At 54.4% G+C, this 280,619-nt stretch overlaps 5 protein-coding genes across 17 annotated transcripts; 2 read left to right on the top strand and 3 right to left on the bottom strand.

Annotated features, from left to right (window-relative positions):
* The first annotated feature begins 60,391 nt into the window (after positions 1-60,391).
* On the top strand, positions 60,392-73,708 carry LOC311443783 (relaxin receptor 1-like). Of its 2 annotated transcripts, none has more exons than XM_084534248.1 (18): positions 60,392-60,631; positions 64,838-64,981; positions 65,390-65,479; positions 65,566-65,671; positions 66,064-66,135; positions 66,423-66,494; positions 66,885-66,956; positions 67,592-67,663; positions 68,902-68,976; positions 69,103-69,174; positions 69,944-70,015; positions 70,205-70,276; positions 70,487-70,558; positions 70,644-70,715; positions 71,585-71,817; positions 72,092-72,502; positions 72,701-72,916; positions 73,195-73,708. In XM_084534248.1, the coding sequence occupies exons 1-18, from the start codon at positions 60,583-60,585 to the stop codon at positions 73,374-73,376; spliced, it is 2,154 nt and encodes a 717-aa protein (XP_084390374.1). In that variant the 5' UTR covers positions 60,392-60,582; the 3' UTR covers positions 73,377-73,708. The 2 variants fall into 2 exon arrangements, with proteins under 2 accessions (XP_084390374.1, XP_084390375.1); XM_084534249.1 differs by having other exon boundaries at positions 60,394-60,631; positions 71,588-71,817.
* Positions 73,709-73,761: 53 nt separating this feature from the next.
* STARD8 (StAR related lipid transfer domain containing 8) lies at positions 73,762-133,025 on the bottom strand. 6 transcript variants are annotated; one of them, XM_084534241.1, is made up of 15 exons: positions 132,389-133,025; positions 120,232-120,265; positions 86,414-86,485; positions 84,184-84,265; positions 81,544-81,607; positions 79,353-80,743; positions 78,319-78,492; positions 77,788-77,947; positions 77,301-77,499; positions 76,994-77,204; positions 76,789-76,903; positions 76,343-76,558; positions 75,937-76,154; positions 75,680-75,856; positions 73,762-75,454 (listed from the first exon to the last, which is right to left on the bottom strand). In XM_084534241.1, the coding sequence occupies exons 1-15, from the start codon at positions 132,878-132,880 to the stop codon at positions 75,337-75,339; spliced, it is 3,723 nt and encodes a 1,240-aa protein (XP_084390367.1). In that variant the 5' UTR covers positions 132,881-133,025; the 3' UTR covers positions 73,762-75,336. The 6 variants fall into 6 exon arrangements, with proteins under 6 accessions (XP_084390367.1, XP_084390368.1, XP_084390372.1 ...); XM_084534242.1 differs by lacking the exon at positions 132,389-133,025 and adding an exon at positions 123,962-124,155; XM_084534246.1 differs by lacking the exons at positions 120,232-120,265; positions 132,389-133,025 and adding an exon at positions 115,937-115,999.
* Positions 133,026-138,286: 5,261 nt separating this feature from the next.
* YIPF6 (Yip1 domain family member 6) lies at positions 138,287-143,905 on the bottom strand. Its single transcript, XM_084534424.1, has 7 exons — positions 143,786-143,905; positions 143,045-143,173; positions 142,418-142,496; positions 142,276-142,318; positions 141,256-141,381; positions 140,991-141,148; positions 138,287-140,283 (listed from the first exon to the last, which is right to left on the bottom strand). The coding sequence occupies exons 1-7, from the start codon at positions 143,831-143,833 to the stop codon at positions 140,165-140,167; spliced, it is 702 nt and encodes a 233-aa protein (XP_084390550.1). The 5' UTR covers positions 143,834-143,905; the 3' UTR covers positions 138,287-140,164.
* A 479-nt stretch (positions 143,906-144,384) lies between these two features.
* On the top strand, positions 144,385-202,239 carry OPHN1 (oligophrenin 1). Of its 7 annotated transcripts, none has more exons than XM_084534417.1 (24): positions 144,386-144,614; positions 161,660-161,755; positions 165,302-165,363; positions 167,296-167,367; positions 174,018-174,119; positions 175,087-175,197; positions 175,695-175,799; positions 176,853-176,982; positions 178,711-178,811; positions 180,254-180,345; positions 180,479-180,557; positions 181,879-181,912; positions 183,518-183,580; positions 184,287-184,361; positions 186,777-186,861; positions 187,180-187,238; positions 189,033-189,138; positions 190,790-190,949; positions 193,490-193,637; positions 194,781-195,059; positions 197,015-197,180; positions 198,580-198,630; positions 199,259-199,309; positions 199,664-202,238. In XM_084534417.1, the coding sequence occupies exons 1-23, from the start codon at positions 144,461-144,463 to the stop codon at positions 199,299-199,301; spliced, it is 2,373 nt and encodes a 790-aa protein (XP_084390543.1). In that variant the 5' UTR covers positions 144,386-144,460; the 3' UTR covers positions 199,302-199,309; positions 199,664-202,238. The 7 variants fall into 7 exon arrangements, with proteins under 7 accessions (XP_084390544.1, XP_084390546.1, XP_084390543.1 ...); XM_084534419.1 differs by lacking the exon at positions 144,386-144,614 and adding an exon at positions 148,040-148,162 and having other exon boundaries at positions 199,664-202,239; XM_084534418.1 differs by lacking the exon at positions 174,018-174,119 and having other exon boundaries at positions 144,385-144,614; positions 199,664-202,239.
* Positions 202,240-208,347: 6,108 nt separating this feature from the next.
* Positions 208,348-268,754, bottom strand: AR (androgen receptor). The gene is made up of 8 exons (XM_084534240.1): positions 267,566-268,754; positions 240,627-240,778; positions 230,834-230,950; positions 224,137-224,424; positions 217,404-217,548; positions 216,416-216,546; positions 215,727-215,884; positions 208,348-214,686 (listed from the first exon to the last, which is right to left on the bottom strand). Exons 1-8 carry the CDS (start codon positions 268,618-268,620, stop codon positions 214,531-214,533), a joined length of 2,202 nt encoding a protein of 733 aa, XP_084390366.1. The 5' UTR covers positions 268,621-268,754; the 3' UTR covers positions 208,348-214,530.
* Positions 268,755-280,619: the final 11,865 nt, after the last annotated feature.

Here is a 280,619-nt window from a genome sequence, read left to right as displayed (position 1 = left end):
GGCTTTATGGCAGAAAAGCTAATTAGCTGTAATTGGGTGGATCCGAGGCGAATGAGGCCGGCACAGCGGCAGCGCTGGCTGGGAATGGGGCACTGGGGCCTTTCCCGGGCTGGTGCCCCCACCCCGAATATCGCTGTGCACCCACCACAGGAGCAGTGGGGGAGGCCCTGCCTGGCTGTGCTTTGGGGCCAGGAGCAGCTCCATGAGGTCACCAGGAGCGCTGGCCTCGACGGGGCTGCTCCAACCCCAGCCCCTCGCCATCAGCCCATGCACGACCCCTGACCCCGAGGAGGGTTTGCCATGGCCCTAACGAGCCCCTTGCCACCCAGGCTGCGCTCCCCACCCCGTGCCTGATGCTCCCTCTCCTTTCGTTTCCCCTCTCCTCCACAGCTCCCCACCAGACGCCTCCCTCCTGGCAGCCCGGGGACGTGCGAGAGCCTTGGCGGGTGGCAGAGCTGCGGTGCAGAGCTGCCCGTGTGCATGGGTATAAATTCCCTTTGCATATGTTATTTGACATGAGGGGGGGGAGAGGAGCAGGCCTGACACCCGTAGCAAATCACCGAGCTGCCAACAAAATTTTTCCTTTTTATTTTTTCATGAAAAGGAGAAAGATGGAATTTTAATAATTGCCCGTTCTCCCCTAATGATGAGCGCCGGGCCGGGGGGAGCACGCCTGCGCGGGGGGGCATTAGCATGGAGGATGCTGTCTGGGTTTTGCTTATCAGTTCTGCTTGTTGAGCGCGTTCCAGGGATGGAAGAAACTCCGACAGACAGCGTGGAAAATTAATTTTTAATGCCTTTTATTAGCGCTTAAGCCATTCTGAGAGGATGAAATAATCCCTGGTTAGGTGGAGTGGCAAAGGTCTGGGAGGGCTGTCAGGAGGCTGAGTCACTCCCGCGGCCAAAATTAGCCAAATCCATCCTCCTGCTCCTTCAGCCAGGGCTGGGAGCGCGGGGGCATGCTGCCCACCCTGTGGCTGTGGTGCTTTGCTGCATGCAGGCAGCTTCATCAGCTGGGGCAGGGATTGGGGAGCCTTGTCCCGGCCTCCCCAGCCTCCATCTCCCAGCGTGGCCACCGTGTGGCACCAGGAACAGCCCTTGGTGGGCATGGGACACACGGGCATCGAGGCACGAGAAAGGGGAGGCTTCCCCCAGCTGGCTGAAACTCCCTTTCCATAGGAAAAATTCTGCCAAAACAGCCCAGCCATTTCCCAGAGTGACAGAGAAACCTTTTTACTCTTCTTCCCTCCGTGTTAATAACCGTCCTATTGCCTCACCGAGGAATTAACATGCCTCGTGCTTGGGAGCTGAGCGCTGCCCTGGCTCAGGGCGAAGCTGAGCGCAGCTCCAGTGTCAGGGCTGCGATCCTGTGGGAAGGGCAGCATGGGTTCGTGTAATTAAAAACTGTATCATGACACATGCTCACAAGAGGGTTGATTTAGACCTGTACAAATGACCCCTTTTGTTCTTCTAATGTATTCTTTTCTTCCCTCTACTTTCCTTTCAGGGCATGTACCAAGCACCAGTAATGTATTCTCTGCCCACTTTTGGTGAATTTTCTCCCTCTCACACACGTGTGCACACACGGGCACACACACACACCCCTCCACGCCTGCACCCGTGTGGACACGGTGCTCCTGGGTGCCCCAGCTGGGCAGGAGACCCGGCCACAGCAGCTGGTGGCCACCACGGGGCTGAGGTCCTGGGGACAGAGCCGTGCGCCCCGTCCCAGCCGGGTGGCCCCGGATCTCCGCTGCGGGGTGAGCACCGTGTGCGTGCCCACCCTCACCAGCACCCCCTCGCTCTGAGTGCAGCAGGGACGCCGGTGCCCTCTCCCCAGGGGCGAGGAAGCTCCAGAGAGCCTCTTCACGCGACGAATTTTAATGTTCCTCTCCACATTCAGCCCAAGTGAAAATCCCTTCAAAGCACGAGCCCAGCGCAGCAGAACTAATTTGAAATGTCACTGAGGTCAAGCCCGGCTTCCCCAGCCATTAACCTGCTTCTCAAGCTGCACACTTCATATTTATTTACATAGCCACATATTTGTTTAAGCCTCAGATCCCAGATCCAGGGAGGGACACGGGGGGCTGCGGAGGCGAGGAAGCCCCAAGCTGCCTCCGCATGGACAGAGAGGGGAAATCCTCCGGGGGGCTTCATCCCCAGAGTGCCCCAGGGAGGACAAGGAGAGACTTTGGAGACCTGGGTGCTCCAGCCCAGCTCTTCTGGTTTAGCTTTTCCTCATCTGCCCAGAGACAGCAGCGTTCCCTTTGTAGGATCTTGCACTGGCATAACCCAGTGCAGATTTACCCCAGCCAACAAAGCTGATTCATGGCACCCTTGAGCCCCTCGTGGTTTTCAGCCTCTGTTTCTGCTCCCTGATAGGTAACAAAGTGCAGGGACAGGGGGAAGGTTTCTGTGAGGGCATTTTCTTCCGGAGTTTGGTCATTTGCCCATTTTGTGTCCCACCTCTCAGCCTGGTGGTCCACAAGACTTGGAGAAAGCCTGGAGCAAGCTCCACCAGCCTCCACCCCATCGTGGTTCCAGTCCCTCCCATCCCTACTTTGGTGTTGCTGCAGCTCCATGCTGCCTGCACATAAAACAAGAGCCTCATTCCCCCCCTCTGCTGCCTTGCCCCTCGCAGCCCAACCCTTGTGCCCCATGGAGCAGCCCCCCTGGCACAGAAGGGGACAGCCTGGCCCGCGCTGCACGAGGGGCACCTTCCCCATCGTGAGCTGCTCTGGGGGAGGAGGCTCTCCTGAGAGCACCATCTTACTGAATGCTTTTCCATTAGGATGTGCCAATTAGGAGATTAAAACCTCCCGCTGAGACCCGCCTGGCCCCAGCTGGGACTGCTGATGTGTGAGCGGGTGCAGAGCAGGGCCCTGGGAGCAGGGGGAGCCGGGCAGAGGCTGGGCAGGAGGAATTGGGGTGGCCTCAATTGTGCGTGTCCTCAGCCCCAGGCTGCCCACCTGGGGGCCTCCTGCATCCCCTGCTCTGCCTCTGCCTTACCCTGCTGGCTCGTGTCTGCAGGGAGGTAGGATGGGGTTCTCACCCTTTATCCCCAGCGTGGTCCAGTGTCCTGTCCGCCCCCGTGGGGAGCCCCGTGTGGATGGGGGGAGCTGCAGCAGCCGGGGCTGTCTCCCCATCTTCCTTCCTGCTGGGCAGGAGCTCGTGTAGCAGGGCCTGACCTTTATTTTCCTTTTTTTAGTTTTGTTCTTGTTGCTCGCTTGCATGTTTAATTCAAGGCTGTGGAGCTGGCTAGCCTGTGGTTTAAAAAAATAATAATAATCAAGAGCTCTGGCAGGGTATTAAAAGAGTTCATAGTAACTTGAAATTAGTGGGATGATCTGAGACAGATGTGAAAGAGGGAAGAGGAACTGGCTTGCTGTGTATCCTCTCTGCTGCTGTGTGAAAGACACTAATTTGATTTCTTTTTTTCTCAAAAGCAGACACCTCTCAGTTTGGTAATGAGAGCCCATTTCTCTTATGATATTCCAGCACCTTCTTCTCTTGCTTTCTTCCCCTTCCAGTGTGCCCTGCTGCTGACCCGCGGGCAGCCGGGCTCGGCGCTGGCTCAGCTCCACCACGATCGCTGTGCCCAGGGGACGGGTCCTGGCCCCCAGAGCTCCCGGTGGCACGGTGACTTCGTGGCCAGCCCCATCCCCTGCCAGGCTCTGGGGGCAGCAGGGTGTCTGCCCCTGCCTCGGCTCCCCCAGCTGCTCCAGCCCTTTTCCCCTCTCCCTGCTGCCCGGAGGTGCTCCTGGGCTGGGTGCCCCGGTGGCAGCAGGAGGCAGACGGGGCTGAGCCTCCCCTGGCTCTGAGCCTCCTCCTGCTACCACCGCATGCTCCTGAGTCAAGCGGGGCTGGAGAGCACCCAGGGTCACCGGCTGGAAATGTGCAGGAGATAATCCAAAGAGGCAAGTGCCTGCCAGCCGCTCAGGTGTTAGCAGGAGTTAATGAGAGTCTCGGTGTCTGATCTCTTGCAATCAATTCCACTTCCTATCACTCTGCGAGAGGTGAACATCCACGCCGCTGTGATGCTGCTAGCTCCGGGTGACGAGCCTGCCTTCAGCCCTGATGCCGAAGGAAATTGCTGGATAACGTTGCTGTGCTGCTGCAGGCAGGGCCTGGGGAGCAGGATTGTTCCCCTGGATGGCCCAGCTCAATGGCAACACTTTTTTTTTCAAGGAAAAATCACCCGGGAAAACTGCTCCCTGTCCTTCCCAGTATCAAATCTCCTCTTGGTTAGGAGAAAATGCACAAAGAGACCAGCAAGATGAATGCAGTGCAGGGGGGGAGCACGGCACGCACCAAGCTCACTGTTCACTGCCAGCAGAAGACCTGCCAATTTTTGTTCTCCAAGCACAGACTTGTTCACAGAGCGGTAATGCAGCGAGAGGGGTCCTTAAACCAGCACTGTGAGTGGGGTGGGGGGGGTGCCCAGGGGATGCTTCCCCCTGCCAAAGTGCAGGCAGCAGGGACCTGTTGTGGGGCACCAAGGCCTTCAGAAACCCTCCCTGATGGAGGAAGCAGCAGGCCAAGGAAAGGCACATCTCTAAGATGGTGCTTTCATTATTTTCCTTCACTGAAAGCAGCTCTGCAGTGGATTTTTGCTGCTCGGGATCGGTTACTGCTTTGCCAGCCTTGACGTGGGACCCGCAGGTGCTGCAGTAAATGGGATCAGTGCCACGTCTCGTCCGGGCCCCATCGCCTGCTCTGAGATGCACCCGGTGAGGTGGAGAGGGGACAAAAGGGCCTCCTGTGCAGGCGGGGGGCTCAGAAAGTGCCCTGGGTTGTCTCCGCTGGCATCTGCAGTGGTGGCCTCCCACATGGCATCAGAAGCAACTGCTGTGCCCCTGAATGCTGCCTGGCTTTTCACTTGGACAAGTAAAACTCCTGCCTTTGGAGCCAGAGGTCCCAAAGGTATCGGGAGTGCCGACTCCTCTGCTCCCAGCTGGCACGAGCTCTTTTCCAGAGAGCTTCCAAGCCAGGAGGGCTCCCGGGGGGCAATTAGTGCTGGCTCGCACTTACCCTGCGCATCTGGTGGCAGCAGCAACGATGCCGCAGGCAAGAACAGAGAGGCTAGCCCCAGGGAAATGCCACGCTTCGGCGCTTTCAGAAACCTCTCCTTGGCAGTCCCCCCCCCACGGGATGGGGAGGAGGCAGAGGCAGTGCCCGGGCTGTTCCCAGGGCTATGGAGCTGCAGCACAGCCTGAGCCTTCAGCTGCTCTGGGTGGTGCTTCCAAGGCCCTTGTTTTCTCTTGCTGCCCAAACCTGTGTCTGTCAGCCCATTGCCCGGCCTCCCCTCGTGCCCGTGGAAGTCTCCTGCAGGCATCGCATCTCTGTGTCTTGCTGGGGGGAGCAAGGAAGGAAACTGCTCGGTGTGTGCCAGCCTCCTAGGCGCATAAAGCTTCCTGCTTTGCTTTCCTAAACTGTGCTGGGTCATCTTCCTCCCTGTGGTGCTCATCCCATAAGGTGCCTCGGGTGCTCTCACCTCTCGTGTTGGGAGCAGCGAGGCTGGTTTGAGATGCACTGCAACGAGTTTACCTGGCACTGGCTGCTGCCGGGGCGTCTCTTCCAGCAGCCACCACAGCCCCACGCCTGGGCTGGGCAGCACAAGGCTGTGAAACCCTGCCCTGCCCTCTTGCAGATGGGCTCGGCAGAGCCCTGCCTGCCTCCCAGCACCCTGCCATCAGTGCCGGATGGCCCCAGCTCGCTCGCTCTTGCTGGCTGAGTGCTTTAATGGAAACCCAGCCAAGATCATTTTTCTCTAGCCACAGGGTACGCGGCACTACCTTAGATGGCACATTTAGTTTCTGCAGGATCCGACGAAGCCAAACAGCCCTCTGTCAGCTTTAGGAATTTATGAGACCTTTTCATGCCTTGGGGAGCCCAGGGCCAAGCTAACACGAGATCAAGGGCCAGTGGATATAAATTACCGTTAGCTCCGTTGGCTCTGAACCCAGCCCCTCGTCTCTGCGCTCTCCCCATCCGCAGCTGAGCACTGTGCTGTCCCCAGGGCACTGCTCGTGTCCCGGGCCCATACCGGGCTGTAAAGGCTGGGAAGTGGCTGGGAGAGGGGAAAAAGTCTCTACACGGGCATGGTACATAAATATATATCTGTGTGTGTGTGTGTTTGTAAAAATGTTCAGCGGAAGCCAGTACTTGATCCAGCGCAACCTGCAAGTGTTAATCATAATAAATGGGAAAGGGCAATAATTGCTGCTAATAAGGGGGAGGTGTTGCTGCGCTGGTGGGCTGCGGGTGGCCGCTGGCTCAGCCCCGCACTCACACCTCCACCTCCGCTCCCTCCCAAACCCGGGGCCACACGGGAGCGAGGGGACAGCACCCTTGGCACGCCGGCGTGGGCTGCGCTGCCTGCCCTGATCCGTGCAGGGCGGCCAGAGGAGGAGGGCACGGCCAAGCACCACCGGAGGGGGCTTACCCATCTCGGTAATTGCCCCAGCTCCCTGAAGACCCCGCTCTCTTGAACTCCAGCCCTTACCCGACGATTCATAAAGGCTCTCTGGGGACTCGGAGAGGACCACTCAGCCGTAATTACCTTGGCTGCCTGCCACCGCCGGCCCGCTGCTGGGTGCCAGGGGACTGCAGCCACCGCTCCAATTAAGCGCCGGGGACGTGGGCAGCTTTTCTGCTCCCCCTGCACCGAGGAGGGGGAAACGTGGCCGTGCCGTGGGGAGAGGGGTACAGGGCAGAGACACTGCTTGGTTAGCAGGGACCAGGCATGAGTGGTACAGCAGGGAAAGCCCTTTGCTTTCTCCCATTTTGGGTCTCTAAACCAGGTGCTGGTGGAATTATTTGTCTGGGTGCAGGTTATGGGAGCTCAGAGAGCAGGGAGAAGAAAGGGAGCCTGGTGCGGGGATAGAGAGGTGTAATTTTATCGCACATTGCAGCATCTTGCCCTGGCAGCTTGTCACCAGCTGGGCTGTTAAAATCCCCTTGAAAAATGAGGGATCCGTGGCAAATTACTGATTATAGGATAGGAAAGGTAATCTTGCTACATGTGATTGATCGCTTTGATACTGCAGCGTCAGGTGCTCCAGAAAACCCCAGCGAGAGCCGTGGAGACGGTGCTGAGCCGAGCAGACAGCAGCGCTGGCCCCGGCACTGGGGGCACAGAGCAAGACAGGCAGGGTGCCCTGACGGCCGGCTGCACGGGCAGGATGCGTCCCCGAGAGATGGGAGGTCGGGAGGAGCTGGTCCTCTGTAAGGGAGCTCCGGGAGCCCTCATCGTGTTCCTGTTGGGAGTGTGAATCACACAGCGAGCTCGCCGGCTGCTGCACCTTGTGCTGTCGGGTTGTCCTCAGGCTGTCCTCGCTCCTGCTCGGGAAGGGGGCAAGGATGGGGCAGGGAGGGGGCAGCTCCTACCGCCTGTGCCACAGGTCCCTGGTGCTCCAGCACCCACTGGCAGGAGCCCCGCATTGGTCCTGCCCTTTCCCCAGAGCCACATTTTGGGGGCAGCAGGAGCAGAGGTGGGAGGCAGGAGCTGCAGGGGCTTTGCACTGCTTCCCATCCCTGCTCTCCACTAACAGGGGGCAGTTGCACTACAGCCAAATGAAACGGCTTCAAAAGGAAGAGCAGACCTCTTGGAAATGTTAAACTAAGTCAGGAACAAAAGGCACTTGTGGAAATTCAATGTGCCATTTCATATATTTGACCACACCAATTCTCAACAAAAGAAAACCCAGGCTCATTACATAGAAACATCAAACCAGCCAAGATAATTATCTCTAATTAGTGCTAATTTAAAAGTGAGGTCTTTTCTATAGCTGAATTGTTGCATATTTCATTAGTTCATTAGATGCTGAGCAGACAATGCAGATAAGAGAATCGGTTCACTGGGATGATACAAATTCCATCCTCCCTTCACCAGGAACAGCTTGGGGTCCGTCCTCACAGCACCAATTGTGTGCCGGGCCACGTCGCCCGAACAAACAGACCCGGCTGGCTCCGTGCTTCATCCTCCGGGGAAAGTTCACTGCATACCGAGTTAACTCTGCGGAAATAAAGGAGAGGGAGGGAGAAAGGAGCAATCCGTCCGTCAATGTTATTATCTCGCTGTCTCTGCAAATATCACTCAATGAATTCCAGGCCTCACTCTGTGCCCAGATGGGGAGGAAAGATGCAGCGCGCCTTGGATGCACCCCTGTGGAAGCCAAAAGGCACCAAACTGGAGGTTTGGCAGGCTCCAGACACAGGCGAGCATTGGGCTGATGTGAATCCTGTTGCAGGCTCAGGGGAGGCGCAGCCGCAGCCTCTGCCTGCCCCAGCCTTGTGGCAGCTCGGCTGTGGCCTGGAGGAGAGGAGCTCAGGGTTTCACCCATGCACACACCATGGCCACCACCAGTTCTGCCTTTATGAGCTGCCTCCACCACCAGCTCTGCCCAGAATAGACCCTGCAGAGGTAGCACAGTGATATCGATGTGCCACACCACATCCCTGCCAGCTCCTGCTGCAGAAATCACCAGATTGCCTCTCCTGGCCCCAAAACGCTTACCTCCCGTGGCACTGCCAGGCCCCGGCACGCTGTGCCTTGGGAGACAAGGAGCAAAACATGGCACTTAAGTGGTGGTGTGTGAGTAGGATAAAAGCGTTAGACTTTCAGAGCCACTTCAAGATTGGGGGAAAATAACCCTTTCCACTCATATACCATACACCGACTAGAACCCTTGCAAGGCAGTGAAGTGCCCCTCCTCTTCACCCGGCAGGTTCCTAATGAGATTAACCCCACTACAAAACCTTCAGCTGCTGGAGCGAGGGCCTGGCTCAATGCGAGGTACCGTCAGGCAAAAGGCAGAGGAACTTTTAATCATCAAGAAATTACCGAGCAGGGATACAGTAATAGAAGAAAGTTACTGCGGGTGTTTGAAGTTATTATTAATCTTCGAGAAAGGGGAGAAAGCTTCAAGCTGAAGGAGCAAACTTCAGAGCTTTAAAACACTTGAGAAGAGTGAAGTGAGTGGGGAGGAACCACGCAAGGGAAGTGCCATCCCGGCACCGACTGGCTGCGAGGTTCCTGATGCTGAAATACTGATTATTTCCAGGATTGTCACTGGAGAGGCTGAATAAGACATGGCTAAACATGTACATACAAGGAAACCTGAGAAAGCCCATGTTTCACTGCGAACAGCACCAGAAAGGAGCCAGGTACAGCACCCAGAAGAATCAATTAGTTAACGGCTGCCATTACAAACAGCGAGAGTTGTGGTAATTTAATGAACAGTAATTGAACTCATTGATTAATCGGAAAGCTTTCCACTCTGCTAACGCTCACCTCACCAAGCAGACATCCCCACCCTGACTGATGCTGGAGCTGGGGCCGGGCACAGGAGCTGCGGCACCGTGACCAGGGCACCCCAAGCACCCTGTCCAGCCCCTGCCCACGGTCCCTCTGCCCCCGAGCCCCTCACTTCCCAGCACTGCCCAGGAGCTGCCACCTCCTGCACAGGGTCTTCTCCCAGCACTGCCCAGCCCTGTGCAAGGCCCTGCCTTTGCCCGCACACCCGGAGCCTCCCAGGAGCCCAGGAGCAGAGCACTGCTCACCCCTTCCCACCTTCACCCCACAGGCACCAAAGCGCTTTTGAGTTTGCAGCCCTAATGTAAAAAAAAAAATAATTGGAAGTGTGGATCTGGCAGATGCTGCTCCCCAAGACACCCCCAGCTCCCTGCCTGCCCTGTCCCCATGCCCCTGCCCTCCCCGGGTGCAGGACGGCCCCCCCCGAGCCCGTTATCCCTCTCCATCAGCTGTCACCAGACACCAGAATTAATGTTTACATTTCATGCTCAATATTCTTGATGAAAATCCAACATCAAAACCTCAGCGGGGTGCCTGAGAAAACCTAAGTGTGAATATCAGAGGAAGCTGTTTCTACAAAGCAAAAGAAATCAACAAAGGCTGGTTGTGGCAGTGACGGTTTTTCATCCTGGAGCATAAGTACATAATAAGTTTAGACTTCTTTATTATTATTATTATCACCCCTCTTGATATCTATCTCTGCTTTCCATTACAATAAATGCTGATTTGTGCTGTCAGACAGCGACTGCTCTTCTGCTTATCTCTCCCAGGCACGGTGTGGGGATGGGGGTGGTGGGATGCACCCTCCCAGCTCCCCCATCCCGCAGAAGCACCCAGGGCCCCGGCAGGACAGCTGGGTGCTGTCCCAGGAGGAGGAGGAGGAGGAGGAGGAGGAGGTGATGGCATTCGGAGCCAGGAGTCACCCAGCGGTGGGCTTGGTGCCTTCTGCCTTGGCTAGGGAGGAGGGAGAGCTGAGAGCTTTATTTTATCATGTTTTTTGGCAGCCCAAAGATTTCCAGTGCTCGGCTGGCATGAGAAAAGCATTTGCCCTCAAATCTCAGTACCTCCCGACTTTGCCACAAGTGCAGCCAAAATCATTTTCATGTGCTATCAGCAGGATCTCCATGAGTGCGGTGTAACAACGTTTTCTTAGAACCCAGGGAGCTGCTTTAAAGCCCGAGCCTCGGATCCCAGCACCTGCCAGCCTCAGAGCAAACCACAGGCAATTTCTGCGAGGGAAAGAACAACAACCCGCCTTGTTTCATTATCTGTCCTTGCCCTCAGGCGCTCTCAGGCTACACCTGCGCCTGGGGGGCCATAGGGAGGAGGGAAAACAATCATGCCACATTAAAAAAGTGATGCTTTTTCAGAAAGCTCCTTTTGTTTATCAGCTTTATTAAAGTGCCATCTCCCAGAGTCACGGGGTCGTGAGTTAATCTGAGTTTTCAGTTAACTAAAAATATACATTTCTCACTGCTGGAGCTGAGGAAGCAGCGATGAGAGCTCCACGAGCCTTTCTGCTTTGGGGGCAGATTGCTGGCAGTCGGGGAACTGGGGGCCGAGGACAGCTCGGCTGCTGCCTTTGGGTCCCCAGAAAGCTTTCGGCTGCTGCTGGGGTGTGGGGGGCACTTGGGCTGCGTCCCCCAGCCAGCCACCTCCATGGCCTGTGTGCCCACACATCTCCCTGTCCCGCACATCTCCCTGTCCCCACAAATCTCCCCATCCTGGAGCTGATCCCATCCAGGGGGCACACAGGATTTCCCCGCAGCCTGTCCGGGCAGGGTCGGGCTGATAACGGAGTTAACTGGAGGAGTTTGCCCCTGGCAGGACCCCGTGCTGATAGGAAGGAGCTCGCAGCCCCTCAGGGAGCAGAGCCCCGGCCTGGCCCCGCAGGCAGGCGCGCATCGAGCCCCCTGCCCCCCGGCAGGATTTGTAGGGTGCTGACAGGGACATCCTGCACTGGCAAAGGGGGCTTTTCGGTGGGAGAGCAGACACCTCCAGCAGACGCTTTCACTAACAGATTTATTATTGCTGGTGAGGAAAATGAAACCATGTGCAGCCTGCGTGCAGGGCCCGAGAAAGAAGCTGGCCACTTGGAGGCAGACGGGAATTTCCTGAAAGGTGAATATGGCAGAGCATTAAAAGACAAATAAATAAAAAAGCCATGCTTTATTCCTCTGTCTCCGCCGTGCTTCAACTTGCCTCAAAGCCCAGATAATATAGGAGTCTAAGAACTGCCGTAAAGGGCCAGAGCAGAGCTGCGTTTAGCCTAAGCACCCAGCCCTCCCAGCGCCCGCTGCCAGATGCCGCAGGAAAGGCCCGAGACAGCCCATAAAGAGCGCTGAGGGGGCAACCTGCAAGGATGAGATATTTCTACCCAGCCCCGGGGAGCCGGGAGATGCTTTAGGAGCTGAAGCAGGGAGCTTTATCTCCCCCATATTTTTCTCTTGTTTGCCTATCTGGCAGCAATACGGCTGTTCCTGGGGAATCCATAACCCTGCTGTCTGTGAGCCCCGGCACAATTTTTTATCTCTGAAGCATTCTCACCGGGAAGCTGGCTCTCACCTCAGCTTACCCCCTGCAGCAGAAGGTGCCGGAGATGCCCACAGGCCCCTTTTTGAGGGGACCCCATGGCCCTGTCCTGCCCCCCCAGGTGGTTTGGGATTGCTCCGTGTCCCTGCCCTCCGCATCATGTCCCAGCAGCAGGGACATCACCACCCGCTGCCCTCCTGGGGCTGGGGGCTGCAGAGCAGGGGCCGGGCACTGCCTGGTGAGGTCTCGGTGGTGACCGTGTTTTTCCTGTGCATATTTCTCTGCGTGATCATCTCTGCTCTCCCTGCCTCTTCCCTGCCTGCCACATTGAGCCCAGATGTCTCCTTTAAAGGGGAACTGCAAAGTTTTGTTTAAAATAACACTATTTTTTAAAAAAACAACCCTTCCAAGATCCCTAGCAATTAATCAACCCTACGTGCAGGCTCCAAACTTGCAAACACATTTGAAAGCAAACTACTTGAAGTTTAGCTTCCCCCACGCTCACCTGCCAAGCCCTGGCTTTGGGATTTCACGTGCGCCCTGCCGGAGGCTGATTTCCCCCGCAGCAAGCTGTGAGTCAGGTCCCGGGGTCCTAACACAGGCAGCGCTCCAAGCAGATGCAGAGGGAGGCTGGGGAGAAGGGGCCGGGCTGATCCTGCTCCTTCCAGGGGGCGTTAGGTGTTTAGCTGAGGAAACGGGGAGAGGAGCATCGGGACTGGCCTGCACCAGAGCCCTGCTTGCAGATTGCTGCTCTGCTTGGCTGCAGGATGGATTTGAGGTCCAACCAGTCAGAAATGGGTCTATTTATTTCCCTTGTGAGTCCCTAAGTCAGAAGAGGACCGGCCAGGACGCGATGGGCACCAGCAAGCTGATCTGGATCTGCCGTCCCAGCTTGGCTCGCAGCTTGGCCCTGGCCACAGCATTACTCCAGGGCCTTGCACAGCCCTGGCTGCCAGGGGACCTCCCTGCACCCCCACCAAAGCCAGCCCTGCAGGCACAGGGCTGTGTGGGATGGCCCCGAGCCCCCTTGGGCAGCATGCCATCCCTCCTCATCCTGCACCCCGGGATCCCGGATGCGGCCCCGTCCCAGCCCAGGACAGCTTCCTGAGCACCGAGCCTCCAAACAAGTCCCCTCAACCCTGACCCGCTCCCCGTCCCCTGCCCCGCGTTTTAATTTATCAGGAGAATTATTAAAACAGTCATTTCTCAGCTGTCTAACGTTTCAAACCCCTGCTCTCATTCATCTGATAAATATTTACAGAGCTTGACATTGTCTTCAGCTCACTCGCTTTTGCGCCAAACAATTCCAAACACTCACTTCCCCTCTCCCACCGCCCGCAGCCCCCCGCCCGCACCCCGCTGCTCCCCGCTCCCGGGGCTCTCCCAAGGCACGGGGCCATCGGTGCTGCTGGCTCTGGGAGGTGGGCATGAGCCTACCATGAGCCTACCAAGCTTTGCTCCCCAGAGCAGAGCCCGCCACGGGGTGTTTTTCCAGGCTTTTTTTTATTCTTCCACTCCGTGCATCTCAGGCAGAGGTTGGGGACCAGGTCTGTACCTCAGGGGCAGCCCCCCGGAGCGTGGAGCACAGAGAGCATCCTCAGAGCCACGAGAAGAAGGGAGAATCACCCATCCCTCTGCTCTGTATCTCCCTGCACAGCTGCCCTGGCACCCCCTGCTCCTGTGCTGGCAGCTTTCAGCCCAGCGCCCCGCACAAGCACATCCCCTGACCGCTCCTCTGACTGCTCCGACCCCGTCAGACCGAGTCAGTGCCACCAGCTTCACACCATCCATCCATCCTAACACCAGGGCACCAAAGCCATCCCTTCACCCAGAAGCCTGGCAGGGTAAGGCGTCGTGCTCTTGCTCCTCTGCAGCGTGTCAGTCACCTCTGCAGTGCCAGAGAAGCCAGGATAGACTGGAAGGAGCCTTTCTTCCCCAAGTCTATTTTTGTCTAAACACAGTATTTCATCAGAAGAGAACTCTTGTGGAGATGCATTGATTTCAATGCCATTTTCGGCAGGTTAGGTCAAGGACTCTGCGGTCACTTCAGCACGGAGAGAGAGGCAGATGCTCACAAATCAAAACCCCAATTCTTCTGATTTGGAAATGGATGTTTCAACACCATCCCATTTTACAGGGCCTTACGGGAGGTCAGATTTTGTTCCCAGCAGAAAAACAATCAATTTCAAGCTCTTGAAATTGTTGAGCAGCAGAATTGCCATCACCTGCCAGTTTGATCATAAGACAATAATTCCTTTCCACGTCGCTTTGGGGTTAGAGAGATGAAGTCTCTTCTGCTGCTGCTGCTGCTGCTCCTTGGAACATTTCCATGGGGTTACATCCCAGGCGGGCAGCGGGGAGCAGTTTCTCAAGGAGCCTGAGGCTGCTGCAGAGGCCAGCAGCTGGGGAACAACATTTTCCTTCTCCCTGAGCCACCAAGGTTCAGGTACCCCCACGAGACCACCGCAGGCTGGGAGCTCTCCTGGGGAAGCCGGAGCGGTGGTCAGAGACCTGGGGGACTTCTCCTTCAAGCCACTCTGTGGATTTCTCTAGCGGGCCCAAAAATAGGGCTTATCAAGGTCTGCCCTCCAAGCACCTACCAAAGCAAGCATCTGGTTTTAAAAACGCTCCCATTGTTTAGAGAGAGGTTTTTGTGTTTGCTTTTGGGGATGTTTTTCTTTTCGCAAACAAGGTTGCTGAAATCCCCCTCCCTTCATTGCTGGGACTGCGCGGCGAGGTCTCCGTGGAATTAGCAATAAATCACATCGAGCACTGACAAATGGATGTGCCAGCCTGCAGCGGGCCCAGGCTGGGACCTGCCAGCTGCTGGCACAGCCACGGCTCCCCAGCACGGGGCCAGCGGAGCCACGGGCACCCCGCAGATGTTGTCCAAGCTCTGCATGTGCAGGCCCAGCTGAGGGAGACCAGAGGAGGAGGGAGAAGTGCTTCCTCACCTACGAGGTCCTCTGCAAGCCTTTGGTGTGGCCGCTGCAGCCAGCCACATGTGCAGAGAGCTGTCTTCAGCTGTGCAGCCACCAGCTCACCCACAGCTCATCCATCAGCTCATCCACAGCATCCTCCATCAGCTCACCCGGAGCTCATCCATCTTTTGAGGGGGTTAGGGAGAAGGAGGCCCCACTTCTGGGGAAGCCGATGCCACGAGCACACTTTAAGCCATGTTTCCTGCAGGCTTTGCTCTGGGCTGGTGCCTGGGTATTGCTGGGGGGGCACAGATCTCAGCCGGGGGACCTGTGAGCTCCATGGGGAGGAAGCACTGCTGCCACGGGGTTTGCCTTTCTCCATCTCCACACTGCTTCCAGCTGCAGTCACAGGGACACCAGGGCTGGCACTCAGCTCAGCGCAGACAGGCCCAGAGAGGCGTCGTGGTGGCCGCATCCAGACAAACCTGGGGGTCTCCAGCCTTAGGGAAGGAAAACTCTCACCTGGAGGTGCTTTGCACGCACCAGTGACACGGCACATGTGGCCCTGACATTCGTGTCCCTGACATCCACCTCCCAGGCCCCAGTGCTCCTCCAGACAGGGGATGCTGTGTGTGTGACCCAGCTGTGCTTCCTCCTGCACCGCAACACATCCTGCCTGCACTAGTCCTGTCGTAGGCATCAATGACGAACGAAACGCAGCTCAGATTGTAATTCATCTCAGAGCCCAGCCCCTGTTCGTGTCCATTGCAGACTCTGCTGCTGAATCGGGCTGATTCCCGTGTCCCAGGGGACCCCTGCCCAGGAGTGTGCCTCCTGCCCGGCCCATGGAGCTGCAGTGGGGAGCCCCATCCCTGCCCCTGCCCAGCTGAGCACCAGCCATGGCTCCGGGACTACATTCTCCAGGCTTCTGAGCAGGAAGTTGGGCTGGATTTTTTTTTTTTTTCCCAATCATTCATGCATGGTGAATTGTTCGCAGCAAACCTTAAACTCTCTGCCTTCCCTTACAATAACTAAATAAATGCCACATGCAGGCAGTTCCCCACAGCCCGGGCATCAAATGTGTATTTGTTAGAGATTACCCAGTGCTTCGAAGTCACTGAAAGATGGGGAAAGTCGAGGAAACCGATGGTGAGGAATTTGTTCTGTTATGTGAAAAGCAGAGCATGTTTCGAGGAAAAGGCTTTCCATCTGGGGGCAGCCGTGGCCGAGTGCAGCTGCAGGGGAAGTTTGCTGCGGCTCGCCCACGAGCACCCTGTGCTCCCCAGATGCAGGGTTCCCCTCAGCTCCTCTTGCACCCCACGCTCTCCAGTGCCCCTTCCCCTCCCAGAGCCCATCTCTGTGGCAGCACGGGGCTTTCCCACCTGCATGCCTCACTTTGCCACCCGATGCCTTGGCAGGGGAGGGAGCAGGCAGGGGAAGCAGCAGGACTCACCCATGAAGCTTCACACAGAAGCCACAGCCCACGGGATTTACCTGCCCAGCTCCCAGTCCCTCCCTGTGCCTTGGCTCTACCTGGCCGGGCACCACGGAGCCGCTCATGGGGCAAGGTCCCCGTCCCTGGCCAGCCCCGGTGCCACGCGGCTGTGCAGAGCTGCCCCTCGATGCCCTGTCCTGCACCAGCTCCTGCCCCTCTCCCTCCCTAATTCCCTCCCCAAAACACACAACCCGCTCACTTATTCTTACATCCTTCACGCTTCCGTCTCCCCGCCTGAAAGGCTCGCTTAGCCGCGTGATTGACGTGTAACAAGACAACTGTGGAAACAAAGCCATCAATTGACACACACAGTTTTTAACTGCAGATTGGTATTTGCAGCACTAAAGTGACGTCTCATTACTTTGCTGTAGTGATACTGTTAAATGCCAATTTCAGTCCTGATCGCGAAAGCGTGGCGCTCAGGCTTCCAGCCCGAGCAGCAATGTATTGCAGGAAGGAGAAATGCGAAGCCTGCCCTGTAGTTCCTCGCTGCAATGCCACACAGAGAAATGAAAAAGACCTTTTTATCTTCTCCACTATCCTCCATGGACCAATACAGGCCTCTGCATTAACCCCCAGGGCTTCTCTCACTCTAAATTTAAATGGCTCAGGGTTTCCAGCACTCCCTTAGGATACTGCTCTGCAGCCCATGGAGCTGCTCTGCTCTGTGAAGTTTCCCTGGGAGTCAGCCTAAATACTTAATTTCTTCCCCCTTTGTCCTAATTAGAGCTAGCAAAATAATGAGGAAATTATTTACCAGTTATTCAGAGCTAAGATTTGTGCACAAAATTCGCGTTGAGAGGGAGCATGTTTTTGGGGGCACGTGCCTGCCATGCACAGCGCTCACGGCACACGCCTGTGCTGTCCTCAGCCGGCCCTGCTCGAGTTCCCTGCCCTGGAATGGGGGAACAGCCCAGGCTTCTTCCCCACGCACACAGCAGAGGTTTCATTCGGAGCCATTAATTCTGTCTGGTGAGTGCCTCATCTCCTGCCACCCCTCTGAGGGGCTGGGGGACATGGGGACATCCGAGGATGGCCAGTGCCCAGGGACAGGTTGCTGTGGGGCAGCCCCATAGGCACCCAAGTCCCATCCACGTGGCACTGCGCCCGTCCTACACACCTGGGGGTGCCCAGCCCTCTGCCCCCATCCCCTGCGTCTCCCCACCCGTGTTCCCGTCCCCTTCTGCAGGGCCCGAGAGGTGGCAGGAGTGTGTCCCAAATACATAAAACACCATTCGGGTCGGGGCAGGGCTGGGTGCCGTGGGGAGCAGCATGTGTCAGCAGAGGGGAACCTGTCCCTGCCACGGGCAAATGCCTTCTGGAGAGCACGGAGCAGGATATGGAGGCCCCGCAGGCCCCTGCACACAGCAGCACCACGTGCTGCCCCTGAGCGGAGAGGGTCTGCGGAGGCTTCGGTTGTAAGCCCCCCTTTCAAAGGGTTTTATTGCATACTTAGCCATAAAACTTCGCCTGGGGCTGACTTGGCAAACGGGGCCTCGGCCCGGAAGCCAACCCCTTTTCATTTTTTAATAACATTTCATGAAAATCCATTTGGCCCTTTGTAACTCGGACAGGTGGGAAAACAATAGAGCTCTCTGTGCGCAGCCCGGCCGGGGGGCGCGGGGCGGCTCGAGGGGCTCCCACCGCCCCCCCCGGGGGCTGCTGGCTGCGGGTGGTGCTCTGCCAGCCTGGTGCGAGCCCAGCGCCCTTGGCAAAGCCCCACGGCGCTTGGCATGTGGGAGCAGGGGGACACCCCAGCCCCCAGGGCAGCCTCGGTTTTTCCATCGCAGGACCTGGCTGCAGGCACGTTTCCCACCTCAGCCCCGTCCTGCCAGCCGTGGGTCTGGGGGTTTGTATTTACTGGCACAGCCAGGGCTTGCTGCAGGGCTGGAGGGTGGCAGAGGGGTAGAGGCAGAGAGGTGAAGCCCAGGAACGTGTCACCGTGCCGAGGGGCTCTCGTAGCATGGGGAAAGCCAACTTTTTTCCTGGAGCATCCCTGTAGCCAGCTTTCTGCCTCTGGTATCCAACGCTCGCCCTCCCAGCACTCTTCCTACCCCTCCCTGTGCCCCAAGCCCCTCTGCAGCTCCGGGGGCTGAGCAGGGACCCCCGGGCTCTGCTCCCCTCCACCTGCCTGGGTGCTGTCCCTGTGCCACCTCAGAGGCTTAGCAGCCTCCTCCACATCCCGACACCCCCACCTGCAGACAGGGCCTCCCCCCAGCCCCAGCTCGGTCACCCGAGGATTAAACCGTCCCAGGGAGGCGATGGAGCAGAGTCCTGCAGCTGCCAGGAGGCAGACATAAAGTTCAAAGACGTGTTAGATGGGTCTCTTGGCATCAGGCTCTATTTTTACAGCTTGTACATTAATGCTACCAAAGTTTAAACAATTGTGAGGGACCAGAAGCTCTGAAGGGAAGGAACATGTCAGGTTTTGTGCAGCCAGCCTGGTCCAGCCCCGCTCCAGGGATCTCCCGAGAGCCCCAGCACATCCGGTCACAGCAGGGCTCGGGGCAGCCAGAGGGACCTTTGGGGTGCCCTGCATGGCACTGGGGTGGTGCCTGTTCCGTGTGCCCCAGGGAAAAGAGATGCAGCAGGCATGTGAGTGGAGCCATGAGGGTGTCACTGGGTGTCACCGGCTGCCACCCCGTCCTGCCGTGCCCGCGTTAGGGCTGGAGAAAGGATGTCGCCTGAGCCCCGCTCCTCAGGGTGCGTTCGGAGCAGTTTAATAGCAGATCTGTGTTTGAAAGGTTGGAGTTATGAGCCTGTCAGCATTTCCATTATGGGGCCTGATTAATTTGGGGGGTACGGGGTAGGGTTAGGAGTTGTCATTCCAGATGTGAATTTTTGTTTTAATTCCTCTAAAAAAAAAAAAAAGAGAGAGAGAGAGAGAGAGAGAAGATTTAAATCCTTTTACTTTGTGTTTTCCCTTTCAAAACAAAGAAAATATGTGCCGTCTGGGTCTGTTTTGTTTTCGCTGCAGAGCTCCAAATGCTGTTTGCCAGGTTCATGGCCAAAAGTGCTTTTGCTTGAACCGGGCCAGCTCTCCATCCTCGCACAGGCTCACCCCACCTTCAGCCAGGGATCCCGGCCGGCATACCAGAGGATCTGCCTGAAAATGCCCCGGGCCCATGCGGAGGAGCTCCTGGGGCCTCCCCTGCCGGCTGCAGCAGGGGCCCAGCAGATCCCACGACCACGCCGGGAGCTCACCGAGGGGCTGCGGCCACAGCAAAACTGAGGTTACACCTGACATCCTCCCGAAGGCTCCCCGGACACCTCTCCCTTGCTTTCACATCAGGAGAACAGATAGGGCCTGGTGCACCTCATCTAAACACGTCCATGCCCTAAGCCCCTGATGTGGCCGTCCTGTCCCCGTCAGGGAGTGCACCGCAGTGCTTTGCCATGGAGGAATGCGTCCTGTAGGGGAGAAACAGAGCTGGGGAGGGCAGCTCGGCTCACACCTGCGTGCATTTTACAGGGATATGATTATTGCTTAAATATTTTATATCTTCACATAGCGATGCTTGGCTTGCCCACAGACAGATGTGCCTACACTGGCCATCCTGGCCCAGCTGAGGCAGTGCAAACCAGCGCTGTGGGCACATGTAATAGCAGATCCCACCCAGCCTGCCCCCAGAAGGGACACCAGAGCCACCATCCCTGCTGCACCAGGCCACCCCTCACCAGGACAAGGGGGCTGAACTGCTGTGGGGGAGTTTGCTGCTGAGCAGCTCCATCCCCTGCAGCTCTGTGCATGTCCGATCCCGCTTCCCGGCCACGTGCTGGAGCAAAACGCAGAGAAAAGACCCCAGCTGCCGCCCCTCCCCGCTGCTGGGGCTGTGAAAGATAATTAAGAGGTGATGGACTCAGGATACAAGAAACGGGCATGGAGCTCTGCAAAGATAAAAACAAAAGCACCGGGATTTGCTGCAGCTGCTTGGTGAGATTTGGAGGGGGCTGCGCAATGGCGAATTTCCTTTTATTGCCATCTTTTCACTTCAAAATCCGCCTGGCAGCTTTTCAGCTCGTTGCGGAGACTGTTGTTGTTGTTGCTTCTGCCGCCGCCGGTGTTGTTGCCAGGAAAAGAGTTGCGAATAATCTCCCCCTCAGAGCTGCCTTGGTATCAAACTTGGTGTCAGCGCTTTCCAGCGAGGACTCGTGCGGGGGCTGGAGGACGGCGGCGGCGGGCGTCGAGTGGCTGCATCTGTGCCTGGCAGGCTGGCACCGGCACCAGACACCAGCGTCCTTCAGTGCTCACTTTCCTCCTTTCACCCTCCCGCTGCTCAAGCCCTTCCCAGGGCCCTGGGAATGCAGATTTTCCCCTTTGGGGCAGAGCCAGGGCACAGGTTGGGTGCACAGCAGATGCGAGCCCCTCATCGCCGTCCCTGTGTGAGGACTGGGGGCTGTTATTTCCCTGGGGATGGCTTAAGCAGAGGCTGAGCTCTGAGTGCTGCAGTTCCCGTGTCCCTGAGCTCGTTTTCTCAGGTGGAGCTTTTTGTCCTCCGTAGCCCTTGTCCCAGGGAGTGTGGTGGACAAGAGGTCGCCCCAGGTTTGTCTCCCTGGGCTTCACTGGATGAGAAGTGGACCTCACTGGACCTCTCCGAGAGCTGTCACGATGGGCAGGGGATGTCCTTCCCTGCCTAGAGCTCTGCCAAGCAGCCACAGGTTCGCCTCCTCTGCTGCGGGGAGACAGGCACCCACAGAATAAATTTGAGACCATGGAAATTTAAGGGGTACAGAGCAAGGGCAGATCTACAACAAAGCTGTGGTACCTAAAAGCCCTCAAAATGACAAGGAAAATTGTTGTTCTCTTTGCTGCACTCCAATTTCCTTGACCTACAGTGCTGCAGGGATTTTTTTGGTGCCTAAAACTGTGCTACCTGTTGGGGGGCTGTTTAATAGACAGCTAAAATACACATTAACATAAGGGCAGCAGTGGGTGTGCAGCTATTTGGATAGCTCTCTGCATTCCTAAAAACCTGCTGCATGATACCACCAAGTCATAACCTGCACGGCTGCGTCCATCCCACAGGAGGTTTCGGAGCTCGCAGGGATCCCAGGGGATGTTCCCGGCGTGCCCAGCCAGCCCCTTGCACCCACGTGTGCTTCAGCCCCGTGAGCGCTGCACACAGCAGGCTGACCTGCCTCCCGGGGCAATGCTGGCTTCCTTATCAGGGGAATCCAGCTAATTGCTGACATTAAAAAAAAATAAGAAGAAGAAAATAAAAAATAAAAAAAAAAGAAAAAAGGACTGCAGGAAAAATGCAGTTAAAAATCAAAGCGTAATCAATGGGAAGGAGGGAAGGAAACCATTTCCAAACACAGGGTATCTCTGGCAGGGATCTGACACTGCCCCTCATCTTGAAGGCTGTGGCATCGCCTCTGTTTGCTGAGAGTCCCAGGAGATGCCAGCCTCAGGGCAGGCGGTGTCCAGCAGCGAGGGGTGATGGAGCTCTGGAGCAGCAGGGAGCAGGGAGAGGCCCCGCTCCTGCTCCCCAGCCCTGGCCCCCTTGCAGAGCACTGCTCCGAGCCGCCCCCATGCTCAGCCCTGCTCTTTCCAAGTGCAAAAGGAATTCATGGGGTGATTTTCACAGCTTTTTTAAAATTATTCTCGAGTCTCCTTTACGTTACAGAGCCCAGGAGGCCAGCCCTGGGAGCGGCACGGCCCTTCCAACTCCCAGCACGGACCCTTGGGGGTTTCCAACCACGGGCTGGAAAACCCATGCGCCAGGCAGGGCAGCGAGGGCGCAAGCCCGAGCCCAGGCTGCGTTATGTTTTACAGCTCTTCTTTCCAAGGAAATGCCCTGGGGGACCAGAGGGATGCCCCACGCATGAGCACAGCCCTGGGCGAGCTGTGGAGGTGCAGATGAAGTCATCTGGGGAGGGCGGCAGGGACGGAGCACGCACCAGGTGCCTCCATGGGGCTCGGGGATGGCTCCGGCACGCCGGGCTCTTAATCCCGGCTTCGCAGAGGTGAGCCTGCACACCGAGGTGACAGACCCCTAGACAGAAAGCGAAATTTCCAATTCCTGCCACACTTTTATTTTTTTTTCCACAGCTTTTGTGTGCTTTCCCATCTCTCTCTCTCTCTTTTTTTTTTTTTTTTTTTAGCCGTTTTTCCCTGCTATTGGTGGCTCGGCGCAGAGTATGGGGAACAGATGTAGGTGGGGAGGAGGAGCGGGGAGGGGGCTTCTGTGTGCAGATGAAATTAGTCATGGAAACGCAGGCAGCATGTGCGTTTGCACGTCAGGCTGAAATGAGCATGCGTTTTTATGTTTCCCAAATGAGGCTGGGAAGTGGACAAATGATTGTTTCGGGGCTTGGATGTAGTTAATTGATTTATTTTTTTTTCCTCTGGCAATTCTGGCCGCACGGGAAGCAGGCGCAGCCAGGTGAGGGGAGACAGCGGAGCCCGGAGCGCAGCCACGATGGGGAAACTCCACGGCCGCCAGCCAGCCCCTGCCTTCTGCCTGGGGGGCAGTGGAGTGCAAGGGGCACCCCGGGGCACGGTGTCCCCCAGGACCTGGCCGTGGCTTCCCACGGGAGCCCCATGGGCACCGGGAGCCCTCGCTGTCGGCGATGTCAGCCGCAGTGGCCATGGGCAGCGCGGGGATGAGGAGGAGGGCACCCAGCACGGGAGGGCAGGCAGCTCATTTTTCAAAGTGATGAATGGGAGGAAAAGAAAGTGGCAAGGCGGACAAGGGAAAGAGAAGGGAGCTGATTTCCAGATAAAGTTTTCAGGGCACTTAAATAAACATCTCAGCTCGCGGAGTGATGGAGGGAGGGTTGTGTGTGATCCGGGCAAGGCTGGGAGCGTTTCAACAGGACACTTCAAATAAACAGCATTTAAAAAAATGCGTGCCAGCCGCGCAGGGGGTTTTCCTCCAAGATTCCCCCTCTGCAGTTCCCACCGTGTGCGCAGCTGGGCCTGAACCTCGCACACGTCGCCAGTTCTGCTGTGTCCACGGGGTGCTCGCGGTGTCCCTGTGGGGACAGAGGTGTTGGGTGCTCCTCCAGAGGGGTCCTGGGGCCCCGTCCCCACAGGAGGAGCGGGGCAGGCAACCCCATCCCGCCCCGTCACACACCGGCGCATCCCGCGCCTCGTCCTCCCTTTGAGAACAAAGGAGCAAAGGGGGAGAGCAGAAATTGCCGAGCCATTAAAAACAAAAATGAAAGCCCATCAATGAATTAATACAGCATTAAATGTTAATAATTAGGGGATTGTAAACATTTATGGGAACAGATTAAAGCCAAGTTCTGCTCCATTAAGCTGCTCACGTGGCCTCTCCTTTACACCCACCTCCAGGGAGGGAGGAAGGAAACAGCAGAGGAGGTTTGTTCACGAGGGGCTTCTGCTCCCTGGGCTGTGTCCCTGGCCCCCCAGCAGGGGCTGCCGTTCCCACCCTGTGCACTGCTCGACGGGGGTGTCCACTGTGGAAATGGGCAAAAAATGAGAAAATGGTTCAGGATGCAGCAAACTAATCCCTGCTCACACGAGGCTTTCCGTGCTGCTGTTTTTATAAGTGGTGTGAGCAGCACTTTGCCGTTTGCAGGAGGCTTTGGGTGGGGGCCAGGCGCAGAGCTGGAGGCTCGGAGGTGTGCATGGGGCGCTGCAGGCGATGGAGCAGCTGGAGGATGTGTCCCTCTGCAGGAGCGGGGCTCTGCTCAGCACCGTGCTGTGCCCAGCTCGGGCAGGAGGAGCAGCCAGGAGATGATGCCCAGAGCCCTGCCTGACCCTTGCATTGCCATTCCTCTTCCTTCTGTCCATGGCAGGAGAAACACCAGGGAGCTGCCTCTTCTGAAGTTAACCTGCATGCTAGTTCACCCTCACTTCCCTCTCATTTGAAGTAATTTGAAGTCAGGAAACCTGAGAGCATGTGTTTCTGTGTGCCGGGGCAGGCAGAGGATTTTCTGAGCATCTAAACTGCGTTTTTCATCTCTGCCCATCTATCGTTGCTCCGGGTCTGGGGTTAATCAGCTGGCCAGTAAAGCTTTATTGACACAGTGAACACCTTGTCAAAGGTTGCCCTGCGAGCACAGCACCTTGCCCTTCAGCAGCAACGGGCACAAAAGGCTCCTTTGTCCATGAATGAAGCCTCGTGTTTTTTGTGGGGATGCCCAGTGTCACCTGCCTGGCGGCTGGCCCCGCACACCCCGTCACCTGCCGCGAGCAGCCAGGACGGGCAGAGCAGGTGGGAAGGCCGGGGGTTAGTCGCTTCTGCTGCACAGAGAATAAAAATGCCTTGTTGTTTTAAAAAAAAAATAAATAAATAAAAAAAATTTACACCAAAGGTTTTGGAAAAAAAGTCTCTAAGTTTTAAGTGGAGTTTAATAAGTCTCTATATTTTAAGTGTTGCATAAGTCTATATTTTCTATATTATATTTTATGTTATATACACATATCTTATATGTCTCAATATTTTAAGTGGAGTTTACTATTTTTATTCAGAAACATATTTTTTCCTTACCAGTAAAGCTATTTTTTTCATGCCAAGCTTTTTCTCAACATATGTTTTTCAAGCACTTTTCCTCATTTACCAAAAAACACTGAAATTTACATAACAACAACAACAACAATGTCTTTTTTCCACAGATTACTTTGTGAATGAAGAAATGTAGCAACCCTTAGGCCTCTGCCGGGGCTCTGCCCAGCCCTGAGCCTGCCTGCTCTGCGCGGTGCTGATTTTGCTCCTCGCTGCCCACTGCTTCCACCAGGAGCAGATCTTTTCTCCCAAGCCTGTGCTCAGGCCGGGGAGGAACGTGAGGCATGTGTCTGGGATCCACGCACTGCCCTGAACACGCCGGCACCATTCATGCTGCCAGCCCCCCTTTGGGAGCAGGGCAGTGGGGTTACAGCGGTGCCAGCACCCAGCCCAGCCGCTGATCCACCGGCTGCGTGCACGTGGGCACCGCTCGCACCCGCTGCTCCTCCTCTGGCAGGGAACAAAAATATGTTTGTGGTCATTACCTGTCGGTGTGCTCTGTGCATTAATGCTGCTTTTCGCTGTCCCTTGCATTTCCCTGCCCATTACATTTCCCTGTCCACTGCATTTCCCTACCCACTGCATTTCCCTACCCACTTCATTTCCCTGCCCATTGCATGCCTGTCCCTCGCATTTCCCCATCCCTCGCATTTCCCTACTCATTACATATCCCTGCCTATTGCATTTCCCTGCCCACTGCATTTCCCTGCCCATTTCATTTCCCTACCCACTGCATTTCCCTGCCCATTGCATTTCCCTTTTATTGCATTTCCCTGCCCATTCCTCCATCCTCGTTTAAAGTTTCCCTCCCCTCCTTTCTCCCCCCACTGCAGAACGTCCCCGTTTCCTGCCACGGCCACGCCGCAGAAGAGCCGGGTGCATCCCGGGGCGCCGACGGGAGCCGGCAGAGCCCGGCAGGCCCTGGCGTTATCTGGGGGAAGCCCAACCTCGCCTGCATCCCGGGGAACAAAGCGGCTCTGTGCGAGCCGTGGGGGCAGGCAGCGGCTGGCCCCGCAGCCTCGCTGGCCGGCCGTGTTGTTCTTGGCCGCCCCGCTCGGCTCCGGCCGCGCTGCGCTGGGGCTCGGGGTGCTGGGCGGCGGGGGCCCTCCGCGATCGAAAGCTTCCTGCCGAGGACCGTTCAAGGGCAGCCCTTGTAGCAGATCTAATTATACAAACAATTTTGTTCTGCTTCTCCAAATAAACACAGCGAGGTCTGCGGGACACGGCACGATGGGAAATTAGAAACGAGAGCGCTCGCTAATGGGCTCCTTAGCTGCAGGGGTAAACAGATTATTCGAAAGGCCCCGGCCGCCCCCCGACGTACCCACCCGCTCCTCTCCCTTCTCTCCTCCCCACCTCCCTTCTCTCCCCCCCGTCGCACCAAATATTAACAAAGCTTGCAATTTAATCAAATCTCTGAACTGTGAAAGGAGACTTCTGTAGATTTGATTTCAAGGTTTCTCCCTGTTAAGATTTGCATTGAGAAAATTAGATTAAAAACCTGCATGTAGAAGGAAGGGGTCAGTGGGGCACTGGCATGGAGGGGAACTGGGGGAGGAGGTGAGGGGCAAAGAGGATCCTGATGTCAGGCCATCAGTGGGACGAGTCACGGGGGCCTGGCTGGGAGCGAGACAGGGACCCCGTCCTGCCACACTCCCAAAAGAGTGCTCACCTCCGCAAACAAGTGTCTTATCTTAGGCTGGGGCTCGCTAGCACCTTGGCATCTGGTACCTTGGGTTCAAGGAACTGGCCGAGCTTTCCCCTTGGAGAGGCAACCCATTTACACGGGACCCTGGATTGTCCTCAGCTGGGGCAGGGCAGAGGGCTGGGGGCGATCCCCCCGTTCTGGCCAGGCAGCCCGCCCTGCAGCACCTGCAGCACACGATTTGGGACAGCCGCTTTCCATGAAGCTCAGAGGCCGGGCAGGGCTGGGGACGGGAGCAGAGCTGGGCTGCTGGTGAGATGGGCGAACTTCCCCGGGCAGTGCCCGAGGGAGTCCCCAGGCAGCCGCTGGTGGCAGCCGTGCTCCAGGCGAGGTGTCTGGCACAGATTCGCTCCCTGGGAATTGCCAGCGCTACTGAAAGCTCGTGCCGGGGATGTTGTGGCTGAGCTCAGCGAGACCCCGGCGCAATCCCACGCCCAGCCCCGCTCATGCACGCCGCGCGCAGCCCTCCCATCGCATACACATACAAATGGGGTCTATCAACACCCCGTCACGAAAGGAAATCTAATTCAAGGCAGAGTCCCTCGATGGTGGCTTGGCAGGAGCACACTGTTGGCCGGGGCTTTGTTTTCATTACTACTCCATATGATTTATAATTGTATCAAAAGGGAGGCAGTGATCGCAGCGGCCGTCCCACCGCCCAGCGCAGCCCGTGCACGAGGGGCCGGCAGCAGCGGGGTGCTCGGGGCTTGTCCCGTGCCCGGGAGAGGAGCCTGAGAGAAGCTCGTGTGAGTGCGAGGAGGGGCAGCTCTGCTGGCTGCTGTGCCGGGATCTGGGGGTGGAAAGGATGGGGACTGCTAATCCTGCCCCTCAGCCCTGCTGGGACAGGGATGGGTACAGGGATGGGGTCGTGTCAGCCTGCTTGTCCCAGCACGCGTGGAGCTGCACAAGGATAAGGCAGAAATGTTAAGCCTGGTTACCTGGAGTCGAGTGCTCGTGCCAGGTGTAAAGAATCATGGTAAGTAACCACTGGGGCAGTTACCTAACAGCTGGGAAGTTAGTGGGGTTGGGGGAAGTTATTGGGGTTGGGGGGAGTTATTGGGGTTGGGGGGAGTTATTGGGGTTGACTTGAACTTTTTCTCACAGAGCTATACCAGGTCTGCACATTCTGCATTCATTTCCATCATACTGAGATCTTTAAATTAGATTTTCCTTTTCCTAGATTAAGAACCTCCCTCTGACATTTCAACAATGAAATGTGTTGATTTTTTCTGTTCAAAATCATTTGCTTTTAAAGCGTCCTTCAATCCAACTTTTTAAAAACTAATGCTCCAGAACAAAACAAATATTTCGCTGCAAGTCAAATGTAACATTTCATTAAACCCAGATCAATTCCTTTTACTTTTGGATTCCCTATGACTGGGAATCCAAATCCAGTTGCTCTCACCAAGGCCCGTCCGAGGCATCGCGGCGTGGGGATGCTCCCGGGAGCGAGAAGAATTTGGCCTCCCTGGAAATGTGGCTGCCTGTGCCAGAGCCTAGAGCCACACTGGGAAGCCAAGCCTGGAGGAGATGGGTTGGTGGGTTTAGGATGCAGTTGCACCCTGAAATCACAGATTTGGTCTCATATCCCTGGAGCAGGACCCCAGCCCGGGGGCTCTGATGAGCCACCTGCAGTGGCAGCATCTCCACCGGGTGCTGTCCTGCTGCACGGCGATGGGACGCCGGGCTGGGCGCAGGTCTGGGGGGCTGGGAGGCACATAGGCAGCCTGTGCTTAAAGTTTTACATGTCTTGTCACATTGCTTCACTTCTTGCCTTGCTTCCGTGCCTTTATTGCAGCTAATGCACCTTCTCTCATCAATTCTGCAGAGCCTGGGCTGCTCCCGTGCCTGCTGGCTGCCACACCAGCCCTCATCCCCCATCTGCTCCCTGCCAACCTCACCACTGCCCGGCACCGCTGCAGCCTCGGGCACCTCAGAGCCTCCGGCCCACGGCCTCCCCTGCGGGAGCTGAGATGCTCCAGGGGGAAAGAGAGGTCAGGGGAATGAGACCCCAGACCTGGCCAGCACAGCAGGACGGGGAAGGCGGAGGGTGGGCACGGCTCTGCCTTGGTGCCCGCCCGGCAGTTTGAGGTGTCCCCGCTCACAGCAGCGGGGGGAGCGCGGGGCTTTCTGCACACACATGCCAGCAACATCCAGCACAGAAAAGAGAAAAAAAAAATATGGACAGAGGGAAAGAGCAGCTCTTAAAGGAAATCCAATCTGCCGATCGCACTGCGCCGGGCTGCTGGACCCGTCTGTGTCTGAGGCTATTGAATCACAGAGCTAAGTGGTTTCCTCTCCACCTCGCAGGGGAGCTGCTTTTATGTTCCACTGAAAAGGTATCCTGCTCAAACAAGCGGAGACATAATGGGGAGAGCATCCATTAAACAGAAGGAAACGAGGGCATGTTATACATGAAATATTCATGGGGGCTCTTGCCAGCTTGTTAATGCATTTGTGTTTGCAAAATACCTCTCACTCAGGAGGCAGGCACGGGAGGGCAGGTGGGGGGGTCCTGGCAGTGCTGTGGGGACCAGACCCTGCGGGAGGGGGGGGCAGCAGGGGAAAAGGTGGTTTTGGCCTGGTGTGGGGACAATTTGCTCACAAGAGGCCTGGTTAATATTTCCGAGGTAAGTAAAGGCAGCTAGAGGCTTCAGACACAGCACCCCACGGACCCCACCGCCCCGGCACCCGGCACCGGGTCAATGCCCCTCAGAGCACTGCTCCCTGTGGCAAAGACCTCGCTGAGTTTACAAAACGCACCTCCACGTATTTACCGAGACATTACGAGATAGCATCAATAATTGAAAACAAACTACAATTGTCAAAAGAGGTGAGCGAAGTGCGTCTGGTGATGAATTACCCTGGCTATGCAAAATGCTCTGCCGCTCGCTAAGTCAGGGATTTCATTCCCTCGCAATGGGTCTCCCAGCCATTTAGTGCAAATCAGGGAAGCTCTCCTGTATTACTGCTGCTGTTATTAGTACAGTTGTTTTGGAGCACAGTCTCATGGGTGTCTGTCACTAACAGGAGCTGTGTTCATCCATCCTGAATTCAGAATTGGCCAGCCCAATGTGGCTGTCAAAGTTGTGGCTGGGAAGGAGTTAATTTTCTTTGTAGAGGCTCCCAAAGAGTTAGGCTTTCCTAACTCTTCTTGGGACAGAGAGGAAGAGGAAACAATCTTTCCCAGGGTTTTAAAGAGGATTGATTCATTTTCCTCCACTTGAAATGGCAGTGCATTTTGCTCTGCCCCCTGTTTTATTTCATCCTTCAAATTACAGCAATAATAACAAATTCAGAGGGAACTTGTTGCTTGCTGCAGAAATGAAGTTCCACTTGTGCCCAGAAGAGGCAAGGCACAAACCCCAACACAGGCATCCACCGTGCCCCTGCTGGAGGAGCTGCTGGGGAGCTCCAGCAGCACCGAGGGGCCAGGGAGCTGGTCCCGGGGGGTTCAGGAAGGGGTCCCTTTCCTTCTTTTCCCTCTTTTTTCCCTTCCCCTCGTGTCAAGTCTAAAAATAGCCACACTTCCCAGCTCCGCCGCTAATGCAGAAGCCGGCTCACCTCGCTGCTCAGAGCAGCAGCCATCTCGTTTGCACTGAAATCAAATTTATTAAAGCATTTCTCTCTCTCTCTCTCTTTCCCCTCTCCCCCCACCACAACAAACGCAGGTTTTCGTGCAGCCCTTGCTGCTGAGCTGTTGTGCGCAGGGGCAGGGAGCTGGGACAGCCCGCATGTGGGCACAGCCCCACAGCAAAGCGAGCCTTGGGTGGCCGGCCAGAGCCATCTCCGGGGGTCCAAGGTTAGGGACGGGGTGGGGAAGGGGGGGCTGAGACCTGGGGGGCAGCAGCACTCACTGCAGCACAGCCACAGCTCCCTGCTGGAAGGCAGGGCCAGCCCGGCTGTGCTAACCTGCAGCGTGGTGATAGGGACCCGCCTGTGGGGAGGGGAAAGGGAGGAAATTGGTGGTTAGAGAGAGGAGAGACACGGTTAGGGCAAAGCCTAGTACATTACTGGGGCTTGCTGGGGGTGCTGGGAGCCTTGGCGTGGATGCTGCAGGGGGGATTTCTTGGGAAAGTCGGGGAGCACTGCGGGTACACAGCTGGCAGCTCACATTTGGGCTCTAACTTTGGACTTGCTTTAAATTTAAAGTAGGGAGGAAAATGCAGAGAAAATTACAGCAAGCTTGCATTGGTTAACAGGTGAAAGAGGACGAGAGGGGACTGTGTCTGCTGGTAGCAGGGAAAAGAGCCATGAAGGGAAAATCACCACCACCCCAGAGCGAGGATGCACAGGCAGAAACCAGGGGAGAGCTCCCGGGGAGCAGGCACCAAACCGGAGCCAGCACAGGGCTGGAGCTGGGTGGCTGCTGAGGACGTGCCTCGATGCCCAGGGGGGTGTGGGGACAAACCCCAGCCCCACGGCCCACGTGCAGCTCTGGGGCAGGACTGACGGCGGGCAGGGGCAGCTCAGGGCGGAGGAGGCTGCTCTGGAAACGCGCTGTGCCTGCGGGTCGTTACAGCGCGGTGGGATCCTTTATAAATAATGAACCGGTATTGATTGCCTTTGCCCGTAAACACAGAGTGACCTTTATTAAAAATACACGAAAAACGCACTTAAGGAAACTTGCTGACTTCCAGCTGCAGACGGATTTATGCAAAAAGCTGATTTGTCCCGCGACAGCCCGAAAAGTGGAAAACGAGGCAGGTGGGGAGCAGGCACCGGCACAGCGGGTGCTGCACCCGACTGCCACATGCTTGGGGGCTGCTGCCACCCGGGGACCTTGTCACGGTCACATCAGCACCCTGAGCCCCACAGGGAAGCCTTAGGGCACCAGGTACCCGGCCCCGTGCAGTGATGGGGCCATGAGAGACCTTAACGGAGGAGGGGAAAGAGGAGACACTAAGCTCCACTTCCAGTCTATTTCACAATAAGCTATTCAGGCACTTTTGATTTAGTGATTTGGAGCTCGCCCTTGGACTCTGCAATTTGCTTTAAATTGCCCATTCAGCACCCACCGTTGTGCTTGCTGATGGCTGGGGGCCAGACACCTCCTCCTCTGCCCAGGGTGGTGGACGAGGCTGGAGGAGCTGCGTAAATCTGGGAATTTGCCTCATCGCTGCCCTCCGTTTGTCTGATCTCTTGGGAGTTTTGCAACAATTAATTATCTGCTATACAATAGAAGGATCATTCCTCCTGGCCAAGGTTAAACATCCCCGTGCTGCAAACTAGCATTCATGTTAGCTGAAAATAAATCTCACTTATTCCCTAGGCAATGCCTCTGCTTCTGATTCTTTGTCCGTGTGTCGGAGAAGTGGGCGACGGAGCGGCTCCAGACCCCGTGAGGAAGAGGCAGAGCCCCTCGCCCCCGGTCACCACCTGAGCCGGGAATCACTGCCGGGCCCTTCTGGGCTGCAAACTGCTCGCACCCCAAGGCAGGTTTTCAGCAGCACCCGGCTCGGTCTGGGCTGTGCGACAAATGCTGGGGCCGGGAAGCTTTGCTGCTGCTGTGCTGGCAGCTGGTGTGGCGGGCAGGGCGGCCAGAACGGGGAGCCTGGTGGTGCTGTAGATGTGTGCCCAAGTGGGCACCGGCTGCAGGACGGAGCTGGCAGAGCCTTGCACCTCATGGAGCAATGCCGGCACCAAGCTGAAATCAGTTACAGAGGTCCAGAGGCTGCTCACAGCAAAACAAGTCCAAATGCCGTGAGAGGCTCCCACCCCGGACTGGGAAGCAGCTGGTTCCCTTCCTGGAGCAGGGGGGCAGGCGCACGCTGCCTCCCAGGCCGCACAGCCAGCCTCCAGGCAGTAATTGCCTGCGCATGCAGAGTGGCTGGGACATATTTCACTCTGAGAGGCATTTACACACAGCACTTTCTCACACGGGAATGTGCCTGCGTGTGCACAAACACAGGCATTTCCATGAACAAAAGCATTCTCCTGAACTCCGAGCAGAATGCGTTTCTCTAGGCGTGCGTGTGGCAATCTGCACGAGGGCAGGGACTGCAGCCCAGGACACCAGCCCTGCCCTGCCCTGCCCTGCCTGCCCCAGGGTGGCACCGCACTGGGCACCGCAGCATCTATGGCCCTGGCTGGGAGGGTGCGTTATCCCTCCAGGAGCCTGCCCGTGTGCTCTTCCCTCTGGTCTGAGGAATGTGAGTGAGGCCAGAGAGGCGTGCAGGCCCCCGGGGGCTGGGGAGCAGCCCCCAGAGGATGCGTGGTGCAGAGAAGCCAGCGTGGGCCAGGGCCAAGTGAATAAAGGTTTTATTAATTGGAGTGCATGTGGGTAAGTAGCATTGATCGCTGGAGTCAAGGGAAGTACATTACTTATGGCTTTTGTGCAAATGCTCCTGGAGCAAGTGTGTCTGGATGCTTAATTGATTTTGGATTTTATTTTATTTGTTTTTTACTTCCACTGTTTTTAGAGAGGCACGGCTAGGTACTCAGCGCCAGGCCCCCGCACCGTGCACCTCACAGGTATTTCAGCCTTCGGGTAGCTCTCCCTCCTGATCCCAGCACCACGCGGTGTATCGAAGGACAGTGCTCACAAGCTCTGTGCTGGGTTTCTCTCTGCACGCCTTCCCGCGGCGATGAGGGTACGAGGGAAGGTTTCCAACCAGCCGACGAGTGGTGCCTTGGGACAGCTTCCTCAGAGAGGTAGCGAGCGCAGAAAGTCCTCAAGTGGATCTAATATGAAATTTAATTGATTTTATAGATGGGAACGCATGGCACAGCTGCCTGAGGTAGCTGAGGTCTGCAGCGGAGCGATGCTCGTGGCTGGGAGATGCCAGACCCCACCGGGGATGGGACAGGGCTGCCGGGACCGGCCCCACCAACGGGCCTGCAAGGCTCCCTCCTCTCTGGTTTATTTTTCAAATCTTCCCTAGACTCCAGAGAGAAGATGATTTTAAGGGCTTGTGGCTTGTTTTTCATACGTACAAATGCAAAATGAAAGGTAAATAGGCACAAGGCTTTAACGATCAATAATTCATTCAATTTGCATTTGTTTTTCTACCCAACACTCTTAGGAGAGATGATGTTAATAAATATGTAACAAAATGATAAGTCTGTTCTCAGAGCAGTTCAGGTGCTTGGGAACACTTGGCTACATGGGGTCATGTTTGCCTGCTCACCTCTGTGACCTGCGCCGCGTTGGTATTTAAACGAGGGGTGACAGACAGACAAGATTTGCATTTCGAGAAAATTTACCAACTTCACAGATTTTCCTCAACTTCCTGCAGAAGTCTCTTCACAGAATGGCACTGATGGGAAAAAAAAATAAATAAAAAGAAAAAAAAAAAAACAGGCAGCCTTTTTGTCTAGAACCCTTGAAGTATTCCATTTTGGAGCAGCCGAAGCACATTATGAAACGAAGCCCTCTCCAATCACAGCTCAGGCAGGAAAGCTGGAAACAAACGGATGTGAGCATGAAATGTGATGTGCAATGAGATGAGATAAACTCCCCATCTTATTTTGGCCCATTATGGCAAATTATTCATCAAAACACTTTGTTGAAATCAGCTAGCTCCATTTTTTGTTAATTTTCTCTGTTTCAGAAAATCAGACTTCGGGGGAAAAGGTGCCAAAAATAGACGTTTCGCTAGCTCTAGCCAAATGGTCCTTGAGTTCAGCCCGTCATCTCGGTTATTGCTTCACTTGCACCCCGTGACCCTTGGGGACTGCAGGGGGGGCAGCACACAACCACGTCAAAGCTCTGGGGCTGTGCTCCTGCGCGGCGGGCAGCAGCCGGGGCTGTGTGCTGGCCCTGCCTGGGCGCCTGCTGCCTCCCCCCGCTGCCAGGAAAGGGAGAAATAAACAACAGCAAGTGGGCAAGCCGCAGATCTCCCTGCACACCGAGCTCCCAAAGCACAGACTGGCTGTCAGGGGAAAGCTGGGGGCAGCTGTGTGAGGTGAGGGGTGCGGGGACCCCGGCCCTGGAGCCCCCCGCCTGTGCCAGCAGTGCCCCAGAGCCCCTCCAAAACCTTTCCGTGAGCAATCAGGGGGCAGGGAAATGAGAGCTGTGTTTGAAGATGCCGTTGATTTTCAAGTATCAGTCTGAGGCTTGTTTTGTTTGACTAAGTTGGGTGCTCACTCTTGTTTCTTAGCAACCCTAATAGGCTAATGCTTTTCATTTCCCCGGGAATTGCACAAGACAAATTAAACCCGAGCATTTCTGTCTGACTGTCCTTTGCACATCTGTCTGGGTAGGTGAGGCGGCAGCAGCTCCTGCTCTGAAGGGTGCTGGTGCCCTCCAGCACGGCACAGGACCCCCTGCTCCTCCCCAGCTGGCCCCGCAGTCCCGGAGCATGGCGAGGGTCCCGTGCTCCTCTGCAGTGTCTCGTGTGGTCCCACCCAGCCCATGGCTCCCACATCTCCTGCTTCACCCACACCTGGCCTCCTGAGGGCACGGGCGAGCAGGCAGGCGGCTCCGTGGGGCAGGGACGTGCTCGAATTCCACGCTGCAGGGAGCCCCTGCAAGGCTGCTCCCATTCTGCTCCCACACCTCTGCCTGCACATCTGCCAGGTAACTGCTGGGGCTTTGCTCTTCTCCCCTTTAGCACAGTGACTCCAGCAGATGGTTTCACGCTTGTTTTTATTATTTATGTTGTCCACTTCTTCCCTCTACTAAGGTCAGCTCTGCAAACGAGCACCAAGAGACACCGTTAGAGCAAGGGGACACTCACTCTCCAGCAAAGGTGTGATGGAGAAGGGCTCGCTGTCTGCCAGAGCTGCTGGACATTGCTGCCCCTGCTGCTAGGATTTGAGGAGATTTTGGGGAAGGGGTCCGGGGCAGCACTGGGGAATACATGCTGGTGATGTTGGCCCCTTTCTGTGATCCCCAGCCACTTGCTACAGAAAGCACAGCTGGGAGCAGAGGCCGGACTTGCTGCAGGGGAACCTGGCTAAGCACATGCTGGTGTGCATGTGGCAGGCTCGGGCTGTGCTCTGTGCACGTTTGCACTTTCCTGGGTATCACCAGAGCAGAAGGAGGTCCTGGCCCTGTTCTCTGCAAATAAAGCAGCTGGGAGGTACAACAGGAAAAGACCAAATCTCGGGGAGGACAAGCCAGAGGGTAAACTGTGGCGGGCAGGGCTGCGGGGAAGCCATGCGGACGCTAAATCACATCTTCCAGATCTTGGCAATGCCTCAATCCACCTTTTTTGAAACATATGTGTACGTGTTGTGAGCATGGGCAACGCCACGGCGGGGGGATTCAGCCAGCCTGCATCATTTCTCTCATCTTCCTCTGCTCCCCGCGCAGCGCCGGGCCGGCTCCCGAGGGCCGCTGGACGTGCCGAATCAGCCCGAGCCCCGAGCGCGAGCCCAGGCTGGCGATCTGGTTTCAATAAAATTAGGGAATGGTTTCATGGCTGGGTGGGAATGCTGCGAGGCTCCGGGATTTGCTCCTCCCGCAGCTGGATCGCGTTTGGCCGCGCCGCCCCTGGGCTGCCCCTCGCCCACCTGTGCCCGTGCCCGCAGCCGAGCGCCGCGTGCCCCCCGCCTGCACGATGAGAGCTGGGCCTGGGACAAGCGCTGCTCAGAGCAGCTGCCCCGAGGTATTTAGGGGTGCAGGGGATGGGGAAATGGGGGCATCGCCTGGCCTTGGCTCTGCAGAGCATTTGGTGCACAGCCGGGGTGGGGGGCTCAGCCTGCGCCCCTGCGCGCCCCTCGCCCGGTGGCTGCTGGCAGAGCCTGGAGCTGCTGGGCTGAGGTTGGGCTCAGCCTGCCTCTGTACCTTTAAATCCCCAAAACGATGCGACTTCTCAGGAAAACAGCAAAGCTTTAAAGCAGTAAACAGCTGTTTTCCCTCTTTCTATATAAGAGCAATTTTAAAAAACACTAAAAACTTTAACAACCTTCTTCTTTTTCAGATTTTTAGTGAAGCAGGGCCGTTTCAGGGGTCTGTCAAGCGTAGTCGGTAACAACGTGACATATCCAGTAACTACATCACCAATAACCATCTTGGCCTTCCTCTCTGGCTTGGCTTTATTGCACTCCCTGAACTAGCCCAATAGGAATTTCTGCTCCGTATTTAAATGAACTCGTAGGCAGTAAAGGAGCATGTATAAAGGAAGGGGTGAGCATTATGTCAGTTTTGTGTATTGTAACCCTTTTACTTACAGCCCCTATATCTTCTAAGTTCTGGCAGGGGCAAAAGCACTAACTTATTCACTCCCACTGTCTCCATCCCCTAAGTGTGCAGTTAATCCCAAATCCGGGGCTGCAATATCAGCTTTCTGTTCTAACCAGGACAGAAAAAAAGCAGAGCAGGACAGACCAGCTGCATTTAGCGCCCCATCAGCTAAATTTCAATGAAATCATTTTGATGAATTGTTTAGGAAGGGAAAAAAGCCCCATTAACTGTACATTTGCTGTTAATTAATAGTCTGCTTTTTTTCTCCTCTTTGGCGCAGCACTTCCGAGCTGTTACAGGCTCCTCAAGCTCATTCCCACAGCTCCTTGATCAGCACCAAGTGACGGGAATGGGGCATCTGTATGGGCATGAGTCACAGACAGGGAGAGGGCTGCACCGGTAAGATCCTGGAAACAAGGGCTCCTACAAGCCACCCGAGCTGCCGTGAAGGAGCAGCTCCCTGCTCTGCTTCTGAAACCAGCATGGAGCTGCCCCTGGCCCTGCCCCTGATCCTGATCCTGATGCAGATCCTGATCCTGATCCTGATCCTGATCCTCTCCAGGCCAGCGTTTGCCCCCAGGCAGCGCCCGCAGGTGGCTGTGCAGCATCACGAGTGGCATTCCTCAGCTCCTCAGTTTTATTATTTTTAATAACTTCTCCTTCTTGTATTTATTTTCTGTGCACATCTTGTAAATATCCCTGGAATGCTGCTCTGGAGGAGTGCTGGCCCACATCCCCCAGGAGCACACCCGGTGCTCCCATCACGCTGCTCCCCGGGCTGCCCTGCTCCTGCCAGCGCTGCCCAGTACCCGCCCTGGGAGGCTGCCAGGAAGAGAAAGTTTTGGTAAATCATTTCCATTCCCAATTAGCACAGCAACATGCCCGCACGCCATGTCAAGGCCCAGGACAGGAGCAAGAGGGAGCGGGTGCCCAGCAGCACCTGGCTGTGCCGCTGGGAGCGTCCCGGGGTGCGCGCTTTGCCACGGGGAGCTCTGCTTTCCCCACCGGGACCTGCCAGGAGAGGCCACTGACGGAGCCCCGTGTGGAAATATTTGAAGCAGACAGTGCTGTGGCTGGCCATTTGGTCCTGCCCAGCCCTATTTGAAACTCCTCGCATCATTCTGTCCTCTGCATTTATAGATAGTACCAGGGAATTAATCCCGAAACCTTCACTCAAGTTCAGTGTGAATTTAGGAGAAACCAAAGGCTGTAAGCACGGGTTTTGTTTTGTTTTGTTTTGTGTTGCTTTGCAAGCCCACCTGTACCACCTTAACTCTGCCATTTGAAAATGTCAGGAGCCTGGTTCGTGCTTTACCTGCTTGTCAGAGCGAGCGCTGCCAGCCCCAGCACCTCCCGGCTGGGCACTAGTGACAGCAAAGGGACGGACCCCAAATGGCACCGGCAGAAGGTCTGCTTGGCGTTGATCCACCTAGGTGGGCAGGGCAGGCAGGGGTGCAGCCAGCGCTCTGCATCCCCATCCTCCAGGTTCGGTGCAAGGGGGGGGCACAGGCGGGGGATTGGAGCAGTTTGCTCACCTTCGGCAGTGAATTTCCATTCTTTCAAGTGTTTGGGTTTCCTGCAAATAAGCTCTGATTTCCTAGGGCTTTTTTATTCTTCTCAAACTCCCGTGGCCTCCAGCCTGTGCTGGCAGCTCCCTGCGCCTGCACAAAATACCACTGATGTCAGCCAGATCTCCAAGCCTGCGCAGGAATCATTACAGGCCTGGGGCTGAAAGCTTCCTGGGGGGATTTTCTGCCCTTATTTGCCATGAGTACATCAGTTTGTGCTTCGCCTTTGGGAATTGTTTTCTCTGGGTACCCCTCACACCACCACACCTTTGTGCTGGGGGCGAGAGGCCGGGCACCTCCCTGCCATGGGTATCTGGGCAGCCGGGCACGGGGCAATGGGCTGCTGAACAAGCCAGGTCTGTCCCTCGGAGCCACCACCTCGGCCCAGAGGAAGAAGCTCGTCGGGGGCTCTGTGGGAAGAAGGAGCCGCTCACTGCTGTGCCACATGCTTAATTATCCTGCCTAGAAAGAAGAGCCCCGGTAACATTTGGTCCAAATTAATGATGGTTTGTTTTGAAATGCAAATAGTTTTTAATCAGAGGGGGAAAGGTGGAAATAGACACTACCTGGGTTCTACATTTAAATATTTTTAATGAAGCCATGCATCTGTGTGTTTTTTTTTTTTTAATATATATTTCTTTTAATATGGAGAATAACTTTTGTGTGGGCTGAATTAGCTCTAAATGAAAGCAAACAAGGCATAATTAGAAACTGGTCTACTTTTTTCTTCCGTTTCTTCTCCTCCATAAGGGCAGCATTATAATAAGGTGTGCATCTGGGAGGGAGGGAGATGGCCCCAGCCGGGAGCGTGCGGGGCTGCCCGGGCACGATGCTCGCGCTGGAGGATGCCGAGGTGCTGCAGGGGCACGGGGGGAGCGGGGCACGGCCAGGACATGTCCCAGCAGCCAGGGGGGCTGGGGGCCGGGCACAGCCCCTCTCCCCACTGCTTTGCTGCCTGCCCAGCCCTGCAGAAGGAGAGGGTCCGGCTCGCAGAGGCAGCTCCGCGTGTGAACCCGGGAAGCTCCCGACTGGAAACTGCAGGAGTTTCTCATTTAATATGGTACCACGCTGCATTCCTGCTCTATAAAGAGACCTCATTTAACTTTAGGCGTGTTTATACATCTAATTAAAAATTGGTCATATTTAATTGATTGCATATATCACCGCTGCTGCCTCGTTGCGCAGGCGAGCAGAGCAGAAGGGCGGCAGCTCGCCGTGATGGAGCGGCTCCACGGGCACGGCGATGCCACCGCGCCCCTCTCCGCTCTGTCCTGGCCATGCCAGCGATGTCCAGGGGCCACGCGCCGTCATCTCCATCCCCACCCTATGTAAAACACCACCCTAAACCAGTGGGTCCCAAATCCCGTGGGGCTGAGGAGGAGAAAGGTGTTTTCGAGGCAAAGCAGAAGCTGGTGAGCCCCGTTCTGTGTCCCCACCGCTGGAGCACCTTGTCTTGTGCAGAGCAGGGCTCTGGGATGGGGACAGGGATGGGGACAGCAGCTGGGAACATTGCACGTGCACAGCCCCCCTGCCAGCCTGGCTGCCCCCTTTTCCCCCAGCTGCCCCAGCCCCATCGCCCTGCCCCATTGCCCTGCCCCAGCACAGGCAGCCCCATGGAGTGCTCCCTCCTCCCCCTCCTCTTCCTCGCTGTCACACCTCTCCCAGGTAATTGAATCAGATTGTCAGCAAAGAGGGGATGATGATTCAGCTCCCACCAAAGGCTAGACTATTACCTAGCAGCTTAATAATGAAAACTGTCATCATTCCTGCAATAAAGAAAGATAAATAAGTTATTAAATGCAAGAGCCTGCCACCCTCCCCGGGCAGGGCACCACGCCAGAGGAATATTAACTCCTGGCCACAGCCTGGCTGTTGGGGGAACGGAGAGGAGTACCCTGAGTGCTCAGAAAAAAAGAGCTCTTTCTCCTCCAGCCAGCTTTTAAAGCTCTGTGTGCTGCTGCCTCCTGCTCAGCCAGCGGAGCGCCACCCTTCTGCTGCGTGTTCTCAGGGGGGCGCGGGGCGGCTGCTGCACTTCGGTGCCTGTCGGAGAGCTGCGGAGTGGAAGGCACACCTGGCGGGGAGAGAAGAAGGTGAGAAGCAGGGAAGAAAGGAGGGGAGGGGCAGCGACCTTCCTTGCCCAGCTGTATTTTGCTGGGAGGAAATCCACGAGCTGTTCTGCGCCCCGCCAGGAGTTAGGTGGAGAGAGCCCTGGCGCTGCTCAGGCAGCAGCTGTGCGCTGCGGGACCTGGAGGTGCTGGTCGGCACAGCCAGCCATAATAAATGACCTTCGTAACACCTTCCCTCTCAAACCCGCCGGCTTTCCCACCAACAAACCATGTGGTTGTCTAGGCAGTCCTATCGCTTCATCCAAAACTCGCTCCCTTCCTTCCCCGCCAGCAGTCACAGCGCCTGCAGCTTCGAGCTCTCCTCCCCAGCCTTCTCCTGGAGGTCAGTTCCTCGCCCTGGCCTCCACCCTCACCCCACATTCGGAGATCTGACCTTTTCCCCATTGCTGTTTGCTTCCCAGGGACTGAAAGGAAAATTATCTGCCGATGTGGGACCTCTCCCTCTCCCTCTGGCCTACCTCAGTGCCATTTTTAGCCCCGGCACAGCCCCTGGAACCATCTTTTTTAATCACCGTGTTTACACGCACCTCGTGGAGGCTGCTCAGGTGCCCCGACAAGCCTCCGAAATCAAAGGCTGGGAGCTGCCCCCGGGGCAGGGACCAAGGAGGAGCCCTTCCCCGAGCTGCTGGCGGGGCAGGGCTGCAGGAACAGGCTGGCGCAGGCGGGTGGGCGCCGCTCCATGGGACCTGCAGCCCCCCCGCACCCCGCCACCCACCGAGCCGCAGGTCCCGGCACGCCGCGCTCCGCTCCCTGCAGCCCCAGCCCCGAGACGCCACCGGAGACCACAAGCCGGTTTCCATGCACGGCCATAAAAGAATCCCTAAAGCCGGTGAACATCTCAGAAATTAAGCATCTAATGAGCAGCGTCCTGAAGCCAAGGGCTGGGTGCCAGTTTGGCACCGGCTGCGGACCCTGCCCTTCCCATAACGGTAGATGGGGCTGCTCGGCTTGGCTGCTGGATCCCACAAAACCCTCCCAGGGCAGCGGGGCTGTGAGCACCAAGCAGGTCCCGAGGCGCTGCCACCGGTCAGATGGAGGATGGAGGCCATGGGAAGGAGGGGAAGCCAGGAAGGTGTGAGCTGCGTCCTCATGTTCTGGGTCACCTCAGCACAGACTCTTACTCGCTGCAGCCCAGGAGCGTTTTACTCCCAGAATATCCATTTGCAGACCTTGTGCTGCTCAGGGGCTCTGTGTTCCTCCACCCCACCGCCTGCGGGAAGGGGCAGCTCTCTGGGTCTAAAAGGAAGGATTCATCCACCTTGCAATACCTTCGTGCCAGGCACCGCCACCACCGCATAGCCCCTTGCAGAGTGACAGCACCGAGCCCTGCTGGCAGCGAGGAGGGGAGCTGAAGGCCAGGCCAAAGGCACTCTGTTAAAGGGTCTTGCCCTCACAGCCCAGTCCCAGCACCTCCCAGTCCCAGCACAGCCCCCCCAGTCCAGCCCAGTCCCAACCGATCCCAGTCCCAGCCCAGTCCATCGCTCACAGCCCGCCTGCGCAGCTCCCCAGGAGGCCCCTGCCCTGCAGCCCTCCTCCTGCTGGCCAGACCCCCGCCGCTCGCTGCCCTCTACTGCTCTCCTGCCTGCCATAAAAATATATAGAATATAGAACATTATTTTATGATGTACTATAAAAAAAAAAAAGGTCCTGGAACTACAAGACACGTGCCAAACCTCAGCAGCGCACGCAGGAATGCCTTTGTTCCAGCTGCTGCTGCATTGCCTGAGCTCTTCCCAGCACCGTCGGAAGGCTTTCAGGGACAGGAACCTTGTTTTCTTTAGTTTATTTCTTTCTGGCACGGGGCAGCAGCACAGTTTGTGGCTCTACAGAGTGGGTCATACTGTCTGTCCTTTACTTGCAGGCCTTCCATCTCTAAGTCATTGTCCATGACTCCCCAGATCACCCTTACAGGTAGCCTTTTGGTACACACTGAGCTTGGCAGAGTGAGCAGGGACATGGGTAAAGGGGCAGAGGTCTCCAGCTCTCACCGAGGATGCTCTCCATGCACATTGCTCCTCAGCCCTTGTCCCCTCCTGTTCAGCCCCCTCCCTCCTTGCCAGCACCCCAAGCACGGCACGGGGCCGGGGATCTCCTGTCTCCTCTGTCTCCACCCCGAGCACGGCCTCTTTCTACCCCTCAGCAGGAAGTTTCTGTCCCTTACCCCCAGCCCCACGCCCTGAGGTGCCAGCCCCTGGTCCTCCCTTCCCTTCCTCTCCTGGGCCGGTGAAACTTTCACATAAAACCTGCAAACCAAGCCCCATAAACCTCCCGATTCATTCTGCAGATATTTCCTGCGCTGGGGCTTTCAGCAGCATCTGCTGGTTTGAAGTAGGCTTTTTATTCGTCCTGGGGGCACCATTACTTTCAGCTTTAGCAGTTTCGCCTGCTCTGTAGTCCCTGCCAGGCTCCATCCACGGAAGAGAAAATTGGTGAAAGAATAATAATTATGATTGTTATAAATATATATTTCATTGTGGTGGCCCTCTGCGCATGTGTTCATCGCTGATGAGGAGACCAGAGGGGCGGGCGGGTGCTGCATGGCTCCTGCCCTTCCTCGCCCAGACCAGAGGCTGCCTTTCTCCTCCTCCTCCTCCTCTTGCCAAGGAGCCTTCCAGGGCAGCCCAGGCTCCCATCCTGGGGGTGTCCAGGGGGCGCGGGGGCCAGAATTGCTGGGCATCCCTCCTGGGCTGGAGCCTCCTCCATCCATTTCTGCCCACGCCTGAGGGACCCCAGGTGTCCCCAGGGTGGCTGCAGCACGCACAGGGCAGATTCTCATGGAAACAAGGAAATATTTCCCTTCTTTCACCAGCCACGGGCGGGCACCTTCTCCTCATATTCCGAACAATGCAGCCCCTGCAGGCTGAGGATGCTCCCCGGGTGAGTGTCCCAGCCCCTCTCGGCCACTCAACCTTCTCCACTTTCATTTCCTGCTGTCGAAAGTTTCTGAGGTATTTCCTGTATCCACTTCAAAGGCCCACGGGGGTTTCTTCATTTCATCCTCGATGGGATGGCCTGAAAGCAGGACAGTGGGAGTCGTGCAGGATGGGCTACAAGGGACGACTTTGCATTAATCAGCAGATCCTGGCTAATTTTTCCACTGACCTTTCCACCCCGCTAGCCCTCCCTCCTCACAGCTCAGACTAGATAATTATATATGGTCCCTCCCGGCTTTGAAAATCATTCTGTGCAATTCCATCCGCCAGTGAGTAATATCGCTGCCCTCAGATCTTCCCCGCCCGCAGCTCCTGCCAGGCCGTCCACGCTGCGGCAGCTGCGCCGGGACCTCATCTGGGCGCGGGGAGGGAACGAGCCCGGGGTGGATCCTTTGGGCTGGGGATGAAAATTCATCCCTGAGGTGCTTGCTCTGCAATCAGCTCGCTCGCCATAACTCCTGCAGAGGACCTGGAGCGGGTTGCTGGGGTTTGTCTTTGCTGCAAAGCAGAGAAGAGGTGGGAGGAAACTTCCTACCATGATTTCACCCTGACTCTGCTCCCACCCCCCAGAGCCCACACTGCTCCCTGTCCCCCAGGCCCCTGCCCGAGCCACGGGACAGGCAGCTCGCTGCCACCAGCTGTGGCCATCTCGGCCCCGTGCCTGCCAGAAGGGGCTCCCCAGCACCCCGACACCTCTCCCCAAATGCAAACACATTTCCATGGACAGCCCACAGCGTGGATCAAGCCGCAGTGTTTGCTGAAAGCCTGGTGCCTGAGCCCAGGGGGACCTGCGTGGCCCAAAGGGTCTCAGTTTCCCTTGTTTGCACACAAGGAAGCTATTTCTTATGGTAATTTGTGCTTCAATAAACATGAAATAAAATTCATTCTGCCCTTCCCCAGCTGGCGTCATCGCCATTTCCCTCTGTTTATCGCTCCATAACCATCACCCCAGCAACCACAGCGCGGCCAGGGAGGGATGCTGGCTGCAGGTGGGCACCTCGCTTCGGAAACAAAGATCCCAGATCCACCCTGACGTCTCCAGAGGCACTAACGGGAGAAGGGGACATGGGAGAAAAGCTTCTTCTAAAGAGGATGCTCTGGCAGTGGCAGGCGCTTGAGCTTTCACAGCCCCTGTCCCTTGGAGGTGTCTCCCCGGCAGTCTGTGGATGTGGACATCCCCACAGACAGCTCCAGCTCCAGGAACCGGGCACAAATCCTGCTCAGGACTGGGGTTGGGTGCAGCTCGGTGTGCTGGTCCTGGTGCTACCTCTGCACCCACCTCTGCTGCACAGCAAATACTTGGCTCATCCCTTCAAAACTGCGAGCAGTAGTTCACTTCCAGCTGTTTTGATTGTTTGGTGCTGGGATTATTTTTATTTTTCCTTTTTAACCCTGTGTCGGTGTGATTTCAGAGCTCCCTTTACAAATGAGCCCATCGTGCTCCGGTGAGCCCCCCGACCGTCCCGCTGCGGAGCAGCACATCCCGCAGCTCGCTCTCCCCTTCAGCAGCCTCCCTCAGCATCCCCCTCCCTCGGCAGCCCCCCAGTAACCCCGGCAGCCCCCCCATAACCCCGGCAGCCCCCCCTTTTTGCCCTTTTTCCCCCGGGAGCCGCCCGGTGCCGGCCGGAGCCGTGCGCCCCGGGCGCACCGTGGCGCGGTGTCCGCCTGCCCCCCCGCGGCAGCGCCCGGCTCCGCGCCCGGCGAGCACCCCGGGGGCTGGGGCTCCGCTCATCGGCTGCTTTCGGGGAAATGAGCCCTCTGCCTGCAGCCCGAAGCGGCCTCCCCAGCCATCCCGGGGGGGGTTCGGGTGCTGAAGGAGGGCTTGGAGCCGTGAGGTGGCCCCAAATGGTGCAGGTGGGCAGCGGGCGGCTCAGCCCCCTGGAAAACACCGGGCCTGCTGCCCCAGCCAAGCTGCTGGTAAGCAGCAGGCTGGTGACAGGGCAGCGAGAGCAGCCAACACGGGCAGCTCAGGAATAAATCGCGTCAGAGCAGCCCAGCACTGCCTCGGTGACAGGGCAGCAGCCTCGCGGATGGAGGGGGCAGGGAGTTCCCTATATCTTGCCTTTAGTGCCTCTTGATGTTGTCTCTCATGACACACTCATAAGCCAGCAGGAGAGAAATGGAAACGATCGGGAGCTGTTTGGGAGCTCTTTGCTGCCTGGAACCTGCGCTCGTGGCAAAGTCACTGCAGGCGAGCAGGGAGCTGGATTTCGGGGGTGGGCTCTGGGCTCATGCATTCATTAATGGCCTGGGTGATGGAACGAGAGCCTGCCTATTTATTTTGCATATATGATGGAGCAAGAAGGACGCAGGAATAGGATTAGAATTTGAAATGATCTTGAGGAATAGGAGAAATGGCCTTGGGGGAAAAGCGAAGCACAGTCCAACAGAAATAGATGCAATCTTCTGCCCTTAGGGATCATCAAGGGCACCGCAACAGGAGGGGGAATGACTGGCCAGGCAGGGTGAGAGCACTGCAGTGGACTGCAGCAGGAGACCACCGTGCCACCCTGAGACACAAAGCCAGACATTGCCTGGGGTGCCTGAGCAGCAGCGTCTTTGAGACATGTGGAGCACGGGCTCTGAAACCCTGAAGACGTCAGGCAGAGCAGTTTGGTGCACAGCAACGCAAGAAAGATACAGAAAAAGGCCAGAGAAAAATGGTGGGGAGGCTCAGAAGGAAATGCTGAACCACTGGAGGGTTTTTATTCAAGAGAAGAGGGGCTGGAGAGAGAACACAGCTGCCTTCAAAGGCAAAAACTTTGGGGCTCATGCCAGCCTGAAGTCAGTTTAGCTCCTTTATCTTCTGCTCCTCGTGACTCTGGGTGAGATGGGTCCTACAGAGAACAGGACCTGGAGGCCCTGAGACCATTGTTGTCCCCCCTGCCCCACACTCTGGGAAGCCTGTGGGCACCAGAGGCCCCTGCCACATCCCCAGGATCGCTGCAAACACTGGCCCAGCGGCCAAGGGTGAGGTCTGAATGCCGGGACCCCCAGGGGACTCTTGTGCAAGGATCTCAGCTGGCAAAGCCCGGAATGAAGATTAAATAGCAGTGTAAAGTTGCCTTGCCTCTTATCAAAGAGCTGCTGCTCTCCCCTCTGCTCGCAATGACTCACGCTCTGCTCGAGCACTTTCCCCAGCCTCATCTGGGATGTATTACTGCCTTGGATCCCACTCCGTCTCCTTACAGATGTGGAGTCTCCAGGAATGTCTGCCTCCTCCTCCTCCTCCTCCTCTCTGCAGCGTTTCTGCTTCTCAAGTGTCCCCCTCCCCAGCTAACGAAGTGCAGTCCCCCACCAGGGCCCCCAAAAGCCCCCAGCCCCCAGGTACCCTGCTCTCCATGGGCACCATCCGCTCCTGGGCCGGTTTAAGTCTGACCTACAGAGGGGAGGGAGGAAAACATTCAAATTCAGGGCAGTGAGCGAGGCTCCATCGGATCTTCATTGCCAGCTGACGTCTGGGGGTGGCCGCACACCCTTCTGCTTAGGGACGTTTAAATTAAGTGTCTCGGAAGCCTGGACATCCTTCAGTGCCTGGGACAGTGGTGACTCGAGGAGGCAGCAGAGCTAAATCAGATGCCAAATACTGATTCCTCTGCAGGTCCCCAGGGACTGACAAGTAGAGTTACTCTCACCATCTGTCTTCCCACTTGCAGCCCCTGGAGAAGACGCACGTTCCTTCAGCTCACGGCGAAGACAGCAAAAGGACAAATGCTTTCATTTCCAAGCGTATGGATTTTCTGTTCAGGTATTTCTGGAATGCGCTCCATTAGGGGAGTGTGTTTTGTTGCCTCGTAGCGGGCCGTGGCCGCACACTCTGTTGGTGTAGCAGGTGCTGCACGATGCCCGTGGTTCACCGCAGGTCACGGATGGACAGGGACGGACAGACTGCTCCGTGTTCCCTGCCCAGGGCATCTGCCAGGGAGCTGTGCTTGTGCTGGAGATCCTTGGAGGAGAAATGTGCAAAAGATTGTGCTTATTGCTCCTCGTGCTCTTGCACTTACGTTGGGCAAGCTTAGACATGAACGAGCTGGCCGGAGACTTGGGACACATGATAAAAGCATTTTCCTTCTAGGTAGGACACATCTTCATGGGAATGAGGCCGGTATTAATAAACCATCTGCTAGTGGCCAAGTTTGTTGTGTTAACTGAAAAGCAATGAGGTCGTGGTGAATCACTGGGAGTGTGGGACCCAGGGGTAGAAAACAGCTTGGAAAAATGCTAGATTAGACCAAAACCTGGAGCTGAACCCTTTTTTTTTCCCCTTTATGGTTGAAACTATTTAACAGTTTATGTTCTACACATTCGTTTTTCATTTCACACTTTCAAGGAAAAGGAGGGGAAACCCCGGTGCCGCAGAAACCATCCTGGTGCCGCAGAAACCACCGTGGCACAGCACAAACCACCATGGCACAGCACAAACTGCTGTGGCACAGCACCAACCACCTGGCAGTGGCCGGGGTGTGAGCCCTGGGCAGGGCTGGGGGCACAGACCTGGTGTGGGGGGCTCGGCCGCACCGGGTGGCACCTTCCCGGCCCTGCAGGTGACGGCCGGGTTGGGTCGGAGGAGTTCTCACGGAGGGGGCGAGCTGCGGTGGGAAACCATTCTGCCCCGCTTTGCATATTCATTTATGATGATGAAGAAGCTAATCCGGTGCCCCTCCCTCCACGTTGACAGCCCCAATACCCATCTGCGTTACCTTTTTTCCCTGATAAGTCTGGCTCCCCAGACCACCCACAGCACTGCCCAGAACCTCCTCGCACCCCCCTGCTCCTCCTCTCCCCCTGCCCTCACACACGGACCTGGGCCACCACATTCTGCTGGGGGAACACCCCAGCTCCAGACACTCCTGTGCTCTGGGGGATGCCATATCTCAAGGCAGGCTCTGGCCTGAGCTTCTCGCTGCATTTTTGTCCCCACAGGGCTCTGCCCCTGCCCGCACCCTTCAGCTTCTCTTCCCAAGCTCCATCCCTGACTCACTTTCTGGCAGCTTGTCCCTGTCCAGCCACCCTGTGAGACAGCAAACCCACCGGATCCAGCCTCTGAGTGCCCCATTCTGAGCAGCAATGTGTCATTCAGCAGCCGTTTGCACGCCTTTGGGTTCAGGATGATGCTGGAATTACTGTGCTTTCCAGCAGTGCCAAACCCGGGGTTTGCGCAGCCCTCAGGAAGCTCGTCTGGTTCCCTGCCAGCTCGCTCTGTGGCACTCCCCTAGCAGAGAACAATTCTGCAAGGATGAGCCGAGAAGCCACACACTCCCCTCCTTTGTTTCCGCTTCCACAGGCTGAAACCTTCCTCTCCAACTCCTGCGAGGCCCCCGCTGTAATTAACATGGCAGGAACAGGAGCGGCACGGCGCTGGGTGTTCCCCGGCAGCAGCAGCAGCCAAGCAGACACACGCGGGGTGCTGAGGGGGCTGGCAGCAGCCGTCCCGGTGGCTCTCACCTGCCTGGCACCTCCCGCGGTGCTGCAGCTGCAGGGAGCGATGCTCTGCACAGCACCAGGGCCTGGCAGCAGGATGCAGCCAGGGATGGAGGGCAGAGGGCAGAGGGCAGGGGCAGGCACGCGTGGCACCCAGGCACCCAGCAGCCCCAGGGACCAAAGGGTCGGGAGCCTCGGTGGTGCCCCTGCTCCTGCAGCTCCGCTCCCCCTGCCCTCCGGGGCCCAGCGCCGCAGGGTTGGGTTAAATGGCACAGATGATCCCCGATTAGCTGACCCAAGCTCCGAAATCTCCCAGGCATGAGTGAGCGCTGCTGTCTCAGCTTTTCATTTACATGTTTATTTACTGCCTTTCAGATCACCGGGTTTGCACTGTGCAGCCTCTGATGAATAAATAACCAATGCCCTTGTAGGCCAGATTGATTAAATGTATTTAATTAATGAGCTCGGCTCCCCCTGAGGACTCTCCCAACTAAAATACTGAAACCAGCCTTTTGTATATGACACCGCCAGGACCCATTGATTTGAAACAATATGAAAGAGGAATAATTCAGTAACTTCATCGACTCCGCCACAGGGACATCCCGGGAGGACAGGGACGGGCTGCAGCGGGGCTGCCTCACGGGCTGCCTACACGTGGAGTGTTCCCCCTTGCCCCATGCACACACACTGGGAAGGAACATGTCCCCAAGGGGGAAAGCCCAGCCCTGTGCAGACCTACACTCTTCCCTGGCATCTGCCCACGGAGCTCAGAGGATGCCTATGTTCCAGGCACTGGATGGTGACCCAGATGTCGGGTAGGAGCAGAGCAGCTCGAGCAGGATGCCCAGACAGGAGATGAGTGCTAGGATGAAGGCAGCACCAGCTGAAGGACAGGGGGTGCCAGGGTAGCCTGCGTGCCCAGCCCCACGGGTGGGCAAGGGCAGGCTGCGGGGCAGCAGCGGGATGAGGCAGCAGGCACGGGGAGCTCTCTGGCCCTGCACTTCCCTGCTGCAGACAGCTGAGCCGCACGGCTCACGAGCAGCCTCTCCGAAAGCAGCCCCCAGCCTTCCGCCCCAATTCTCCATCAGCAAACGCGGTGATGGGCAGATGTTAAGAGCTCCCCGGGGCCACTCCTTACCATGCAGGTTGCTGAGCCATCACAATCCAGGGCTCAAAACCTGCTCTCAGCAGCTCTGGGCACGAATTTGCAGCGGTTTGTACCCAGGCGCGGGGCTTGATCCCGTGGGAGGCTGCTCCCAGCTGGTGGGCAGGAGCTGTGTGGGGACGGTGGGCTTGTCCCGTGCCATGCTCAGCCCTGGGGGTCTGCAGGAGGGGGGAAGGAGCCCAGGGCCAGCCCGATGGCCTCATGCTGAGGGCCAGGGAGCCAGGGGGACAGCGTGCTGCAGGTCATGGGCATACAAGGGGGCTGCTGCTGCCCCCTGTGCCAAGCTGTCCCCCTGGAAAGCAACCGGAGGTGCAGGCTTTGTCCTGCCAGGCTGAGCACCATCCCGGCGAAGTTGCCGCGCGGGTTTATTAATTAATCCATTAAATTACCGCTGGAGCTAATTGAGACCCGCACGCCCCCCCTCCAGCCGCCTCCCCCCGGCCGCGGCTCGCAGAGGGCGCAGCGCTCGGAGGGCCCCGATGCGCGCAGCTCATTAGCGGCGTGGGGGCCGCGGGGAGCAGCCAGCGCCAGGCCTGCCCCGCGCACGCAGCCGGCTGCCAGCCGCGGCTCGGTGACGAGCACCAGGTTTTAATTAGTCTCAGACACGACTCCTGTCACAAGCACTCTGCTGGGGGTTGTTTGTTTTAATTTGATCAGGGACAGCCGAGGAGAGGGGGAAGAAGGAAGGTAATTAAATCTGACTGGAAAGCCGGGAGTGCCATCGGAGCCGGCGGCCCCACCTGCGCCCCCCGCCCCGCCCGCAGCCCCTAGGTGGCGGTGCGCGCACGGGGAAGCGCCGCGGGGGCGCGCGGGGACGCGCCAGGACGCACGGATTGGGATGTGCAGGGATGCTCGGGGATGTGCCCGGGAGAAAGCTGCTGGTGCTGCCCAAGCCCCGATCCAGGAGCTGGCAGCAGCTCCCAGCTCCCTGCGGTGGGCACAGCACCAGCAGCAGCAGGAAAACGAGGTGCTTTGGCTCCCCGGTGAGCCCCCTGCAGCTGGCTGCAAATCCAGGCCCCCAGCCCCCAGCGAGGCCGAGGCTCCTGGAGCTGGACCCCCGGCACAAGGAGAGCGGAGTAGCAGGGTGGCACAGGATCTGCCCTCAGCCCTTCCTTTGTGCAGCCTGGAACGAGCCCTTTTGTCTCCCGGTGCTTCTGTTTCCCTGTTTGTGTTTTGCTGTTTAGCATGGAGAAAATACTGCTCCTAATTTCCCTGCTTGGCTGTCCATAAAGCAATTATCTGATAATTATTTCTGCTCATTGGCAAGTTAGTTCTAATGATGTTTGCTAAATATTTGATTACTATTGCAAACACTGCGTTTGGATTTGGACTCTGGGCTGCGATTGATAAAGGCAGTTTCTGGAATCTCTTTACAGAGATGTCACAGCGAGAGCTAGAATTTGCGATGCTCCTGGGCCTTTTGGCTACAGAGATAACGTAATGAAGGTGATAAGATTGCAGCAGCTGATGACTGATGGAGTCAGGCAGCAGAAATCCAGGCAGTTTGGGAAGAAACTGAGAAGGAGACAGGGGAGGGGGTGGCAGTGCTGGGGAAAGGGAGGCACCGCAAGGCTGCTCCCTGCCCTGGGACATGTGCTGGCAGCCAAACAAAACCCTCGTGCCTGCTGTCCCCCAAAGCCCCCAGCTCTGGAGCCCCCCAAGTCTGTCACTGCACAGAGCAAGCCCCGGCACAGGCGGTGGTGACAGTGGCAATGCCCAGGGGGGCAGCGGTGGCCGGGAGCCAGCTCAGTGGGACCCTGGCTCACCCAGCCCTGGCACAAAGGTCTCGAAGGAAGCAGCTCCGAGCTGCCCCTGCTGCCTGCATCTGCAGTTTGGGACATTTCTTGGAACCGATCGATTCCCCTTGACCACAGAGATCCTTTTTCAAGCCCTGGTTTTGCCTGGAGAGCATCGTGTAGCACTTGAGAAATTCTGTTACAGGCCTTTCTGGGTGATTTTCTGTAATCAGTGCCTTACACTAAGAGCCACGGGGCATCAGAGGAGGGGGATCATCCCTGTGCCACGCAGGGCTGTCCTCCAGGGGATTTGCCTGCTGCCAGCAGCTGTTGGAAGGAACACGAGCTTTTCTCACGTTGCTCCTCTTACTGCAGCAGCCGTGGCAGAAGAAGAGCCCAGGAGAAATAGCAGTGCGAATCGGCCAGGCATTCACTGAGAACAACACAGAGAGAAGTGAAGAAATGCTTCATTTCAGCCTCCGTGTGGGCCCTAGGGGGGAGAAAACACTGGATGGAGGCACGCAGCTACCAAACGGCACCGGCTCTGTTTGGCTGGGAGGCAGAGTCCAGCCCAGCATCACTTGGCATCGCACCTTCCCAAAAGCTGGCTGGGGATAAAACCCTATGATGATGAAAGGAGAGAAACAGCGCGGGCTGGAGCTCCCCGTGCGCCTGGAAAGCCGGGGGTTATCGGTGCCGGATCAGGGGCTGTTGGAGCAGAACAGGCTCCTGCTGTACAAACACTGCACTGAGGACGGCCCAGCCCAGGGGACCAGCAGAACGTGGCCCAGAGCTGTGCCTCCTGCACAGACAGCACGACATCTGCGGGATTTTGTCCTCCTGCTTCCAAAAACAGGGGACTATTGGCACCTGGCCTGTCACCAAAAGGAGAGCTGGAACACCTCTGAGCACCTTTCCCCAGCTCTTGCTTTCTCCGCTGCTGCGTGGCTGAAGCATGAAATATTTGCCAAATGGCTGGAGAAAAATTTGTTTCATCTAAAAGTGGCTGCAGTTCCTCTTTCCCCTTTCCCATCAATATTGAGCTTATATTTGGGGTTATTTAGCTTTTCTTGTGCAGCTTGCAGCTTCCCTTTGATCACACAGGTCTGGGGGCTCCACAGAGCTGTGTTCCCTGCCTGCTGCCGTGGCATTTCCCTATGGCAGGCCAACGTTCACATTTGATGATCTGGCCTTACACAAAGTTCAAGAGCCCCTGGGCAGCAAGGCCTGGAATGTCTTAATTCTAGTCCAGACCTGGTGACTTTCAAAGAGCAAATTTTCCTAGGCCCAAAAATCTGGATCCCTGTGCTGCCATGGCTCCCAAACATCCTCCTGCGAGGTGCTTAGCAGGCTGTGTCTTGCAAGAAGCATAAAGAAATGGAGGGTACGAGCCCTAAAAGGCAGCACAGCTCCGTATTTGTGTCTAAAATGCAGCACCACAACATGGTGTTCTGATCAAACTTGTCTGCTTCAAGGCTGGCGATTTCACACGATTTCAGCATGACAGCTCGAAAGCAAAGGCTTTGATGGCCCAAATATTTTCCTGTGATTTATTCTGCAAGGATCTGCAGAAGTAAGGAGCATGTAAGTTTGCAGAATCTGGAAGAAAGTGCAGAGTGTGCCAGCTGAGGCAGCTTTAGCGATTCGTTCCCCTTCCTCCCAGGCACTGCACAGCCCGGGGCGGCTCAGGCGGCTCCCCCCGTCCCGCTTCCCCCGGTGAAGCTCCTGCAGACACCCTGAGCCCTAAACGAGTGGGGTAATTGTTTCAGCATTTACTGCTCTGTGCCTGCAGCCCTGTTCCTGCCCAGCCCGGAGCCGTGACACGGGGCTGGCGGTGGCTCTTTAATGTGCCTCCTCCCGTCCCTCATGGCCCAGCTCTGCTGGGTGGCAGCGCTGGGATGCTCGGGGCTCGGAGCTGCTCTGCAATGCAAATGCTAGCACAAGTAAAGCTAATGTTTCTCTTTAGCTTCTACCACGCGTTTCCCTTTATGAATTCTTATTCCTTCGGGGGCAGTGCTGCAGGACCCGTGCTGTGTGTGGGGAGCTGTGCTGCTGGCACCACGGGCATGGGGGGGCCACCCAGGCCGGCACTCATTGCCTGGACGTGCACGCACTGGAAAAGACAAACCCTGTCGGTACGCACGCAGCAGCCCTCCCCTTCTCACGGGGATGTGTGGTACAGAGGGGCTGCAGCAGGCGCATCCACAGCACTGAGGAAATAACTGCAGAAAACACCTGCAGTTTTGCCCAGCTGCAGCACCGCACACTCTCCTTGTGCCTCAAACTACCACGCTGCAGAACCCAGAGCATCCCCCTGCTGCTGGGCTAAGCACTGACACTATCTCAAAGGCAGCTCTAGGGGGAGCTCAGGGAATCGCTGCTGGTTTTCCTGCATTTCTGGGCAGTGGGAGGGGGCCCTTGCGCTCTGCTCCCAGGAGTTCAGGGGCAGCTGCTCCTCGCCCTGCACCCGTCCGCCCCTGGCCCTTGCCTCTGGCCCTACACAAACGAGCCCAGTGGGGTCAGGCGGGTCCCTGACTGGCACCAGTGCATCTGCTGGGAATGGGGACCCTCCCCGTTGGTTTTCCTGTCCTGTCCTGGTCAAGGAGCTGGCAGATGCTGCCTGGCCCAGCGTGCCTTCCCCTTCCAGCAGGGACCTGTCTGACCTCGCTGACCGCCGGCTTTTGGCAGAGTTGTGCCATCCTTTTCTAGCAGGATAAAAAGCGATAATGTGCAGGAGAAGTGCAAAACGGTGTAAAACTCCGTGGGGATTTACACGTGGGGGCGACAGCTTCCTGCTGCATCCCGGGGTGTGCCGGGACCTGGCTCTGCTGCGGCTGCAGGGGAACGTCGGGGCAAGGGCAGGGAGGTGAGGCCCAGCTCCTGCTGTGGCTCTGTGCCTTTTCCTTCAGCACAGGTTAATTCCTCAAGCACTGGGGCTCTGGAGCAGCCCTCGTGGTGTTATATGATGTCCCTTACCCACAAAGGAGGAAATGTGCTGGGGCTGCAGAGCAGCTCCCCAGGGTGAAGCCCAGCGCGGTGCAGCCCGCGAGCAGTGCCCGAGGGCTGGGTGCTGTTCTCCTGCCCGCTGGATCTGCTCAGGTCAGGACCAGGTGCCCGCCCCTGCAGCCACGGAGAGGAAAACCCCCGGCCACACTCATCAATTTCCCCTTACCCAGTATGAAGTTGGTACTGGGAGCTGCCGGCTGCTCCGTGCCAGGGACGCAGACACGGCAACGGGAGCGTAGATGGACTGTCCAAGGAGAGGGCAAGCATGCAAATGTCTGCTCCCTTAATTACTGCTGTGTTTTCCTTACAGCTCAGCAGGGAACGGCTTCTCCTGCCCATTCACTTGTTCCTTGGCAGGCTCTCAAGCCTGTGACCTTCTCCCCTGTCCTCTCCTGCTACCTAATAAATGAATTTTCAGGAGGCAAGGGTTTCGAAGTTTACTGCTTCGGATTCCTTTTTGCTGCTAACACAGCTGATAATGGGATTCAGCTCTGCACAGGTTTCTTCTTCACTTTTCAAACAACAGTTAAAATCGCCTTTTCCTCCTGTGTGCGCTCCTCTCCATCTCCTCTCTGGCTGCAGAAGAGGACAGGAGTGCCGTGGCTTTCTGGGGAGCTGCAGATGGAAAACCTGGGGCTGTAGCAGGGCCGATGATGCCCCAGGAGCTGTGGTGCCGCTGCCCCGGCAGGGCTGCAGGGAGCCCCTCTCGGAGCTGGGTGCAGGGTGCCCAGCCGGGCGCAGCCGGTGCCGTCAGGGGGCTGTGCCGGGGCAGGGGGCTCTGCACGTGTCTGCAGCGCTTTCTCTGATGCGTAAAGGAAAATGCTTGCCAAAAATTCCTACCAGCAGGGTCAGGCAGTAAAGATGCATGCAATTTCTTCTTGCCCTTGAACTGGATGACTTGTGGTTCAGCGGGGATGCTGAAATCATCACGCCTGTTGACGTGAGTGCTGCGCTGCGCGATTTAATCAGGACTAAACGCACGCTTCTGTCGTCTCGCCTGACCACAGGTGCCATCCCCGCCTGCCATCCTTCACGTCTCGCCAGCAGCGCCCCGATCCTGCCAGGCTTTGCTCCATCCCAGGTCAGCTCCCCCTCTGCAGCCCGCGCCTGTCCCTGGCTGGTGAAGGGTCCCTATGGGGGGTGGGAGCGAGGTGCCGGGGGGCACCCACATCTACCTCTGCACTAATTTCATTCATAACTCCCCCGTTACACCAGCAACGATGAGGCTGTAGAAGGTGAGCAGGAATCGGCCTTCTGGAGGGGTCTGGCACTGCTGAAAGAGCTACGGGGGTGCAGGATGGGGCGCTCATTTCTCCTGAAAAGCCATGGGTTTGCTCACATGAGCTCCAGGGGATGCAGAGGGGATGCAGAACGCCGGGGATGGTTCAGAGGGGCTGAATCCAGCTCGGAAAATTCAGAACTCAGCCTGGAAAGACCTGCAGCTCAGGCACAGAGCTGCTCTAGCACCAGCAGAAGGATGGGACCCACACTGGCAGGGGACCAGCCGAGCCCTTGCACTCAGCCTCTGCTCTCCTTCTGTGGCCAGGGACACTTCCAAGAACCCCTGATTTATGGACTTTCTGCCTGGAGAAGGGAACTTGCCTCCACGCCAGGGGGATGACTGTGGGGCTGAGGAGAGGGAGGTTTTTGGGATCCTGGGCACGGACACACGTCAGGGGGTGCAGAAGGGCAGGCAGGCAGTGCGGGGTGTGCAGCACAGCCCCTGCCAGCCCCAGCGCCCTGCTGCCCGTGCTTCTGGCAGCTGGAAACCATCAGTGAGTGGTGGGAAGGTGGAGTGCGGTCGGTGGGATGAGAGCAGAAGCTGCAGGGCAGGCTTTCTGCTCGCCCGCCCTTGCCTTTAAACCACACCGCACAAAAGGACAGAGAAAGGAGGACAAAAGCTGGGAGTGGGAAAGCTGTCAATAAGAGCTTAGCCAGCAGTTAAATTATAAGGAGTGAAAACGGCCCTCAGGAAAAGCGGCAGCTGTTTCCCTGCGCCCCTGGAACATCCCCGCCTCGCAGCGCGGGCAGCAGGGACCTCGGACGTGTCTGTGTGCGAGAGCCGCAGCGCCTGCAAGCTGTGCTGCGAGTCCCCTTTATTACATACCATAAAACTCTATTCCAAGAACAATGCCCCGTAGCAGCGCAGATATAAATAATGATCACTGCAACACAATCACGCCTTGTCCGCAGCCTCTGCCTGGATGCTCGTGGCCGCCCCGCAGGCGAAGCCAGCGCAACCCCGGGGTGATGCTGCGGCTCCCGTCCTGCTGCCAGCCCTGGCCCTGGCCTGGGGGGCTCCTGGGACCCTGCAAGGCACCGGGGGAGAAGGGCTGAAAGAGGACAAGGCGCTGGGGTTGCCTTCGCCTGCCTGATGCCATTCCCCTGCCCTGGGAGCCTGCCCCATGTGCCAGGCCAGGAGCAGCTTCGCTGCCTCTCGGCAGCCTCCGGGAGCAGCAGCCAGAAGCTCCCTGATCCCAGAGCTCTGTGCCACCTGAAGAAAGGCGTTCCTGCTTGTCCACTGCTCCATACCCATAATATCTTTATTTGACTCAAAATATCAGAAAAAAAATCATTTATTTCCCCAACTGTTCTCCTTATTTGTCAGGCGCATTGCTTTACGTCTGCTCGGGGTCAGAGGAGCAGGGATTTGCATGAAGCCCAGGTTTTTGCCACGTCTCCTTGGCTGCCCCATGCCCCGCTCCTACCCAGCCCCGCTCAGCTCTGCCGTGGGGCCGCTCCTCCTGTCCGGGGACTCAAAGCCGGGGCGCTGCTGGGCTCCGGATGTCACCTTCAAATGAAGTGGATGAAATCTGGAAGCTGAAGCCCCCAGCTGTGTCCCTTCAAGACCACAGGGCCCTTGGGGGCTGTGGGAGCCCAGAGCAAGCCGCGGGATGGGATGCTCCTCCTGGTCCTTGGCCGCCCCGGCCCCACCTTTGACTCGCAGCCCGTGTTCGCACTGCCACGATCCCCGTCTTGGCAGCGGTCGGGGCGGTGACTCAGTTCCCCAGCAATTTCAAACACAGCAACATCTGCTCCGGCACAGGATAATTAATGACTTTCTGGTTCATCCACCGAGCAGAAACGCTCGGGCTCGCATCTCCAGCGTACTTGAAACACTTCCCCTCAGCAGCGTTTGGCTTCCCCTCATCGCCGCGCTCACAGGGGCGGCAGCACGGCGAGATTTGGGGGCTGATGCTGGCTCAGGTCCCGCCAGCACCCCAGGGCAGAGCTGCATCTGTGCGTGATCACCGAGCACGGAGGGACGCTGGGGTTTGGACAGCACCACGGGCTGCGAGCCCAGCAGGGCGTGAAGGCTGCTGCTGGTCCGTGTGGGGAATCCCTGTGGGACCCGCGGGGGTGCTGCCCTGGTGCTCCTGCGTGCCTCGGGGTGGCTGTGTGAAGGGACAGTGCCTCGCCTCGTGCCCCACAGCGTCCCCAAACCTCCCCCTTACAGCAAAGTTAAGGCAGAGCGTGGGTTTGCCAAAACTGTGCAGAAACACCCACAGACCTCAGCCCAGCCAGGCCCACGGTCTCAGCTCTGTGCCTCACTCCTTCTGTTCACAAGGCATGGCTGCAAGATGCACTCAGGTGTGCTTGGAGGGCAGAAGGAGTGAAAATATGTCATATTTACCCCAAAGCAGGCACTCTGTGTGCAGAGCAGCCCGGGTGGGAGCGCAGCAGCACGGGGGTGCCCCCTTTAAACGGAGAGCTCCATCGGGGCTGGGTGGCACACACCGGCAGCCCTTCCTGACCCCCGGCTACACACACCCCATCCTTCTGGGCTTCCCTCTGCACACCCGGGCCCAGCACCCTGTCAGTGCCCACCTTGCTGGGTACCGGGTGCTGCTCAGCCGAGGTTTATCTCCAGAGGGGATCCAGAGCCAGAGCCATGTGGCCCAAGGGGGAGCCGAGGGACGTGGCCTGGGGAGCTGTCTCAGCACAAAACAGAGTGGAAGGGAAGAGCTGGCTGGGTTTGCTCCGAAGTAACATTATCCAGGCAGGGACAAGAGAACTGACAAGACGAGCTCCTTGCGTGGCCGGGCCGTAAATCTGTGCCGTGCGATTGCACAAGCGCTCTCTGGGCCAGGCGGGTCCCCGTGCCGTAACGCATCGCCGGGCTCTGCAGCCGGAGATTTAAGGCATGTGCCGGAGCCTCCAGTGCCCATCCATCACTCCGCGGTTACTTGGAGGCACGTCCCCGAGAGCTGGACAAAGGCTGCTGCCAAAGGGTGGGAGGCGAAATTTGTTGGCCCATGAGCAGAGCTCGGGCTAAGAAATGCGGACTCGGTGGGAGGATGCTGACGGCCTGGAGGACCACGGGCGAAGCAGACTGGGGTCGTTTGCCATCAGTTTTGCCGACGAGGCCTCTCCTGTCTTTGCCCAGCCCCTCCAGCTGCTCTCTCGGGGTTTCTGTTTGAGGCTCGGGAATTCCTCGCTTTGGGACTGCCTCCCATGCGGCCGGGGCAGCCTTTGCCACAGCCACAGCCAAGAGCAAGCACAGGGGAATTTTGTCAGGCCCCCAAGAGTGCTTTTGTTTGCAGGCTTTGATTTTTCCCCTGGCTGCAGGTGTGCTGGTTTTGCGGTCACCACCATCTGGCAGCCAGCAGCAAACGCCCCCGTTTGGACACCAGGACAGAAAGTGCCCCAGCACCAGCCCCCTCCCAGCCTTGGGGCTCAACTCAGGGCTCAGCCCTGAGCAGCACCACGAACCCCTGCAGGCAGCCTGGGACGGGCAGCACAGAGCTCTGCATGGACCGAATCCCCGCGGGGGTGAGAGAGGCAGGGGGCGGCAGGATTCGGGGCCACTTCCTCGAGCCCCACTGCCGGTGACGTGGGATCGGGGCACATCTGGGGGACGTGTCCCTTCCAAGCTGGTCCCACCGGGGGGCCCTGCAGGTCCCCCGGGGCCCTGGGACCTTCCTGCTCCTCAGTGCACCAGTGAGTCCCACACGGATGGCACGAGGACGAGGTGGGGGAGCAGGTCCCGTGTCCTGACTAAAAATTCGCTTTCCAGCAGCAGGGGTTAATTTTTACAGATTTTTCTGGACCCATAGCAAGCATTTGGAAGTGCTGGGGCAAGGAGGCTGGAAGGAGAGCTGTGTTCCCAGTGCAGATGGTTTGGGGAACTTAGCACGGAGATCAAAGCCGTGGTGGGAGTCTGCTCTCTAATCGGGACCACCTCGCTTCCCCCTCCCGCTGCCCCAGCTGTGAAATCCCGATTACGCACCCCTCTCCCCAGAGGTCCCACTGAACTCGGGCAAAGCTGCTTTGTCTGTGGGGCTGTCCTGCGGCTCCCACTGCTGCTCCTTGGGCTCCCAGCCCCTCAATATGGGCTGAGGAAGGGGCCGCAGGGACCCCGATGTAGTGCCAGGTGGGGTCCCCTGTCACCCTCCCCACCTCCCAGGCAGTGCCAGGGACCCGGGGCTGTCCTGCCCCCACCGGAGCACCCGTCCTGTGCCGGGCAGGGCTGGGCACCAGCACAGCCTACAAACCCAGCAGGGGACCCTCCTGGGGAGGGAGCAGCCCCTCAGCCCCCTCAGCCCTCTCCTCTGTCCCCGGGCTGCCTTGGGGTGCACACCCCATGTTGGGTACCCCAGGCGGGGGCACAGCTCGGCTCCAGGCTGCCCCAGGGCTGGGGAGTGCAGGCCGAGGGCTGCCCCCCCCGGCAGGGACCGTGTCCATTCCTCTCGCTGCTTCCCTCCTTGTGCACATCCTCTCACTGCCTTCTGTTGGCCAGAGAGCAGCGTCAGGCTGCAAGGAGCTGCAGATGCACTCGGGCTGCTCCCTGCACCCTGCACCCTGCACCCTGCGCCCTGCACCCTGCAGGCAGCCTCCCGGGCCGCAGGGGTCAGCACGGCTCATTCCTTGCTGGCAGTGAGGACGTGCAGCATCCCCAGTGCCAGCACCCAGGAGCCTGAGAGCTGTGGGTGCTGCTGTGCACTCACAGGAGCACATCGAGGATTTCAGCGTCCCCTCGCCTCCTCCTCCCGCCTCCGGCAGCCCAGCAGAGCTCAACCTGCCTCCCACAGCACCGGGACAAGCTGGGATGAAGCTGCTCCTGCTCGTCCTGCCACCACTCTTCTGGGCTGCTACGAGTAAGTGGGTGTCCCCGCAGGGCAGGCAGAGTTGGGGGGGGGTGGCAGGACGCCCGGCTGAGCTCCTGGCCAGGGGTCCACGGGGAATTTTGTGCTGGGATTTGATAGAGGTCCTGGCACACGGCGCAGTGATGCTCGCTGCCCCCAAACACCGTGCTGCTGGAGAAAAATTGCTGGTGCTTGAGGAGTTCCCTGCAGACCTCCTAACGCTGCCCTCCGGACTTCGCTGCTGCCTCCGAGCCCAGAGATAATCACAGGTCCTGGCTCTGCCTTTTAGCCAGGGGCAGGGGAAGGCAGCACCGGAGCAGATGCAGCACCAGGGCTGTGGGCTGAAAGGGGAGCAAGGAGGGGGGGGGGGCAAACCAGATGAAAATGAAACGTTTTGTGCTGGAAGTTGGGGGTGTACAACGACAAGCCGGGAGTTCTGAAGTGCTGCTGTTTGAGTCTGATTTGCTGTGCTTTGCTTTCAACAGCGTCCATGCAAACTGCTCCTCCCCTGCTGGCCCCGGGGGGGGCTAAGCCCCCTCCCCATGGAAGGCAGGTGATTACTGCCAGCACCCCGAGGTGCTTCGCTGGGGGTGCACACAGCTGGGGGTGCTCCTGCGGGGTGTGGGGAGGGGGCTGCAGCCCTGGGCAGACCCCGTGGCATGAACAGAGCTGGGCACCAACAGGGAACGGGACAGGGTGTGCTGCTGGCAGAAATCAGCTGCAAAAACCGCGTGTGGGTTTGTTTGCAGGCAGAGGTAACGTGGACACGGCGTGATGTGCTGCGTGTTGGTGTCTGGAGAGGTCACTTTGGAGATGTGTTTGTTGAACTGGGTGGGGAAATGTGCCCCACGTGCAGGGGAAGCAGGTCGGGGCTTTGGGCTGCTCTGAGCCGGGTCTGAAGGGCGCTGGCTCTCCGGTGGGAAGCCTCCAGCAGCCCCGACCTCGCTGCTCTCGTTTCGTGCCGCCCTCACACTCACCCTGAAGCCCAGCAAAAGCTGCCAGAAGGTCCCTACAATGCGGCTGCGGGCTTAGGACAGGGCTTTGGGGTCTGCAGGGGGGAATGAGCCTGGGGCCAGGTTTGGGGCTGGGGCCATGTCCCCCGGCAGCAGCGCTCCCGGCTCCTCGGCTCCACGTTTATTTCGGTCACGGCTGTTTTACGGGCGATGCGTGGGCTTCGTTTACAGTCCTGGGTGGCCCTCACGAAAGCTCAGCAGATGCCAGACCCAATCCCAGCTAAATTTGGCCACTTCCTCTCGCTGTTGGCTGCTTCCCAGCCGGGCAGAGCCGGGCAGGCGGGGGGCACGGCTGTGCCGCGGGGCTCGCGGGGGCCGCTCTGTCCCGCGGGATGCACTCGGCTGTCCTCAGCCTCCTGCCTTACCTGGGGCACCCGCTTCTCCTCGGGTTTCTATTTATTTATCTATTTATTTCACCTTCCTCCCCGCCCCACACCGTTTTCCCTCCGGCTGCCCCCAGCCCCAGGGGGGCTGATGCAGAACCAGGCGCTGGGGCCGGGGCCTTGGCTGGGACCCCGCGACTTGGGCTGGCTCCTGAAGAAATCGCATCTGCCTCTGCTTATGTATATAAATATATATATGTATAAACTCTCCCCGCTCGGTATTTACATAGCTCTACACGCAGGCTCTCTGCAATGGGGACCTTGAGGCCCTGGAAAGGTTCCCGTTACCTTCTGCGGGTCCCACATAAATTCAGAGCAAGAGAAGAGCCAGAAAGCTGCGTGATGGAGCAGCGAGCAGCAGAGGACCTCCCTGCATGTCCAGAAATGCAACCAAGGCAGGAAACATCCATCAGGAGGGGCTTGAGCCCAGGGCTCAGCAGGCAGATCGGTTTCCATCTGCAGAGCCTGGACAGGATGAGGGAGATGCTTTCCCCATGGGGCTGCAGCAGAGCAAGGGTCAGGGGTCTTGCACCGTCCCTCTCCCTCCTGCTCTGCGTATCCTTCCTCTTTCATCACCCCAAATCCTCTGCTAAGGAGACAAGTTTTCCTTACAGATTTATGAGGAAGCATTAGGACAGTTAGTGAGGAGGAGCAATGCTCACCTCGCCCTGGTGCGGCCATCCTTGTCCCTTCGTCTGCCACTGGCCCTCTCTCTACAGGAGGAGATTGTCTTCCTTCATCTTCATCTTCCTCTTTACCCACGTAAGGCACCCTTCACCGTGCTGATAAGCTCTCTCTGGAGCCATTCGGATGGCTCTAGATGACTCCCAGCCCTCCCGGCCTGTCGCTGGGCACAGCTGCCATTTTGGTTAGCTTCTCCTGCACTTGTATTACTGGCTGTGATCTGCCAGCATGGGCTAAATATATAAAGCTCTCGTATTGAAGCATTAACGTTCAACAGGGCCACTAGAAACAAACTCGGGGTCGTGGGTGCGGACTGGGAGGAGAAGGGCAGCAGCCCTCCCCCAGCCCTGCTGCTTTCTGCCACGATCCCAGCTCGTGTGTGCTGTGCTATCGGCAGGAAAGAGACGGGCTTGCTCCCAGCCACAGCAACAGATGATCAGCATAAACGAATTTCCAGGGATACCATTTTTGCAACGTTTAATGCAAGATGCCTGTTTTAAAGTTTCGGGCAGACGGTGAGCCCATCTGACAGTCGTTATGCGTGGCAGTGCTCAGCAGTAGGACCGTGGGTTGAGACGTGCCTAACGCAGAAGTACAGCCACAAACATTCAGAAAAACCTAAAATTACTGCTCCATTTGCAGAAAGACTAGTCAAAGGGGGCACTTCCAAGCAGCAGTCACCAGTGTACTGCACAAAAGAGGAAAAAAAAAAGAGAGAGAGAGAGGGAGAATGAAGGAATTTTGGCAAAAGATGCTGAGTTTTAGAAAATGCTGGGTGAGTTTACACAGCCAGAGACTGCTCTGCCCGTTAGGGATGCCTGGTGGCGATCTCAGCAGAGGCAGAGGCAGAGGCAGAGACAGAGGCACGGCACCGCTGTGCCCAGCCCCGCTCAGAGCCACACCGTGCACAGCCCGTGGCGAGCTGGGCCCAGCCTCCCTGTGCCTCCTCCGGATTTCTGCCTCTCTCAGACCCATTCCCCATCACTCTGCATCCCTCTCCTCCCTCGTCTTGTATGGCAGACACTGGGGAGGGGGCAGGCAGCCGGCAGGGGGGCTTTCAGCCACTTGCAGCCTGCTTGCAGTCGCTGTGCCACACGCAGGCGTTTCTGGGCAGAAGGACGCTGTGTGTCCGAGAAAAGAAACGGTCTGCAACGGGCCATCAGGGCAGCACAGCCAGCAACGCACATCCACTGAGGGAGACAGGGAGAGGAGGTGCCCTGGGGCCGGTGCTGAGCTGCCGGGCTGCTGCAGGGCTGCAGCTGGGACGCGGCTGTCCCCATCTCCTGCCTGGGTCCTGCTGTAAGTGGGGCTGGCGAGAGGTGCCAGGACGTGTGCTCAGGGCACAAGGTCAGCCTGGGGAGTCCGAAGGCATCGCTGGCACTGCCTGCTCGGCCACAGGCTGCTTCCACCGCAGCTGCCGGTGCCGTGCCTGTGCCATCCTCCGCCCTGCCCGCCCCAGCGCCGTGCCGGGGCACCAGCCCCAAAACCACCCTTCTGACCCAGACGGGAACGTGGATGTGTGGTGCTCTGAGTCACATCCACCTCCACGTCACACCGCAGTGCTGCCGATGGGACGGCTAATGAGGTGTGTGTGTGAGGGAGGAAAGTGCTTGTAATTCAGCACGCCCCATTAGCCGGTGACGGGCTGGCGGTTGAAGAAAACCCTGGGCGACAAGCGGGGCCCCGCCGCGCAGCCCTGCTCCCTCCCGGGGCCGACTGCTGCCACTTCCCTGCGCCTGATCAAAGCGGGGTGTGGAAGCGTTTAGCTGGATCTGAGGCATGCCTCTGCCACGGGAAATCGCGGGGTATTTATGGACGGGGCCCTGGAGCTGGGGATCAGGGTGGCTCTGACGGAAAGGGCCCGGCAGAAAGGGAGCCCGAGCTGCCGGGACAGCCTCACACACTGCGTGGGGCTGGGACGGGGCAGGTGGGCTTTAAGCCATTAGGAGAATATCTGCCTGCATCTGCTGCGGGTGTCAGGGGATGTCCTACAGAGATCAGAGCCCTTTGTGGGGTCTGGTGGTGCAGGGCTCACGGGTGGCTTGGGGACAGCACGGGCACAAAGCGGGGTGCGACCCGGGAGCTCAGGTGCTGCCCGAGGGGAGCCAAGCACCGAGCACCTCCTCTTGCTTTGGCAGAGCCTCTTGTGACTCACCCCAGGGACAGCCACCCGTGTCCCCTGGGGCAGTTTCCTTGCGGCAACCTCTCCGTGTGCCTGCCCCAGGCCCTGCACTGCAACGGGGTGGAGGACTGCGACAACGGAGCCGACGAGGAGAACTGCGGTAATTGGCGAGCCCCTAGGAAGAGGGGGTCCTCGGTGGGAATAACCCCCTGGACCTGGGGGTGCCAGGATCCAGGACCCTGAGGGCATTAGGGCAGAGCTGGGTCCATCCCTGGGAGCAGTGGCAGTGGGGGGAGCCCTGGACCTGCTTCTTTATCCAGCTGCTTCCTGGCTCTGGCATGCGTAACACACCCGGGCACCGTGGCCACGCATGCCCCGTGCAGGAGATCATCTGGGTCCTGGTTTCATCCATCCCCGCACCCTGTCCCAATGTTGCCGGGGTTTTGCCCTGCCCAGATGTCAGCCCAGGCACGAGGAAGGATGCTCAGGCTGGGCATCCCGAGCTGCCGGGTGGAGGGGACGGTGCCGGGCCCCTTCCCCATGCCCTAACAGCGCTCCCCGCCCGCAGTGGACAACAGCGGCTGGCTCTGGGACCTGGGCGACAAGCTGGCCACGCACAGCAGCGGCACTGCGGTGGAAGACGAGGCAGCCCCCTGCTGTAAGCCTCCTGTTTGGGCTCCGGGCACCCCCCCCAGCTGTGTGTCCCCTTTGCCCCCCCAGCACACCCCCTCTGCTTGCCCGCAGCGCTGGAGCTGTTCCCGGCGCGGTGCCGGTGCTGGGGCCAGGCAGTGGACTGCACCACGCAGGACCTCAGCGCTGTGCCCTGGGTCTCCCCCAACGTGACGAGGCTGTGAGTAGCAGTGGGACGTGCTCTTCCCCTTCCCCCCCAGACAACCCGTGGCCCCCCAGGGCTGTTGGCCTCCTGTCACAGGGTTTTGGCTGCTCCGTGCAGGGCCAGAGGTTGGTGAGCCCCAGCTGCTTGTCACATGTAGTGAGGGCTGGGAGGGGAAGGAGAGCCTGAGAAAACTCATCCGTGGCAAATAGTGCTTGCAGATTGGGAGAGCAATTAGCAGTGCTGTGTTAACGAACAGCAGCTGCCTTGCATCTCATTTGTATTGCACAGGAGAAGGTGAAGCCTCGGCTGCCCCATTCTCCTGTGATAAAAGTTCTCTGGTCTCAGAATCTGGTTTCTTTATTTATTTTCCTCCCTCCCTCCTTCTCCCTTCCTGTTTTCCTGTTCAGGGACCTGAAGAAAAATAAAATCCGCTCTCTGCTGGACAGTCAGTTCACCAGGTACAGGAGGCTGAGGAAGCTGTGAGTATCGGCACCCTGCTGCACCAAACGGGGCGAGCAGCGGGTGGGCAGCTCAGGGAACAGGAGTGTGCATGTATCAGGGAGGCTTTGCCGGGCTGTGCCATGGCCCTGCATTAACCCAGGCACTCCTCAGCCTTTCCTCACCTCCACTGCTCAGTGAGAGGAACAGAGCTGGAGGAACAACGATGCCATCGGTCCCCCTGTGCGAGTCCTGCAATGCTTCTCCAGACTAAGACCCCGAGAAAGTGTTTCTTTTCCACTCTGTTTTTCTGTTCCATTTTTAATAGATTTCTGCAAAACAACAAGATCCGCATGATCTCACCCAAAGCGTTCGCTGGACTTTCTCAGCTCAAAATGCTGTAAGTAAGAGCTGCTGCGTTACGAGGCCCTGGGGAGGGAGCCGTGGGACGGAGGCAGCCCTCCGCTCCTCTTGGCACGCCAGGCTCGCAGCGCAGCCGCCCCCAGGCCTCTTGGGCTCCTTGCTCCTGCAAGAATCCGAACCAAGCCTGCTTTAAACTGGAGTAGGTGGGTGAACGTGGGGCAGGGCAGAGGCGCCGGCACATCCCATGCATCAGTCCCTTCCCCTCCCATGTTTGCCTGCCTGATCCAGGGCCCTGCACTGGAGCTGCGATGGGAGAGGAGCCGTGGGTGCTGGCAGCGGGGGGCACGCAGGCTCCTTGGGAGCTTTAGCAGAAGCTGGGGGACCTGGCAGCGGTACCAGATCATTTCCCTTCTCTGCTGGTTCCCAGGTTCCTCAGCCACAACAAGATCTCCCAGCTGAAGCCCCGAATTTTCGAGGACCTGCAGCACCTCGAGTGGCTGTGAGTGCTCCCTGGTTCTGCCCCCAGTGTGTGATCCCCGTGCACCGTGACACCAATTCCTCGGGGAGGGGGGGGGTAATGAGGCCGAGGCTTGTCCACGATCTCATTACGGGTGTCAGATGGAGGCTGCTCTACAAGGTGATTCCCCTCCCGAGCGTGCAGGGATGGCCCAGCCAGCAGGGCAGGTCTGCTCCCCATCAGGTTCCCCCTTATTTGCCATGGGACCAGCACAGTTATTCCTTAAATCAAAGAGGGAGAACAGAATGATGAACGACTCACGGAGGGTGGTCTGTGGCGCAAACAAGCCAAAGGGCTTTTGAGAAGCCAAGCACGGCCCTGAATTCCCTGGGTGGCTTTTAATTTATCGTTATTTCACAGCAGAGGAGAGGAAAAATCCAACAGGCCCTGCCTGTGAAGGAATCCAGGCTCTGCAGCTGGAGCTGATGCAGGATTCACGGGGAGCAGGATGGGATGGGGGGGAGCCCCCACCCAGGGGTGGCACTGGGGGGACCTGCAGGGCAGGAGGGGCAGAGGCAGCTCCCCGGGCACGGCGTGGTGCTCGGCGTGCTCCTGGTGCCAGCAGCCTCCCGCTGCCTTCCTCGGTGCCCATCTCACTCCTCCTCCTCCTCCCGCAGGATGCTGGACAACAACAGGATCGCCAGGATCGCCCCCGCCGCTTTCGCAGGGCTGAGGTCCCTGTACTTTCTGTAAGTCCTCCTGCCCCCTTCTCCAGGCTCTGCCCCCTTCCTTGGGGCTAAGCCGAGGGTGTTGTGGCTTCCTCACCCTTGTGTGAGCTGTTTGAGCACCCGGCTGAGATCAGGGCTGTCCGTAAGGTCCGGCCGCTTCCAGGAGGGAAGTAGGGGATAACTGACTGGCTTTGGCCACCGTAAGACAAATTTTGCAATCACTCCAGCGTGATTTTAATGCCTTCCCCACCTCCACAGTGCAGATCAGAAACTCTGGCAGCAGCTTGGAGTCAGAGTAAGGGGAGAAGTCTTGGCTGTGAGACTGGAAAAAACCCGTGTGTGAGCGCACACACACACACACACACACACACACACACACACATCTGCCCGAGCTTTGAGCTGCATTCCCTGAGCTTGCACCTGCAAGGGAAGAGCTGCAGCTGCTGGGGGCTCCATCACTGCTGGCACTGGTTGCAAAAAACCCAAAATTGGGTGCAGGGTACTGAAGTAATTTGTAGGGCTGGGGCTGGGGAGCCACCGGGGCCGGTGGGGGCCCTGGTTGGGGATTTGGGGCCGTGAGGGAGCTGGTGCAGGGACCCCAGTGCTGTGCTGCTCGGGGTGGCACCCAGCATCCAGGCGCCCGTCCCCGCTGTCCCCAGAGCGAGCCGTGGGGCAGTGCCCCCACCCCGGGCTGCGTTCCCATGTCACGGGCAGGGGAGCCGCTCTGCTCTGTGACGTAGCTTGTTTATCCTGCTGCTTTTTTTAACAAATCGAGCTAATAAACTGCGGTCACACGAAGTGCACCAAGGAGCGCTGTGCACGCAGGCGTGTGCAAAAGTTGCTGAGAAAAAATGCCAGAAGGGATTCGTGCTGTAAATCTGCCCTCGCTGCCTGTCACTCCCGGGTCACTCTGCTTCCACGCACCTTTCTCCATGGGCAGTGCCCCTCAGCTCCCTGGCAAGGCTGTCCCACAGCCACTAAGTGTGACCTGTATCGGTACCACCACATCCCAAAGGCAGCAAGTGAAGCTCTGCACCTCGGTTAAGGTGCATGCACCAGCCCTTTGCCCTGGGCAGTGGTGGTGAAACCACTGCTGGCACCACAACTGGGATGCAGGGAGCTGGTGCCACCAGCCCTGAGCTCACCCCGGGCACTGCTGTGAGCTGCAGCCCTGCGGGGAGGCCGGGCACCAGCAGAAAGCCCTCGGGTGCATCCTGTGCAGCGCCGTGACCCTGTTTGTCTCTGTCCCCTCCCCGCAGGTACATGCTGAACAACTCCCTGGCTAAGATACCCAACACCTCCCTGTGTGCGGAGATGCCGAAGCTGAGCTGGCTGTGAGTACCTGGCCTTGGGCAGCCGGGTCTGGGGCAGGCGCCGCTCCCCGGGGTGGATGGAGGGGGCTGGGGGCTCCCAATGGGGATGGGGATGGGGAGGCAGCCACACAACCGTCTTTCCTGCAGGGATCTGGAGGGGAACAGGATCCGGGCGGTGCGTGGGGCCGTGTTCCAGGAGTGCCGCGAGCTCACCGTGCTGTGAGTACCCCAGGGACACCCCTTGGTGGGCTGGGGGCGGAGGGGGCTCTGCTCGGACCCCTTTTCCCTCTGCTCCGGGCTAGGCAAGGGGCTGTGTTTCAGCTGCTAGGCGAGGGGCTGTGTTTCATGTGAACAGTTTTGCTCCATATTTGTATTGCTGTCGGCTTCATGAATTTGATACCAGCTCTGTAGGGACCTGATGGGGCACCCCGGGGCTGTGTCCAGCAGCTCTGGGTCCGGAGGGGGGTTTCCCCGCCAGCAGCAGCCTGGGGCTGCCGGAACCGAGTGGGGTCAGAGGCAGGGCGCAGCACGGAAAAAGCTTCCCATGGTGCGCAAGCAACGAGGCTCACGGCCAGCCCAAAGCCTTCCGCTGGCATCCAAATCCCCTAAAAATATCTCTGAGGAGCGCCATAAACTTTGTGAGCTGGCTCTGTGTGTCAAACCCCGAGCGGCTCTGCTTGCTGCCCCCCTGCCCGGGGCCTGTGCCGCTGCAGGGCTGGGGCTGTGCTGTGCTGCGGGGCCTCACGCAGCCTTCCTGGGGCTGCCAGAGGAAAAGAATTCACCCTGGTAATGCCCAGGCCTCTCCCGGGGTGTCCCCGTGTGTGATGGCTGAATGTCTCCCAGGGGGATAGATACGGCGGGGCTCGGTGGGGCCGGGGGCACCCCAGGGATGTGCCCCCCCAAGTGAAGCACCCTGAGTGCCAGGTGATGCTGCACATGGTGTGCGAGGCTCCGTTGCATCCACGCTCTCCTCCTCCTCCTCGCTCAGGGTCCTGCGCAGGAACAGGATCAGGTGGATCCAAGGCGGGACGTTTTCCAGGCTGAACAGGCTGGTGGAGCTGTAAGTGTCCCCCCGTCGTGTTCCCTGAGCCCCAGCTGCTGCGGGTGGGGGTCCCTTGCTCAGGGCCCGCTGTGTGGGGGCTGTGTGCCCCCTGCCCACCCTGTGCGGCTCGGTGGTGCTGGCACAGCGGGCGCAGAGCCTGTGGGCAGGTGGCCTCGTGACTTCTCAAACACTGCCCTGCTCTGCCAGAGACCTGTCCTGCAACGGGCTAGACGAGCTCCCAGCATCGCTGTTCAATGGCCTGGCCGACCTGCAGCAGCTGTGAGTACCGGGCACCCTGCCACCATGGGAAGGGGGCAGCCAGCACCCGGCCCCCGCGAGGCGCTGCGCAATTCTGCTCTGGGGCTGTGCACCCTTCCTGGGGGTGGGGGGTGCTGGGGAGAAGCCAGAAAAGCCTCCCCTCTGTCCTCACTTTCAGCTCCTCTGATAGCTTCCAGGTGGGAAAAACAGCACCGCTTTCCTTCCTTTCAGGAATATTTCCTACAACCCCTTGAAGGAGATTTTCCCTGGGCAGTTTGAGAGCCTGCCCCAGCTGCAGTCCCTGTGAGTCCCACGGCATCCCCAGCCCCGCAGCACCGAGGCCAGCCCGGCAGCTCCCAGCCTCCCCTGCCCTGCTTTTGCCTTGCAGGAGCCTGGAAGGGCTGGAGATCCCCAACATCCACAACCTGACCTTCCACAGGCTGGCCAACCTCTCGCACATGTGAGTGGAGGGGCTGACCCCAGCTCGCTCCTGGCACCGAGCAGGCGGCACCGGCCCCCGTGCATGCTGTGCCTGCAGCTCCCCGTGCAGGACCCCCTGCCGGGGCAGTGGGGGCGTTTATCCCCCACCGAGCTGCAGATTATCCCCCCCAGGGCATGCGACACGAGGATCGATGCACACTTCTGAGCATGCACTGCACGGGTGGTGCGGGAGGGGTGGGCTGTGTGGGGTGAGGTGCGCACAGCGCCGTGTGCCCCCTCCGAGGTGCCTGGGCCCGAGGTAACGGCCCAAGGACAGCAGAGACGGGCAGGAAGGCCGGGCAGGCACCAGGCAGGCACCGCACACGTGGTGGAAGCACAGCCGAGGAGCCAGCTGGGAGTGCTGGGGCTCTGCTTTGGAAGGATAGAAAAAAAAAATCATTAATTATCTCCAGATGCACATTTTAGAGTACCTGTAATGAAAGACAACCGTACATCTTCCCTTCTGTAATTGGTCTGTTTGGACTGTAAATACGGTACATTTTCTACCTGACTTGCTAATAAGCAATCATTTTCTCCCCTTTTATCTATAATTAAGCAGAAACGAGCCTTGCATTGCAGTTTTGTAGTCATTTTCTAATGCGGAGTTTTACTAAGCTTGTAAGGGATTGCTTTTATAAGGCTTGAGAAGATTAATCTGAAATAATATGCAGGGGAAAAAATCTGAATCCCTGCTAATGGAAGTTGAGAGACCTGAACAAGGGAATGGTTTTTAAATGTTTGTGAGTGGCAGGGCTGGAGGAAAACTGGAGCACTGGGGGTGCTGGAGGAGGTGGCTGTGGCAGCAGGAGGGCCGTGCAGGCCGGGTGGCAGCCAGCCCCTTCCTCCCAGCAGCTACTTCAAGAAGTTCCAGTACTGCAGCTCCGCGCCCCACGTGCGCAGCTGCAAGCCCAACACCGACGGCATCTCCTCCTTCGAGCACCTCCTGGCCAACATCATCCTGCGCGTCTTCGTCTGGGTCATCGCCTGCATCACCTGCCTCGGCAACCTCCTCGTCATCTGCATGCGCTCCCTCGTGGCCACGGAGAACAGCCAGCACGCCATGGCCATCAAGTCCCTGTGCTGTGAGCTGGGAGCGCTGGGGAGGGCACGGGGGGGGGGGTCTCCAGCTCACCCCACCCCAAACCAGCATGGCCAGGGCCCGTTGCTGCCTGCCTTACTTTTTATGCCTTTGCCAGGTGTGCTCCTGGCACGTCTCGGCTCCTGCCCATGCTTATAAGCACCGTGGGGCAGCTCTTCTAACACGTGCCCACAGCAGCTCTGCGGTGGCTTCGTGGCCCCGCAGGGCGCTGAGTGCCCGCTGCAGCTGCCCCCTCACCCTGCCTTGCCTCCCCCCAGGTGCAGACGGGCTGATGGGCATCTACCTCTTCGTCATCGGCGCCTTCGACCTCAAGTACTCGGGCGAGTACAACAAGCACGCGCAGGGCTGGATGGGCAGCCTGCAGTGCCAGCTGGTGGGCAGCCTGGCCATGCTGTCCTCCGAGGTGTCCGTCCTGCTGCTGACCTACATGACCCTGGAGAAGTACTTCTCCATCGTCTTCCCCTTCAGCCACCACCGTGCGGGCAGGAGGCAGACCGTCTCGGTGCTGGCCGCCATCTGGCTCCTGGGCTTCTCCCTCAGCCTCGTCCCCCTGTGGTGCAAGGAGTCCTTCGGCAACTACTACGGCCGGAACGGGGTTTGCTTCCCGCTGCAGTCTGACCTGGGCGAGCGGCCCAGCGCCAGGGGCTACTCCACCACCATCTACCTGGGTGAGGCCCTCGGGACGGGGATGGGGATGGAGAGGGGCAGGACGGGGTTCCAGTGGCAGGGGGTGGCTCAGCACGCCTGGGTTTGGGGCGAGCCCTGGCTGCGGAGCTGCCTCTGCCCCCTCTAGTGGGGAATGGGACCGGTCCTGCTGCGCCACGGGCCCAGCCGAGGTGCTTGGAGGGAAACCTCTTCCTCTCCAGGCTTGAACCTTGCAGCCTTCATCACCATCGTCTTCGCTTACACCGGCATGTTCTACTCCATCCGCGTCACCGCCTCCAGGACGGCCCAGCGGAGCGTCTGCTCCCGGGAAGTCGCCATCGCGAAGCGCTTCTTCTTCATCGTCATCACCGACGCGCTCTGCTGGATTCCCATCTTCCTCCTCAAGCTGCTCTCCCTGCTGCAGGTGGAAATACCAGGTGAAGGACCCGGCTGGGCCCACCGCTGTCAGCCCAGAGCCCCTGGGTGGGGGCCCCTCGGTGTGGGTGCTGCCAAGGGTGGGTGTCTGAATGCAGGGGGTGATCATCACCCATCCCAAGGTGGACCCTGGCCCTCTGCAGCTCCCCAGAGAGCAGCAGTTGTGACCCTCCCATGGCCATGAGCTTGGAATTGGGATTGCCCCCGTCTGTGGCATGGGTGGGTTCCCCCAGGCAGGGCCCTGGCCGCCTAACGCCGTGTCCTCGTTGGTGGCACGCAGGCACCGTCACCTCCTGGGTGGTCATCTTCATCCTGCCCATCAACAGCGCCCTCAACCCCATCCTCTACACCATCACCACCGCCCCCTTCCAGGAGCAGCTGAAGGGCTGCCTGCAGGCCAAGCAGTCGGAGCAGTCCCAGAGGAGCTCCGTGCTGGCAGTGCTGCACACCAGCACCGCCTGATGCTGCCCGGTGGCACGAGGATGCCCCAGGGGATCCCCACATCTCCCCTGTCAGAGCTTCCCCTGCGGCAGGCAGTGGCTCTGCCATGAAGGGCATGAGCACCTGGAGTTCAGCTGCTCACTGCCACCGTGGTGCTCGTGTGGGTCTGGGGGCTCGGGGGGCAGGGGGTGCCCCCAGGCAGTCCCCCTGCCTGACCCCATGGGGGGCTCAGCTCCTGCTGCCCAATTCATGGCTGCTCTCGGGTGACTTCTTTGGCCTCGTTCTGCCAAAATGTTGGACGTGGGGCCTGATGGCTCCAGCCACCAGGTAAAAGCAGTGCCCAGCCCCACGAGGTCCCGGGGCCGGGGAATCGGCCAGCAGCACCCTCCCAGCACCAGCCAGCAGCTATCGTTAGTACTTTATTAATTACACGGACGGGAAGAGCAGCCCCCATCCAAGTCAAACACCCTGCTGCATATGATACAAAACGAGGAGTAGTCCCTTAAATACAAAACACGGCTTTGAAGTGAACATCGCCTGGCGCCGAGCTCTACCGCCGGAGTTATATATTAATATTCCAACTGTACAAGTATTTATAGGTAGAAAAAAAAAAGAAACGTTTAAAAAAATATTAGGAGAAAAATCACTCCCTCAAAAAAGTTAGTTATATTTTTATATATATATATAAAATATATATATAAAAACAAGAATAGACTGGGTTGTTTTTTTCACCATGAGGCAGACAGGATTTGTTATGGCAAAACTGGCATGGGGAATTGCTCCCGCACGTGGGTCGTGTTGCCTTCCAGTTGGAACGACGTCGAGTAACTTGGGTCCCTGCCGAAACGGAGAAACCAGGTCAGGTCCGAGTGCTGGCAGCGAGGTCGGACGGCTCCTCGGGAGGAGGAAAGGAAGGGACGAGGTGGGAGCTGAGGGAGTGCTGGGGACAGAGGCAGGGGCAGCTCCATGCCCTGTGGTTGCCCAAATCCAGGGTGGGTCTCAGCCCCACCAGGGCCAGGCACATCCCTTGTCCCCGCGGTGCCTCCTCAGCGCGCTCCCCCCATCACCGGCGTCTCGGTGGCTGCTCTGTGTTCCCAGCCCTGTCCTGCCCCCTCCAGCTGCCCGGTACAACAGATTGGAGGGACGGGACTTGGCTTGGAACCGCGTCTATCCAGCCCCCTAGTGCATAGGGGGGCTTTCAGCTGAGCAAGGCAGCTAACAAGGCACTGGACTAGAACTAGAGAGCTTTCTCCTTCATCTCCTATGAAATTGGCACCAGAGGTGACAGCAATGGCTTCCTTCTGCCCCTCGGTGCTGGCCGTCCCTACCTGGCTCTGTAATATCTCCACACCGTTCCCTCCCATCACAGCATCCTTCAGCACAGCCCCAGCCTGTCCCCTGCTGGGTGCCAACCCATGCACGCCCACCCCTCACTTCCCAACACAGCGCCGTGGCCCTGTCCTCCCCTCTCACATCTCCCCCTCCTGCTCCTGCTTCACCCCACACCTCCACCACCGTGCCCGGCCTGGGGGAGCTGAGCCCCATGGGGCTGCCGGGGGGACCCAGCTCACCCCGGGCCGGCTGCCTTCCTCCTGGGGGTCACCCCGAGCCCCCTCTCCTTCCCGTGGCTGAGCAGCACCTTGCTCGCCCATCCTGCCCGCAGCCCCCCTGTGGTGCAGGGCTTCGCCTCTCCGCGCTGGGGAAGGGGCAGCAGCGGGGACGGTGGGGGCGGCTGCCCCTGCCCCTGAAGGGGTGGTGACAAAGAGCCCCATGGCAGGAGGAGAGAAGGCCCCCTGCACGGCTGCAGCAGCCCAGGGCTCTCCAGAGGGGGGCCCCGGCCCAGGTTAAAAGGAAGCTTATAAATATGTGCCTGGGGGTGCCCCCGCGCAGCTGGATGCCAGCTCCGTGCTCCCCTGCGCCTGCCCCAGCCCAGCTGACTGGCGAGTCCGCGGTCCGACGGGACACAGCAGCTTCCCCCTCCTCAGATCTTGGTCTCGGGGCCGTTTGGGCTCAGTGCTGGGAAGGAATCTCGGATCCTCGCCAGCTCCATGGCGCAGAGGTGCCCGAAGACCTTGTTGTACCACTCCGGAGACCGGCCCCTGGAAGGGAGCAAGGCAGAGCGAGGGCTGAGCGGGCAGGGCAGCCCCCGGCCCGTGCCAGCCAGCAGCACCTCCCTTCTTGCTCAGCACAGCTCTGGCTGCCGTGGGCTAGGAGATGACCAACGAGCACTATGCAGCAGCAGAAGGCATGCGTGTGTCCCCCCTCCCTGCAGTGCACAGCACAAGGCAGGAGCGGCTCGCCGAGGCAGCGGGGGTGTCCCCTACCTGAGGTCAGCCCTGCAGATGTGCGTCACCTTGGAGCGCCCCATGCCGCTGGGCTCCATGAGGTACTGGGACGTCAGCACCACGGCTTTGACGCCACCTTCCACCTGCAGCTTGTCGTGGTCCACCGAGATGGAGATGAGCAGGCAGGCTCCCCGCGGCAGGTCCGTGCGCCAGCGCCTGCCGACACAGCGCCCGCTCAGCCGGGGGAGCCCGGGGACAGGGCAAAGCCCTGGGGCTCGGGTGCCCCCTGCCCTCACCTGAGCACCACGCAGTCCCTGCGCGGGTGGGGGGCCATGCTGTCCGTCACGTAGTGATAAACCTCCATGTCCTTGTCCAGGGCCTCCACCACTTTGCTCTGCAGCAGGTCCTCGTCCCACAGGTGCCGCTCCCGGAGCACCCGGTGCAGCACCAGCGAGGGAGGCGCCTCGACCTCCGTGGAGACCTTCCACAGGCGCAGAGGGTGCCCGTCCCCAACCTGCCAGGGCCGAGCAGAGGGGTCAAGCGGCTGTCCTGGGAGCCCCGAGAGGCTTTACTGAGGGGTCTCACCACCGTAGAGCAGCACCAGCACAGCCACTGGCTAGGGGGAGCACGGGATGGGATGGGAGGGGGTGGCAGAGCTCCTCCGGCTGGTGGAGAGGACGCCCCGTGTGCGGTAGCACTTACCTTTTTGCAGGAGAGCTCCGTGTTCAGGGGTCCTGGGGTGCTCAGCCACCCCTTGAATTTCTCCGAGGACTCTTTGAGCAGGTTCTGGACGCTCTGCTCGAAGTAGGAGTGTAAATCCTTGCTTTCCCCCTGACACACAAAGTCAGCCAGGGGATGGGGGTAAGCATCTGCTGCCATATAGGAGCTGCTCAGCTGGAGCAGAATGTCGTGGGAGACCTAAAAGCAAGAGCACACAGGTCTTCAGAGTCCCAGCAGCAACTCATTGAACAAAGGAGGGGGGAAGGATGGGCACAGCCTGCTTGGACAGACATCCAGCAGCCTGTGAGCCATCCAGCCCCAAGCAGGGCTTCGCTGGCCCCTCACTGAGCCTGGGGCTGCCCGAGTGGTGGCACTGCCCTGCTGGAGGCTGTGCTCCCTCCATGAAACCCCCAGGGGCAGCCACCCACCTGGAAGAGCTTCTTGCAGTCGGTGATCATGTGGGACAGCCCCTGCGTCGCGGCCATGTTCTCGTTCAGGTCCTTCTGGTCGGGTTTCCCCACGGTGCCCCTCCTGTGCATGGCCCTGCGGGACGGCACGAGGCGCTGGGAGCGGTGCCCACCCCCGGCCCCGACCCCGCACCGCACAGCAGGGCAGGGGGAGCGGCGCCCTCACCTCGGCGAGGTGCTCTCCTTCTTGGACACGTTGAGGTGGAAGAGGGAGGGCGCCAGGCACACGGCCAGGTTGCCGGCGGTCATCTGGTTCTCCTCGGCCGAGGCGATGTCGCTGAGGAAGTAGAGCAGGGTCTGCAGCACCTCGCGGTTCTCGTCCGGCATCAGGATGATGGCAGCCTGCACCGCCTGCAGCCGCTGCTCCTTCGACACGACTGGGGCAACGCCTGCCGTCAGCGCCCGGCCCCCGGGGCCACCCCGGCCCCGCGCTGCCAGCCCCGAGCCCAGGCCCCCGCCCGCGCCCCCCTTACACTGGTAGATCTGCAGGAAGGTGTCGGTCAGCTTGCTGGTGAAGATGGGCTCGGGCAGGTCCCGGAAATATTGCTTCAGCAGGTCGGCCACGTCGTACGCAGACTGCCCCTTGTAGTTGACGTTGTCGGGGCTGGTTTCGTTCATGTGCCGCAGCGCCTGGATCCGGGACTTCACCCCCGATTTTCGGAAAATGCCGACCTGGGGGAACAGGGAGCCACGCTGGGACGCGAGGCAGGGCTGGCCCTGCCCCTGCCTGGCCGTGCCAGACAAAAGCCTGGCTGTGGGACAGCCGAGGACACACCGAGAGATGCAAAATTCCCACAGACAACCTCGCCCTCCCCCTTTGTCACAGCCAAGCACTGCACAAGGTGACCCCTAAGGCTGGCTTTTCCCCCAGCCACAGCACTACAAAAACTACAAAAACTACAAAAACTACAAAAACTACAAACACTGCAGCCCAGCAGCACCCCGGGGCATTGGCATCACCTGGTCCAGGCACTGGCTGCGGAGGTAGCGCATCGCCTGCTGGATGCTCTGCGGCAGCGGCTGCCCCGTCCTCTGCACGTTGATGATGGGCGGCACCCCGAACACCGCCTTGTCCCTGTAGTCGGGGGCTTTGCTCCGCTTCATGAACTTGGGCACGGTCCTGCGGGGGGGGACAGACCTGGTCAGGGCGGCGACCTGCTGCCTCGGCGGCACGGGGGGCAGCGGGACACCGGGTGTGACAGACCCACTGCCGCAGGGATGCCTCTGCCGTGCTCTGAGTACAGGCGAGGAAGTTCTGAACAGGAGCCACAACAGCTTTTATTAAGCCAACATGATTTAGTGTTTGGCTTAGATAGAAAGCCATCGTCTCTCTCTTACATGGCTGTAACGTTTTCCATGCTCCAGTGCCGGCAGCCGCCACGCAGAGCAAACAGAGCTTGGTTTCAGGTTTTTTCCCTCCCTCTCCATCACCTTCACACGGAGCTCACCACCCCTGGGACCCCATTCCCGGCCCCCTCCCCGCCAGCTCACCACGTCCAGGCCTGCTTGTGTGGCACGGAGTACTTCTCCATGATGGCCGTGAGCCGCAGCAGGGAGCACTTCTGGAGCAGGTTGAGCTGTGCCGAGGACTGGCGGTTGATCTCCAGCGAGGCGGAGTTCAGGCTGGGCCGGTGGGAGTTCTGGAAGCTGTGCCAGCGCAGCTTTCTGCAGGGTGGGAGGGCGTTGGAGAGGCTTTCCGTGGCACCCGCTGCTTTGGGGGTGGTGTGGGCACACCGGTGGCCAGGCTAAGCCCAACACCAGCCCCAGGGCCACAGGTGCTGCTTCCCACCCCTCATAAACCCAGCACGAGAAGGTGCCAGGGCACAGACACAAAGAGAAACACTTTCTGTTGCCTCAGAGGAGTGCTCGTGCTGCCAGGCAGCATCCTCCCCTTTGGGCAGAGCAGGGGGGCTGCACGGGCTCAGCCTGCGCCCACACCCAAGGGCTGTGCTGGGGCAGCCCCCCAGGAGCCTGCAGGGAGGGCAGGGGCTCGGGCAGACACAGGACCACCACGCAGAGCAACGCCTCGGCCAAGGGACACCTCCAACACCCACTTTCTAAACAGCACACGACACCAACGAGGCAGTGCCCAGCACTAAAACCCTTCCCCAGTCTGTGCTGCTCTGGGAAGGCTCCTGCCCAGTGCCTCCAGTGCATCCCTGAGCCCAGCAGGGCAGGGGGCACGTTCCCAGCCCGTGAAAGCACCCACCCGTGTACCCATCCGTGCCCTGCCCGCAGGCACAGCCCCTCCAGCATCAGCCTAGCAGGGCTGAAAATCCACAAAACCCTGCGATAGCTGGAGCTCCCTTTAGGAAAAGGGCAAGGGAGCACTAGAAAAAGAAAAATCATTCCAACCCATCCCATCCCATCCCATCCCATCCCATCCCATCCCATCCCAGCCTCATGCAGCCAGCAGAGTGCAGCAGCGCGCCATGCCCGGCCCTGCTCGCCCCCCCCACGGCCTCCGTGTCCCTGCCTGGGGGCTGGTGACACTCATGGGCTTTCCCCCGAGACCCCCCCGGTACCTGCAGGGCCTGGTGAGCGAGGCTCCCACTCCCGAGTCGCGGCGCTCCCGCATCTCCAGCTCCTCGGCCTCGTTGAGGGAGTTGCCCGTGCTGTCGAAGTCGCTGGCAGAGGTGCCGACGTCGGACATGGAGCGCTCCTCGAAGTGCAGGTTGGAGGGGAAGGTGGGCTCCCCGCCCGAGTCCGTCTCCTCTTCCTCCTCCTCCTCCTCCTCCTCCTCCTCCTCCTCGCCCCCGTCCTCCCCGTCCAGGCCGGGGGAGATGGCCTTGTACCAGAGCTCCACTTTCTGCTGCAGCCCCCACATGTGCTGCAGGATGTCGTCCAGGTTCTGGTAGGTCACCTCCCCGTCCAGCTTGGCGAGCTCCTCGGCGCTGCCGAGCTCGGGCACGTTGTCGTACACGCTCACCCGGCTGCCCAGGGAGCTGCAGGAGCCGCGGCGGCGGCAGGTGAAGCCCCGTGGGGAGGCCGAGCCCTCCCCGCTGCTGCTGCTGCCCCCTGCGCCCCCCGCCAGCCCCCCGGGCTCGCCCCCCGCCTTCCAGCCGGGCAGGGAGCTGCTGCCCAGGGGGCACAGGCTCTCGATGGAGAGGGATTTGGGGAAGGTGCCCGGCTTGTGGTCCCTGGGAACGTAGACCAGGCAATCCCCCCGGCACGCCGGCCGGGGCTGGCGCTCCCCAGCAGCCCAGGTGCCGCCGGCGCCCACGGCCGCCTCGTAGTCCTCCAGGTAGACCCCGGTGCGCTTTGACTCCGGGCTCCCCTTGCCCCTGCCCGAGCCTAGCAGGCGGTTAGTCCTGTACGACACCGAGAAGAAGTGCTTCTTGCCGTGGAAGGAGGCAGCTGCCCCTCTTTTAGGGGAGCTGCCCTTGGTGGCCGTGAGGTCCCCGTTGCTCTTGGCGGGGTCCCAGCCCGGTTTGGCCATGTTGCCACTGCTCGGGACGCCCTTCTCATCCGGGCCAGCTTTCTCTTTGTCCTTCCTTCGCAGGGACTCGATCCTCTTCAGGAAGCTGCGAGACCTTCGCTTCTTCAGCTTCTCCTTGGGGCCCTCGCGGCCGGAGGGCGGCTCCGCCAAGGAGCGGGCGCTGGAGCTGCGGCCGGGCTGGGCGACGGCGGCAGCGTCGCGGGCAGGGGACGGCTCGGGCGGCGTGACCACGATGCCGGGGGTGCCGCTCGTGCTGCCCGTGCTGACGCTGCTGTGCAGGGACACGGCCTCCAGGTTGGTGCTGAGGTCGGTGAGGACGCTCTCGCGGCTGGACGCCTGCCGCATGGCGCAGTTGGGCGCCTCGGAGGCCTGGGAGAGGACGTCGACGGAGCCCACACGGGACCACCTCTTGCTTTCCCGCTGGAAAGCCCACCGGTTGCTGATGGCACACAGGTCCTCTTCCTCGGAGTCTTCATTCTGCGGGCGGTGGAGAAGAGGGGATGGTCAGACCTGGGGTCCCTCAGCCCCGGTACACCCCCAGCCAACCCGCTCCATCCCCTGCTGCCACAGGGCTCACGCAGAAGGAAGAATTGCTGTGCCCAGGCTCAAGAGCCACGTGGCGAGGGGAAGGTGCTATTTCTGTACTCCCCTGAGCAGCTCCCGGGCCCTGGCTCTGTATTGATAGCAGCATGACACGCCGCTGGTGTGCCCTGACGGGTGGCACGGTGCCCACGCACCCAGCAGAAACACTCGGGCCACGTGAGCCAGCCCAGAGCGAAGCGTGCTGCCATGCACCCTGCTGCCACGCACCCTGCTGCCACGCACCCCGCTGCCACGACCCCCAGCACCCCCACGCCAAGCCCCGCGGCCTCGCTGCTGCTGCAACAGCTGCGACCAGCCCCAGCCTCGCACACCCCAGCCCCTTCCCCCTCCGCTTCTTTGTGCTGCGGGGAAGGGGACCCGGACACGGGAACAATGCCCCGCGCTGCGGCCTTCCTGCCATTCTGCCCGGCAGCTGGGGGCCTGGGCGCGGGCGATGGTGGAGGAGGAGTGCGGGGTGGAGGTGTGCCGCAGCGGGGTCTCACCCAGCCCCAGCTCGTGGTGTGACACAGACAGCACGGCACACACCACGCTGCCGCATCCCCCTGCAGGGCAGGGAGCTCTGAGCAGTGCCCAGCAGCAGCCCAGGGGCAGTCCTGGCGCACCCTGGAGTTATTACGGACAGCAGGCTCGCTGCCCCCCCAGCTGTGCACGCTCCCCTCGGGCCCAGGACTCACCTGTTTACGCTGAAAGTGGACTTCCAGCTTCATGGAGGCACATGTGTTCAGGGTCATCAGCCTCCTGCAAGGAAACGAGAGAGCTTTACCCGGCTGTGGCTTCCTGCTCTGCCTGCAGTGCTTTCCTTCTTTTCCTATTTTTTTTTTTTGTCTATTTTTTGTCTCTGAGCTGCTGTTGTGCCTGGTCACCTGTCACCCCGCAGCTGCGGCTCCAGGGATGGGACACGCAGAGCCTGGAGCAGCTCCAAGCCCGCTCCCAGCACAGAGCAGGGTCCCCAGGCGGGCTCCCGAAGCTGCGCCCTCCTCCCGCAGAGACCTGGGGGCACTCGGCACCTCCTTCACCCCGGCGCAAGAACCCAGTCCCATGAGCCCTTGGCACGGCAGCCGAGGGGTTTAAACCTCTCCAGCACGCCGGCGGCACAAGCGCTTGGTCGCAGGCCAGCAGGGGTTGTGCAGGCAGACATCAGAGCAGCGCCCGCCACCCGCACACGGGCACCAGGACGTCCCGGCCGTGCCCCAGCGCCCGCAGCCACCCCAGCCCCGCGCGTGCTCTCCCACAGCAGCAGCCCCAGCACCAAAGGATGCCTGGCTCCCTCTGCTCATAGCACCTTTGGGTGCTGCCAGGGCCCCTCAGCAGCCGTCCCACCCCATCGCTGCACACCACAGCTCTCCGGGGGCTCATCCCGGGCTGTGAGCCGGCCCCACGGGTGGCTGCAGCGGGTGGTGGGAGCCCTGCAGCTCCAATGGTACTGCGAACGGCACCACAAGCACAACAGAACTGTTGTTCCAGCATGCAAACACCATTTCTACACAGCTGATAAAAAGAACCTTAGGCACATTTTACCAAAAATGTGGCTCGTGTCCCTTTCACGATCCTGCTGCAAACTTCTGAACAGGAGCAGGCGGCAGCGTCCTCACAGCGCTGCTCATCGCGGCTGCCTGGCTCCAGGACAGCGCTCGGACAGAGGCTGCAGCGAGCGATTGCTCGGGGCAGGAAGGTAACTCGGCAAAGCCGTGACCGCACAGCAAACCGCGATGCTGTGTGAGCTCTGAACCCAGCCTGTGCACAGCTCAGGGCGAGGTGACCTGGGTGTGCCTGGCGGCCACCTGAGAAGGTTCACCGCCTCCATCAGCAGCCTTGGAGGCAGCGTGTCCCTTATCCACGAGAGCTGGGACCGGGCTGGCCCCGCTGCCACCCCTCTGCCCTCCCGGCTGCGAGGGAGCGGCAGCAGCGAGGGGACCGGGCTGGGGAAGCGAGGCAGCGGGAGCCTGCTGGCAGCAGGCGTGTGGGGAGGAGGAGGCAGGCAGGAGAATTCCCTTGGACGGGCTGCAGTTTTCAGTGCCCTCCTCAGCTCTCAGCTGCAGGCCCCATGTCCCCAGGCCCCCCCAGCGGCTCCGTCCCAGCGGCGCCGGCTCTGCGCAGGCTGCCAGGAGCTGCGGGACGGGGATGACCTGCTGCAGGCCAGCAGGGCACAACGACCTCCAAAACGCCTCCAGCCAGGCAGGGGAAGACAAAAGGGATGTGAAAGCCTGGGGACAGGTGCTCCCCCCAGCACCTCGAAGCCCCCCAGCCCGCCCCACGCTGAGCGCAGTCGGGAGAAGCCGAGCACAGACAGACAGACAGACAGAGGGGTCCCTCCTGCTGGCTGTTTGCTCTTGGTCATGGCAGCAGCATTTAGAGCTCATCTCCGAAATCCCACACTGCTCCCCTGCCAGAAAACCGCGCGGTGGCACCTCCCGGAGCTGTTCTCAGCCCTGTTGCTGCGAGGAGTAGCGCGTCCTGGTGGAAAATGCTTGGTGTGGCTCTGGTTGCTGGGATAGCTCACACCGCACAGCCCCGCCAGCAGGGCAGCCCTCCCTGGAGCAACCGACTGCGTGTCTATTCCAGGAACCACAGCAGGTCGGCCAGCACAGAAAGCCACCAGTGCCAACCAGCTCCCGACGCAGCGCTGCTGAGCACCCGCAGCCCCTCACGACCTGCACAAAAGGTTCCCTAGTGGCGTGGCCTTTCCACGGAGCAGCTCTCCTTGCACAAACACTCAGCAAATCCCTCGCTGCGTGTTGCTCCCTGTCGCAGGTGGCTTGTGCCTGGTGACCAAGTGCAAATCTGTCCCCAGCCACCATCTCACCCACGGGCACTTGGACCCGAATCTGGCTCACACCAACAACCAAGATCCCTTTGCTGCGCCCCAGAGGTGTCCCCCCTCCACTTCGTTCTCAGCGACGTTATTTAGCACCTTGCAAGACAAAGCAACATGAAAGCGTGGGGCAGCCTGGCTCTCTCCTGATGACCACGCACGTGAGGCATCGCCCAGAGCAGCCAGCGGGGAGCGGAGCACAGGCAGCTGGTGCAGCCAACCCTTTGCACCAGGGCTCAGTTTTACAGCTCCCCCCTCACCTGCAGCGCTCTGCAGCCTGGAGGTACCCACACGTGAAATTACAACACAGCCCGAAGGTTAAAGAGCAGAACTCCCGGCTAACATCTGTCCTCCAGCTGCTCTGCATGCCCAGAGCTCCCCCCGCACCAGTCCGTCCCGCACGACGGCCACGCGGCAGCACGGCGCATCCACGGCCCCTGCAGGGCTGGGCACAGGCACGGCACGGCGCCCGGGCGGTCAGCCGGCTGGGAGGGGGCTTTACCTGCAGAGGGATTTGAGGGAGTCCTGGTCCAGGAAGCTGTGGTCTCTCTTCACAGCGCCGATGTCAAGCGGGAACAGCGAGTCTGGGGAGGAAGGCGAGAGGAGGATGAGCGAGGCAGGGAGCCCCTGCAGCCCCGCGGGCACCGCCTGCTTCTGGCACGGGCTCTCGGAGAGCAGCCGCCAGCACCCACCAGCCCCAGCAGGCCCTCACCTCCCCTCCCCAGGGACACGACCCCAGTAATTGGCTGCCCAAGGCCCCATGCAGCGCCCAGCAGCAGTGGGCACAATGTCTGGACCCCAGATCCTGGTCCACAAAGCAGAGGGAAGAGGGAGCTCAGTGGAGATGTTGCTGCTGCTGTGGAGAAGACCTGTGGCCTCAGCCCAGGGTGGTTTTTGGAGAGCAGCCACAGTCCAAACACTACTCGAGGGAGATCTTGGCACCCATAAAACACCACTTGGCATGTATACTGACCCCTTGCTCCCTCAGGCTCCCTTTGCCCACTAATCCACCAGGGTGAGGAAAGCCCCTGGGGACAGCTGAGAGCTGCTAAGGGGTCCCCCAGCGTGGAGGAATCCACAGCAGCGGGGTGCTGCCGTAGTTCCAGATCCCCTGGGCAGCAGCTAGAGGACCAAGGAAAGGCTCTACATGCTCAGAGCCCCTGGGCAGTGCACTTTTGGGTAAGCTAAGGGGGGTGGCGAGGTGCCCGAGGGCCTCCATCCAGTTCCCTGCTCCTCTCCACGCAGACCCAGAAAGCTCTGCTGGGACCAGCTGTGCTGGACCTGGACAATTAACCACGAGTCCACGTCTGGTTGTTAATGAAGCTATTGAGCCTAATTACCAAGGGATGCTGAGCCCTGCCAGCTGGGGAGAAGAAGAGAATGAAACAGTTATAGGATGTGGAAAGTCTTGCTCAGGGCGGCTGGGGCCAGGCTGCTTCATTCGCAGCTGCAGCAGCGCCCCGAGCTGGGGCTCACCTGCAGGAGCCGGGCAGCCCGTGCACGGGGAGCTGCCCCGAAATAGAAAGCAGAGCCGAGGGGGCAGCCGGGAAAGCCAGCACCCAGGGGGCCGGAGCGTGGCTCTGCTGGAAGGGGTGGGGGCGGTGGAAGCGGGCGAACAATGGCTGGCGGCGCTCCCCCCGCGGCCGGGCTTCCACCTATTGTCCTGCCGGGGCCGGGCTGCAAGCGCTGCTTCGGCCCCGTCCCAGCAAGGACCGCGTGCCCAGCGGGCTCGGAGCAAACACGGCTGGGCAGACGAGCTGCAGAAGAGTTCATTGCAAAGTGCCTGCGAGGGGGTGGAGGTGGGACCCGGCCCCTCCAAGCACCGTCCCGCTGGGCATAGGCACAGAGTGCTGCGTGTGCAGGGAGCACAGGCATCGCTGCCAGGACAGGGCAGGGCAGGGCAGCAGCCTCGGGGATGTGTCAGGAGTGATGGAGGAAGGAAATGTCCCTTCCCCGCATTACCTACCCCGTCTGCCCGTGCTGTGTGCTCCCACCCCCTGCGAGCATCCCTAAGCTGCTCGGGCATGGTCGCAGCCCAGCGCCTGCCCTGCCCTGCCCGGGTGCCCTGGGAACTTCCTCACAGCCCTGCCCAAAGGGGAAAGGTTCAGGAATGCAGGGAAGTTAACAGCATGGCTGGTTCTCCACACCACAACCCGCTCTGAAGGCTTAACGTTTTAACGTATAACCATGTAATTAGTAACCGATCCCCGCCATCCTGCCCTCTCCCAGCGCTCTGTGACCTCCCCTGCAGCCACCCTTGGCACTCAGGCCATACACAACCAGGACCACCTGCAGGATGGGGACTTTCTGCTCATCCCCGCTGGATGGAGAGCTGTGACAGGCAGGGTGTGCTGGGGGCCCAGAACACATCCCCAGGCCATGTCCAGCCGCCAGGAGCCCAGACCTGGCTGTTTGGAGCTGTGCTGGCTGTTGGGCTGCTGCAGGGCTCCCCGGAGAGGAGCTGGGCTGCCGGGCTGCTCCCCCCCCATCCGCAGCAGCAGAGCAGCGAGGGGCTGCGGGTGCCCTGCTCAGGAGCGCTGCCCCCATCCCACAGCCCCCCCATCCCCAAGCTCTGCGCCCCTGCCCAGGTTGGATCCGAGCCCCCGGGGGGCAGCAGGATGACGGAGGTGCTGCCCCTCGCCCTGTGCTGCTGCACGTCCTGCCTCCGGACCCCACACCACGAACACGGCTGGGCTGTCCCCAAACCCAGGAGAGGAGGCAGCAGCTCTCACCTTCATAGAGCTGCGCATACTGCGGGAATCCTGCCGCTCGCAGCCAGTCGCAAGCTTTCTTGGCTTCGATTTCTGAAACAAAGCAAAAAGACGGCCTGAGCATCGCGCCGGCAAGAGGGGATGCTGCACCGAGAGCTCTCCACATCGGGAGCACGCCAGTGTCACCTGCACCCGTCTTTCACGTGCACAAACCCAAAAAAATGACTGACTGTGAGACAGCGAGGCCGGGGAGCAGCTCGTGTGCCTGGGGGGGCACCATGCTGGGCACGGGGCAGGCTCGCTGCCCGCGGCCACGCAGGATGGCACAGCAGGAGCTGCTCGGCCATGGACACCCCGCTAGCACAGGACAAAGGGGATGTGGCACAAGAGTGACAGGCCCACGAGACAGCTGTAACTTCCTGAGAATGGGATCACAGAATCACAGGACGGTTGGGGCTGGATAAGACCTTAAAGACCAGGTAATCCCACCCCCTGCCCAAATCCCACCCAGCACCGCCAGGGCTGGGGCACCCACAGCTCCTCTGGGCGGCCTGGGACAGGGCCTCAGCGCCCTGAGCGGGAGGAATTTCTTCCTCATATCTAACCGAAATCTGCCCGGGCTTACTCTTTGCCCTATCAATGTCCTACCACTGCTCCTTGAAACATTTCGTTCCTACACCCGCCAAAGCAAAGGACGTGCTCTGTCAGGCAAGAGCGGAAGGTTTTTATTTTCACAATCAATTCAGAGCCCATCAAAGCTTAGGGCCGTTCACTTCGTGGGCCTTTTGCAAACATCCTCCAGAAAAGCCTGCCAGAGGAGCCTTCCATTTTCCCTCCCACTTCCCCCATCCCGACCACCCCCTTTTCTTCCCAGCTCCCTTTCCCCCAGCCCGCAGGGTGCCCTGCTCGGGGCTCGGACCCGTCCCAGGCAGGGGAATTTCAGCGGTGCTGGGCCCAGCCGTGGCTGTGGCCGGGGGACGCAAGGAACCCCCCTGGCTTTCTGCTGCCCCCTGCCCGGCCCAGTTCCCTCATGCACAGCCCAGCTATCCCCAGGACGAGCCCATCCAACTGCCGGCACCGTGTTCTGGGAAACTCCTTGGGTGTACGGGACCTGAGGGAGAGCAGCCCGCAGGCAAAGCAGGAGGAGGAAGCCGCCGTGCAGTGCCAGCAGTCACTGGGGCTCACAGATCTGACGGTGCCAGGCGTTTGACCTCAAACGCAGACAGTGTGACCGCAGCTTCAGATCCCTGCCCATCCCTCCCAGAAGCTAAACCCAGTGCAGACTGGGATCGGGCCTGATCCACCAGGAGTGATGTTGGTGGGGCTCCCCAGCCTCATCCCCCCCCCGACAGCCCCAGCTGAGAGCCCCACTCCCGCTCGCGGTCCCAAAGCCGCGCACAAGGGCGAGCCGAGTGGTTCAGCTAAGGGCAGGACGCAGCCAAAACCCTCGGCCCAAATACTTGGGACATTTCGGGGAGGAGGTTTGGAACGAGCATCCGAACGCGGGTCCAGGCTGCGCAGCTGCCCTTAGCTGCGTCCCGAGCCTCGTGGGAAGGGCAGGGCTGAGAGCCAGGACCCTCTGCAGCCCCCACAGAGCCCAAATCCCCCCCACCCGCAGGAAGGGATGGGTCTGGCACTTCCACCCCCCGAAAGGGACAGCAGAGGGAAGGGAAGGGCAGCCAGGAGCAGAGCCGTGTGCCCTCCCGGCGTGTCCTGGTGCCCCGCTTACCCGTTACAGCAGTGGGACCGAGCTGGTAGAAGAGCATGCCTGCGGTGCCGGACGGGTCTGTGCAGGGACGTGCGGAAGCCACGGGACACCCAGCGCAGCCACAGGCAGCCTGCACCCGTGGGAGCCCCCGCACATCGCCCCGTGGATGCGGGGAGGCAGAGCGAGACGTTTTGTTACGCTGCCTGTCCTCACCCCGCTCCGGATCCGCGCAGAGCCCAGGCGCCCGCCCTGCCCCAGCACGCAGGAGCCTCCCCGCCTCCAGCTGGCACAGAAAAGGTTTCCAAGTGTCCCCGTCCCGGACGGAGCCGGCCGACAGCTTCCTCCTCCCACCGCCCTTTCCAGAGAAGTACTTTCCCAAGGAAGCACAGGAAAGGATCTTTCCGAGTCTCGATAAGAATGGGCAGAAAAACACTCATGCGAATGACACGGGCAGCTTGTGAATGGCCTGCGGGGACTCGGCGGCAGCAGCACCGTGGCCGGACGCTGTGACGGGGTCACCCATCACGAGCCGTGCCTGCGGGGCCATGGGGGCACAGGGCCGTGACCACCACCACCCCCCAGCTCTGGCACCGAAAGCGCACCGCAGATACCGGGGGGGTAAAGCCAGAGCCCTGCCAGCCTGGATGTCAGAGGCATCGGGGAGGGGAAGGAGGGCAGGCCAGTTCCTGTTATTTTTAGATGGGTTTCCTAAGGGGACTTATGCAACCCTGCCCTCTCCCTGCATGCCTCCAGCTGTCGGTACCAGCAGCACTCCGACCTGCTGGCCAGCTCGCCCGGGTTTGACAGAGGAGTGAAGCCACACAGAGAGCTGCTGGCGCCTTCCATGGACACAGCGGGCAGGTAGATGGGCAGCACGGTGACAGATCCTGCATCAGAGAGCTCCCCGTGTGAGATGAGCCCTCAGCAAGCAGCCGGACATCCCCACGGGGGAACCCAGCACCACCACTCCCGCTGGATAAAGCTCCTGTTGGTGCACAGCCCCTACAAGTCCCCCAGGCAAAGCTTCTGCCCTTTTCCAGCAGCTGCCGGGTGCCGTGGCCCAAGGAAGAGGCAGCACGGGCACCTTCCCCACCCCAACGCCCTGTCCCAAACACAGGGACCGGCGGCTGCCCCACACAGGCCCCAGGGACGAGGCTCCGGCAGCACGGGGGCTGCGCCCACTGCTGGGACGGGGCAGGGGAACAAAGGGATTTGGGAAGGAGATGGCAGCTGGGGCCGACTGCGTGTCCCAGCACCCTGCGGTGGGGAGCAGAAAGTGAAAATGAGGTGAGAGGCTCTCATTTTGCTAGTGAAAGTGGAAGAAAAGCACAACCTTTCCCCTCACATCCAGTCCCCAGCACAGTCCCTGCACCACAACACTTCACACAGCTGCAGGTTTGGGGGCAGGCGGGGGGGTTGGAGGCTGGCGCCCCTCCCTCGAGGCCACTGGGGACACGGGTTCCCCACGCCATCACTGCCAGCCCCGGGAGGGGGCATGGATGGGCAGAAGGCCAGGAGATGCAGTACAAGGACAGACAGGTCTAAAAGGAGCGAGCTGAATCACTGGAAGCAAACACAGTCAGTGATAGGAAAAGCACTTCCCAGAACCCCAGCTTGGCACTTTCGCTTTAAAATAAATGAGAAAAAAGGGAGAAGCAACACCCCAGGACCGAGCCTCTCCGAGCAAGCTTCCAAAATCCCCGTAGAAAGCCCCACACACCCAATTAGTGAGTGAACAGAAAACCACGCCACCGCATCGCCCCTGCATTACATCATGGAAAGCCAGGAAATCAGACGCGAGGGGAGCCGCCTCCGGCTGCTGTGCGCCAGCGCGGGAACCTCTGTGTGCTGTGTGCGTGCGTGTTTTCTTTCCATCACACTTCAGAATAAACTGTTGCCTACAACACTGGATATGCAGGAGCTCAGCTTCTCTTCCTGGCTTGCAAGTGCAAGTCCTCGCCTATTTTTACAGGAATAACAGAAAATCTCAACACGCTTCCTAACCCAGGGGTCAGTGCCACGGCCACTTAACCAAGCGAGGACCTGAAATGCCCACCTCACGCAGGAAACCCGCTGCCTACGCCTGCCAACGGTACTGGGGCCAGCAGCGGTGCCACTGAAGGCAGAGGATTCAGATCTGCCTGCGGTGCCCAGCTCTGTGCCCAGCGCCGGGTTTGGCACCACCCAAGCACAGCAGAGGGACAGTGGGGGCACAGCCCCAGGTCTGCTCACCCCAAAACAGCACAAGGGAAACAAAACAACGGGGTCACCCCATGGTCTCCCCCAGAGGCTTCACAGCGAGGGAGGGACAAGGGCTGCAGCTGCTGGTGCCCGAGCCCTCGCACCAGGAGCTCGCCCCGCGCTGCCCCACGCCTGCCCAGCTCCGGCAGCCCACGCCTCGCAGAGCGGGCTGTCCCCACGCCAGCCGGGTGTCTGGAGCCGGGAAAGGGCCCCGAGCCGTGGGCATCCCCCGTCCGTGTGCGGGCTGGCACGCTGTGCTGAGAAGCACACCCAGTCTGCTGCCTGCCCGCTAGCTCCCAGCGCGACCCAGCACACCGCAGGGATTGCAAAGCTGCAGGAGAGGGCACGGAGACAGGAATGAGAAGCTCGGCTGGACGCCGGCCCAGACGCGGTGGGTTTCCATAATTAACCTCAGCACTGTGAAGAGGTCTCACAAGGTTTGGGAACTGCTGCCTGCTCTGTCACCGGCGAGGAGTTGTTCATCTGCCTCCACCAGGCTCCGAGGAGCCCCATGGCACCGCGTGGCTGAGCTGCAGCAGGGAGGTGACAGTGCGGTGGCACCGCCAGCCCCAGGTGGCTCCGGAGCCCTAGGGCTCGTGCCCTGGCCATGTGCGTGGTGCGGGATGAGCCAGGGGAACTCCGGGGGGAACTGGCTGCCAGAGGCGATGCAGAGGCGCCGTGCCCACGTGGCTGTGCCACCGTCCCCTCAGCCACGCCGGGACAGAGGCAGGGCTGTGCCCAGCGGGGCCGGGCCTGGGGAGGGAGAGGCTGGCCCAAAAGCACCCACGCAGCACCACAGCTGCACATAACCACAGCCACCAGCTGAGCCTGGGACCCTTCCTGTAAGCAGGCAGGGGCCGGGGCTGGGAGCTGGTGGCTGCTTCTGGCTGGGCTGGAGGCTGAGCCCTGTGGGCTGCACAAAGGCCGGGCTGTGTGAGCGAGGTGAGGCGCCCGGTCCGGGGGCTGGAAGGCAACGCGGTCACTTCCTCCCCTCGGTGTAATTATAGCCACACGCTCCCCACAGGCATTTCCACACCTCGGTGGCTTCTCGCACCTTTGTCCGCCCCAGGATTCCTCCTCGTGGCCCTCGGCTGCAGCCTGCACCCCGCAGAGCACAGGGGGCCGGGGTTGGAGGCGCAGAGGTTGTGCGCTGCTGCTGCAGAGCAGGTGTCTGGTGGGGACACGGGAAGGGACAGGGCACCCACGGGAACAGAAACAAAGGGCCAGGAAGGGCCAAGACCCTCACCCGTCCTCCTCGCTCCCCAGCTGTGCTCCTCCAGCTGCTCGGAGCCCAGCAGCCCTGATTTGCTGCCTACACAAATGCACATACACGTACAGGGGATGGAGAAGAGAGTTAAAAAGAAGGTGCTGGTGTGGCTGAAGCACCCAGCAGGACTGCAAGTGCTGATTGTAGCGGTGACTGCACGGCACCAGCAGGAGCTCCATGCTTGCAGTTCGCCAGCCTTCAGCAAGCTAAGAACACCGAGCCACTCCTGCACAGCTCGAAGGAGAGAGCTGAAGGAAAAACACGGCACCCAGCTGGGCAGAATAAAACAGCAGCAGCCCTGCAGCAGCTCTCCACACTTCCCTCCTTCACACATCCATGCAAACACCATGGACCAAACCCACCACGGGGCCAAGCAGCAGCCTGCAGGTGTGCAAACGCAGTAACTGCGCTCCCGAGGGGCCCGGCGAGGCTCAGCCAGCCCTGCCGATGTTATATCAGCTGCGGGGGTCCTGCTCCGAAACGCACACAAGCATTTTCTGCAGCCTGTGCACTGTGCCAGGAGCGCAGAGTTGTGCCTCCTGCAAATTCAGGCCCCTGACAATCCAACCACTGATTTATTGAGCATGCACTGACACACGCCTGGTTCTACTCTTCGGGTGGCCGCGGTGGCTGGGCGCTCTAACTCCTGATGCTGGAAACCCAGAAGAGAAGCAAGATGGAAACAGCTACTTGGACGTTCAGCAAAACTAATCCTCCTTGCCCATCCTGTATCCCACCCTTTCTAAAATTGCACTGTTGTTTTCCTGTTGGTCATCCCACGGATCTCACGCGCGCTTTGTTTGGACTAGCGGACGCCGTCCCCGTGGCCGGGCTCTGCCAGAGACCCCCCCGATGGCGCTGGGGCACGGCGCCCGCGGCGGAGGAGCCCCGTGATGCGTGTCTTTACCTTGACGAAAATAAGATTCCATTTTTCCACTGCTTGGAAGCCTTTCAGAGCCAGCCCCACCAGCGAGATGTGCTTGCAGCCTGGTGCCACCTCTGGCACGCTGTCAGGCTGTGCCCAGGGAGCTGTGCCACGGCGCTGCTCTCGCCACAGCGCTGGCACCGAGTCAGAGACCCAGCACGAGCTGCCACTGAAGGCCAGCGGTCAGGGCACAGGGAAACTGCAGGCGTGCTCTGACGCCAGGAACTGGTAGCAGCTCAGCTCTCATCTTTGCAGAGCTCTCACCTCGGTAACGCAGCACCTGCAGCTGATGCGGGTCTGTAACCCCAGGCAGCGCAACCTGCCGAAACCCCTCCTGCGCTGCGTGCCCGGGAGCTCTCCTCAGCTCCCTCGCTTCTAAGTACTACAAAATATTTATTTGCTTAACACATGAAGGAATTCCTCCCTATTTCTGTGCATTCAGTTAGCAGAAACACCTGTCTCTGTTACCAGAGGAAGCCCACACGGGCTCCCTGCTGCCTTTTGGTGCTGCCCAGGAGCAGAACCCAGCATCGCGCAGCCCCTGAGGACAGAGCCCGGGGCCAGGGCTGGGCGGGCGCTGCCACGGCCCCGGCACAGGAGGAAACAGGCCCCGGGTCCCCAGCAGAGGCACAGGGCCTTACTTCAGGGCTCTTCTCTTTTTAAACGCCACCACACAAAGATAAGCCAGAATCGAGTATTTCTCCAGCTGTGCACAATGACCCGCCTACCTTTTCGGCCAAATAACGTTTCTCTTGCAAACACGGGCTGCATGAGCTGGGGCAGGACTCTCGCTCTGCCCATAGGCGCTCTCCCACCTGGAGCATTAAGGGATTAACAACAAGCCACAGATCCCTCTTGCTGTCCAAAGCACACCAGCGCTGCGCTGAGACCCCACCGGCATTGCTGGTGCATTGGTCACCGCACAGCTGCGCGGCAGTTCCTGGGCAGGAATTTCCATTTGCTGTGAGCGCGCATCCGTCCCCTCCCCGCCCCGCAGCTCGCCCTTCACCCCGGCGAGGCTCTTTCCCTCTCCTCCCCCCTCCTTCCTGTCCTCCTCTCCTCTATCTGAAAGCTGCCTTTCAACGAGCAGGCGGCGCTGGGCCACCAAACGTCCCCGTGGCAGGGCTGGCACATCAGCGTGCCCCGGGGCTCCCGGCCAAAGCGGGCTCTCGACCCCGGGCGCTCTCGCTGCCTGGCCGGGGCTGGGGGCAGCGCGCACAGCAGGGCATTTTGGCACGGCCTCAGGAAACAATCAAAGGTTCCTAAGAGCTGGCATGCCGCGGAGTCACAGCTTTCGCCAGCTTGGCTGACTCGGTGAGAAATAAGCCCAAATATTAAAGAGGCTACAGATCTACTGTGTCTGCAGCATCTTAAGCAGGGAGCAGAGGGGTTGAAATGAAAGCCACACACTGCGTAACCGAAACCAGTCTGTGCTTTGTCGCATCCATTTCCCCTCTCCTTCCTATCGAGCACAACCGCACCCTAAATATTAGTGCCTTCATCTTATCAGGGGCTTGGGGCTCGCATCTGGGCGAGCAGCAGTGGCAGTGACTGAAGCCCCTCGCCCAGCACAGAAGCCACAGATCGGTTCAAGGAGAAAAAAATAAGAAAAGAAAAAAGGTAAAGGAAGATCTGTTCTGGTTTTCAAAACAGAAAGCTTAACAACAAAACAAATGGCACCTCCTAACCCTTCCCTCACCCTGCAGTGTAAAAGCCAAGGCAAACTAACTAACTGCAAAGGAAATGCTGTTTCCAAGAAATCTCTGACAAGGAAAAAGGTCATCCCACAGACTTTTCCATCTCCCCCTTTAAAGCATGTTTCTTGGCTGAAAGCTTCTACGGGATGAAAATACAGAGCTGGGGCACGAGCAGACTCACCATGGCAGAAGCTGTTAATCCTGGCTTTGTTCATTGGAGACTGTGACTTAAACGCAGAGAGGAATATCAGCATGACCACTGCCCTCCCGGCCCCACTTCAGCCACGCTGGGCACCATCCACGGGCAGCGAGAGGGCTCCTGGCCGAGGTCCTTCCCGGCGGCAGGCAGCTGGAGAGCTCCGACTTTTTCCATGCGGGCCTGGCGAACCCAGCTTCTAAAACCTGCCCTTACCGACCCGGCATGCACGGAAAGCCATCTAATTTCTCTTCAGCAACAAACAGGATATCTACGGCTGTGCAAAAGGCTGAACTGTTTAAATAGCAGGGGTGGGAGTAGGAGGGGGAGAGCGCACAGAAAGCTAAAGCGATAGCGCATATGCATGCATGCAGGCTGCTTAACTATTTCGAGCTCTCTGGAAGGGCTGCCGCAGGCCGGACAGACTGACTGCCCTCCCACGGTGACTCACGGACGGCAGCCGCCCTGCACTGGGGCGTTCCTGTCCCCTGCAGACAGCGGGCGTGAGGTGCCCGTGGCCGGCAGGGTCTGGGCGCCCTCCCCAGCAGGGCAGGCTGCAGCGTTCAGGTGCAAGCAGAAAATGGAGCTGCTTCGGGTCGCCCACGTCGCTTCCTGCAGAGCCTCATTTCATGGGCTCTGCACGGGGACTGCACAGGGCCGGCGGGGAGGCACGGTGCCGCCCTAACCCCATTGTCACGGGGCTCCTGTTGCACCGAGCGGCTGCTGGTGGCCTGTGGCTGGCAAACAGCAGAGCTGCGAGCTGCTCCCAGCCAGGCAGGAGCACGGGTGGATCCGGCCTTTCCTGCGGGAACCACGTCCTCTGGGAGAGCTGGCAGAACGGAAAGCGGGGACCGGTGCCATCATAAACTTCCCAGTTCCTCAGGATATCAAAGGGGACCAGAAGCTTTGAAGATATGGTTGTTCAGGGACGAGAATGGGAGTACCTGCTATTCGAGATACATGGACTTGATTGCCAAATTTGCCATGTATTCATGGTTTGAGCTCAACCCACCGGTGCTTCGCTTTGCTGCGGGAGCACGCCTTCCCTTCACGCGGGCAGGACTCGCACAGCCCCGTCAGGCCGGCTGCAGCTACGGGGAACAGCACGCTCCGAATAAGCAGCTTTGGACGACATGGGCCTAGCCCCCATAATGAAAAGCACATTCTCTGTAACTGCACTCTCCTCGTTCAGCACTTTTGGCACGATTCGTGTACAGAACGAGCTGCGAGATCCCCTCCTTGGAGCGGGACCTGGCAGGGGAGCCCCCGGCCCCAAATGCAGAAGGGGACAGCTGAGGGAGTGGGCTGGCGGATCCGCCCGAGGGCAGCCCCTGGCAGGGAGCGGGACGCAAAGACCCAAACACGTGGCCACGAGGACATCCCGCTGACACCAGGGAGTCGCCTGCAGATGTGGAGGCATCGCCGTGGCCATCTGAGTTACCAGTGACCACGTGCAAAATTTCCACCACCGCAGGAGGAGCCCGAAGCCGTTTCCAAATGTGATCTCACGGCCCAGCGATGCAAGGAAGCCCCGGGCCTCAGCAGCAGCAACGCCGTGACCCTGCAGGGTGCTGTCAGGGAAGGTGTCGCAGCGGCTGCCGGGCCCAGCCCACACGTCCTGCAGTAACGCCGCACAAGGATCCCACGAGCAGGTTAATGACATCTCCGAACCGAGAACAGGCACGTCCTGCCCGCTGCCACGGCCTCCCCACGGCATGGGGACGGTGCTCCAGGTCTCCTCAGGAAGAGCCTCTTCCATCACGGCCCTGGCCGGACCTTCCTGTCGTTAACGCTCCTGTGGCGCCACAGAAGGAAACCAGACGGCAATTTCCAGTTGCAGCAAAAGGGCAGCGGCTGCCTCCTGGGTTTCCAGTCAGCCAGCATTTTTAGGTGGGAGAGGGGAGGAGAGAGCCTGTGCTGGCTGCAAAGAGCTGGAGTCCCCGTGCCTGGAGCAAACTGAAACGCTGCCCAGGAGAGGAGGCTGAGGGGGCTGCAGAACATCCCTGCCTCCCCTCGGCTTTCTGCCTTACACCCTGCCAGGTAAGGCCGAGGGCAGTGCTGGAGGCAGGAAGCCGACCCCAGCACCACAAAGGTCTCTGACACCAGAAACCTCCAGCCCCCGCTGCTGAGATGGGGAGCAGTGGGGACACAGGCATGGCTCTGAGCACATCGTGAACACACGATGACAATAACCAGGTAACACGGAGCCGAGCTATAAGGAACCGACCTGAGCCCCACAAGCCTCCCTCTTCCCCACTCCTGCTCTTTCCCCATTGGGAGGAGGTGACGGTGGGGCTGGGCTCCAAGCTCGAGGCTCCCTTTTCTTTATGAAGCCAACAGGAGCTGCTGCGGAGCAAGCCAACAGACTTCTTGAGAAGTAGTTTTAAAGGATGTCACCGCTTTGTGAAGAGACAAAGGAATATTTTTTAAAAATACAGAAGTCTCCTTGCCAGGAATGTGGGGAATGTCAGGGAATATTACAAAACAGGATGCGAAAGCTGGCCTCGAGCGATGTTATGGACTTGTATGCTGACCTGACAGTGAAGATGCCGAATCCCGATGGAAGCAGAACCACGCACCTGCACTGGGAATTACGGACCCGGCTCACCTGGCCTGGTCCCATCAGTGTCCCACCAGAGGAGCCACCTCTGCCCGGGTCAGCTCTGCTCCCCTGCGCCCCAGCCACCCTGCCTACAGCCCGCACGCAGTGTAACCCCAGGCCCTTAATGCCCAACGTGGCATTTTCCGAGGAGCCGAAGCAAGCGAAGCCTGGTGGGACATGGCAAGGAGACGGCGCCCATCGTGGAACCTGAGGATCCACGGAGGGAACAGCACTTACCTGTAGCTGAAGGACCAGGCTTAAACCCCACACATCTCCTGTAAGTGATGGGAAAAGCTTCTCAGAGCTGGTTAAAATCACTCTCTCCTTCAGCTCTGCTAATTAGCCAAGCACTTCCCGGCCTTCTCAGGGTTTTACAGGCAGACACACGCCCTCCTCGCACAGCTACCCAGGCTCAAGGGAAGTTATGACGCCAAAGGCATCAGACTGACTCCCGTGGCTGCAGACAGCAAGGTCAGAAATACAGGAAGACCTCCCTAGGGTCACGCCAAGGAGAAGCCCATGAGTTAGAAGACAGCAGGAAGCCCTAATCCAACACACCGGCCATTGGCGGTAGCAGCATTAGAAAACAGAGGCCAATTGCTCGCAAATAAGCTCCTTTTGGCAGGAACAGACATGCTTTTCCCAGCTTCCCTTCCATCTGAAAGTCCCCGTTTCAGCAGAAGGAGATGTGTCACAGCAAGACCTACGCGGGGCTTTTTTGCCTGGCTGAGTACTGACCCCACTGCACAATGGCCCTGCTTGTGCTTGCAGCTGGAAGGGCAACAGCAAAGCGAGGAGCAGCCCGCAGCTCATGGCAGACAAATCCCCCTCCTGATGAAGGGCTTACTCACGGGGACTGGAGAAAGTGACTCCAGCCCACGTTCGATGCTCCTCAGGGGTTACATGAGCAAAGCTTTGAAATCAAATAGTCACAGCAGGACCTTCACCTGCAGGGAGAATGGGAAGAGCCCTCCAGCAGAGCCTCCGCTGCAGCAGCCAGGTGGGCACGGTGCCGCAGCACTGGGCAGGAACACAGAGGGAAAGGTTTTTGGAGCCGCTCAGGGCTCCTCGGCCAGCGGGCAGCCGGCCGGGAAGGGTGCTCGGGCAGGGCTCAAAGTCCCCCTGAGCACCCGAGCGTTGCGGAGCGAGGACCTTGGCAGCAATACCCACCTCTCCTGAGCCTCGGGGCAGCTCCCAGACCATGGAGCCTCCCCTTGCCAGCTCAGCCCCGCTCATGGATGGCTTGCATGGAAGCACTTGGCTCACCTAAGCTTCCACAGCATTCAACCTGTGCCTCTCAGAACAATGCCTTAACACACCGACACCTCCTCAAGCCACACTCGTTGCCATGCGGTCGCTCTTCTGTTGATGTTTCTCAGGAAGCCTTTGTCTTAAAAAAGCTTCTACCTCAGAGCTGCAGGCTAACGTCACTTGCGGTAAATCAATCAGCTCACTACTTTCTAGGACTCATCCGTGTCTATTTTTATGAGTAACTAATTTTTGACTCGCACTCATTTTCTGAAGGGACTCAGAGCCCTTAATGCACACTGGGTTTTCACAAGTGGTTAGGAAACCGAGTGCTGAGCTGCCTTGAAACGTCTGCTGCACAGGTCTCTGCTCCTGTTCCTTTGCAAAAAGCCAGCCCTGGTGCTCCAGCACATCTCGCTCAGCCTCGACGGCAGCAGCACACCGACTGCAGCACCCTGCAGCTCCCCGCAGCACCCCACAGCACCCCGCAGCACCCCACAGCACCCCGCAGCTCCCTGCAGCACCCTGCAGCTCCCGTACCTCGCTCCTGTGCCGGACACCGCACGATGCAGGAGGGACACGCGCTGTGCTGAGCGCCCGCTCCACCTGCCCGGGGGCACAGCCAGGCAGCCCCTCGGGACAAGCAGTGCCCTGTCCCCCCACACCGACGTGCTCTCCCAGCACCATCGGGTCCAGCAGAGCGTGCCCGTGCTCCTTTTGCCTTATTTGCTCTCCTTTACGAGCCCTGCCCGCTGTCACTATTTTCCCCGTCCGGATAAGGAGCCGTTACTGGATAAATCACATGTGGCAGCCTGCTGGGCCAGAGAGATAAGGCAGCAGGAACTGGGGTACCCGCAGCTGGCACCATGTCCCCCAGCCGCCCCCAGACCCAGCAGCTCCGTGACAGAGGCGAATTTCAGCTCCCAGGCTCAGCGCCCTGGTCCAGTGCAGCAGGAGCCTCCTCTCCTCCGCCCTGCCCCAGGCACGCTGCAGGGGACAACAGGGGCATGATGTGCAGCAGGGAGCTGGAAAAGAAGTGTCCAAGCCCCTGTTGGACCATTCGACACCCCAACCAGCTCAGGAGCCTGGCAAGGCGACAGAAGTGCCTCAATAACGCGCAGAGCACAGAATTGCACAAGATCCAGTTATATCTGCCCTCGCTGCCAGCAGCCGCTTACAAGCACAGCCCCTGCTGGGGGGTGGCACACACGGCCCGAGAGCAGGAGATTTCACCAAGTGAGGCAGCTGGGCAGGTGAGAGACTCTGCCAGTGCCGAGAGAAGCCCAAGGACATCTGAGATCACCACCTTCGTGTTTAACGAGGAGATGGGGATCGCGGAGGCTTCAGGTCTCATGAGGCCGGACTCCAGCCTGACCCAGAGCCAGGCAGGGCTCTCCCTGCCAAGGCAGATGTTGTTAATGCACCGTGCTTTCCTCCTCCCCATGGAGACGGAAGACGAAATGTCAGCGAACCTTATCAAACACAAATAACTTCAACTTCTGACCTTTTATCCTCTACCTTCCCTGACAGACTGTGGCCAGGGGACAGAGATGTGAGCAGTGAACTCCTTCCCCGTGCCCCAGCGTGGTGGACCCCCGCCCACCGCAGCATGGGGGGCGGCAGCCCAAAGCGCAGCTCTGGCGGAGCAGGGAAGGGGCAGGGACCGTTGCACAAGCGGACAGCTAGCTCAGGGCTTAGTGACAAGGGAGCAGGAAGGAAAAACATCAAACCGCAGCCCTCTGCCAAGTGATTGGCGCTGCTTCCGCCAGCAGCTCTGCAGAGCTTAATTAATGAGCAAACATCTGCAGCCTCACATCCCGTAAAGAACATTCACAAAAGCACACTCCATTCATGCGAAGATAAAAAATAAATAATTAAAAAAAAAAAAAATCTCAGCTTTTTCAGCAGGTGGGAAAGCTGGAGGACACAAGGAGAGGCAGGGCAGCGTCGACGTGCTCGTGCCCCGGGGCCGCCGCGCTCCCCGCCGCGGCTTCCTGCGCAGCCGGGTGCCGAAGGAAGAGCTCTGCGGCACACCCAGCTCCTCTCGAAGCCACTGGCACGGGCTCTGCTCTCAGCGAAACGCAACCCACCCAAAATTCACCCCCTCGGGCAGCTCCAACCAAGTCCCAACCTGCCTCCGTCTCCCCGCTGCCCAGAAGCCCGCAGCCACCCGCCAGCCCTGGAGCACAGGGTCCCAGCCGGCAGCAGCCCCGTGCCCGGCCACGCAGCACCGGGCAGGAAAGCTTTGCCTCACCGGCAGGCTCTGAGCCTCCTCCTCCTCCTCCTGCACAGCTTTGATCCCACGCCACGTGTCCTGCAGCCACCACAGAGCCTCCCAGCATCTGGGGACTGCTCAGGGAGGACGGGACTGGGATCGGTGGGGGCACCCCACGTGCCCCTTTCAGCCTGCACCTCGCATGGGGCATGAGGAGACCCTGACCCAACGCCCCGGCTGCCAGCGGCCCCCAGGGCCCCCCCAGCTCCATCTCGCCGGGCGGTCTGGAACAGGAAGGATGCGGTGGCACACCTCGGCCGCAGCAGGTGGCCCTGCGCTTGGGGACCGCATTTCACTTTTTCTCTGAAAAGCAGAGTTAAAAGCGTGCTTCAAAGAATGAACAAAACCGACAGCGCCATCCTGTTTTCATGATGCCAGGGAACGAGGCCACCAAACCCCACACACACCTCGGCACCCCGGCTGTCCTGAGCCACCAGCAGCACGGCTCTCCCAGGAGCTGCCCGAGGAGGAGTAGGGGGAAAAGGGGAGAGGGGGAGAGGAGGAGAAGCCCCCTGGCAGCCACCGTGCTCCCACCACCTACGCACGCCCCCGGCAGGGCCCCCACTTGCCTCGCAGGGTGCTGGCAGACGCCTGCTTTCCTTCTCCAAAACGCCAGGGTTCAAAGTCGCCGTGCTGAAGGACCCCTTGGAAGCCAGCTACTGAACTCCCCCAGCTTTGTCTGTGCATGCTGGTTGCTCCCCGTTGACAAGCAAAGCAGAATTTCCAGCCTTTTACCACCAAAGCAGACTTCACCCACCGCCCCCTCTAGCAGGCTGCGCAGGGGAGAGCAGCCTCCTGGCCCACGGATAAGCACACTGGTCACATTCGTAGCAGCTGTTCAAGGAGCATATCGCTATTTTCTTCATTTCCTATTTAACCGTCCTACTGGAAAAGCAGTTCAGCCTTTTCTGATTTCTGGATCAAACGCTCCCAGTCAGGGGCAGGAGCCCCACGGCGTTTTTGCAGTCAGCTGCCAGGGGCAGCCATGGTGCGAGCACGGTTACAAGTCTGAGAGCAGTTTGCAAATTGTTTAGGCAGGGAAAATTAAGGGACAGAAAACTCAAAGGTGAAAACTAAGACAGGGCACAAACACAGCCACAGCCAAGTGATTTTGACTCTGAAACAGGCAGGGCCAAGGCATTCCTCGTGCTGCTGCGGATGGATCAGCTCCGTGGGACGAGTGGCACGCGCTGAGCACGCAGGACCTGCAGCCTCCTCTGCAGCCTCGTCCTTGTCCTCCTCCCCTCTCTTTTCCCACAGGTAACGCTGATGTGGGGCTCAGGGGCTTGCCACAAACCCGGTCTTGGGTTTCTTTGGGATAGCAGAGCTGCTCAGAGCCCTCAGCAGCCTCGCTCCCTCCAAAGGCTCAGTGGGACAGGGCAGCCCCGCAGGCATCATGACCCCCGGGAGCACAGAGCAGCCCCAACCCCATCCCGGTCCCATGGCACAGAATCCGAGTTCAGGGCCTGAAACACCACGCGTGGCAGGATCACCCCGAGGCAGGGCAGGGAGCCCTGGAGCAGGCGGTGGCAGCAGGAGGACCGCTTCCCCTGCACGTCCCCAGGGTGCTTCACACCCACCTCTTCCCAGGCACCTGGGGAAGACCCAGCAAGGTGGGAATAATCCTTGTCACACCGACCAGAATCACCGAAATGTACCTGCTCCTCCGCTTCCCTCCTCTTTGGCAACGCGAGGGCAGCCCGCTGGGTCAGCAGCCGTCCTTGCACGTGTCCCTGTCCCAGCACAGTCCTGGTGTGCAGCAGGGACAGCAGGGCGCTGTTCTGTCACCGCTCCGTGCGCTTCTTGTCTCCATCTCAGCAGCTGGCACCGGGGCACGGGCCCCAAGGCCTGACCCCTTCAGACACGGGGATCCCACAGGCAGCAGGGTACGTACAAGGCACGTGGGGCGTTTTGACTCGTGTGTCTTTGAGCAGAAATGGCACCAACGGGTGCCCCCGGGCAGCGGACACCACGGGAAAACCGAGTGTCCCCTGCTGAAGCAGCAGCCGAAGCACGGCAGCACCCACCAGCCCCAAAGCAGGCACCTGCCTTCCAACCCAAGCGGAGGCAGCCTCCAGCAAGCCTCCCAGAGGTTTTCAGAGGCTGTCTACAAAACACCAGTGCTCCCAGTTCAGCCTTGTTGCACCGCCTCATGGCCACTGGTGGCTCATGGCTGGGGCTGCCACTGCTCAGGCTGCCAGCGCCGAGCGACAGCACCAGTGGCCCCAACAGATATAGGGCCAGGAGCCAAGGCGAAACAATGAAAACCATTTACAGGGCAGGAAGCTGCATCTGCTGGATGAAACGCTATCTTCAAACAAGACGTGTTTGGATAACTCCAGTTTCATAACTCGCCTCTTCCGATGTTAGGAAATCACGGTAATAAAAAGAAAACAAAATGGGGGAGAAGAAACTTGGCATGGGGAACAATGGGAGAATTGCTGGAGACACGGAGCTCAGCCCAACCTGCTGCGCCTGATCCCAGGGGCAGCTGGGGCTCCGGCAGCAAGCTCCAAGGGGTGTGCAGGAGAATAAATGTCTGATCAAATATCATCGGGAAAGGAGTTAAATCTGCTCTAAATCTACTCAAGAGCACAATACGCTTCGATGATCTTACATTACTTGCCTGCTTGCTTGTTTTTAACAGAAATCAGCGTTATCTTGGGGGGCAGGGAGAGCAAAATTAGACAGAGATGGTGAGCAATGGGCCCCAGAATTTGGGTTCTGGCAGGCCTCATCTTCATCACCTTGAAGGCTTTAGAGGTGGCAAGGGACGGCAGTCACCTCTCTGTGGCACTGAGCGCTGTGGGGGAGACCAGGCAGCTGCTGGTGGTGTTAGCAGGGGTGAGTGATGGCGAGGATAAACCCCCTGCCCCACAAATTCCCAACGCTAACCTGAAAGCCTGCCTGGGTGTTAGAGGAGGGCGTTTAATGGTGCCGTAGCAGGTCACAGCTTTGCAGGGACAAGGACAGAGCACAGCAGCCACAGCAGCTCCTCACCTCCAAGCGCGGGGCAGCTGCTCTGCAGCCCCTGCCCCACGTGCCACGAATTCCCACCACAAGGCTCTGCAGCAGCAATGAGGCCAGCTGGAACCAAGCTCCCTTGCTGGCACCAGCCTCGTTTTCCAGAGCCCACCCTCCCTCTCCGATGCCTTCTGCAGCCAGAGCCGTGCCCGCTGGGCACCACCGGGGCGCACGGAGCACCGCCGGGTGCTGGTCGGGGTCCCCAGCTCCTGATGGGGCACGGCAGCAGCAAGGGTAAGGAGAGAGCTTAAAGCAAGGGGGTGCTGCAAAGGCATGGCTCAGTAAGGGGATTGTGCTCCTGCCCGAACACGGAGGGTTGGATGCAGATGAGGTTTTGCTTCCCCCAGCCAGTGTCACTCCATCCTGCTCGGCGTGACCCCCCCGTGTGCTCGGTGCTTCTGGCATCACGGCGAGGGCTGCTCGCCCCGCTCAGCCCCCACCCTGCTCCTTCCCCCGCCCCGCGGCCACTGCCTCGAACAATTTGGGAGAAGGAGCCAAAGGCTGAGGTCACTCGACCGGGGCACCGGCCCCCTCCCCACCGACCTCCGCCCCCCGCCCCCTCCCCAGTCCAAATATAAACTTGCTTACAGGAAATGCCTTAAAGAAAAGGCACCTCCCTGAGTCCCGAAGAATGCCCAGAAAATAAACTGTCTCTGGACATGAAGGAAATGGCTTTTTTTTCTTTTTTTTCTTTTTTTTTTTAACACACTGCAAAGCATGTTTAACCCTTCCAGTCCCTGCCGGGACACCCACAAGCCTCAGGCCCTCGGGGAGCTTCCAGGTGCCTTTCTTCTGGGTTGGCCACAGGAGAGCATCCCCTCGGCAGAGGTGCCCATGGCCTCGCACCACCACCACGTCTTGAGCAAAACCGGTCCCAAATCCATAGCCCAGGTGCAAACTCCCTGATGAGGAAAGCCCCAGACCCCAAAACTTTTAGATAAACACAGGCTCCATTCCCAAGCAGAGGACGAGCTCACACAGTTGTCTGCATCACTCCAGGTCCTGAATTGCCAGAGAGCAGCTGGGGAAGCAGAGGGGCAGCACCTGCGCCTCCCTCCTGCCTGCCCTGATGCTGGGGGCAGCCCCTCCAGCCCCACACGTGTGCCTGCACCCAGGAGCCCTTTCCCGGCCACCTGCAGCACGGCAGGACACAGCTGTGAGCCCAACGTCCCTGCCACAGCCAGCCCTGGGGACTCACAGCCCACAACAAACAACCCTGACCCCGACATCCCTCCCGGCACGGCTCTGCTGTGCCATTTCCCAGCTCCAAATCCCATCCCCGAGCTTTCTGCAGCCGGCAGGGATGGGGTTCCCATGTGAAAACAGGAATCAGAAAGCCAGGATAAAGCAGGTAAAACGGCACTGCAGGGTCAGGTAACACCGCCCTGGCAATGCCCAGCATCCACAGCCAGCAGCTCCTACCTCCTGCAGGCTGCGCAGCGCTGCGGGTACTCTAGCGAGGCGGGGAGCAAAGCAACACGTGGAGGCTTAGGAAGCACAAGCACTGTTTTCATACCAACATCCCTACACAAAATCAAGAGAGAAGAGGAGGAGCAGAAACGCAGGAAATCCTGTACGCAGAGGCCGTGGGTTCACAAAGGATTCGCAGAGCGCAGCTCTGCTGCCCCTCCGCAACGCCTCCCCGAACGTGCCCCTTCAAAACGTACACTCAGGGCTTTAAGCCTCAGATGCACGAAGTCGTTTGATACAATTCAGCTGCTGCTGCAGAATGCCTAAAATATTTGTTGTTCTTCCGAGCAGCAGCAGCAGCGTGGGGAGCTGCAGAGGTGTGCGCAGGCAGGCACGGCGCGTGGGGAAGGAAGGGAAGGCAGCGGGGTCGGCTCCCACTTGGCCGGGAAGGGAAGCGCCCGTCCGGAGCAGGGGTCGGGGGCCGGCAGGAGGTCGTGCCCGTCCCGCAGAGGAGCCGGACCTCAGCGTCGTTTGTGCAGCCCCTGTGTCACAGAGCAGTCATGGGACAGGACGGCCACGAGGCAGAACTCACCCGCCTTCGTACGGGGTGGGACCTGGGGAGGGGAGCAGCGGGCACACGGGCTCCCTGCGCCCAGCTCCCTGCGCCCAGCTCCCTGCGCCCAGCACGCCGCTGTCCGGCGAGAAATGCCCCCTGCCCGAATCAGCAGCCAAAGATGGGAATGAGGAGTACCTGTACCTAGGATAAAGGGACTCGGCGCTGGGTGCAAGAGTGCTGAATGAAACAAGGACAAGATAAAGCGCTGTTAAGGACACGCTGGGTTTACAGCAGCCACGAACCCAGCGCTCAGTCCTGCATCTGCCAGGGAAAGGTTCCAGGATGGAGAGGGAAGGGCAGGGAGCAGGGGGACCAGGGCAGGGCGCTGAGGGAAGCCCCGGCACGCAGCACTCACTCACCTGGTTCTCATACACACCATCTCAGGCACGATTAAGCTCTCCAAACCTTTTTTCAGCAGCCCGTTATTTGCAGCTGGGGGAAAAGGACTGCAAAGCTCAGAGCCTCCCTCCAGAAGGGCTGCAGGAAGCCCGTGCACAGCCCCAGGCGCGGGGCCAGCGGCACGGCCACGCTGCCAGGCTCCGAGCAGCGGGCACGGCGCTGAGGGTGCCACAGCACCACGGGGCTGGTGCCCGGGCACCGCGGGGCTCTGCGGAGCTGGGGCTGGCTGCGGGAGCAGGCAGGGTCTGGCAGCGAGGTGCGATGGGCAGTCAGTTATCTGCCTGGGAAAATGGGGCCGAAACTGCCCGGAGGTTCTGCTCTTACCCAACGAGCCTGACGAAACGAGGTCAAGTGAGCTTTGAGTCACCCCCGGGAGGCTGTGTCCCAAGCCTTGTGACACGTCTGGCTGCCGCCGCCTCTGCCCACTTGCAGTTCTGCTGGGGTGACAGAGACCCTGCCCCGGCCACCCCCTCACCAGCATCCTCCAAGCCCCGGCACCGCTCCCTCTTCCTCCCCAGCCTGGCTCACAGCTCCCCGGCCTCATCCCAGCCCTTCCTCGGGCTCACCTCCTTGCCCTCTCTGCCTCTGCCTCCTCTCCCACCCAGGACAGGGAACCACGGGGCACTGCAGGACACCGGCCACGCACCAGTGCCCAGCTCACCGCCGGCCACGGGGCCCAGCACAGCGCCCGGGGCACCGCCGCCGCTGGCAGGGCGCGGGGGAAACGTTTTGTTGCCTTTCCTAGAAGGCACGGCGGGAGAGCGTGACTCCTCTGAGCGGCGTAAGACAAAGGGGCATTCAGAAGCTGAACTTGTGCCCTTGACAGCGGTGAAAATATTCTTGTGAAATTCATGGGGAGAAAAAAAAAAGAGCGGGGGGTTGGGGAGAGAACAGAAACCCCACCCTCCACCTTTGCACACCACTTACACTGGGGCGGTTACAGCCTGCAGGTCAGAAGCCTCCTGTCCTGCTGGGACCCCGTCGTGTTTGCACGAGCAGCGCTGGAAGCATCGAGCACACACACTCCTGGGAGCGCAGGCACCTTCCCCAGGCAGTGGCATTACACCCTTACGCCCTAGCGAGCTCTGAACTTGAGCAGCAAGGCCAGCTCCAGCAGGGCGCAGCAAGCTCGCCATTCGAGCGGGCTCCCTGCAGACCCCACGCACGTTGCAGTCAGATGCTTTTCCCTCCCAGAGAAAGGGCAGCAAAACCCCAGCGCCACCGGGCCGAGCGTGCTGGGCCCCCGGCACCGCGCTCCTGCTGCCGGTTAGGCACCGGGAGGCACAGTGCACCGCAGGCTCCGAGGAAATCCAGCCCCAGGTGCTCTCCCCAGGACGTGGGGAGGGAGCGCGGCTGCTCCAGGCACCACACTGCCCTCCAGCCCCGCCACGGCACATTTGGGTGGTGGGGGAAGAAGCAGCAGAGCGGGACACGTCCCCTCCGGCATTTCCCAAGGGAGGAAGGTCCCCGGAGCTGCTGTGTTTGCCAGGGCCGGTTCCCTGAGCCAGCCGTTAACGTTTACGCAGCCTGTGACTGGCACCGGGCGACAAGTGCCCTTTGCTGATAAGGAAGCCTTCCAGGGACTCAGCAAACAGCTCCGCCGCTGCGTGCTGGGCAAATGCGGCGGGGCCACGTGGCACGGGCAACCCGTCAATGATTAACTGGGACCAGTCAGGCAGCACTGGGAGGCGGGGGGGGAGGCAGAGCGGGCTGGCGAGGGTTGTACCAGCAGAGAGGGCAGCTGGGGGCTGTGCTGGGAGCTGCACCCCACCACCCTGGCCACCCTGCTGACTGCTGGGGTGATCCTGGGCCCTGACGCAGTCCTGATTAGCAAAGGTGGCAGCCGGTGTCAGAGGCTCGTTCCTGTACCAAAATGAGCGTGGGGCTCCAGGGAGGGAGGCATTGGCACAGCTGCCAGGCTGGGCGGTGGGAGCCCCAGGACAAGGGGGGCAGGATGAGGCCAGCACCACCCCACACCGCTGCCAACCCCACATGCACAGCCAGGCAGGTGACACACCGCGTCCCTCAGACACAAAACAGGGACGAGTAAAGGCAGCCGGCCGGCACTCCGCACCTCCTGCACATCAGAAAGCATTTCTTGCTGGAAATACAGAAAAAGACCCTGGTTCATACATGTCTGTGGCAGCCCCGACAGCTTGGGAGCGTTAATGTGATCACCTGGAGGTGACTTTCAGAAAGGCAGAAGCAGGGTTACTGTGGCTCAATCATTAACCGGGTGGGAGACCCCCGGCCCTGCTGGAATGCGGCCGCGCTGCCACCGGCCCTGCCCAGGGCTCACCACAGCCAGCACGAAGGGGAACGCAGCCCCCGGCCGCGGAGAGGCTCCGGCCCCTCGGCACCACGTCCCTGCCGGCAGCACCAAGTCCCACCAAACGCTGCCTCCTGCTTCCTGGTGGGGCCGGGAGAAGAGCTGGGGGGCGAGGAGAGGCTCTGCCTGCCAGGCCACAGATGTCCCCGCTGCCACGCGTGCCTCCCCGCATGCCACCACTCTCCTGGCACAGCGCCACACGCTGCTCCGGCCGGCTGCGCTCACACGAAGCCATGACCGGTGAGTGCTGCTCCTGCAGACAGGACAAAGCCACCCCCAAGACACCGAGCCTTCATCCAGCACCACAGTCTTCCTGAGAGCACCCCGAGCAGAGCACTGCCGGCAGCCCCCCCGCGCTGCCCCTGCCCAAATGGGTCCAGCACCCCCGGTCAGCTTCGGCACGCTCCCTTCCTGCCAGGGTCTCTTCTCCCACTTCCATCGCAGGAGAGATGCCACGGGCTGAATTTTGTGTTCGCTCTTCCACATCTTTTGCACAAAGCCTCAGAGTGGCAGTGCTGCCGCAGGCCCTGCACACACACGGTGTGGCACGGGAGGCTCTGGCAGCAGCACAGCACCTCTCAGCCTCCGCAGCCCGCACGCTGCCACCAAATGCCTTTTACACCCAGGATGACCACGTTCCTCGATGCACCCATGAGATAAGCCCTGGGTGAGCACGCCCACCTCGCCGTCCTGCAGGACCCTCCCCGAGCCCTGCACGGAGCGCACCGAGGCCAGGCCCCTGCGCCAGGAGGCAATTCGTTCCCTGCCACTGCAGCCGACACGCTGCCTGCATTTGGAGGGCTCTGCTCCCACACACGTCTGAGTGCAACAGCCCGTCCACAGCCACGCACAGTGCACATGCAGTCTGCAAACCTCTGTTCTGGGCAAATTGTCACCAGCTCTCCACGGAATAAACAGCTTAAGGAAGGAGACCCCGCTCTCCTCTCCCCGAGAGGCGATTTGCACGTCACGCAGCAACCCCGGGACACCCCCAGGCAAAGGGCAGCCTTCGTTTCCCCTGCTTGACTCAAACTGACTTTAAGAACTTTCAGATCTTTTTGAAATTAGCACAGAAATCAAGGGGAAGTACTGAAGTGCCCTTAGGCACAACCATATTTTGTTTTCTTACGAAACTGAATTGCTGGCAGCCCGTCCCATGCATACGCTTAGCGTTGGACATTTGAGGCAATGCAGACAAGGAATGCTCACCAGAAGCACGGTTAGTTTTATTCCGTTGGTCTTTTATTAGAAAAGCATTTCTCAAAAGAAGTGCACGTACACAAAGTGAGCGTGTGCACCTTCTCAGAAGCTACACTTTACACCTGCTTTGCTCTGGGATTTGAGGTTTTGTCACATGAGGAAATTAGCGATGAGCTTTTGGGATAAGGATCTGATCTATTTTTTCCCCAAACAAACGGAGGAAGACAGAGGGGTTTTGAACCAAGCCCTTGCTCCTTGCACAGCTCCCCACGCAAGAGGCAGACCCAAACGTAAAGCTGCACAGAGCAGCAAGGAGCTGCTACGCCTGCTCCAGCAACACTTGTACGTTTCTTAACTGCATTTCAGTTAAAATGTAAACAGAAGCAAGCACACTCATTGATAAGAATTCAAGCGTGTGCACAGCGAAGCATGCAGCCTGCTGCCAACACCACCACAATGCGCTCTCTGACAGCCCGCGACTGTGCCAGGACCTCTAAAGGCAAAGGTCTCTCTCCCCACTCCTGCCCTGTGCACCCAGGAGCCATTCTAAAACACAGATCTCAAAATCAAACAGGAGCTGCTGTTTGCTTTAGCCACAGCCAAACAATCTCTGCGAACGCAGCCTCGCACCTTGGCGGAGAGCTTTGACAGCTCAGCGTCAGCTCACAGCCCGATAAGGCGCGCACAGCAAGCTGCTCCGTGCCCGGCAGCCGCAGCTCCCGAAGCAGAACTGGCTGCAGAGCCGTGCCCAGGGCTCGGGGAACCCAAGCGGGGCTCCTGAGGGCTGCAGCCCCACGGTACAGCGGCGCAGAGCCCTGCTCCCAGCCCTCCCGACGCCAGCGCGGAGCTCACCGGGTCTCACCGCGTCTGCGGCTCGGGGCGCACACGGGGGCTGCCCGGCGGCTGCACTTCGGCTGCGCTGATCCCGGCTGGAGGGGGGCGAGGGACCCCCAGGACACCGCTGGGTGCCCCCCACGGGCTCCCCGAGGCATTGCCGGGACCGCGCCTGGGGCAGCTCCGTGCCGCGGGGCCGCGCACAGCCCCTGGGGGCACCCCCCCCCGACCCCTCCCCGCGGGAGCGCGCACCCCCGGGACCCCCTTTACCTCCGGGCTCCGCTGCGCCCCCGTCAAAGCGCGATGCCCTGCAGGCGGACAGGCGGACAGACGGACAGCAGGACGGACAGACGGACAGCAGGACGGGCGTGCAGGGGGAGAGGCGGGGGTCCCGGCCCGGCCCCGCTCCGGGCGGGCTGCTGCGAGCCGGGGCCGTGGCTCCGGCCCTTGTCGGGGCGAGCGGCCGCGGGCAGGGGCCGGCTGCGGGCCGGGAGCTGCGGGGGCAGCGCCGCGGAGCCCCGGCCCCCGGCAGCCGGGGCCAATCGCCACGGGGGGGCGGCCCCGGGCTCCCCTCCCCTCCCAGCCCCTCCCTGCCCGTCCCGGCCCCTCCGTGCCCCGGCCCGGCCCGCAGGGTCCCCTCCCCTGTGCCCGGGGGGGCACCAGCCCGCGCCCGGCTCCCCCAGCCCATCAAACCCCCCAGGAGGCAAAGCGGGGGCACCACTGAGAGCAGCGGAAAAGCGTTCGCAAGAGGGTGGAGAATAAAATGGGGGAGAGGGGCTGGAAGACAGGGACTTGGAGGAAAAAACCCCATCAGCAGAGTGCTGCTCCCCCGGCTCCTGGGGAGGGGACAGCTGCGGGCAGCCAGAGCTGTCCCAGGGGCTGCATCTCGCCGGGGGGGCTGCGCAGAGCTCCTGGAGCACCCCAGGGACAGGCAGGGTGGGTGCTTTGTTCCCCCACCCCCGTGGGAAGGCCGCAGAGGCCGGGGGGGGGCACGGCCGGGCGAGGGGAGGGCTCGCGGCACCTTCCGTGGGTTGGAACCGGGCACCAGCACCAGGGCGGCCCCAGGGGCGCACCCGCAGGCGGTGGAAAAAGTGGCTCAGAGCAGGATTTCAAGCATTTTCCACCCGTTTCCTCACGCAAACCGGGAAGGGGGAGAGGCGTGGGGGCAGCGAGGCAGGAAGGCTCCCAGGGGCGACGAGCTACAAACGGGCAGGGATGGGGACAGCACCCAGCCAGCGAGGGGGACAGCAGCCAGCCGGTGACTGACACGGACCCCGCGGGCACACACTCACCCCACACACACCGGGGCCAGCTGCATGAAGGCCGGGAGGAGCAGCAGAGGTGCATTTTGCAGGCTGCCCCCTTGCCGGCCGATGAATGGGCCGCATTGAGGCCCCGCGGTATTAATAGCTCCCAGCCCACGGCCGAGGAATGGCAGGGAGCCCACGGGCTCGCCCCGCGCCTGCACAAGGCGCCCAGTGTGCATGTGTGCCCGCGGGGTGCTGAGCACGGGACGGGGGTAACGCTGCCTCCGGCCGACTCGCAGCCCCGCGGGGACGGGGGGAGCAGCACCAGGAACCCGGGGAGAGCAGGGATCACACCGAGCGGGATGCGGGGGGACAAGGGGAGAGGTGGTCCAGAGGGAGTCACTGAGAAGGGCCAGGAAAAGACCCAACACAGGCCCTTTGAAGCTGGCTGAATAGAGGAAAAGCCGTCCGGGGGGGTCAGCGGGCTGCGGGGCTGTGCCCCCCTCCCGGCAGAGGATGGGAGCCCAGGGTGCAGGACACACAAACCGGGAAAAGGTAAGAGGCTCAAAGCAATAACCTCTGCCCGGCCCTCCCAGGGGACCTGAAACGGGACCTGCAGAGCTCTGTGCTCCCTCCCAGCGCATCCCCACACACCAGTAAGCAGCTGGGGCTGGGAGCAGGGCAAAGGCACCCTCAGCGCCCTCGTTCCTGTGCTGCAGCACCTGATCGTGTCGCATCAGACCCGTGCCTTAGCCGGCAATTCCTGCTTTCCTTGCTGCCCGCAGCCCCCGTCCCGCACCCGCAGCCCCCTCGGTGCTCCCATGGGGCAGGCAGCCCAGCAAAGGGCACCCCCTCCTGGGCAAGGCGCACAGCGGCCCGACCAGATGAAAACACCCTGGAAAAACTGAAACAAGCAAAGGCGGTAAATAAAAAAATTTAAAAAATAGATCGAAGCCATGGGAAATGCCTCTCCGCCCCGCGTGGCCACCCACCACGAGGAGGAAACCCACGCGCCCACAACAAGCACATCCTGGCCAGCCCCCAGCCGGCATTGTCTGCTTCTCTTTTTCCGACGACCAAAGTAAACAGGGGGGCGGGGAGAGCAGCAAAAATTCTCTTTCAGGTGTATAAATAAAAAACGGCCGCAGAGATGAGCAAACCAGGAGCCAGTGTCCCGGGGTAAACTTATTCACAAGCATGTGCTCGGGGGACTCTTGCTCCGCTAACGCAGCTATTATTCATGTTTCATAATTTTCCACCACTGCAGATGGAAAACGGGAGAACCCTGTGACATTTTTGCATCAGCCTGCTCCATCTGGGCTGAAATACGCCTCAGTGCCGGGCGCAGCCTGCACTCGCCACCCGCTCTCGCTCCCGCCCCGCGGAGCCCTGTTTCTGTTTATTTCTGTCTGGCCACCCGGCTGCACAACAGTTGCTCGCTTTTTTTAATCCGGGGCTATAAAAGCTGTCATCTCCACCGCCGCCGTGGCAGCCCGTCGCATTTCGGTGTGTCCCCAGCGAATCTGGGCCCCGGACACCACGCCAGGATCCCGGGCACGGCTGCAGGTGGCAGAGCTGCACATGGCCTTATGCTGGGAACGTTACCGGGGCAGAACAGATGGGTTTGTTTCCTCAGAGCACGCAGATAGCGGCAGGTAGCCACCCATGCAGGTTCCCGAGGTGTTATCACCAAGAAAGAGGGCAACGGGGCGATTTGGCAGCAGGCACCCTGCTGGGGAAAGCAGCTCAGGGCGGACACGAAGCGGCAGCTGGAGCCGGTGCCGCCAGCTGCTCGGGCACAGCAGGCAGCGCCCCGCCAGGGCCGAATTCCCCGGCTTCCAGGGGAGGAGGGCGAGAGGGAGAGCGAGAGAAACTCGGAGACATACGCACAACAGCATCATTCATAGGCGCTGATTTCATAAAACAAGGATCCTGTGTCTGGCCCGGAGCTCAAGGCAATTAAAACAGCAGCCACAGATCTCAAAGAAACAGCAGGAATTTATCTGAGGAATCCGGATTATGTGGCCAGTGCTGAAGCAGAGCAGAAAGCCTCCAGCTCCAGGAAGGTAAACACGCTGGCGAGGAGAGGCAAGCGGCTCAATCACCCCGACTGTTCCTGCCTCACCCACCGTGCCGGGGCCTCCTCCCCGAGCGCGGGGGGACTGCGGTCAGCAGGGGCTGGCCCGTGCTGCGTGGACACGGCACCACCGAGGGGTGGGGACAGCCAGGACCCCCCCGTCCCCACACAGCCACCAGGGCAGGCAGGGCTGGTCTGCAGCCAGGTGCCACCACAGATGCTAACCACTGCGGGGCTGGTACGGGGCTGGGAGGAGAGTGCCGAGGACGGTTTATCGTTCCAGAGATAACGGTGATGGTTTGCAAGTCTAAGAAAGTGGCTTTCCATCCTGGCCCAGCCTCGGGAAGCACACGCTGGGCTTACCAAGACACTGAAAGCAGCCACGGTGCTGATTAAACTCACCCCGGTCTTACCAGCACCAGGAGCAACCGGGGCTGGGGGCAGCACCTCCAGGCTGTGCTCGCAGCTCTCCTGCAGGTCCCCAAAGAGGCTCCTGCCCCCCCTGCTCCCCAGCCCACCGGGCTGATGCCCCTGGCTGCAGCACCACGCCAGGAGCCACCACACGGCCACCACACGGCCACCACAGAGCCACCACAGCCACCACAAAGCCGGCTGCACCAGCAGGACCTGAACGGGGCCGTGGGGTGCCCATGTCCCCAGCAGGGTCCCCATGGGGGCTCTGGCGGGGAGGTGGCCGTGGTGTGCTGGCAGCTCACGGCCCTCATACATCTCCCTCTGAGACAAGCACGGAACTGGAAACAGCTGAAATGTTTGCCAGAATACACTGGATCCGATCAATGTTCTCACCAAGCTTTAATGAACTCTCCTCCGCCACGTTCGTAACAGCTTAACTCTGGAAAACTCCATTTCCTCCCTCACCTGCGACAATCTAAGCTGACCTTGCCGTCCCTGAGGAATTACTGCCGTCCATCAGCAGTACTTTGGACCATTCCCAAGGAGACCATTTAGCAGCAGAAGGCACGAGTTGGCAGGTTCAGGATCTGGTTGTTCACGGAGCATTGGAGCAGACTGAGAAACTAAACCACAGTTCCTCTTTCACATAACTCAAAATAAATTGCTTTCAAGATTGTTATCCGCAGGCTGTTATCACAATCATCTTTAAAAGCCACATCAAACCAGTCTCAGCACTGACGTTTGAAATGAAGAAGAATTCCTCAAACATTTTGAACAGTCTCAATACAAAGGCCGATGGAAGTATCGTTACAACGCTACCAAAAACACAAAACAGTCCCCCTTTTTTACGAAATGTATGGGGTTCCTTTTTTTGGAGGGTTGGTGGGAGGCAGGGGATTTTAAAACCATTTTTTTAAGCGAAGAACTTTTATATGTGACAAACTCAGCTTTTCCCCCAAGCATCACGTTTCAGCAGCAGCGGAGGGTCAGCACCACAGCGTGGGCATCGGGTGAAGCATTCAGGAGGGTACAGAGAGGAGCAGGGTTATTTTCCATGGGCTGCAGTGACTGCCGGGGCAGGGCTTTCCCAGGGTGTGTAAAGACCTGACGGGGAGGGGTCCAGAGTGCCACAAGCCCACAGGCCTTGGGCTCAAGCCACAGCACTGCAGCAGTTTACCACCAACCAGGGCAATCTGCACTGCCCTCAGCAGGGATGCTCTCTTACAGCTGGACCCAGCACTCCTGTTCCCCCCAGTGCTGTCAGCAGCAGGGTGACAGGGGCTCAGACACCCCCTCGTGCTCTGAGCACCCAGAAGCCGTTCCAAGGGAGCTGGCTGCAGAGGCAGCGTCAGCACCCGCAGTGCACGCAGTGAGGCCGAAGGCTCTGCCTTACCCAAACACCCCCCCAGGTCACCGCAAGCACCCCGAGCCCTGCCAGCAGCGCCGTGTCCCTGCAGCCATCAGCAGCCGCGACCTGTCCCGCTCACACAGCCCTCAGCCTGCTCAGGCACACGGCCAGAACGTCACCAAATTCACGCTATTTCAGACCAAAAGTACAGCGAAGCCCCAGGACCCCTCAGCACGTGCTTCCAGGCCACGCTCTGCCCTTCGCCCCCCACCTCCCCCCAGGAGACCCCCGCCGACTGGGTGCCCTGCCCGCTGGCCGGGGCTGGGGGAGCACCAAGCACTCACCCCTCACCCCGGAGCTGGGTGCTCTGCCCCTCCCCGCGATGGGAAGGGAGGGAGGGCAGCACCGGGGGAGCCCCGGGGGAGCCGCGGCGGTGCCGGGGGTGCCCCCCCGTGCCCACCACCCCCCGATCCGGCCCGGCCCTCACCTGCTGGCCGCAGCCCCGGGGAGCAACCGGAGCCCGACGGCTGCGCCCCGCTCCTGGCCCCGCTCCCGGTGCCGCTGCCCCCGTGCGGAACGGGCGGCGGCTCCTCCCCGCCGGGGGTGCCCGGGGCCGGGCGGGGCCGCGCACGATCGCAGCCTCCCCCGGGCCGGGAGGGCTCCGGCACCCGGCACCCAGCACCCAGCACCCGACCCCCGGCCCCGGCACCTCCCGGGGCCCCCCCAACGCGCTCCCGGCCCCCTCGCCCCCCAGGATGAGGCAGGGGGCAGAGCGCTGAGGACATCTCGGGCAGGACCCCGGTGCTCCCCGTTACGAGAGGGAATTACCACTTGCAGCCCGGGCTGCAAACAGCCCACGCCGCCTTTTTCCATCCGAGCTGTCATGCTTCAACACAAAACCACGTGAATGTCGCAAAGTGCCCGCCACGGTCCTGTTTGCACGGCCCAGGGCCTCCTCCACGCACAGCAAAGCTCTCCCCAGAAGTGCTCTCGGACTGTTCCAGGCACAGGAAACCTTCCCTTTGTGCATTTTTAGCTGGCGTCCACGTAAAGCTCTTACCAGAGAAAGCCCCGCACGGCCAAACCCTTCTTCCAGTTTGCGCTGTCCGTTCCCATGCTCATTTCTGGGGGTACCCACACTCACAGCTTCCCTCGCAATCCCTTTGGTCTCATGCAAACGACTCAGATGCTGCAGACACAAGCGGACTTCCTTGCCTGCAATTTCTTTCCAGCGTGTCTCAATCGCTCCCTGCTGCCCCGGGAGGAACTTGACCACGCTGTGCCCACGGCAGCCTCGCTGCCACGGCCGGGGCCTTTCCCCGGCTCGCTCCCCGCACAGGAGCAGCCCCCCCTCCAGCAGCTCTTCCCCTCTGCCCTTCAGAGAAATCGCCCACTTCTTGACAGGACCCTGCTGCTCGGAGGGGGAATCTGCATTTTGTTAGCTACAGGAAACGGAAAAACTTCCAGACCCTGAAATGGAAGCCCCCGAAGGACCGGGGGATGCGATGGGGGATGGGAGTCTCAGCTTACTGCAGCGCCTGCTGCTTTTTGGAGTTTCGGAGCATTTTATAGGCAGAAGGGGAACAAGGGCAAGAAACGGCTTGGTTTCACAGGCCGGAGGTGCCTCTCGCTTCTGACAAATAGTTTCCTCGTGATCATTTATTGGAAAAAGTGAGCTGTGGCCAAGTTGATTTTGCTTTTCTTTTAGAGCACTTTTTCTCACTTTGTCTCACGTTGTTTCTCAGGAACAGTCCCCGCGGCACGTGGCAGCGGGCTGCCCTTCAGCCTGGGAAGGAGAGGGTGGCTGGGAAGGCATGGGTTTGTTCAGCAGTGTTTGCTTTTTAGCCTAGAGAGCAGAAAGGTGACAGGAGAACAAACGGAGAGCGTTTCGCATTGCTGTAGGTCAAGATAAAAGCAGGAGCCCTTTGCACGTCCATCTCAGCCCCGTGTGGTGACGCGGGGCTGAGGGTGCGCGCAGCCGGCAGCCCTCGGGAGCTGCTCCTGCAGCCAGCAGGGCGCTGATCCTGGGGAGCTGCTTGGTGGGGCGGGGGCAGCGAGGGCAGCGATGGACAGCACTGAAGCAGAGTCATTGAGGCAGCATGAATTGGCACCTACCGGTGAATACACGGGTATCCATCCCCAGGGCACAGTCAGCAGGACACGACAGAGGCTGCAAACCCCAGCTGCGCCCGGAGGCCTAATTACAAAGGCTGTAGCACCAACCCACCCTCTCGCAGAAATTAAAGCAATATGGACAAACATCAGAGAGCTCCGCCGTGCAAAAATAACCTCGAGTTCACAAGGAGGCCAAAGAGAAAATGCTGGAGATTGCATCTCCAGCCAGAGCTGGAGAAAAGAGCTGATGGAAAGAAACACAAACTATTTGTTTTCGCTCACACTGCCCCGGCAGGGTGATTTTTGGTGTGCACATTCTCATTTAGGAAGTAACTCTCTACTTTCCAAGACATCAGAACAGATCACCAAGCATCTCATGCTACCAAGGGGAGGGCTGACCCCAGTGAGAGGAGAGCGCCCAGGAGCGAGGCCATGGAGGCTGCAGGGGACGGAGCATCAGGGGTGAGGAGCAGCCCCCTTCCCTTCCCTTCCCTTCCCTTCCCTTCCCTTCCCTTCCCTTCCCTTCCCTTCCCTTCCCTTCCCTTCCCTTCCCTTCCCTTCCCTTCCCTTCCCTTCCCTTCCCTTCGGAGAGGACCGAGCACCCCCAGCACGGCCGTCAGAGCGCAGAGCTGGGCAGCACCATGAGTGCTGTCAGGATGCGGCCCCGTGCAGGCTCCCTGGGTCGGGCTGGAAGCCGCTTTCTGAGCGGGGCAGCGCTTCAGTGCGGCTCCACAGCCCAGCCCAGGGCTGACCCGCGGGCAGGCAGGGACGGGAAGGGGAAACGAAGACTGCCTCTCATCACATGGCACGCCAAACCCTCCAGTAATCACATTCAGTTCAGTTTTTCTACTTCCTACCACTTCACTTGTAACCCAGGCTCACTGCCACATCTCCCACCGCGGAGCAGGCGGCGATTTCTCAGAGTTTCACGAGTTCCTGGAGCGGGGTCACCGCAGCCAGCCCGGGCGCCCCGTCCCACCCCGGCGCTGCTCCGCGCGCTCCCCGCAGCTGCCACCCTCCTGTCACGCAGGCGTCCCTCTCCTCCCGCCTGCCAGCGGTGGCAAAAAGCCAGGTCCCAGCCTCCCCCGCTGCCCCCAAGCACAGCACTGCCGGGCACGGGGCACAAGGTGACCTGCGAGCAGGAGGGACGCGCACCCCGGGCACCAGAGCTGCAGGCTGGGGCCAGCAGGAGGAGGAGGAGGAGGAGGAGGAGGAGGAAGAGCAGGAGGGCGATGCTGCCCCGTGCCCACACCACACGTGGGCACCAGTCGGGTGAGAAACGGCAGCCTCACGCCTGAAGCTCCAAATCAGCAGAACCCACTCAAGATCCTTTGTGCAAAGCAAGCTTGGGTAGAAAAAGAATAACTCAGCTGTGACAACACATCAACAAGGGCTAAATTTAGCAGCTTGTTTCTGGAGATCCAGATGCTGGGTAAATACAACCTTATTATTTCACCAAGGGGCAAAAGTTCAGCAGAATCCCTAGTGCTGCTTTTCCCTGTTGTTGCACAATGCCCAGTGGAAGGAGCCCTCGTTGGAAATATTGTATCATCATCACCGCCTGACACACTTTGTAAAGGTATTTAAGGAAGCTGCCAGCTCAGTCCTCATCTCCCAGCAGTCAGACCGAGGCCACTGCTTAATGACATCTGCAGAGCGTGCTCCCAGACCCGCGTGTGGGGACGCCCGATGCTGCTCTCAACAGGAATTTATTCGGAGGGAGGGCGCAATTTCAGCGCACACGGCTTGTGCGCGAGCCTTTCCTTTCTGCTTCCAGCAGAACAAAGCGTGGAAAGCCCAGCTGAAGGTCAGAAAGGAAGCGGGGAGCCAGGCCAGCAGAGAGGGGCCGGGCGCTGAGTGGGACTTGTCCGGGGGCACGGGCTCGGTGCCGAGTGGTGTGGTGCCCCCGCGCGGGGCAGACCCCGTGGCAGAGCGCCCTGCAGGACACCCAGCAGGGGCACAGGGCTGGGAGCTGTGAAACTCGGGGCAGCACAGACCCGAGTCCTTACCAGGAAACACTTGGGTTTCATAGGTTGTTTTAGGCAAGGGAAAAAACACAGCCTCCAAACATTGTTCCCAAATGAGCTTTAGCCACGGATGTGATCTGGCGGAGTCTTCCCTGCCCCTTCCCTCGCACAGGGCTCTCTAACCCCATTAACAAGCTCCTGACATTCACACTGCTAATCTCTCCCTGAAAGGGAAGGGAGACCACCCAGGCTCACCTCCGGAGCTCCTTCACAAAGCACCTTTTGTTGCCCAGGGTTTTCCTGTGCACCCGGGGCTCCTGCAGCAGCCGGGGCGCGGAGCTCACCCCTTGGCGGACGCAAAGCCAGGGCAGGTCCTGGTGGTTGGGAGCAGCACCGCGGGGATCCCCCGGCACATCCTGCGGGCACCGCATTTCCCATTGCGTGCTGACACCGCTCGGCTCAGCAGCACAGCCTGCACCGCTCCTGCCCTGCCCTGCCACGGCTGTGGGTCCCTGCTGGCACCCCCTGCCCGAGGTTGCCCGTGCTGCTCGCATGGAACATCAGGGTTTGGGGGAAAATCGCACTGCTGGCAGAAGGAACCAGGAGCCCCCGCAGAGGCTGGTCCTTTCCTTTCTTCTCATGACCCTGCCCAACCCACAAGGAGAGCATTCCTGCCCAGAGAAACATTGTCTCAGCTTACCTGCATCTTTTTTATCTTCTAGCAGCGAGAAACACTGTGAAAAGAAAGAAAAATAAATCATTTTGTTATCTTTTTAATTCACATATTCTTAGATTCCTACAGTTTGTGTTCTTCATGCAATCCAGCTCAGTCCCCAGCAAGACTGCCAGGGACGGGGCAGGTGGACAGCCCAGGGCCATCAGATCCACATCACGGGACCACGATGGGGATTAGGAGGACGCGGCTGTCCCCACGCGTGCAGACCCCGGTGCTGTGCCACAGCGCTGCAGGTGGTGCCGTGAGCTGCCCACACAGCACACATCGAGCATCACACCCGGCTCCACTGCTGCCCCCACAGCCCCTGCACAGCCCTCTGGCCACAGGGCTCTGCTCTTCCTCCTCCTCCTCCTCCTCCCTGGGGGCCTGAGGCCCGGAGGCTGGAGCAGGCAGAGCCGAAGGACGCGTTCTCTGCAGCCCAGTCCCCTTCGGCCACCCCTCGCCACGCGCCCCAGCCCCTCCTCTCTGCAGCTCGGGCTCTGGTTGCCCACACCCGCGGCCCTCCCGTGCGGACACACATCCTACGGGCTTTGGGCGAAAGGCACCACCACGGTGCAGGCAGCACAACTGCTTCTCCAAGACAAATTTCAGAAGAATGCCAGCCTCACCCCCGAGGGCTCAGCGAGCAGCTGTCGCAGGAATCAGCTGCGTTAGGGTCTCTCTCCAGAACACAACGGAGAGGAAGGCACCGCCGTCCCACGGGAGGAGCCTGCAGCAGCTCCGCTGGAGAGCAGCTCTGGTAGAGGCATGAGAAACAGCTGGAGCAGAGGAAGAGAGGTCCCAGGACATCTGGCCCCTGCCCCAGGGTGAATTCATGCAGGAGCCTTTTTTCCTTTAAGCCACCACATGGGAATTTCGGCAGAGGCTGCAGCCCAGCAAGCCCTAACCCTGGAGCCCGAGGCCCCGAACCAGAGCGCTCGCTCCCTCTCAGGGGCCCTTCTCCTCCCCACATCCAACCTTACTTCCACCACGTGCCCTGCGTTTCCCACACTGAAGGAAGAGGCCACTGCAGGTCGGTGGGACTTGAGCAGCCTGTGAAGGAAGCTGCCGGGCCTCAGCCCCCGTGCTGGGGGCTCTCTGGGCACCGGACAGAAAAAGCAGCACCGGGTCAATGCCTGCACTGAGCTGGGGCAGGCTCCGGGAAAGCGGGACCCCAAATGTGCCCTCGGTACCTTTGTGGCTGTTGGTTGGAGGGGAGCTGCCCACGCCTTTATCACATTAGGAGGCTCTGGGGGGCGATGCTTCACCCCTCCCGGTGCAGGGGCTGGAGCTGGGGTACCGCTGCTGCCCCGCAGATCTTGTGTCCACAGGATGGGCTCCTTGGGCGTTCCCAAACCTCCTTCCCCAGGGACAAACCCGGGCAGGCGGCTGCTGCCAAGCGCTGTCCCCTCCAGGGGTCCTGTGCAGGAGCCTCAGTGCCACGTGCGGCACACGGGGAGCTGGAGAGCGTCCGCGCTGGGTGGCGAGATGATCCCCAGGACCTCTCTCGGATCCACCATCACCAGCTCCCCGGACATCAGCCCCGCAGCCCCCAGGGAGGCAGGCACCCACGGAGGTGCTGGTCAGAAAAGCCAAAGGAGGGAAGAGAGAAAAGGCCCCATCCGAAGGTAACGTCGGGGAGCTTCCTCCCCTTCCCATGGTGTCCCGCCCTCAACACCTTCTGCTTCCCACAAAACCTTCCACCCGGCCACGGCCCCACCTCGTTTAACCCGGGAAGCTTTAACCCCACTGACAGAGCCCTGCGCATTTCTCTGCCTTCAGGAAATTCTTCTGCCTCCCGTAGCGAGTAGCTGAGCAACACAGGCACAGGGAGGGAAAAAAGGAGGAAAAAAAAGGCCAAAGCAGAGCCCTCACCCGCGACATCCCCATTGCATTTGGAACACGGAGCAGCCACGTCCTCGGGCCCTGCGAGCACCAAACACCCCCGGGCAGCTCTCAGCCCAGCTGAGCAGACCGGGAACATCGCTGCCCCGTGTGCCCCCCACCTCTGTGCTCCCGGGGAGCTCCCACCCCAGCCCCACTCACTGCCAGGGCAGCTCCGCGCTGCTTACACCTCTCCGCGAGGATTTTCCTTTCCCCACAGCAGGTAGCTGGGGGCAGCGAGGGGAGGGAACCTCAGCCTTGCTCTCCAGGGCTTGTCCCCCTGGGACAGCCCCTCTGTGCCAGCTCAAGGCCCAGCCGCCCCACGGCAAACGTCCCCAGCAGCCCTGGGGTGCCTGCACTGCCCTGGCACGCAGGCACCTGGCGGGGAGGTTCACGTGGGAAATGTGCAGCTGGGGGGCTGGGGACAGCCAGGACAGGAGGTGTCCCACAGAGACCCCCAGGTGCCACCCCAGACGGGCAATGGGAGCCTTCATCGGGCACGAGGCTGCAGGTGGGTGCTGGGTGCGCCCAGCACCGAGGGATGGAGCCGGGATGGAGCTGGGATGGAGCCGGGATGGAGCCGGGACACGCTGCAGGGGACGCGCCCCGGTCCCTGCCACAGCATCTCTGCCAGCAAGATGACGATGACAACAGCTTGCAGGGACAAGGAGGGTTAACGAGGATGTGCTAAGCTCTCTGGAGACAGCAGGGACAAGACAGCTATTAATATTATTAATGAATTGCACAAATGTTATTTTTAGACTTAACTATTCTGAGCTTTGTATTGAAACCCCCGGGGAAGAGCCTGCATTCCACAGGCCCTTCACCCCTGCAGACCCTCGCCTGGTGCAGTGATTTTTGTGCTTTTTCCAACCTGGTGCTCCCGAAACCCACACTAACGGTACCCCCAAAACCTACCCCTCATACCTCACACAGGTGTGACACAACAGAACTAACACAACAGGCAGGGATGGGCTAACAGAGCGTTGTGCTTTAAGCCCAGATGAAAAATGCCAGATGCCACGGAACGACTGCTGCAGGAAATTAAAAACCCGGGGCCTCCGGCCCCCATCCTTGCTCCACCATCCAGCTTTCAGCCGCCCTGCGTTCAGGCTGGCATGGCCAGAGGCACAACCAGCCCCGTGCACGGCCCCGCTGGCACAGCCCAGGCCTCCAGGTGAGCTCCTTGCGTGCAGCAGGACGGCCCCAGGGCTGCAGGCACGGACCAGGGCTCCCCATGGAAGCGGGGCCGGTGCCACACGCGTGTGCACAAAGAGGCGTGCGCTGCCCTCCTGCAGCCACGACCCCACGGACGGGCAGGACCTGACCCAGGCAGAGGAAAGGTTTCTGGCCGTGAGTGCTCACGTTAAGGAGAGGGACGAGATTTGTTCTACTTATCAATAACAGCTCAGAAGCAGCTGCCTACCAACAAAATAGGGAAGGGGGGAGGAATGCACCTCGGGATTACAGCAGAGAGGGACCGCTCGTTATTGCCAGCGGTTTGCAATGAGCCTGGACACGGGGGGAACGGAGGGAGAGGAACCCGAACCCTCTGCTGCCACGTCCTGCAGACCCACAGCAGGCAGGGAGGGCACCCGAGCCAGCAGCACACACACACACAGCACCCAGTGGCACCACTGAGCCAGTCCCCATGGGGCACGTCCCAAACCCTCCTCTCGCCGGGTGTCACGGGCACGACGTCGCCCCACGGCACGCACCGGGCAGCACCGGTGCCACCTCCCCGCTCCGTCCCGGCCTGGCCTCGGGGCGGCTCTCCCTGGGGACCAGCGGGGAGCGCGACCCCGGCGCTGCTTAAAGGGCAGCTCCTTACCTTGGCTCTTTTGAAGCAAGCCCAGAAAAAGTCCAGCAGGGGCATGATGTGCCCGGGGCAGGCGCTCGCCGGGCGCTAGAGCGCGGGGAGACCCCCGGCCCCGGGGCGAGCGCGGCGCGGAGCACCCATGGGTGCCGGTGCGGCAGAGCCGCGGGCAGGCAGCGGCTGCGGGCAGGGCTCGGCGCAGGCAGCCGAGGGAGGGCCGGGCAGGGAGCCCTGCCCGCGGGGGCGGGACGCGGATTCAAACCCTGCACCGTTACTCAGTTGGTCGCGGATCGCGATGAAATTCCCCGAAGGCTGCGAGGTTGAGAAGCCGCCGGCGGTGCTTGCGCCGGGGGGAGAGGGAAAAGAAACGGCCCCGGAGCCGCCGCTGTCAAAGGCACACGGAGGGCGTCGGAAACCCAACCCCAGCTGGTTTCGATTTTCACTCCGGCCCCGGCTCCAGCCCGTTAGGAGCGGTCACGGAGGCGCTCGCAGAGGGCTCCCAGCAGCTCCGCTCCCCCGGGACAAACCTTCCCCAGCGCCCTCGGGGCGTTTCCCCGGGTCCCCTGCAAGAGGGGCCCCGCGGTGAGCCTGCGGCAGCCACCCCAGCTGGGAGAAAACTGGGGGGGGGGAGAAAAAAACAGTCACCAAACATGGCCCGGCCATTCATTTTGACTCTATTCACAGCTATTCACAGCTCCTTATCTTCCTCCTGCAAACATTTGTGTAAGCTTAGCATTTGTTTGCAAGAAAGACCATAATAAAAGGAAGTGCCACAAAGTCCTGTGCAAGCAGCCGGGCGTTGGGTACACAGCCTCCAGGCTGGAATAAGCCTTGGTGTGCACACCAGGAAAAAAACACCGGGCTGTGATTTATGAGATTATTTCAGAACAAGCAAGGCCGGGCTGACAGCAGGGCTCAGCCACCCGGATCTCACCGCGGATCAGCAGCAGCACCAGGACAGCGGGGGGGACCCAGCCCCCCGTGACAAGGCACCGATTTTAGCACAGCCCCAGCAGCCTCCCACCTGCCCCTCGCTGGATCCCCAGAGCACCCCAGAGCTTCCCAGTGCTTCCCGTGGGTTTTCCCGCAGGAGCAGGGGATCCTGAATCCTGAGTGCCTGCAAAGCGCTCTGCCAGGCCAGGGGGTGGGCAGGGGCACGAGTGTGGGGGTACCCGGCTCCCCTGCCCGTCTGCAGGGGTTTGGGGCAGACACATCCATCGCTGCCTTCGCAGCCCGTGCTGGGCGCGAGGCCAGCTCTCACAGGAAGGATGCCTGGAGGGGAGCAGAGCTCTCTGGACTCCCTTCCGTCTGCTTTCCTCTCACACCCGTCACTCTTTCCAGCAGGGCTCTGGGGCCAGGGGCCACGCCGTGCGCCAGAACCAGTGCCTGCACGGCCCAGATCTGCACACACAGCGCACCGGGTGGCAAACAGGCTGCTGGAAGTTGCTCTCAAGACAGCAATGGAGGAACCCTCAAAAATAAATAAATAAATAAATATAATAATAATAATAACAGAAAAAAGTCTTTCCAGAAAGCGTGACAGCCACGCAGCTTTGAGCTCTGTGCTGCCAGAGAAGTGGCACAGCCAGCAGCTCGCTTCACACTTTGCTCTGTGGCATGAAGTCCTCTTCCCACTTCCTCCAGAAAAAAAATAGAAGTGAGTGCAAACACGAGAAAGCTGTCTCCTTCCCAGGGCCCGGAGACAAACCACGGAGTCTTCTGCATACTTGTGTAGCTTCTTTTGACCCAGTCATCCCAAAAGCATCCAAGCAATTTTAAATCTAGGACCCTTCTCCAACATACCAGGGGTATCATGCTTGGACAGAATAACTACTGAGCACTGGATCCACAGGGAAAGCAGCACACACCACGTCTCAGAGCGGGTATTCTGCTGAGTGGCACAGGACACAGACCCCACTGGTGCATTTGTCTCTTCCCAGCATTTCTGATGTACCTGCTCCGTAGGTCCCCGTGTTCAGCAGGAAGAGCAAATGCAATTTCTGTTAATTCCACCCCTATACACACACACACGTATCACTGTCACCTCCAGACTGACCTGGGAGCCCTTTTCAAGCTGGAGCTCAGCTTTTAAAGCACCTGGCTCTAGAGGCAAGGGGGCTCTGTCCCTGTGCAGCCGGGGATCTGCAGCGGGCAGAGGCCAGCCCTGCTGGTGCTGTGCAGGGCCAGGCTCCGAGGGATGCCCACCGCCAGCCCCAGCGCTGCACGGAGGCAGCTCGCCTGCACTGGGACACGACAGCGCTGTCCCCTGGGAGCACACGTGTGGCACCAGCACATCACCCAGCACGTCCCACATCACCTCTGAGCAGACCTGCGGCCAGAGCTGTTCCCACCCCACCGACGAGCCCTTACTGCCATTGCTTTGCTCAGGAGCACGCAGGCACAGGGTTAATAACAGAGGCTGGCGGCCTCCAGACAGCATCGTGGCCAGCAGGAGAAGCCACTGGTGCTGCTGGTTCAGCTGCGGGGCTGATCCCAGGCCTGCCGGTCAGCGTGGGCCATCTGAAGAGGTGTGAGCACGAGGCAAGCCGCTCCTTGCAAGCGAGCAGCTCCAGCAAGTCATTACCATGCAGTGTTTTTCCACTTTCTGCTGCGTACAGGCATTTCCCAGAGGTCAGGAGGAGCGCAGCTACTTGCAGAGCAGGCATTTGCCCTGCTGGCATAGCGGGAACAGTGACCCTTTTATTTTCATAATGCTGAATTGATAGGCGGGCGCTGGGAGCACGGCGCGGGAGGCTCGCTGGTGCCTGTCCCCCGCCGCCCAGCGCTGCCCCAGGAGCAGCAGCAGCCCCCAGCTGCAGGGCACAGCAGCTCCAGCTCTCACGTGGCCCCTGCCCCACAGCAGCCGTCACCGGGACCACCGGCGGCTGAGCTGCTCTCAGCACCTTGCTCCCCCCCGGGAGCGCAGACACAGTTTGGGGGATGAAGATGAAGGCACAGAGGACGTGACCAAGCTGCTCTTGCTCTACATCCAGTTTCCCACCTGATTTTCCACTTTGCTTTCTGTGGCTTTTCTCTTAAAAAGCTCCTCATTAAGAAAACCCCGACACGCGAGCTGCAGTCTCCAACAATGCACGTCAGGAACGTGAGTAAGCCACCAAGTCCTGAAGACTTTTTTTCTAGCACATGAGAGCGTTCCTGCTTGGTTTTCATTGCAAAGTGAATTCCCATGGAAGCAACATGCCCTCCCTGAACGGGAGCACCCCGCACCCAAAGCCGAGCTGCACGATGCCAAGCGACAGGAACGGTTTGGGCGCTTCCAGCCTGGGTTATCCATTACCAGCCGACACAGTCAGCCCTGACACAGAGGCACACAAACAAAAAGGCCGTTTGACGACAAAGGAGAGTTATTTCCAGGGGCAGTTGCTGCTTCCACTTTGAGGAACGCTGGGCAAGCTATTAATACAGCAAATGAACTCATGCTGTGGCCAAAACAGAGGGAAAACGCCCTGCCCTTTGCCTCCAGGGCACCCTGAATTTACCCACAAACAGGCCAGCTCGTGGCAGCGCGGCTCCCGCAGGCGTAGCGGGGCCGGGGGGCACCAGCAGGGGCAGGGGCACAGCCAGGGGCTCCCCAACTGCTGGGAGAGAGTGGGCATGAGCACCCGGCCCCCTCCGTGTCCATGCTGGTGCCACGGGGATGGCTTTGCCGGGGACAGGCACTGCCCCGAGCAAGCTGCCAGCCCCTGGGCTCCCCGAGGCTGTGAGAGGAGACCCCCAGCCCCCAGCCGAGCGTATTCTGCACATTTCCATGCAAAGGGGGCCTTGGTGTTTGCAACTACCAGCAGAGGTATTTAACAAACACTGGGTTATTTAGTGTATACACAAAAGGCAAACAGACTTCTCAGATGACTAGTCCTCAAAGAGACTCCGAAAGTCCCCAACTTTGCTAAATCAGAGAGAACATCACTGAAAAAAAGTCGCCAAGGGTGCTTCTGTGGAAGGTTGGCTGGACAAGCAGGGCTGTGCTCTCGCTCCACTTCATGGGGACTCTGTGAATACAAGCTGGCACTGATTAGCCAGAAAACTTTGACAAGAGGAGTTTTGTATCAGTAAATCCCATTAAAGTTGAAGCTTCAGCCTCGCTAAGGAGCCTGCCCTGGCTTCCCCCCGGACGGCGTGCCTCCCCCCAGGCCTGCGGCTCGCCGTCCTTCTGCCTCGCCGTGCGCATAGGAGGGGAGTGACACCAGTGGCAAAAATAGCTGCACCCATCCCCTCGGGTGAAGCAAAAAATAACCCCTTCCTCCCGCTCTTTAGGGCAATCAAAATACACTTGACCCAAAAGCAGTGCCGTGCTGAGCAGAAGAGGCTTGTTTGGGGAGCACGAGGTGCAGGAAAGGAGCGTTGCAGGAGAAAAGCCTGGCTTTGGAGGCTTTGGAGGCTTGGAGCAGCCAGACAAACTGAGCAGCTGTCCCCTCGCACCCTGCTCGCTGGGCCCTGCTGGAAGCACAACGGTGGCTGAAGCATCCCAAAGCACATGAGCTCGGGCATCCACCCACCTTCACAGCCACCCGTTTGGCCATCACTGGGGGGGCGGTTTGAGTTCGTGGTCCTGCAGTACCCCAGGGCTTTGATGAGGATGGGGCTTGGGGGAAGGTCGCAATTTAGATGCATGAGCTGATACGGTAACTTTGTCAAGGCACCAGACAAGTCAGAGGCCTGGCAAACAGACCCAAGCGATGCAGACGGGAGAGCTGAGTGACTTTTACGAGGCCTCCCACCAGGCACGTCAGCCGAACTGGTCCCAACGCTGCGCAAACCCACACGCTGAGGAGCAGGGGTGTGAGGGGAGCCCACAGCGATTCCCACACACGAGGGCCGCCAGCAGCAGCCTGCTGAAGGCATCCCGAGGATGAAAACAAGCACCAGAGACGTACATATCTTACAAAAAAAGGGGCACCAGCAGAATGCTCACAGGCGTTTCCCTTCCTCACAGGAATACCGCCAAGCTGCCAGCCCATGGCTGCAACATTAATCTTCCCCCCCAGAAGAGAGGCGCCAGACCAGCACGAGGAATTACCAGCATCTCGTATTATTAGCAAGAGCAGGAGGGCTCGTATGGCAAATGGAGAGCGACAACAAGGGCTGTGCTACGCGCGGGCAGACGGAGCAAACCCGGGGCACAGCCTGCATGAGGCCGCCCCACGCCCAGGCACGAGGGGCCCTGGGGTCCCTCCCTCAGCTGGGCTGCAGAAACCAGGGCAGAACGGGGCAGAGAAGCAGATAAACCCAAAGCAGATAAACCCACGTGCTGCAGTGAAAGACAACCGTACGGTCAGGGAAAGGAAGGGGCTGAGGGGGCACAAGGGGTTTGGACCCAGCCTGCAGCCAGCCAGGTGCAGGAGGGACATGTGCCAGCCGGTGCCTGCCTACATGCCTCCAACCCCAAAAACAAAGCCCCCAGCAAAAAGAGAATATCACAGGCAACAGGGGCACGTTTGTCTAGCAGGCTTTCATGATTAAATGCCATTTGGTGAATTCGGGTTGACCGCCTCATATTTTAGCACATAGCTCCGGGGACAGCTGTTGGCTGGGGAAGGTCCCAGGCACATTTCTGGCTGGGTTTGGGATTAATTAAGACGACCGAGGAATCTCTGTCAGGTGCAGCCCTGCTCCCTGCAAAGCAGGGCAGCCTCTGCAAGTTTAACCCCCGCAGCTGAGGCCGCACGCAGCCTCCCCTCGCTCTCAGAGCGGGCACACCGACACGACCCCATGGGCACAGGCGCTCACAGCACTCAGCACCACGGACATTGTTGCCCAGAGGCAGCACCGAGGCTTTCATGGGGTCTGATGAAAGATTCCCTGAAGGCCGGGCACCAGCACCCACGGGGGCACAGGGAGACAGGGCCCGAGGGCTGTGCCTGGCTCCCCTCCTGCCCCAGCACGCCAAGGATCAGGGGCAGTGGCTGGGAAACGCTCCCGGCTCAGCTCAGGCCCCTTCTTTAGGCCAGGAGTGGCACTGACAGGGGCAGGCACTTCTCGCTCAGGGGACGGAGCAGCACAGCAAGGGCCCGGCCTGAGCCCACCAGCCGCAGCCCCGAGAGGCATTTCCAGGCTGGACGGGGGCCACGCACGCTGCTGCTAACCTTTGGGGATGCCAGGAAAACTCAAAGGACACTTCAGAGCATGCTTCAGGCAAACACACACGCACAAAAGCTTTATTATTTAACAGCAAATTCTTTTCTTCCCCCGGCCCCCTGTGGCCGCTGGGAACGTCCTGCCCTTGGACCCACGTCGCCAGCAGCGGGGCAGCTCCGCGGCTCCACGCCGAGGGCTGGGCTGTGCTCTGCTGCCCTGGCCCACGGCAGGCCGAGAGCCGGAGGAGGAAAGCAAAGGGGGGAGATGTAAGGGCAGAATTTCTGCCCCGACAGCCCACAGACTGACACAGCAGTGCTGCTTTGACTCAGGGAAACGCCAGCCCACAGCCCCATGCGTGAGGTTCAGCCCCAGCACGGGGAGGGACGGGGCTCCAGCAGCACCTCCAGAGCACCACGGACCTTGTGTCTCTGAGCCACACGCTTGGAAACATCCACGCTTTGACAGTCAGGTTACGAGGCTCTTAACAAAACATAGCATCAAAACAAAGGCACCTTTCCTTCCCGAATTACAGGGATGCCTTGGGGCTGCTGCTTGTAAACCATGTGCCAGCAGCGGGCCGGCTGCGGCCCCGTCTCGGTGCTGGCGCCTGGTCCCATCGCTGCTGCGGCCCCGGGAAGCGCCCCGGCGCAGGGCAGGCGGCCAGACCACACTGCTCACAGCGCGGGGTGAGCCTGCATTGTCTCGGGCTGCTGTCGCCCTTCCCGAAGAATTCAGAAGCCCTGAGAAAGAAAGAGGCAGCAACCACATCCCAGCTCTCAGATGCATTTGTTTGTTTCTTTAAAGGAGGACTGAGTTATGGGGAGAGAGAGGGTTTAAATAAGTGTATGGTATAAATAATTGCACCGGCTGTTTATGATCCTGAGACAGCAACACAAAACACCAGAATGAGGCTTGAAAAGAAGCAGAAAGCACCATTCAAGTGAAATCCAGCAGTTCTTGCTGAGCTCTGAAATTTAGCCTGCCTTTTTCTGGTAGGACCGATGAGCTCACCACAGATCCCTGCCTCGCTCGGGGCGACAGCAGAGCTGCAGAAGCACAGAGGGACCGGCAGCAGCTCCCCTCCGCCCTTTCCACTGGGGGGATGAGCAGCAGGCACCGACCCCTCAGGGCACTCAGTTCTCCGTGGGACGTCACAGATGGGGCAGAGCATCAAGGAAAGGGCTTCACACCCCTGGGGTTGTGTTAGAAACACGAGCATCCCCCTCACGAGCCTCGGGACAGACTGGCACAGCAGCACATCACAGCCACGCTGCCCCTGCCCGGGATGCGGCTGTGTCACGGTGCCAGGCACGGGCAGGTCCCAGCCCACATCTGGCCCCAGCTGCCAACAGCCGTGGCAGTGCGAGCACGGCGTGGGGCCACGGCTCCAGGACAGGCTCAGGGGGAGGCAGGAGGCACACTCTCAGCTCCAAGTGTGGGGTTTGCAGGGAGAGGGCAGGAGGTTTCTGTGCAACCTGGCTGCACCAGAGCCTCGTGGAAGCAAGCGCGTCTGGCCAGAGCACTGCTGACACCTCAAGGATCATCCTGAGCACAACACGCCTGCCTCGAGCACGGGCTGCAAGCTCTGAGCCAGGATGTGCAAACAGAAAGGCAACAGCAACGGCTAGAGTTGAAGCTTCAGCCTGAGATGAAGTGGGGGGCTTAAAAAGACTTGCAGGGACCCCAGGAATGACCGGGAACATAAGGGACAATGCTGGTGCCCTGTGGCAGCTGCACGAGCCCACGGCAGGACCCCTCCGAGCTCTCCTGCCCGTGTCCCCAGGCTGCCCGTGTGGGCACTGGGGCTGGCGCTGCTGCCCTGGGGCAGCCCGTCCGGGGGCCGTGTGGCACCTTCCTGCAGGGGAGCACAGAGCACTTCTCAAGCCTCATTACATCTGCCAGCAGACAGCTATTATTCTGTTTTTGCAGAGCAAAATTAAAGTTAAAACCCTGATAATGGAATTGTTCAGGGCAAGAAAAAGAAACAGCAGCAACTCTGGGTAGGGATCTCTTCATTTTAAGCCTCATTACCCTGCAGATTTTCCTCTGCAGCACCTGTCCTGATGGAACAAAGCAGAGCATTTATGCACGTACGTACTTATGTTAACAGCAGGAGGACATGCCAGGTGCTAGAGAGGCTCAACCTGGTTTGGGAAATTACTTTTCAGCAGATTGCTTGGTCAGTCCAAGGGTGGCTCGCAGGAGCCCGAGGCATCTGTGCAAACACAATGGTCACGGGCCCCCGGGGGTGGGTGATGGGAGGCAGGTGACAGCACCCGCAGCCACCACCTCTCTGAAGTGCCCGAGTTCTGACCGTAAGGGCACATAAAAGGCAGACAAACTTACCTGCCAGCCGGGCCACGTTGCCGTTTGCCCAGGAGAAGGGAGGAAAACATCATCCTCATCTTCCTCCCCGTCCAGGATGCCCTGCTCAGTCCTCAGCGCTGCCCAGAGCGACTTGAGCTGCCACACAGAGTCCATTTCACTCTCCTCGAGCACATGCCTGTGCTTTGCCTGAGAATGTGTGTTAAAAGCCAGCACTTGATCACTTCTGGGTGATTCATTCTCATTTCTGCTGCTCCCTCTGTGCCACACGTGACCCTCCGTGAGGCTGACGCCACCCGGCTGGTGCCCGCAGGCTGCCCCGGGGGCAGGTGAGGAGTCCTCCCCTGGGGACACGCAGTCGGGTTCCTCCCCGGGACCATGCTGGCTGCTCCACGGACAGAAGAAGCTGTAGACACCTCCATCCTCCTCGGGAACTGAAGAGGATGAGACCAGGAACTCGTGCTGCTGGCCTGGAGTAAAAGGTGGCTTCGCTCCATGTTCTGTGCTCTCCATTGTCCATGGGCAGAAATCTCCGTCTGACGAAGGCAAACTGGCGATGCAGGACCAGCTTCACTTTGTTCTTCCCTAGTGAGAGCCACTTCGTAGAAAACTATTACTTTGCTCGTCTTATTTTTCCAGAACCCCCATTTCCATTCCACCCAGTCAGAAAGGGGTGTAGCAGTGTTTACTCCAGACGCATTTGTACTTTACTCAGGTTGGATATTAAGAAAAATTTCTTCTCAGAAAGAGCAGTAAGGCACTGGAACGGGGCGCCCAGGGAAGTGGTGGAGTCACCCCTGGAGGTGTTCAAGGGAAGGGCAGATGTGCTGTGTGCTTAGGGACGTGGTTCAGCGGGCAGTAGTGGTGGCAGGCAGATGGTTGGACCAGGTGGTCTTCGAGGTCTTTCCAACCTTACTGATTCTGTGATCGCCTTGCTGCAACACCCAGCTTCTTCTCCACTCATTTCAGACCTTTCAGTACTCTGTGAAGCCTGCATAGCATAAAAAGGTAAAAAAGAAAAAGAGTGCTTTAAAATATTCTGTGCACACTGGAACAGAGCTAACTAGCGACACAGCAGCTCCCTGTGTGGTGTCCTCTAATACACCTCCTGCAGGGGATGCTGCCTATGCAGCTGCACTAGGACTGCCACTCAGCCTTCCCCATTTATTTTGTATTCTTCATTTCACTCAAAATAGGGAACTGCCGATACCCCTTTAGAGTGAGCTTGTTTCGCATATTATACTCTTTGCAGTGCTAGCACCCCTGAGCTGGGGGAAGAGATGGGGTTTGGGGAGCTCTCGTTGAGGCAGGCTGGGCCTGGGTGCTGCTGAAGCTGCTTCAAGGCAGGACGAAGGAGATGTTACCTCCGGCTGCGTGTGATGGGCTGGGGCAACGCCTTCTGCACACCCAGGAGAAGCTGAGCAGAGACAAAGCAATTGCTCCGTTCCCTCTCTCCCAGTAAGGGTAGGGCTGGCAGCACTGGGAGCTCCCCGTGCCACGGCTGCTGCCCTCCTGCCTTACAGGAGGAAGGCTGCAGTCCCTGCTCTCACTGACATCCAGTGCCCTCCCTGCAGCCTGCCACACGAGCAGCAGGCTGATGATGGGGAGCAGCAGGCTGATGACGGGGAGCAGCAGGCTGGGCGGCCCAGCCGTGTGGATGTGCCTGGCACAGCGAGGCCGTAGCAAACTGAACAAAACTGCCCCTGTTCGCTGTCCCGCGCAGCAGCTGCTCTGAACTCTGAAATGCAGGTGCATGGTGACAAAGTTCAAGGCAAGTAACCGCTGGGAAAATAAAGCCTTACTCCCCACACCAACAGGTAGAACCTCACTGCTTTTTATCCTCACTGGGACTGAGAACAAAATCTAGGAGAAGCCCTGCAGATGAGCACACAGAGCACGGCTCGGGCACTGCCTCCCGGACAAGGACGGCAGCAGAGCAAGGCAGCGGCCCCGATTCCAGCCACAAGCAGCAGCCACATGCGTAGGGCTCCCGACCACACCTTCCCTTTGTGGCTTTATCTCGCCGTCTCTGCTGAACCCCTGCCTGCTGGGCGCGTTTTGCCCTGTCCGGTCCCTTTGCTGCCCTGCAGCGGCAGCAAGTGCCCACAGGACAAATTCTTGGCCCCCAGGCCCAGGGCTCAGGGTCTTCCCCAGACCTGACCATGCGCAATGAGAAGAGTTAGTCAGCAGCCTGAGGCTGGGCTCCAAGCTGCTGCAGCCATTTTTATTTTTTATTTTTGTTGGCTATGCAAAATAATCTTAAGATCTGCTCAGTTTTCCACCTAGCAATAACTTGGGAAAGGTTAAAAATGAATTGCTTTGAGCGATTGCTTCACAATTTGCAGAAGTGTAAAAGGCTAGCACGCTTCAGAGCATGAACACGTTAATTGACTAATAGATGGAAATAAGCCAAAAGGTCTGAACAATCTCCAGTGCGCAATTCTAACTGAAATTAGATTAATGAACATGTTGATTATTGCCATCTTATGGGAAAAAGAGGCACACTTAATCATTTCCTCATTGCCACAGTAAACATTGTTGAAAGTAATCTTCTTGCTCAAAATTCAGTATTATAGAAAAGGCCAAATAGGTGCAGACCCCACAGCATAAACAGGTCAGGCACAAAATTAAGAGTCTTAACGTGCTGCTTACTTGGAACCTCAGCCTCAAGGAAAGGAATTCTAACTGCACACGGCAGCTCTCACTAACCAGATAATAATTTAAAACAAACAAACAAACACAGGGCTGCCGCGTTTTAAATCTCCGCCGACAGAGTAGAAATAACCATGGGGTGGGGGGGGATCACTCCCTGTGCCATGGCGGGATCCAGGATCCTGTCCCCCCGTCCCGAGGTGCCCACCAGCACGCCCAGGCAGCGTTCAGTGCCCGGGCACGCAGCGAGCTGGGCACCCAGTGCTGCTTTACCTGGTGACCCACCTGTGAGCACGGGGCATTTCCACAACACGTTGGAGAACACAGGTAGCGAGGCCCCCGAAGCGCTGCCACTGTCTTCAGCAAAGTTTCCGCAGCCAGCACAGCCAGCTCCCAAAGCGCCCTTTGCACCCCTACTACACAGACGTACCTCACTTCACCGCCTCTAACTCCATTATTAGAAATATTTTCAGAGTGCTATTCATTTACCAGACTGCCTTCCCCCCCGCTCCCTCGTTACCCCCGGTACCTGCATTACCTTCACGTTTTAGCGGCAGGGCTCAGTGCTGCTCAGACCCACTCGGCAGGCTGCTGGCAGGGGGGTGTTTGCTGACACCTCCCTCTCCGAAGTGGCTGGCAGCCTGAGGATTGCCTGCATCGATGCTGATTTCGAGGCAAACCAACCCAGCTGTTTTTATGTTTAGGGTCTGTGACCAGGCAGGAGGAGAAGCAAGATTTAAGCACGAGCAAACCAATGCCACCGCCGGGCACAGAACAGCCCCGGCACGCCCGACGCGTTTTGCCCTGGGCTCCGTACTGCCCCGGGAGGAAGCGGCGGGCAGGGACTTGGAGACTTTCACCCTCACATCTTGCTGGTGCTGCCAGTGCACAGCTCCCCTTCTGTGCCTGCTCCTTGCAGAACCTGAGTGCTGCTGGCACCCGGGCACGTCCCGTCATCGACCCTTAGCGAGAATTGTTTTTTGCTTCCCAGAACGCCGAATGCTGGATTCCCTGCAGCACCTCTGTGTAGGACCACGGCTCAGCGTGTACAGAGAAAACGCTCTTTCTGGTCCTAGCTCCTGAAAACTATCCGTATAATTGGCTAGAACATAAGGACATCAGGTATTTACATGCACCTGTAGGAGCAGCAGCTCTTTTGAGCAGAGGGACACACCACTTACACCTTACAGCGCTGCTCCCACCAGCTGCCATTAACTCACTGACACACGCAGAGTTTCCATGCTTAGAAAAATTCTGTAGGAGTAGAGAATTCAACAGTTTCCTACTCCACCTTCCTTCAATCCCCTCCAGATCCCCAGGCACACGATGTGTTTTGGACAAAGCAGCCGCAGACGAGCGCTGCGCCCTGTCCGTGCGGGCACTCCTCACCTCTTGCAGAGCCCAGCACTGGCGCTGGCTGCCCGCAGCACAGCATCTGTGGTGCTTCTCATCCACATATATGACTAACCCCCTGTGTTTCAGTGTTTGAATCTATACATTTTGAAGGTAAACTATTTTCATTGGGGTTAAATAGATCAAAATTAAATTCAGACTTGAGCCCATAATTTCAGTGAATAAGCTGTATTAAAAAATCTTAGTGGGAAAGAAAGCTTGGTTTATGCACCAGAGAACCATCCACATTCTCCACAGCAAAGTTAAAGCACTGCATTAAATGTGAGGCATCTGCTTTTCTTCTTGCTGCCTTTCCAGCTCTAAGTAAGAAGGAAGAGGCTTTCTTCCCCTTGGAAAGCCCAACGACGGAGTTACCGCATGTGCTTTAATGACAGATTAAGCCCTGTGCTGTGGTCACACAGATTACCTGCACGCGTTTCTGGAGGCAAGCACTACGTAACTGGCTGAACAAGACCAAGTAGCCTTCAATGAGCAGGCACCCTCAGCTCCTTCACGCAATGCCATTAGTTAAAAGGAACATCACCAGCACGAGCCTGTGCGTATCAATCAGCTGGAGGTATTTCACCTGCCTAAACCTGAAATGCTTCAATCATGCTGTGATGCACCTGTATTTAGCTTGCTTTGGGGACCAGCCGCTTGCTGAGGGGCAAGCTGAGTCAGTACAAGCAGTGCCAGTACAGAGCAGCAAAATTTGGCTGAGGAACAAATTACAGTTTTGGCTTCTTGATTTCTTGAAGCCACACAAGACTTCAAGTCACCCAATTTTCAATCAGATGCTCATTTGCACTGATGCTCACTGCTTGCTCGCTGCCTTTCCAAGCAATTCTATTCTACTTATAAGAACGGCTAAGCTTTTCAGTAGATTCAAGATTTAAAGGCCAAGCCACTTTTAGTGAAAATTTTCAACAATTGATTAAAACAATTCCAATAATTTCCCCACCACAGTTATGGCGGGGAAATTACCTGTGATGAGATACACTGCATGCTTCTAATCACACTGGCATCGAGCACATCTCTCAACAGAAAGCTGAGGAACGAGGTCAGTGAGCTACAGCAGCTAGGATTGCTGGCCAAGAAGTGTCCTCTACCCTGCTAGAGAAAACGGCAATTAAAAACCCACCACACTTAAGGGATAACTTTATTCAACTGGAGACATGAAAACTTAGGAAATCTCGTTTCCTACTTGCCTCCTGACAGCTAAAGCTTTATGGCAAGTCTTCAGTGATATAAACCCACTTCTACGTTTCACTGCTTTAGAAAATGATGGTTTCCACACTAATGGATCGCCATGGGTTTTAAAATAATAATAAAAACTTCATTATATAACCAGTATATTTCTGCATATTCTTCCAGAGTTAAAATAACTCGACTAAAATCTCTAGTGACCAGTTGAAAAGTGAATCTAGTTAATATAAAAATAATTTCCTTCTCTTATATAAGCCAAGAGCAGTATGTTACAGAACAAGCCATCATGAGACACATCAAAGTCAAAGACAAGTAAGATAAAAACTGGGATTTTGTTTAATTCCTCTTCAGTTTCCTTCTTTCCCCAAAGATGCTGGATCAATCAAATGTTCCCCCAATCATCTTTCAGATACAATACCACATTAAGTCTCAAGACACACTGGATATTAAATACTGCAGAGACAGAATTCCAAGGATTTCTATAAAAGCACGGTTAAATTCTTGTGCTGAAATAGAATAGATTTTCTTCCTCAGAGAATTCAACTCACTAATCAATAGTTTTACTATCTTTCTACTTCCCTTGAATATTTCTTTTCATATTCACAAAGCCAAACTAATGTTTAAATGAATGGGAAACAGCACGCCTAAAAAAAATAAAGAAAAATCACATTCCTTATCAGTAATAATTTAATGGATGCTTAAAAATTCCCCATTTCCATTTTATACCCAAGCATATGAAACACCAGAGCTCCCCTCGCAGCAACTTAGAAGAGACACACGCCGAGGTGTGAGGGAGGCAGCAGGAACAGCTCTCAGCTCCACACACGCTCGCTGATGACTGTTCTGTGACCAACGAGGGTCCCTGCAGAGTAACTGATTTTTTCTTCTCTTCTCCACACTCCCAGAAATGCAAAAATGTACTTTTAGTCCACGCATTTAAAAGTTTCTATCCCAATTACCAAGTATTTATAGTGTTTATAGCAGAGACTTCATTTTTATATATAAATATAAATTACATATATTTACACTTTAACAGAACCCACTTACATCAATTTCAGGTCTATTTGCATTACTACAGGAGAAAGGAAATCTGATACTCATTTTCAGGAAAAAAAAAAAAAAAAAAAAAAGAGCATTTTAACAGCAGTTTCTTCACCTCCAAGACATTCTAAAATTTCCCCTTGGACTTCTTACTGAAAATAATGGGCAACATAAATAATTTCTGTACAATCTGCAACAACCAGTTCTCCGGGTTTCAATCCCTATGCTGAAATATAAATGACCCACTTGTATGCCTGCGTACGGTTCTCCAGGCAGGCAACATACATCTACCTACAGCGCTGGAGAACAAGCCTCCTCTCCTTTTATAAAAGTATTAGAAAAAAAACTATAGAAAAGTTTCTCACATTTCATTGTAAGTACAAAGAAACAATATGCAACTTTGCATGTGTTTATGTTGGAACACTGACCATGTAAACAACCAAATGAAAGTCACATAAAATCAATTAAGAATGGAATTTGTAGGATACTCCGTAAGAGCCACCACCTTCGTCATGATTTATTTTCCTTCCTTCAACCCACTTTGAAACTTTTGGACTTAAGTCCCGTTTGGCGCATTAGCATCCAAACATCCTACAGATCAAAGCTACAACTTCTCAATTTTTCTGTTTTTTAAATATACATTACTTTGTGCTCTCCAGACACTTAGTTTTCCATTTTCAATATTCAGAGCCAATATGATGGCCAAGTCCCTTTTCTGATTAGTCTTGACTGCTTCTCCAGAACTTTTAACTCGAGTGGCAAAGAAAAGATTTGTAACTATCCAGTGTAAACACCATCTCCCTCATTGGATATATGGACTAGTCGTTGTAGCTGTGGTGTTGAAGGCATTCGGCTAAAACACCCTTGACATGCAAAGTGGCTGAAACATAAATACAGAATACATGAACAGGAGCAAAGACAGTTCCCTTCTGCCCTGCTCTAGTTAGTCGGAAATTGGACCCAACTTATTTTTTGCTGCAATCTGATTTCAAAGTGAAAGCTCCCAATCCTATGATGCACTGTATGTACATTTCACCACTCTACAAGTGAAAAAGAACAGAGTCAAACACATTCTTCCTTACCAACACATAACAGTGATGAACTTCTATTATTTCATAAGGCATATTCAACTTCAGTGAGAATCCAAGCACAAGCAAGAATTCTGCCAAGTCGTGTGATCCTATACTTCACCTAACAACTTCTTGAAGTTCCAAGATCTCCCCCTCTATTCCTCAGGCAGAAGAATCCCTGTCACAGTGTGCATTTTTTATTCAACACAACTAAAGGGCAGGGCTAATTAAAAAAAATAATCAGCAGCTGGACTTCAGTATCATTCAAGAAGAGGAACACACGAATGACCAATTTTGCAGTTCTCTGGCTTTATCCCGTAACCTGCTTTTTTACACCCTCTCTCTCTATAAATTAATAAGAGATAAAGCCAACGATTAACTGCAGTGTTCACGAAAAACTTGCAGTCCGTATCACACAGTCTCTTCTGATCTGGCATCACTGAGGTGTAAAGGTGAGAATCATCCAGCTGATAACGAAGTAGAAGAGGAAGATAGGGTACACGACGAGAGCTTTGCGGTTTGGAGGCTGACTGTCTGCCAGGAAAGCTGTAGATGCTGGTGACAAAGGAAAAGAAAAATACTTGAAATGTGAACAACATAAAACTAAAAGAGAAAGATCCACTGCAGATGTTAACAAGTTTGAATTAGTATCTTGATTGCAATTAAGCTGAAGGACAGAAAATGGTTAACTCATTGTTCAATAACAATGGTCTCTAATTGTAAGTTAAAACTAAGATTAACTTATTTATTACATAGAAAAACATATGCTGATTAACACTGTGTAGTAAGATTCAGACATATATTAAGAACAGGAGAAATAATGCAAATGCACCTGTATGAGACTAGTGATTTTTAAATGGTATTTCTAAAATAGGTTAGAAATAACACAGAATAAAATACCTCGGAGTCTCACGTTAAGTTTAATATTAAATTACCATCCTCCCTTCAAGGGCAGTTTGTGTATGACCACAAAAATCAAGAGGAGCATCGGCAAATGGAAGGCAAAGGCAGAAATTCTTTACTAGGAGGGTGGTGAGGCCTTGGCACAGGCTGCCCAGAGGAGCTGGGGATGCCCCATCCCTGGAGGTGCTCAAGGCCAGGTTGGATGGGGCTTTCAGCAGCCTGGTCTAGGGGGAGGCATCCCTGTCCATGGCAGGCGGGTTGGAATTAGATGATCTTTAAGGTCTCTTCCAAGCCAAACAGTTCTGTGATTCTGTGAAATGCTCAGCGTGCACAACAGTGCTACAACACAAAGCACTCACCTAACGTCGACCAACCAAACATGGCCATTACGACGATGAGACGAACAATGAAGCTGACGGTCCCGGAACCTGCCAGCAGCACCAGCCTGCACACCAGCATCGCCACCGTCAGGGGCAGGACGCAGTAACCCAGGACGCACAGGCTCTGAAAAAATGATCTAGAAAGGAGGGTGAGAAACAGAAAAAAAGCAGTCAGATCAAAACATCACCGAAAATTCCATAAACTGGAGCATTTTGACTGCTCCTATACACCAGCAGCACTCACATAGTCCCTCCAAGCAGCTTTGAGTTTAGTGTGATGACAACTGCACCAAACCAGATGATGACGAAGACTTCAGCAAACTGTGGCCCTCCGTCTTCTTTACTATCTGCTGATCCACCCTGCAGCATCCTGTTGTAGGTAGCGGATATAAGGAGTTAATTCCAACTTATGACTGAGTTTTTGCAAACTTAGAGTAGTCGACAATAGGAAACTGTGATGTCAGCCCCTAGCTAGGCTGAAGACCAATTATTTTTCATCTGCTTTCTTATTTTTGGTATCCTGAATTTTGTATAGGAAAAGAAAAGGACTGCTGCCCAATAGAGGGCATCGTGGTTCATTTGTGTACTTGTTCTGAGGACCGTGCAAGTATACACAGGAGAATAAAACCATAGACAACAGAAAAGATGACAAAAATTAAACTACTGAGAGTTTGGTAATCTCTCAAAGAAGGCACTGCATGACAAAAACACGTATGCCTTAAGGTAAGATTGTAACACACGTGTAAGATAGGCACACGTAGACCTGAAAACTTCAGTTACACCATCTGTTTCTGATAAAGCTCTAACAATGTTTTACTGAATGTTTTCAGTACACTGAGCACGTAGGAGCCATAGTCATCTCCCGTCTATGAACTGCTGCAACAAGCTTTTTTTTTCCATCAGTCCTCCAGGGTACATAGCATAAACACAGCAGTTCTCAGATGTACGTTTGGACCTACAGATTAGGGTCAAAGAAGTCATCCAAATGTGTTAGCATCAAGAACGATCAGAATCAGAACACTTTTCAGTAAAATTCTTAAGACAGGGTGAGGGAGGGCTCACCCTTAAATCCTAAATTTAAAGATGGGAGGTCCTAAGGGGCTTCAAGTGTTCTAAGTACATTTTATAAGAAAACCTAAAAAGAGAAAGCTAAACAGCATCAGAAGAACTTGTTCTCAACACATGTAAAAGGAAATTCCAAATTTCTTGTTTCCCCAGTGTCAAAGACTAAAACAATAAAAATCCACTGCTTATCAGTACTTACAGTGCTAGTGACACACAAAGCACCAAAGGGCCCCAAAGATCCCCTGGAGACAGAGGAAAAAAACAAACATAAACATCACAGAATGACGCTCAGTTGTTATGAAAGTAACAAAGCACCCTCTTCCAACTCAGCTTGTACGTACAGTCTCTGAGGAGCGCGCTACTCTTTTTCGGATACATGACATGGACAAATTTCTTCCCAACAGCCTTTAGGTCTCTCATCTGAAATAAAGCAGTAACTTTTAATTTGCCTTTTCATAAAAGTTACAGACCTCAACCAAACACAGAAGGACGGAAAGTAAAGCCCTATCGATGGTAAATCAACACAGGATCCAACTCAAAAATTTCTGTAGCATCCTCTGCAACAAACAACGCTGAATCTCCTACGTTCCTTAACGACCACAGATGTATCATTTACTCTAACAATACCCAATTAAGAAAAATAATTTATTTGCTCCCCTAAGAAATTAATTAAAAATCCTGTTAGTCAGGACGGTCTCATCCCACGTTCCATGTGAGGCTTTTACACTTGCACAGATTTTGGGATCAGAGAAACTTTGAGGCTGCAATTCAAATGCTTTATGACTCATGAGAACTGATTTTATACGTATAGCTCAAAATAAAAAAAAACACACAAAAAACAATAAAACTTTTAAAGATGTATAAATCAAACAGAGTTATGTGAAAATACAGAGTTGCATAGCAGATGGCCCAAGAGAACAGGAAAACACAGGTTTTACTGCAAACAGAAGCAGGGAACATGAACTTACAATAGTATCCTTAACAGGTTCATCCAGCGTGGAGTAATCTTCGTCAGGGGAGTGCGACCCGACAGGCACGGAGATCTCCCCTTCCACCGGGATGTCCTCCGATATTGACACGTCCGCCAGGCCTGCGAACTGAGCAAGGGGTGAGGCCTTTAGGGCGGGGGAAATACAAACCAACCGCTTCGGCTGTAGGATTCAGGACACACCAACCAACCGCACAAACTGTTCACGGGTTTTTCAGCTGGGTCTATGGTGAAAGAAATGCTCGGAGCTAAAGCTAAAGATCCCAGTATTTACAAGGCTTCTTACGTCGTGCTTTTTTAAAGCACAGTGAAAGGAGCCTTTTAAATACTCGGATCAGCAGCAGAGCCGAGGCAGTCTGCTTGGTTTAACCTGCTCGCTCTGACCAGGCGCCCAACAGGAGCAGTGCGGGGCTGCTCACAGTGCCAGTTCCCTGCCGTTCCCTTCTCTGTAAGCACCGGTAGCTGAACGAAGCATAAAACCTGTGCTTTGTGGGCAGCACAGCGCCCAGCAGCCGCAGCACCGGGACCGGGCCCCCCACAGCAGAGCCCGCGGGGCAGCTCGGGGCCGGCCCCGGGCAGGAGCCCCCTGAGAGCGGGGCCTGCTCCGGGCAGAGCCGAGGGCCGCGCCCCCACCGGCCCTGCCCGGCCCCTCAGGGCCCCTCGGAGCCCCCCTCAGGGCCCCTCGGAGCCCCCCTCTCGCCCCCTGTCGCCCCCCTCTCACCAGCGGCCCCGCGGCCGCCCCGGCCCCGCCGCCCTCCGCCGCCGCCATCTTGGCTGCCGAGGCGACGTGGAGCCGGGCGTGACGTCAGCAGCGGCGCGCGGCGGCCCCCGCGCGTCACGCGCCGCCGGCGTCCCTGGCAACGGGGAGGGAGGGGGCGGGGGGGGCGGGGGGGGAGCACGGCCGGCAGGGGGCGGACGGGGCCGGGGGTCGGGGCCGGGGCCCTGTGCACAAACCGAGAGAGAACGGCGTTAACGGGAATAAAGCCGTTAGTGGGGATAAATCCCTTAATATGAATAAAATCGTTAATGGGAATAAAGTTGTTAACGGGAATAAAGTCATTTATGGGGTTAAAGCCGTTAATAGGAATAAAATCGTTAATAGGGCTGGGTTCGTTACTGGGGGCGATGCCGTTGCTGGGGCCGGGCCGGTCCCGGTGCCGCCCCCCGCCCGCCGCCCCCCGCCCGGGACTACATCTCCCAGCTCCGCCGCCGCCCGGAAGCGGGGGTCGCGCTGCGGGGCCGGGCGGCTCCGGGGGCGGCTCCGGGGGCGGCTCCCGGCGGGGCTCGGGCAGGGCCGGGGCTGGGGCCGGGCTGCGGCGCTCCCCTCCCGTCCCGTCCCCTCCCTCCGGTCCCGTCCCTCCCGTCCCGTCCCGTCCCGCCCGGCCGCGGGGCAGCCATGGGGCACCCGCCGCTGGAGTTCAGCGACTGCTACCTGGACAGCCCCGACTTCCGAGAGCGCCTCAAGTGCTACGAGCAGGAGCTGGAGCGCACCAACAAGTTCATCAAGGACGTGATCAAGGACGGCAACGCGCTCATCGCCGCCATCCGCAGTGAGTGGGGGGGTCCCGGGGGTCCTTTGGGTGCCGGGGGCTCCGTCCCCTGCCAGCCGTGCGCCCCCCGAGGTGCCGCGGGCCGGGCGCTTTCAGGGAGCTGTAGGGAGCTGCACGCAGCCCTGCGGAGCCCCGCGGCAGCTCCGGGGGGCTCAGCGCAGCCCCCGTGTGCCCACCCGGTGCCCGGTGCCAAGGCCGGTGGGCTGGGGGGCTGGCAGGGCGCGGGCAGGAGCCAGCACCCACCGGGGGGTCCCGGGCTGGGGCAGGTCCTGCCGGCAGCACCGCGGCTGGGAGCCAGCCCCCCGTGTGAGTGCCGCCTCCCTGGGCTCGGGGACAGCGGCTGCCCGGCCTGCTGAAGGCTCCCGGGCACGGTGTTTGCTTGGGGAGAGCAGCCCCGTGTCTGGGGGGGGTGCCCGGTGGCCTGGATTCACCGCAGAGCAGGGGGAGCGGGGCTGGGGGTGGCACTGCCCAATTCTTCCCCATGGGGTCTTCCCTGGCATGGCCTGCTGCTGGAGCGAGGGATGGCAGCACCCAGTGGTTCATCTTTTTGTGTGTTTTTTCCCCCTTTTTGTTCCCCTTCATTTTAAATAACGGTGAGAATTGTATCCACGTAAATGCAGACCTCAGTGGTGACATTACGGGGGTCCCTTGTTCAGAAGTGTGTTAAAGCACAGCCAGAAACGATAGGGCAGTATCTGTAAATGCTGTGCTTGCATCAGACCAAGTGAAGACAAAAACAAATATCTGCAGTGCAAGCTCTGCTCATAGGCTGCTTTCCTCATCTGCTCGTTGATTTCTAGTTGGTATTAATAGGTTTAGATGCTGCCCTTTTGTTCAGAGCTTCCTTGTTATCAAGGCCATGACTGGAATAGCCTGTGTTTGCCCATCTGGAAAACAGCGATGACAAAAGCCAGTGTGACTGAAACAGCAGACGCTGCTGGTCTGCAAGATGCTCATCTTCTGCAAAAGAAATCCCCGAATCTCTGCTTGGTCCAGGGCGAACAAAATAAAAAAAAAAAATAAAAAGGATTTCAACAAGCCTCTTTGTTAATGTAAATACGGTGCTCTTTCCTAACTGCTTTGGTCAAAACAGTTTCCCTTTTTAATGTTTACAAGCCCTCGTGCGAGCTCGCTGGGTGCACGCTGCGCTGGGCTTTGCTGGCTCAGCAAACCCTTCCAGCGAACGGGCTGGCGAAGGAGGAAGGGAAGAGTAGGAAGAAGCCGCCTTCACCAAGTGGGTTTGCCCCCCAGAACTCAGGAAACCTGGGATTTCTTGCCTGCAGTGGTGTGGGCGTGTTCTCATTTTGTCTTCCAGGCTGAAGCTGAGCAAACAGGCGCAGGAAGCGCCCCGGCCCGCTGGGGACAGGTGGGGAGGGTGCCAGGGAGCTGCCCACCCACCGGCGGGCTCGGCCAACCCCACCGCATCCGTGGTAGCAAAAATGCTGGTGTCTTCCCCTCTGAATCCTGCCCACGTAGGGCTGTAGTTAGGGTTCTGGGGCCAGCAGCTGTCTCGCTGCCTGAGCACCCTGAGGTCATTAAGCCCCACTTCCCGGTGAGGGATGATTCATCCCTGCTCCTTGGTGGAGCTGTGGGACGTGTCCCTTGGCAGCAGCGAGGCAAAGGTAATGGCAGCCCTGCCAGGAGAGTGAGAGTTCTTCGTTAAGGGTGCAGCGTTCATTAGGGTGATTGCTCTCATTAGACCTGTTATCTGAAGGCTCGGAGTTGTGAGGTTTCTGTCCCAGAACGCTCATTAGCAGTCACCGCAGACTCACAATTAGTATTTACCAGAGAACACAACAGGTTTTCGCTTGTCTGTAATCGACAGCTGCCATTAACATTTCAAAAATAAAGTGCCTGTGAGGGTGGGGTTGAAAAAAAATTTGGGAGGGAGGTGGAGCGATGTGCGAGGGACTCGGGCTGCTAACAGTGAGCCCCAGCCGATGCCGATCCTTCGCGTTGTGCCTTTCCCTGGGCACGGTGTGGTGCCACTGGAGCCCTTGGCCAGGCTGATGGGGGCACGGATTCAGCGGCCGAGGGCAGAGTTCTGGGGACCTGCAAGGTTTCTGTGGTGTTGGTCTGACTGGCGAACGAAGTGAAACAAGATTTCAAGCAGATCAGTCCCCTGCTCTGCGCAGACTCATGGAAATTTTGAGTTCCTGCTGCCCTCGTGAGTTTGAGGACTTGCTAGTGCTAGGTCAGAGGCTGGGCTGGGTGGTCCTGGGGGCCTCTCCCAGCCCAGGTGATTCTGTGACTGAATTACCTGAGCGTGGCAGTGTCCACGCAGCGTGCCAAGGAGAGCGTGGTTCCCCGCGCTGGGGAAACGGCCTCTGCGTGGTCTGCTGGGAACAGTCCTCGTTTAGGCTCAAAAACCCAAAACTGCCCAAAGTGGCCTTTCGTTTTCCGTTTGCCAAGTAATAGCAAAACCAAGTGAGTGTGACTTCACAGAATGGCCCGCACGCGGGGTGGTTTTGAGTTGTCTGCTAGGAGACGTGCGGTGTTCGTCTCTCGGCTGCTGATCATGTTGGTTTGGAAAGTGAGAGTTGTCTCAACTTACCTGGTGGGCGAGAAAATCTAGCAGCCACCTTCCTGCTAGGCAGGAGCCTTCTAGCAGAATCTCTAGGGGCTAAAGCAGAAAGCAAACAAAGCCCAAAACCGCCCTACTCAGTGTCACTTCGATGCTAACAGCGCAAGCCAGGCCTCCAGCAGCTCTCTGGTAATTCAGTGACTTCCATTTGAAGATCTTTGGAGGGCATCTGACTTTATTTTTTGCAGCACGTTTGCCGGTAGGTCGATTCACTGGTACCGTATTTGTAGCTAATTAATAGGTGACCTCGAACGCAAATTCTCAAACAAGTCGTTCAGGTACTTGCAGGACTTGTTTAGGAACAGGCTTGAGAACGCACGTGGTGCCCCTGGAGGAGGCAGTCCTGTGCCAGCCAGAAGTCAAAGATAGCAAAAAAAAGGTTACTTCACGACAGAAATAGGAGTGATTTTTGTTGCAAAGTTGGCCGTATCCCTTCCTTTTCGTGCCAGAAGCACTCAGACTCGCTGGAGGAGCCAAGTGACCGCGTTCCTCCTGGACGTGTTGCCCTGCCACCGCCACAGCACGCCTGCAGCCCGGCTGTGGGGGGCACGGGCTCGGTGGTGGGGAGGCCCCAGGCGGCTGTGCTGGGGGCTGCCACGGGGCTGGAGCTGCCTCGGCCCCTGGGAGGTGCCAGGGCCGTGCTGAGCCCCAGCGCGAGGTACGGGGCCGGTCGGAAGGGAGAGGAGCTGAGGTGCGCGGTGCCTGCGCTCACCTCTCCAGGGAGGGCTGATGGAGCAACACGTGGCAGGCTCAAAGTGCAGTCGCTTTCCTTTCAGGCTTAAAAGGCAAAGAAAGGTGTTCAGGCTGCCTGTTGTACGGCACCGCACGCCTGTCTCCCCTGGACTGCCAGCCACTACTACCCGCCTGACAAATTGGGTCTGTTCTTTCTGCAATCTTACAGTTCCTTGAAAATCAGCAAGCTGCAGGTGTGCTAGGATGCAGATGACTAGGCAGCATCGTAGCTGTAAGAATAGTTTATTTATATCACTTTCTTTCCGTGGCTCAAGATGCTGTTTTACTTGGGAGGGGAATCTCTTCTGCTTGCTGCGTTCTGCTGTGTGCTTATCTGTGCAAAAGCATCTACTTTCCCCTGGTCTTTGATCTTCTCCTGCAATTATCAATCCAATGGAGCTTGATAAATATCAAGTGGAGGCTGTTTTTACTAACATGTGAGTGCTGCAGTGGTCTAGGCTAGCTTGTGGAGCTGGAAGAGCTTTGAGTTCTCATGCCCGTGTTGCATAAGTGCTTTTGATCTGTTTCTGCGTGGCATGAAGTTGTGAGGGTTGCTCGTGAATTTGCATGCTGGTGAATCAGCCTCTGCAGGCGGCGGGAGTGTTTTGTCCTGGAAGGGCAGCGCTACGCAAGGACGTGCAGAGGTGTCTGTGCCTGCAGAGCACACGGGCGCCAGCAACAGCAGAGGCTGGATGGGCTCTGCAGAGGGTGGCTGCTGGCGGGGAAGGTGCTGCCTTCCCGGGCAGCCACCGCGGGGCTGCAGCCGTCAGCGCTGCTCTCAGCAAACATCGATGCTGCCGTCAGTACGGTGCTTGAGGATTCAGTGCTCTGGAGTGCAGAAAGCAGCGTGTCAAGAAAATGTGATACTTTAACGAGATTAAAGCAGCCCTGCAGTGGTCTGTTGGATTCTTGCAGAAAACCCGTGTGCTCTTTCATGTAAATCTGTAGACAAAGGCTTAAATCCATAGAGATAAGGTTTCTGGCTGTTGGTGCAGTGCTTTAGATCCAGATGCTGGGTTTTGCCCATGTGTGAACAAAGCCAAAGCTCTCTGGAAAAGGGAGGAAGGGGAAGGAGCTCTGTCCCACGCGTGCCCCTCGTTGCGGGAGCTGTCTGGGCAAACATTAGCTCTGCGCTCCACAGAGCTGGGCGTTGAGGCGCTCGCATTGGAAATATCCTGCCCCACAAAGACAGCTTAGTTGTGAGCCAGCATATGGCACGTTAACGAGGATGTGCACAGAAACCTTCCGTGTGGATGCACAGAGCCCTTCTGTCTCGTGGAGAGCCGCTCGTCGAGCTGCCCAGTGTGCTCGGGGAGCCTGCAGCCCAAGCAGGGCGGGTGTGAACAGCCTCTGGTGCCACCGGTTCGGCAGCAGCGGGGGCTGCTCCTGCATCTAGGATCGTGGTACGGCTGCCACCAAACCCATCCAGCTTGTTAAAAGCTGCTCTGTGCTCCTCTCCCCTCCGCTTGCATCCTTCATGGGCCTCCAGCAGCAGCCAGCACCGGGGCCGTGACCTGAACGGGTGCAGGATCAGACCAGGCTCCCAAAGCAGGGAAGCAGCAGCTCAGGGACCCGTTATCGGGAAAAACAACCAGCTTACTCGCTGCTTCCTGAGATCTCTGGTGTCGGGCACTGCGGGGAGCCTGACTGCAGCCACCCAGACTGGGGCTGGGAGGGTTCAGCCGGGTGTCCAGACCTGCTGCTGGCCTTGGAAATTGAGGGAGTCTGGGAAGGCTGCACAGAGAATAAAGAGAGGCCCCAATCTGCTGGCTGTCCCTCTGACCTGCCACTGAAGTCTCCTGAACAGAGCTGCCGCGGGATGTCCCCAGCTGAAGGGACACCTTCCCCCTCCTTCCCCCTTTTTCCTGGAGCAGACTACAGTCCAGCAGTTCGTGTTAAGCTGTTTCTGGACTTTAGCAGGGGAAAAATGACTTGCTGGAAAATACATCACTCTCCTCTAGCAGTAATAGCTGCTTGCGTTTCTCCGCTCCTTGCCTGTCTTCTCCGTCCTTGCTGTGAGGTTCCTCCAGCCACGGCTGGGCAGATGCTCGCTGACACGTGCAGAAAATTCCTTCCTTCCTTGCTGGGTTATCACAGCCACTGCTTTCCGACGCTTGTCCTGGTCCCTACAGGAAGGTTTCCAGAACCACAAGTAGTTACTGTAGATAACTTTATTTTTTTTCTCCTAATTTCTCAGCTCTCATTGTCTGAAAAGACAGCAGGCCAGCTGAAAAGCAGTAAATTGCTTAGGGGACGTGTTGTGTAGACATAGACACCTCCTAGCCTTAAACCACGTACACCCTTCAAATTCAGGGTGTCAGGGACATGCTAATTTCACCAAGAACCGTTGATTTCCTGCATGTTTCTCCTCTCCAAGGACAGGCGTGCAGTAATACAATGCCAGTCCTATGGCTCTGAGCACAGCCACGTGCTCCTGAGCGTGGCCGTGCTGCGGGGCTGGGGCTTTGTGCCGCGCTGGTGCAGGGTGGCAGCAGGAGCACCTGGCAGCACGCGCAGAGCCCGCAGTGACTGCGTGTGGGAGACCACAGCGTCCTGCGGTGTGCTACCAAACCGCGCCGGCTACAGAAGTGGTAACGAAGTACTTTGGTGTTGGGGTTACCAACAGAGTTGGATGTGTGTAAAGATAGCACTAAACCTGATTCTTTTCACTGAAAAATCACGTCACGTTTTTTTCTCGGCGCCTGTCCCTGCCTTTCTGGGAGCGGGAACTCAAAATCCCCGTGCCCTAGAGCGCTTCTGGAGCCGTGCTCAACTTGCAAAATACTTTCTGTGTCTTTATGTCAACGCAGCAGACTTGAGCTCACGTGCCACTGACAGCTCTCCCTGTTGAGCTTTTCCACTCCTGTGGAGCGTGCTTGGGGCAGGTGGAGGAGGGGAGTCTCCCTGCAGCCCAGCAGGCAGTGAAGATTCTCATTTTTTCCTGGGCTTTCGGCACTGGGAACAGAACTGAAGGTCCCAAGGTGGTACAAACCTAAAACAGCTGTGCCTTACCAGAAACCAAAAAACAAACAACCAAAACAAAGCGAGTCACCCCCCAAAACCTAATCTTCAGATGAAGGCAGGAAGGAAAAGGAGCCTGCACAGTATCTGCATGCTCCAGTTGCGAGGCATATCTGCCCCTGTTCCGGGGCTCGCTGCTGTGCATGTGCTGGGTTTGGCTCCTGGCTGGATGCAGCTCGCTGCTCCGTGTGGCACCATGCATGGCCGTGCCCCTGCGGAGGAGCAGTGCCCATCGTGGCGAGGAGCACAGCCAGTGGGCACGCAGCCGCCTGCCTGCACGGGAATCACATCAGGGCACACCGCTGTCTCGTGAGAGCTCGGCTGCCTGCATTGTCACAACAGGCAAATCACAAAATTGAATGGTTTTGTTGTGTTTCTGTATTTTTTCCTCTGCTGCACGAGACATGCCTGCAGCTCTTCATCCATCTTCTGTTGCCTTTCTTGGCTCCTTCCCTGGAAGGATGTGGGTGTTATCCATGTTTTGTAATGTGTCCATGGGCTCGCAGCGGTGCTGCTGCTGACTAAAGAGTTTCCTCTTGAGTCACCATACGAAGACTCAGCTTTTCTGGCTTTTTTCTTGAGAAATTTTTTGAATATTTGAGCTATTAATTCTGTTGGTCGCACGCTGGTAACTACAGATGTGGCTTCCCCACTCACCCGCGGGCACTCCATGGGTGGCTGGCGCGGTGCTGCGGCACGGTGCTGGCAGGGCAGCGCTGCTCCACTGGTGCTGTGCCCGGCCTGGCAGGAGAGCAGAGCTCCAAAACGTGGTCCCCAGGTGTGCATCCAGGCTGAGCTGCGGCAGGAGCTGCACACGGGAGTGCCGCTGCCGCCCCTGCCGTGGGTGCCTGGGCACAAGAGCAGGGCCCTGTCGCTGTGGCCGCTGCTGCTCAGCGCTGCTTTGGGAGCTACAAAGTCTCTGTGCAGCCTGAAGAACCTTGGTGTTCATAGAAAAGACATGGCAAACTTTTTTCCTATGAGCAGATAGCTCTATTTTACGGATATTGAACACCCCAGAATGAAAGGTCCTTTGCAACTGCTGGCGAAATTCAGCAGGCAGCAATTATTTTTCTTACTAAGCATTAAACGAAGGTTTCAAACTGTGAAAACTGCAACAAACTGCACAAAACTATTACACCAGCACCTGATAATTATGAGGAAAATGCTTTTGGAAACCTCTCAGTTTTGTGTTGGTGATATCGAAGTTTTCTTTTGGTTTTGTTTTGAGTCGCAGACTGCTAACCGCTGTCCGGATCTCCTCTGGGAGCTGTGATCCTCCAGCTCCTGCTGGATTTTCACCTCTTGGGCATGTTCAAAGAGTTCCTTTGCAGCTGGCATCCTTTTTTGTCACTTTGCTCTCCGTTCAGGTAAACACAGTCAAGTTCATGTGATGTTTGAATGATGATAAGAGCAGTTGAATAGTCTGAGATAACGTTTCCAAATATACGCAGAACACAGAGCTCCTAGCAGCCACCGAGTCGCGCTCGGCAGCCTGTTTCCCCCTCCTTTTTTTATCCAGTTTCTGTTCCTCCAGCCAAGGCTGATTATGAAGTGCTGAGGCCAGATACTTTAAAAACAAGAGTAATTGCATTAATCCTACCGAACGTGCAGCTGTGAAAACAAAGGGCAACGACCACGGGCTGTTTTCTGCTGTCACGTGCAGGCCGGGGACCCGCTGGGTGCACAGGGGCAGTGGAGCTGCCCGGCGGTGGCGGAGGGCGCGAGGCTGCCTCTGCCTGGGGGTCTCTCCGGGAGGTGGCTGCCAGAGGGACGCCTCCGACAGCTTTGCCGATCATGAGATCTGTCCATGGGGACCGCAAGTGCTCTGGCCTGGATACGAGTCCGTTGTTTTCCTGTTGGTCTGCCCTGCCTTTGTGCTGCCTGTGCGGCCAGGAGCTCCTGGAGCACACCCCCAGAGCCGCCCTGCCGAAAGCTGGTGCTCTTCACTCAGCATCCTTCGGGCCTGTCCCTGGGGCTGTCAGGAAAGGAGGCTGCCTCGTGTGGTGTCTAGAGAAACGCGGGTGTCAGTAGGTACGCAGCAGCCGCCTGTGCAGCTCTCCTGGAACGTGCTTGGGATTTACCGATTGCTTTAATGCAAAAACACCAGCCCCACCTTCATCCCCAGCGTTTGTGCCCGCAGAGCAGGAGCTGGGCAGCATTCCTCTCATGGCTGGGCTCTCAAAAGGCTCTCCTTCATTTGCTCCAGTTTAATAAATTCCAGGGAGGTGCTGCCTAATTTCCCACTCCAGCGATGGTTTGATTAGGCACCGGGCAGTCTGCAATTCTGCAGGTCTAGTGAGAAGGAAATGTGGCCACGGTCCTTTGATCCGCTGTGCTCTTCACAAAACATGTTTTCCTTCCCATCACTGTAGCTGAAGTGAAATACAAAAGCCGTGAATTTCCTGAGGGTTCAGGCTCTGCCCGGAGCTCAGCTGTGATCTGAGGGATCCGTGCCGTGTGAGCCTGGGATGAAATAATGAATGGAGTGGGCTGACTGCAGCGGCGCTCCCAGCAGAGGGATGTTTGCCAGCTCCTTTGATCTTCTGGGGCGGCAGGATCTTCTTCTGAATGCAACTTCTGTGTAAACCTGGAGTTAAAATTAATGAAGAAAACTTGGTTATTTCCCCTATGGTATACTGGATGAATGTCTTGACATAAAGGATTGAGATAAGTTATAGCCGCATTATTTCTTAATGCGCATTTCAACATTTCTGTTGATTTCTAGGGCTGCTCATCTCTGTAGCTCCCATCTCAGTTACTCGTGCGCTTTCCCCCATCTCCCTCCTGTCTTTTTCCAGTTTTGCTGAAGGAACTACTCCAGTTTGCAGAACTGCGGGATGGGTTTGAAAGGCCAGAAAAATGCCAGCGGTGAAAAATTGTTCTGTCAGGAGTCGAGTGTTCAGAGTCTACTTCTGCCTCCTGCTCGTGAGGAGGAGCATTAAGCTTCGACTGAAGCCAAGAGCACGAGAAATGGTTTTGCCAGCAGCAGCAGTGCCGTAGTGCTGCTCCATGCAGGGAGAGCAGGCGGCTGCCAGCGGCTGTGTCTCTGCCTGGCTGAGCTCAGGGAATGCCCCGCACCTTGCAGGGAGGTCGTGGCTGTCCTCAAATGGCAGAAGCAACACCATAAAAGATAAATCCGCATTCTGGCCATTCTAAAAACATCAAAAAACGTGGCCTTGGGTGCTGCCATGCAGGAAGGCAGGACAACTCTTCCTCAGCCATTGGGGTCTGTGTGGGAGTGTGGGCTGCTCTGTGCCTTTGCTTTAATACGTGGCTTTGTTCCTTGCTCGTCTTCACAATCTGTGTTACCTGCATCCCTCACTTGCTGTTTTCTCCGAAGTAGACTGAAGAGCCCCAGAACTTGCCAGCTTTCCTGAAGTGCAGCAGGTATGGTGTAGCAGGTTTCCCTCCGTCCGTAAAGGAGACAAGGCAAGCAGGAGAAACATGATTAATGTGAACAATTGCTGTGTTGGTCTTCTGCTTGTGTTGGTTTTGCTTGTTTGTTTTAAACAAGCAGTAAAGAAATAAACAAGCCCATCAAGCAAGTTCGTGCACTTGACACAAGGGGGGCAAGGAGGAGAATTTATGGGAATGAAAAATTACATTGTGGATAGGAAGCAAACCAGGGTGGCAAAGGTAGGGGGGTGATATGTAAGTTTAGTTAATGACACACGAGGCAAATCACAGCTTGTAGCACAGAGGGCCCTACAAAAGGCACAAAGAGCTGTGTACAAGCAGGTAGGTAAGGGTACCAAAAAGGGTGTTTGTAGCTGAACTGCAGCCCTGCCCTGCTCCCTGGAGCCTGCGCTAGATCAACCACGGTAGTGAAAAGGCGATTAATAACAGACACAGTCAATAAAGGACCGATGGAAAAGATGAATGATAAATGCATAACAAAAGCGTTGGGCATTCAGTAAGATCCTTTGCAAGAGAAACGTAAAACACAGCTAAATGTAGCAGGTTATTTTTAGCAGATCGGGCTAGCCATTTATTTCTGGCAAATGGAAAACCCAAGTCAGCCTGTGAAAAATGACCTTTGTAAAATGTGTCAGTATTTCTGAACCTCCACGGTGGCCAGAAAGCCTTTGAGGCGTTTCCAAACAACTTGCCACGGGCTAACGCCGAGCACTGCCTACTGTGCGACGGGCCCTTGTGTAAGGGCCTGGTGGGGAGCGGTGCGTACGGCACAGCTGGAGTGTTGTTTTCTAGCAAGTTGCTTGTGTGGATTTGGGACTACCTACGAGGCTAACCGGAAGATTATTATTATTTTTTTTTCCTCATCTGAAAAAATCAACATGTTTTTGTGTTCAGGCAGCTGTAGAGCACTGTTCGGAGCGCTCTGAGTCAGGACTGATTACTCACTTAATGACACATCTGCGTGCAGCCCGGGGAGCCTCCTTGATTTCAGAGTTGAGGTATTTTGGTGGGACAATGTTTGGGGACTTCGTGGAGTTTGTACACACCGTAGAAGTACAACAGCCCAGGGCAGAATCTGGCACCCTGGCCAAACGCTTTGTGTGCCGGCTGGTAAAGCTTCGCTGCCGGTAGAGAATCCTCTGGACACGGTGGGGTCGGGTACACGCATGCAAAACCTCATCTCTTGGATGGTAACATGGATGAACTCTCTTTTTATACAACTCCCTGTAAAATTATTCAGTGGGAGTTGCTAACAATGGACACATTCTTTTCCCCTCAGGGATTACAACCCTCCCTTTCTCATGCTGGAGAAAAATGGTATTTCTCGTGTTCTGCATATCCCGTTGCACAACTCTCCATGACGAGCTAGAAAAAGTTCTGAAGTGACCAGGCTTGAGAAGAAACGTAGGTGCATGCATCCTCGGCTGCTGTACATCAGGGTTTTGTAACGTTTCCATGAAAAACTGGATTTCCAGAGTTCAGATTTTTTATATTTTTAAAGAACAAAGCATTTGGTTTTGCTGTTTGTTTTCAGTCTGGAAAAGAGGAAAGCAAAATGCAAAACCAGAGCGCCTTACACATTTGGTCTGTTTATTTGTGCTGCCAGAGCTCAAAAATTGCTTTGGGTTTTCCTTCTCTCAGCACGTAGGTAAGCTTTGGGGGTGCCTTTTTTAGGCAGCTGCATGGGCTGTTGCATGGGCTGGCACGGGCAGAGATGTCCCTGCGGCCACAGGAGCCAGGACAGGCTCTCACCCTGAGCTCCCGCAGGGCTGCCCATGGGTGTCTGCCCCCGCCCCGCAGGAGCACTGCACGCAGTGGTCTGTTCCTCAGAAAGGACCTAGAAGTGTAAAACCAGCTTGTGTTCAGGTATTCCTTCCGGGCATTTATGCTTTTGTCTCACGGCGTTTCCCCCTGTTGGAGCCAAGTTAAGGGACAAACTGTGTTCACTCTAGAAATGACACTGGATGATTGTGACGGGGTCTGCTCTTTTGGTTTTTCTCCTCAATTTCTAGTGTGACGAGTGTGGAGCAGTGCCCGACTTAAGTTAGCAACAGAGCTGCTGAACCCTGCCTGCTTCAGCCACGGAGCCCTTCTGGAGTAGGAGCACTTCTCCCGTAGCTTTTTGCTGGGGTGACATGAAGGTGGTCCTGCTTCACCGGGTGCTGAAGGTGAAACGAAGGGGAGGCAGAGAAGGGTCCGGCACGGGGATGCCTGGGCAGTAGTAAGGCTCCGTGAGGGTACTGGCGGCCTGCTCCCAACAGATTTGGAGTGCGTGCTCTGCAGCTTCTCTTCTGTGCCATGGGCTGTTTATGTTTTTTCCCAGTGTTTATTTCCAAAAGTCACACTGCTTTCTCTGCATCTGCTACACCCAAGGTCACGTTGTGTCTCTGGGGCGTTAAATGAGGTGAGCCAAGCACAGCCCTCTTTGTCTCGTGCACGGAGGTGCCAGTGGTCCCTAGCAGTCTGCAGCGGGCTGGCTGTGGCATTTCTATTTTTATGTGCTCGGGGATGCCTTTCGCTCAACAGCAGGTGACCATTACAATCCTGCAGAAGTTTGAAATGAGAAACCCCATTTGTTCCTTGCTGAACAGGGCGTGGGCATCCTCAAATAGCTGCAATCTATAGAGGTGACTTTATATATACGTTAACGTAATGGAAATTTATTCGTGTAGCTTGTAAGCGTGTCGGGGCTGTACCTGGCGCTTGTTCTCTCCCTCTTGCCAGATGCCATTTGGTGAGCGCTGTCCTGTGTGGAAGGATCGGATTTTATTTTTACTAGAAGAGTAAATTATTGTTACTGCAGATTGCTGAAGCTGGCATCATTTACTGAACACTGCAAGGAAGAGAGTCCTAATGGATTTTTGATTGAATTCATTTTGGTGAGTTCCCATGGAAACAAGCTGTACCAAGCAGGCAGGGTCCTCAGAACTGACGTGAAGCCATCAAATGCTCCCGCTGCTGGGCAGCAATCAGACTGTGTCTGCTTTTTGAGTGGCATTCCTGGCTTGCAGAAGGAGCATCATCCCCCCGTGACTGTCCGGCTCTCCACGTGGCTGTGGGGCCACCTCCATGCCGCTGGGCTTTGGGCATGAAAACCAGGGAGTGGGCAGGGGCCGTGCGGTTGGTAGCCGTGTATTTGCATCAGAGGGGGAAAATCTCCAAGTTTCTGCTAAATGAGGGGAAAATACAGATGCTCTGCCTGGGGGCCATGGTGCAATCCACGGGTACCGGCTCGTGCTGCAAGTCCCGCAGGGGCCCAGCCCTTCATGCGTGAGTGTCCACTGTTCCTGCTGCGCTCGGGATGCCAGCAGGCGCTTCTGCAGCAGGGGAGGGTGCCAAAACCATCCCGAGTTCACTTTGCCAATAAGCATCTCCATCATAACAATGACACTCCTAACACCATAAGAGTACCCAGCGCTGTCTTTGTGTGTATATATAGGATTTGTCAGAAAGCGGTGTTCAGCCAAGGCTCCGTACGTGTACAACGACGAGTAACATGGGGCAGTAGGAGTCTGCTTTCCATTAAACGATCTTTGAGAGCCGTGCCAGACGCTAGCAGCACCGCTTCCCTTTCCAACTAGTTCAGTTCTTTCCTAACCCTAAATCTTGAATAATTGTTCCCCTATGAAAAATTTGTCTTCCAGCACTGGACGCCACTTGCCTCCCTGCCCCTCTGACCACGCAGAGCTCACGGTGGCACCACGGCTGTCCCCACAGGGGCAGCCCCTCATCTTCTTGCACCCTGTCAGGAGACCGTCCCCTCCTGCTCCTGACCCCTCTCTGAGCAGCGTCCCCAGGACCGTGGTGACATTTGCTGCCTGTGCACAGAGCCTTCCCGAGGCAGAGGCTCTCCTCCGGTGGCAGGATGGCTCAGGGTGCACAGCAACATCCATCATCGCTCCTCATTCTTTCGCCATGTGGATCCTGAGTGGCTGGGGCCATGACGTGGCTTTGTTCAGCTTGGGAAGCGTTCCGTAGGCGTGGGGAATTATTGAGGTTGTTTGACGAAGTAGAATAAATGATGGAGGACGTACTGCTATCCCTAGGTCCCAAAGTAAGGGAAAAGGAATGGAAACCTGGGCTGAGCTGGTTCCTGAGGCGCTGTGCTCTGTCACTGACACCTCCTCGCTGTCGCAGGACAGCAGCTGAAAGGTGTCAGAGGCTGTGAGCTCCCCAGCTGCTGCGGGGTCAGGTCCTGGCTCGGGGGGCTCCAGCCCGTGAGCTGGGCCGGCTGGTGCAGCGCCTGCAGGAGGGCCGGGCTGGCCTCGTGCTGACGCTCAGCCAAGGCCTTGCTCAGCTCTGAAGATCAGTGGAAGGAGCTAGTTCGCTGCGCTCGCCTCTGAGCGCCAAAACCAAGCTGCTGCCCCTCAGGTCAGGACGGAGGTCCTGGAGTGACCGGAGCCGGCCCTGCTGCTGCGATCCCCAGGGCACGGCCCCAGTGATGCTGACTGGCCCTGGCTCGGAGAGAGGCCGATGCTGGAGCAGCCCCGTGCCCCAGTGTGCTCGCTGCGCTCACCCCAGCACGTTCCCTCTCCCAGATGGAACCGAGCGGTGCCAGACTCAGCAAGGGGCTCGAGTCTTTTTTCACCACTAAGCTCATGTGAGATGTGGTTTATAGCGTGTCCACCTGGATTTGCTTCAGCCAGAAACTTGGCAAATGAAGTTTCAGGCCAGCCAGACAACTTTTTGAAAGGAAAATGTAACTTAAGTCGGTTCTACTGTTTCTTTTTCTTTTTTTCTCGTGAAAAATATATTGTCTTTGGCTTTTTCAGCTCCTTCTCTGCTATTGCCCTATCCAGTTTCTATTACAAAAAGAGAAAAAGGACAACAGCTAGCCAAGGACAATTTCTCCAATAGCAGCACTAGATGCTGTGCTGACACACAGGATGGAAAAACGCTGTGTGCATCCCTCAGCCCAGGCCAGGCTGCCAGGAGCGTGACCCGCGTGCTCAGCCTGGGGTGCGCAGTGCCGGAGCTGCCCGGCCCCGGGGTGCTGAGCCCGGCCCTGGGAGCCACGGCACGCCTTGTGCTCACAGACCTGCTTGGCATGTAAATGGGGCCTTCTGGAATTCAGCCACTAATGAACTTGGGCAAGGTGTGGGGAGTGAGGAGAGACTGGGCAGGAGGCAATTAAAAGCTTCCAGCGCAGGAGACAGTTTGCAGGGGAAGAACAAAGATTTGCCTGAGTAAGAAGTGAATGGGAGCCTCCGGGCTCGGCCTCGAGTGTGTGAATACAGTGAATGCTGCAGGGACTGAACGTGAATTATTTGCTGAGGTTTTCCATCAAATTAATGACATCATTCTGTGCGAGAGTTCACCCATTTACGCTCGCGCTCTCAGGCTCTCCTAGCAGCTGGTTGCTAAATAGCTACATTCAGGCTTGAATCTGCCCATTCAAGGGCAAAGTTTTGACCCTTGTGAGGAAACTGCTGAACAAGGCTTTTGACGGGAAAGAGGGGATTCTGTGCACTTCGAGGCTCCGCTCCGCCCGTGGCTTGGGGCCGGGCTGGATGAAGCCGCCCTTTCTTCTCAGGTCGGCTGCGCTGGGCTCGGGAGCAGTGGGGTGAGCTAAAATCCTGTCTGCTTCATAGGGGTCAGCCCAGCTCGGAACCCGTGAATCTGCCCTTCCTCTCCAGGAGGGGCTCGCTGTGCTGTGTTGTGCTGCAGGTCTTGTGTCCCCCAGGGAGCTCCTTTGGGCAGCAGAAAGCAGCAAATGCTTCATTCCCCCTGCCACACGGCTCTGGTCAGCACCAGCGTCTGTGGAAGGAGAGCCGCGTGCTGTGCCGAGGGACCTGCGGCCCGTTAGCACGGGAGGATGCTCCGCGATCTATCTACATGCTACCGTCTGTTCCTTTGCATCTTCCACATTTTCAACCTCCTGAATTTCAGAAATCTTAGACCCCAGTGCACCTCCTCTGAGGAATTCAGGCTGGGGCTGTGCCTGTAGCTGCTGCCCAAGTTAGGGAGAGCAGCAATGTAAACACAAGTCTAAAAGTATTCCTTTGCTTTATTGTCCGCCTCCTGTTCGCTGTAGGTCAGGCAGGTTCGGCCTCGTTCTGTTTGCAGCTCAGGTGTTAAACTGCCCCCTACAACCGCTTGTAGCTGTGTAGGAAGGTGTGATCGACCTGGTGCTGCCACGCGCTTTTCCTTCATGTTCTAATTCCAGAAAAGGCTACCAAGGCCTGTTACAGAGCACGTCCCTTCTCAGGCTTCGCTCCCTTGCCTGTTTTACGGCATGAAAGCCAAGAGCCCAAGGCAGCCGTAACCCCGTGTGGATGCTCTCTCTGCCCAGACACCACCAGGCTGCCTCTGCTCAGACCGTGGTGCTCTCCCCGTGCCCCATTGCTGCCTGGCCCCCGGGCTGGGGCCAGGGCTGTGCCCTGCCAGCAGCAGCGGGTGCTTGCCGTGGTGAGACGGTGCCTGTGGCTTCCGCAGCCGGCCGAGGTAGGTGGCTGTGCCCCGTGGGCCTGCTCTGTGTTACTGCTGCCCCGTCCCTGTGGAAGCTCCTCGGCCAATGTAATCAGACCGATTTACAACAAAGAAGCCACTGACGAAGTTATGAAGCAGCCACACAGGATGCAAAGACACAAAGGAGCCTTTTGGCTAGAAACTTCTCTGCAAAGTCCAAAAATAATTTGGGCTGAGCTACCAACCACCATCAGGAAGTGTCTGTGCTTCCAGACTGCAAGTGTCCTCAGCACAGGCACAGAAGCAGGTCCGAGGGCCATCTGCAGGCGCTGGGCAGAGCACAGCAGGAGCTCAGTGCCATCAGCTGGCTCGCTGTCGTCTCCTCGGGCCTGTTTGTTCGCTCTGACTCCCCTGAAGAGGAGCACTTCCTCTGAACCCTGCTTTTTTCCCCACAGTTATTGTCCGACTCTACAGACTCTGCTCCTTTCTAATTGAAGCAGCTGCTGAGAGCACTAATTAGCCTGCCCACAGCATCGTGCTCAGACGAGACGCTGACGTGTGAGTGCTGCTCGGTGTGTTCGGGGCCCTGGGCCCGAGCTGCTGCCCTCCTGCAGGGGAGGTGGCTCTGCTCCTGCAGCTGGGGGCTCCCAGTAACCTTACAGAAACATTTCCAGCAGCACCGAGACACTCAGAACACGAATGCTCTCTACGGCTTCTGTTGGATATTAACACTGCAATATTTTCTCAAGTGCTTTAATTTCATGATGACTGTTTTTTGTTTTTTTTTTAACTGCCTCACTGTAGGTTTTTACATTCAGGCTAAATTTCTTAACGCTTCTGTGTAACTGCTGCAAAATACACACTCTGCTCTGTCTTTTTCCAGGTTACTCATCAGCAGTGCAGAAATTCTCCCAGACTTTGCAGTCCTTTCAGTTCGACTTTATTGGAGACACCCTAACAGATGACGAGATTAATATTGGTAAGTCTTCTTCTTTTGGATGCAAACTTTTACTTACTGAGAAAGCCTCTCCTTCTGTAGGAATCTGCTGGCATCGATGGTTACTGAACTGGATGTGCAGCCAGGTTCCTCAGATGCCAGTTAATGCACAGCGTATCTGTCACGTTACTTGCAGTTTAAAAAGAAAAAAAGCAAAGATGTTCAGTAGCATATATTACAGAGCTGAACTTTGGTGGGTTGAGTTACACGTGCCTGATTCCACGGATAATTCGTGGTGGTTTTCTGTGGCTCCAGCCCTCCTCTGCCTGGCCAGCTCCAGGAGGATGTGCAGCGCAGCAGGGAGCCGCTTGCTGTCCCTGTGCCTGTCCCCTGGGTGTCCCCTGCAGCTCAGCCTGTGTCTCCGTGTGCCGTGGCAGGGCCACACTGCAGCAGCTCGGGGCATTTGGCCTTGGGTCCTGCTCCTGACGCTGCATGTGCTCTGCTGCAAGCACCTCGCAAACACAAAGCAGCCCCGTGCTCTCCTGGAAAAGGCACCGGGCATTGGGCTGCCGGGAAAAACATACTGCTGGATGTGTCATGACATGGAAAATAGTTCCCAGTCTCTGCCTGCGTGGAAGGAGGCCTGTGGCACATGTGTCTCACTGCACCCCACACATCTGCTTTGGGATTAGCAATCCCAAGCCCATTTTCCCACCCTGCCAGCCCAGTGCACATTGTGTTGGTTACAAAGCTGCCGGCTGCGCCCGGGGAGCTGAAGCAAATGTGCTGAACACCCTAAACCCAGGGTTTTCAAATTAATCCTGCTGTTGGATTAGCTGTCACTGCAGAATGGCCGGAGGAGAGGGGTGGGCACCCCCTGCTGCTGGGGGACACCAGGAAGTGCTGCAGCCGCTGGGGGTCCGGCCCTGCTGCCGGGCACAGGCGGTGGGCCACGGGGTGCCCGGGACACGAGGCGTTTATGAAATGGCCACAGCTTTTGTCAGGCTGTGGTGTGACCAGCGGCTCCAAGCTGACAGTGCTGGTGTCAGGTCTCAGCCATCACTTAAAAGGGAAGGAAGTAAGGCCTGTTCTCTTGCTTGTTTTATTTAAAGCAGATTGTGGCTTGCCCTTCAAAATCTGATTTCCTCTGTGGAAAGTTGCTAGGTGAAGCCTGCTGGAAATGAGTCAGCCTCCAAATCTAGGGGAAGTAGAGGTGCTGAATTTCCAAACACATCTGGATAATGGCGGGGAAGGCGCTGCATTATAAGCTACCTTTGGGGCATGGAGGGATGTGAAGGCAGCAGCCAGCCGAGGAGAGGAGCATCGCATCGCCTCTGCTGCTGGCAGGCACGGAGCTCCAACACCCCCCACACGCTGCTCCTTCACCGCCCCATGGCACCTCCCTGCCCCAGTGCCCAGTGCTCGGCTGGGGGCGGCGAGGACGGCAGCTGGAAATGACAGACCCCAGGGTGCAGGGGGACGGCCGGGTGCAAGGGGACGGGGCGGAGGAAAGCCAGAACGGATCACAGCACATGTAAAATACTCTGGGGTAAAACAAGCATTTTTTCCCTATTTCTGTTTTTGCTGCGTTGTGTTTGTGTTGCTTTCCCAAGAAGAGGACCCAGATTATCCAGTGTGAAAAGTCTGTGTTGTGTTCCTCCTCCTACAGCCAATCTGGAGTGTCTGCGCGGGGCTGAGCTCAGGGCGTTGCAAGGCTCTCGCATTCCCCAAACAGGAGCGGGGTGTTGGCATCTCTGCAGCACTTCCCATCTCTTACAGGGCTTCTGAGGCATAAGGATGTGCGCGAGCGTAGGAGCTGATTTCAGGCACAGGATATGGGAACGAAGCAAAACATTGACAGCTCTTCTTGCCGTGCTTCAGGGAAGGCGTTTGATCTGTAAATAGAGCTAATGGGGTGCTTTTATCTTGTTACATAGGCAGACAGCGAGCTGACACTCGTGCTCCTAAGGTGGTGGCTTTGAACGCTGCATGTGCGAGCCAGGACACACACGATCTGCTGGCGCTGTCTGTCGCAGCCTTCCCACGAGGACACGAGCTCCAGGCACGTCCTCGCTGCACATCCACGGCTGCGTGCTGCCTCCCGGCGCGGCGAGCACAGACCCAAACGCTGCATGGGTCTCGCAGCAGGGCTGTAGCCCATGGTGCAGGGACAAATTCAGGGCTGCTCGATGGCTGCAGCCAGGAAACGTGTGCCTGGGTGCATCCTGCAGAGGAAGAAAACCACGTCTAGTGAAAATTTTAGGCACTATAACTTTTTTTTTTCTCCATGTAACTTCATGTCTGGATTCTTTTTCTCCCTGTGATAATTCCTTTCCAGGCTCAGGCCCCTTGTACTTAGCTCATGGCATCTGTGTGTGCACTTCAGGTTTCATGTCGTCCTGAGTAACCACGGTGAAAGTCCACCCGTCAACCCTGGGGCAGCGCATGGTAAACTGCTGGGACGTTGGTGTATGGGGCTCTGAAGCCCTCACTCTGGAAGAGAGCTCAGAAATCCCTGACTCATCAGAAAGGTTACGTTTTGATGATGCCGGCTGAATGACTGGATCACGAGGCTGTGGTTTTTCTGTTCTGTGTCTGCCTCAGCAGTTGCCGAGCGAGTCCCGTAGCACTCCAAGTTCACGCTCACTCGCTGTGCAGCCGTGTCACAGCTGCTTTTAGCAGAAAGACAGGTCCTGTCCTAAGGTCCTGCCTGTGGGTGCAGGGCCCTCAGTTTGTGATAGGGCAAGAATGCATCCTCTCCTCTTATCTGTGGCATGAGCTACTGCTGTACGTGCCTCGCTGTGCGCACGGGTTGTTCCCTTGCTTGCTGCCCCTGCCCAGAGCTCCTGAGGCTGCCCTTCTCAAGAGCCCTGGTGCCAGGCACTCTGCTGAGCGGTCTTCTGGTTAATCCTTAGATGTTCCCTAAATCACTCAGGAGCTGGTCAAGTCCCTCTGTGTGCTTTGCTACGCATGCAGAGCCTGACCTGCATGCAAAGCAAAGGGGTTCCTGCAGCTGTGGCAAAGGAAACCCACCCGTGTGGCAGCCAGAAGCACCAGGCAGTGTGAGACCCCGTGGGAGCTGCCCGCGGTGGGGCAGGCAGGCTGCTGGCCCGGGAGCCGCAGGGACCCGCGGAGCTGTGGGAAGGTCTCCTGGGGAGTCGGGACGTCAGTTCCCATCGCAGTGCTGTTCGTGCCTACCTGGTGGGAAAGGTTTTCCCCCGACGGCTGCCTGCAGCCTGCCCTGCTGCAAATTGAGCTGCTTCCTGTGCCCTGCCCCTGGAGGCAGGCGGTGCCCGCTGTGACAGCCCGTCTTCCTGCGGGCAGGCCGTGCGCTGCTCCTACCTGGGCTCTTTGTTTCCACCAGGCTGAACAAGCCTCATGTTTTCAGTTTGCTAAAGGAAAGGTTTCATGTTGTTTGTGTTTTGGTTGGACTCCAAGAAAACTGCTGATGCCTAAGATCCTTTTTGTTTTATTGTTTAACGTTGTGGGGAGAGTTGTCCGTGCCTATAACCTCATCAACAGCTGCTAACCTTTGTGGTTTCTGCCAAAAGGTGCCACTTGCTGATCCAAGCTCTCTTCTCTTTGCAGCCGAGTCCTTCAAGGAGTTCGCAGAGCTGCTCCAGGAGGTAGAGCTTGAGAGATCAATGATGGTAAGATCATCCCAACTGCGCTCTGGTAGTTGCTGCCTGGCTGTGACATTCAAATGCCAAATCGTGGCTGAACTACAGCCACGTGCGGAGCTTCCCATCATGCAGGAGCTGGCAGCAGCAGGGATGTCGTGTTTGCAGCACGTCTGAGCTGTGGTGCCATCGCTGCATGCCCTGAGCATTGGAGGGGAAGGTTCTGGGGGGGAAGGGGAGAGGTTGTCCCACGCCAGTGCCCCAAACCTCTCCTGAGTGCCGAGCATGCTCTGCTGGTGAGCACCTCCAGGTGCTGCCTCCTGCAGCAGCTTTGTATCTGATAGCTGGTAACAGGCTGTTCTGGTGAAACTGAACCTTAAAGAATAAGCAGCGAGATGAGTTTATCTCCTCATTTTCCCCCGTGGGAGCTGCACTGTCCCCCCGTGCCCCTGCCCTTCCCAGCACGCAGATCCCACGGGGCGATTTGTTCCCGTCCGTCCCCTGTGGTGCTGTGCCCCCTGCGCCTCCAAAACTCCTCAAAATGCAACGAGTGCTGGCTTTCCATTTCACTCCTAATTCCAGGAAAAACACGAAGGTTAGGCTCGGTGGAGAGCCTGTACAGCGTGCCAGGAATTAGCTGCTTGGCCCTGCTCGCTCCTGCCTCGTGCAGCAGGGAGAGCCCGCGCCAGGCTGGGCCCGCGCCGCAGGGGTGGCAGCACTGGTGGGACGCTGCTGTCCTGCTCCGCGGGGCACAGGCAGGGGGGGCAACAGGAGGAAACCAGTGAGAGGCCGGAGGAAAGCAGTACGATATTTCTTTATTAATTACAGCCCAGGCAATGGCTCCTTTCGCAATGTGTAAGTGGGTGGAAGGGATCATTTCAGGGATCGTGGATGCTTTTGGAGACATTGGCTGACTTTGCTGAATTTTTTTTGCCCTCCGCTTGCAGGACCAATCTCTTTTCTGTAGCTCCCTCAGAAGGTTTCGTACTCTCACTGTGTTCATCAGTTTTAAGTTACCTGAAAGGTCTGCACCAGCTTGGTGTCACGTCCCTTTCTTCTCCCCCCTCCTTTCTGTAAGGCAGGGAGGCAGGGCAGGCTTCCCTCTTCCCCTGCTCATGCAGCAGCCTTGGATGCGCTCATGGAAAGCAGGGCTCGTGCAGCAGCCACGCCATCCCGAGCAGAGGGCAGGGGGAGCAGCAGTAGCACTGCGTCCTCCCGAGCTCCGTCCCTTCCTCCCGAGCAGGCAGGGCAGGGCAGCTTGCTGTGGGCTGGGACCCAGCTGAGCTGACAAGTCCCCGGAGCGTTTTGAGGATCTATCTGTCCTGTTCCATGCCTCCGAGAGATAAACAAGCAGCTGGGCCTCCTTGGGGCTGCTCTGAGTTAGTGCTCGCGCGCAGCCGGCCTGCCTCCAGCACGCGGCTCTCCTCGCCGTGCATACGGGCAGCCGCCCTGTCCCGGGAGGAGGGGTGGCCGGCACCTCTGAAGGGCTCGTCCTGCCGGGGTCCCTGCACAGCACCAGGTCACAGACCCGGGGGCTCCCCCACGGGGTCCTGGTGTGGCTGTGGGGGCGGCGGGAGCAAAGCCTGCCTTGGCCGCGTGCCTGCTGCAGGGTCCCCAGGGGATTTCAGAGGTTGGTCCCGGGGATTTCGGGGGAGTAGCACGGCACTTAGGGCAGGGAGGTCTGGCTCAGCGTGCAGCACAGATGGCAGGCTGGGGGAAACCCCTGCAGTTAATTGCCAGAAGTCCCCAAAGCCTCTTGTGCTGTGATTCAAGTTTTCTGTGCATTGCAAGTGGGAAGAAGTGGATACAGAGGTTAAGTGACTTCACCTGTGAACAGAGAAGTTTGTATTCAGAGACATGTACAAAGTTCTGGGAGTTCTTGGCTCCCAGCCCCGTTCAGCCTCTGTTTAGGAGAAAATGAATCTGTGTCCTGTAATTAAAGTGTTTTTCTCCACACTTTAGGTACAAAATGCTAGTGATTTGCTGATCAAACCCTTGGAAAATTTTCGGAAGGAGCAAATAGGGTTCACCAAGGTAAGACTTATTTATTTCTTTTACATTTGAACAGATTTGTTTTCTACTGCTGTGTTATTCCTTTTTCCTCCCGGCTTTTATTGTTTTAAAATTGTTGTACTACATGTGGGCTTCGTGCTTTCAGAAACTTCCCTCACGCTGGAGTTCAGCTGCTGGAGCGAGTGTCTGCGCTGTGACTTTTAGTCTGATTTTTCAATCATAAGAGGCTCCAAAACCTTTTCCTGAATTCTTTGGGTTCTCGTCTGGCCTAATACCAGCCCTGTCTCTGTTCCAAGCGAGGAATGCTTGTTTCAAAGAGTGATCAAGAGATACTCCCTGCTTCTTTCTCTTTTCTCCCCTTTGTTCGTTTAACGCCACTGAGAGTAAAATACTTCCCCTGCTAAGTGTGCGTTAGAGCCGGGGCTGGGAGGGAGCGCAGCAGAGGCCAGCAATCAGAGCTTGATTATAGTCACAGGGCTTTTGTTAGGAAATATTTAAATAAAGCATCTAATGAGTCTTTCAGATGGATCAAACTTTTAAAGAAACAAACTATGAAAAGCAAAGTCTGCACATGTTGAGCAGAAAAGATTATTTTTCCCTTGTCTGCTATCAAGAAGCCCAGGTTCCACGTTACTCGGCGGCAGCTTGAGATGGGGCTGGCTCCGAACCAGCTCAGAAATGGAGATGTTTTGGAGAACACTTGGGGCTTGGATTCTGCCCAGCCCATCTGGAGCCTTTGACGTTTTATAAATACAGGATTTAAGAAACGATACTTGATCGCCATCCTGCCCTTCAGCCCCCCCCGTACAGCAGTGTTTGTACAACGCAGCCCTGAGAAGCGGCAGCAGGGTGAGCGTGGGGGGCTCACGCGGTGCTGCGGGCACCTCGCGGGCATCTGCGGTGCCCAGGCACGGCCGTGGCGGTGCTGAGAAGCCTCCCCCCTGGTCTCTGCGGTACCGGAGAGCCAGCAAGCGTTTAGGGAAGCGTCACGGGGAAGGATTCACAGGGACAAGGTCAAGCTTTTCTTCCCCTTCTAGTTTATGGAACACTTAAATCAAGAGGGCAGCAGCCTGCGAATGTTAGGATGAGTGTTAAAATGCCTCTTAGGCTCTTTCTTCTTGAGCCAGCCCTCGGTGTGCAAGGTCCTCCGAGAGCTGTCCTGGGGCGGTGTGTCCACCCCAGCGCTCCTGGCAGCGCGAGGGGGGCCGGGCAGGCGCAGCGCACACCGCAGATGCGGCGGGGGAGCTCGTGCCCTCTGGTTCGTTCCCCATATTTTGGCAGAGGCGCCTTCTGTGAGATGTTTTCTGTTCTCCGTGCAAGATGCTGGGGCCAGATAGGAAGAGTGTCTGAATTGGGTCTTTGTGATGACTCTGGGTAGAGAGAAGCCAGACGGTCTAAGACATCTGAGCCTGCATTAACCCATTTTCCGGGGCTGAGCGGTGTCTCTGCCAGATGCTGTGCTCAGCTCTGCTCAGGGCGTCTCTCCGGGCTCTCCCCGGGACCTCCTTCCCCAGCCGTCCTCTGCTGGCCCCAGGCCGTGGGATTGTCGCTCCTGTGACTCGGTGGTAAATGTTTGTGCACAGAAACATCACAAATAAAAACAGAGCATCCAGGATGCCCTGAGCTGACACGGTTTTCAGCCCGGGCCCTGGAACCTTGTTCTGCTCAAAATGAACCAACAGCTGGGGAGCAGCATGAATGAAACGACGTGAATGGTATCGGAGGGGCGCAGGCTTCAGCTGAAGGAGAGCGAGCATGGGATGGCTTGTGGTTTTATTTCACGTTAGGTCATGTTCATGGAGGGCAGACTCCGTGCTCAGCCCAATTTTTGGGCTTGGTGGATTTTGTATCCTGCCACAGGCCAGTTCCCCTTCAGCAGGAGCTCTGTGTGTCGCAGGTGTGCTGGGCAAAGCAGCGATGCTTGAAAATGAGAAGAGTTGGATGTGTGGCCGTGGTAGCTGGGATGGTGGAGCTCTTACCTAGAGATGTGCTGTATCGAGAGAGGTGCTCGCAGCAAATGGGAAGGGGAAGCAGGAAGGTCTGCCTGGTTATGGCCCAAAGCCAGAAGCCCAAAGTGAGCATGATGTTATTCGGGGGGTGTTCTCCTCGACCTGCAGCCCTGTGCTTCAGCCCTGTGTGCGCTGCAGCAGAGGCCGAGCATCGCCCACTGCCAGGGCACTGGGGCAGCACCGCAGGCGTCCTCGTGTGGGGCCACAGCCCCCTCCCTGCCCCTCCCCGCTCCCTGCCCCTCGTGGCGTTGCTGCTGGCGTGCTGTGAGCAGGCTGGCTTCTGGGGGGGGTGCGTTTGTTAACAGCATCGCTGCCGTCGTTTAATTCAGGAGGGTTTGACTAGAAAAAGTTCCGTTCCAATTCCACTTGGAAGGAAGGAGACAGCTTTTTATTTACTTATTTATTTATTTATGAAGTCTGAGGGGGAAAAGCTCGCTTGGACTCATTCTGAGCTGCTGGGGAGATGTTTACTACACTTGTATGCTAAATAAACGTAGTGTTTGTCAGGAAGTTTTTATATAGGAGATACCAAGTGTTTCTCGGGTCGTGTTAATTCTGTTATTAATATTTTATTAATAATTTTAAAACAAAGGTAGGATAGCAACTTCTGTTTGCTTTCATCTTACTGGAGGTGAGGTCTAAGGAGCCTCTGAAAGAATGATGTGGGTAAGGAAAAAAAAGCCAGGCTACACCGGGTGTGTTTTTATAGAAATGTTCTTCCTATAGCCCTCAACAGCATTTTACTATTTAGAAATCATATATGTATATATATATTTATATTAACTGCTGAGGCATCATAAAAACTAGTTGAAAACTCAGGCATGGGGTATTTTTTGCACTATGAACACACTTCTCTTTTTTGTTTCTCTCCTCTGCTCTCGACCAGCTGAGTGCTTGAAGCAGCAGCCGAGCACACAGCCTGTCCCGCACCCTCAGTTCCTCTGCGATTCCAGGCAGCAGCAGCTTGTGATTTCCCCAAACTCATCTGCAGTTTGAATTCATTCACTGTCTTCTTTACCTAGCGCTCACGAGCACATCGCTGTTCATGGTCGCTGCCGGGTGTCCGTGTGGGGAGCAGTAGCTCTGCTGTGATTTCAGCAGGATTATTGTCATCACAGAAGAGGAGCGGAGCGGGGCGGGAGATGCAGCAGCAGCAGATGCACTCGATGTCTGCAGGCTTTCGGCAGTCAGAGTTTTTACAGGCTCTGCACAGAGCCACCTCTTGGTTTGCTCTGCGGGGGCGAGGGGGAGCCCAGCAGCACCCCATGTGTCCTCCTGCCGCTCTCCTTCGCCCTCCGAGTCCCTGCAGCCACGTTCGGGGTGCGGCTCCTGGCAGGCACCGTGCGGCTCCTTTAGGTGCCTTTGGTTTGGTTTCAGACAAACAGCCGTGTGAGCTGGGTCCTTGCTTGCTGCTCACCCTGCCAGGAGGGGAATCTCCGAGGATCCCAATTAGCAAGTAACTGGTTAAAGGCGAGTTCTGGCAGGTCCGTTTGTCCTTCTCACCATCCCCCAACTCTCGCTCAGGCTGGAACCGAGCCCCCTGCAGAGGCAGCGCCCAGCACACACACAGCGCTCCGGAGCACAGCTGGGTGCAGCAGCTCCAGCTGCTCGGTTCTGACTGCACCAGCATCTGCAGCGGCTCAGAGAGCAAAGCTGTCTCCGAGCACCTTCCTTTGCTGATCGTGTGCTGGCTGTGTTGGGCTGCGATCGCCTGGGTATCTTTGGGAGAGCAAATAAAAGATGGGTGGCTGCTTGGACTTGCACGCTGGCAAATCTGAGCGGGAAGGTAATGCCTCCCTTTGCTGAATATTCATGATGAACTAATTTATGCTCATAGTTCCAGATTGTGCTTCAGTCTGGGTGTTGTTTTTTTCTGTTGTGTTCCTTTTTTTTTTTTTTTTTTTGCATGCTCTGTTCAGCAGCCAACAAGCTCTTAGAAACCTTGGCTTGAAAATCAGGAGGGATTTGTAGTACATCCTTCTGCTTTTCAGTTATATGTTAATTAGCAAGAGTGCAAAATGCCTGGCAGGCCTCCATTTGCATGCCCCAAATCCCGTTTCTCACTGCTCTGCTCTCCACATGGCCACAGCTGTGTGCGGGCAGCCCAGGCTCCTGCTCCCTGAGCCCGGGGACGAGCGCGGGGCTCCCAGCCGGGTGCAGGCACTGCCGGAGGGGGAGGCTCCTCCTGAAGGGGCTGCTGCTGCAGGAAAGCTCTTCCATTGCTCCCCCAGACCTCCTTGGCACGCCACATCCACGGGGTGGCTGCTGGGGCTTGGTGTTTTACACCCGCTCCTGGCATCGCCATCCTCCGTCCGTGCCACGTGCTGGCAGCAGAGGGTGCGAGCTGCGGCGCTGTAACGCTGCTCTGGCCATCACGGGCTCTCGGGGCAGCTGTGCTTTGATGCCCTTCTGTGGCACGTGCCACCAACACCGCGGGGCTTGGGGCTGCTTGTTACAAAACTGGAGCTGAGCTTAGGTTCCTGTTTTCATTGAGCCTGCCGTGTGATGGCAGACCATTCAGGAGTGTGACTCTACACCAAGGGTGATTTCTGCTTCATGAGGGCTTTGTTTCTCTGGATTTGGATTTACTCTCCCCGGCGTTAGTCACGAGGGCGTTGCTTTGTTTTGACAGTTCTTCCTGGCATCAGCTCTTCAGCTGCAGCACTTCTTACGTTAGGTTTCACCCCTGGAGGACTCTCTCCTCTGGATTTCATGGCTGGACCTCTTTATTCGGAGGCCTAAATTTGCAAACGTGGAGCTGCAGTATCCCTGAAACACACAGGGTGGTACCAGAAGATGCACATTGTCCTCTTCAGGGGTTTTGTCACTGCAAGATGCCTGCTGTACTCCAGGCAGTTAAAAATAAGCAGGAATATTTGAGCTGTTCCTCTGCAGGTGTTACTGCATCTTGCTGTAGTGTTAGGATAACGTGGGGAGCTGTGTGCTGCCCACCACCATATACAAGCTTCATACACTCCAGTGAACAACCCTCAAGTGCCTCCTAGTGTGTGCCCACGTGAAAGTAACATTTCTGCTTCCACAGGGAGTACAACAGCAGCCACTGTGAGCAAAGGGCTAAGAAGAAAACAGGCCAGGGCTAACCATGCTGAGCCAAAGCACCAGTGTGGGAGCCCCCCCGTGTCCCACGGTGTGTGACATCCTACTAGACTGAATAATCCATGCAAGTGGAACAGGGAAGCAAAACTTCACAAAGGAGAACTGACTGAAAAAAAAAAAAAAAAAAAGAAAAAAAAAAAGAAAAAGAACTTAATTTAAGAACCACAGCCTCAAACTTTGTAATCATTGTTGAATTCATTAGCAAAATATCTAGTATTTAATAGTTTGCCAGACTCCATCTGGTCTGTTTCTTGGTGGTATTGGTGTGTGTTAGCTGAAATGTTGCAAGAGAACAGCATTTCAGGGCTTCTGGGAATTAATTGTTGGAAGATACCACTAATTGCACAGTAGGCTGGGGTGTCCTAACTCTGCTTTCCACTTTCTTGAGCTTTCAAAACCTGCCCAGGGGGTTTGGGCGTTCGTTGCACACCCCGTAGACACTAGTGCTCATCTGCTCGGACCTGGCACTGGGGCTGCTGGCTGGAATGCCTTTATTTTGCAGAGTAACTCCCCCTCAGCAATCACTGACAGCTCACCATCTTATATCAGGTTTCGTTAACTTGGCTCCTACTGGTGGTTGGTTCTTGATTGCCGTAGTGCACCGTGCTTTCACAGCCGCTGTAAGGCATAAGCCAGCGGCACATCCTCAGCTCAGCTCTTCTCTGGGGTTCGTTCTCAGATTTCTCTTCTTGTTCATGTCTTGGACATTCACCCCTTCGGATTTGTCAGTGTAAGCAAACCTTTGTGTTACACTGATTCCTTCACAGAGCCTTTCTTAACAAATCAGCCCACACCTCATGTGTGCCTGTGTTTGGGCTGTTTGGGATGTAAATGAGGTCAATCAGAACCAGACCAGCTGTAGGAAGCCTCCAAGATGTGAAGTCGTCACTGTTTATTGCTGTGTTTGATCAACCACTCTGATGGGCTTTGTGCAAACTGGGCACTGCACAGTCAGAGTTGTGTAAGTTTTGACTGCAGGGTTTCTGTTCTCTGTTTCTGCCACTGCTATTGAAGAGATGATGGCTCCCCTCCCACGTATCACCCTCCAGTCTTCTGCTTTCATTTTCATACATTTTGGAAACACATGATAAAAACTTAAAAAACAGAGAATTGCCAGACTCCTAATAAATCTTTTCTTATCCTGGACATGTTTTTGGCATTAAAGTACTTACCCAGTTAATGCTGAACTATGTGAACATCACTTAAGGAACGGCGATACGTTTTTGATGCGTTAGTGTATCTCACGTTTACTGGACACTGAAGAGATCGAGCAGGGGAACAGAACCTCTTCTGTGGGGCTTCTGCTACGGTGCTGACATGAGAAAATATTTAGAATGCCAGAGCTTGCTCTCGAAGCATATCTAAATCCAGTGTGAGGAACTACCTGGTGAAAGCAGAGCGAAGGAAAAGTGGCCTCCTGTTCTAATGGGACCACCAGAATTTTTCCATGGGAATGCTGAGTTGCAGAACAGATTTTGGCATTGTTGCATGTTCTTATCTGAAAGACGCCAGTAACCGGTTTTGCTTCAACTCTTGCATCTACAGGAAAGGAAGAAGAAGTTTGAGAAGGATGGTGAGAAGTTTTATTCCATGCTGGATCGCCACTTGCATTTGTCTTCTAAGAAGAAGGAGTCCCAGTTACAGGAGGTGTGCATGGGGTTTTCCTCAGAGTCGAGTCCAGAAGCAACACCACCACCTGCTCTAGATTTTAAAATGTGGGGGGAAATAATCTCTTTTGTAACCAGTTGAACATACATGTAAGCATAAATCTACCTAGAGCTTGTTCAGATGGGTGGGAGCAGGGCTGTGGACGTGGTACTTCAGATCGGAGTGCTGAGCAGCAGCAGTGCCTTTCTGCATCACCTTCACTTGTCCTCCCCCTCAGAGTACAGGGCAGTGAACTCACCTGGTTAAAACTAACTAGCTTTTATTTTTGCCAGTTTCCTGTCTAGCTCCTGGTGATTGCAGGGGCAGCTGTGGCAGCCGGGCCGTGGTGGCAGTGGCAGCAGGCAGAGGAGGGATGGTGCCCATTCGAGCTGCTCTTGCTGCCACGTATTTGCAGCAAGAAAGGAAAGCCCCAGCCCACGTCAGAGCAGTCAGATCAAATCAGATCTGCCAGATCAAGTTGCAGACACCTCTGCAAGGCAAAATTTGTGTAAGGTGTGGTAATGCGACATGCCACCTTGTCCTGCCTCGTGCTGCAGCTCTGGAAATGCTGGTTCCAGGTCACAGCAGGAGTCAGGAGGGAGGATGGGGACACTGACATCCTTAGCAGCGCAGGGCTGTGGGTGGAGGAGGAGCCACGTGTTCGGAGTTATTCGTGTTAGAATAACAAATATGCTTAAGGAAGGCTTCATCCCTGCAGAGTGCTGTGAGGTTCTGGACCTGTAACGGGCAGGGAGCTCGAAAAGGGTAGACCTGAGAACAGTGTCCAGTGGTCGAGTCTTCTGGTTCTGTGCAAAGTGATCAAAACCTGGGCTGGATGCATTTAGCAGGCTTTTCCTTAAGCAAGGCCAGGACTATTTCTGGGCTGAGAGACAAATGCTAGTCAGATACTATCAAGCTGGATGTTACTTTTTTTTTCTTTTTCTCACCTAACCCTTTTTTCCTTCAGGCTGACCTTCAGGTTGACAAAGAGAGGCATAATTTCTTTGAGTCATCCCTCGAGTATGTGTACCAGATCCAGGAGGTACAAGAAAGCAAGAAATTCAGTATTGTTGAACCGGTAGGAGCTTCCTTTTCTTTCAGCCCTTACTGTTTGATGCTCGGATATGCTGACTTGCTGGCTTGCAGGAAGGGATGAGCTACCAGGCTGAATTCAGTCCTGGGGATTCTGGTGGTGGAGCAGGAGTTAACCTGCACACCTGGCTCGCTGCCGCTCCGCACCTTCAGCGGTGTTTGCTGGAGCACCACGAAGCCGCTGGGCACAGCCGCCCGTGGGATCTCACGGCTCTCCTGGACGAGCTGTCCGCAGCCTGCCTCTGCTTCCGCAGCAGCGTCTTGCCTTTGGGGTTGTGTTTCACCAAGACAGTGTATCTGTGGGAGGCAGGCCTGGGCGTTAGAGATGCCGTGGTCAGTAACTCACGTTAAGACTTGCAGCATTCCAAAATCGTAGGAAAACGTATTTGTATATATAATTTCTGAAACCCTGCTTCCTGCTTATCTTTCCTGTGATTAGAAACTTAGAAGGAGTTTGGTCTGTGTCCTTTCTCTCCTTTGCAGGTGCTGGCTTTTCTCCACAGCCTCTTCACTTACAACAACCTGACAGTTGAGCTCACGCAGGATTTCCTCCCTTACAAGCAGCAGCTTCAGCTCAGCCTGCAGAATGTACGTTCCCATCCAGCTGAAATATTTTTTTACATGTGACCTCTATTCTCATTTGTATTTTAAATCCTCTAGTAGAAAGGCTTTTCCATGCAAAACAGACTGTCCATGTTTGCATTGTGGGAGGTGCAGAGAGAGTTATTTCCTCCTTAGTTCACACACCTTTCTTTCTCTCCTGCACACAAGCGTCTGCTGTTATGATCACGGTGTTTTTCAGAAATCACAGATTCTGTCCAGAAGAGGCTGTTAAAATTGTGTCATTTAACCATGTGCATAAACCTGAGAATTTCTTCCAATTTCACGAGGTTGAAATTGTACATGACTTCTAAAAAAGCCTGCAACCTTCATGTTTGTGGTGTCAGCTTACTAAATGCTTTGGTAAGCTCCTCCTCTGACTGAGTATACTCACAGGGTATACTCACAGGGTGTTCTCGCTGTGTCCTGTTTGTTTTATCTCCAGTCTTTCATGGCTGGCCCTCATACTAGTGCAACAACAGCCATAAGTCTATGCCAGGACAAGTTTACTGCTGGCTCGTTAATTGGTGTGAGTGGTATTCTGTAAAAACGCCTTGAGTTTGTACCCTGCACTGACACAACTCTTTAAAAACAATTCCATGCCAAGCAGGGTAGCATGGTCTTTTGAGGAAAAACAGCCTATGTTTGTAGGAGAATGTAGCTGTTACCTAAATAAGAGTGCAAAGAGGAGTTCAGGTGCTTCCTTCTCTTCCACCTAGCCTTAAAAAGTGCTAAGGTTCTTTTCTTGTAAGAACAAAAGTGTCCTCCCAGTCATGACTCTTCATCACCATTTCCCTGTTCGGTATGTTAAACCTTGTCTCTTCAACCGTCTTTAAAAGCCCAGTGTTCTTATGTCTTTCACTTTCTTAGCTTTTTGTTTTGAGTTTTCATTTGAATTTGTGGAGTGGCTTTCATATTTTGTGCACTGGAGACATTTCTGCCAGAGCACCTGAAGTCTGAGGCTGAAATGTTGATCATTGATACCTGAGGCTTGCTCTCTGCTCTTGTTCAGATGTGCCTCTTTTTATTTTCCCCCAACAGACAAGGAATCACTTTTCCAGCACACGGGAGGAGCTGGAAGACCTCAAGAAAAGGATGAAGGAAGCCCCCCTAACCTGCAAGCTACCTGGGCAGCCGACCATCGAGGGCTACCTGTACACTCAGGAGAAATGTAATGCTTTTTATCTGCACTGAACATGTTACAGAGTGCGTCAGCCTGGGCTGCGTGGCTTGGAGCCCTGCTGGCAGGCTGTGCTCAGCTCCCAGCCCGTGGTGGTTGGGCAGCACAGGCCACAGGATGGCTGTGGCTGTGTCACACAGATGCCACCAGCCCAGTGCCTCCCAGTGCCCAGCGGTGGCTCAGGACCTAGCGGCAGTGTTAATGGCAGTGCAGCTTTCTCAGTGGTAGCACAAAGCTTTCTCCAGGCTACACCAGCCATGTAAGCAAGGAGCTAATTGCCCTGTGCGTGAATTAGGTGAGATTTATTACTTCATGTCACTGGAGCTCTGGCAGATTGCACCTTGGCTGCCTTCTGTGAGAATGAATGTGCTGTTCTGCCCAGCTTCCTTCTCACTGATAAGCGAGTTATTTTTAGCCCACATCAGCATGTGCGGTTCCTGAGTGGTTACAGGACTGGTATTTGTACTGCACTTCTTGCTTCTTCCCATTCTGGGAGTTCCCTTCGGGACGATGTGCTGGATGCTGAATTTTTGCTGTTTGTTTTCCTGTACCAGCTCACTTCAGGTGAAATGCACGCTCGTGAAGCAAGTCAGCACTCCTGGTGCTGGTTTCGCAGAGGGCTGTGGGCTTCAGTCCCCACCTTCTCTCCAGATGTCCTCTCTCCCAGCTGCCAACGCTGGTATTTGAGTGTGTCCAACTAAATCAGTTTGTGCGTTAGAAAGATGCCATCTCCTGTACTGCGTGCCTTTTACCTAGTGGCTCAGACAGGCAACGTCTCTGAGCGCCTGTGAGCAGAGCTGAAGTGTTCACCAGTGCTGCAGGCTGACCTGCTGGCAGCAGCAGTTGTCATTCCGTGCTGAACTCAGTCAGACTCAGTGTCTTACAAATACTTATTGGTCATGCAAGCATGAGCACTCGAGGGACAGAAGCCTGCATACAGAGCTGTGGCCTCTGAGTCTACAGCTACCTTATTTTGTAAGCAGTTATTTTTTTGGGTTATATTTACGAATGTATTTATATGTGTGTTTATCCTGTGTTCAAGAGGAAACACATACACAGTAATTTTAGACCACAAACAAATTTTGCACATTCCTGCATCCCAATGAGTATTTGCTGCCTTTATTTATTTTTCCCGTACAAGTGGAGTATGAAAAGAAAAACTTCAACTTAAAAGTGAAATTGCAAAAGATGTATCAATTCAAGTATTTCATATAATGGGGTTCAGGTAAGACAACAAAGAAAAGTGGCAGCAAGTCCTAGTGTGAAGGAAATAGGAACTGAAGGTGTTTTAAAGGTGCCATTGTCTTCACTGCCAACTTTTTGTTGACAGACAAAAATAGTGGTCCTCCATGTGAAGCAAGCATTTGAGACACGTAGGATCCTGCTCGTGTAGGTCTTGGCTGGACTGTGCCGCACCAGTCTGGCTTGCAGCCAGAGCCCCACAAACCTCCTTTCACCAGCAGCTTTCCGGAGGGCACTGCAGGCAGCAGCCCCGTGCTCCTTCTCCTCCGTCCCGCTCCCCCCAGCACGGAGCTGATGGGGAAGGGGGCGTCCCCACGTGCCCCTGGGGGTGCTCCCGCTCGCTCCTGTCCCTCCTGGGGCTGGGACCCCGCACGGGTCGCACTGTCCCTTCCCCAGGGAGGCACAGGGAGGTGCCGGCCAGCTGCCGATCAGACTCGAGCACTGCTGCTGACTCCTGCTTCCCGTGTGTTTCTGCAGGGGCGCTGGGCATCTCCTGGGTGAAGTACTACTGCCAGTACGAAAAGGAGGCAAAAACCTTAAGGATGACCCCCATGGACCAGAAGCCTGGAGCTAAGCAAGTGAGTGAGTTCCCTGGAGGGATATCTGCAGACTTGTGAAGTTTTTCCTTCAGTTGATCTGTTCTGTCTCTTTCTGAAACCACATCCAGAGCAGAGCAGCCCCGTTGCAGGAAGGGTGACTGGGGGACCTGATACAAAATACTTTGTTTTTCATCCGTGTGCCTGGGAGTTCCCTGCAGTTCCTCCGTGTGCTAGGGAAGGGGCAGGATACAGGCTTGGATGAGACCATGGCTCAGAGCATACAAACGGAGTCCAGCTGAGTCCACCCGCCCACCTCTGCCATGGAACAGCGTCCCCCGGGGACCTGCAAGTCAGGCGTGCTGTTCTCCAGTTTCTGATCTCATGCTCTGTGTTCTTTGGCAGCCCTCTGCACAGCGCAGCAGTAAAATAAAATGTGTTTTTTGGAAGCCCTTGGCAGAGGGCAAAGAAATGTCCAAAATATTGACTGAAGAGATCTATCATCATCTGTGCTGTAAACATGTTTATTAAAGCCTTTTAGTGCAGGTAGGGGCCCGTCAAAATTTAGATCAGCACCTTCCCAAACTCTTGCAGTCTGGTAATTTGCACCTTCAGGGCATAGCTGGCCACACAACTTCAAATGCCCAATGACAAAGAGTGCTCTGAAACAAACAAACCAACAAAAACCAACAGCAAGCACGCACAGCTCAGCCAGGAGTTCATCAGCACCGTGCGTAAACCCAACGCAGCCCTGGGGCAGGCCGCCGTGCCGTGCTGCTGGCGTGCCCTGGGCCTGCAGGATCCGCCTTGCCCAGAGGTCCCGTGGGCTCCAGCGGCGTGGAGTTCCCACAGAGCTCCTGCAGGGTCCTGGAGGTCTCATGAACATGCCATAAACTGCCCACTGCTTGCCCCTGCTGTAAATAAGAGGGCCGCTAAAGCACAGCGCCAAGGCCCAGCCCTTTCATCTGAGCACGTCTACGCTAGACTTGGTCAGTGAGCGTTTTTTTTATGTGGTATTTTGTGTAAAGCTGTTTGGGCTGTGAATACTGTGGATAATTGATAGCCCTCCTTAATCCCAATAAAAACTAGGATCCAACGCAGTCAGACAATAGACATGCTCTGAAAGGACAAGTGAGTCCTTCATAAGGCTTGTTTGAAGCAAGGTTTATGCCCCGCGGAAGCATAATGCTTGTTACTGGGATACTTAGCACTCGTCTGCAGGAAAATCCCATGAAATCAAGAACATTTTGTTACTGTAGAGGGGAAACCTGGTTTACAGAGCCTGTGATCGTGATCTGAGCTGCAGCTTTGTGGAGTGGTGGGAAGGGCCATCCGTGCTCGTGGCACCAGAGCCGTCTGGTGCAGCCCTGCCGTGTGTCTCGATGGGCAGCAGCATGCTAGGCTGCAGGCTGAGGGGGCTGAGAAACCTTAAATCTTCTCCCACGTTTCTTTCCTCTAAACTTGGTTTTAATTTTCTTTCCTAGAGCACCTTAGATCTGACACTGAAGTCCTGTGTAAGGAGAAAGACGGACTCCATAGACAAAAGGTTTTGTTTCGACATTGAAACTAATGAGAGGTGAGATGCTTAGTATTAAAATGGCCTCCAGAAAGATAAGCCCTGCAAAAACGGATAAAATCGATCTCTGCTGTTTATTAAAAAATAACTTTTGCTTCGTTTTCCTGTCTGCCCCCGGGCAAACTCTGCCTAGGTCAGGGACCATCACGCTGCAAGCGCTCTCGGAAGCTAATCGAAGGCTGTGGATGGAAGCCATGGACGGAAAAGAGCCAGTAAGTAGTCAAGGAGCGTTACGTAGCTGTGGATTTGCTGTCAGGCAGTGTCCTCTGCTGGTGGGTCTTGAGGAGGATCAATAAAGCAACCTATGGAAAGCTCGTTTTTACAGGGATCGCTTGGCTGCTGTTGCTTTTGTGTAACTGAGGGCATTGGTTCAGCTACTACACGTCTGTAATTGGATTTCATGCTATTTGTTCTCCACAGCTTGCAGCGGGGAGGCTGGCTTTCCCCCCTTTAAGCTTTGGTACATTTTTCTACTTATCTGTAACTGCCAGAGTTCCTAAAAATGGCCTTACAGAGTTTGAAAGAATCGATATTTCAGTTAAAACTCCCTCTTAGATCTGCATGGCAGCATTTTTTTGTTTATACCTGCTCTGAGCAGTGTTTGTAAAGTCTGCTGCGAGCAGCCACCCTGCGCAAGTGCTCGCCAGTGCTCCTGTGGCTGTTGTTATTTCCTTCCTTTAACGTGAGCAAAGCACAGATTCCTACATTTTACAGAATTTCCTGTAAACAGACAGCGTGATGGGCAGTATGGGAAAACACATTTCCTGGTTTCCCCTCGCCTTGTGAGAGCAGCCTTCCCCAAAGTGCTCCTGGTGAGAGCGTTGGCAGTGGCTGCACTCGCTGACTTGCTGCTGGGTGGAGTAGGTCAGGGCTCACAATGCTGATGTACTGCGGAGACGTGGGGGCAGAGAGATGGAACATGGGTACCTTCAACAACACCTTTTTTCCCTGCTGATCTAAAGAGAGAACAGTTTGGAATAATAGGGAGGGTCAATGTGCTCACAGCAGACAGCCATTCGCTTATGGCAGGTGCTTGCTCAGTTTCCATGATGTGTTACTACCTATAAAAGATCCTTGATTTTCCATCAAGAATGGCACCTACTGTTTATTCTTCATTTAAAAAAAAAAAAAAAAAAAAAAAGTGTTTTGTGTGGGGTGAAGAAGGAATGTCTTTGACATTTTAAGTATATTTTTTTATAAAGAAGAAAAAAAATGGAAAAACCTGTGTGCTAGACTGTCCAGCTGTCATTTTTACAGGGTACCTAAAGGACAAATGAAAGTCCTTGTTCAGTTTTTGGGAGACCCCTTTCATAGAAACAGTTGCTCCAGTGAAATTTAGGAAGTCCGCAAGCTTGTTTATTGTATAGATAACGGTAGCTGGCTTAACTATGATATTACTTTGTTTGGGACGTTGTCTTGCTCTTTGTGATTGGCTTTGGATGATTTATGGGGTGCTGCGTTTTCCTTTGAAAAGTGTCAAGTCACGTTGCATTATGTTTTTGTTTCTTCCTCCACCCCCTCCCCTTTTTTCAGATCTACCACAGTCCCATCACGAAGCAGGAGGAAAGTGAGTCATTTCTGTTTCTGTGCCTCTGACGTGCGGCTGCCCTGCGGCCGGGCAGAGCATTTCATTGCAGATACACTCATCTTGCGTTTCTGCAGACTGGCTGTGTAATGTGCAGGACAGCAGTGTAACTTCTTTCCTTTCCATCAGGGTGCCTGATACCAAGGCTAGATAAGAGTGAGCTGCCACTGATAAAAGTGACTGATTGCAATGTGCAGATTTGATATAGTGAGAGCCAGAGGTAGAGTCCAATTTGCATCTCTCCACCCCAGAGTAATAGAGAAGGTCTGTGAGAGAAGTTGAGGATGTTTCTCATAACAAAGGTTCCAGCAGGCGATCAGAGACAGCATGGGGTTGGTTCCTGGAGCTCCCCACCACACAGGCGGCGTGGCTGGATGCAAATGTGGTACAAATGTGTCTGCTTCTTCCAGGGAAAAGCTGTTTTCTTTAAAGCATGCAAGCAAACGTGCACCAAGTCTTGGCTTTTCTACAGGAGATTTTAAATAAATCTCACTGTGTATTAACAGAAAAAATACATATATATATTTAAAATATATTATATTTAAAATTATATTATATTTAAGTCTAAATATAAGGAATGTTTTACACTCACTTCCAGATGCTAACTCAAAGTCAGTATTTTCAGCCAAAATTTAGTTTGAAACCCAGCTAAAGTCGTATGGATTTTTGGACTACAAAAATTTGAATGTGGAGTTTTCAACTAAAATTCCAAATTCTAGAAGGCTTTTCCCAGCCAGCTGGATTACACAAATAAGTCTTTCAAGGAAGTTTGTCTCCCGGTCTCCTCTGTAAATTAAACAAAATGGAGAGCTCTCTCCCGCTTGGTGTCTGCAACAAGTCTGTATTTAGCACAGTCGTTTAGGGGAGGTTCGATATAAATGTTTGCCCTGAGCAGAAAGGTGTTTCACAGCACAACTTGGACAATCCTTCCAGATGTCCTGGAAAATTAGCAGAAGCAGTAAGTTGAAATACGTCTATAAAAAGTGGTAACTTTCTGCCTCCTTCACGATGCCTGTAAGATAGGCATAAACAGTGTCTGTGGTTAATCAGCTGGAACAAAAACCTGTGTTCTTCTTTACTCAGGCAGCAGGTAAAGCTCTGCGGTTTTTATTTATTTTTTTGTTTGTTTTTTTAATTTAATCAAGTAGATAAGTAGAAATTACGTGATCCTATGATGTGGAAGAGATTTAACTGCAGATTTTGCGGTGCTCTGGAAATGATTAATCAAGTCATTATCAGACACAAATTCACATGTGGCAGGACTCTGATTCACACTTCTTTTATTAAAGACAGAAAGGGGGCAGGGGGAGATGCTGCAGCTCAACATAAATTCAAAAAAACTCGAGAGCATATGAAACTAATAATTCCTCGCTGAGATGTAAAGAACGCCTGTGTTTCCGTAGAGGCACGTACGCGGTGCAGCTGGAGCCAGCAGCGCGATGCACGCTTGGGGCCGGCCGCGCGCTCGGGCTCTGCGGTGCCGGAGCGCTGCGTGGCGGCTGCGCCTGGCCCCTGCCCAGCAGTTTTCCACAAGTGACCAGGTGCCGGTGCCCCGGCAGCTAACACTGCTTCCCTTGTTTGAAACAGTGGAGTTGAACGAGGTCGGCTTCAAGTTTGTGCGGAAGTGCATCAACGCGGTAGAAACGAAAGGTAAGGTGCCCGCAGCGCACCCAGGGGTGGCAGCCCTCCTGGCGTGTCCTCGTTCCCATCACCCTGGTGTGTGCCATTATCCACAGCATAGCGGTGTTAGCTAACAGGCAGTCCTGTTTAATTGACTAGAGAATATGTGTTCAAAGAGCAGAAATAAGGCGTTATTTGGAGTATTGTCGTACAAAGTTCCAGGTAGGACTGAATTTTCGCCTTTGTGGTGTTTTCATTCCCCAGTTTCTCTGGCTCAGAGGAAGCTGCCCACCAGGCTGCAGGCAAACAGCTGTGGAAGCGCTCTGTGTGCTGGGTTAGAGTCAGGGTTTAGCTGCAGTAAAGAATTGCTCGGGCCCATAAGGCAGAAGGGCAGGACAGAAGCGGGGCAGGGGACTACACCTCCCCGTATGGGTTCTCACCAAACCCGCAGCCTGTCCGAGCATGACAAATTGCTCCCTAACGCCCGAGTCTCCGGGCTTCACGGGGAGGTGGCGGTGCTGGCGTGTCCAAGCCCCTGGGGGATGCAGCCAGCCCTGTCCTGGTCCCAGGGGCTGGGAGAGGAGCAGAGTGGGGGTACCGACCCCACGGGGCTGGGCAGTGCGGGGTGCCGGGACGGGGTGGCCGTGCGGCTCCCCAGCAGGCTGTCGCTCCGCCAGATGGTGCTTTGGGACAGCCCTCTGCCAGGACGGCTCTAACACTGCTCTGTTGTGCTTAGGGATCTCCACAGAGGGCGTCTACCGAACGGTTGGCAGCAACATTCAGGTGCAGAAGTTGCTGAATGCCTTTTTTGGTAAGAACGAATTATTCCGTGCGGTTAGACTGTTATAGTTTTATATTGTTTGAGAAGGGTAAAGAGGATCGGCTTTCAAAACGAGATGAGTCTGCGGCACACCCTTCCCTGCTTTTCTGAGCTTTTTTCTGCCTCCCACCCTGTCCTCTCTCCCTTCCCACCGCCTTTGCTGCTGGTTCAACTCGTATTTCAGGCTGTGGGAGCAGCGGGGAGCCGAAGGCAGGCGGTGACCCCGGAGCTGTGGGGACGAGCCTTCTCCCACCCTGTGCTAAAAATACTCCGGCATTTTGGCGTCACGTGCCGGGGTGTGCTCCGCTGCGGCCCCGGGAGCGGGACGAGGGCCAGCAGGGATGAGCCCTCGCTGCTGCTCCGCGCCTCCACGTGGCGCAGGCTGGCCAGCATCACCCTGCAGCCAAGCAGCAGCAGCATTTGGGGCCCACCTGGCCGTCCTGGCTCCGTTTCCTTTGTGAAAGCCAATGCCCCAGTCCTTATTTAGGCAGTGGGGATGAGAACAGGGTGGAAGGTTAGCCCGCGTTAATTAGCAGCATGGTCCCAAGGATCTTGGTGTTCAGACAGCACTGCTGCCAGGGGACGTGCCCGGCCAGCACCGTGCCTCGGGAGCTGCTTGTCTGCATAGGTGCCAGCGGTGCCAGCCCTGCAGCAGCCCAGGAGGGGGAACCTGGGGTCCCTTTCCCTCACCCCACGGTGGTGGGGACACGTACCACGTACCGTACCTTAGCAGCGGGGCCATTCACCTGGGTTAGGGTTTTTGCTCAGAAGGGCTGAAATCATGCTTCATAAAGGTCAGATTAAGCCAGTGAGAGCTTTTGCAACACCCTAAGCAGACAGGCAGTTGTGAAGGCTTTCTGAGGACTGGAGGTGGCAGACGTGTGACAGAACCAGCGCTTCCATCTCCTCGCAGCATCCACGACGCCAGCCTGAGCCCGGCAGCAGCGGGCAGAGCCCCAGGTGCATGTTCCACGGGGCCTGCCACGGCCCGAGCCCAGCCTGCGTGCGGCAGGCGTACCTGCTGCAGGAGGGACTGGTTCTTCCCACAGACCAGTCGGTGTACGTGCTGCTGTGGCAAGCCTTTCTGCACTGAGTCCTGCGCTTCATACAAGCACGTTGGGTACTGGGCACTCCTTATGCAAGAAGTGGGAACAGCACAGGGCTCAGCAGTGTCCTTCCGTGCCAGGACATTCCCAGACAGGGACGCAGCCGAAGCCATTGCTCCTGTCCCTGCAGGGTGAGGGCAGGTGGCCACACCGCCGTGCGGGCCCCAGGGTCTCGGGCACCCACAGCCAAGCCCCTGTGGCCGGCTGCTGGAGGGGGCTAGAGCAAAAAGTACATTTACATTGGTATCTGCATGCCTCGGGCATGCGCCAGCTTCCTTCAGCTCCCTGTGCGGACATCTGATGTCAATGTAGTACTCCAAGGCTGTTCCTGCTCTTACTATTGTTGCTGTTCATTAAATGGGCTGGTTTGTGCTGACATGGAGCTGTACCCGATTCCCACGGAGCCACTTCAGCTATCCAGTTACGCTTGCCTGATGACTAATTACTTAGCCTAAGTTTTTATTGCTTCTTGATTCTCACCCTCCCTGCGAGCAGCTCTGTGTTTTTCCCTTCTGAACCCCAGCTGTGAGTGGCTTTTCGTTTTATTTAATATTCATCACTCTGGTTGACCACTTGCTACCCCACTGCGTACAAACTCACAACGCAAAGTCCAACAGCACTGAGCAGAAAAAACTGCCGCAGAACAATTTCTTCCTGAACTTGAGTAAGGAGGTCGATTTTCTGTCCCTAGTCCTCTTTCTTTCTTAAAATAAGTCATGCAGTTTGTTTCCTCAGTCCAGCTGACCCCCCTCTTCCATCCGTGTCCTTCACTCCATCGTTCTGCAGAGACGATGGGTTGGTCGGGGGGCAGGCAGGAGCAAAGCACGATTCCACCCAGCTCTGCTGCTTTCTGCATGCCCCTCCTCTCTCTGCAGCAAGAGGGGATGCTTCCAGAACAGCCGTTAGGGGAGTTGCTGGGAGGGAGGGGATGGAGCTGGAAAGTTGGATTATGTTGGGTATGAGAAGACTTATCATGGAGCTGCTAGAATGTATGGGTTCTGCCAGTTTTGACTGCACTGGGAAAAAACAAACTAGAGAATGCGCCTTGCTGACTGTTAAAATACTGCCTTTGCTTCTTCCTTTGCCCCTGGTTAGCAACACTCTCTTCACCCTGAGTAACAGCCTTTCTGAAATACTGGTGCCAGTGCTGCTGTTCTGCTTTTCCCCCTCGTGGGAATGACCAGCTTTCTTCACGTGCTGCTCTAGCTTTGTCTCTCTCAAGTGGGTACCCTCCCTGAGGGCTTGCTTTTATTAACAACCTCAAAATGAGTCTTATTTTAAAGCCATTTTGTTCCTCCAGATCCAAAATGTCCAGGGGATGTAGATCTCCAAAGCAGCGACTGGGACATCAAGACGATTACCAGCTCGCTGAAGTTTTATCTCAGGTAACGGGGCGAGCAAAGCAGCCTGGGGCTGGTCGGGTGGGAAGCGGAGAGTGCTGCCAGGTGGGAACATCTGCCTGCTGGAACCGGAGACGAAGCAGCGAAGGCTTTGGGAAGGGGAATGGATCTTTTTCCTTTTCTTCTCATGAGAAATATGCCTGTTGTAGAAATGCCACATCCTGCAATGCCATCTGGGGGGAGATGCTGTGGGGAACTGGTGGGCTGGGGGCGAGCAGATTTGCCCACCGTTTTGCTTTGCGATCGGTTGTGAGCAGGTCACGGTGGCCTCGCAGAGCTCAGCTTTCTCTCTGGTTGTTGCAGGAACCTGTCTGAACCTGTCATGACGTACAAGCTCCACAAAGAGTTGGTCCTGGCTGCCAGTAAGTCCTGCTGCTGCCCTGGTGGTGGCCCCGAGCCCTCACCTGGTGGAAGGAGCTTCCTTTCTCCTGGTGCTGATCACGCTGCTGGGCACGGAGCCTGTTTGGGGTTTGTCCCACAGCTGCATTCCCCTGCCACGCAGCCCGCCCTGCGTCCCAGCTGGTCCCGGGGCTCGTGGTGCTCCCTGGGGCAGCGGAGCCGTGTGAGCCCCCCGGGAGGAGAAGCATCACAAGGGGTGGCAGAGGACCTGGGGGGCAAAACCACACTGTAACAGTCCGTTACACCACAAGCCACAGGACTGGAAGAGTACTTGCCTGGTTTTGCCATACTCAGAGCAAGTGCATGTTAAAATCACTTGAAAAAGCTTTGCTAGGCTGTACCAGGGTTATCTGGCCACTTGCTAATGTAGAAACAGGAGTGACCCTCTCTTCTGGGCGCTTAATTTTAAGGCAAGATGATGAAGGTATTTCTTCCCTTCTTTTCTTTGCTATTGCAGCATGCTTCCCTGTAACAGGGCTGCATGCTTTCCAAGGGCCTGGGAGCCAGGGGTTGTCAGCTAACCTGAACACAAATCATCCCAAGTGTCCCAGAAGAATTGTTTCTCAAAAGTATTGGTGTATTTATTTTAATGCTTGTGAGGGAATGTGATGTGCTGTTGCCAAGCTGAGTTAGGTGGTCCTTTTGGGTCATGAAATTTGTCCTGGGATGCTGAGTCCAAAGAATCTACTGGTACATGGAACGCATTTCTCTCCTGCACCACTTGAGGCTGAGTCGCAGCCAATATTAACAGAGATCAGCCAAGTAACACGGGCAAACCATCGTGGCATAGCCTGTGCTAAAGCAGCCAGTCCACAGCTGTGCTGCCATAATGGCCATTTCAAATGAGCCATAATAGACCTGAACTGGCTGCGTCCTCAGGCTGCCGAGAGCCAGCACGCTGAGGTGTAGAGCAGGGGATGCAGGGAGTTAGTCATCTGCCTCAGCATGAGAGTGCTGGCATTTGGAGATTCGTGGCACACGTGGAAGCATTTTGGATGAAAGCATCCTTCGCACCCCCATGTCTCCTGGAAGTCAACAGGAGGCAAGGAAAGATCCCCGCCTCCCCTTGCTTTGGACCCTAGGAGAATTAATAACACTTGTTCTTTCTTGCAAAGAAAATTTTCCACCACCCACTGGTTGTGCTCAAGCCCAAGATTTATTAGTTTTAGTACTGATTACACCAATGATGGCTGGGTATTTGCAAACCATAATCCTTTCCTTACACTCCTTCAGAAACTTGCACCATTAAGCTTCCCAGCCACCAAAATCCCACACTATTCTTCTCACACTGAGTATTTTATTGTTTCTTGATTATTTATGCTTCTGAAAGTGACCTCCTTGGGTCAGGGACTCAAGGACTTTTTTTTCCGGCGGTGCATTTTGCTGTGCCGTTTGGCATTTCAGCTCTCCGGGCTGGTAAGATAGCAGCAGCCGGGCTGCGCGGTTCCCAGGTGTGCTGCTCTGCGGGGCCGGCGTGCGAGGGGCAGGAGCCGGCCGTACCCAGCCTATGTCCCTGTGCTGAGAGGGAGTCTGGCCCCGAGCTCCCTTTCAAGTTTCTTTCCTCCTCTTTCCACTTCACTTTGTTTCCCACAGTGATTGCCCTGTTGCTGTGTAATCTCCTTTTCCTTCTGCTTCCCATCATTGGGTTTGGCCAGCCAGCCTACGGAACAGCTCCCACAGATTTAGTTTGGCTTTACCTTTCTTTCATGTATTTACTTTAAAAGGCACAAACTTTTCTTTGTGTTACTTCTCCCCAGAATCTGAGAACCTGGACTACAGGCTGGGAGCCATTCACGCTCTGGTCTATAAACTACCTGACAAGAACAGAGAGATGTTGGAGCTCCTCATACGACACCTAGTCAAGTAAGCAGATGTTTTTCTCTAAAGCCAAAGCAAAAGGAATGACAGAATCAAGAGAACAGGCATTTTTTTGTGGCAGGTTTGTAAAATCATATCCAGCACTGCCCCCCTAGGAATTTACATTCTGACTGCACAAATGGTGTGATTATCCGTGCTGCCCACTGCATCAAGTGATGCTTCTCTTTCTAATTGCCGCTTTCACCTCTTTCTGACAAGCACGAAGCAGGGAATAATTCTAAAACAAAAATACTGTCTGAGAGAGCAGAGCCATAAACTTGTCACCTCTCAGTCCAATTAACAAGAACATTAGGTCTGGTGTTCAGGAACAGCTGTAAGGCCTGAGCCCCTGGGCTGAATGTGAAGCACGCTTTGGTTTTATCTCCAGCTCAGTGGGCTGAGCCCTTAGGGCAGCACGAAGCCGCGAGTGTACAGATGTGTAGGCAGTGGATGCTTGGGGGTGCTGGGCAGTACCTCTTCCACTCTTGAACTCAAAGAACTTCCAGCCCTTGCACTCAAAGCTGAGTGCTTGGCCCTCGGTGCCGTGCCCTCTCTTTTGGGGTGAGGAAGTCTGTGCGATCCAACTAGGACCTGCTGCCAGCCTTTCATGCACACGTCTGTGTGGTTTCTAGAAACCTCTCTGCTGAAGTGGCAGAATTGAGAGTGTCTGGCTTACGGGCTGATGAGGGTAACGCTGGTTTTGTGGTCATTATGTTTATTCCTTAAAGCGTTTACACTGAAGTTATGTTCCCTGCCCCCTTTATGCTGTCAGAAACCTCTCTGGCAGCAGAGCTACAGTGCGAAGGCAGAATTCATTAAATTTCAGCATAAGTCTCTCTCTCCTTTGGTCCTCAGAGTAGGATGTGGATTGCGTAGGATGTGAAATGTGTAGGATGAGAATGTGCAGTGTCCACCTGTGTGGTTAGCGTTCAGGCAATAATTTGTGCTGCTCCACAGGCTTGTGTGTTGCTTCAAATCTTGAAAGCTGGTGAATAGAGAGAGTTCTGCTCTTTGGAAACTGATTCTCTCAGAAAAAGATGCTGTGGAGATTTATTGCAATCCTCCAAAGATGTCAGAATCTTTAAGGTTGGAAAAGACCTTCAAGATATTTGGTCCAACCATCACCCTACTGCCAATGTCACCCACAAAACCACATCCCCAGGCACCACGTCCAACCTTTGCTTGAACACCCCCAGGGACAGCGACTCCACCACGTCCCTGGGCAACCCGTCGCAATGCCTGACTGCTCTTTCTGAGAAGAAATGTCCCCCAGTTTGCTCCCTGCATTCGGTCCGTCTCCTTCAAAGAGACAAAAAATGCCAGAAGTCAGTTTGGGATAAATAGTGTATTTCAAATTAAATGATTCCTCTTGTGTATGTGCTGCACAGATGACTTTTGTTTGCAGAGTTGAGAGAGATCAAACAGAAATGCTGTCAGCATGTTGCTCTCGCAGACGGTTGCCTGAGCCAAAGAAGGTGCATGTCCCAGAGACATGTTTTCTGTCTGGTAGGGTTGGGAAACAAATTCTGCTTAAACAGAACAAAGAAAATTCAGCGGCTGATTCTTGATGCGCCTTTTACATTTCGTAGAATAAGATTGGCTTTAAAAAAAAAATAAGATAAAAAATAATGATTGCTTCTTTCCCTCCTGCCCACAGTGTGTGTGAGCACAGCCGGGAGAATCTGATGTCACCATCTAACATGGGGGTGATATTTGGACCAACCCTCATGCGAGCACAGGAGGACACCGTGGCAGCGATGATGAACATCAAGTTCCAGAACATCGTAGTTGAGATCCTCATCGAGCACTTCAGGAAGGTACAGGCGGCAGCCCCGGGGAGCGCCCCCACGGAGCTCCTCGCTGCTCCGTCGCGTTCGTGCCAGTTGTTGCTGTGGCAACGATTTGGAGCTCTGGCTCCTTTTTTTGTGGTCTCCTCAAGGGTTGGGATTTTTCTTTCAAAATATACTCCTCTGAGATGCTTCAGAACCAAACAAAAAGTGTAACAGATATGTTGTGGTTGTTGTAGTTACTTAATTCCAAAGGAAACCTTGAGTCTTTTTTTTTTGTTTGTTTTGTTTTCTTTTTAAATAAGATAAATCTTTATTGAGAAAAAAACAAAAACAAAAACTGAACAACTGTTCAATATCTGGAGATTAGAGGACTTTTCTTTCCTTTGCTGAAGCCAGGAGCCAAACTAGAGCATAACAGTTTTCAGCAGGCACAATCCAAGACATGACGCTGTCTGACTGTTAGAACAGGAACAATACCAAAGCAAACAAATACTGAAGGGTTGATGAAAATGATTCAGCTGTGCCAATGCCATGCTCAGATGTAGGTGTGGGGATGACCTAGGGAAGGCTGGGGAGGGGAACTGCTGATTTTGCCCCCTGATGGAAGGCAGAATATTCCACTGTCTTCTTTGGTAGTGCTTCCTCCTTGTGATACCTGATACAACTGCTGAAGCTTTCCAGAGTGACCAGAGGGCGATAGAGTTTTATGATAATGTGCAAAAACTTGATCAATGTTTGCATTCAGATCAGGACACCAGGGACCAGATAGCTTTCTTGGTAAGAGCACCAGGTTCTTACAAGGGAGTTTGATCCTTCAGCTTTTCATCACACTGAGAGGGTTCAAAGAATCTCGTACATCCTGGGGGAAGTGTGAAGACATCGGCTAAAGAGGGAGGATGGGGACGGCTCCCAGCAGCCAGGGCAGCACGCGTGAGGCAGAACCTCCCTTCTGGGGAAAGGAAGAGGAGGCCAGAGCTGGAAGATCAGGGTTTTGTAAAAGTGGATGTGGAGTCAGAGCTCCCAAACGGGGACCAGATGGGTGGCGTGAGTCGGTTGTGGTAGATGGAGAACAGGGAAACGGGATGAAACTGCCCAGAGAGCCGTAGGAGCATCTGCACAAGAAGCTTGTGAAAGTCACATGCCGGTGTCTTGGTAGGTCACAACAAATGCTTTTGAGTAACTTCTCACAGCAAAACAGCAAAGTGTTTGTGCATTGGGATCCTCATGGAACTTGCTCCAGAACTGAGCCTCTGCCATCCCCTCTCATGCAGCCTATGGTTTGGGCTGAGTCAACAGACAATTTACCCTGCCACTTCCAAGAGCTGGAATTAAATCTTTAATTAAACCAGACATCTTTGCTTGCTTTTAATTTCTTAGCAATAAGGTTAAGTTAGTAACATTTATTAGACTGAGCATGTAAGTTCATCGTCAGAGCTGAAAGTATCTTCAGCTCACGTATATCCAAACACTTTAAATGAGCCTGGAGGAAGAGAGAGAGATTATTTATAGGGTGCAATATGAAGGCTCTAAGGACAGAGTAACTATTCATGAAGTCTTCGGGGATAATTACTGCTCCCACAGCTTATATATCAGTGCCACGATTAAATTAAATAAGTTGATCCCTCTGGAAACACCTTCTTCGCTGTACAAACCTTCTAAATGTGACGGTCTGTCAATATCTTTGTACCTTCAAGTTGTTTAACTTGGATTTTTATTTGAAAAGCAGAACCAAAGCAGAGGCTGCACTCACATCTTAAAAGGAGTGGCTTGCTGTGGGTTTTAGCATGGTTTCCAAATGTTGAAAAGCAACTCATGACAACAGCGGTCTATGGTACCTCTGTAAGCATCCAGAGAACTTAACACTTCTTTTTATTTAAAAAGAACGTTGGACACTTGTCAGTGTGTAGGAATGAGGCTGATGTTTCAAAAAACATCCACCTTTCAAGAGGAATCAGCTCTCCGAGCCCCTGCCGCTCCCTGCACAGTATTCACTCCTTGAGGCTGCTGTGAGTTCAGCTGATATCCATGGGAAAAATACAAGAGCAGTTGGTGTGGGTCCTTACTGTGTTGTTTCATATCATCCAAAGGCTGCCCAAAGGCTATATTCTTTTTGCAGCTATTAAAAAGAATGCTGACATAAATAAGGACCTCTAAATTAACCCCAACCAAATAGGTGCCATATGACCAGTGAGAAAAGGAGATACGACTCCTAACCAGTATTGTTTTTATGCCAGTATTTCATCCGGGGTAATTTTAGGGTGCCACATACCTCATTGTAAGCCAAGACCCAAAGTGGTTTTCAGTGTTAAATCGAAAACAATGCGGTGGCTTGTTTGGGTGCTTTCTGTAGATTGCATTGCCTCACTAGTGTGGAAAACCTGATGCTTCTCAGCAAATATCAGATTCAAAGCTGACTTAATCTGATCTAATTTGCTTCTGCTCATTTTGTCTGTGTTTGTGATCTTTCTGCGTTACTTAGCTCAGTACTGCAGATGCCGAAGTGGGCGCGTGGCAGGACACTTGCCTGATCTGATGAGCATCCTCTAAAAATCTGTCTGCCCTTACAGATCTACTCGGGCCCCCCAGAAGACAGCGCTGCCCCACCAGTGCCTCCCCCCAGGGTGGCTGCCCGGAGGCACAAGCCCATCACCATTTCCAAGCGTCCTCTGAGGGAAAGACCTGTCTTTTTTGGGGCTTCTGTGGAAGAAAGTGGAGGTCAGTTCAGCTTCCCACTGGCACCCTCGCTCTCTCTCACCCATATTCTTTGAACACCTTTCCAGAAGCAGTGACAGTAACAGCAGAATTGCATTTACAAGGGCACGAGCATGGCAGAAAGCGAGCTCTGGTGTTCAGTGAGAAAGGAAAACAAAAAACGTAATCACGGGAGGATGCTCACCTCACAATTCACACTGCGTGTGGATTTCTTTTCTGTTTGTATTCCTTGCAGCATTCTTTGTTCTTGCACGTGAGAAGCCAGTGAAAGGGTTTTGAGGCTTCAGAGGTCCCAGTGCAAAGCAGCACAGACGCAGCCAAGGAAGGGAGCTGCAGAACGAGGCAGGCACACGCAGGGGCATGCTGCGTGCTGTTGGAGCCACGTCCTGCAGAGTGCGTTAGTCCTGGCAGGCTGCAGAGGCAGCAGCGCTGCCGATGGTTTTGTGTTTTACAGGAACAGCAAAGCCCCTTTCCTCAGGACCAGTGAGGGTGTTTTCTAGACCAAGTACAACTCTGCTGTTACGTTAATTTGATTGTGAGGAAATGGCGAGGCCCTTATTAGCGTACTTAAGGGCACACTGATTTAAAATCATGTTTCTATCTGCACCTGGTTTGCTGTAATTGTTGTTGCAAGCTGTGCCCTAGATCACAGTATCACCAGAAGAGGATACAGGTCTTTTTATCTGTTACAGGTTTCAGAGCTTTGATGATGTTTTAGGTTTAATGCTGCAAGTGTACCTTCTGGCACTGGCACGAGATGGGTGATTCAAATAGCTCTATAAAATCACAAGACTTCTCATGTAGCTAGGGCATTTACCTCTCCACCTTGCATTTAAATGCTTTTCCAAAGTGGGAGCAGAGGTGTAAATGTGGGCCCTCTCCGAGTCTGCAGAGCGTAATCAGTTTCATCACTGTTCTTTGGCATCCTGTGTGTGGGTCTGTGGCACAACAAGAGGGGTGAGATGAATGATTTGGGGGGGGGACATAAAAGCATGTCACAAGGCTTCTCAGGATCAAGAGCACTGCAAATTTAAAAGAAACCCCTAAATGCATGCTGTCGTACTCAGCCTTGTTCCATGTCTGTGATTTCTCAGTGCCACGTGCCCGTTCCTAACCCAGCCGCTGTCTGTCCCCTTGGCTCCGCAGCGGACCGCTACGGCCAGACCCCCAACGGCAGCATCAGCTCCGAGACCCCCAAGCCCCTGCTCCGCAGCCGCCTGCCCGCGCCCCGGCCTGGGGGGGACGAGGCAGCGCGGCCCCCTGCCGAGGTGGACCTGGGGAAGCCGGTGGCCAGGCTGCAGGACGGAGGAGCCAAGCTGGTGGCTGGCAAGGCTGCCAACGGCGTGGTGGCCAGCCCTGCCCTGAGGACCCCCACGCTCCACGCCAGGAGACCCGCGCCCCGGCCGGGCGTCTGCGGCAGAGAGGGTGAGCATCCCGGCCAAGCGAGGCAGAGCGAGCCCCTTTTCCCAGGGCAGGTCTGTGCCAGCCCTCGTCCTCTGCATCCTTCACCCCCACACGCTGTGCCCAGGCTGACCAGCCACGAGCACCCTGGGTTTTCAACTCTCTCCTCAGCAGAAACCAGGGAAGCAGCGAAAGTCACTTTAATGGCTTTCAAATAAAGTGACTTTGAGTCACTCTCACATTTTAATTTCTGGTTGCTGTGTGTGCCAGGCCCGCTGTGACAGCTTCTGGCATGTGGAGGCTTTCCTGGGAGCATCTGCTTCTGCACTTTGTCTCTTGGTCTTATTTGGGTCCTATTTGTATTTTAATAAGCTTTATACAGAAACACGTAATATGTAGAAATAAGTTTGGGGCCAAATTCGAGTTGTTGCTGTCCATCTCAGCAGAGCAAGGCATGTAGCTGTTTGTGTATCCGTGTGTTTATAGAAATTGTCCCTTGCACTGCCAGGACGCCGTTTGCTGGATGGAACGCGTTGCTGTAACAGCATGTGTTTGGTGCTGAGTTTTATAAGATACTCAAGACGATGGTCATAAAAAAGAAGTATTGCTTTCTGCAGTTTGCCAGCTTTTCCTGCACTCTTTCCAGTGCTTTTTAGATGCTGTCATCCTCTAACAGCTTCACGGTCCTGTATTTAGAAAATAAAAACTGGGCTGTATGCTTGACAAATGACTCCCACATACAATAAAGAGAAAGAATAAAAGGCCTGGCTGGGTAGCACAAACATAAAATTCATCTGACTAATACTACTGGCTTAATTTAAATTTGTTGCATAAATGGGAGGTGGAAATCTGCCTTTGGAAAAGTAAGATAGCTTTTAAAATTGGTTTATACATCGGCTGCATTTAGTGCTTACAAGTTTTATGTTTTGGCATTATCAACCATAGCATGCTGACAGCATGTTCTGGAGACACAGTGTAATAAAATTGGCTGTGTTGATCCTGGGACATATAAATAGAAGAACACTGAATTAGTAATAAAGTTATATTACATCTGTATTGATACTTTCAGATCAGCGCTAGAACGCTGTATCATGCTTTAGTGAGGATAATTTTGAAAAACTGGAGAAGCCAAGAGGATATGTCAGCTGAAGGCTTAGAAAATAGGCCTTTTCCTGAGAAACTCCAGTTGACCGGTCTGCCAAGGAGAAAGTCCAGGATCAGAATTTACAAAGGCAAGTATAGAAGAGATTTATTTGGCTGAGCCCTGTGTCTGAGCTAACGCACCAAAGCGTAACAAGGTCCAGTAGCTAAAGGTTTGACAAAGACCCGGTCAAGTAGTTACACCAAATTAATTAACTTACCAAACAGAAGAACATCTTGGGCTTGTGTCTGCTCAGAAGCTGGAGTCTGTAGCAGTGGAAATGATCAGAAGGGCAGAACCCGGCCCTCGCAGCGCCGTGGGGCGGCAGAACCAGCCGGGGAGGCGCGCTGTGGAGCGGGGCAGCGAGGGCGGCCGAGGGCTGCAGGGGCTGCGTGAGCAGCGAGGGCCAGGCTAGGAGCTGCTGTGAGCAGAGCAGAAAGCCGGGGGCAGGAGAGGAGGGCCCCCTGTCTGAGCCAAGCGCCCAGAAAGCCCAGGGGCTGCGGCGGCCTCCTCGGGGCTGCTCCTCGCTGCGCTGCCCGGGTTTAGTTAAGGCAAAGTGGCAGCTCCCAGCCTGGCAGGCGGTAGTGATAGCGGGTTTGTTGTCAGGAGGTTCCTGCAGCAGCCCCTCTTCCTCGTGTTAGAAGGCTGTGCCGGGACAGGTAGAGGGGGAACTGCGTGGTCCTGGGTCCTGTTCCCCAGTTCTGGCTGCTGGCAGCTGTCAGAGAGGACGCTGGGGCAGGCAGACAGACCTGAGCCCACCGACTGCTGTAGTGTATCTGCACAAACAGCTAGCCCTCTGCCAAAGCTTCACACGTAACATTTGTAATCTACCTTGCAGGCGAGTTTGACGGTGTCCCGAAGCCTCGGTCCCACAGCGACAAGCCTGTGATAATGCGGCCCCCGGTGAGGCCCCCGGACCCACCGTGCAGGACTCCCGTCCCTCAGAAGCTGGAGCAGAGGCCGGACCTGATAGCAGGGACAGCCGAGGAAATGCCTTCCTCCGTGTAAGTCGAGGCTGCTGCCGGCCCCCGGGGGCTCGGGGGGCGTGCGGGGACAGCGGGGCCGCCTGGCAGCAGGAGTGGGAGCTGGCGTCACCTACGTGGGGCCTCGGGAGAGCAGAGGAGAAACGCCACGCTGCTCTCCAGCAGTCTCGACATGCAATGGCTGGGGACGGTGGACATCGCCTTCAACACCGTGGCCGGCCTGGGTTTGAGTTGCTTTGGAAAAGCTGTGCAAGAGCCAGGTCGGGCTCTGCCCAGAGGGCACAACTGGGGAGGGAGCGTGGGCATAGCAAAAGCAAACACACTGTGGGAAAAACAAAGCTCTGAGCCTCGTCCAGCATAGCTCTGGGGCTGAGTTTCCTTTCTGTCACCTTCTCTGTTACTTCTCATCTCAGTGCCACTGAAAGCTCCCTCCCTGCCTGGCTCTGAACAAGCCTCTCAAATGAGATGCTTCCCAGGAAAGGAGAGATCCAGCTTGGACCTCTGCTAAGGAAATTGGATGCAGTTCAGCTTCATCGTTAGATGTCTTTCAGTTTTTAAAGAGACAGAAACTCTGCTGGCTTCAGTGAGAGGAAAAAACAAACCAAAACAAAATAAAATACAGGAAAAGAAGAAGGTGATTAAGTCCCAGGACCAGTTTGGCATGGATGGCATGGAAGCCCCAAGCTGGGGCTCGCAGCTCGCAGCTGCTGCGCATTCACCAAGCTGTGCTTTCCGCTCCACACCGTCCTGTGGGTTCTTGGGCTGCCACCTGAGTCCTTGCACCGACGTCCCTCACCCAATGCTCTGCCACCGGCCTTGCGCTCTAAGATTTGGGGTGGCCACCTATATCAGCCTGTAGTGATACAAGATGGCAGAAACATTTGTCATTACAAATGGCAGTTCCCAAGTCTGCTGGGCTGTAGCCCCCGTTTGCTGCCGAAAGCTTCTTGCAGCGCTGTGTTAGGTAGCTGACTCCAATCCTGCGTTTTCACTGCTTAACCCAGGAAGGGTGCTGTGAGCTTCAGCTCCACACCTGCAGGGCATGAATGGGCTTTGCCCCTGCTCTCCTGAATCACTTGTTATAACTTCTCTTTTTATGAGGCCAGTTGGAAGCTTAATATGAAGCATATAAAAGTGAAGGAGAGGCCATAAAAAGGGATGGGTGCAGGTTTATACTAGCACATGGGATTTTGAGCAAGAGCATGGAAGTAGCAGGGTGACTAACAGTGGTTGGGGGCTGACCGCTCGGAGTGTCATGCAGGAAGCACGAAGTGGAGCCGAGGGCGAGAGGAGCACAGAAAGACATCCTAGGAAGTGATTGTCTTCCATGTCTGCTACTGCTGCTGCTCTTTTCCCTGCTACCTAATTAGCAAATTGCCTTATCAGATAACTGGAGTGACCTCTCTTGATCTCTTTGCAGCGTGGCTTCCAGGACAAAGTTCTTTGAGACAGCTTCCCGAAGAACGAGCAAGTAAGTGCTACATCTCGCTCCAGGTACCGGCTTCGCACAAAACTGACAGTAAATCCACCGAGCAAGTAGTGGACACGTCAGTGTGCGTGGATCTAAGCTCACACAGCACGTGTTGTATGGGTTTGTCGGTCGGCATGAAGGGCAGAGAGGGGACAGCTCGTGGGAGGGCTGAGGGCTGTGAGCTCGCAGCAGTTGATGAGGGAGGCAGGGCCGGGCAGGCACAGCACCTGCACGTGGTGTCTGTGCAGGGCAGAACCCTGCCACAGCCCGCTGGGGGGTGGTGGAGGGGCAGCACGGGCACCAAGGCCTTTGGGCTTGGCTGGGATGGCGGGGTTTGAATTGCAGGCCCTGTGGTTTGTGGCAGCAGATTCTATTTAGAAAATACCTGCGCAAATAATCTTCAGTTTCCTGCTCTTAAAGATCACCATCTGCCAACAGTGCAAGTAGGTTTGCATAGAAGTCTTTGAAAAGCTGCTAGAAGTTGTCTCCTAGTGTCAGTGGTGATTTCTTCACTTGAAGAATATCATTGACCTGACTGCTACCCATCCTTCAGTTTAGCTTTGTAGGTCTGAGTTTAGACTTGCTTTTTTACATTATTTTTTCTGTTTTCTTCCACTTTGTTGCGTAGTTCTTCATCACCACAAGGCAGGATCCCAGGTGACGAGAGCTGAGACTAAAGGTACGTGTTCCTGACAGCAGTCAGACAAAGCACACATTGAGCCTCAGCTCGACAGAGCGGGCGCTGGGATTCCAGCAGAGGCAGTGGGGATCTCGGAGAAGAGCCCCCGAGAAATGTCCCTTCTGGAGGGAGCCGTGCAGAGGGGAGGACGCTGACTCAGGGTGGTGCTCTGGCAGGGGGGAGCAAACCAGCCCTTCCCCTGCCCTTCCCAGGCCTTCTCGCTGCGGTAGCCAGGGTAAATGCGAGGACTGTGGCAACGGTGGTGCCAGAATCTGGGTTTGTGCTGGCTGTGGTTTTGCTATCACTGACGAACTGACTCTGCTGCATGCTACCCTGCTTGTTTTCTTCTTTCAGACTTGGTGACCATCTCAGCCCAGCTAGACCCAGAAGACTTTCTGTGATTGTGAAATGGACGTGGCACAGCTCAGACTTTTCCAGTTCAGATGACCTGGAGAGCAGCTATCTTACCGGACGATAATTTCAGAGCGCACTCTCAGAAGTGGCTCAAGAAATTAGAAGAGAGGGAGATAAAAATGGAGAGAAGACCCTACCTACATGTTTGTTTTGAACCATTCCCAGTCCTTCTGCCATCCCTCTCCGCACAGGCTGTGAAGGATCTCGGGGGGGCCTCTGCAGGGGACCAGGCACATTTGCAGTGCTGGCTGAGCAGCTGAGCAGGGGCCGTCCGACAGGCTGCGGAGGGGACAGCAGAGGATAGGAGCCGTGTTTCCCTGCTTGTTTTTGGGAAATGTGACTTGGCAAGGGTGGAGACTTGGACAGATGTCACAGTCGAAGCACGAGGGGCTGATTCCCAGTGCTTGGACGCACGGGAAGAATGACTGGAAGCTGTGTTGCCGCCTTGCCGTGAGAAGCTCCTTCCCATACGCTACGATTTCCTCGCTCAGCAAGCTGTAGTGTGTTCCCCTGTGTGTAGGAGGGCAGTGTGTATGACTGGAAACACCACTGGTGCTAAGGCAGGCAGGATGGGGACCAGGGGCCGTTGTGCTCTGCTCTGTGGGAAGCCTGGTGCCGTGGCTGGCCATCAGCACGCCCCTGGCAGGCAGGGCAGGGCAGGGCAGGGCAGCCAGCATGGGGTTTTCGGGGGCAGCCTCCCACTAGCGTGTCTGGGGGCGGCAGGAGACGCACGGCCCTGCTCCTCCTGTCCCAGCTCCCCCCAGAGCTGCTTCCCAAGGAGCCTCTGCCCCATGGTTACCCTGCTGGGCCAGGAGGTGGTGAGGGACCGAAACTCACGGAATGTGGCTCAAAGCCCAGCATTTTCCTAAGAGGGACCCAGTTTCCTATTTGCTTGTTACATTAATTTCCAACCCAAGAGATTTCCGTTCTCTCTTCCTCAGCAGCAGTATTGTGACGATGCCCTTTGGTCTGGAGGGGACGTGTTTCTCCAGGCCAGGCCCGCTCCTGGTACCTGTGTAGAGGCTTCTGTGTGGTTCCAGTCAGCAGCAGGGCTCGGTTCCTGCGCCGTAGTGTTTACCTGTAGATAGGCTGTGAGCGCTTCCCCGCTTTCTGTGAGCAGCCCCAAGGCAGCTTCCCTGTTTTCAGTGTTGTTTTTTTTTTTGTGGGTGCTGGGAGCATTCCCAAAACAGTGGCCAAACATTCCCCGCCAGCTGCTTGCCAGGTGCTCCAACCCCTTGAACCCGGTGCGGGTTTGCCGGGGGGTGCTGCAGCAGTCCTTCCCGTGCTGGCTCCTGGTGCTTGCCTCTGTGTGCACTGGCACCCAGCTGCTTTGCTCCTGAATGTAATTCTGGCGCTCCCTGGACACTCCAGGCCCGTCTCAATGGTGCTCCCGCTCCCTCGGGCTTCGGCTGTGCCCCAGCTGCTCGCTCCTGTGCTCGTGCTCTGAACAGTGGCATGTGGCAGTGGCTTTTAAAAATGTACTATCACCACCTAGGCTGCATGACGTACACCAGCATCTCAGGGCTTCTCAAAGCCGAGGTGAGTCGGGTCCTCTCTGCTGCACCCTCTCGTGAGCGGACGGGGCTGCAAGCAGCATCGAAGCAGAGCACGTTGCGTTGTCGTGGTCAGGTAACAGAACAGCGATGGAGCTGCAAAGCGGCGAGTTTAAAGGTGGGAAGGGGGGGTGCTCTGACCGAGCCCAGGGTTGCTGCAGTAGCTGTGGAGCCGTTCCCACCAGAACCCAGCCGCCTGCCCGCCCCGAGTCTCCTGCTGCAGGAGCGCTCTTTGGGAACGGGACCTCATCACTCAGCATGTCACACCGGTGGCTCCTCCAGAGAAGGCCCCCATTTCCAAAAACGCCTTCTGACGTGAGAGGTGTACCTCAAGGACCCTTCGCAGCGGTACGTTTTCAGGAGAGCCGGGCACCGGGGCTTCCACCAAAGGAGCAGGGAGGGCTGATGCATGGCACCCTCCGTACGGCACCTAAAGCTCAGCAGCTCCAAGCTGCTGGTGCTGTTGGCAGTGGTGGCTGCTCAACGTCCTGCCCCTGCCCCGCGGTGCTGCTTGCTGCTCCCGAACAAAGCCAGCCTCGTGTTTGCTCCCTGGCACAGATGCCTGTGGGCTTACGTTTGAGTCAGAAGAAACAAAGCCGGAGAGGGTCTGGTTTTGAAGCCTGACATTGTAAACAATGGAAGGAAGCAGCTTATTAAAAACTTATTTCGTGGTGTCCTTTTAAATTTGTTTGTCGCATGTGTCTGTGCCGGCCTTTTTCTCCTCTGTTAGCACAGCTGAGCACTGGGGACGCGCTGCTGTGCCGCTGCTGTGCCGCCGGGTGGGCGAGGGGCACGGCCCCGGGGCAGCCAGGAGCATGGGGATGCGCTGCGAGGAGCGGCAGCCCCGGGACGTCAGCCCTCAGAGCCACTGTGTCATGTAAAAGCATAGATTACTTAGTGTTCATAAAGTTTCCATGAAGTTAAAATAAAAAAAGTCCAAGTGTGCTTTATTTCGTCTTCAAACAATGCCTAAAGGTTGCACAAGCTGCCAGCACTCAGCTGCTGTGCGGATCAGGCTCACCCATCCCGGTGGTGGTGCAGGATCTGTCCCTGCACACAGGGGCTGCAGGGAGGCTCAGCCGTGCCTCCGTGGGAGCGAGGAGGTCCTGCTCCCTGCCTGCCTGCTGCGGCATCGCCAAGTCCCCAGAGCCAGGTTTCTGCTGCTTCTCATGGGAGAAACTCCCGCTGAGATGAGTCCTGCACCGCCTGGCCCATTGCTCCAGTGCTGCCTGGAGCCCTGCTCCCTCGTGCCAGCCTCTGGTGCCTGCCTGGCCGTGTGGTTCCGTGGCCCCTTGCAGGTCCCCGTGGGGATGAGCAGCTTTGTCCCCAGGGCAGCGTGCCCCTGGCAGGGCAGGTGAGCCCAGGGTGGGCGCTGCACGGCTGCTCGCTTGCCTCAGCTGCTGGAGGGGTTCTGTCTGCAGTACTGCGCTTGGAAAAGAAAGTTCTGTCCCTGACAGTCCTCTTCCTGCAGCTAATTGATGTGATTTGCTTTCTGGGGTCAGCTTCTCCGAGTGATTCAGGCTTCTAATTGTGTGCAGGAGAACGCACGCTCTGGGCTGAACCTGAACTGTGACCCCTGTGCCTCAAGAGCTTCACAGGCTCTTCTCCTGCTGGCTTTTGTTTTCTCCCACTGTAGCAGTACCTGCCTTTCTCCACGGAGTTCGCTCATCCACGCTGCCTGCGCTGCCCGAGCACAGGGCTCTGCAGGCAGTGCTCGGGAGCAGACCCCGCCGTGGGGAGCTCCTCTCCTCGCCGCGAACCACCTGTACGGGGCTGGGGGAGTGCCGGGGGCTGAACTGCACCCCCAAAATAGCGACAACCACAACCCCCTGCTGGGTCTCCGTCATCTGTGCTGTGGGTGCCAGCGGCCGCCCCATGCGGGTGCGTGGTCACTCGTCCTGTGGCTGCCCGCAGGCTCCAGGGCTGGGCACGACGACCCCGCCGGGCCCCTCAGCCCCTGCTCCTGTCCTTAGCCCCTGTGCCAGCGCTGCTGCACGGCAATTAGCGAGCAGGGCTGGCTCAGATCCCCCGGCAGCTTGCTGCAGGGCAGGCCTCCTTCAACCACAAAATTCCTGCTGAGCCCACAGGGGTTTTTTGGTATTTTGTTGGTTTTGTTTTCAAATAAATGCCAAAAGCATTTTTGAATCGTTCAGCTCTTTCGAGTCCAGGTTGCTCACTGGACCATTTCCCCTAAATAGCTGTATCCTGAAACCGTGGATTTTTTGCCGTGAGAGGCGTCGCAGCTCAGGGCAGGGCACGACGGGTGTGCAGGGAGGGATGGGAGCGCTTCCCTCACGGAGCAGAGCCGCAACCTCGCCGTGGGATTTCTTACTTCAGCAGCCATTTACTGCCAGGCATCGAGGCAGCGATGCCCAGAGAGGCGTTGGGGAGCCGAGGGCCCTCCACACACCTCACCTGCAGGGGTTGGTCCCCAGGGGCAAGCTCGTGGCCGAGGGGCTCAGCCGCTCGGCAGCAGAATCCCTGCAGCACGGCGGGCGCCTGGTGTGCCCCCCTGCCCTGTGCCACCCCCTGCTCTGCTCTGCCCCTGGCACTGAGCGTGGGGGGGCTCTGCCTCAGCCCCAGGCCCTGCCTGGGCTCAGCACCCCCGGTGGCTTTTCCTCCTGTAAGCCCTGCCTCTGGCTTTCCTCAGCGATTCCTGCTCTGGCCATTTAGGATGAGTAAATTCAGCTCCTGTGTCCGTGATGGGCTTCAGCTGAATAGCAGCGAGCATGCTGACCTGCATTTCAACCTGTGGCCCTAATTAAATGCCGTAAACCAACAGCAACGCTTCTTCAGCAACAACCCTTGACACTTTTTCAGGCTCCTTATTGTTTTGTTATTCTCAGTATCTTTCCTGCAATTATTTTGTGCCATTCCAGCCCACGTTTGAGGCTGCTGGACTCTGCAGCCATGCCCCATAGCTTCACAGCTCACCTCTGTCCCCATCGTCTTTGTGTCCCAGTGTGCCAGGAGGTCACTCCGAGAGACCCCTTGTCCCCAGACAGAGCACCCAGTTTGCACCCCGTGACACCCGGCCGGGCACCGGCTCCGGGGAGCCAGGTCCTGCCTGCCCCATCCGCGCTCAGCACCACAGCGCGGGGCGCAGGAGGGCAGCCCCAGCACATCCTCCTCCCAGCAGGATTTAGTAGAGCTCTGGGTGTTTTGACAGTCAGCCTTTTTCCTATTAACGAAGAAGAAAATCGTTCCCCTAGCAGGGAACACCGAGTGCATGCTGATTTGTTCGCTGCTGAGCGCCGCAGCGTGCCGGTAGTGGGTGAGCTCTGCCTGCAGCACACGTTTTCCTCCCCGAGTTGGTGCGTGAGGTTCATGGCATGCAACATGAAGTGCTTCCTTCGCTCCCTCTTAGTTTTCCCCCTCCTCTTTGGCTGGGAAGACTAATCCTAAGAACATAAGCTGGCAGGAGCCCACAGTCCTGACCAAATTAATACAGCACACAGCGCTGGGAGCACTGCAGAGAACGATTCCTCAGCTCTCCCAGCCTCGCCTGCACCTCAGTGCGGTGCCAGTGCCTGGGGGGCTCGGGGCGCCACCGCCCTTTGGGAAGGCGCTGCTCAAACTCAGATTTAGGAGCGCTCAGCACCCGGCGGGCACATCGGGGATGGGGGCTCCTGACACCCGGGGGCATGAGGGCCAGTGGCAGCTCGGGGGTTGCTGTCCTTCCTAGTGCCTTGTTTCTCTTTGCAGTCTGAAAAATCAACGTCTGGGGCCGTCATTTTTCCAGGGACGGGTGCCACAAAGCCATGCTGTTTCAGGGAGAGCAGCTGTTGCCTTTTTGTGTTAGCTCTGGGATTAAATGATTACAGATTAGGCTGAGCACTGAAGCACTATCACAACAGTTTTGGTGTCCCAGCCCACAGATGCAGTGTTTTGCTTCCTTAAGGAAAATGTTTTGACCTAATCTGAGCAAGAAAAATATTTTCCAGCATTAAGTAAAAGCCCATAGGCTTTTATATGGAGAAAGCATGTAACAGGACAAAGGTTCCAAGTCTGGGGCCGGGCCTCCGCTAGGACTTCCCAGAGGAAGAATTCGGAGAGGTTAAGGGCACTTCAGTAGACACATCTATATGATAAATTTAGAACTGAAATGTACTGAAATGTACTTAGTGGAGCACTGACAGCTGAAATGTATGCGCCGCGCAGAGACCCATGCAGGCGCAGGAGCCCGCCCACGCACGGCTTCCTGCAAGACCAGAGTCTTAGCTTAGAGCCACATAACTGGCTCTGGTCAAACTTGCTGCACAATTAACCAGCTGAATGCTGTGATTTAGGAGCAGCTTTCTACACAGACGTTTTCTTGGCAACCACCACCAACTTGACATAAATCAAGAGTAAGTCCACCAAAAAATATCCTGCGATTGGACTGAAAAATCAGGAGATGCTTTGAAGCGGTAAAAGCTGTGGCATTCTTTATTTTCCCTATATTTTCAGAAATGTGTGCAAGAAGTTTTTTCATGGCCTCTGTCCCCCCAGCGTCCCACCGAAGAGGCTGCCACCCATGGGGCTCGGGGGGAGCTGGTGCCTTGGCCCCGCAGCCTTCCCGAGGGGCCGTCACCGCCCAGCGGGTTTGGGTAAGGAGGAGCCCAGCGCTGGTGGCGTTCCTCATGCCCGGACCGCGCGGTCAGCCTGACCCCACCGCAGCCTGCGGGCTGCTTTCCTGCTCGTAAGGAGGATTTCTGTGGGAAGCTCATATGTAAGCACATATTAAAAAAGAAGGAACCAGTCTTTAACTAGACCAGCCGAGTACTTGGCACAGCCACATGTTGCCGCAGCCCTGCTCTCCTGTGGGATCCACCCTGGGTGCCCTCAGCCGTGCGCCCGCAGTGCTGGGGCTGGGCGCTGCGGGGGCATCATCTCCGTGCCCTGGGTGTCCCGAGGGGCTGGAGGAGGGCAGAGCACCAAGATGCTGCTGGCAGCCACTGGGAACAGTGGGCACAAAGCGCTTCCCTGGGCTCCAGGTGAAGACTGGACTTATAATTAGCCTGGCCTGGAGGGAGATGTGAAATCTTAATGAAAGGTGGAGAAACTTAGCCACAGATAAAGAACACTTATAATAATCTAGCTTGTGGCCAGCCCCTGCTGTGCCGGGCACAAGACCCCACTCAGCTTTCACAGCTGGGAGTCCTTTGCTATGAGCATTTGTACAAACAGCCTCAGTCTCTGGGCCGTCCTGGGGCTGTGGTCTGCAGTTGGCTGGTTCAGCAGCCAGCTGGCACTTGTAGCACGGGGTCCTTCTGCTGGTCTCCACCTGGGAGCAGTAACCGTGGTGAGCTCCAGGCATGGAGGTGGACGCTGCTGCTAACGGAGGTGCACCCACGCCTGCTGAAAGGACCGGCCCTGCACTGCGAGGCAGCTTTAAGAGGGTGAGTGCAGTCCAAAATCCGGATAGAGCTGGAAGGCACGCAGGGAAATCATTGCCAATGCAGCTGTGTCTGTGTGCGCAGGGCTCCGCAGCCCCTGGGGAGGCAAACCACTGTAGAAGTCAGTGTTTAAAACAAGTCATTATCACGTTATGAAATGGAACAATTTTTCTGATTTACAAATTCCCCGCTGCCTGTTCTGATACAAATGCAAGCAAAGTGCTCTAACGCATGGAGCCACTTCAGGGCTGGCTGACATGAGGTGTTTCCAGCTAAGCCTGGTTCCTGCCTCGGCTCCTCCTGCCCCGACCCACCCCGCAGCAGCAGGGCCCTGCTGGCACGCAGCCTGCCGAGCCCACACGTGCTATGATGTGCCTGTGTGTCTGCAGGGAACCACAGGGACCGTCCAAAGGACAGAATAAAAATGAGGCTAGCAGCTTTATTTGGAGCCCCTGTGCTCTGGATTCAGAGCCAGGGCAGAGTGCTCACCAATTCTACGAGTATCAAAATCAGAAGTTGTCCTTGCCAAACATATTCACTAACTGTATCTTACTTGGGCTTGCTTTCTTTTTAGTGAAGAGTAAGGAGATAAAAAGGAAGATGTTGGCTGAACTCATTCTGGATCTGTACACCATAATTGCTTTTGTCTTCCTCCTGGTAACAGCGCTGTGTTTGGGGGTCTCTGTGCGCCCCAGAGTAAAGGACACGGGCTGCTCCGCTCCGGAGTCCTCCAGGCACACGTCCCAGCACGGGCACTGCCGCCGTGCCAGCAAGGCAGGGTTCTCCTGCTCTGCGGCCACCAGGGAAACTGCATTCCTCACACGGGGTTAGGAACTACCTTGAGGCAACAGCAATTCAGGTGTGATTTGTAGGTCATGATGGAAGTCATGATGGACAGATGTGCAAGGGAAATAAATGTGCAGTGGAAATGGCTGGAACAAAACCAAGCAAAACTGGTTCAGATAATGTAAATCTGCCCTTTTGACAAGATCCAATCCTTTGCAGCCACTCAGAGTAATTCCCTACTGTCCTAGGAGACAAATGCTGTGACAGCCCCAGGAGGCTGGAGCCTATTAGGAGCCAGAGCCCAGGAGATGTGCGGCACGGGCAGGACGGGGTCAGCCACCGCACGTGGTGCCTGAATGTCCCAGGGGATGCTGGTGGCCACATAAGAACTTGGTGGGGTACACTGGGACTCAAAGATGTTGTTGCGTATCTGCAAGGGCAACACAGCCTGAGAACTGTGTTGGTTTTTTCAGTGTCAATTAAGGATGAACTTGGAAAGTAACACGGTCATTTTCAGCTGTGACTCAGATAAAGGGACGGGACTGGATTCTCAGCAGATGACTACACATGGTACTACTGCACATGGACAAGGTTTTTTCTATGGTAAGTACATTTTGCTTTCAGTTCGTGTGGTATTGGTACATGTACCACTGCTGTGCAATTATACACTAGACATTTCCAGCTATTTGTGAACTGATGAGGTATTATTTTTTTTCTAAGCTCCTCAGTTTGTCTCACAGTGAACAAATCTTGACCTTGTGCAATACTCACATCTGTGCTTTGAATTAAAAAGTGGGCTGATAAGCAGTCTATTTTATTACTTGGAGAGCACAGGTCAATTTTATAATGAAGTTACAGCAGAATGGATTTACAATTGCTCATAAAGATACCGAAAACAACAACGAAAGGAGGAGGACACTGGCCTTTATTAGCTCCTTGCTTCAAGAAACACATTAATCAAATGATATCCAATTTTAAAAGACCCAAAGAGGCATATATGAAAGAATTAGTCAGTAGATGGGTAAATGAATTAACAGTTCAGACATGTAATTAATAGCGAAAATCCGACTGTGAAAAATAGCCTACGAATAACCCAACATACAGCCTCATCCATTTAAAAATGACCCAATTATTCCTGGCTTCTTCAATATCTATTATTTGTCACACTGAATAACATTTTTTTCATGCACATAACTGAAATAAAAGCCAAATACACGCATACAGCAGTTTTCCAACAAACAAGATTCTGCTTTTTATTGTACTTAGAACAACAGATTTTAGGATTATAAAAGAGCCAAACACCAAGCATGAAGGTCTGCCCCATGGCACAGCACGGGCCGAGCGCTCGCACGGGACCCAAGCATGGACTAATAGTCAAAAACTAAATAGTTTGATTTCCCCTAGTGTAGTATAACTGGCTTTGTCTTTATCCTGGGTGCCGGCCGGGCTCCCCTTTTTGGTTCGTTACAAGCAGGGATGTCGGTCAGGCCAGCGCTCTGCTTTCCGAGCTGCCTCCCGGCAGCAGGCTGTCACCTGCTTCCAGCCTCGACGGCACCGTGAAACGGCAGGTCTCCATCTTCCTTGTTCTGTGTATTTAAGGCCAGATCGTAGCTCCGATAAAGAACAGCAACAACAAAAAAAGGAACAGTGGCAACAAGCCAACCGATGTCTTTCTCTAGAAGCAGAATTTGGCCTCAGATGCTATTAATTTAGGCAAAATACGGCCATTTTTGAACAGTGACTGGAAAAGACCGCAATGTTGCAACCACGGTAAAGTTGCAACCCTTGTAAAATGATGTGTGTATGCTTCAACAAAATTGCAAATCGTGCAGAGGACAAAGGTTGACAATGCAGCAAAAAGGTCCCACAGAGACAGGGCAAAGGCTTTTCGATACCGAGTGTGGCAAGCCAAAAGGTCGGCCCTCACCTTGGAATCACTCGCTTGGAAACAGGCAGGAGAAAAAACCGCATTATTGTACCTGAAATTCTTTCTGCCCAATCTGTAGGCTGCTTGTTCCTTTTCTTTTGGTAATCCTGTGGTGTTTGCTTCATGACTTTACTTAGCTATGGTGAAACAAGCAATTGCAAATACATTACATTATGCTTTGTTACTTTCATGAATATAGCTGTGGGTTGGGAGTCCTCCCCAGGCAAAAAGGCACCAGCAATGAGCTTTTTGGCTTATTACAAAGAAAATAAAATATATCAATATAGAGAACTCTTTTTATTACAGAGACGTTAACAAATAAAAACAGCATTAAATTGCCACAGAACACAAAATACCTGGCACAGAGAGCAGCTTATTATAAATTTGCTGTGGTTTTATGTGTGGTGCAGATATTTGCTTTTTGAATCACAAAGGCAGGTTCCCCTGCCATTTTAAATGGGAATGAACAAAAGTCCCTCCTTGCTTCCTCAAAGCAGTGACTACAGCCCCGGTGAGCGAGAATACAGAGGTGTGGGAAGGTTGCAGTCTGAGCCTTTTCTTCTGGAAACCCATGGCTTGATGGCCAGCTCGTGCCCGGGGTGCTGGCAGCCGCCTCCCAGCTGTGCTGCCCCTGGTGCCAGGCACTCGCCGGGGGCACCGGCCGTGGCCGCGCCGTGCCTCCTGCATCGCCAGCTCCTGCACGGCTGGCCAGCAGGCACCAGCACGCGAAGGTGCAGAGAGAAAATTTGCCGGTCCTTGTGGTACAATAAAGTATTTCTGTGCCTCTAAAAAATCTACTTTGAAACATCAGTTAGGAAGCAGCTACCACTTTGTAATTCCAGGATTCTGCCCTAAAGTGCAAGGACACTTTGTGCAGTTGGAGAGGGCAGAAATAAAGGATGCTCTGTTGTCCCTCAAGTGCAAACACTACCCCTGTCTAACCAGGCAGTTAAAGGAAAGCTGCAGATGCAGACACTGACACCAGACCATGCCAGCGCACGCTCCTTTCACGTCATGCAAGGACAGACCCTTGACAACTGGGCAGTACGTAACCAAAAAAAAAGTTGAAATCAAAAGCTCCCATTAGTACTGGCACACAAACTCACCTCCTGATGAGTACTTAGTTACCCTCAGTGTGCAATCAGGAAAGAAACCTTCTTACAGAAGAACATTAAATATATATTTTTAGCAATATAAATTGGGGCATGCCTCTCTCTCTATATATATAAACATATATATATACATTTAACTTTTGTTGTTTTATTGAAACATCTTGGCAGAGGGATCAGTACCTGGAGTGACAGCTGCCCGTACCTGGGGGCTGCAGAGAGAGCCCTGGGTTAGATGGCTGCAGGGAGCCCAGCTCTTCCCAGCCTCCCTGGCACCACCCCGGGCACCCTGCGGGACGTGGCAGTGACCTGGCTAGCTCTGCACACACTGCAACGAAGTGGGACTCCATTACACCGTGGTAGAGGTGATAAGCGCCCTCACCTGCCTCCCCAGGGCCAATCCACTTGGTGTTTACCTGCTTGTGCACAGTGCAGGATGCTCGTTGCTCTGGCTTAACTTCATTTTTTCTGAAGCCAAGCAGAGGGCTCCTCTTGGCTTCTCTGGGAGCAAGTTAAGGTGGTGCCAAGCTCTCCAGAAGATGTCACACAGCCCCTCCACCCCAGCTCCATTTGCACCCGTTGTCTCATTGAGCTTCCCATACCATAATGCTCCTGCCAGGCCAACAGCAGCATGTTCCTTGTCCCCCAACTGCTGCCTTCGAGGGGAGCCGATGGTCTGAGCAGCGACCAAGCTTACACCAGCACAAGAGCCCCCGGAGTGCCGGGACAACGCGGGCTGTGCCCCCCACGGGGCTGCGGGCCCTGGAGGGGGTCTGCTCCCCGGCTGCTCCCCGGGGACCTCAGGGACACCGTGACAGGATTGTGATGATGGTGAGATTCTCTTCGCTTTATTAAAGCAAAAGTAGACAAGAAAACACAAAAGAAAACACAAAGTACAAAGATATATGTCAGGATCTGGACTTTGGTATTTCTTAAGCCTCTTTTTTTTTTTCCAGTTCCTGCAGCAGCTGATAGAAATAAACAAAGAAACAGTGTTAGCCTCCCCCCAGCAAATACACACTTGGGTGCTACTGATCCTGGCTCCCAAACCCTCCAGTGATTCCTCCGAGAGTATCATAAAAAGCTGACTTTTGAAAAAAAAAACAAAAAAAAAAAAGTTGCAGAAATTGACTTTGAAATCAAAGAGCTACAGAACATCAGCCTAATGCACAGGAGCTGTGGGGTGTTTGTGGACAAGGCAACCCAACTGCGCACCTACACCATCGGACAGGTGGGACTGCAAGGGAGCACATGCTTCCTTCTTAAAGCACACCTGGCTGGAGAGGCATCATACGCACAGGCTGCAGGCATCTGCCAGATGCAGGCAGATATACACAGGTAGTATCCTCCTTCTAGATCATTTTTCATTCACACTGTGCGTCCACCGGGAAATCAGTGTATGCAAATCCCTATTATATCCAATTTCTTCCCAGCCTCCCAGCAGAAAAGTAACCAGCAGGCTACCTTCACACTCATTAACTACTGAAAACCTCACTGACATGAGCTCCTGCAACGTATCAAGCTCTCCAGAGAAGCCATTTAAACTGACCATAAGCATCCTCCTGTTGATGACAGAGATCAGGGCATTTTCAAGCCAGTTACTCATTGTACTCCTCTGCTAATAGCCAGAAAATGTTCAAGAATGGAGGAATACACCAGCAGGGCATTTAATTGATTCATTTGCAAATATTAATAGACCATACCAACACTTAAGATGCTTGCAGCCACAACCCTCTAAACAGAAGAAGCTATTGGGAATCTGTGCCTGTTGGCTGATGCTCAAGAAAGTCATCTGTGGCTTCTGATGCCACCTGCAAGAAGGGCTCTCGGGAGGAACAGCTCATTCAGAGCCATAGATACCAGGAGAGGAAATCTCAGTACAAATAACTGTAAAGAGAGACCCTCCGTTCAGTATTTTTGTTTTTCCGCACCCCTTCCCTTAAGGAAAACCCCATATAGCACGACTGAGGAATATCAGTAAAATTAAAGGCTTGTTCTTACTGAGAGTCTGCAGAGAACCCAGACGCACCACAAAGGTGTTTGCCGGCAGAGCTGATGGTTATGCTCAGCTCGTGAAAGGTCCAGGAGCAGAATTAGCACTGTCTGCTGCACGGCAGCGTCAGGAGATGTACATGGCATCAACCATCCCAAACCTAACTTTCTTCTCTGTAAAGACGTCAGACAAACACGACTCGTTGGCATTGCGCAGGGGGAATAATGTGATTTGTAAGGAGGCTCACCTCTCCAAACTCCCAAACTTAACGTGCCATTTCTGCATGTTTGTGCTGGGAGACCACAACAGCACGCTGCTCGGGGGCACCAAGTCTCCCAGAGGTGAAATCGCTGCCTGTCAGCAAAACCACAGGCAAAGGCCTCATTTGCTGCTGATCTGTGTCCGTGTGAGGACGCCTGCAGGCAGTCCAGGCCAGCCCTGCCAGAGCCCGCCCCGATTCACCGGCCAGGGCTGGTAACACAGCTTTGGTGGGCTCACCAACGCGGGGAAGGGGAGAACCAAAACACCAAGGGGAGGGAAGGTTTGACTGCTTTGTGAGAAGTGGGGCCTGCCAAAAATGCAAATCTGGATGTGGGCTGGTGGGCCTGCACTTTCTTGCGAATGTGAGGTATAAAATGGAGTCAAGCCAGCATCTATGTCTGAGAAACCAAGCCTCCTTTCCTCAAATATTCCTGACCACTGGGAGCCATTGGCAACTGCAGATCTATTAACCTTTGAATTTGTCTGGTTTTGCACTGAATGCCCAGGTTCTCTAGGGTGTGTTTATCCACCTGCACAGGCCGTGCTGCGTCCCGCATTGCATCAGCCCAGGCACGACGCGGAGGCGTGACGGTGCACACAGGAGGTGCCTGCAGTCAGCTACCACAGCAGCAGGAGCCACGCACACCTCTAAGAAGAGAGAAGCTCTCTTAAGCATTTTCTTTATGCTTCCCTGAAGCGCCATGGAAATACCATGCCTGTTGCCGTGACCATCTCCCACGGGATAGGGTTAATTACAGGCCACAGATCCTGCAGAGACAGTCCTGGCTGCTCCCCTCCTGGGACGTGGGTCTGCTGGCGTCAGAAAGAAGAGTTTGGACAAATGGAAAATAAGTAGTGTAGCTGAAACACTTGGGCCTCGGACACCCGGCGTGAACAGAGCTGGTGCGGGGCAGAGGCAGGCGGGACTGGCGGTGCCCGGCGGCAGGAGGGCAGAGGCTGAGGTCCAAGAGGCGTCAGGCACTTGTGAAGGAGGGGTAGAGCTGTGCCTGTGGGGCAGCAGCTGTCCGCGACCCGAACGTGACTGCTGAGTGCCCAGGGGTCCACTGGGCACACGGACATCCAGTTTGCCTCAGGAAAAATATCCCAGGTGGAAAGCAGTAGCCACCAGCAGCCCCTGCAGTGGTGTGCCATCGGCAGCCCCTGTATGAGGGCAGGGCACCCTCCGACTCCGAGGCAGGGTCTGTAAATTCAACAGGTTGCTAATTCATCTCTTTCCTCTAACTCCATTTCTCTACTGCAACACTTTAACTCATCTGCTTCCCAGCACCATAACACAAATAGAATGTCCCAAGGGAGGCCAGTAAAATATCCCGTGCCCAAACATATAGGTTCGACCTGCTTCTCACTTTGTTTTGTTTTACAGGGGGGGGGAAAAGAAAAACAACACAACAACAAAAAAAAAAAAACACGAAACAAAAACAACCTACTGGTGGCATTTCTCCCAATCTCCCGTGGCCATGGGCCACTAGAAGTCACTGCGGAAAAGCCGAAGGAGAGAGTGCAGACACCGTGCCAGGGACACCAGGCCACACGCCACGTGTCCCAGCAGACCAAGCCAGCCAAACCTAGGCAGAAGCCGTGGCAGGTAGTTCAGTTCAGAGGTACCACAGGAAAAATAGAAATCTAAGGAATCCCAGCAGATAGTTGCTACTGTCTGTCTTCTCAGCACACCGTCTTTAGAGGGGATTCCCCAAGGCACTGCAGTACAGTAGTGCAGAAACAATAGGCAGGAGATGGCTGAAATGGGGGTGGCAGAAGTGGGAGGTCCCCGCTGGAAGATCACTCCGCGTGGAAGTAGATAGGTTTGACTTTTCCAGACAGGATCTTTGGAACCTGCACAGAGATGATCTCGGCCATCATTTCGGGGTAGTCCACGCTCACCATATGTGCCTTAATTAAAAGGTCAAATGTAAACTGATGCAGATCCTTGGCAATCTAGGAAAGAAATAAAATCTGTTAAGCAAAAAGCCCCTGTTCAGTGATTTCTCTGGGAAGGTGCTGAGCACACGGCAGCAGACACAACATACCTGGGCTGGACCTGGTTTGCTCTCTGGATGTCACTGGTCTGCTGGCAGTTACCAGGCAGCAAGTATTAGACATCTAACTACATGGGCAGAGGGCTGGCAAGGACAGAGGACCTAAGTTCTCAGTCACAAATAGTGATTTTTTGATTTTTTATTATAATTAACTCTGAAAGTAGAGTAGATTCATGGAGGGGCACTGTGATTTAGGACTGTTTTGCTAGACTATCATTGGAAAATAATTGTCTACAAAGAGCTCTTCATTGCTAAAAAAAGAAAGGTCAAGGACCCATGCACAAGGGTGACTATTGCAGGGAGTGACAGACACAGCTAACTGTCACCTTTCACTCCCTGAGCACTTAGGTGCCCTCTTTCCTCTGTCGCCTAATCTAGGAGTATATTGTAATACTGTCCTGCAAATGTGTTAACAGTTGCAAAGCAAACCACATCACAAGTGCTTTGACAACCTACGTGCACCTAATCTGCTTCTAGTTTGAAAACTTGCAAGGTGCACCTGTAATAAGTAAGCTTCTCTTAGCATAGATTATTTCACTCCTCTCTTTCTTCACTGAAATATCGCCTGGGTCCCACATGCTGATGCTCTCATTTCCTGTTCAGCAGCTCCAGGGACATGACAGTGGGCAGAATCTGCACTGTCTCCTGCCCACTTGTCTCCTTTTTAACAACAGAAGCACATGGACACAGCCAGGGCTGTGTGTGAAAACACTGAGGGAGAGGAGCAGAACAAAAATGACAACAAAAGAAACTAAAGAAACAATGACAGGTAAGACATCGCGAGCACAGTGTTCATGTCTACGAGGGCTGTACCACCATTTCCCAATGTTCCTGCATCAGCAAGATTCCCTCTTCGCTATGATCCCAAATTTCTATGTCCCAGATAAATCTAGTAACTTTGGACTGTGTACAGGCAGACATCTCACTGTTCTCTCTTACAGGATGCACGGAGTCCAGGACCTTGGTGAGCTGGTAAAATCGCCGAGAGCAGGAGGTAGGGTTCTTCCTCTTGCAAGCGATGATCCGGTCAAGCTCCTTAATGTAATTCATTCGAAGTTCATCAAAGAGCTTCTGGTTCTTCAGGCCATCCACTGGAACTGGATGGAACAAGGAGAGGAAACAGTAAGAGTTGCCCAGAAAGCACAGAGAAAAAGATAAGCAACAGGAAAGCTGAAGAAATGGTTAACACAGGCCTATTGGGAAAGATCTGCCCTCCCTCTGATCAGCCATGGGACCGCTGCTAACCAAGGACCCTTGCTCAGCACTTGTGACAGAAGGGAGGCACAGGACCGAGGTGCAGCACCATTTTCCTACTCAGCAGCCAATGCTGAGCAGTGCCCAGAGGGGCAGCAGATGGGCTGAGGAGCCACCTCGTGCAGGAGCTGCACGGGAGAAATGCTGCAATGTGCAGGGGCAGGATGGGCCGGCAGCAGCGGGTTAGGGCACGGCGTCCTTACACTTGGCAGCTCGCTGCCTCTGCGCAGCTTGAAGCCGCGAGGAAAGATCCAATGCCATCCCTTGGGGAGCACAAGTACATGCGTATGTACACGGAAAAACACCAGACACTTTCAGGGCAATACTGCGTACAGCCGCTGGTGATCTGCTGCAGGACGGATGCGAGTACTTACTAATACTGAAGAAGAGTAGAGCCTTCATACAGAGAAACTCCTGGGGTGTGATCTGAAGCCAGCCAAACTCCTGAGAGAGGTGCCGCATCCTGACACATTGGCTGTACATTCTGGATTTGTGCATCCGGTATCTGGCACAACAAGATGCACAATGCATTGGCAGGAAGATTAAAGAATTGCTTGTGTGATGTGTGGGTGTTGACAAGCTCTGCCTGGCCCAGAAACCCAGCCTCGCCTGGAACATCCCCACTGCAGAGGGGGAATGTTGACAGCAATGAACAAATGTTGAACACGGGAGAGGAAAGTTTTTCAAAATACCTCCATGTGACCTCCTGTGCCTGGAAATGGATGACTATCTTGGATTTGCAAGGTTCGTTTGACCCTCTGCCTTCTTGAAGAATGACTGCATCGATTCACCATATTCGGCTATCCAAAAGGGACACGAAGCCGAGCCCTGAGCTCTCAGGGAGGAGGAGTGCTTTTGCTTACTGCTGTGCTTAGTTATTGTTTTAAAGCTTCTCTGCCTTAGTCTCAGTAAAACCTCCCCAACTCCATGCTGATGGTTCATCAGAGAGAAATCATCAGGAGCTCGCAGTATACATTTCTCTCTGTTTCTGCTCTCTCTAGCTGACCAAGCAAATTGAAAACCGGAACTCAAATCCCTCAGGTCTGTGTGGCCCAGCTCTTCACACCCTGTACCAGCACCTGTGGCTGCCCTGGTGGAAGTCCAGCTGAGGGCAAACTTGAGGGAAAGGGAAGCAGGAATAGGAGAGACTGCAACTCTCATTATTCCTGCAAATTGCTGCAGAGCAATTACAGGAAAAAAGCAGGCCCCTCCTATGCTTTTTTGGTCAGCTCTCAAAGCCTGATTACTCAGCTGTACATTTCATAAGCAGACAGTAAAGCAACTTCCTTGCCTTGTTCTCGTTTCTCACCTAGTCTGACTCAGACAAAGCAGAACTTTAGACTGTTGTTATTTTGCACTTACTCATTGAAGACCAAATCTGGAGCAAAATAAAGCATCCTGGAGTTGACATTAGTGAAAGATCTCCAACCCATAGCAAATACCATAAGACCCATCCAAGAATACTGGATTATTGACATCTGGTCATCCACATGCAGATTACGAAATCCTATTAAAAAAAAAAAAAAAAGCCAGAGGCATGTTACAAATTAGTATTGTGTTCCTGCAGTTACCAGGACTGTTTTCATGCAGACTCCAACTCTCCCACAGCGACCCTGTAATGACATGGTGGTCCACAGGCTGATCTCAGCTCATCCCAGGACACACAAATGAAGCAGGGTGATACAAGTGAGGTGCATCGAGGCACTCAGACACTGGTGGGAAATCAGGAACATCCAAACCACAAAACTACACCTGAAAAGGGAGAAAGGGAATCCCCCAAACACAAGGAGGAGATAAAGACCACGTTAAAGACACAAACAGAAAAGCATTTTAAAGGAAGCCCATAGCAAGTTGTAATAAATGACACCTTTTCCCCAGAAGTCTCAAAGAACTTCAGAAATTGTAATTGAAGGCTTTGTAAGTCCCAGTGAGATGAGCAAATCTCATTCTCCAACAGGCTAGGCAAAAACAACACAGGAGGGTGGGACTGTGACTTCCTAAAGTCCCACAGAACCTATGCTCAAATAAGAGCCCTAAGCACGTCCCCCTACCAACAGAAACAGCTTAGTGCTGCAATCATGTTCATTTCTAGGTGCTAATTAGAAATCCAGAGCCAACTGGCATCTCATTGTGCCACACACTCTGCAGCCACAGTGGAAATCCCAAAGTTCCTGCTCCAAACCATTTGCAATTTTCATGTGAGACAGAACATCAAAAGTAAATGAAACAAACATCCGACGACAATTTGCTTTGTTCTGCTACCTGAAATAGATCGTCTGATCACAAGCTGGAGCCCCAGACAGCAATACAGCCAACTGTACCAAAGTCTCCAGGCACAGAGGCAGAAGCAAGCCTTCATTAACCAATTACATCCTTTGGGTGAAATTCTGGCACTCAAGGAAATCAACATTTTCTCATTTTGAGAAAATCGCATGTTATTCCAATCAAATATTAAAACAATTCTAACACCGTCAGTGTGTAATTATAACCCACAGTGTATAATTACAATCCACTGAGGCAAGCATCTGTCTCTTGCTTGGGAAGCTGTCAACTGCAAATGAGCACAAGTCGTCTTTCATTGCTGACAGAAATCACTTAGGTTTGTATATTTTCCCTTCAGCTTCCATGTCACCACGAAAAGCTAGCAGCAAGTGGGCAAGGAGTGTCCTACTGACCCTGAGCAGGTGATTGCCATTCTGAGGGCTCGTCGCTGCCTACCGACAATGACAGCTTACAGGCAGCCAGAGCAGAGCCTGTTTGCAGAACACAAGCACAGATGAGGCATGTGGACAACTCAAAGACTTCGCAGAATTAGTCATGGTCATCTCTAGGACATGTCCTGGTTGGAATTTCATTTTTACTTATGGTACTGCATGCTATTAAAAACAAACAACAACCCAACAACCAAAAATAACAAAACAACTTCTTACTTATCTAGTAAATCTGTTCAGAGATGAATTCACTGCCTACTAAATGTAAGAAAACAACTGTTTTCCCCTACTCCATACTTGCTTCTGATATTTTTTCCTGCCTAGACTTTCTGAGAAGACTGGAAAACTTGAGTTACTTGGAAAGGAGCCATCCTGCTGGTCCCCAGAGCTGTAACTCTGCAGTGAGTAAGAAGTGTGATGGTGCAGGGAACACTCCTGCACTGTCACTCCAGTGATGAGAGTAAACATCTCGTTGGTCTGCTATGCACTCAGCTTCTTCCAAAGTCAGTACTTTTTTTTCTCCCTTCTTAACTTGCTCTTTGACGGAAAAGCATCTCGTCTCTCAGAGGAATTAATAGACAAAGGAAGGAGCTTTGCTGGCAGGTGTTTCCGATGCAGTGTGGCGAACATGAGGAGCAGATGCTGAGCTCCTCCGGCCAATGCGGGCTTGCTGTGATGGGCAGCTCATGCTCTTGGTCCTTTTGAACAGACAAGACCATGGCAACACACTTCCCACGAGAAGGGGGCTGCTGCGTGCCGAACCTTCCCGAGCCCCCTGCTCCAGGAGTCATCCGCTGGGAGCAGGGCAGCCCACGGCCATCACCAGGGACTTGTGTTCGCAGGAGCCGGGCTCTGTGACGCTTCAGGGGCCTGAGCCCACGGGACCCCCACTTCTGCTGGGTGCAGCATCAGCAGGACGAAGCAGTTGCAACACCAATATCCATGGCAGAACTTGTCACTCAGCTTAACCCACTCGCGATGTTGTAAGCTCGGCGTGCATTTAGCAAGTTGTACAGTACAGGTGCAAACCAATGATCAAAAAAGGCTCTGCAGGTTTCAGTTCTTATTTATAGACTCAGCTTGGGTTTCTCCTAAACATTGAGTACTGGCTTTTCAAAATATTTGTTGAAAGTATTTGTTGCATCTACTCCTTTTGCGATGAGAAGGATTTTGGTGCACTTATTCACTACCTTGTAATTATAATGTTCACTAAAAAAAATATTTGCACCAACTCTATCAGTGTCTAAAGAAAGGTATTTGAACACAACAGTTTTGTTGTTATAGGACTTAGAATTTGCTTCTGCGTGTACAAGAAAACAGGTTGTACAAGCAGCGCAGTAGACTTTTCTAAAAGGAATCACCACTTTCAGTTTCCAGTCTGGAACACCTTGAAATAAAACTTGTTTTCAGAAGTCAGATACCTATGACCTCTTGGAAGCCTACTGCTTTCAGGCGTCTTAGATGACATGTGGTCAAAATCACTGCAAAAGAAAATAAATACAAATCTACTGCCATAATATATTGCTAAGTTTCCAGTACTGCCATAGTAAAGGACACCTGACTGATGGTAACTTCTGTGGAGAGCAATCATAGCAAAAATAAAATTAAATTTACTGATGTCTTGAGTGAGATGAAAGCGTAACCTTTTTCTTGTGAACAATCTTTAAGCAGCAAAGTTTAGAAATAAAGTCTTTATCTTCTCTGTTGATATAGTGCTGTGTCATAATGATATCTCACTAAGAGATAAGCAGCTGAACACCTCATATGTTACCATAAAGTAACATTTCAATAAAAAATGAATACTTATTTATTATCCTGGAAAGTTTGTTGTCCAGAGAATGGAAGAAGACACAATTAATTGCATCTTTATAATTACAGGGTGAATTACATGTAACATAAGGCAGTAGATCTGAAATAGAAAGGCAAGCAAGCAATGGGCCTGGAATACCCAAAAAGCCCTAACTTAAACAGCAATTACTCAGAAATTTGTAAAAGATGCAATAAACAGGAGTATCTACAATGATACCGCCTGTCAGGTGGCATATTTCACCTGATAACATGTGCATCGAGGTGCTAGAGACATGAAGTGCATTCATCTGTCTCATTTGCAGCAGAGTAGCAGCTTGCCCTTTTGCTGGTCTGCTGTGAAGCAGACATTCCCCATACACTTGCAGACCAATTATTTTTTATAGACTGATTTCCTAGCAGCTTCAGGAATGAACTGAAAATTTTTCATTTTCTAACAGTTAAAACGATTTTTAAACTAATGTGTTTGAGTGCTGACCTAAATTAACCATAACATCTTGACTTAATTTTTATATATATAGGGAAAAGAGAAAATAAGAGAAAATACAGATTTTACGAATTTAATCAGACTTTTGAGTTCTGTATTTCAGTAGCTTTCTTGGCAAGCTATGGTTATTTAATCTTTCCTTTCCAGGGGAAGCACAGTCTGAGTCTACCTTGTTCTGCTGCAGACATTCAATTACATTGCGTCCAAAGGGCCATGCATTAAATTTTCTCCACTAGCAAAAGCTGATACGGCTACTGACATTGCAAGCATGATTCAGAAATACTCCTGCTCAATGCAGTCTTGTCGCTGACACTCAAGGAAATTATTAAAACTTTGTGAAGTAAGTGCAGCAATGCCTTGCCGCTTATTAATCACCCTCGGTACACAGGTGAGGTTCAATGGAAGATGCGAGGTTAATATACATCTATTAGCCAGGATCAATCTGTTGACTGCAGTATCAGGCTGACGCTGCCTCTGTTAACAGGTGCAAATTCTCATTCCTCCCGCCAGCAGCCGTCACTGTAAAGCAAAACCTCTGCACCTTTACAGGGATAAGTCCCTCACCTGGCAAGCAGAGCTGCTCAGGCTTAGTTAGGGCCATGCTGGTGCCAGCTGGGCTGCGTTCGGCAGCTCCAGCGGGCAGATGCCGTGTGCCCAGGGCTGCCCACAGGCACAGAGGCAGAGCCAGGAGTGTCCACGGAGCACCAGGGCTGCCTGTGGGGAGGAGCTGCCCTCGGCCTTGGGCTCTGCTCCTCCTGCACCAGCCGCACTGGGCAGCGCGGCTCCAGAAAGCTCTGCGGCCACCCGTGGCACCTCTCTGCCAACAGCACTCATTAGAAGCCTCTGGCCTCCCAGCAGGCCAAGTGCACATCTTTTTGTTTTGGTAAACACAGCAACACCCCGCTGTTTTAAATTGCTTGGGCTCTGTTTCCATTACTTCTCCCCCTGCATTGTTTCCAGCACATCGCTGTCCCCTCGATCTGCCCTGCGTCCAGCTGCCTAGCCGACCGGCAGCCCCAAGAGCTGGAAACACTTCTGCACTGTTAGTCAAAGTGTAACTTAAAGCGATTCTAGCCAGCAAACTGCCCGTGGCTATCCAGCAGGACACTGCAGGTCTGGCAGGCATCAGGGCTGCCCCGAGCAGCAGCACGTGGCAGAAGGCAGCACTGCCAGCAGCGGGTGTGCAGCCACCAGCAGCGGGTGTGCAACCACCAGCAGCGGGTGTGCAACCTCGCCGCAGCAACAGCTGGGTCACGGCTTGAGCAAAGGGGCTGCGTAACCACAGCCCGAAGCACAGAGCAGCAACAATGCTGCAGTTGTTTACTCCTTCCCTTGAAAATATCAAGAGAATGACTAAGTGGTAAATTTGTCGTTGTTACTGCTAAACTCCATGTTGGCATATGTCACACAACTACAGGGAGAAAGCTGGGGAAAACAAACTGGCGTTGCCTCTTGCTCCGGGCACAGTGCAGCTGATGGTGACGCTGTGTTCCCATCAGCAGCAAGCTCTGCAGGCTCCATCCACGCTGGCATCTCTTCACACTTGTCAACAGCTTTTATGGATGGCAGACACAGCTGGGGGGTGCGGTGGACAAGAGAGCAACCCAAACCACAGCACTCCCATTTCGAGCTCTGACAGACCGGCCAAGGAAGCCTGGGCTCCGTAAGCAATGCTGGTGCCCACGGAGGTGGCTGTGGCCACCCTTTGGCTTCCCAGAGAGCAGATGAGCACTCACATGAGATGAGTGAACTTTCCCAGATGCTTCAGCCAGGCAGTTTGTGTGGCTGCAGGCAGCTGCTGGGGCCCTCTGTAGCCTTTTTCTTTCCTTCCACAAAATTCAGAGGCCTTTGAGTCACTGACGCCTGCCAAGAGGTCTTGGGAGGACAGGCTGGCGAGCTGGGAGCTGTCTGTGCTGAAGACCCCGATTCTGGTGAGGAACATCAGAATAAAGGAACCAGGGCTGTTCTTAGAGGACACGGCAGGTGATCCTGTCTCAGTACAGAGCTCTCGGTGTGGAGGGAAGATGAGCCTCTAGAAAACATGTAGGGTTGCTGTGTTCCAGAGGCAAGAGACCTTCGAAAGGCAAGTGTGGTTTCCAGAGGAATAAGCCAGTCTAGTGAGACTGTGAAGACAAAAATGGTATCCCAGGCTGTGGCTACACCTGCACCAAAATAAGCAGAATTAAAGGCCAAAAATGTTGCCCAGGAACCAAGAGATGGGCTGGAAACCCACCAGCATGTGAAGGATGGCTGATCCATGTTGAGAGCTCTTGTATTTTACTGCCTTACTCGTGTTGGCTTTGCTCTCAGAATACTGATAATTGTGCTAAAGGCTTCTCAAACAAAGGGAGATTCCCTTTGGGTTTCCACGTCTTAAAACAGATTGGTTGGGCTGATAAGGCCAGTTTATAACAGGAGCTCTAAAATGGGAGCTTTCTTTTGGAATAAACGTGATCCTAGATTCCCCAACGGTCTCCACAGGTGCCCAAGTGAGGTCCTGACCTCCAGGGTCCCAAGAGGAACCAGACAGTTTCCTCAGAGGAGATATCCAGTTAAATGTAAACTTTTGCTGAGTTGCCTGCATACTGAGACCAAGCTCTGCAGGAACTCAGACCTGATCCTCAGCTACTTTCAGCAGCTTCCCCAGTTCCACTGCTACTTCATGAAGCAGCGCACTTCTGGATCACCTGGAGAAGGTAGGCTTTCCTCTAGCTCATGGAAGCTACGGGACGGTGCTAATCTCTTGTTTAGAGAAGCGTTCTCCAGGCTTGGCTGTAACAGCTCTGGAAGTGGAACAAAACTGCTGCAGGAGAACGGAAAGAAAAAAAACCTTGAATTTCTACCAGGATCCCTCACACACAGTGGGAAGAAACCAGCCACCAAAAGGAGACAGACCTCGTGTTGTTTCAATCTGATTTACAGAGAAGTTACAGACAGACACCTTGTGAAAGCGCTCCCCCAGGAAATTTTGTGATTGTGAGATGCAGGCTGCAGACCACCTCCTTTGAAACCCACCTTCAGGCAATGCAAATGGGGGGGCTTTGGGGAACGTGACAGGACAGGACTGGGGTTTGTTCATTTTCATCCTCACCTGGCAATGCCTTTGCCCACTTTACAACGTAGACCAGCTGCCTCTCCCCCAGCTCGTTCAGGCTGGTCAACAGGTTGGAGAATGAATCAGGCTGGCTGTTGTCATGGCCAGCACACACCACAGCTGGCTCGATGGCTTCCAGAACGTTGAGGAAGATGGGCTGGCACTCAAACCCATCAATGTGTGTCATCACCATCTTGGGAGCTTGCTCCTCCGTGGGGCTGGAGGAACTGGCTGCCTCGGCATCTTCTTGTGTCTTCAGGTTACCCAGCTTCTTGAGCTTGCGGGCTGTGGAAATGACACATTTTAGTATGACACGTAAACAAAAAAGCCTTGATGCTTCTTGGCTTACAACAAAATTGAGAATGGTGACCAGCAGCAGTGACACAGGTGGTGCATGCAGCCTAGTGAGTGCCCTAGCATCACAGGCATCATTAAAGGACAAAAGGGAGTATACAATGCTCAAGGAAATACATTTGTTCATTAATATTATATGGAAAAAAACAAGCATCATTTACACCCTCAACCGTCACTGGTCTCACATTAAGTCCCAGTTAGAAATGGAGAGGAAGAACTGGGGAAAAGAGAAGAGGCAAATTGCTTCAAACAACTACTCACATGCAGTTAAAAAGGGAAGGAAACCAAGCAAATAAACTCAGTATGTGGTCACATTCTGGGGAAAAAAGCCAATGTACTTAAGTACTCTAAGTTGGATCGTTCCACCCCACGACCAAGTTCAGGCAGCTGGGACATGTACACCCCAGCCCCAAGGGCCAGGGCACTCTCCACATAGCGATGGCTTTCACCCTACAAAACCACTTTTACAGACTCACTGCAGGAGTGGGAAGGTCTCTTCTGGGCAGCAAGTTCTCCCTGCAGGGGATTCCTACAGCACGTACTGCCCTGAGCCAAGCACTCCCAGCTGGACTACTACTCCATGAACACATTAGGGAAAGAGCAACCTAAAGGCAAGCCCGTGTCTCCACAGCTGCTTCCCTGGAGTTTTCCCAGCTAGCCCTCTGCAGAGAAGTCTCAAGTGAGGGCAGCCTTGGTCCGCTGGCCAGCATCAAAAGGAACTTCAGTACAGTGAGCCTGTGGGGCCGGGACTGCCCAACATGGACATGTGCCCTTGTCACCATAACGAAGTCTCTCTGTTGACGCGCAGCTGACTCTTAATTATAAAAGCCAATCTCCCTGCAAGGTATACCAGGAGCTTCAGATGCATGACTTCAAAATTCTTGGAGAGTTAGTGGTTATCTAATTTGGTATCTACATGACTGTGTTCAGCACAACACAGGTTGGCAGGCTGCTGCAGAAAGGAACTGCTTTCATACCTCACTGACTACAAAAAACTCTAATTAATTAGAGCAAAAAAAGCTGATCGCTTAATTCAAGCAGAGACTATAACATCAAACCAATTGTCCTTGGGGTTTTGGCTCCTACATTACATGATACTTATCTCAGATTTCCTTTCAGCCGTAATTAGAAAAATAAGCAGTGAAACATAAAAATGTCAAGTTAAAGAGCAGCTTTGTAAATCAATTCAAAATCCTGATCTTTAGGTAATGCACTTTGGATGATCTGCTGTAATTAAGACAGGCTGCTCTGAAAAAAAAAAAAAAAAAAAAAAAAGGAGAAGAAAGAAGTAATAAAAATAAAAGAGAGCAACAGGAAAACAAGGCTACAATGCAGTGTGATGTAGTTCTGCATTTACTTGCATGGATCACAGGCCAGACAGAAAATCAGAGCCTCTCCTCTCTCACTTCTCTAAGCATCTCTGATAATGCAAAGAACTGGCTCCTGATGCTCTCCTTTCGAACTCTGCTCTGACAGCAGATCGCCTGGGAAAGGTATGGCACAGCTGTCCTGAGGGCTGCGTTTGGCTTTTGTTTTGGACAAGCAACTTGGAAATGCACCAGCACAATACATTGGCCCCCTGTTCCTAAACCACCTCCTGTTAGCAAAGGATAGAGGAATCAGGACAAACTCCACGTGAGGCAAAACCACATCTTATAGATGTACTTGGCACTGGACTTTTAATGACAGGAGTGCTGGTGGGAAATACAAGCTACCTGGCTTGGAAAAATACATAAATAAATAAAAACAACCTAACCGTATCTTCCAAAGATGAATAATCATGCCAATAAGGACCTGAACAGAAATAAAGCTAAAACTGCAAACCTGTACTGTAGAAAACACATATATCCTGGTTTAAATGTTACAATCTTTTTCTTTTTCTTTTTTTTTTTTTTTTTTTTTGTGTTGAATTGAATTGAATTAATTCTCTAAAATCAAAAGATATTGAGCAAAATAAGAAAAGAACAAATAACCATGCTGGCTCTGAGACTGCAGTCGTAAACAAAACCACTTTCCATCAGATAGCACTGAAGTTGGATAATAACTATTCTTATCAGAGGAAATTTATGTTTGTGTATTTCAGGAGCAATTTTTCCATGGATCGTTGAAATACTTCTAGATAGAGTGTTACAAGGGGAGAAGCTTCAGGGGTAAAGAGTAACTTTATATAGATTGGAAAATCTATGGCTTATGGTAGGATTTCTCTAGGTTGTTTAACTGCTGTACTCATTGTACCCTGAAATTCAGCTCCTGAAATGGTCTTACTGGAATCCTCACTTACTTTTAATCTAAAAATCTTGGGATCCAGGCAGGTATCTGAACCTCCTAACACACACAGCTTTTATATATATATACACACACTTTTGTCTTAATTTTGTTTCACCTGTTCAACAGCCTGTTTTGCTGGTAGCTACTACACAGTAGCTACTAGAAATAAAAATGGAAAATACAGGAAATAGAGGAATAGAGGGAAAAGCTGTCTCTTTCAATATGTTTCTGAAATATTCTGAAAGCATTACAAACATCTAATATGGGATTCACCTCTCTTAATTTTAGAAATCTACAGTGCTCATTAGCTAGACTCCCTGGATAACGCTGGGCAGAAACAGATACTTAAAATTAATTTCCTCATTAAAAACATCTGTTACACTTTTATTCGAGGATGAGCCAAGCTAGGCAGAAGTCTCTACGCTAAGGTGGGTTGAACCCCAGCACAGGACTGAAAGCACAAAGTTTACCTGCTTTGCTCTTACCAGGGCATATAACAGTCAGGAAGCCTCATCATGCAGGTTATTCACACAGTAAGTCACACATGCATTGCATCTGAAATTCTGCTTAATTTTTCACTTTGAATGAATTTTATATATTTGGAAAAAAAAAAAAAAAGCCTAGATGATGTAATTATATCACGATAAAATATTCATAATTGCAAAAATGACCAGGGAGTCCATTATACAGCAATTATAGAAGGTAAATACATTTTAAGCAACATAACTTGGCCGACTTTCATCCAGGAATTTCAAAGAATTGGCCAAGGATCTCTGAGTTGCCAGTACTGATCCTTCACAAGGGACTCTGGGAAGTTCTGAGGAACTGGAAGGAAACACTTTTTCATAAGACAAGACAAAGAAATCTTATCAATTCGGGGCTGAGTATTTCAGCCTGATGTCAGCTTTGGGCAAAATGGCATCAGTCAATATATATATCTTGCCAAAACCAGATCCTGTCAAGTTACCAGTATTTCCTTCTTCGGGGGAAAAAGTCTGAGCTGGCTGCATGGTTCAGTGGCTACAGAATAACGGGATCCCCCACCAGTAAAGGAGGAAAATGTTGACACGAAGGGCATCTTGCCACTGCTTTTAAGCACTGATGCTGCTGAAACTGGGAAACTGTGATCAGATGTTCACCATACAGGGGAAGTGTTGCTAAACTGCAGAAGTCATAGAAATAACAAAAACTAGATAATACTCTCAGGAGTGAGGAAGTAAAAAAAAATTATCTAGGTGGCTATGAAGAAGACTAAAGGGTTATTAAATCACAGCCAACAAATACTCAATGCAGGGAGCAGAAATTCAATAAAAGTAGTTTCTTTATTCATGCAAGCATACTTGCAATAAAGATACAGCTCCTGGAAATCAAGGACAGACAAGATGAAAAATAAGGAACATCTATCACAGCAGCAAACGTAATTAACCATTGTGACAGCTTGGCAAAAAATGTGTCAGCATCTCCATTGCAGGGAATTAATACATCTGTATCTAATGTTTTTAAAAGATATGAACTGCACTTTAAGTGCAGTAACTTGACCTGAATTAGAACTAAATACAGGCATGACTCGTGTTTTACAGGGTATTGAGAGGTATTAATTACAAGAGTCTTCTAGCCCTGCAATCAGTGAACTGAATTTTACGTGTGTGGGAGTTTTTGCCCAAGACAGGAACAACGCCAAGTGCAGTCCTGAGGCCAAAGGCAGAGGTGTTGGCTGCGCTGCCCAACAGCCTTGCTGAGCCTTGCTGTGAGCTCGGCCGAGGGCAGACGCGCTCCCTTCTCAGAACAGAAACAGCCCGCGAGACCTTGCACACCAAGGCTGAAATGCACTGGCAGCAAACGAACAGGAGGTGCCTTAAAAACAGAGCTCTGCAGCTCTGTGCACGTGGTCCTGGCTGGGTGAGCAGGGGCTGGGGTGGAACAGGATAGAGGTGTGCAGATGCCTGAGTGTGCAGCAGCACGGGCACTGGGTGTTTGGGCTGCAACAAAGCCGCGAAACCACGCAGGTGTCTGGGACTGCAGCACGGAGAGGTAACGGGGGAGACGGAGAGCAGTGCACCAGTCGAAACGAGCAAATGAAACTGGCATTATCACTTTTTTATTTTTTTTTACTTTTAACTTTTTCCCTCTCTTTGGCTTCACAGAGTTGATTGGGAGAGAAGATTCTGTTTAATGGATTTCAGTTTTCAGGTCAGAGTGATCTCAATCAATAATGAAGTGCTTCAAAATATTGCCATTCTGTGCCTAAGCAGACAGTCCTAAATTAGGCATTGAGCGTAACCTCCTCCTACCATTAAAACAGGCAGAGCCGCAGGGATGCTGGTAATGGTCAGCTCCATTATACCCTACGAGTGACTGGTAATTAACAGGCGGTTAAAACCAACCCTTTGGAGCTTGGAAGTGTTTTCAAATGCTGTGGCTATCTACTGTGGGAGAAATAACTGTGGACAAACTCATAGCATGCATGTTTTTAACAATCGCCTTTAAACCAACATTCAAAACAAATGTAAAACAGACCAGGCAGAACAGGTCAAAGCGACCCGAAAAGCTTAAGGAAAAAAAAAAAAAAAAAAAGAAGGAGGGGGGGGTGCTCTCAGTCCTAGCATTCGTCTTGTCAGTGTGCCCCACAGAGGAAGGCTGCACTGATGTACATCCCCTCTGACTTCAAGGGGGATTTCTCTGCTCTGAAATCCAGCTGTGCCGCTGCAGCAGCCTGCGAGGGTGCAGGAGAAGCAGCAGCAGTGAAAAGCCACCCCACCAGATGTTGGCATTCACTTTTAGTGCCTGTGAGCAGGAGGGAATGAGAGTGCTGCACGTCTGCACCTGCCCCTCCTGCCAGGAGCTGTGCTGCCATCGCTCGATCCGATTTATTGCCCGCTGCTGTAAGAGCAGGCAGGTTCCTGCTCTGCTGGCTGTAAGTACTTGTCGGTACCTGGAGCTGTAAGAGCCCTCTTGGGGAAGAAATAAAACTGGAATCAGTGCTCCTTGCTGAGCAATAAACCACAGCCTGTTCAGCAGCACGTTCTTCAAGATTACATTAGAGCAGCCTAGCAGCTCCGCATGGTACTGCACACCCCAGCAGCTGTGGAAGCATTTAACCCAAAAAGCTGACTTATCCAGCCAGGCGCTCCCCAGCTCTCCGTGCCGTGAATGATGCTGCCAGGGGCTCTCACATGTTCCTAATCCCATAGCACAAGCCGTGCCCATGGCAGGCGGGTGGAACTGGCTGATCTTCAAGGTCCCTCCCAACCCAAGCCCTGCAGTGACTGACTCCCCCAAGCTCTGCTGTCAGAGGCCTTTTATTGGTAGGTCAGCTCCACCAGCCCCATTTTTCAGGGGATTTTCTTTCTCACTCACATCAAATGAACTCAAAGATGAGCCATCCAGTGGTACTCATAAATAATGGTATGCTAAAATTCTGTCTGCTTGTGAGGTAGAAAGGAAGAAAGGCACGTCTAGCACATTTCAGGCTGCAAAATAGCCCTGCTTGTATGAACGCAAGAATAGTTTGGCTCAACCTAGATTGCAGCTTCTAGGTTTCAAGCAGAAAGCCTCAGATTTTGGATGTAGGCTTTGTGTCAAAAACATGTAGCTTTTGGTAAAGCTACATGTTTTGGAACAAACTATAATAATGATTTTTACTGGTGACAAAGAAGCAACACCTATGTAGAGAAGAAGAATGCTGGGGCTATATTTTTATAAAGAAAAAAAACGTGCCTTTGTCTAATTCTGCCTTTGAAAAATCATCTTAAAATGGGAGTGAGCTGTTCAAAGAGGCTTCGATACAACTGAGAATCCAGTTTACACAGCTGTCAATGCATTTTTTCAGATTAACAAGGTTTTAAATCAAGGAAAAGGATGCTTCCTGAAATGGAAAGACAAGTTCAATGAAATTCACAATTTTGGTATTAGAAGTTTGCATACGTTTCCAGAATCTCATTACGTTCCATCAGCCTCATTTCTTCACACATTTACTGACTATTAATGTGCCAAGTACATCAGTGATCTGCACGATTAGCCTGGATGCCCCACACACGTGGTGAGAAACCAGAAGCTGTTATCCATACAGTACCTCCGAGAGTCATCCCTGCTTCGTAGCATTTTCGCAGGCGGCAAGATGGGCAGTTTTTCCTTCTGAATTTGTCAATGGTGCAGTCATTCCGGCTGGCACACAGGTATTTCTGCTTACCTAGAAACATCAGAGGAAATAGTGATGCGTGGGGGGTACCAATCAGAGCAGATTCACAAGCAGAAATGGGTTCTTGTTTTCTCAGCATCACTCAACATCCACCAGGTTCCCACTGCAGCCAACAGCACTGCTGCAGTTCATGTTTCCACCTTAATTTGGGGATATTTTTCCAAAAATCACCTTTCTTGTTTCACAGTTCAGCATCCCCCAGTGTGGAGGCTGAAGGCCAGCACACGTAACTCGGAGGTGGCTCCTCCTGGGCTGCTGGGGTTGCTCGGGGCCAGCAGACAGTGAGCGCACCCTGCGCCCCCTGCCCCGCTCACTGCATGCAGAAAGGCTTGCTGCCCTGAAGGCATGAAGTACTGCCTGCAGCAAGCTTCTGGACAGCTGGAACTGCCTTTTGGTCAAGGAAGACAAAAAAAAAAAAAAAAAAAAAAAAGAGAGAGAGAGAAAGAAAAAAATAAAAGAAAAAAAAATAAAAGAAACAAACCACATCAGTGCTGACTTCCCAGGTCAGCCCCCAGCACAAAAAAATTATGTTGGAAGTTGATATCCTTTGGAAAAAAAAACAACACAGTTGTTCATCTGCTGCTGCAAAAGGAGTTCATTGCCAGATATACAAGCTTTGTATGAGAGATGTCACCATACCTCTTTCTGTGCACATTTCAGAGGCTGTTTTTTAGAGTAGAAAAATTGCTCTGTACTGTGCAGCACAGTAGAGGTAGTCAATAAATAATAATTAAAAAGTAATGAAGCATAACCAAGAAACCTAGGCATGGATAGCTTCATTCTTATATTTTTTGAATGTTGTTCACCTATTGCTTGGCTCTTTGCTGTAACAAAAGCTGTTTTTCCCCCAGAAAGCTTTCAAAACACTGCAGCTCACCCCGCTGAGCTGCTTGGATACTCCTGCGTTGCACATCTTTGTAATCTGCAGAATCTAGTTCCCAGACAGTGGCTTACCCTCTACAGCCACGATTCCCTTCACAGTGCTTTTCGGGGCTGAATTATTTCTTTGGTGCCACTCAGTAATACTAACCAGGCTTGTTGCCTGCTGGTTAGTGAGATCTCGTACAGCAGCACAGTTAGGGGTGCTCACAGAGACTTCAGAGGAAATTACTTACTGTGAGCCTAAGTGTATCTTAGATTCACCTTTCCATTTGCTTAGAGAGCAGCTTTTAGAGATCCAGATTTCATCTCACTTTCTTTACTGCCTCGTTTGCTACACATGCCAAGAAAGAACTTTCCTTCTTGACTCATAATTTGTTTTCTTATCAAGTCTAAACACGTTCACTGAATCAAGATTTGTCTGATGTTCTTCATACCATGCCAAACTCAAACAGTCTCAGTACATAATAGAGCTGTACGCCTTTCTTCAAAACTATACTAAATGAGAAAGCAGTCCACATCGAGTTTCACCATTATTATTCTAACACAACAGTCATAAAACTTGTTGGCATCACTTGTTGCTTCACCATTGCTCTCTGAATTCCAAAGAACCCTTTGTTTTCTGCACTCATGGTGATGGAGGAGCCCACAGACAGTCCCCCCCACTCCTTCCCTGCCCACTGACTTGTGACATTGCCTGTCTGTGTCTTCTGGCTAGCACTACTGACCTCCATCTGCAAGGTTGTACCTGCGGCCTGTAATCACAGCCTTACATAAAAGTCATTATAAGGCTCGGTGTCACAACAAACTCCTTTCACTGGAGTGCACTTAGGGCTATGCCAAAGGTCTGAAACAATACCGCACGTGAACGTCTGAGAACTGTCCCCATTAAAACCTGATTACACCATCCCCGGTGCCTTAGCTGTTAAGACTGCAGACATAATGGGGTGAGTGTGCTTTACCTACAGCATGTGACACCTCGCTAAACACTTTCAATACCATTCTCATCAGCGCCTCTCCTTATTCCCCCCACTTGCTCATTATCAGTGGTAAGGACACTTAGAAAGGCCTCAGAAGCAGAGATTACACAGAATCCCACAAAACACAAGCACCATCCTCCCTTTCAGCAGTTCATTGAGGAGGATGAGTAATACGCAACTTCAGCTGAAAGTGGGTTACTTGGAGTTATTTTTGAGCTATGGGAAACAGGTGCTGAGGCCATCCTCTTCCCACTTGACCTCTTTATGCGCATAGATCAAACAAGAATGGATGCTCTACTTTCTGAGGCGTTGGCATGGAGAGTCTTAAGCTGATTTTTATCTTCTTCCCCCCCAGTTTCACTGAAGGATTCTTGTCTCATGACAACGTCTAACACTAGGATGCCCCAGCGCCTGTCAAAACTCCCACATGTGTGACATGTCCAGGGCTGGGACTTGCAGGGAGCCCCCAGCCCAGCTCACAGCCCCAGCTCGGCCTCTGGCCAGGGGCGCCAGGCTGCCCCTGGGAGCATCCGCACAGCCGTCCTGCCCTGCCCATGCATCGGCTCCTGCTCCCTCCCTATCTCGCCTCCCTAGTCTAAACTACAGCATTTTTGGAATGATAATAGCTCAAAATCTTTAAAAAGGTCAAGCCTCTCCTGCTAAGGGCTGCGGCGAGGAAGCACAGCACAGAAACAGCCTGCGCCCCACAAGGACGCCCCAGGGTCAGGCACTGCTCTATCGCAGCCACCGTGCCCCAGCCCTCCTGCACCCACCCGCAGGGTGTCGTGGCCAGGGCGTCGTGGCCAGGGCCCTGCCTGCTGGCCCCAGGCACTGGAGCAGGACCCGGGATCGGGCTCCAGCCCTCCCAGACTTCAGCTGCTTCCCAGGCGCCCTGCAGCAGCGGCACTGCTCCTCACGCAGACAGATCTGCTGTCCTTGGCGCCTGCCGCTGCTCCCAGATCACAGGAAACCAACACGCACCCACTAAAAGAATCTCTACTACGGTTTTACTACCTGCCGACAGGCTCAGATGCATGCGAGCTTTTAAGTGCGTCAGTAACTTGCCCAATGGTCACGGTACAGTGATTTTGCTGAAATAGCGAGGGCTTACTTCCTGGTTCACAAGATACACGCTTTGGGACAGGGACCAATTTTCTGTTAATTGTACCTACATAGCCTGGCACTGTTTATTTTAAGATGTTAGTCATTAACAAAAAGGGAAACAAATGGCAATGCAAAGACTATTCATGAATCGCTTCTGCTCAGTATGAGAATAAGCTGCTCACTCATCTTGTTCAAATTCCTAGGGACATAAAGATTTCCTTTACATTACTGCAAAATCCTGATAACTTTTACACCAAGAGAGGATACAGTTTGTGAAGTGAATCCGAGACCCGGGAGCCTCCAGGCTGTATCGCTGCCCCAGCGAAGCCCAGTGTCCCGAGCCAACCCCGGGCAGGCTCTGCCTGTCCTCCCGGACCGCAGGGATAAGCCCCGGCACGCAGGCTCCTCGCCCTCAGCCTGCACGGAGACACGGCCACACCACAGGCTCCTCTGCTGTCTGCACTTGTGTACACGTTGCTCTCCCTTCTCCTCCAGCTGAGACTGTGCAATATTTGACACGGAGATGAGCCGCTGTATAACCTGAGCACAGCACAGATGTATGAAGAAGGTACCATAAAAGCCCCATGAACAACAGAGTGGATTGAACACCATGATTTCGGCTACCTTAAGTAGCTTTGCATATACAAAGACTTTTTTTTCTTAATTTTAGGATCTTTTACATTCTTCATTTAAGAACAAGCTGAAATGTTTGCAATCAACTGTTCTTTATTTAAGATAAATGCACTATCTTTTTGTTTTATTGAGTTTAACACTAGAACGATTTTTTTCTCCTTCTCCTTCCAGAATACACCAGAGACGCTACGTTGTATGACTGCAAAGCACAGGCCCTCTCACCTTGCAAACCTTTATATACAGTTCTAAACTTTAACCATACTCTCGTATTACACCCAGTAGCCCTGTTCTTTGCAAAGTCAATCAGGCAGCTTTTCCGTACAAGGGGGATGCTGGCAGCCTGTCAGGCTCAGATATACTTACTGATCTGACGGTGCCTCAGGTGTATGCCTAAAGAAGAGTGCTCCCCTTCCTTGCTGATCCAGATATGCTTGCACACATGTAGGTGAGAAATTAAGTTATAAAGGTGCTCAGTACTCTCCTGCTACATCAAGCAGCCACAAGAATCCATGAGATCAGCCCAGGTACCCAAGGCCAGCTGGTCCCACGAGATCAGCCCTCTCCAGCTGTAGTTCCCTGCCTTGCACCACAATGCCCTGCTGTACCACTGCCTCCCTTGCAGATCTGGCTCGCTCCTTTTCCAAGTTCATGCCAGGCAGAAAGATGCTCCTGCCATCACCAAGTTCTTCTGTGCTCATCCCTTAAGACTGCAAATAAGTCACAAGCAGAGGAAGTACAAGGACAGCAATTCTCCAGTCTCAACTAAAAATTAAGATTTATGGATAAAGATGTGTTGCTCAGTCCGAGTTAGCTAAAAGCCTGTTGTCACATGAATTTTTGTGCCTAGCGTAGCTTTTTCTTCCAGAAAGCAAAGTAATCTGTACAAACATAAGGACTGAGATTTACAATTGTGAATGTGGCAATCCATTAAATACCTCTTGGATGAGAGGTCCTCATATTTCGTTGCATAAACCAAATTCTAATAGTTGGGGAAAAGGCCAAACTTTCTGAGAATACAAATCCTGCAGGGGATCATGTAATTACAGGGCTTCTGGTGCTTTCCTGTGAAAGCTCTGCTACCAGCTGCTGTCACAAACAGGAACACGGCACAAGCTGAGCCGGCGGATTTGGTACGGGAACCACTCTGGAGTCCCTAGTTGATGCTGCCATTAGAAATAATCAAACATGGCACAGCTGTTAAGTTCTCAGGAACTAATAATAAGTCACTATTAATAAGTGATCTTTGCAAAGTAGTGTTCTTAATAATCACCTATATTTACCAAAAGAAAGAAGAAAACAAAAACAGTCTGTCTCCATTGTGACAGTGCAATCTTCAGCACAGACTCTCCAGCTCTTCTCCCTCAGGGCAGCAGTTCTAGCAGCCTGGGGTAGCCAGGAAGGCATGCTGGCTCTCCGTGGGAGGCTGGCTGCTGGCAGAGCAAGAGGGAAGCTCTCCAGGGAACCAAAAACAGTGGTCTGGAAGAGAAAACATTAGCTAGCCAGAGACAACCATGGAAGTTTCAGGTGTTGGCAAACTAATATGTGCAGGCTGCAGCTGAGGAGACGATCTAGCAAGAAGGTTGGAGCCAGCCAAGGCTAAATGACTATCTTTAAAATCAAACAACTGTTGGACTGTGCGAGGTTAAGAGGTTATATTTAAAGATGCTTAAGTCCAGCAAGAAATGTTGGATTCTTGTTGGATTAAATGATGTTTAATTGTTTGACTCTCTGGCAACAAAACCAAATGGTGACACGCAGCAGCGCTGCTGCTGGTGGCCCTGGGCACCCAAAGAAGCACCACGGCACGGGGCCGAAGTGAACTTGTCTGCAGAAGGCAAGGGGAGAGAAAAGCAATAGACCTGGCAGACAGAGCGGGAGGCAGCCTGTGCCAGGAGCACCTGTGATTTCAAAGGTCTGCTTATTCCACCTTCTTCTCTTTCCACTGACTTTTAAGGCTTCAGTCTTTTGCCTGTGCCAGGTCTTTTTTATGCTGTCAGATCAGCCAGAAGAAGGAGAAGAAAGAATTTTAAAACATAGTAATGGTCTTTGAAAGCAGTTCACTTCAACTTGCAGTCCTTCCTACTTGTATTGGGAAAATTAAAATCTGTATGGGTGGATGTACTTTTTCTTCGCCAAATCTTTGTTTTGTAGAAGAAGGAGGAAGGAAGAGAAGTCCTCCTTCGTAGGCTGTGAAATGCCCCTAGCAGCAGAGGTGCAGCAGAGCGCTCTGGCGCAGTGAGTCCAGCCCCTGTGGGCTCCTCAGCACCTGGACACCGAGGTGGGGTGGCAGAGAGGGAGAGACGAATGCCAGTTCTGATTAAAAAAATGAGGCTGTCAGCCTTGCAAGTGAACAAGTCCACATCAGAGCTGGAGAACCTGCACGATGGGTTTTAGAGCTTGCCTATGTTTAACCTGGGCAGCTTGGGCAATGAAACAGCTGACCTTAGCAGATCAGGAAAATATTCATGTCTTTTCTATGAACTCTTCCAGAATCATTCTGGAAGAACTGGTTGGACTTGAGCAGGAAAATAAAAAATTAAAAAAATCTATCAAACATTTTATCAAAGAAGGAGTCATCTGCTCTACTGAACACTACATGAATCCTCCGTATGTTTCAAAATGGAAGAGGACTTAATGTTAAAACTTTTCATTTTAATTTTTTATCCCTTTCTGATTATTTTTAAGTCAGTGTACATCTATAAAACCTTTTTAAATATCCCAGAATTATTACCAAATAAGTACAATAGCGTACAAAGCAAATAATATGATAAAACAAAAACCTACATGTCTAGTTATTCCCCATTCCCTTTGAGGTGATCTGTCTGTGCTGCTCTTCAGCTCACAGTACACGCTTCTCCGACCTTTCCAAAGCCGCTGATACCAGCAACAGGGAGGAAACAAAGGCAGAAGAAGGATGTCTGTTCTCACTGGGTAAGCTTTGCAATCTGCTGTTGTAAAATGTCTCCAAAGTGCCCTAAGGTTTTCAAAGATACGTTTTATGGACTTTAAAACATAAGAACACACTGAAATATCAGCTTTCAAAATTACTCCTCAACTTTAGGAAGGAAATGTCTGGCTGGAAAATCACCAGTTACATTCAATATGTATAAACAAGTCTGATTTATTGTTTATTCCACAAAATAAAGATGCTATCCATGTACCTCAGGGTAACGTAAGATGAAATCCCACACTCACTAGATCTAATTATTCAATACACAACATGCATTTACATTACATTTTCTTGCTGAAAACTGCTGCACACAAAACTGTGAGAAGTTCTGCTTCAGCTTCCACCCCGTCACTAGGTTAAATCCAGAGAAACTGCCTCCCATCAATTTCTGCATAACACCCCCCTAAATTATTTCTGAACTTGGAAATTGCATGAAGGACACAGCGAAGGAAGCAGGGAAGACAAGCAAACAGAAACAAACCTGCAGATTTGGTGGAAAGCTGCAGCCCCCCAAGGACTAAATCCTGTTGTCTACAAGAGCTGGAAGCCACAGCCTCCTGGCTTTTCAAGCCGCCAGCTCCTTCCTCTTTCCCAGCCACCTGGTTTCTAATTTCTCTCTTGCCATTTACTGAGGTTGCAGCCGTGCTTCCCCCCGCTGCCTGCAGACCAAGCCTGGAGGTGTGGTGCCAGCACCCACGACCACAGCTTTGCTTCCCCTGCGCTGCCCACGTCCCACCAGTGCCAGCCGCCTGCCCTCCCGTTTGCAAAGGGGGCACCTCTCCTTTGCCATCACCAAGAAAAAAATGCCCAGAACTGCGATTTTATTCCATGCAGAAATATCTCCCAGGCATACAAAAGAAAAACAAGCAAATAAAAATCCTTTGGGAAGGAACCGAAGGAAGTCTGTTTGAAACCAGCAAACCTCTGCTCACAGACACGCAGAGGCAGCGCTGCCTGACGCAGCACCGGACCAGGAGGAAATGTTTCAGCACCTGGATGCTCTGCGGAGGAAGCTTTCTGATGGAAAGCCAGCAAACAGCTCTCAACTATGCAGGCGCTATTGGTCTGTCAAACAAAGCCTGTCCCATGAAACACAACGAAGTGGTATCTGGAACTGCAAAAGATTTCATTTACATTTTTATCTGCTCAAAGGAAAACCAGACAGTGCTGCCGAGAGCATTTTCAGCAGGAGGCAGCTCCCTCCCCACTCCTCACTGTGGGCACATTTGCTGCACAGTCTCATCCAGGGACAGGCAAAGGGCTGCTGCGGGCAGGATCACATCTGGCAGAACTGCTACCAGATCCCAGGCAACCAAACACTTCTAACCCCCTGCAGCACCTCGAAGCTTAGAAAGTAGGAAGAGGTGTAAATACTGTTAAAATTCATAATGCAACACAACCAAGAGAGGGAACGACAACACAACGTATGCCTTAAGAACACTGCAAACAGCACAGGCTGCCAGCTCTTTTTCTCCCTCTTTCTCCATCCTCCTCCCCACACCAGGCAACTCACATCCCTCATCTGCAGGACTCCCACTGCACACGATGGAGTCCACCCCGATGTAAGAGGAATGCTCTGGCACTCGTTAGATGACATACTATTTCACCAACAATTTATCTGACAGACAGCCAAGACTCCACTTACTATAAATCAACAATAACTTGCTGACTTAAACAAGCATCTGTTATTTACTCTGGCTGCACAGCCAATTCATTTGGCCTTACACAGAATTGGTGTATAGCAGAAGCAGGCTTATAAATGATTTACTTGGGAAAAGATGCCAAACATTATTTATTAATATTATTTGAGTGTCCTATTACAGCAACAGGATGTTATTGTCCTCTGTAGCACAGCCCTGATTCTTCTCTGAACTAGTGCTGGCAAGTTGAAAGGAGTCACTTCTGTCATGAGTGACGGAAGAAGGAAAATGAGACTCCAGAAACGTACAGGATAATGCTGGAGTCAATCTCGAAGCAGCGCTCAGATGGCCTGGTGAGCATACACCCGCCTGGGCCCTGCTCTCCTCAGGCCGTGACACAGGATGCGGGAGGGAAGGTTCACGCCAGGACGAGGCAGAGACAAGCAGCGATGCGCGGCGCTGGCCGGGAGCTGGAGCCACGCTGCTGCCCTCTGCCAGGAGACCGCAGCCTGCAAGGCAGACCCCGGCGGTGTGCGGCCACTGCGTGGTGGACACTGATGTGAGGGGGAACTGAGACTTGGGTTCACCGCTCCAGAAAGCAAGTCAGGGGCGTTCTGAGCCGGACAGTTCCACAGTAAATAGCCTCACTGTGCTGCCAAGGAATCGTGACTCTTAACTGCAGTCAGAAACCAGACATTGCTGACCCACCAGCCCTGGGAAGCAGATGGATGAGGTCCTTCTATGTGCTAATTACCAAGGAAAGAGTGCAAAGACCCTGATGTCTAGAGCAGACATCTGGGTTCACACTTATCTCTGGAGAACCTGGCCCAACAGAGCTGGCCATGAAGGAAAAGTTCCTTCTACAAGGGCTGGGGAGAAGGATCACAGACACCAAGGTCAGAGCACAGGTCTTGATGGACAGATGGCTCTGCTGTACAAGAAGGACTGCTGTTCTGCAGGTACTGAGGTAAGTGACCCTCTGAAAGGGATGCAAGAGAGGAAAAGCATCCGCTAAACATGGACCTGTGGGGCTGAGATCGCAGGAGCACTGATGGGACCTTAGAGCAACCCTGAGGGTCAAGAAGAAAGGAGAAGCAGGAACTGACTTCTGTGAGGTCTAACCAGGTCACTGTGATAACCAAGAATTGAAAAGGATTGTGTTTTGGCAAACTGTGAAGTGGGTTTACAAACAAAGAAATCAATTTATCTTTGAATGTTCTCCCTTATGTTTAAGTTCCTCCTAAATTTAAGAGATCTTAGAAATCTACCACATTTTGTCACCACTGTTCATCTCTCTGTCCCCTTGCTTAGCAGATTCCCCAAATGAAGCAAGGCTGCTGCCAATGCTTCCAGCACCCATGTGTTAATGACTTCACTGCTGGTAAGAGAAACTCAGGAGCCTTTGGCTCTTAAAGCACTCTGGTGGAGAAACCCAGAACCTGGAGGTGGGAGTGATTGTCCCTCCTCTCCCTGTGAGTTACCTTCAGCCGCCCGTTTGAAGAACACCTTGCAGCTCCCGCACGTGAGGGCTCCGTAGTGGCACCCCGATGCTTCATCGCCGCAGATCAGGCAAGTCTTCTGAGGTGGAAAGTAATAGTCAATGGGCAAGACATGCTCGCGGCCAGTCTCCAACCTGCAGAGTAAAGAGAAAGAGGACAAGGGAAAGGGTCAGCAAATGAGGTCAGGACAAGCTATTGGTGAGCACAGTAGATAGCACTTGGCAGAATACTGATGGCAAACCCCCAGATTTCTGCACCATGACAACCAAGGACTGATCAGAAAGAAGGCAGAATATTACTACGTCAGGTCTAGCTCTGAACACACAGGAAGATCACTCTGGGATGTCCCTCCTGCCACCATCCCCAAATACCACGTGACAACGTGTGGCAAAGTACAGGCATGGTGACAGCACAGCCCAGCAAGGGCAGATGACAAGAAATGTCTATTGCAGTGTTCACATAATTTTGACTTCAATAATAAGGCTTATACATCAAAGAAGGACTTTGCATGTTCATTAAGCTACTTGATCCAACACCGTTAGGGTCATTGTTGTCACACCACCAGAGATGATTTTATCCTTTGGATTTTTAGTTTAAACAAACTCATTTTTACAGACCTATCAGACTTAAATGCTACTCTTCTCTTCTTGCAAAATTCCTACCCATTCCCTCTTTGAATCCCCAGCAATGGCTGGACTGAACTTTTTTTCCAGGATGCCTTCCTCATCTATGTGAGTACTAAACACATTCAGAAGTCCCTGGTGAAAACATTAAGCATTTGCTCTGAAAGTGTCCCAGCAAACTCCTCTTTATACCCATCCCATGACTAAAGGTACTGTGCCTCTACTTCCCTCAGTCACATGCAGCGCATTGGGAATATCATCACTGGGGTCCTGGCCCCACAATGGCCCCATGGCCAGAGCAGAGCACTGCCCAGCTGGCCAATGGATGCCAAAAAAAACCCCACTCAGGTTCAAAAAATAAAACATACAGGATTTGACATGTAATCATTATGATTATATGCTGGAAGTGGGTCAGTGTGGATTATTTAGCGTCACATTTTCCACTGACCAGCTCTGTAGTCTGAAAGATCCATTTGGGATTGTAATTCTGCTTTGTGGGAAACAAGGATGGGGACAGAAAACAGCTTTTAGCAGTGCACAGGGAGGCCTGGAGTCCTCTTTGCCTGTTGCTACTTCCCCTTACCCCCAGGTTTGACATAAGCTGTTCCAGGTTCTGCAGGGGAAGCCCACAGAGCCTCCCGCAGCCCTTGCCCTTCCCAAGCAGATCCCAACAGAAGGCCAGGACTGAGAGGCCTGAGAAAGGGGACAAAAGGCTGCACTCACAGCAACCTGGGGACACCCCGAGTGACCCCCTCCTACCTGGCCACCCATCTGTCACATCTCCCTTATGCACCTGCACGCCCGAAGCCTCTTGCAGACAGCTGGTCCTGAGCCTGCCACCTCCCTTTGGGCACTGCCAGTGCATTGCCACACAGCTGCTCCATCAGATGTAACGGGGAGCTGCTTTTCAAGAGGCATGGTGACAGGAGAGGTGCTTATCGGAATTACAAGTCACAGCATGTCTAGGCAGTGTGGGAAGCAATAATGATTTAAGTTATTTACTAAAACTGACTTTGTGTAAAAACACCGGGCTAGGCAATTAACTTCTAATCATCAGTAGGTCACGGCAATTTTCTGGTCAAAAATATCTCTGTTTTTGGTTTCTGGTGTAGTTTGAATGCTTGTAAGACAAGATCCCAGAAACTGTGTTAAGAGTGGATGTGACAGTGCTGGGACTTCTTGTAAAAGACTTTTATACTCAGAAAAGTCCGATTTGGATGAACAAACAACAGATGAAACCAAAATCCAGTGAAAGAGAAAACAGCCCTCTGAGAGATGTCAGCCTGAACTCGTATCATGAACCTTCTGAAAATTCTTGCAACTCTTGGAACGAGGGGCTCAGCACCAGCAGAGATCCTGGGGCAGGGGAACGCTGTCCCAGCCAGCAGCCCCCTGTCCCCGAGCTCTGCAGGCAGCTCTCCCCTTCTGTATGTGACTCAGGCCAGGGGACATCCGACATACAGAAAGAGCAGCTGGCCAGACCAAGGAAAGATCCATGTTATTTGTCTGCCCTAATCACCATTTTTTCCACTTGAATTTGCACCTCCTCAGTCATTTGCAGTTGGCTGCACTACTACCCAGTGCTCACCTTGCCTCCGAGGCAGGCTCTGGGAGGCAAAGCTGTCGCACACCTTCCCCTGGGCCAGCCTCACAGGTCACGGTGTTCCCAAACGCGGAGAGATTTTGCAACCTGCACTTACACGCAGCAGTCCCAGACACGTTAGCGAAGATACTCAGAGTGGGAGAGCTGAAGGATCAATAACCCTTGAGGAGAACTGTAACAGGGACAACGACACGCTCGCTAAGAGCAGCTGCCTGGTTATAATCTTTTGTTTCGGTATTTTAATTCTGGCAATAAGAGCAGCTTCACTGGTTCAGAATATCCATTCTCTTTTGTTCAGCCTCCAAAGAGACACAAATTAGACTGAGGAGAGAGAGGCTGCAAATGAGAAAAAAGCGTGTCCTCAGGAGCAGGTGAAGATTTTGATTGGTTTAAATTACACCACAAGCTGAAAAATACTTGAGAACGCAGACAGATCTCAAGGGACCGGTGCTATTATTACACAAACAAATAATTGGGATCTTTAATTTCAGGCAAAAACCTAGCTCTATTAGTATAGTACCAGTGCGGTTTGCCTTTCACATACATAAGGTCTGTGTTTGTTGAAGTATGTCTATCTTTAATGAACCCCTCATCGAAAAAGTAAAGTATGAAATGGTACAATTATTTGGTGAGATCAAAACCAAAGCTCTTCTCTGTCTTCTGATCTTGTTGTCATTTGTATGCTTCAAAAATGCTGCTATCTTATATTCCTCATATGAGAGCTATGCAGATTCTACCTAGATTGTAGGTTAATAATTGAACAGCAATTTTATCCTCTGTTCTTAAGGCAAGAAACATTTTGTGTGATTTTTCATCTTTTTAGTAGCAGCAATCAGAATCAGTGACTCATCTCTAGATGCTACTAAACTATCCTTCCCTGACAATCTCACTTTCCAAGGCTTTTCTTGAATTACTGATTAAATAGAGGAGATCACAGAATCATAGAATCACAGGATCATGGAATATCCCAAGCTGGAAGGGACCTACAAGCACCATCGAGTTCAACTCCTGGCTCCACACAGCACCACCCCAAAACTAGACCCTGTGTCTGACAGCATTGTCCAAACGCTCCTGGAACTCCGGCATCTTGGTGCCGTGCCCACTGCCCTGGGCAGCCCGTCCCAGTGCCCGACCACCTCTGGGTGCAGAACCTTTCCCTAGCCCCCAGCCTGACCCTCCCCTGTCCCAGCTCCATGCCGTTCCCTCGGGTCCTGTCGCTGTCCCCAGGGAGCAGAGCTCAGCGCCTGCCCCTCTGCTCCCCTGTGAGGAAGCTGCAGGCCGCCATGAGGCCTCCTCCCTACATACAGTTGGCTACAACATACCAGCCATGGTTTAGGTAAGTCCCGATGCAGCAACCATCTCCTGTCTTGTCTGTCTGCCTGCCCTCCCAGCACGATCCCACCGCCCTGTGCATAGCAAGGTCCCACAACCTGCTTCGTTCCGCCCCGCAGCTACACAAGGATCCTACCCAACTGAGCCTTGGTGCGCAGTTGTAGGTGCCACCACAGAGCAAACGCTGCTAAGAAATAACCAACAGGATGAAACGAAAGCTTTGCTAAGAATGTCTTATTCATCCCACATCTTTTTAGGTTCCAGCAGTTTTAATCTCATTTAATGATCTGTTTTCCATAAGGCTTTCTCTGTTATTTGTACTGTGTATTTCAGATGGGAAATAAGCAAAAGGGACTCTCACAGGAGCAGCTGTTGTGATGAAAGAAGAAGGAACCTAAAAAGACCTTGGAGTATTTTTGAGGCTTAATTATTTCAAGCCGCAAAGTAGGTTAGCAATTAAGGCTTGAGTACCATGGGACTGACACAACACTTTTTTAAATAGCTGGTTCTCCCTGCTAAAAGTTGTGCAAGTACCAATACACCTTCATGCACGCATGTATCTAGTCCATCTATACACGTCCACCTACCCACGAAAGCCGTTCAGCAGAGCATCCAACAGGCACTCAACTTTCTGTGCAAGCACTTGAGTCCTGAAGTGCTTGGCCAGTCACACCCTTACTTGCCGTCTTAGAGGTGGAAATTAGAGGGGACCGACATACATTAAAGGTTAATCCTGGCTGTGAGACAAGCACATCCCCAGCATAACACTGCTGCCTTCAGCGGATTTACACCAGAGAAGCATCTAGCCTCCAGTGCCCATCATGTCTGAAGATTGATGTTGCAACAGCTGCTCTTCGGAGAAGACAACAGAGCTGAACTACGAGCCTGGAGCCTGAAGGAGCAACACAACCTCTAACACCCTCCTGCGCCTGTGTGGTGAGCAGTCACTGCCCACTGACTTGAAAGGATTTGCCTGGGAATGTTCTGGGTTTTAAAAAGATGCCAATTTGCCTTTTCTTCTTCATCTCTGGGGAGAAAAAAATGTAAGATAAAAGATGGGTAAGAGGGTCAGAGCTGTGACAACGGCACCTTTAACGATCTATTTTCAAATCAGTTTCCAAGAGACCTTTTAAGGGAGTTCTCAAAATACGTCTGTAGTGACACCGTACTGAGCCAGCACGATGGCTGCAGTGGAGGATTTATGGGCAGAGTCCCTGCACCTTGCCTCGAGCAGGGTGCCGAGCTGCCAGCAGAGCCTGCAGCTCGGAGCAGGGAGGAAGGGCTGCGAGGCAGGGTGCTCACCGGGTGGAACTCAGCGTGTGACGCTTCCTGCCAGCACCTGCTGGAGGTCACCCACCCCGCACAGCTACAGAAATACTGAGGTATGATGAAAGTAAGTGCTGAGAGCGTGGTGGAGGGCTCTAAAACACACCAATGTAGTTTGCACGATCTGTGGCAAGTGTCACGCTGCCTCAGAAACCCAAAGAAGGGAGATAGCAGCGCGCATGCAGACACAACTTGCAGCAGTGACGTCGGGCTGAGATTTCAGCCCCGTTCAGCACTTGAAGGCCAAGGTCAGAGCTGCTCACAGAGGAACCCAGCATTTTTCAGAGGAGAATCAAAACAACCTCGCTATCTCTCTTACTGTTACAGGGAGAATTTTACTGTCATTTCAGGAGGGTTCTTTAAGGAAATGAACAGGGTCTGTTGAGCTCAAGCTGCATGCAAATATTTCTGTAGAACAGCAATTATAACTCTGCAAGGCAAGCATTTGCTGGTCAATAGTTAATTTCACCAAACAGCCTCAATTTCAAAACACACCCAGGAAACCAAGGGCAATTGTGGATAAGACAGAAGCCAACCACTTCTCATAACTCCCCCCAAAAGTCTCCACCTCAGCCATACAAGGCACGTCCAACCCAGCAGGAACCGAGGGACAGCTGCCCTTTCCTCCCAGTGCCCAGAGCTTCGGACTCTTGTGACAGCCCAGAAGAAGCATAAATCATAGTTAAAGTTCACTGTAATACAAATCATAGAATATCCCGAGTTGGAAGGGACACATAAGGATCATGATTGCTCCTTTATTGGTATGGCTTCTGCAGTCCATTCCTACCTGCTCTGACAAGATTAATTAGTTAAGCAATTCACCATGCTAATGTAACACCACGCATATTGGTTATACTCCCTCCGTTTTCCTTCAGTCTGACATAACTGAATAAACACAATTTCCACCCACTTCACTCTTACATTTGACTAAATTTCCCATGCTAAAATTGCTCTCACAGTTGCAGCTGAACTACCCACCAGACTGAAATGATGAACTACAGCATTGTTTTTCACATGGCTGTGCTTTGACGGTTGGCAAAATCTCATCATTGTATCAGCTCGTTCCTTGAACAGCATAGTTTTAACTCTTTGCAACAGGAGGCCTGGGACTTGTTCTGGGATTTAACTGCACTGCGCAGAAACAAGTCTACTAAAGCACGAGGTGCTGGATTTGCAAGCACTGGGACCCAGCTGAGCTGGCCAGTGGAAAACCCCTAACCAGGTCTCGCCTGCCCAGTCCCGGCTGCTGCTGTGCACCCCAGCCAAGCACCACGACCATCCTTCTGCGGTGAATCTCTCAAGCAGAACGCTCTTCAGGCCATGTGCCGTGCCCTCTGGGGAGAGCAGCTGGTGGCTCTGCACCTTTACAGTGCTATACCTGAAAATCAGTCTGGCAAAAATGCTCGTGAGGACACCAAGCTATGAACTGAAGGTGCATTTGCACACAGATTTGTATGACTCAGAATTTTTCCCAGCCATTTCAACTAATGTCATGTCTGACATATCGTGATGTTATCAGTAGTAAATGCTGCTTTTAAAATGGTATCTTCTGTACATGATATTTTCAAACAAAATATTTAAAATAACTGGCTTCCTGTCAATGGAATTACACAGCTCATGCCTGGACAAAGATCTATGAATCACATCTGTGTGCAAGAACAGTGTTTAGCTAAGAACACAATTGTACATTTCAGGCATGAGCCTTATGTCATTTTGCACATTCCCCTCTCACTGCTGCTGGCTCCAGCCAGAGCTGCACTGAATCTTTAATGCATCGCCACCAAGCTGTGCTGATTCTGATAACAAGGCCTGCCCAGAAAGTTTAAAGCATCCCATCTTTAAAAATGCTGTGAGCAGTTTAATCTAAAAACATGCAGCTTTGTACACTGAATTTATTTCCCTTTTTCTAAATAGCCTTGAATATGTTTCTAAACTGACCATGCCTTGTTTTCATGTATAACTACTGGAGGCGGAGAGGCAAGATAGCATCTTTGAGACAGCAGAGCATAGTGCACAGCATGAACAACAGGACACGTCCGGGTAAACACATATGGGAACTTGATCTTCATTTTGATTTAAATAAGCATTAGCAGATGACAACGGGTTTTCCAAACACCCCTGGCAGGGAGAGGGCATGCAGAACCAGCACACCTCCAAGAGAAGGTTCTGTGAGCAACCGCTCCTCGCAGCACCGCATGGGGCTGGTGGAGACAGCAGTACGCAGGCAGCTTGGTTGAGGCTGCCTCCCGGCTCGGATGGGAAAAATAACTTTGAAAAGGCCAGCTGCACAAATCTATTCACAAATCTCCTGAACCATTATTATTATTTTTAACTTCACATGCCTTATTTACTGATTTGGACTGTTTATTGTTCACACATTGGGTCCTATCCGCCTCTGAAATCCTACCTCTACTGGAATAAGGCCCAGGCAAGCCCACAGCTCTTTTCCATTGTGTTTTCATTTGCACAGAAAACACCTGCCATTTGCTATGTGGGACTGCCTTTGCGCCGTCACACCAAAAAGCCACCTCAACCAACTGAACCATCCCACACCTACTGATGGGTACCGACAGAGTTCACTCTAAACCCAGACAGCTGAGGAAGCTCCTGACGCTAGCTACAACCATTGGCTTTCATCTTTCAGGCATCCCTCAGAAAGAAGCAGAAAATGGAAAATTACATTAAAAAGGTGAAATGAGGCAGGTAAACTCTACCTGAGCTACAAAGCCTGGGTAAAATCCCTCAGCAGCCTTCGTATCGCACGGGTGGCAGCCACCTGCGTTTTGGGCATAGCACTGAGAGCAACACTTCTGCTTCATAGCCCCATCCCTATCCAGTGAGCTCAGGGAGCAGGTTAAATAAATCAGCTCATAAAAGGAGAAGATGAAATACTTGATTTCACCAGGCAGAGGAGGGATCTACTAAAACAGACAGGCATAAACCTATTGCATAGTTAAAGATAAGAGCTCACCTGACTACTAACACGAAGGGGACAAAAAGCGAAAAAGGAGCAATGCAAGCAGGCTTCAGCCCTGACTAGGAGCCCTGAGGTCATCAGAGCCATAACCATATCATCCCGGTGACTACAGAGTCACCTGGAATCTCCAAGGACAAGACCTTGGTTTCTTTGGTGCACAGAGAGCCCTACTTATTTCCCAAGGAAACTGTCTGTCCTGCATAATATTTTTAAGTTAGTTGAACACACACCGTAATCTTCAGTTATCAAATCCACCTCCTCTGCCAACCAACAAAAAGAAAATGCAGCAATACAGAAAATCACAAATAAGGCGATAGTGCCGATCCATATGTTTCATCCTCAGAGAGATGCTGCCCTCTTGCCACAGGAAGTACTGGCTTAAAAATCCCCTAGGAAGCATCCTGAGTGTTATTTTGCTTGGCAAGGCACTGCGGGCTCATAGTACCACGGACTAACACTCAGCCTTTCTAGGAGGACATTAAGCCTTTCCTCTGCAACACCGAGGTTCAGTGAATTTATCAAACTCAGCAGCAGGTGATGTTCATTCCTTGGCAGAATTAATGTATTAATCTCACAGATTAATACACGTGCAGGAAAAATGGGAGGGGGGGGGCACACACCTTGGGGGCGAGCTGTGCACACGCAATGTGCAGCAAGAAGCATGGTGCATGTTTTGGTGGCACTGTGCATGGTGGCAGAGGGGCCAGCAGCTCTCCCCGCAGCAGAAGGGATGTGTGTGGCAGAGCACCCCCAGCCCCAGCAGAGCCAAGGAGAGCACCGAGCAGGCGGGCAGGCGGCAGCGCGAGGCGTGCACACTTGCAGCTGCAGGGCAAGAAGTGCCAAGCCCCGGGTGCTCACGCTTCTGTGCACTTTTGCTTTCTCTGTGGGGTCCTGTCCAGAAGAACCCTGCTGTGCTGTGACTGGCAAGGATCTCTCCTCTTTGCTGTTGCTGAGCACAGGCCATGCTGCCGCACCAAAAATCTCTCCTGGATGAGTTCCCACAGCACGAGCTGCTCTGGAGAAGAGCTCACAGCAGCCTGCCGAGCACCCAGCTCGAGGTGCCAGCACCGGGCGGGCCCAGGACGCAGTCTTGGGAGCAGCAAGGCTGACTGATGCGAACCAGCCGCTTGGTCCCCAAGGTATCTCCACAAATCCCACGGCCAATCCACAAAGGCCTATCATGTCTCAAACTGAAAACACCACCTGCTTGACAGAGGCATGATAAGACACTCAGCAGCGCTGGCAAGGCTGGAGGACCGCTGTGAGAGCCACAGTCAGGCACCCTGCTCACCTGTGTGCTCAGGCAAGGTGAATGCCCCTCTCCAGCCTGCCGACAGCTCTCCCTGCGGTGCAGGAGCACGGTGCACCCCACTGCCCAGGCTGGCTTTGGAAAGAAGCACGGCAGTGGCAGCCTGAGACCCCCGGGCAGAGCAGGAGCTCCCCCCTCGCCTCCCGGCTGCACCCAGGGGAGCGCAGCGTGCCCACGGCCGCATCCAGCCCACGCACAGCACAGCCCTGGCTACGCAGTGCCCGAGGGGTGGCCGCCAACCCACCAAGCACGGTCCAAGCAGCCCCCCCACCGGGCTTACATGGGCGGTGGGGCTGCGGGAGCGTGTCTGTGCCCTGGAGGAGGGCAGGTACGGGAGCGGGGCTCGCTCCATGCTCCTGCCAAGGCCTTGGACCAACGGGACAAGCCATTAAGGTACCATGGAAAGAGAACCGAAGTGGACTGGCTTAAATCAGGGTTATACAGACCTTCAAATGCGACAAGGAGCCCTCTACTTAAATATCTGATGTATACCTAATCTTTTGGAATGATTTTCCCTAGGAACGCATTCAGCAATCTTCCCTGCGTTCATATTTTCATTTTGCAATGCACTGAATGTGTTCTCTTTAAACAGAGCCGTACTGATGTCTCCACAGAGGACGTGGCAGCTGTTTTCGTTAAAAAGAGCCACCTCCTGTTTAGCAAATATGTATATATAATTTGAAGCAATGACACGACTTTTGTTTTCCCATTCTGTAACTCAGAAAATGGTGTATGGCACATTTCTTATTTACTGAAGCTGGGTAAATGTTTTAATTGTGGTATGTGTCAAGTTGTATTCAAATGTGTCTATAAAATTAAAAGAAATGTGAAGATTTTAAATTGTTCCTCCAGTAAGTCAGAACTAAATTTGTCAGAACAGACTGTATTTCAAATTAACTGACTGCTGAAGCCAAGTAAGACTTATTTGTAAACTGTGAACCGCACTGACTCGTCTTTCCCTAAGGTTCTCCAAGATTTAATAGCCAAAACATAGCACAGTCTCATGCTTCATTCTGTACTCAGGTTGGAAGAAAGCCTCCTGGGTTTTCTGTCTTTTTCAGCTCTGAGTAGGTCTCAGCTTTGAATGACCAGCCTTTGAACTGACTTGGCTGAATAAATTGGATTTTCTGTGACCACACAACTACTGTCAGGAGCTGGTTCAGCAATGCAGTGAACACCTGATGCTGACTTCTCCTGGGAATCTGGCCTCGTCCAAGACTTTAGCAACAGCTGTGCACCACCTACCATTATATTTTATTGACCTTCTGCGAGTTGAATAGATTCTAGCAGACACAGGTTTCCTTCCACATTCTTTTGTAATGAGAAAGTAGGAATAAGGCTCCACACCTTGCCCCACTTGCAGCATGAGCTTAGCAGAATTTCTCTTACCCTGCAGCTTAAGGAAAATAAACCGCTCTATCAGCTCTGCAGCTGGAGACAGTACCTGCCACAATTCCTGTGGGAATTGGTGGAAATTTGTATTGATAATCCCATTCCCTGGTTATCACCCTGCAGAATGGCTCCGTGCATGCAGGGGCTGCAGAACCAAGCCCTCCACAGCACGTTCGGACGAGTACAGTTCCCACTGCAGGAAGGCTGCTGAGGGATGTCAGGATTCACTTCCAGGCTTGGATATTGAAAACACGCAGTATTTTCCCCACTTCACTTGGCAGTGAAATTATTGCTAAGGAAACCAGTGCCACAAATTCTGCATTTTCATTTCTCTGCTGGATGAAGCATGAGTTGAAAATGGGCAGATGGCAGATGATGAAGGAATCCAGCATGGAAAAAACTGATCACAAATAGCATTTAAAGCCGAGGCAGCTGACCCGGCAGGCACACCAGGCGAGCAGGACCTGCTAGCATGGGCAGCAAAACCGCAGGGTAGCATGACTGCCCCTGCTGCTTGTACCCGTGCTCCCTAGGGTGACAGCACCCTCCTCCTGCCCCAGGAAAGCACGGCAGCCCTGGGGACAGGAGGGGGAGAAGAAACAGCACATCCCAGCTCGGGGCACTGCCTCCTCCCACTCCCACAGCATCGCCCCTCCAGGAGGTGAGATATGGGCAGCGGGAGCCCCACGGGGGTCCCTGGGGGTGGCACTCACCCCACTGCCTGCAGCCCCCTGCCTTACAGTGGGAACATCAGCAGTGGTGCAGCTCACTGGCACAATTGTCTTATTTTTAGGCATGTTTATGCCAAGACCAAAGCTTTGCACAGATACAGCTGCAGGGGCATAGAAAGGGTTTAGCTTATTTTGTCTGGAGTGTGGTATGAACTGTATCTGCAGAATTTCTCTTTCACTCTACTGGCAAAGCACTTGTTTTCTGGAGAAGACTTCACAACTTATGCAACAATACGATCTCCCCATGTCCTCAAAGCAGACCATGCTCTGAGTCATCGCAGAGAGTACACATGCAAATTATAATGAAGGTTTCACATATCTATGGTCTTCCTGGCACTCTCAGCCCTGATCTCAGCCGCCAGCACAGCTATGCAGAGGCAGATCCCTCAGCACCCTGCAGCCCGTGGCTCACTTCTAGCCACATCTTTGTGCTCTGTGGCCTTGCCTGGGCTGCCCAATGTCTATACCCGTCTGCAGCACACAGCTGTAAGCACCGGCAGGCTCCCTGCAAAGATTTCACACCTCAGAGGGGTCAAGCTCGGGGGATGAACATGCACGGCACTCAAGCTCACCCCGACTGCTCGCTCACTGGCCGGCTGCGCCAGCACCGGCAAGACCTGGGAAGCCTCGGCGTGATGCCAGCACGTTTCAGTTAGAGATGTGAGCCACAGAGAGCTGGCTCACAGAGAGCTGGCTCACAGAGAACTGGACCCGCTGCATCTGGGGGCTGAAGGCATTTCCTGGAAAATGCACAGGGCAGCTGCTCGGCAACAGTGCCCCAGGAGAACCCCACGGATCCCGTGGGAGCTGATCCAAGTGACGCAAGGCTGAGCGGGAGGTAAAGCCACCCCACGGGGCTGCGGCCACGCGCACACGCTGAGGGGCAGTGCTGTAGGGCAGCGAGGCTCCTGTACCACCAGGCACGAGCGAAGCACGCTACCTGCTTCGCCTCTGCTGCACTCTCCCAAGCAAGCAGACAACAAAAGCAGCCAGGAGTCATTTTCTTTTAAGCCTGCCTGCAAACCAAAGCACAGATGCCAGGTCTAATTTTAGGCTGCCCAGCCTTGAGAGTGTTCTCTCGATTCTCTGTCAGGCCGGTAGCGAGATTGCCCTCCTTCCCCCCGTCCCCATGCCCACCTGCCTGCAGTGCCCGGGGCCGCTCCTGGCCATGAGGGGCACCGAGGCTGCCGGGCTGAGGCTGGGGGCTGCCATGGGCTGCTCCAAAAGGAGAGGAAAAGCTGTGCCTGGCCGTGCTTTTCTTGGTCACTGCTAGATCCTGCTGCGGACTCTGGAGCAGCTGAGGAAGCAGCAGTTCTCTTTGCCAGTGGAAGATGGCATCCTCAGAGAAAGGCTTCCCGACCACAGGGGACACATAAAAGCAGAAGCAAAGCAAGTAACTCGAAAACAGCAAACCAAGCTGAAAGGGCTGAGCTCCCTGGGATTGCCTCACATTTTCTGAAGGGCAGGAGCGCAGATAGACAAAGCACACACCTAGCCCAGCTCGGGGATGCAGCACCTGCAGTACCCGCATCCTTGGGCTCCTGACCGGAGCGGCCCTGAGAGCAGCACATCCAGGCACGAGGAGAAGCGGGTGCGGGGGATCTGGCGGCTCACTTCTTGACTTTGTGTCTGGGCAGGGACAAGCACAGGTTTCGCGCCTCCACAACCCAAATCCCATTGATGGACTTCAAATGCAAAACTCCCAACTCCACAATCCCATGGATGGACTGCTGCAGGCACTGGGGCCGTGGATGTAATGCTGCTAACACAAGAAGAGTGCACATACAAAAAGCGTAATTTGTGTCCACAGCTATAGTGAGACCCATGCCCACAAGTGCACACATACATGGTCAACCCAAGAAAAAACGTGGATCATCTGAAAAACACTTGCATGTGGAATTTTTCCAGTTAGTGCACCTAGCTGCTGCCCAGCTGAAAGCAATTAACCTGATTGGCAGACAAATTACTTTTCTCCTCTTCCCTTTTTAGAAAGAGAAGAGGAGCTGCAGAAAGTCTGTCCAAACCCTCTCCAGCAGCATGTCAGAAATGTGCAAACCCTGATGCTGCACGTCCCAGATACCCAGGGAGGGGGAGGAGGAAAGAACCTTCGCTGGGAAGTTACTGATACAAAAACTTGTTCCTGTGCTCTGTTCTCAGCACATGAGCCAAGGTCAAAGCATTTTTTCTGCCATTTCTAACTAGCAAAGAAGCTAATGCAGCTAAAATATGTAACTCCAGTCAAACTGCCGAAGAGTCAGTGAGAAAAAAACAGAAGACCAGTAAGTATCACCTTTAGGAAAGATGACAAGGAGAAGCCTCCCTCTGAGGTCTTCCCTGGCATCAGAGAACACCAGGGGGAAGAGAAAGTGAAGCACCATGTTTGCCTTCCTTGTCCCACAAGCTGAATGTGCTCCAGTGCATCTGTAAAATGCATTTTGGGAAAGCTGCAGCCTCCCCACCAGCATTTCGAGGGATTGCTCCTGATGGCGCTTATTCCAGGAAAAGCAGGGGGACTGCGGTCTGGCAGCACAGACTGGGGACTTGTATCTGTTTGTATCTTGTATCTGTGTGCTGCTCTCTGCTTTCTATGGAACAGAAAAGCCTCCGAGACCTGCACAGAGCCACGCAGCTCACCCACGTGGCCACCCGAGCCGCCTGCAGCAAGATAGCCTCCAGTTGCCGTCCCAGTGGGACGAGTGCCTGCTGCCCATGGAAAGGGCATTAGCTATAAATACCTGTAGAGCTGGGCTTTATTTTTAAGCTGATTTCTACTACTGTAAAACCACATAATATGTGGTCTGTGTCCAGTCTACACTGCTTCTTCGGATGTGTCAGCATCTGACTTTGTTCTCAGCATTTAAAAAGCCCTCCCAGATGGAGAGCTCAGCAGTTCCAAGCCACAGAGGAGCACGGGTGACCTTGCTCTTTCTGGCTTCTGCTCAAATTGCATGAAACAGAAAAAAAGGCAGAGGCGGGAGCCGAGCACACCCTGGCCTGGAGCGTGGCCGTGGGGCAGTCCCCAGGCAAGACGCTGCTGCCCGCAGCCCCTCGCCTGGCACAGGCTGTCCAGCCCCAGGAGCTGGATGGGGTCAGATCCTCCCGAGGACTCGGTCTGCTAAAGTAAATGGCACTATTTACAGGGCCTAAAGTCCAGTCCACAAGTACATCTCTGCCGGGCAGTTTCTTCAACAACAGACCTGGAAAAACAAACCCTGATCCCCCCAGCCCCGGGAACCCAAACCTGGCAGTGCCAGGACAGGCAGCCATTCATACACCTTGGGGGATTTTTGCTAAAGCCACTGGCCCACTAAGAATCTCCTTGCCCACCCTGTTGATCGAGGAGGAATAATGCCTATTTTGCATGGTTGCCTGGAAGCTAAACGAGATGCTGCTCACAAGTGCTTTGGAAGAAAAGTGCCTTAGGAGCACAAAGTAGCACAAGAACACTGGTAGTATCTTTACTACTGTTAGAATGTGTACTGAACTTCGCTTATGAATCCTTGTGAAGAGGAACCAGGGTGGCATTCATTATTTTTAAAGCAGAGTGAAACACAAAGAGACATTGCAAGAGCTGCCGGCACTGCCTGCCGCGCACGCCTCATGCAGGCCAGGGAGGCAGCTCCGAGGAGGAGGCTCGCGGCGCTGGGGGGCTCTCCGTGTGGGATTTTCTCCTCGTCTTTGCCCCACACCCTGAGGCTGGGAGGGGCGAGGCTGCAGCAGGCGAGGAGCAGAGCAGGCGCAGCCGCATCGGTGGCAATGGACGAGCCAGCAGCAGGTGCTGCGAGAGGGATATGTATGAGGAACCTCCGTCAGAAGTCTTTGCCATGACAACTGGGTCAGTTTCTTTTATTTTAATGAGCTTACTCATAGCACTGTTATTGTTAAAAAGTAAAGGCCATTCCGGCCCAGACGGTGTGCTGTGACTATCGATACCAAGGCCAACAGCCCTTTTGAGTTAAAACCCCGAAGTGCCCAAACTGTTTTCTTCCACCGCAGGCAAACCAAGCGAGGCTCCTTGGCGTTCCTCAGCTCTCAGAGAGCAGGGCTGGGCTGGCCGGGGCCACCCAAACCAAACAGCAGGACTGCTCATTCCTGCGTATGCATCCACCGACTCGCATCACCCCACAGGCAGAGCTGCTTGGCTCCGTACGTGGGAGGCATTCCTCACCCGCTGCTCACGAACGAAGGTGTTTCATTATTCCTGGGGGGCAGTGGGCTCCACGTACCCCTCGCAGGCTGGCCCAGGGGCGCCCACCGAAGGTTCCCACCCAGCTGCCCCCACCAACCAGACTCCCTCCATCTTCTGAGTGCTGCAGCAGACTTCCTGCTCTTAATGAACCCCGCTCTGCTAGGCTGAGAGTAACTGGCTCTGTGTCTCAGCAGCAGAACAGCCTGCTGGGTCTAGCTGTCTTACACAGACACTTGAGGAAGCCTCTGGCAGTGCTGGCATGCAGCGCAACGCAGTGACACAGACTGACAGGCACTACAACTCCTGCCCCCGCCAGAGGATGACAAAAGGATAAAATCGCAGTTTACAATCATTCTTTTCCCTTTGGGTCCCCACGTACAGCATACTGAAACCTACAGATCAGTGGCAGTGGCCCTTTGCAGGTCCCCAGCACCAGCCCAGAGGTTCCTGGGGACCCAAGGGCCGACCGAAGGCTGCTGCTCTGGAGCCCCAGCACAACGCAGCACCAAGCACGGCCCCCTTGGTCTCCCCAGCCCCCTGCCCACACTGCCACCCCCACAGGGGACAGACGAGCTGAGGTTCATCTCACCTCCTTCTCCAGTGCAGATTTCTCATGGCCCTTTTGCCATAACCAGCATCCTAAAATGCCGAGCCTCACCTGAGTGATAAGCAGTGATTGTCTTCTCTTCACCTTCCCGTACTGCACCAGTACAGCCCCGTACCTGTGCTCTGTAAGCCCCACACCTGGGAACGGCCCCTCCCTTCCCAGTCCTGCTCTCTGTTCAATTTGCACTGGGCTGCAGGAAATCACAGTGATCCTTTGGTGTCACCACCCAGCAGCAGGAACAGACGAGGCTCCTGCCTCGCTCATCAGCAGGACCCCACTGCTGACAGCAGCGCTATCAGCCATGCGGGGATCTGTCAACTTCTTCCAGGAGCTCTTTTTTCTCCGAGAAAGATGTGCACTTTCTTCTGCACAGCACAAACCTGAAGCTCACAAGACAACTTCTTTCATACACTTCAGCTTTTTTAAGCAAATACATTAACAGTTGGACAGAATTTGCTGCCCCTAGATCCCAAAGCCCTTCATAAAGAAAGCCCAGCTACTCTGAAATTGCAGCCTGTGAAATGGGTCTCTGGACTTCCAAGCTGAGGCTTCTGCCCCACTTCTCACTTAGATGGTACCTCAAAACTGAGCGATGGGGCCACTGAAAGAGCATTGTTGTCACCCCTGAGGGTGTTAAGTTTATGATTTCTTTCTCACTCTGAAAAATAAATCAGCTGATCATCATATTACATTCAGCCGAACATCATCTAACCCAGCACTGCTCTCTCTGCAAAAGATCCGAACTACCAGGGACCTACAAGGACACGAATGTGCTTTTGTACATCAGATAACACTTCCTAATGTCCTCCTACTGTTCACATTCAAAGTCAAGTCCTCAATTACACTTTGTACCAACTAATTTAAGCTGTTAGCCAGAGGAAACAAGCTTCAGTGAGGACCTGTACACGTGTACTGGTGGATGATGAGGGATGTGCTGTGGCACCTCCAGCCCCATGCACACCCCAGCCGTGAGCTGGGGGCACCACAGCCATAGGGCACCTGTGGGGCTGCAGAAGAGCAGCGGTGACAGCACACGTGCACCGTGGGGCTCTGCACAGGTTACTGGTTCCTCTAAGCCTGTGATGCTGTGAAGTGGCCAGGTAGGACCCTCCAGGCATCCCCCATCCCGTGCCAGCTCTGCAGGGAGGAGGATCCAACCCGGCTGAAGCAGGCTTAGGACAGACAGTGCCAGCCATCTGCTACCAGCGCCGTGCCGCCGCATTGCTAGGCTGAGCACACTGCAGCCGGCTGCACGCTGGAGGTGCCTCTTGACCCCTGGTAGCAACAAGAAGTCAAAACACCACAGTTCGGTTTGCAATCCAGTAAGTGTCAAAGCACGGAAAAACAGAGGCAGAGACAGGACGGAATGCCTGCAGTGGCCAGGTATTGAAAGACAACCTGCCCGTCCCTGCTTCTCAGTTGCTTCCCAGGCACAGCTGCTCCAACTCGAATGGGAGGGAGGACATCAGCCTCTCGTGCACATTGCTTCCTGGTTCTCCTGGGGACAAGAAAGTGCTGGAATGGATCTGATACTCATGCAGAAAACTTCACCTTTGCTGAATGCCTATGGAAATGGTGTGTACAAAGGGGTTCATCCAAGGTGAGAGATCGCTTCTGGCTCATGTTCGCATTTCAGCTAATGATAAAGGGAAGGTGCCCCTGCCTTCTGCGTCACGCCACGTCACCAGCTGGATGGGGCACCCAGCCACCAGAAAAAAGGGGCCTCCTCCCAGCTGACAGCAGCTGGTTGGTCTGTCTGGGATGACTCTGCCATGTTTGCTTTGTGCAGGTTTCTGGTACAAAAGTCCTCTCTGCAGAAAACATTCTTCAGGCCAGCAGCAATGCCAAGGGAAAACTTCAGAAAAGCTGAGGAGCAATGGGCGATGCTGCCTGAAGTTCCTTCTCCGTCCTGTTGTCTCAGAGCGGTGGTGCCCCCCAAAACGGAGCTGATGCCCAAGTGGTGAAGATGCTGCTTCTGCTACACCTATGCCATGGCAGAGAACTGGAATTCTACAGCTGCCTACATGTTTGTTTGTTTTTTTTTCAGAAAAAGAAAGTTCACTTTAAATTGAAAAAAAAAAAATGAACAAAAGGAGGAAAAGACTATGTTGCATAAGCCTTTCATGCAGCTGGGTACATCTGATGTTTCTTGCTTGGCATTGCTTTCTGGCTTATGACGCTGTGCTGTGTTTTTTTTCCATTCACAAAACACTTTTAGGACTGCAAACATCCCAAAAGCATAACAGGGAAACACAGGGGGGACACATTAAAATAGTATAGTTCTAGGTATAGTTCTCAAGGAACGTAGATCATCACTCAACACCCCAAACACTAAAACCCTCCTTTAAAACACTGAGGTGCCTGGGGAGGCTACAAGGCTTATTAGGCTACCAGCTCGCATGGCAAGATGCCTGTGCGGACAAAGGAGGGTTTGGAGGAACTGTGTGAAGGAGGGGCAGAGGCTGCCACGTGGCACGCCTGCCAGCCTGGCACAATCGCACAGATCCATGCTCCCAAACCGCCCCCAGTGCGGGGCACCCCCGGCTGCAGGCCTGGGGCAGCCCGGCTGCGTGGTCGGGCTCACAGCCCCGCACGAGTGGGAGCAGCCCCCTCGTGGGTACGAAGCTGAACATCTGGGCAAGATGGAACTCCATTTTTCTGCCTATTTCCTGCTTTCAGCCGTCAGCCATACGACCACTGCATGGACCTTGGGGATCTCCCCCAGGAGCTCAGAGGAACAAGTGGCTTTTACTAGAAGTAGTAGAGTTTCCCACAGAACAGTTTTCTTTTGATAAATGCCCATTTGATTAAATTTTAAATGTTATCATCCCCAGGATGATAAAATAATAAGGTTACTGCTATTACATTCAACTTTGCAGCTACAAACCCAAGAGGAAAGTATCCATTTGAAACTGAACAGCCTGCTACGGCAGCGCAGCCGACTGCCACCAGCAAGCACACCAAGTACAAACTGAAAGCAAATCAGAGTAACAATTGCCAGTACAGAAATGGCAAATTAGCACAAACATTTGAAAATCACCAGTTAATAAAATTAGAACAATATTCAGTAATGACAATATGAATGATAGAAAAATACAAACCACAGAATTACCACTCTGTATTACAAATTATTTTTAACTCTGTGAAACAAAGCTGCTCTCATCATACCAAAACAAACTGTTCCCATATGGCCACCAAAAAAAATCAATATTTTAGGATATTTTTTTATTTATTGCTGCAAGAAATGGCAACATTTCCCATTTTCCTTCCAGTTCAAGAGCACAGACTGAGACTCATCCATTCCCACCAAACATCGACTCCGAATTCTCATCATCTCCCATTTCCACTACATTTTTTTTTCTTTAACTATCTGATATTTGCTCTCAAAATACTGCATGTCTGTATTTTTCTTCACCTAACAGCACGTGATTCAAAGGTGCCACCCTGACACAGACATAGGGCAAAGTGTTTTTTCCTGCCTGAAACTAGGCACGGCCTTGGAGGGTCATCAGGAAGGGAGGAGACGGGAGTAGTGCATCATCTGGAGGGGCGGCAGATGGCATTCAGCGCTTTGATACAGTGTTTTTGTTTTACTTCTTGCAAGGACTGTCCCATGCCCCATCAGTCCGGAGCCAGGGCTTGAGGCAGAGACTTCCAGGAATTGCCGGCTCGGTGCCACATCCTGGGGACGTCTCAGCAGCCGTGCCGCTGGTGGCCTGGGCAGCCCGGGTGCGGCAGCTGCTGCAGGGCCGCGCTGCCACCTCCCATTCTGCAACGCCGGCTGCCCCTCCAGCAGCGGGGTGACACATCGCCACGCGCTATCTCAGGCCATGCCGAACACGACCACACTGCTGACACCCTGTCATTGGCAAGAAAACACAGCTCTGTTTGCACAGCGCTGCCCCCGAACCAGCTCCACTGGGGCTGATCCCTGTCCCTGCTGCATGAGAACAAAATGTATGAGCAGACATGCAGCCACTCTGCAGGGGGGCTGGCTTTCAGATATGGCAGCATGCAAAGCCACAGGCTCCTTTGAGTGCCACCAAACATCTCCCATAACCAGTATTATGAAATATATTGCCCTTCTAGTCTCAGCAGAAAGCACAAAGGCTCTGCCAATGTTTAACTAGCTCTCTTTGGCTGTAATGAAGTTCTTCTAACAGGAAAACCAATGGTTTACACTATAGACTAGCTACACACAGTGATGCAAAGCACAGCTAGCATCTGTTACACAGCATCCATGTAACAAAGAAATACCAGTGAATACTGTAAACAGAAGAAAAATACAAAAGCTGTACAAGTAGGAGAGGAGCTGTCATTGGCAAATCATTTACTGCTTCCTGTGCTAAAATTCTTGGTAAATACAGGATGGAGTACACAACATGCCTCTCTAACTAAAACCCATTAATGCTCTTACAACTTTTTATGTATTATTTCTTTGGTCAATTTTTCTAAATTCTTCAGCCTCTGTAGTCTATGCCAACTGCTATGTAGAGCTTGTCCTTTCATTGCATCATGCACTTAAGAGAAACTGGAAAAAAATAATCACAGTACATATCAAGAATGAGACTTTGGAACCAATTTCCAGAGGATGTAAGAGCTCAAAAATGCAAGAGATGGGGAGAAGAGGATGGGAAAGCACAGAGGAGGGAAAGCACAGAGAGAATGGAGGGAAGTCTGCCCTTGAACATTTTTGCAGTGAGTGGATGAAAAAGCAAATAGATGCTTTGTATTCCAGGAACAGACCAGCAGGTCCCACACAAATACACCACATGTGCCTGCAGACCGTGCCTTGTTCCCCAGGTGATCCTGGAGAAGGGATGGGGAAGAGCTGGCGAGTGGGTGCGTGAACAGGAGGGAGATGGAGGGCAGAGATGGATGGAGGTGGGGGGGAGAAAGAGGGAGACTACATTACGAAACTTGGTATAAAGAATGGAAATACTAAGGAAAAAACAGAACCAAAACAAATTGAGTGGGAGAAGCAAACTGGATAACAAAGAACACTGGAAACAGTTTATTTTCTTTCATGCTCTGCCATAGATGTAAGTGGCAATTTAATAGCAAAGAAAAGGGCAGTGTCAGCTCCTAGGACAGAACTGTCATAAGCTCCAGCACTGCACCCAGGCCTCTGCAGTGTCAAATACAAACATCGATGAGGATGGGAACTACCAATGCCTTTTTCTTTCCATGGGCTCAGTCTGTGCATTAACACAAGGACTGTGATCTGTCTAGTATGAGTGTTTTCTGGGAGGTTCTGGGCATCTTCAGAAGGAAACAGAAAGTCTCTCACTGCAGGTTGAGTCTAGCTAACTAGACGTGAAAAAGAATAATCTCATCTATCAAATGAAATGAAAACTAATTCATGGAAAAGACAAAATAAATCAACACCATCAGAAATGAAAGCAAATAAACCAGCTAGGCATGGAGCAAAACAAATGAGCTTTGGTTACACATTATAATTCTTCAAATAGCAGCTCTTGGAAGTAAGAAAATGGAGGTGTAATAGATTTGTTACCAGTACTGGGTGACCCAGCAGACGCTGCTCAGCTCTGCTGCTCTCCCCCTGATAAATTCATTGCACCTACTGTTGTTCTGCAAGAATGCAGCTTGAGCAGAGTGCCTTACATTGCAGCTACTCCAGTTACCCTGCCTCAATATGTCACTTACTTCACAACCCTAACTCAGACCATGACAGATGAGTGTCTTGTCATAACCTGGTAAAAGGCCAATTCGCATTCAAATGAGTCCCTAGTTCTCTAAACAAGAAACAGCACTTGGCTGTTTGTGAACTATTGGCATTTTATTCTGTGCTTAAAATAGCCATCGCAAGTCTGTCAGTAGGGAACTTATGAAAGCAGCCTCTTAATGTTGTAACCTGTGGGAAGCTCAGCTCCAACTCCTTCTGAGCTTCAGATTGAGCCTACCCATGTTTGTCCCGCTTTCTGTTTACAAAGCTTTGAAATCCAGTGCCAATGGCACATCTGAGGCAGCAGCCCTGCCCCTGCTCCAGAAACTACCAGTGACTCAGCCACGCTTCATGTGGCTCTATTTTGCACGGCAAAGTGGAACACTGGTTTGGCAACTCCAGACAAAACTTGGCTGCACCAGAGCTCAGCACAGTTATAAAACCTGCGGATACACGGGCTCCAAAACAGCGGCCTGATCCCGTAGCTGCTGAAGGCAGGGAGCCCCGTCTGAGAGCTGCAGGCCTGGGCAGGCAGTGTCACCACCCTGGCCACGCGCTCAGCGCCCAAGAAGGCCTGGGTTTGGGTGGAATTCCCCCCAGGAGGTCACCAGGAGCAAATGTGAACCCACTCAGAAAATGCCTCCATCTCCCAAACTGTTCTTCTGCAGTGGGATCAAGTTTCTTAAGGGTAGAAAGCAACACGTACATCAAAATCTCTCGAGAATTATCAGTCTCAAAGTAAATTACAGACTTTCTCAGTTATGACACTTCTTGAGATGGGACAAGGAAACTCTTTGTGATCCCTTCCTCCCTTCTGCCGTAGCAATTACTGAAGGCAGCTTGGCAAGAACTTAGAAGAATTTAAGATACTTCTCAGTTGTCTCGTAGGAATGTTTTCTCCTCCTGTAAATTTGTTGTGATCTCTGCTGCAACCTAGGCCACTTAGCACTAATTTAATGCACAGTCAATCCTGATGAGTAAGCTAACAGCGATGCAAACTGTCCTGGTACATGACATGAGAACATGGATGAATGTGCTGAGAATTAAGTATGTACCAGCTGTAACCCATGGCATGCTCAAAATTTGGAAGTGATCAGGAAAAATTATGAAATCTGTTTTTTAAAAGAAAACCTAACAAGACATCAACCTTATTACCTAATCAAAAGAGTTGAGAAAGGGGAATTTCACGTTGAAGATGGAGTGCTCTGAAGACAACACTAGTGTGCTCTGTTTGGAGACGGTGCCTCACACCTAAGCAAAAGAACGTGATGTCCAAATTCTCAGGAAAGAGGCAAAGACCTCAGTGGCACCACAGAAGAAGAACCTGAATCCAGTCAAGAGAATTGGTAACAGAAGTGCCCGATGTGTACATCAAAAGAAGAAAAAGCAAGAATTGGAAGGTGAGTTTTTCTTATGCTTTTTCTTCTCCTTTTATCAGGAACCATCAACAAAGCTGTAGCACATCAGTGATTTTCCCAGCTGCCCGAGGTTCACTGTCCATGGGATCTGTACCAGCAGCTGTGGACTGTCTGTACGTTACAAAGCTGGCCGGAGGGATAGGCTTCAGAAACAGCATTCTTCCACGCACGGCTTGTCTTCAAAAGAAATATTTACATAATACTGCCATTCCCCTGAGCAAAAAGGTCATATTAGCAACAGGAGAAGGGAGGGTGAATCCCACTTCTGCGAAAGCTTTTGCATTCTGCCAGCAAAGAGCTGAGGGTCTGCAGCCGAAGCCTGGCAGGCAGCAGGCGCAGCGCAGGCTACTGGCGGCCCGCCGAGCAGCGCGGCACAGCGCAGGGGCATGGCTCTCGGCCTGGGCTCATCTCCTGGGGTTAAGAAGCTGCCCTTGATCTTGTTATCAGAATCTTATCTCCTTCTTCAACAGGCAGACATTTTTACAGGTATTATCTGTAAGTGGTATCATGATTACATGGCTGGCCACAAGAAAGAACGCCTGGCCATTACGCCAGATGATGCATAAACACGGGGCACTTACCCACGCTGATCACAACTCAACCACAGAATGGAATCTACAAGCTGGTGTAACTAACAAACACATGGATACAAAACAGATAGTAGCAACAGGAAATGCTGTTTAGAAAGCATTGGAAACTACACGGACAGCTAGATTTTCTGAGCCAATCACCCCCTAAATTCATTTATCACCTTTGTTTCCATTACCACAGTAATAGTTCCCTCTTTGTATTCTTTTTAGATTAATCCAAACAGGACTAAAACACTTCCTTGCTTCTGTGTTTTAATCTTAAAATCACTTTGACCCTGTAAGCTTGAATTTATTATATCAATTCTATGTCTCATTCTCAAAGCAGGTTATTTAGTCACCTTATAGACTGCTGGTAATAATTATGCAATAGAGCACAAAGACAAATGGCTACGAGGCTGCAGTGGAACAAAAGCTTGGATTAATTTGTTAATGATACGTAAGCACCACTGGCACCACCAAGTACATTGTGTAAAAAGCTTTACATTAAATCAAGATGTGTTAATTCCTACTTTGCTTACTATGCAATGTTTTAGTGCCTCTAAAAACAGGCAAATCCCTCCCCTTGCACAAGCCAAGGGGGCAGGCAGCAATTACGCATCTAAGCCCACACCACGCTGAGGACCAGTCCCAGAAGCAGCTGCTCAAGCCCAGTCCCGTATTCCCACCATGCCCTGTGGTCACAGGCAATTGACCATGCCAGAAAATGGTGATGAGGACTCCCAGGGAGAGAGCATCTTAGTTTGGTCACACTGGACCTGTCTGCTTCAGAGAAATGCCGGGGAGCCATCGGTCCCTGCCAGCGCCTGCTTTACAGCCTGCGTGTGCTGCAGCCCAGCCCGACACGACAGCAACACGCTGTTTTCCACTAACAGTCGCTCAGGCAATCCAGCCCTCCTCTCTCAAGCCTTTGGAGGCGAACTTGTCAGCTAAAACTCCCCAAACCATATCCCTAGTACTTTATATAAAGGGCAAATATAAACAACCGCCCCCAAATATGCTAAGAAACAAAGAACGTGTTCATGCTTTAGTGTCATATATGGGGGAAGGTGTCTATTTCAGAACTATCTATACCTGATCCAGACTTTGCAAGTCTTCCGAGGAGACTGGGCTGCAGCTGCCACTGCCAGCATTAGGAAGATGTGGAAATCTAAAGTGTAAAACTCCTTAGGCTGGCAAAGCTGTCATGAGTCCAACAGAAGTGCCCTTCACCTACTCCCAACAAAATGCTAAAAGACTCCATTTCATATAGCTAAGAGGTAAAACTTCCTTGTGCAATGCCAAGTAGGGAAGGATTGTAACCAAACGCAGCTTTGGAAGCTAGCAGGGCTATACATGACACAGTTGACTGTCCTTCCATGAGGGAGCTTTGCTATAAAATGTCTTAGCTCCCACAACCCTCTTTCCTTACAATTGCTGCTCTCTGAGATGCTGGTAAATAAACTGCTGCCATTTGAGCTTCAGCTGCAGCAGAGACTGCTCATTGCACCGCTATTGTTGTAAATCCAAGACAAAATTGAAAGCCACAGTGAACAACGATCGATAGGCAGCACACTCTAAAGTTAGTGGAGATCTTGCTAGGATGCTACGCAAACCTGACAGAGAGTAACCTGTACGGCTTTAGCCAGACCACAAACAAGTGTTCCACTTTCCTTATAACATTTTTAAATTGCAGCCAAACACAAAGAGGGATATAAACACTGTCACTCTCTCGCTTGCAGCAGCCGTGCAATGCTGTATGAGCAATGGAGTCCAAAGGACAAGGTAATGGTGTTTTAGAAACTCTTATACGAGCTCGTACTCCATTGATTTTTGCTGAAGCCTGCTGAGTTCAGGCAGGCCTGCTGGCCTCATGGGACTGCTCCAGGGGAAACGGGGACACGGACATGGCAAACTGAGCTGCGCTGCCGGGAAGAGGTGGGTACGGTATTTCCCACAGGAATAAGGGAGACAGCACTTATCTCTACAGCAAGACCCAGGCAAAATGTACCTGCTACCCAGATCCAACCCACATGATTGCCCGTTGAGCAGCACATAAGCCCAGTCCTGTTTTCCTTAATACAATATTCCTTACCCATGCATAGTGCTGCTGTATGGGCTTCACAGGCAAATAAAACTTCCCAACTCAGTCTGCTGCTCTCTAAAACCTGCATCATCAATCGATAGTGTTTGGATAGCAAAACTTTTTCAACTCTACTCATTGCTGATAACTTTGTACTGGTTTGAGCAGAGATTTATCCAGACCCAACAGCAACACACACAGGGCACACACAGCTCCTGTCGCTGATATGGCATTCACAGCTGGACCCATTTTGACCTTTCCTTGCTTTTATCCATTTTTTTCCCCGAGCCATTTCTACACAAAATACCCATTATTGTGTAGCTGATAAATACTGCACTGTCCAAATAAAAACACGAGCATTTCGGAGCAGCAAAACAAGCCCAGAAGCAAAAGTGTGATGTGTTTGTCCTGTGCTAATTTAAAGGGAAAATCTAATTGTCCGTTTTAATCTTTGATCCCACTACACAGTGAGCAGGCAAGTATGAAACTCCAAAGATACAAATCCAAACTGAGGCCATACCAACCACCTGTGGCTGGGGTACATCTGAGCCGGTAGCTCATTGTTTCTGGTTTTTGTTTTGTTTTCTTTTTAAAAATTCAAGAAGAAATCCTTTCGCAGTCCTTTTCTCACTCCCGGTTTCTGCCAGCTGCAGTGATTCTCTCAAACAGTAAAACGCTCTGCTGCAGTGAAGGGTGGCAACGCACGCCCGCTCTTTCGGGTTGCACGTACCTATTTCCCAGAGACCGCTGATCTGATTGCTGAGGCTAATCCACCACGGAAAACTACTTCTGCACGAGCCCTTCTCCTCACACGCCTAAGCGGCTCCTCCTTTTCCGTGCTGCTCTACCTAAACCGCATCTTCTGCCAGTGCCCGGCGCGGAGCAGCGAGGCGCATGCCGCGTTTCTGCAGCCCGCTCGCCGCCCGCTCGGCTCGGGGAGAAGCCGGAGCCGCTCCGGGGCTCGCCCGGCGCTCGGCGGCGCCGCGCTCCCCGCTCCTCGGCGGCGGCGGCGGGCGCGGCGGGGCCGGGTGGCGGGGAGCGCGCTGCGGGGCGGTGCGGGGCTGCCCGCCGGTACTCACCGCGCGTCGCCGTAGCCGCCGTAGCCCTCGGCCCAGGGCCCCAGCTCGCTCTTGATGCAGGCGGCGGGGGCGGCGTAGGGCGGCCGCCCCAGCGGGTACCAGGCGTCGGCGGGGAAGTCGGCGGGCTCGGCGGGCGGCCCGCGGCCGCAGGCGAAGGGCCCGGCGGGCGGCTCGGAGCACGGCCCGTACAGCTGCCCCTCGTCGGCGAAGAAGGACGGCCAGGGCGGCGCGGGGCCCGGCGGGGCCAGCTCGGCGCCGAAGCGGCACGGCGCGCCCCAGGCGGCGCCCGGCGCGGGCTCCGGGGGGCTCTCCAGCTTGATGCGGGCGGGCGGCGGCGGCAGCGCGAAGCAGTCGCGGCCCGGCAGCGCCGGCGGCTCCTCGGGCGCCGGGGAGCCGCGGTACAGGGCCAGCCCGGCGGGCACGTCGACGGCCAAGCCGGGCTCGCCGCCGCCGCCCTTGAAGGCGGCCGGGGCGGGCGGCGGCTCCGGAGGGTCTTTGGCGGCGGGGCGCGGGGCGCGGGGCGGCCCCCCGGGCAGGGCGAACATGCAGTCCTCGCGGGGCAGCAGCTCGCCGGGCGCCTCCAGCGCCTCCACGGCCAGGCCCATGGAGGCGGACACGGCTTTGCAGAGCTCCTTGGCGCTGTCGCCCAGAAAGTCCTCCTTGGGCGCCGGCTCGGCGCGGCCGGCCGCCGGCTCGGCCTCGGGCGGCAGCAGCGGCGGCAGCGCGCCCGCCTCGCCCAGCAGCTCCTTCAGGTCGCCGGCGCACGGGAAGGGCGAGCCCATGGCCGGGCGGGCGGCCGGCAGCGCCTTGGCGGCCCCGCGGGGCTCCGGCAGCGGCATGAAGGCGGGCGAGACGGCCGGCGGCGGCCGGGGGCTCGGCGGGCCGGCGGCGCACGCCGGTGCCTGGTGGCTGGTGCCCGGCTCTTCCCGTGGCGCGGCGGCGCCCGGCGCCTGGAACGCCTCGCAGACGCTCTGGAAGAAGCTCTGGAAAGCCCCGCGGAAGGTCCGGCCCGCCGGCCGCGGGTACACGCGCCCGATCCCCAGCTGCACCTCCATGCCCGCGGCGCTCCGGGCGGCGGCGAGGCGGGGGGGGACGACGGCGACCCCGAGCCCGAGCCCGAGCCCGAGCCCGAGCGGCGGCCCCCGGGCGGCCAGCCGCGGCCCCGGCTAGCGGCGGCTCTGCCCCGCCGCTGCCATCCCCGGCGGAGCGGCGGGCGCGGGGCGGGGAGCGCGGCGGGCGGGATGCTCGGCGCCCGCAACAGGCGGCGAAAGTTGGGGCCGGGCGGAGCGGGCAGGTGCGCGGCCCCGAGCCCCGCCGCCGACTGCCGCGGCTGGCTGCTTTTGCTCTTTTTGATCCGCGGCTCGGGGAGAGCGGGAGCGAGAGGCTGGCTTGCGGAGGAGAGGAGGTGCAGCGAGGGAGACCGCCCCACGCCGCGAATTCGGCCCAGGGTCTCTGCAATGATTAATCCGGTAACTCTCGCCGCGGAGGGACGCGGCGCCCGCCGTGGCCTGCCCGGCCCGGCCCCCCGCTCCCCGGCGGGCGGCGGGGGCGGCGAGCCCGAGCCCCGCGGAGCCGCAGCGCCGCCGCCCGCCTTCGCCGCGGTGTCTGGGCTCGGCGCCTCGCCGCCCCCGGCCCTGGCCCCCGCGGGCGGATCGGGGTCGCCGCCGCCGCAGCCCCCGGGCGAGCGCCCCGCGGCGCGGCACGGCCGGGGCGGAGCGGAGAGGGCGAGGGGGGGCAGCGGCAGCCCCGCCGCCGCTCTCGCCCCCCGCTGCCGCCCGGTCCTGCCCCGCTGCCCCCGGCCCCGGCCGCCCGCGCTCCGACGCTGGAGGATGCCGGGGTTCGGCTGGGCAGGGTGCTGGTTAGAGCGCCTTGCCCAGGCTCGGGTTTTACGGGACGATCGCCGAGGTCCCTTTCGACCTGGGCTTTCCTACGGCTGAGGTTCACCTAGAGGAATCCCCGCGGCTGGGGGGAACTCGGGAAAAGAGGCATTCGCTCTCCTTGGGCACTGGCATGGGGATCAAAACTTATTCCAGCCGGGCTGTACTAAGGTGGTCTTTTCAACTTCAGTACTTGCACACTTTTCACCTAAACAATTATAAAAATAAATACATAAAAAATAAATAAATAAAGCGCAAAGGCCCAGGTCCTTGGTTTCACCAAGAAACGGAATGGCCTGTTGTGCTGCAGTCCGCAAGTAGCAAAGGGTTTGCCCCCACCTTCCTCTGCTCCGCGTTTTGGAACAATCTCCACATCCACCAGCAAGTGACAGCAGGTGCTCCGCTCTCACACAAAGTCTTAAAACAGACCAAAGAGCTAGCAGACATAGTTAGTGTAGGACCTACTGTAAACAAGACTTGAGCTCCCCTTACTGGCACTGTAATAACAATCCTAAAGCAACTTTTTTTCTGGTAGGCACCATTCCCAGGCAACCTTATAATGGAACTATACTCATCTGACATACATTGAAATAAGCCCATTAATTTCAACTTCTTTGGAGACAGAGGGAGAAAAGTAATGATTTGTTGCAAATGGAGAAAATGGAGAAGTGGAGCCAGTTGGGAGAATGAAGAATCATGTTCAGTCTTTTAAAAGCATTTTTACAAGCCATGGAAGATAGTAGGGAAAAAAAAAAAAAAGAGTTATAGCCAAGCAAAATTTGGCAATGACCTCCATACTGCCTGAGTGGTAAGCACACCCTGCCTCCTGTGAGCAAAGTAGATGGAGGAGGCAACCCCTCAGTGTCTGAGGTGATGATGGCATCGGTTCAGGCCCCCCACTGCTCCCCGTGCCTGCAGCAGCAGGGCTGGGCCCAGGCCTCTGCCCGGCTGCCCCTGCTGAAGCCTCTTTACAGCCTTACAGTATGGATGAAACACCGAACAACCAGTATAACCCTTCAAATAACAAAGAAACACAGCCGAAACCTCAAAACATAGAAATAGAGGGAGATGCTGTAAAATATGGGCACAGCGTGCATTTAAACACGTAGATCTCAGCGGTCCCACCTGGATCACTGGAGACGGGCCCAGCTCGAGCTTCACGTGGGCTCGTCAGCCTGCTGGGCTTGAGACGTGGCCCAGAACCTCCAGCCCGGTGACTCATGCATTGCTTGGCTCTGCAACTAACAAAAAACTGCAGCTGAAGGTATGAGGAAAGGTAATGCCACGGGATGGGATCAGAGGTCTTCCAGATGGATGCAAAGGAACCAGTAGACCCAAGGGGAATTTCATATGGCTGAGTGTCAGCTGTGCTACAAGCTGTTTTTCGGGTACCCATGTGGGAAAAAACCCGCATGTAAGATACGTTTTCATGGGTAGGCTTGTGAGAGAAGTGTTTTCCTGCACAAATAAGCCTATATGCATTCTTTCAAAAAGCTGGTATAAAGCTTTAGTTGGATTTTCTGAAAGATTAGTACCAATAGTTCAAAGAACTTTTTTTTTTTTTCCTCTTTTACGCAGATGAGTGCATGAACTTACCCTTTGTAACAGCTACACAGTAATAAAGGCCTAGAGTTATTGGAAAGCTGCTCATCACTTCAGAAATGATGGCAAATAAGCAGGAGTAACAACCATTCTTATGATGGTATCCCCTGTAAAGGATAGGGGAAAAAAAAAAAAAAAAAAAAAAGAAAGAAAAAAAAAAGAAAAAAGAAAAAAAGCCACTGTTCTGAAAGATTTGCTGTTGCCACAAATCCATGCAGATACCTGCCAAGTGGATGTGGATTCCAGTGTCTTTGCTCTTTCAGCGTCAAATAGTTTTCAAGCCTCTGGAGTAAAATATACAGACTCTGGAAGACAACGAGGGGAGGATTCACATGATTAGTATCAAGAAATGTATTGAAGAAAGCTGAGGCTCAGAGATGTGGCATAACATTGCTTAAGAAACAGCTGGTTTTGTGTTTTAGACCAAGAGCGGACTTTTCGCATGTGTGATTTCAATAAGCCGTGTGAGAACTGCGTTTGACACCACCGTGCCCACCAAGAAGGAAATAGCTTCAGTCTGTACGCACTGAGAACACCAAGGGCTATGAAGACCTAGGTAGAAGTGAGACTTTTTATACTGAAGTAAGCTTTTCTGTACGGGCTTGGATATATTTGTGCCTTTGCATGTGTTTTCCTGGCTTTCTGCTTTTTGGGTTAGTATTTGCCCTGTTGCTCGTGGTGTTCTCCCGGCTTCTTGTGTCTTTGCAAACTCCGCAGATGCATGTATTTTCATCCAGTCTGAGGTTTGCTGCCTGGGTTTGCAAGATGTTAATCACAACAGACATGCATAAAGGAAGACTGCAAAATGCTTTATGTCCTTCTCAGTTTACAGAGCCAACATCTTAGTTTTGACTTACTGTCTATTTGGTTAAGATTAATTATTTTAGAGGCAGTTTTGTGATTAGACCTTCACATAAATTTGAAGAAGCCGCTCTGTCTGTCTCTCTCTCTTTTCTCTTTCCTCTTTCTTTCACTTTCTTCCTCCCTTTCTTTCTCTCTCTCTCTCTCTCCTCCACCCCCCCTTCCTTCCTTTCTTCCTTTCTTATTTCCTGAAAAGGTATCTTGCGAGCACCTTATTTTCCTGATATTCACATGTTTCTTTTTAGAATTATTAACATCTAATGGGCTTTCTGGGTGTGTACGTGTATGACTGTGAACTGTATTTTTTAAAGGCTTCATGTATTTTAATCATTAGTCTTGTCTGAAAGAGAAACAATTGAACTGCTATTGCATTTACAATGCATAGACAGCATTTTATTTGCAGTTACAATCTTCTTAAAATGTAAGCCTTCAGCATTTCAAAGTTCTTTTACAATTTTCATTAAATCTTTCCATAAAATTACTTTCCGTAGTTTAGCAGTCAGCCACAATATCCGTTTACATCTTAAATTCTGAAAGCTCTATTTTAACATAGTAAAATGGACACAGTTTATGGAAAATCTATATAAATGTATATTTTTTCTGTATGTAAGCTAAGCTTTATTTTTGATTATCAAATAAGTTAAAAAACGAGCAGCAGTATGATCCTATGTATTTTTCAGAAAAGTGCCTGTCTCTTAAGTGAGTCTATATTTTTATGTAGAAAGAAATTAAAAAAACACGTTATGGATTGTTCACTTGGACCCTTTGTGTGGCTGTCATAGTGCTTGAGGCTAAGGTATTTATTCATTTTCCTGCATTATATTGCTAACACATTATGGTGGGCTGGAAGAGCATTTTGTTTGGCTTTACAGTCTCACAAATACCAAAGTGTTATTTTTAATATACTGGTGGTATTTTGTTCTATGAATTAAATCTGAGTTTAAGAATTATAATTAATTACTTTCTGTGATGCAAAATAACTTAGAATAAGTAATTGGGGTGGACATGTACATCTAAAAGTACTGCAGTTTAAATTGGATAAATATCCTTTGTGAGACATACAGGCACTCAATGGTTTTTATAGAGCAGAGCTGAGACAAGATCTGCAATCTTTCCTTAGTTACTTGTTTTTCTAACCAGCCAATACGTGGTTTAGATAGAAAAATAGCAGAGTGAAAAATATATATATACATTTTTTCTCAAATCAGTTTCATTGTAACTGAAGCATTATTTCTATTGCAAAATAATGACTTGAGAAATCCAACATGATGGGTTTATCTGAACATATGGTAGCATATGTTCATTTAGGTTGTCACAGCTTTGTGCTAAGTGAAGAAGTGGGAAGGAAGGGAGACATTACCAAAGCGTTACCCCCAGTGGCTCTAGTGGGGAGCTAGTAGCATCTTTTCCGTGTGCTGTATATGCAGACATCGCCGAGATGCTTGTCTGTGTGGTCCAACAAAAGCCTGCTGCCTGTCAGCACTGCAGAAGATCTCAGAGGTACGCCAGCTACCTTGGCAAGGCTTTCCTCTCAAACTGAGGGCACTTTAAAAATTCACTGTCTCCATTTCGGTTTCTGTTTGGTTATGAGGAGGCACAACTATTAGCCTGTTTTGTTATTCAAAACCTGAGTAATGTCACATGACAATACATGTCATGGAGAGATGTGAACTTTTGCAGTGAGGGAGGGGAGTGAAGACATAGAAATAAATGAAACATTTCAAAAATAAAGTACGTAAAGTGCATAAAATAACGCTAAGAGAAACATCACCTTTTCCTTTCTTCTATTAGCATTTTCTTGATGTAAACAAAATTCGTATTGATTAAAAATATTTTAAACTTGAGAACCTAGATTTATGTCTGAACTTAATATACTCTATAAAAAGTTAAATTAAACATGAAAGCATAATATTATTCTCCATACTTGCTCCCAGAATCATAAAGAAATTTTGGTCATTTGCTTGGAGAAAGTCACTACTCAAGTACCTGAAATTAAAATTTATTGCAAAGTTAAATGATCATTTCTGAGTATCTTACTAAGGGTCAGAGGGAATTTTTCGTCTTAGGTCATTCAACTAGTCCAGTTCAATAACTCAAGTACTCAAAGCTGAGAAAAACAGGAAAACCCTCCTGCTTCTATGCTGATGCAAACTGACGTTTCAATGGATGGGATCTGCTACTGTGAAAATCAGGAAGGAGACAGGGACTTACATGCAGTCGATGCCATGCATTACATGTGGGTAATACTTTTATTATTTAATAAAATAATTTTAATGTAAGTATCTTGTTGCATACTCAGCACTTAATATCATTTTCTTTAAATATTAAAATAACTTTAAAATTCTGCATGTGTATTTTAACTGATTTTAAATGCATCTTGATACAGTACACAAATAAAAGGAATAACCATATTATAATTAAGAGATATTTCATTCACTGTTTTCTAATGTAATTAATGTTGAAAAATCTGAAGAAAATGTTGAACAAGATATACTCAAGTATTTGCAGTATTGTCTTCTTTATCTAAATAGCGAATTAAAACTCTCGATAGTTATTAACCTTCTATTAGTTTGACCTGTACAGCAGAATACAGTTTATTTAGACAGCCAGTGAGTTTTACATGTATTGAAGAGAAAATGCACAACAAGCAAAGTGGATAAACATATGCTTTGCTGTAAAACAAGATGCAGATTCACGTGTCTGTTTGGATGTTTGGGGTGGGAAGAATATTGGTGCTTTGCGTTATGTACACTTGCATGACTTTGATACAAAATAAGCATTTTAATAAAGGAACCCATTTATAAAATCTTAAAGATATTTTCCTCTATACCATTTAAAAAATCAGTTTGCATGTGTTTTATTATTTCAGTTACACAGCTTAGAAGCAGTTTCTCAATTTAAAATATTTTTAAAGTACTCTTCTTGGTTTGAAGTTAAGCACATCTTTAACTTGTCACAGAAAATGGAAAGAAACTGTAATTTCATTTACTTCATGTTAGAAACTTTCATCGTTACTGTACCTCTGGATTTGTTAAACTTGCCCAGTAGAGACGAAACATATAATTAGAATCTTCAACTGCAAGCTAGTATTCCTTCTCCAGTGCTGAAATTTAAAAGGATTTCCCCTAACAAAGTATGTATCAATGACGTTAGATTAACAGAAAGATTGCCCAAACAGGATACATAAAAATTTTACATAAAAAACTTTGGAACTTTAAAACCAGTTCTCTTAGCTGGATTGTGTGTCTATGGCTGTTCTGGTAATTATACAAGCTTGTTTACAAACAAAAATATATAATACTCACTTTCTAATGACCCTCATAGAAGACCAAATCATTTACATTTTAGTTTATCATAAAGGATGTTAAAATATATATTTACCACTCAGATATGTAGAAAAGCAATGAGGGATTTCAATTAACATTTGACCTAGTAAGCTTCCGTTTTTCCTTCCCAAGCCCCTCTAGCTTTTTAACAATTTTTGGTGATTGTTTATCTTTCATAAAGATGCTATCTCTTGTCAGTCATCAGGTTACAAGTTCTGTCCATACAGTGGTACCTCTTCATTTTTCTTCATCTGTGAATGACCCTTCTTACTAGGAATTGGCTGGTGAAAGGAGTGAGAGCACACCCTGGAAGAACAAAGTGTGAATCTTTTTTTTTTTTTTTTTTTGGAGGGGGGACATGGGGGTGGGATGGGGGTGGGGATGTTTACCATCCCTTTCCATCTTGTCCTTCCCAATTAAAGGGAAAAGGCACTGTCTAGACTCTGGCACTGCCAAAGCAACAGACATGACTTGCAGGAATACGTTATTCATTCACTTTTCTGGAAAAAGGCAGGGTTTCCTTCTCAGTGGCTTCAAAGCAAATATATGTACAGGTTCCTTCACTTCTGGTGCTGGTTATGCATAACACAGGTGGAAGGGATTAAATATGTTTTTTAAATCCTTGCTTTTATGCACGTTTTCTACCCATTTATTTCCCAGTGTGCCTGTGGTTCATAGCACCATGGCCTCAGACTACGGAACCTCAAGGTGCATTCACAAGTCTGAATTACTCTAATACTCAGTTGGCTGATCTCTCCCCTCCTCCTGAGAACACATTAGGGTCCAGACCCCTCATCCTCTACCTTTCTGCCTCACCACTCTCTCCAAACAAGGGCCTCCTTCCCTCCTCCTCCTTTTCTTTCTCCTCCTCCCAGCACTGTACATACCATGAAAAAGAAGGAAGCAAACAATTTATCTCTTTCCATTCTCATGATTTTATTTAGTGCTACAGACCTTGAGAAGACAGTTACAATTAAAAAATATATTAAAACCCAAGGCATGGCAATATTTAAACCAATATTGTGCAATGCTGCTCTTTAGAATCCCAGACATGTTTACATCTTAATGACTGAACTCTGCTTCCCATCCCATGGAAGGTGCTTTAAAAATAAAATGTAGGATATTATACAGAAAAACGTGTTACTGACAGTGAGATGCAGTTCTTCATAGTATTGATAATGCAGCTATAGGTCAATATCAGACACGGCAGTTTAGTTTCTATTTAATACATCTGGGAGGCCTGGAAATAAAGCCACTCTTAGGCAAGCTGTATACTGGCATGTCCTTTAACAAAATAACCCCCATTAACCTTTCTTTTTCATTAACTGCTTCATCATTGCAAAATTCTGTTTTATCCACTCCAACAGTTACATTATTATTATTCTTTTGTTATATTTTCTGCTGCTTGTTTCTGTGTTATTGATTCCAGAAGAGCTTTTGGCTTTGTTTTCAGTAAGAATACCTACAAGCCCACAGTTAAAAGCTTGACCCTTCCAGCCTTTATTAGCATTTATCATTTTGGATTTTTACCCCCCCCCCCCAAAAAAAAAAAAGTCAGTATCTGAAATCCCCCCCCCCTTTTTTTTTTCCCACACTATCTAAAATGCTTTAATAGTTCTGTAATTCATCACATCCTTCAAGAGAAACCTCTGCAAGACCTCGTTCACCATCTGAGGGAGTAGGCAGGAGAGTGTAGGAGACACCAGTAGCGATGTGGGCAGAGACAGAGTCTTGCCCCTCAGTGACAAAAGCCAGTTGGACCCAATTACTCCCTACTTCTGTTTGTTATGACAGGGAAAATGTCTGTGCAGAGACTTAATTTTATGCATCTGGAGCATACACTTTCTCTTGACAGAGGAGGTAATTCTTCAAGGAGACTTTCCCTGGCAAGCAGCTGAATGTTATCAGGTAATAAGATATGTATATATATATATATGAAAGAGATAAATATGGTCTCTGGAGACATTATACAATTGCTTGTTCCTAGAAAGATCAAGAAGGCACTGAGTTTTCAGGATGGAAGGAAGAGCACAGCAGAGGGGTTGTCTTGCATCAGCTTGACACGCATGCCAGGTGTCGCATTGGAAATGATTCCCACCCAAAGATTACAGATACGGGGGTAAGGTAGAGTTTGCAGCTGATATGTGCTATATGATATTTGTGATATCATATGTGATATATGATATTCACAGCTTTGCAAATCTAAAATGGATTCTCATCCTTGCGCAGTATTAGCTGGCTGAGTTAACTGCCTTACAGTTAAAATTAAACACTGTGGCAAAGAAATGCCAGTAATACCAGCCTATAAAAGATGGTATGTACTAGAGAGCTGGGATGGGCCTTCATTGATTGAAGGGGGTTCCCAGTATTTATAGTCGCATACAGAGCTAACTGCATACTGCAGATGTTTCATTAATAAGATTATTTGGGATGCCTTTTCTAATTCTATTAAATGTGAATCTTTATCTTATCAACCTGTCCTTTTTGTATGACTTCAACATATTAGAGTATGACTTGGCAACAAATTCTTAGTACCTGACTGTGTGAGGGTTTAGGTTCTGAGTATCTCAAACTGCAGGAACTTACTCCAAGGAATAATTTTGCATGATTGCAGGGCTATTCAGTGTAAACAGGAATATTAGAATCTGGCTCAAAGTGTTTCATGCTCTGTAAGTATTTCATGCTCTGTAAGTAAAATAGAGAGAGAGCTATAAATTCTCTCCAGTCTGTGCTGAAGGATAACAAACAGTAAATTGAAGATGGTTGTATATTTTTGAATGTAAATACCACAGGGAATTAAACAGTTTCTTCTGACAATGATCACAGACAGTGAGATTTCTTCTGTGCAATTTTCAATTTCTTTCTACTATCAAGTTACACATTTCTACTAAACTGTCATCAGAGAGCTGATTGTGCCTGTCTACAGCATACAAAATGCTTTTAAGCCCTTTGCTTTTAAACTAACTGCACAAAAATTTGTTCAAAAAATTGTTCAAAACTTACCTGTGAAAATTCTCTTTAAGCACTGAAATCATCATTCTTTTTTGAATATTTTAGATATTGTCATCAAGATTTCAGAAACCAAAAACAGCAATAGCCATCTCATTTCAAATCATTTAGGCCCTGGTATAGCAAGTAGTATTTATATGCTCTTATCTTCAGGCAAAAGAATGGTTATGTTCAAACCTATGCAGCTGTAGGAGGTCTGAAGAAGTGCTTGCAAACAGCTCATCTTACCCTGCACCCACCTTTCTCCCTCCATCCTAGCAGTTTAACAACTGAGATTCAATTCTCTCTAACTTTTGCTTTATATAATTGATAACAATCCAGTTTTAGAGCTGGTGGACCAGGTGCAGATTTGACAGGAGACTAAAGTGTCCAGCTAAAAGCAATGGAGAAAATAGTTACCATACTGTGGTGCAGGCTTCCCATATGCCTTCCCACACACTCCTCCAGGGCTAGTCCTCCCTGACAACAAGCTAGTTCATTCCTATTGCCCCATTGGGTGCCTTGCCTCTCACTAACATTGTCAGCTACAGCTAGAGCTATTGGAAAAACTTTTATTATAAAAGAGCAATCTTTTTTTTTTTTTTTTTTGGTCTGAAAATGTATTATTATTTTTTTTTTTTTTTGTATTAACATTTACAATTTATTAATACTCTAAAACACTGTACTTCCAGAAAGAATTTCAAATTATAGTCAGCCCATCAGTCCTATTTGCTGAGATACCATCATGGGGAGGAAGTGGATGGAAATTCCCAGCTTCTTTCGCAAAATTACCTTCGCTGTCCTCTGTATGCCCCTGGACACCAGTGATGTCAGATATCTGTCTTTTGCCATTGCTTTTTTTGCCTTCTCTGATGGACAGCAGGCAGGCACTCAGTGGATGATGGGAATTGTCCCTGCCATGGAGACAGCTGTCGGGAGCAGCCAATGTGTCCAGAATTCGTAGTTTATATCTGGCATGTGGTAGGGTCCCTGAAAGCTTGGGGAGCGTGGAAGGATGGGCGTAGGTTGTAGCTGCAGATCACAGGATAGCCTGCCCCATCTCTGGGATCTCCAGCAGCCCACTTTCTCCCAGAATGCCCTCTTTCAACCAAGTCAGCGAAGAGATCTGTATTGAATTGTATGTGCAGGATTGGTGCTGTCACATCTCACTTCAGAAGCCCTCCATTAAGAGTTCAGATGCTCAGCAGGGTGCAGAGAGTTTTCAGATGTCAGGTAACCTCTGACTTACTTTGGGGAGACATACACTACCGTCAGATAAAAATCAAAATATTTGGAGTGTATTCCTAAAATGTGAAGGAAAAATCAGTGGGAATAGAGGAGTTAATCCACATCCAAGAAGATTCACATCTGCAGCCTGCAGAAATTTCATCGCTTTGAATCAAATAAGCAGAAAACTGTCAGACATCTCTGCTTTTCCCATTCCCACAGTTTCCCCATTTGTGAGCAACAGAATGCTTTACAACCTTTTTCAATTAAGCCTCGCTGCAGATCTGAAAAGAGGGAAGCAGTGCTGCCACCAACTATTCCAACTTTCTATAAAGGGAAGTGTGAGGTGTATGCAGCAGTGAGACCTCATAGATATCGGATGGTGAATCAGTGACGGGGCTGGGAATAGCACGCACAACTTTTCCTTCTTTCTTGTACTCTGACTCCAAGCTTTTTCCATGTATTGCTTATTGTGAATCAGTCATGGCTAGAAAAGTTATTATCTATCTGGATATTTGAGATTTCTTCTCCCTCAGTAAGTCACAGAGACAGCTTGTTCAATAAACACAGTAGGATTCTTCCAACCAACAGCACTGCCAGGTCAGATAAGTATAAAAAACTCCAGCTCTCTTTTCTCCCATATTCCCCAACCTTCACCAATAACGAAGGAAAGCAGAATTCAAAAGCCTGCCTTTCTCTAGCTGTGTTGACCTCTCTGCTTTCCAGAAGGCAGAAGAGAAACCTGGGCTTCCCAGTGGAGGAGGCAAACAAAACACCCTGAGAGAAGAGCATTGAAAAGAGCCTGTTCCCTGGCACTCCTCCTACTTTGGGCATCGTGCAATATTCCAGAGATGCCCTATTCTCAACTTGAATTTGATATATTTTTGAATTTTATTTTCTTATTCTCTCAACAACAGGTTTTGAGGTCATTTGTATCTATCTGTCTGTGAATATCTCTTTTAAAGGGTGAATTGTAAGATATTTATAAAGCACCTTCACCATAGTCTTAGCTTTGATCTGTGGCTGTTACTGAAAGTTTTGCCTTTCAGTTTACAGAAAGTCAAATTAAATGCATGAGAAAAAAAAAAAAAAAAAAAAGGAAAAAGATGGTAGACTTGATCTTGCATTACTGAAACCAACAGGCATTTTGCCTGACTTCTTCAAGAACAGAAG

Source organism: Aythya ferina (genome assembly GCF_964211825.1).
Source record: "Aythya ferina genome assembly, chromosome: 13".
NCBI lineage: Eukaryota > Metazoa > Chordata > Aves > Anseriformes > Anatidae > Aythya > Aythya ferina.
The sequence above is the reverse complement of the archived record's forward strand: the minus strand, read 5'-3'. Positions and strand labels throughout refer to the sequence as shown.

Coding starts and splice junctions, on each gene's coding strand:
- YIPF6 (XM_084534424.1), bottom strand. CDS start 143,833: ATGGCGGCGGCGGAGGGCGGCGGGGCCGGGGCGGCCGCGGGGCCGCTG. Junction 142,319..142,417: donor TAGCGCGCTCCTCAGAGACT/GTACGTACAAGC, acceptor CTCTGTCTCCAG/GGGATCTTTGGGGCCCTTTG. Junction 141,149..141,255: donor AAGCTGCTTGGAGGGACTAT/GTGAGTGCTGCT, acceptor CCTCCTTTCTAG/ATCATTTTTTCAGAGCCTGT.
- AR (XM_084534240.1), bottom strand. CDS start 268,620: ATGGAGGTGCAGCTGGGGATCGGGCGCGTGTACCCGCGGCCGGCGGGC. Junction 230,951..240,626: donor CTTCAAACGGGCGGCTGAAG/GTAACTCACAGG, acceptor TGATGTTTCTAG/GTAAGCAGAAATACCTGTGT. Junction 215,885..216,415: donor TCTACTCTTCTTCAGTATTA/GTAAGTACTCGC, acceptor TGTTCCATCCAG/TTCCAGTGGATGGCCTGAAG.
- LOC311443783 (XM_084534248.1), top strand. CDS start 60,583: ATGAAGCTGCTCCTGCTCGTCCTGCCACCACTCTTCTGGGCTGCTACG. Junction 66,957..67,591: donor CTGCAGCACCTCGAGTGGCT/GTGAGTGCTCCC, acceptor CTCCTCCCGCAG/GATGCTGGACAACAACAGGA. Junction 70,277..70,486: donor CTGGCCGACCTGCAGCAGCT/GTGAGTACCGGG, acceptor CCTTCCTTTCAG/GAATATTTCCTACAACCCCT.
- OPHN1 (XM_084534417.1), top strand. CDS start 144,461: ATGGGGCACCCGCCGCTGGAGTTCAGCGACTGCTACCTGGACAGCCCC. Junction 167,368..174,017: donor AGCAAATAGGGTTCACCAAG/GTAAGACTTATT, acceptor TTGCATCTACAG/GAAAGGAAGAAGAAGTTTGA. Junction 195,060..197,014: donor GGGCGTCTGCGGCAGAGAGG/GTGAGCATCCCG, acceptor TCTACCTTGCAG/GCGAGTTTGACGGTGTCCCG.
- STARD8 (XM_084534241.1), bottom strand. CDS start 132,880: ATGGAGAGCACAGAACATGGAGCGAAGCCACCTTTTACTCCAGGCCAG. Junction 77,205..77,300: donor CTTCCTGCAGATCTACCAGT/GTAAGGGGGGCG, acceptor GCGTTGCCCCAG/TCGTGTCGAAGGAGCAGCGG. Junction 75,857..75,936: donor AGGGACTGCGTGGTGCTCAG/GTGAGGGCAGGG, acceptor CTGTGTCGGCAG/GCGCTGGCGCACGGACCTGC.